The sequence below is a fragment of the Vicugna pacos genome, chromosome 17, assembly GCF_048564905.1.
Source record: "Vicugna pacos chromosome 17, VicPac4, whole genome shotgun sequence".
In the NCBI taxonomy this organism is placed as follows: Eukaryota; Metazoa; Chordata; class Mammalia; order Artiodactyla; family Camelidae; genus Vicugna; species Vicugna pacos.
Genome location: NC_133003.1, coordinates 18,615,545 through 18,875,399, shown reverse-complemented (window position 1 = coordinate 18,875,399; position 259,855 = coordinate 18,615,545). Strand labels below are relative to the sequence as shown.

Genomic DNA, 259,855 nt, shown 5'->3' with positions numbered 1-259,855 from the left:
CAATTAGCCTTTTGGCTATGGACACTTAGCCTGCCCCTCTTTCAACCCATACATGCTCCCCATAGTCCAAAGGGAGGAGAAGTAAAGGGGCAGATTAAAGTACAATAAAGGCACATGAACTTCCAGGGAGCCTGTTAGGGAGGTAATATTTAAGGGGAGGTTGGAGATTGGGAAAAAGCCAGGCATCCAATACTGGGGGAACATTCCTGCAGAGGGAAGGCAGCCCCCGGTTCCAGGGGAGCAAGACCAATGTGATTGGAGCATGGTGAGTGGGGACGCTGAGGCTGGCAGAGGGGTCTCACTGGCCCATTGCTGGGTTTGCCCCTGGGGATTGTTAAGGCAAGTATGTGTTTGAGTGAAGCTCAGAAAAGGTCAGCACAGCTGCCATGGTAAGAATAGACTTGGGAGTGGGGCTGGTGCCAAGGGTAGGAGCAAGAAGGCAAGGAGGCTGTCTGAGTACTGGGGAGGTGATGGGGCTGAGAGCAGGGAGTGGCCCTGGAGCCATCCCAAGTGGACCGACTCAAGACACCTGGGAGGTGGAGCAGACAATGCGGATGGAGATGAGGGAGACAAGGCAATGGGGAGACTCAAGGAGAATTCCTTAATTTCCCCCTTGAGCACTTGGATGGTTGGGTGACGGGTGATGGGTCATTTACTGAAAAGGAGTGGACTTGGAGAGAAACAAAGTTGCAGGGAAAAATCAAGTAGAGATGCAAACAAGCCAGCTGAGTGGCCAGAAGAGAGGTCTGTCTGGACATTAGATTCAGAGTCATTGGTGTTTGAAACCATGAGCCTGAGTGAGCTCCCCTGGGCAGGGGGTGGGGCTAGAGAAGAATAAAGAGCCCAGGACCATGGCCTGAAGAGCTCAAAGAGAGGGAAGGGCCAGAAAATGAGCAGCCAGGGAGGGACCAGGAGAAGAAAGAGAGGAAAACATATGAGGCATTAAGAGGAGGGTGCATCCCTGTCCGGGGGGTTGCACCATGGAGGTCACTGGTGGGGCAGTTTCCATGGGGATGGCCATGACTCCCCCCTCCCCCCATCTTATGAGAATGAGGGCTGATCTATTTCATTTGGGTAATAAGAAAGTGGGTGACTACAGAAGACCAGAGGACTTGGGGACCTTTGTGCTACGTTTGTAGAGCAACATGAAAAAGAAAAAAGTGTCGGTGACATTTTCATCAACTGACATGGTTGGAGTGTGAGCTACGAGGGCAACCTGCAGCAGGCTGAGGAATGCCCTCGAAGCTGCTAGAAGAACTGAATGTGAAGATCTGGGTGTGAAGCTGTTCCCCACCTGCGACCTGGGAGGAGAAGCGCCCCACCGCTTGGGGAACGTGAGCCCTAAAGACAGGAAGGAAGAATGCCCTGTTTATTTCTGTCTGCCCAATTGCACATCTGCTGACGTCTTTACACCCACCTTCCTCCCCCTCTTTAAGCTTTAGTGGTTTAGGAGACAAAAATGTAGCCCTGAAGCCAAAGCTATGTGTCACGCTTGGTCAATTTGGTACAACCAGTGTACTGGGGAGCTCAAAATGGGAAATACTGAGAAGTAAAAATACTCACAACCCTCTAAACCTGTAAAACAACCCCCCCCCCAAAAAGATAGAAAAGAGTTGCTCCACGCCCTCTGAGCACTATGGATGGACCCTAAGACCTAGCGGGCGTCCACAGGGCACCGGCCACATCTGAGGGCTGGTCCGAGCCACTATTTTTTTTCTTGTCAAAATAAAATGGGCCTTTTGTGTTGAAAATGATTTCGTGGTTTGATCTCCTCCGAGGACATCCAACCCTCATTGACGGGAAAATGCCTCATAGAAACTCCCAGTGCTGTGGGCTGGCTGTCCTGGGTGACCTTCACTCCGGGTGAGTGGGGAGGCCAGGGTGGGACCACTGCCTCCCTCCTGCAGCACCTCACAACGTGAGAGCTGACCTAGCTGGGATCCCCTAGACCCCAGGATCCTTTTCTCACAAGGGCCGAGCAGATGGCAGGGTTGGGGGAGGACTGCTGGCCCTCGTGACCTCCTGGCAGGCCCTCCAATCTCCTACTGTGGGGAGCTGGATTGCCTGACGCCCCAGATGCCGGGCTCTGAACCCAGGTGTGCTGAGCCCATACCTCCCATGGGCTGCTCCCAGCCCATGGCTGACCTTGGCAGGGGCAGATGCTAAGACAGGCCCATTTCTGGAAGATTCGAGGCTCCTCCAACAGGCAACTTTGGCCTAAGGAAGACCTTCCTTCTCCCTTCCTTCTCTCCTTCCAGAGGTCAAGCTGCATCTCCACCTGAGGGTACCCCAGCCTCCTCCATCTCCCTCCCCACCATCTCGCATGGGCATTTTCTCCAAGACTCTCTTGCATATCGAATCCTATGTTGGTATTTGCATCTGAGAGCCCAAATTAACACACCAGAAATTGACAGGAGTGCAGCAAACAGCCCCAGCGTTCCGTTGCCTGAAGGGCACGATCAGTCTTATGCACAGCTTTTACCAAAGCCTGTCTATAATTGGGGTCCTCACTCTGTCTCCTTCAGAGGACACACGGCTTCCCTCATGAGAGGTGCACATCGCATCCCATGTCTTTGTGGCACCTGCTGTGGAGTGCTGATGCTGAGCCCCCAGCCTGTCTTAATCCACTCCACCCAAGTCACTGCATGTTCCCATGATGGGTGCGCCAGTGAATTAGTGAGCCCCATGTTCAAATGTGAGGGGACATGTGACTTCACACTGAAAAACATAGTGGGCGTTGGGGCAGAGTCAGCAGTTCCTCCTCTCGTGTGTCCGGGGATGTGATGGTCGCTGACCTTACCCAGGGATTCTGGGTGCTGTGGGATTGGAGAACAGGGAAGGGGAGAGGAGAAGGCAGATAACACGGTCCCACTTGCTGACAAATTGGCACTTTGTTTTTCTAAGTGGGTTCTAAAGTCCTGCTGCCACTTACATCTCAGCAGGGATCCTTTATCTGCTCCCTTCTCAAGGAGAGGCTTGGGGATGGCAGTGAGTGCACAGGTAGGAAGTTTGAGAAATCACACAGAAAAGAGCCACTGAAGACCTGTCCTGAGTTGAATAGTGCCCTCCGCCACACCTCCCCCCCAGAAATCATGTCCTTCCTGGGACCTCAGAATGACATTATTTGGAAATAGGGGCATTACTGATGTCATTAGTTAAGATGATGTCATACTGGAATAGGGCGGCCCTAAATCCAACGTGACCCATGTCCTTCTAAGAAGAGGAGAGACAAAGAGACCCAGGAGGACACGCCACGTGAAGACAGAGACACAGGTTGGAGCGATGCAGGTGCAAGCAGGGAATGTCAAGATTGCTGGGCACCACCAGAAGCCGGGAAGGGGCAAGGAAGGACTCTCCCCTTGAGCCTTCAGAGCGAGCATGGCCCTGCCAACACCCTGATTTTTGACTTCTGGTCTCTGGAACTATGAAAGAATAAATGTCTGTTGTTTAAAGCATGGAGTGGTGGTACTTTGTTACGGCAGCCCCAGGAAACGGACACAAGACCCCCGCCCAGTGGCAACAGTGGCACATGGCCGTCCTTCAGCTCCCTCTCAACCAGCTCAGCTTCCTGAACTCAGTCAGAATCCCGCAGTGAGGCAGACTGGAAAAAGCATTGTAATAACAGTCCATTTATTCATTCAACAAATACGGACTTGCACCTACTCAGTGCCTGGCCCTGTGCTACGTGCTGGATGAGCCACGGGAAGGAAGTAGGTGCGCTCGCGGCCCCCTGGAGCCTCGGGCTAACAGGAGACAGGCACACGGGACAGTCACACGAATGGATGGAGAAGTTGTAAAAAGTGCTGGGGAGGGCAAAGAAAACCTTCCTGTGAGTGCAGTGGGGCAGGAGGCACGAGGCTTAGGTGAGGAGTGGGGTAGTCAGGAAGAACTCGGTGAGGAGGTGTCGCTTCAACCAGGAGGGTGCTGGAGGCAAAGGGGAAGAACCTGAGACAGGGTGGCTGGGCCTCTGGACCGAGCGGGTGGGCGGGGCGGGGCTCACCCGCCCGGAACTGAAAGAGGGCGGGGCCGAGCTCTGTGGGGGGCGGGGCGCGGCTGGGAGACGGATGCAGCTTCCTAGGGCTTGTAGGGGTTTCTGGGTTTATTCTAAAAAAAAAAAAAATATATATATATATATATATTTTGATTTATCATTGTATTATCTAATTATTTTATTTTGGTGGGAATGGGAGAAGTAATTAGGTTTATTTATTTTTAGAGGAGGTGCTGGTGATTGAACCCAGGACCTCCTGCATGCTAAGAATACACTCTACCGCTTGAGCTATATCCTTCCCCCACGGGGTTTATTCTAAATCAGTGAGAAACACTCGCAGCTAAACCTTCACCCCAGGTGGTCATGCTCATGAGTGAATTTTAAAATAGGGAGAAGAGAGGAGCCCAGATGACAGGCTGTGATGAAGTGTCATCATCTCCCGGGCAGCAGTGGGTCACCTCGGCTGAAAATGCGCCTCCTTCAAGTGTACGTGTACAGCCCTCACCCCAAGTGTGCATGGGAAAACAGGCCTACATCTGGATTCCAAACTGAGAGGGAAAGGAAGGAAAGCAGAGGTTGGAGCGGAGGTTCGGCGCTCGGCAGTATCCTAACCGTGATGCCGGGTCGCGGCTGTGCAAGTGTGGATATGCCCACAGGCCCTGAACGGCCTTCCTCAGGGGCAGTGTTTAGAGAAGAACATTATTTGAGTCTCATCTCCCCCTCCGGGCTGCCCTGGATCTCAGAGGCCCCGCTGCTCTTGTGTGTGTGGGTATCTCTTCCCAATGCAGACAGCGAACCTGGGAGGAAGGGGGAGGGCTGAGAAGCTGGTCTCCTGTGTGGGTCACAGATGGTGGCAGCCCCAGCTCAGCAGGGCCTCCTTCTCCTCTTCTGTGACACAGCAGGAGCAGGCCAGGGCCTTGGGCAAAAGTGGGTTCTTCGTCTGCAGCCAGGAACATCCCGATCCCCATGGTCTCACCCAGGAGAGAAATTCTCAGCATCTCTGGTCTCCACTGAAAGTCTCACTGTCCCTTCTTCAATAAATGAAATTACTTGGGTCTCCATTTTTATGTCTGTGTGCCTCTCATCACTTTACTTGATAATATGTATTCATTCACCCAATCACTCATGTTTTCATCCAACATGCATTGCAGTCAGCATTATTGAGCTGCAAATAGCATCAACCTCAAATAAATCCAGAATCTTTAACACGGCTAAATGAGCTCCCATCCACATCTTCATGGTCCCCTGCCCTCACTCACTATGTCCTGGTCACTGTTGCCTTTCAGTTCTTCAAGGACGCTGAGTCCTTTCCCGTCACCTAGCATTTGCACAGGCTGTTCCCTCTGCTGGGACCACATTAACATCTAGTTTTCACCTGACTGATTCCCACTGCCCCCCTGAAGCCAGAGATCTCCCATTAGTCCTCATCACCCTACCCTAGTAAAAGCCAGTAGACTAGCATTTCACTTGGACATCATCTTGCTGCATCTGCTTCTGTCTCCTATGTCAGGGAACTCAGAACCACTCTCTGGGACGCATCGTTCAGACCTGGGGCTCATCATGTTCCTGCAGAGCGGGTGGCTCACCCTCCTTTTCATCATGTCTGGTTTCTGACCCTGACATGTGTACCAATAGAAACATTGTTGGAAACAAGTTCACAAAGTGAGACCGACTATGTGCTAATGTGCCGTCCCTCGTCGGTCAGTGAGGAAAGCCATCTCTGGGTCACCTGCTGCTCACCCTCCAGGATGGGAAGACAATGCCTAAATCTTCTTTTCTTTCTCAAGGGAATTCCTTAGTTCCATTTAGATATGCACACAATGCTCCAAACATGCTTCTCCTCCCATAACAACCTCAAAACTTGCTGATCAAGATTAGTGTTGCTTTTCCTGCCTTTGATCACTTTGCTGTCTCCTTTTAAATAACTACTTGATAGAGCCGCATCCTTCAGAAGGGCTGGGTGTACTGGTCAAGGCCCTTGCTGCTCTGGGCTTGACTCAGTGAAAACCATGTTCCAAATGCCGGTTTGACCCTCCACCCCTCTGTTAATATGCTCCTCCAAAAACTTATGTGTCCATTCAAAAAATATTTAATAGGTATTAGCTTTTTGACCCAATTCACAGCCACTCTTTATTGATGGAAATCAGAGAGGGATGAGACATAACCCGTGTGGTGAGGAGGGAGAGGGAGCAGGAGAGAGTCAAAGCCCAGGTCATTTCAAAGGCAAAGGCATGGTGGAAGGTGGTGGCGGAAGAACTCTGACATGGCCTGAAGGTTCTGGGAAGGCTTCCTGGAGGGAAGCCTTGTAGATGAATAGTGGTTGGCCTGGTAAAAAAGAATGTCCTTTAGAAAAACAGCGGACTTTCTGGGAGTGACACTCAGAGTTGCCATATCTCCTTAGCCACCTGTTCAGAGACCATATCTGCTGAAGGGAGGGGCCAGATACATACTCAAGACTTGAAACTAAGTGAACTGAAACCACTAAAGCTATGACTGAGCCCCTGGAGAGTTCAACTCCTGAGCAGGTGAAGAGATCAGCCCCCTCCCCAGCTTCCTGACAGAAGACAGGGCAAGTCCTTTCGGCGGGGGGTGGCATTTCCACCTCATTCTCTACTGTGCTTTTATACCTATGTCTGGAATACACTAAAAAAAAATTATAAGACATGTGAAGAAACAGGAAAATGTGATCCTTCATCAAGAAAAAAACAAATAATAGAAACGGACCCACATATGGAGAAAAGGGAACCCTCCTACACTGTTGGTGGGAATGTAAATTGTTGCAGCCACTATGGAGAACAGTATGGAGGTTCCTTAAAAAACTGGAAGTAGAGTTGCCATATGATCCAGCAATCCTACTACTGGACATATATTTAGAGAAAACTCTAATTCAAAAAGATACATGCATCCCAATGTTCATAGCAGCACTGCTTACAATAGCCAAGACATGGAAACAACTTAATGTCCATCAACAGATGACTGCATAAAAAAGATGTGCTATATTGATACAACAGAGTACTACTCAGCTATAAAAAAGAATGAAATACTGCCATTTGCAGCAACATGGATGGACCTGGAGATTGTGACACTAAGTGAAGTAAGTCAGACAGAGAAAGACAAATACCATATGATATCACTTACATGTGGAATCTAAAACAACAATATAAGTGAACTTATTTATAAAACAGAAACAGACTCACAGACATAGAAAACAAACTTATGGTTACCAAAGGGGAAAGGATATGGGGAGGGATAAATTAGGATTTGGGGATTAACATATACACACTACTGTAAATAAAATAGATAACCAGCAAGGACCTACTATAAAGCACAGGGAACTATATTCAATATCTTGAATGTGGAACCTATAATGGAAAAGAATCTGAATAAGAATATATATATATATATATATATATATATATATAAAATTGAATCACTTTGCTGTACATCTAACATAACATTGTAAATCAACTGTACCTCAATTAAAAAAAATTAATAAACAGATCCACATACAATGCAGATGTTGGGATCAGCAGACAAGGTATTTTCAAAAAACCTGAAATATCTTAAAGAATTTGTGTAAAAAGATAGACATATATAGGAAAAAAGGGACTAATTTAACAGAAAAATGAAAACTTATTTTAAAAAATCAAATGGAAAATTTAAAATTAAAGTATATAGTATCTGAAATGAAGAATTCATTATGTAAGTTTAACAGCAGACTAGATGCAGGATAAAAAAGAATCAGTGAATTCAAAAACATGCCAGTAAATATACAATTACCAGATGACCCAGGAATTGTACTCTTGGGCATTTATCCCAGAGAAATAAAAACTTATGTTCACACAAAAGCATGTACATGAATGTTCATGGCAGCTTTATTGGTAATAGCCAAAAACTGGAAACAACTCAGATGTCCTTCAGATAGGATGTGCATACCATGGAATGTATCTCAGTAATGAAAAGGAATGAAGTATTGATAAATGCAACAACTTGGATGAATTTCAAGGGAATTGTTCTGAGTAAAAAAAAGCCAGTCCCAGAGGCTACATACCATCTGATTCCATTTATGTAACATTCTTGAAATGACAAAATTATAGAGATGGAGAACAGGCTGGCTATTGTCAGGGGTTAAGGATGGGGTGGGGATGTGGTAGGGAGGTGAGGTGGTTATAAAAGGGTAACATAAGGGACCCTTATAGTGATGGAACTGTTCTGTATCTTGACTGTGGTGGTGGACACAGGAACCTACTTTGCGATCAAACTGCGTTGGACTAAACACAAACACACACATACACCAGATCAGTGCAAGTAAAACTGAGGAAATCTGATCTGATCAGTGGGTTGTATTAATTTCACTATCCTGGGTATGATAGTGTACTACAGTTCTGCACGAGGTTAACATTGGGGGAAAATGGGTCAATGGTACAGGATCTGTTTGTATTATTTCTTTCAACTGCATGCAAATATATTGTTCAAAAAAGAAAGAAAAGAAGGAAAAATAAAAAAGACCAAAACAGAGCATCAGAGGACTGCAAGACAATATCAATGGTCCCAGATATATGTAAGTGACATATAAGATAGAGAGGAGAAGGCAACTGGGGCAGAAGAACTATTTGAAGATTTAATAGCTAAGAATTTTCCCAAATTGTTGAAAGATAACTCTCAGATGCCTCATGAACCCCAAGCAGGCCAAAAAAAAAAAAAAAAAACAAAAAAAACCAATAACAACAAAACAAGACAAAGAAAACCACATCTAGGGATATCCGGCTTAAACCACTGAAGTACAGAGTTAAAGAGAAAACCTTAACAGTAGCCAAAGGAAAGAGGACATCTTCAGTAGAACAACAGAAAGAATAATAACTAAGTTTCATCAGAAACAATGAAAGCCAGAAACCAATGGAATGGCATTTAAAATGTCAAAAGAAAAAAGTGTCACCAAAAGGTCTATATCCAGTGAAAGTATAGGGAAAGGATTTCTTTCCCAGACAAACAAAAGCTGAGAAAAACTGAGAGAATTTACTGCCAGCAGAAGCACTGTAAGAAACACTAAAGAAAACCCTCTAAGTCAACGGGAAATTGTCTCTGATTGAAGACCAGATCTGCACAAAGAATCAAGAACACAAGAAATGGAAACAAGTTCCTACTGTATACAGCACAGGGAACTCTATTCAGTATCTTGTAACAACCTATAATGGAAAAGAATATATATGTGTGTAAGTGAATCACTAGGTTGTATACCAGAAACTGATACAACATTGTAGATCAACTATACTTCAATTAAAAAAAAAAAAAGAACACAAGAAATGGTAAGAATTTGGGCAAATATAAAAGACTAATTTTTTCTTTTTAAAATTCCCTTAAAGACTGTTGGCTGTTTAAAATAAAAATAATAAGCAATTTGTGTGGCATTTATAAAATATATAGAAATAGTTTGACCGTGGCTCATAATTGGACAAAAAGAAGGGGCTACTGTTGTAAAAACAGTTCAATGTGTTCACTGAGAAGCGCTACAACATTAACTCAAGGAAGACGACTATCAGGTAAGGGTGCATATTGTAATATCTAAAACAACCACTAAAAATAATTCACAGAGGTTTAATAAATATATTATCTATTCAATGCCCACGATAACTGGGCATTGATAAAATGGGCATTAAGTACCACTCAGTTTCACAGGTAAAGAAACTGAAGCTTGGAGAGACTCAAGCTTTGCCTGAGGGCACCACATAAGGAGCAGGTGCACAGAACTCAAACCTGAGTGTTCGGACTCCCCAGGCCCAATGCCCCATCCATCATTCTGAGGTTCAACAAACGTTCTCTGGGCAGGGCCAGATAATAAATATTTTAGGCTCTGTGGGCCACAGAGTCTCTGTCACAACTACTGAACTCTGTGCAAAAACAGCCACAGAAAATTCATATATAATCGAGCTTGGTAGTGTTCCAATAAAACTTTATTTATAAGCTACTTGCCCCTGGGCTACTGTTTTCCAATCTGGCATTATTCCATTTCCATTGCAGTGTGATTCATAGCCAGGGTCCAGAACCACCAACAGGGCAACAGGCTCTTATTGGTCTAAACACATGGCTGTCCCCCACCCGTCTCCTGGCTTGGGTCCCCTGGACTGTGACCCCAGCTTTGTGGTAAATAGAAACCTTAGTTCCTTTTTATTCCTGCCTCAGGGGAAATGCTCAAGTAAAGCTCTGGGACTGCTGGACCCCGATTACTGCACCACAGTTTGCTCCCTCACGGCTCCTTCCTTCCAGCCTTAAAATAAATCCATAGGAAAAATAAAATAATAAACAAACAAACAAACCCATAGAGCTTCCCCCAGCAGCTCCTCACTGCCTTCTCACGCTATTTCCATGTGGCCTTTGGTCGAAGCTCCCTCCCCTGGGGGCTTCCAGTCCCTGGGGTCAGCCCAGCTCTTGACAATCAAGGCTTTAAGACACACACTGATTATATTTGCAAGAGGCTGATGCGCTCCAATAAGGCCCGGTGGCTAACGCTCAACAGTGATTCTTGGCAGCCCAGGCGAGAGGAGCCAGAACCGAAGCCTTAACCGAAAGGTCGACCAGGAAACCATCCTGTTGCCATCCTTTTGTTCTCCCGGCAGAGAAACCTCCAGATTGTCATTTACTGCTCAGCAGTTTCCAGTTTACAAAATATCCCCTGACTATTTTCAGCAGTTTTCCCACCCAGGACACGCATCTCACCCACCAGTTGGCATCACTGGGTCAATTTGGTAACTAAGGAAATAAAAACTTCTGCTGAGTTTCACAACTTGCTCAAGGTCACCGAGCCCACTTAGGGCCAGAATCAGAACTCAACATTGTCCTGCACCACCCAGCCTCACCCAAAAGTCTGTGACCACTTCTCGACCCTTGGAATCACTTCAAGACTTTGGATCAATGTTGAAGGTCAGTCTTTCAGCCCATCCTGACCTGCTGCTAAGGACTCCTAAGGTGAGAGGCACTGCAGGGAAGATTTTGCTTAACGGTGGAGGAGCAAATCCTGAACACCTCCAGAGCGTATTTCTACAACGCTACGTGCTCTGGGCACTTATCGGCACATGGCTTGGCCAGCAGAGCAGGATTTCAGTCTCACTAGCCTCCCTGACCGAAAACCTTTGTGCAGTGTACAACCTACACAACCACACCTGTAGCCTTACTGAACATGCAATCTAGGGATTTCAAACTCTTTCCATTCTCCCAGAAAAGAAATGAGCAAGCACCTTTGTGGACAGTACACAGGAGCCGGAGACCACCCAAACCCACAGGATGTCAGGCCATTAACAAGCTGCCCTACTGTGTACGGTGCTAGGTCTGGAGACTTGAAGGTTACCAAGGTACCGCTCAGTCTTCAAGGAAGTGGTCTTGTAGGGAAAATAGACACCAGCATGATGTCATACAGTGGGGCCAATGCCATCTTAAGAGGTTAACTCAAGGTATTCAGTAGACGTAAACGGAATACATGTTCATATTTCATCAAATTTTAAGACATCATCGGGGAGGGTATGGCTCAGTGCTAGAGTGTGTGCTTGGCATGCAGGAGGCCCTCGGTTCAATCCCCAGTACCTCCATTTAAACAAACAAATCTCATCCCCCACCCCTTGGAAAAAACACAACAAAGCCCAAAAATTAAAAAAAAAAAAAAAGAAAGAAAAGACATCATCAATGTTAAAGTGCACCAGTATCTTAAGTACCACAAATAAACAAAATGCTGCCGTTAACTGTTCATTTTCAGGTGTATTTTCTTAGCACAGCACAGAGCAAAGCCCGGCTGCTCAGAGGTTTATGGCAGCCCCTGGGGATGCGGCAGCCGATGCAGGGGCGCCCAGCCCTGCAGGTGATCTGGTTGCAGGGGACCTGGGGTTCTCTATCCTTACCTGCAATCTGTCCCGGAGCTACTGCTCTCCCAGGAGGACGGACACAAGGTGCGGGGAGGGGAGCAGCCTCCGGCTCGTGTTCCTGGCTCTTGCACTGACCCCTCCGTCTCTGGGAAAGATCAGCACCAGGATAAAAAATGAGATGGGATCTGGAAAGTGAGGACTCCTCCCTCTCCTCCAACCCCACTCCCGCCTCTGCCTCTCCCTGACCCCAAGGCTACCCTGTGGGAGGCTTATGTTTGTTGCTACCCCAGGCTGGCCCCAGCCCAGACCTCTGACCCCTGCCCCGCCCCAGGGCTGTGCCTCAGCTCACCTGCCCCACCTGTGACCACCTGGCCACCTGGAGTGGCTGCAGGGAAGGGGAAGGGAGGGCTGCTGAATGGGAAAGCAGGGAACCAAGGTCAGGCCTCTGACCCATCCTCTCCCCCTCTGCTCCCTCCCACAGGGCCCCTCTCAGGCCAGGAAAACAAGGCAACAGCGGGAAGCAGAAGGTTGCTGTCGTGTTCTAAGCACTTACGGAGTGCTGAGCCCAGCGCTCAGCCTCGTACGTGTGTTGTATGTTGGTGTGTGTGGTGTCGGGTGTGTTATGTGGTGTGTGTGGTATAGCAAGTATGTGTGATGTGTTGAGTGTGTTGTATGTATGTGGTATGTGTGTGTTGTGTGTGGGCTGTGTGTGTGTTGAGGTGGGGTGTGTGTTCATGTGCTATGTGTGTATGTGTTGTGTGTGTATGAAGTGTGTGTGGAGTGTGTGTGGGGGGGGAGGGTGTGTGTTGAGTTGTGGGGCGAGGTATAAGTCCCCCAAGGACCAAAACCCGGTGAAGCATTTAGGGCTGTGTCACGTTTCCACCCTGAATAAACAGCCCTGATTCTTCAGAAACAGGAATCTGAAGAATTTCCCAGGTTTCCTGCAGGGCGTTTGGGAAACCTGCCTTTCTCTACCTTTTAAAATGCCCTACACCCTCCAAACTGCAAAAACACGGCAAACTGTCTCCACTAACCAACGTGTGAATCTCACGGAGGGAGGAGGGTGGGGAGAACTGGAGACCAACCAACAGACCTTGGAGTAAAAACGGGTCATTTATAAAGTGGCACAAAGCAGGTCTGTGACTTCGTCCATTTCTGGAGCAAGGCCTGGAGTCTGGGACAGAGGGCAGGGCTGCCCTGGGCAGGCAGGAGATGGAGGAGTCTGACTGCAAACTATTTCAGAGCCACAATTAGCAGCTTTCACAGATTCAGAAGGTAAACAGTCATCGCTCAGGAGATGCCTGTAAACCCAAGTGTCAGCAGATCACTGAGATATTTAGAAGATAACTAAGATGTACACTGACAACCAAGAGTCTGGGCACGGGGGCAGCTAGCTGCCCACTGGAGATGAGGCTTCCCATTCCCTTGTGTAGAGTTGTTGCTGGGAACTGTTTGTCCATCCAGGACCATATCTTCCAACCCCCTGAGACCAAGTGACCAAATTCTGGCCAAGAGAAAGTGGGCAGAGTGATGCCTGCCACTTCCAGACCTGGCCCATAAAAACCTCCTTGTGAGATTCCATCTCCCTCTCTCCGTGTCTGCGGGCTTGACATCAATGTCCAGGGCAACCTTGAGAGCCAAGAGGTCAAGATGGCAGAGGCTCCGTCAGCCTGGGTTCCTCTGACAAGCTGGGGCAGAATGGAACAGAATCCCTCCTCTGCTCTCTTCTCCAGAGAATTACACTTACAGGAGTGAGAACCAGTTTGCCGTGTGAACCCAGCGAGGTTTAGGGGTTTATCTATTATAGTTACATTATCAGTTAGCTGATAATTAAAAAGAAATTATTGCTAAAGGTGACTGCTGGACAATCAAGACACCAGCAGACCACTAAGGTGCTGCGGGTCATAACGAGGCAACTGGTAACTAAGAGGTCACTATGTTCCCTAAGAGGGAGACTGACTCCTAAGATGTTTGCTGATGCCTGAGACGACAGTAGTTGTCTTGGTTACGGCTGCTATAACAGAGTACCCTCGACTGGGTGGCTGATAAACAGACAGTGACTTCTCACAGTTCTGGAGGCTGACGTGTGAGATCAGGGTGCCAGTGTGGTGGGGCTCTGGTGAGAACCATCCTCCAGGTTGCAGACGGCTGACATCCTGTGTCCTCACAAGGCCGAATGCAGAGCAGAAGCAAGCTCTCTCCCGACTCTCATGAGGACACTAACCCCATTCACGAGGGCTGCATCCTCGTGAATTCACCTTATCCTAGTTAAACTCCAAAGCCCCACCTGCTAATACCATAACATTGGGAAGCACGGTTTCAACATAGGAATTGTAGGGGGACACAAATGTTCAGGCCATAAGAAAAGTCAATTATAGCATTACTAGAAAGCTAACGTATTTCCTGGAAACTGACAACTAATAATGGAGATACTCTGTGACACCTGGCTTAGGTTCCTACTTAGACTTTCTGCATGGTGGCACCCTGTGTCCTGCCCACTGACAGCAAGCCGCCTCCGGAGCCCACCTCAGCCCTGTTTCTACTGGAAGGACGTTGCGTTTTCCCTGATGAATGACATTCCAGGCCCTGTGAATTATATACCACCTTCACCTCCCCTGTTGACCCCAGTGTCCACTCCACACACTCACACTCCCCCCTCACCTCACAGTGTCTGCGAAGGAGGATCCCAGTTCTCCTCCTGGTCCTCAGAGCAGCCCATGAGGGCACAGCTGCAGCAGGTGTGGCCGGCGAGTCCACCTTTGGGTGTGGCCAGGGCGGGCCATCCCTGAGTAATCCCAGATGGGGTTCTTCGGTGGTGTAAGGAAAGGATGTTCTGGAGAAGACACTGGCTTGGGCTGCTGTGAGGCCAGGTCGCTCTCACTGTGACCACAGGCCCAGGCTGGGTCTCCCCTGTTCCCTTCCATGGGATTCTCCTCACGGTACGTGGAGTGAAGCAAAATTGACCCCCTGACTTCTAGGTCCCGCGGATGGGACCCAGAGGAGTCTCTGTCTGTCTGCCAGGGGAGATGGCTCCCTGGGGGTGTTCAGTCCCAGGCTCAGAGAGAGAGCCCGGATCTTTCCCAGGCACCAGGGATGTGCTCACCCAGGTGTCCACAGACAGCAAGTGTGAGCTTGGCAGGTTCTGTAGTACTTTGGGGACAACTGGAGGGAAGGCCAGAAATGAGGACTATCTTGGAAAACCCAGCATGTTCGAGGGCTGGTTTGCACCAAGGCCTTTGGGAAGCAATGCAATGGAGCGAGGTGGGAATCACAGCTCTGCCACCCTCCCATGTGTGGTCTTGAGTGGGGCCCCTCCTGTGGTCGGGCACTCAGAACAGGGCCTGGTGCATAATCAGTCCTCGCTAAATGGCACATGATATTACTGTTGCTGGTATCGGGGAATCTCAGGCTGTGGCTCCTGAACACTGAGTGTCTGGTACGGGCCAGCTCTTCCAGAGGCCAGACAAGAAGTGAAATTCAAGTTCAGGGCCTGAGACCAAGGGAGGTGAGTCATGACTGCTGGGTTCCAGGCCCACGACTCCAGCAGGCCTGGCTGGGGCCTCGTTATCTCTGCATCCCCTCCCTCACGTGGGCAGAGAAGATGGAGACCCGGAGTGAGGTCAACCATTCTGGACGATTGCTGGCCCCACCCTTGGCTCCCAGGCCACTGCCCACAGGACTGGCCTTCCCTTAGCTGCTCCAAGCTCCCTGCCGGCACTGTCACCACCCACCCACCCGGGGGGACTCCCTCTTATTCACTGTTGGTCACCCTAAGATTCCGATCTCCAGACTCATCAGCTTGGATGAGAGCCTTTGGCTGCCCACCCTCTGAGCATCAGACAGAGACTCAGACCATGAAACAGATGTTTTCTGCCTGCTCTTCTCACAGGAAGAAAGGCGAACGCAAACTCTTCTCATTTTGTCTACCCCATGCCTTCCACAACTAAGAGCATCTACCTCCTGAGCTACATTTTGCCTGATGGTAGCACCCAGCTTTTCCTGCAGGGGAGGGGGTGGGGCCCCCGAGTGAAAAGAGCACAGAATGGGGGTCAAGATACTTCATCACTTAACATAGGGCCTCAAGCAAGTCATAGCCTGTTTGAGCCGTGGTTTTGTCATCTGCAACAGCGGGATGATAATGCCTTCCGGGTTGGTCTCACCCACTGCCTTGAATGCCGAGGCACTGCCTCAGGCCACCCAGGCAGGCATGAAGGCAGGGTGCAGGGTGTGGGGTTGGGGGTAGGGGTGGTAGGGGTCTCAGCTTGTCCTGATCCCATCCTGTGCTCACTTCACGTCTCTTGCGATTCTGCTTCTGTCTAGAGCCTTTCCTCACCCACAGACTCGCTGTTCTCAGGCTTGGACTCACCTTCTCCTTATGGTGGTCACCTTGGATGCCCTCCCGCCCCCCAGCTCCTCATCACAGGCTGGAGTGCCTGTCCCCCAGCTCCCGTGCATGCTGGTTGCTGATAGCCCATCTGTGTCCCTCTCTGGAAACTTTCCCTGAGCCAGTGGGAGTCCCTTCATCCCAAGATGCCCAGAAAGTTATTAACCCCCCACCCCCTCAAGTGACAGACAGATTCAGGGTACAAAAGCTCAGCTCCCTTCCTCCAGGAGGGACAAGTCTGCCAGGCCACATACATACCAGAGCTCTAGTTCAGAATTCCCGGGACAGAAAGAACAAGAACAAGCCGTATTTCCTCCCAAGACACCCCACTGCTTCCCTCCCGGAAGGCAGGCTGGAGCTGTGGAGAAAACACGAGCGGTGAACAGAAAGGCAGACCTGGGGCTGAATCCTGGCTGGAACAGTCACCAGTGCCTGTGACTCAGGTAATTCGCTACACTTTCCTAGGCTTCAGTTTCCTTCCTTATAGGATGTGGGTCATAATTCCCACTTCGTAAGCATCAATGTGAGCATTTAAGAGCAGCAGCAAACCCCCTTGCACGGTGCCTGGTGCACAGAATGACCCCGTAGCCTTGTCTGCCTCCTTCCCTTCCCTCCTAGGAGGAGAAAGACCAAGAGGGCAGCTGGCAGTGGAGGCCAGGGCAGCTGGTGCACGCACCATGCCCTCTTTGGCCCGTGTGACGGCCAACTCTGGCCTAACAGGAAGGCCGTCAGCCCGGCTGCATGCTGCTGCTTGTCTGGGTGTGCTCGTGGCCTTGTAACCCCGACTTGGGCTCAGTTCAGGAGTCAAACTACCTAGAAATAAGGACCAAAGCCAACTTCGGATGCTCCGCTTTTGGGCTGGAGGCCTGCTGAGAAGCCCCTGGGCCATGAATAGCTTGCAAGGTGGGCTTCTCCACCCAGCCCAAGCCTCCTCCAGGTCACACCACTGTGCCATCTGCTTCCAGCAGCCTCAGGCCATCAATCAGTAAAATACAAGCCAAAGCAGCAGAGGCAACAAGAATGGTGGCCACTCCATTCAGTCAAGAGGTCCCCCTAGCAAAAACCAAGCTCCCCTTCCAATGACTACTGTTGAGGGAAGAAAGCAGAGGCCGCTCAGGGAAACCTACTCTGGGCATAGGCAGTCGGGCCAAAATGGACTTGATCTGAGGGCTCAGGCTGGGTCACACCTGCCGTTTCCAGCTCTTGGCCTTTCATCCCTTGACCCACTCCTTCCCATGTCACAGTTCACGTGTCCTGGGGCAGAAGAGGATGCTGGAAGGAGAGGGGCCCAAAGGAGGTTTGGGAGCTTGCAGGACCCTTGTTAAGCCTTTCATGACACTGGGCTACCATGTAAGGAAGAGAAAGTCTCTAGCACCAAGGAGAAATCACTGTTACATAGATGGAAACTAACCAGGAGGAGGCACGGACCCAGAACATGGAGAGCAGATAATACTAAGCATTGCAATATACAACATATATTATAATTATATAATATGAGTAGGTAATACTAAGGTTTCAGAGCATGAGTTGAAAACACTACATAGCAGGTTCTGTCAACAGGACCAAAATCCTCCAAGTTTGGTGGTTAAAACTCTTTTCTCCTCCACAGGCCTGGGATGGCCAGGACAGCCATTTGTACCTGAGGTCATCCTTTTCTAAATATTCTCTTCTTTTTGACCAAAGAGAATCCCATTCTAGACATCAACCTATCCTTATCCAGGCAAGACTGATTATAATAAACAGTTCCCATTTACTGAGAACATACTGTGTGCCATGTGCTTTACACACATTATCTCACTTCATCTTCACACCTCAGGGTACTATTATTTTTACTCCTGGGTTTTACATTTGCTGAAACAAAAGTTCAGAGAGATTGCATGGCTTGCCTGTGTCATGACGTTTTAAGTGACAGAGCCTCAGAGAACAGAGGTCTGGCTGACTCCAAAGTGCGTGTTCTTGGCCACCATATTGCTTTGTCCAGTAAGGACAGGAGAGTCCCATGAAGGGAATATTACTTTCTGTACTTCTGTCCTCAGATTGCAAGACCACAGGCTGAGAGATGAGACGGAGCTTCCCACATCTACCCACACTGAGTGACTGTACAAGCAGTACCTTCATGGGGATGCTTTTTGCTTCTCTGGATTCCACTCTATGAAACAGAAGGGGCACATTCTAACCAGGGCACATCCTCATGGACAGCCAGATATCCTGAGTGGGAGAAAAAAAGGCAAATCAAGGGGACAGGTCCTTAGCTCATCTGGATCTTCACAAAATTGTAGATTTTGATGGTTTTCCCCCAATATTGAAATATGACATCAGAAAAACGAGAAAAAAGTGGACTGAAGGAAAGATTATGTATAAGGTTACATAACCAAATGATCTGTGGACGTATTTCTCTCTCTCTTTGCAGGGTTGGAATTTAAAAAACAATTATGGTTGGGATCATATTGTATAAGTATACTGCTTTATTCAAAAGAAAATGTCCATATTCCATGTTTTTAAAAAATGATTTTTTGCCTGCTGCCTCGTCTTCCATTGACTGGATGTGCCCTATTTGCCTTCACTAGTTCCTTGAAGGTGTCTGTTTAGGTTGGGATGAGGCACGCCTATGAGGTTTCCCCACTCACTTACTGTTTTAGGGTCTCTGGGATCAATTTCATTTTTGTTGGCAGACAGTTGGCTCCTGTGGCTGTGACATTTGCTGAGGGGATTCAAGGCCACCTCTTTCCCTGTGCACAAACTCTCTTTACTTATTTCCCCAATGGAACAACCCTGACATCACCCATGAGCCTGGGTCTTCTACTAGTCTGGCCACAACCTTCACCTCCAGTCCCATGGGACCAACACCGCGCTCCTGGCCTTAGTTGCCACCCGTCCCTGTTCAGAGGGCACTGCTGTCATTTTCAGGGTTTCCAGTTGGGAGGACTTCACAGGAGGGGAGCCTGGGCCAGACTCTGCTCAAGATGCCAGCTTCCAGACAGCATCTCAATTTTCCTGACTCGTGTATTTGAAGCAAGATGGGCAATTAGGTAAGGGGCCTGGCAGACACAGTGGTTGGTCAGAAGACCTGGGTTTGCATCTGGTTCTTCTACTTATTAGCTGTGGAAACCAAGCAGATTATTGAACCTCAGAACCTGGGTTTCTTCATATTTATGAGAGAAGAATTCTTTCTCTCTTGAGTTATAGTGGAAATGAAGTGACATAATGCAAGTGAACTTGTTGAGTCCAGTTTTTGACCTAAGCAAGATAGTTAATAAATGACTGAGATCATGCCTCACCCAAGGGATCAGATTTTTCTGTTCAATTGTTTCATTACTCCAACTATCTCTTAGTAGCACCAGTGAGCTCTTGTTTTGAAAGTTTTACCCTCTTAGAGAAAAAATTCTCCAAAGCCATGCTGGTCAGTCCAGGGGCCTTGAGGCTTTACTGACACATTGCTCTGGCTAGATTATGTGCAGATAAAGGGCCCCCTACCCTCATCTTGTTGACAGACTCAAGACCTTAGCTTACCTTAGGAACAAACAAGACAATCAAGCAAAACACTCACTTCCTCCTTGTACCAAATATCCTCATCTGTTTGCTTATATTTAATCCACATTTGCTGGTACATGGAAAGGGACCATGTACACTCAAGTCAGCTCTGGGAACATCTTTTTTTTTTTTCCCCAGGGGGGAAGGAATTAGGTTTATTTATTTATTTTAATGGAGGGACTAGGGATTGAACCCAGGACCTCGTGCATGCTAAGCACGCACTGTAGCACTGTACCCCTGAGCGATACCTTCCCCCCAGCTCTGGGAACATCTTAAATACCTGCTCGGGAGTTCTGGCCCCTGGTCCTAGTCTTTCCAAACTCTACTTTGTCATGTTTTAGTCCTGGACCAAGCTCATCCCAGTTAAGCCAAAGGTCAGGGAGAGAAAGGACTAGTTAGACATGGTTCAAATGCATCAATTATTCCTGTGGTTCTCAAACTCTGCTGTCCATCAGAATTACCTGTGGATCTTTTAGGCTGCCTGATGCTCGAGTGCACCTCAGATCAATTAAACCAGGATTTCCGGGCATGGGGGCCAGGCAGAATATTAGGCTTGAGCCAAGCAAGTCAGTTGCTGTTGCTAATGTTCCTGAGTCAGAGTCGTCTCCCATGTTCTGTAAGTTCCACACTTATCTCACTTTGTAACGCTCCATGTGGAGTCAGGCACACAGCCAGGGCTTCTGGTGACGTTGGAACACCTTCATCTGTTCCTGATTAACTCCTAGAATTGGAATATGGTGGCTATTCCAAGATCACACATATGTCCCAAAGTCATACATGACAAACACTTTATTCCATTAAAAAAAATCATCTGTTAACTGCTGAACTGCAGGGGACCACATCTGAGGCTACTTCAGAAAAAGCCATCAGAGAACAAATACAGATTTTCAGCGCCACAGAATGGCTAGATTCTCCTCCTCCTCCCCCCATTAAATAGTAAGCAGTGGCTTAGGCCAGTTCTGGTGAGACAACCCGTGCTGACTTCACAGAAAGCCAGGATTACCCTAATATGCAGTGACATGGGTCCAGTCCTGGTGTCTCCCTGGCAGCCTGATTGCTCTGGCTCAAACACAGGAGGTGGTGCCCGGGTGGCATCCGTCCCACCCTCTGTGCTCTTCTTCATGACTGCCTCTGGGGACCACACCCACGGTGGCATCGCCATCTGAGGCTCACATGAGCAGACTCCCTGTCTGGCAGCAGCGGGCTCCGAGATGGGTTCTGTCTAGGATTGGAACCAGCTTGGTTCCGCTTCACTTCACAGCAAATTTTATACCCTGAGGGAGTGGTTAGGAAGTGCTGCTCACCGGTCACAGCAGGAAGCGGTGCTTCACCCAAGAGCCTGAGTCTCAGCGTCCAGCTGGGCTGGGGAGGAAGCAGCCCGCCCAGCAGGGCTGAGGGGCGGTGGGGATGCTGGCAGCGGGACTAACACCACTTGCCTCGATTCTGAGTAGCTTCTGAAGACCACAGTGTCCAGGCCACACGTGGATATTTGGACACGACCCAAATGTCTTCTCCAACTAATCTGAGGGTGGGAGACCACCCACCATGATGCCGAGGCTCTGTTACCTGCTCGACAGTGGCTGTTCCCGAGCCCCCGTGGTTCCCCCGTTTAGCCTCAATGTTCCTGGGATGCGCCTAAGGCAGTGGTTTCCTGGGTCCAGGCTCCCAGGCTGCTCGAGAGGCATCGTGCTCACCTCACTTGCTCCTCCTTTCTCCCTCCTGCTCCTGCCCAGCCGAATCTCTAGTGGCTTCACCCGCGGTCTGATGCTTCCCCACCCTGCAATGGTCGGGGGAGGAACAGGCTCCCCCCGCCCACCCTCATATTTCTCCTCTGCCCACACCCACCCTCTCCCCTGCACCAGGCCACGCTGCAGAGGTACCCTGTTGACGCCAGTCTGTCAGGGGACGAAGACACACATTCAAGACATTGGCTTTTCCCTGTCCCTGGGCCTCAGACTCCTTCCCGTCCCCCCAGGCCTGTAGGAGGGGCCTCACAGGCCCTGTGGCAGCTGCAGTGTCCCTGCAGTCACTCCTGCACCAGGAAGTTGATGAGGGCGGTTCTGGGGGAAAGGAAGGCCTTCTTGATGCTTCTTCCTTGTAAGAGCCTGATACCCAGCTCGCTTTGGAGAACCAGTTCGTGGACTTTGTCCTGGTCCCGGGCGACTTGCTGGGGTACGGGGATTTTGCCACAGGCTTTGTTGTTGATCTGAGAAGGAGAAAAGTCGAGACAAACCGTGAGGAAAGTCCTGAGAGGCAGGCAGCTTGATGCCAATACCCACCACCCGCAAAGGGTACCGCTGCCTCTGTGTGGGGATGGGGCACAGGAGAGAGAAGGAAAAGGCAGCTCGCAGCTTCCCGGAAGAACAAAGTGCAATTAGATGGGTCGGATTTATGCCTGAACACTTGGGAGAGGGGGAGGGAGAGGGGGAGGGAGAGGGGGAGGGAGAGGGAGCAGGCACCGTGCTTCCTGAGCAGCCCCCCTCCATGGCAGTGGTCGAAATCATGTCACAAATCCTCATCAGGAGATGGTTTGGGCTGTATCCGGGGAAAGAGGGATTACCGTGTCACTGAGGATCAAATCAAGGTCAGATCTGGCTACAGGGGGCGCCACTGAGGATTTACCCAGGTCTCAAGTGGACTACTTTCTGGGGAACACAGTCAACCTCCCTTTCTGATGACTGGCTCCAGAAGGGGGCGCTCAAGTGTGACGACATGGAAATCTGACCCACATCCCATACAACTCGCTTAAAATGGGCCAGTACAGCTCCAGACATCAGTGGTGTTCACCAAATACTGGTTCGACAAAGATCACCTTCACAGCAGATCTGAGCTGATGTTCCAGCCGAGGAAAGCGACACATGACCGAACAGCCCTGCTTCAAAGCCTCCATCCCACTGCTCCCCTCAGAACACTTACATTTCCTTTAAAGTCGCTGTATTATGACAGATTACTAGGAATAATTTCTGAAGATCCAACCAAAGCACGTTATCAAGGGTCCCTTAACCACCCACTTCCATTTTTTCAGATTTATGGAGGACGCAGTGGCATTTTTATGGGCTGCATTAGCCTAGATCACTGGGTGGGAAACAAACATGGCATCACCTCAAATAACTTTAAATAAAGTCTCTCAGTCCCCCTTTGGTGGCCATGCAAGCTTCTGCTGCTCCGACTTTGCCACTACCACACCATGACAGCCCTGGTCCAGGCCTCAGCATCGTTCTCTTTTCCAGCAGCTGCCTGGGCTTCTGCTGCTCCGACTTTGCCACTACCACACCATGACAGCCCTGGTCCAGGCCTCAGCATCGTTCTCTTTTCCAGCAGCTGCCTGGAGGCCCCCGGCTGCAAGCCCTGCTCCCCCCACCCCACCCACCACGACTCGCCAACTGGAGGGCTGCCTGCATTGGCTAAGAACAATGAAACCCTGTGAGGCAGGGCACAGCCACTCCATCCCCACTCTACAAAGGGCGAGGCTGAGGGACAGGAGGCGAAGCCACTTACCCAAGGGCCCTCTCCACCAAGCTGTGGAGATGGGTTGACCCCACGGACCCTCCCTTCACTGCCAACTCCCCGTCCTCTTGGGAGAGAGTCGTCTTCTCTCCAGCACCGCCCCTGCCTCTGCTCCAGCCCCTCCACAGCTCACGCCCAATGAGGGCTTCCCTGCCTTTGCTCCTTCTCTTGGCAAGGGAAATGCTGCTCTTCCTTCAAAGCCAAGGTCCACGTCCCCTTCTTCAGGATGCCTTTTCCAATCCCCAACCGCCAGAAGTGGCCATGCTGACGCTAGCAACAATTAGCATTTACTGAGTGAGTTATTAAGCTCTGTTCTGCCACTGTCTCCTCACTTGTAAAGTGGGGTTGGGCACGTAACTGCCTCGTCTGTGAAAGGGGAAAACAGCAGCGGCTGCCTCTTAGTCAGTGCTCACTACCTGTTGGTTAGTGGGTTTTGTCATTAGCGTGCCCAGAAGCAGGCTAAGTACCTCCTGGCATTATCCCATCTAATTCCTTCAATAGCCGGGTAAGGCAGGCCCTGAGTTGGCCTCCATTCTCTAACCGAGGACACTGAGACATAGAGAAATCAAGTATTCTGCAAAACCGAGACTTACGTCCCGGGTGCTCCGACTCCCAAGCTCTTATACAAACTCCCGTTGTGTGCGACAGCTCATGTGCTCCTGCAGACCATCCCTCCTGAGTGCTGGGCTCCAGGAAGATGAGGAGCCTCTGGGTTCAGAGCACACAGGCCCAGCTGAACCGTTACTAGTTACACCGTTCTGTGCTGTGGGCACGGCACCGAGTGAGATCACCTGGACACAGAACCCGGACCTCGACAGAAGTCCTGCCACGTGGCCCGGCACCCTGACCCGGAGGCTCTCCAGGTGGGTGCTCTCTCCAGGAGCCCTACAAGCATTTTAAATCTTAGATTTTCATTTCAATGATAGTCTACAATTATTCTACCAGTTAGCAAAACTAAAAGCCTTTTCTGCAGTGGTGATTGAAAATGGAAAGACATTTTCAGACTAGAACTTCAGTGTCTCAAGCTGCCATCTCTCAGCTGTGCTGAGGACCAGTTCTCAGGGGTACACAAGTTACTTAGAAATATGACTCAAGTTAAAGAAATCGTCTCTCTGTGCCACAGGCTGTGTTTGGTTTTGAGGATTTTTGGAAGAGGCCTAGCTGGGCAGCCCCTCCTCCTCCCCTGTGGGGAGGTGAACTGGAGGCAGTGAGGAACTGAGTGCCAGGGCAGGTGGTGTGGAGACCGAGTGGCCGGGAAGGAGCCCGTTTCCTGGGTGACACTGTCTTTCCCAACATGGACTTGCTGTCCCTCGGCCCTTGGGTGGGCTTGTTCGTGGCACTTTTCACAGTTTGCAGTCATTTTATTTATTCTTCTCTTTCCTTTTTCTTTTCCCTTATCTTTCCCACTAGCCTTTAAGCTCCTTGAGGGCAGGGACCCTGTTTGTTGTGTTTGGTTTTGTGTCCCCAGAGCCTAGCACCATGCCTGACGTAGAGTAGGTGACTTGACGACGACTGAGGAGTAAGCGAACGCGGGCAGGGTGAGCTGCTCTGAGCCCGTGTCCTCAACTGAAAACAATGAGAGCGCGATGCCTACCTTTCAGGGTGCTGAGAGTTAAACTTGGGATGGAAATTGGCTGCCCTCCCTGTGGCTGAGACACTGGCTCCCGTTAAAAGGTCCTCCACCCCTCAGCCTCTTTTCCTCTTCTGCCACATCAGCATATTTAAGAGACATTCCTCATAATGGGTCTCAGATTAAACAAGCATATAAAAATTACAAAAGCATAAACTAAGTTATTTGCTCGATAAAAGGTCTAAATGATCAATTACTTTTATTCATTAGAAATGACCCAATTTACCAAAATAGAACTTTCATGTAGCCTTTCTGAAATATCTTTCGTGGAGTGAGGTGTTCCTTACCCACTTCCTCACCATCACCCTCCCCTCCAAGAGCCAAGAGTAGCTGAATGATACTTAGAGAGACTGAAACACAGATGGAAGGGAAGACAACTAGGATCTACAATGCAGGACAGGTTGATTTTTTCCCCCCACTTTTTCATAAACATGAGGACCACAAGTTTTATGCTCACAAGCTTTTGGGATGCAGCGACCTCAAAACTGAAGGTGCTGACAAAGGAAGACGGACCGGAAGGTCAGGCAGAGGGTTCGGTGGGCTAGAGAGGCCTAGAGAGAAACCTCCGGACCCGGGCCATGTGGGCAGTAGGTTTGCCCAGCTCTGGGGGCTGTGGGAGACACTCACCAGAACCACCATCTGCACAACGTCGGGCTGCTGGAGGAACTGCGGGTCCACGGCCGGCCAGGCCTGACTCAGCACGCCGGCGTCCCAGGTGTAGTGGGCACACAGCTTCCTCGGCACCAGTGCCAGGCCTGCAACACCGAGACACAGAGGGTCACTGAGCACCCACGAGGTTCGTGGGAGCAGGTGATAGAGATTTCCCCCAACTACACAGCCTGAGGCCCCAGGAGGCCACACATGGTTTTCCACAGCCCACGAGGGGCCCCCTTCCTTCGGCCTGGCTCACTGTCCCAGTCTACATCTAGCTTTTTCTATCTTTCTTTTTTTCTTCAAACAGTACCCAGAGCTGTAAAGATGGATGGACACACGGTTCTAAAGTGTGCATTTGGAAGAATAGGCTGCTGATTTTACTCAGTCTCTCTGCAGTCTTGTTGGTGAAGGAGTCCTTTGTGCTCCTGAGAGCAGATCCCAAAGTCGTAAGCGGCATTTGCTTCCTTTCTGCACTGCGAATACTTGTGGTCTGAGAGGGCCTCCCACCCAGTCATTTTTCTCATCATCACCAGAGCCAGCATGCCGAGAACAGCAGGGTGCTCCTTCTGGACCTCCTCAGAGGAGCTCAACCTTTCCACTATACTTCCTCTCAGGAAGGGCACCCGCCATTACCAAATTGGAAAGAGCTGTTCTGGGCTCAGGGTGGGTCAAACCCGCGGGAGCAAGGAGGAGTGACACCCTCTCAAGTCTTGCTTCCCAGAGTCTTCATGCTGCAGCCCCCAAATCAGAGGAGTCTCAGCACCCAGGACTGCACGGGGACAACCGTCAGTGCTATGGAACTTCCACCAGGGGCTTCCCAGCAGGGAAAGTTTGATTTTTCGCCTCTGCCGATCTCAAGAGCACAAGAGACGGCCCCAATTGTGCAGTAAACACACAGCAGAAAAAACATTGATTACTTTTGTAATTTGAAAAGATATTTAAAAACAAAGCTTTCCCACACTGTGACATTGGTGCCAGATTTTTCTTCTGGTTTCTTTTCAAGGTTTCATTTTCTTCCCCATTAATTCATAATTTATTTTAACTATCCATAATTTATTTTGTGTATAATGTATCACATGTATCATTAAAAAAATTACAGGGCCAATTTTCCAAACCCAATCTGTTAAGTAAAACTTCCCTTCCCTGTTGGCTTGTGATTTTTCTTTCACACTGTATTATACTAGGGGTGATTTCAGGACTACTCACTACAAAGATACTCAAAACGCTTGTCGGTGATGAGGCGAAGAACAGGACAGAATATAAATCAGCACACTGCTTCCTTCACTGAGGAAGTCTTGCTCCCAAAAAACTGGTCATATATGTGACTGTGTGCTTAGAGACACAGCTGATGTACGTGCCAAGCCCAGGCTCCTTATCCTGTCCTGGACGGTAACAGCTCCCGGACCAGCCTCAGGTCTGCAGATCACCCTGAGTAACACTGGTCCATTTCATTCTGTTGATCTCTGTCTTGGTTCCTGTTCAGGTATCACAGATTTGTTGTAGCTTCCTATGGTTTATCACCTGGCACTCTTGTAACCCTGTGCTGCCAGTCAATTTGAGGGAAAGGCAGGCCATCAGGGTCTGAGGATGCAGTGGCGTAAAAGACGTACTCCTGGGGCACAACAGGCCCCGGCACCCCAGGGTTCCTGCACTTCTAACACACGTGCTCCATTTCTAACAGATGCGCCTTTTGGCAGAAGCACAAAGGAGCTTCCTGCTTATTCCTCAGAAGGGATGCTATTAAGACTCATATCTAAATACAAGACAGAGGTCAGAGAAGGAAGATAATCGTTTCTTTATTTGAGCAGGCTGGGCCAGTGTGGCCGGTCCTGTGACCCAGCTGCAGCGGGAAGCCCTCCAAAACCGCCGCATGGCAGTTGTACAGGATGCCTGGGAGATGAAAGGACCTTGGACACAAATGTTCTGGGCAGAAGCTATTACAAATTCCACTTTAAAAAAAATGAGGAAGCCCAGCCTTCCTGGAGCAGTCAGGATGCTTATTTATAGCGGCCTGGGCCCCCGCCAGCGTTTCCATATAGATGGGAGTGGGGCCACCCTGCTTAGCAGGGAGGAACAGAAACTCATTGCCACACGTTCTACGTCATGTTTTTCCCTCCCAGCTCTTTGGAGGGAAGTAAAAATACCTAACATTTGCATGGCAAACACAATGGTTTCTTTACGTGACACGAGTCAGGTCAGGTCGAGAGCTGGCCTTTGGGAAGCTCACGGGGAAAGTCTGAACACAGGCTAGGAAGTGGCAAGGCCCTGGCACACAAGGCCACCAGGCAGGGCCAGCTCTCGCTCACGCCCGGCCCCCTTCCTTCCCCTCCTCTGGAGAGCTGTTGTCGCTGATCTTCCTATGAAATAACTGAAACAAGGCTCCTCTCCTGCTCTGAGAGCTGGTGAGGTCGCCACACTGCCAGAGACACCTGGAGTGAGTGCTGGGGTGGTCGTGGTGTCTGTGGGTGGCTGGCCTCTCCCGACGGCCACCTGCAGGTCTGTCCCCCGCCCGATCCCACCAACACAAGGGAGGACTTGGGGATTCTGGGGCGTCTGACCCCCACCGTGTCTCGTCCAGCCTGGCAATTTCAAGGAAATGGACAGGAAGTGATGCCACTACACATTAGCCTTTACCCACAGAAAGGGTTCTGTTGACATTATTCTGAAATGACAGCTCTGACACAGCATACACGTCCCTGTATAAAATCATCAGAATATCAGCAGGTAACGTACTGTCCCCTACCACGATCACGCACATATTTCCAGATGTTTGCAGATTCACAGTTTTGTTGAAATAAGTGAATAGAGCATGTATGTACAGTACAACACTATAGCTACAATATTTAACAGCCATTTTTACAAAGGAAAATGGACATATGGCAGTAGACTCGAGATTATGAGTTACTTTGGAAACTCAAGGGAGGGAAAAGGGTCACTTGCTGTAACCCTCACAACTAAAGTGCTGATGGAAGACTTAGAGACCACAAGAGGCAGAAGCCTGAGGCAAAAGCAAGGCAGAAAAATCACTGTCACACTATAAAAATGGCCAGAGAAACAGAGATCTTATCACCACATTTAAAATAACTTGTATTTTGGACAAGGGGCTCATCTCAAAGCAGTACAAAAAAAAACAAAAAACAAAAAACAAAACACCCAAACAAACAAAAAACCCCAGAAAAAGAGGAGAAATCAACCAAATGCCCATCAGTGGGTGGCTGTTTAACAATTTATGGCACATTCATTGGGTGGGACATCATAGAGCTGTTAAAAAAGAACAGGGTAGGTCTGTAAGTGTTGATACAGGACTACTTTCAAATACAGTAAGAGAGAAAACTGTGCACAGAATGCTAACATCTGTATGAAAAAGACAGACATTTCACATACAGGCATGGAGCTCTTCCGTCTAATCAGCTATCACACCGGCGGTAGAGGTGCTTGAGGGGAGCGCGTGAGCACTAGGGCGAGGGTGGGAGGGAACCGAAGACACACCCTTTGTAAGAGCTGAAGGTGTTACGATGTGCATGTACATGTACTTTTCATGAAAAATCCAGGTTGTGCTTTGCTTTAAGAAACCCAGAGAGGTACACTGGAGGCTGGAGTGATTTTCTGCATGCTTTTCTTGGGGACCTGGGCTTGTATAGAGGCAAGGTCATGCTCAAAGAGCAGGGTGTCTTGGGCACTTAGGGCAGACCTATCCTGTCACCGCCAGCTCCTGACACTTCCTGTCACTCTGCCCGGTGAGGGAGGAGACACGGACACCTCACACACCAGCGGGATGGATGGCTGTCTTTGGTCAGTTGTGCATGTGTGTATGCATGTGTAGCATGTGTCTATTAAAACCTCTACAATTAGAAACAAATTCCTTTCTCCCTTCCTTCCTCTCTCGTGGTCCACCATGCTCCTGGACCAGAATCTCAACACTCAGGACTTGTGGGTTTAGAAAGGTTATTTAAAACCGAAAAACCCTTATATTCTGAAATAATTATGGATTCAGAGGAAGTTGCAAAAAAAATGTACAGGAGGCCCTGTGACCCCGACCCTAGCCTCCCGCAGTGGTAACATCTGGCATAACTACAGCATCATGTAAAAACCAGGAAATGGACATTGGGACAACCCACGCAGCTTATTCAGCTTTCACCTGTTTTATAAGCACTGCTGTGTGTGTGGCTTCATGTAAGCACCACCTCGGTCATGATGCAGAACTGTGCCACCACCACAAGGCTCCCTTGTGCTCCCCTTCTAAGGCCTCCACCCCTTCTGCCGGGGACCTAAGCCCTGGCAACCACTGATGTGTTTTCCATCACTATAATTTTGTTTTTTTCAAGAATGTTATATAAATGGAATCATAGACGAAATAACTTCTTAAGATTGGGTTTCTTCACTCAGCATAACCCCCTTGAGATCCACCCAATCTGTTGCCTGTTAGAAAAGTCATTTTTGCGATGATGGAATTAGATCTTTAACTAGAGAACCACCAAGGAGCTCCCTGTTTGGAGATTTTCTGCTCTTTTACTGTCTTCCAACAAAGAAACCTTGTGTCCCTCGTCTGGAAACAGTATCGGTGACTCCAAATACTCAAAATTTCCCTAACACCCTCACGGATAGGACAACGTTCTATTATGGTAAACAAAAGATAACGTTGTAAATTCAGATGTGGTGTCTTGACCTTCTCGGATCCGAAGCTTCAGGAAGGAAAAAAAGATTTCCTCATCCTGTTAAAGTAAGCACACTGCCAAGACATTGGTTCTGTTTCTTACTGAAGGTCCCCATTGACTCTTTGAGCGATTGGTAGAGGATATTAGGCCCCAAGTGCCTTGGGCTTCTCAGATGTTTCTTTTTATCCAGAGCAACAACAGCCATTTGCCCGGAATCGCCCCTGCAAGACAGATTTCAACTCTGCTGCCCTTCGGGGAGGATCTCTCCCATGAAAACCTGCTTCTCTGGGGAACTCTGGGAAATGGTAATTTCGGAACATTCCACCCTCTCTGACCATATTCCCACTAGAGTCATTGTGAGGTTTCCTCTCCAAGATGTAGGAATGAAACCAGAAGCTATAAGAAAACTACATTTTCTAGAATAAACCAAATGTGTGTAAAAACTGTCCCAAAGCCTTGCAACAAGAATGACTGACAGTGTGGGATGACAATAATGACGCTCCCCCACAACACAGAGCTTCTATTTGCAAAGGACTCTGAACCCCTTGTGACACTGGCCCTCATCCGCTGCCATGTCCCCGTTCTCTCCAGACGGCACCCGATCAAGACCTGTGTGTTAATGACCAGGGTGATACACTTGGCTCCTCACTTGACTGTACTACAGCCCAGCTGCTCCTTTGGTGGGGCCACACGCATACACATGTGCAGAGCCAGGAGACAAAGGCATACCATTGCTTCTTTGAATTAAAAAAAAATTAGTTGCTATGACTTTGTAAAGCTTCAGGGAAGACCTTCTCAAGTGAATGAACACAGACTACAGTGCCCTCCCCAGCTTTCCCACAAGTGCCTAGAACAGAGCCTGGCACAAAATACTGCTCACTGAATGGCTGAATGAGACCCGGTAGCAAAACTAAGATTCCGTCTCGACCCACTCCTATTGTAACACAGCTCACCAAAGCCCACTGGTGGTGTGTGGGAAAATCATGGAGTTTGAAATGGGCTAGTTTCTATCTTATTGCTTCAGTGCATATCCTGCTGGAGATCTTGTCACACCACTGAAGGACAGACTGGCGGGGGTAACGCCACAGTGTACACTTGTACGGTAAGACCTCTTGGCAGGGACAGGGCCCTGGAGAGAGCAGACCCTCTCTGCCACCCCCAGATGCCGGCTCACCAACGCAGAGACTGGAGGGGCAGCAAGGAGGGAGTTTCTCCCGTTTATATGCGTCCCTTCTGGGAGAAATGAAATGAAGGAGGCACACGGATAATGCGGGACAAAGAAGGATGATAAAAAGGAGGATGTGTATATTCTAGGATGAGAGCGAGGATGTTTATTACAAATTAGATAAGTTTTGTTTTTAAAACAAGAGAAAACTGGGAAGGAATTAACAGTGTGCCATTTAAGAGACTTAATGTGATCACCAGCGCTAAATGAAAGAGGCATGCTTCCTGCCTAAGGAGAAAATGAAAGGCTGCATGATCTAATGTAATATGGCAGCAGCCAGGCGGGCCTACCACCACCCTCCCTGCAGGGCGTTCTGTCCATTCAGCAAAGAACGGGCGAACGCCTCATCTTGTGCAGTCTGTTCTAAAGCCCAGAAGCAACTCTCAGCTCACTTGGTGAAGTCGGTGAAATGCATACTGAGAAAAAAACTGGTCTCGCTTAAGTACATAATTGCAAAATCCTAAATAAAACACTCGTGAATAGAATTTAACAGTCTGTTAAAGGTTTACTTCCCCAGGGTCAAGATAAATTTATCCCACAATAGCCTATTAGGCAATCAATTAATTGGACACAAGTCATATCAACAGGGCAAAGGGGAAAATGAAAAGCAAGGGATATAACACCTCAGCAGTTGAGGAATGGATGTTACGTAAAATGTAACTCCCATTCCTAATGTGAGTTCTAGTAAACAAGATGGAAGGCTGCTTCCTTAACATGACAGGGAATATCCATTCTAAACCAACAGCCAACACCAAACCCAACGGGGAAGTGTCCCATTTAAATACGGAAATGCTTTCCACTCTTAGGTGGATGTTTACAGCCAGAAATTCTAGATATGACACATAAACCAAAAACTGGATGGTAACTCACCCCTGTGCATGAACGTCAGCATTCGGCTGAGCATTTTGAAGAGGCTTCAGATACCAAAAAGGACAGAATCCAAATTGAACTAATGGCTTTACAATGAAAGCAAGTGCATAGGTTCTCCTCTTCCTCCAGGGATGAAAAACCCTTTCCTTTTGACAGAAGTACTTGCTGACACTGTAAAAAGAGGGCACTGGGAAAACAACTGTCTCACCTTAGCTAAAAAATAAAAGGAATTGATGCTCCCTCCTCCTGGGACACAGCAAGGCCAGGAGGTGCAACAGAGGCTCCCAGAATTCATCAAACAACCACACCTCCAACAAGGGCTCTCTCCTTCTTCTGAGCCAGTCAAGACAGCCCTGCTCCCTTTCTCCTTCTTTATTAGTGGCCCAAATGTCATCACTTCTTTCTTGCAATTCCTTGCCTTTTCCACCTCACTTTAGTCTCTAAAAGACTTCAACAGTGAGCTCTCATCTGGTGACTCTTTTGTAGAGTGAGTGGTCAACAGTACTTCTTTCATGACTTGATGCTCCCCACGTTGACGTCGCGTGGCTTTTGGCTGAGATGTTCGGGAAGGGTTGCTGCGAGGTTTGCCACTTCTCAGAGGCCCCCAGATAATTCTTGGCTGCCTGTCTCCTGCAAGCTCCGCTAGATCATCCACAGAAGTGACAGGAGACCTCCAAATACGGGGTCTAGGGAGTGGGCCCAGCACAACCACCACCGAGTCCTCCTGCACGGTTCCTCCTCACTCCCCTTCCATTTCCAGGTCGGGGCCAGCGCTGGGGACAATAAAGCAACCACCCTTCTGCAGCTGCCAGGATCTAGAACAGCAGCGCTGCCGCGAAGCTGCTCAGATTGCCATCCCTGCACCAGCTTTCCTAAGGGGACCGAGGATAATTTGGGCAAAATGACTGAATGGCAAGTGAATTCTATTTCTTCTAACAAAGGAAGCGACTATAAACCTCCAGGTAATCCCATATTAAAATGAACAAAAAGTAGAGATGAGAAAGGAAAAGGAAAAGAAAAAGAGAGCAGTTTAAGAAGATAGCTTCATGTAAAGGATGTTCAAATTATTTCTTAAAAAAGGAGCGGCTGTAGATACTCCTAGTGGTGGCCTATGAAAATCACCAACGGGCCCTGTAAAATGTTCTCAGGAGGCTGTGCAGGAGAGAAGAGGCAGTTCTCGCGGTTTCGGATGCAGGCCCCTGCCTGTGCACTGGAATCGCCCAGGGGCTGGTTAGAAACAGTCTCCCTCACTCTCCAGACTCCAGAATTGAGATCTCCAAGGGGTGGCGGGGGGCGATGCGGTGTCCACGTTCAGCCTGCGGGAGCCTCAGGCAGTCAGCCCTGCCTCAGCACTTAGTTCAGGAATCACAGGCTGGTGGAGAGCACTGAGCCACAGCCCAAACGAGTACGTTTTAGATCTGCAGTGCAGGCCCACGTGCCCTTCTCTCCGTCTGTAAAGTGGAACTGAACATGAGTCTGCACCTTATGAAGGTAATTTGGGGACGTGATATTCAGGAGGCTGGGTTATGAGAAAGAACGTTCTGTAGGGACATCAATGTTCACGGTAGTCTTGGGGGCACCCTGTTCCAAAGTAGAGAAATGCCTTTCCCTTTGGTGGGGGTGACAACGTGGAAGAAAGAGTACCACCATTCAGAGCACCAGAGAGAGAGCTCCCAAGTGCAGAGGTCAAACGCTGGACCCCATGGCTGAGGACATCTGAGTGCTGGGTAATGTTCAGAAAGGGGTTGAGCACCAGCTGGTCAGTAGGAGCTGGTCAAGCAAGGACTCCCCGCCTACCTGCCCAGAGCTCTGAGGTTATGTGAGGGGCCATGGGAGCAGCCATCACCATCAGGGCACACAGAGCGTCCTCGAACTCGGGGCTGTGGAGAACAACGCTCTGCGAAGCTTGCTGAGGAGGAGAGAGAACAGTGATGTACACGTGTTGTTTATCCATTTTATATACAATTGTATCTGCAAATCTCGAACTCCCAATTTATCCCACCCCACCCACTTCCCCCCGGTTACCATAAGTTTGTTTTCTGTGTCTGCGAGTCTGTTTCTGTTTTGTAAATTAATTTGTCTTTTTTTTTTAGATTCCACATATAAGTGATATCATATGGGATTTTTCTTTCTCTTTCTGGCTTACTTCACTTAGAAATTGACACAACATAATAAACTGATTGTACTTCAATTAAAATAAAAAGCATAGCGATGTAAGAACACTGAGGTGTACACGATAAGCTTGGGTAAGAAAGGCCATGAACGTATCCAAAATCCAGAGACACAAGCAGGTGGGAAGAAACCCTCTTTACCATTATTTTTGCTCTGGGCAAAGAACTTTCCCCGTTTAATCACAGTATTAAAAATAGTTGGAGCAGCAATAACAGGCATATTACTGTTAACTGAGCACTGACCACGCCCTTGGTCTGACATTAACTCATTTAGCTCTGACTACCCTGTGAGGGCGTATCGTCGCCCCACTTGACAGATGAAGCAGATAAGGGTCAGAGAGGGAGAGCCATCTGCCCCTAGCACACAGCTAACCAAGAGATGGAGTCCAGCTTAGAACCCAGCTCGATCCTAATTCAGAATTAAACTCCTAGCCACTCTGCTAGGTTTTGTGTGTGTGCAGGACCTGTGGGAAATGAAGAAACTTGTTCACAGGTTCTACAACGTGGAGCCTCCAGGGCAGGGGTCCTCTTGCCCACCTTGGGGATCTCAGGGGTCCCCATTCCCTTAAACTCCTTTGCTAGTTTCTGCAAACATTCAGAGTCTTCCTGAGTTAACAATCAGTTAACCCAGTCACACCCATTCAATTTATGGGGCACCTACTAAATACTAGGCTTCAGGGATAAAACCTCCAGAAGGGCGTGTCTCTGCCCTCAAGAAGCTTACAGTCAACTGGGGAGGAAATGGACAAATGAATCGATGGATGTCACAGTGAGGGAGGGTGGGCAGAGCAGCCGGGTGAGAGCTGGGGTGTGTGGTCAAAGGGAGGCAGGAAGGGAGATTCGGGCTGTACTGAGGTGACTGCAGAAGGAATTGTACTAAAAGGATTTCACAGAGGCCGGCAGTTCTCAAGGCCTCCTGAGAAGTCATGATAAAATGATAAAAACTAGCCTTTTTTTTTAGTTAAAAAACAAACACCCTAGCCTAATGTGGCTGTGGTACTCAGTACATGTTCATAACGCCCTGTGACCAAAACATTTTTTAATTTTAGCAAACACATCATAAAATTAAACCAAAAGTCATGGCCCATACGATGTATTTTACTGGGTATAGAGAGGCCAAAAGTATTACACATGGTCTTCTTCAAAATATATGAAATAATAGAAAAAAAATATATTGGTCTCTGTCCCCGGTTCTGGGCACAGGGCTCCTAAAACCCTTGTAATTTCCTGAGTGATAAGAGTGCCAGGAGCATCTTTTGTTCTAGTATTTGGTCTCTGACCCTGGTTCTCGACACTGAGCTCCTAAACCCTTTGGGGTTTCCTGGGTGATGGGAGTGTCTTTTGTTCTAATGAGGCAACTCTTGGTGGGCGCCTGAATAGCTCCCGGGGTGGTGGTCGGTCACCAGAAACACCAAGCCATGATTAGAAACAGGACTTTCACGGCCTCCCCCCATTCTCCAGGGAGGGGAGAAGGGGAGGGGCTGGCAACGGACTTGCAATCCCAGCATACAGGGTTCAGGGAGCTTCCGAGTTAGTGAGCACGTGGCGGTGCTAGGGGAGGGCTGTGCTCAGGAGGATGCAGTTTTTCCATTACAACACGATCTTTGAAAAATCATCTATGAAACTGGAATAACTTCACGGGTAAGTGTATAGAGAAAGTCTCCTGGGAGGGCTGTGGACAGAATTAGCCACCAGAGAGTAGACATTTCATTTTTTAATTTAATTTTTCTATAATAATTACCCCTTTTTTTATTTAAAAAAAAAACAACCCACTTAGCATAGAATATGTGGGAGATACAAAACCGTTCCTGCAGGAAAAGCAAAAAAGCAGTGTATTTTATCTCAGTCACCAAAAACGCAGAAGTACGTGAATACACACATTCAGACATGCAACATTTCCACTGGGGTTTGCACCACATGGACACTATTGTATTGTGTGTTTTCACTTAGTGTTATATCACGAACAGGTTCTGACAGTAAGTATTCTTGGAAGACACAATGGTTTAGGTGGTGTCACATTTCCTTCTTATATAAATCATTTCATTATTTCCCCATTGGAGGACATTTGGGGTTCCAAGTCTCTGTGATTATAAATCATCTGCCAATGGACATCCTTGGGTCAAAGGATACATTCAGTCCCAGGACTATCAACTCACAGCTGGAGTGCTTCCTGGCGAGTTACCCACTCCCATCACTGGTGTCTGAGAGCGTGTCTCACTGTCTTTGCAAAAGCATGCAGATTATTTATGCTAAAAAAGTCTATGCAAATGCAATTGGTAAAAAAACGGTATCTCATTTTAAATTTGCGTTTCATGATAATTAGTGAGGCAGATTATTTTTCTTCCACGAGATTACTGACTATTTCCATCTCATCCTCTGTGACTAATTACCTTTTCACATCCTTTGACCACTTTTAGGTTAGGTATTTCCATAGTAATATGTAAATGCTCTTTATATATTAAGGATATTAACCTTTATGTGATATATTTGTTAAAATGTTTTCCCCAGTCAATATTTCAATATGGCATGTTTTAATATACTGAAAGTGGTTTTTGTTTTTTTTAATTGAAGTATAATCAGTTACAATGTGTCAATTTCTGGTTGTAAGCATAATGTCCCAGTCATGCATATATATACATATATTCATTTTCATTGAAAATTGTCAAGTTTTATGTAGTTAAATCTAAATTTCTGCCATCATTCTTCAAAGCCTGGAGAGAGCTTCATTAAAAGAAGCATTTGTGAATAGTTTTAATTCATAGTTTTTACTTTTTGTTGTCTAACTAGCTAATCACTTGCCCAAGTTCCATCTGCTGACAAATCCTTTATCTGGCAAGAAAAATGACAGTCACATGTAGTAAGAAGATGAGTCTATACTGAAAAGGCTGGTTTTTGTTTTCAGTGAGAATAAATCTGATCCACTTAGGTTAAACAACTGTAAACTGTTACGGAGGCCAAGGGAGAATTACAATTCATTCAGGAAATCAGGCAGAGGGGGCCACAGAAAAGAGCAGAGCTGGGAGAGAGGAGGCCTGAGTCTGGCCCTGGACATGTCACTCATCAATCAGAATGTCAGCTAACTTCCTTCCTTGGGCCTGGGTGTGGATGTGCTCTTCTGCAGTATACGGGGGGTGGAAGGAGGGGGTGTGAACCAGACAGTCTTGAAGAACACTCCACTATAATACTAGGTTGTGTTGAGGGAAAAATCTTCTTTAAGATAACAGAGTCACACCAAGGAGGTGACACTGTGATGCTGCTTTCAGTCCCCAACCCAGGACACTTCAGGCCACCTCCCCACATGGCTGGAAGCCACCCTCCCTCCTCTGATACCAGTAAAAGAGCAGAGACAGCCCACCTACCGAGAGGGCACTGCTGAGTCCCATCAGATGAGAAATCGCCGAGTTCAGTGAGAAGTCCTCTGTGAAATGGGCAGTCACCTATTGGTAAAAGTTGAATTATTCACTTCCTTCAAAATTCCTTTAAGCTTTCCACAAAAAGATTGAATTATCCGGAAAATGTGAAGCTAAATGAATGCAATTGAAGGTGTTTATAAACGTATTCACTATCTCAAAAAGTCACCATAATGTTTCGTTAGCACAAAGATTTAAAAAATCAAAGTCAATGTTATTTCCAGCACTCAAGACCACTCCTCTTCCCCCATATCTGGGACAGACAGGATGTCACTTCTCCGCGTTACATGACTTTAATTCACAATGAAGATTACTGGTATATGGGATAAGGTTAGCTTTATATTTTCAAACATGGAGTCAACATAACACAAATACGATTTGTCAGCCTTTTCCTGTTTGTGTGCTTTTTTCAATTTTGACCATGGGCAAGGATGTAGAAAAATAACACATCCTTAAGATGTCAAGAGTTTCCAACTGGTTGAAATAACCCAATTCTATTATCTGACAGAATAGAAGAATTTGCCAAATCCAGAGAGAAAATATGTGGTATGAAAACAATCATTCAGGCATCACTCAGATCACTAAGTTCAATTCTCTGAGCTCTGTTTCTCCACACTAGAGTAGAGAGCATGGAAATAAAGCTGAAGAAGTGTCACCAAATGAGGCCCTGCTGGACCCAGGGCCACTGTTGATTATACAAACCAGAGGGGAAGCCCTGCTCCTTCAGTGTCACCTGTTAGCAGAGATCAGAGAAGTGACCTTCACTGACTTTGTAAGTTTGAATCAGCACATCTTAAAAAAATCCCAAAATCTCAGCCTAAGAAGTATTTGGGGGTCTCTGGTACCCATTAAAAAATGGCTTCGGATTCCCTAAGTGCCTTCCTTCAAAGATGTATGACATTTTCCCACAAAGTTCTTAAAAAGGTGAATATCATGGTATTACAGAAGACTTCTAGGTGAAAAATTTTAAAGGATATTATCAGTGAAGAGTCTTTTTAAATGATTTAGATAATAATATACAATTCTCTAAGAAGGTACAATAAACCATTCATTTATTTGCAAAAATTAACCCACAATAACTCACATGAATATTGTGTAACAAAGTAACTGAGTGAGACAGTCCTTCGGAGGCTGAGTATCAGCAAACTCTGCTCAGTTCCCCACTAGCTGTGTGACTTTCACAAGACATTTAACCTCTCTGTGCCCCAAGTCTGCCCCCATCTGAAAGATGAGGAGGCTAAAGAAGAGAGTCTCTTCATGCCTCTTTCAACTCTAAAATTCTGTTTCTGTTTTTATAACATATATAGGGTGTCATTAGTGTGGTATTAAATTTGGCTCTCTACCTAGATGTGCTAAATACAGAAACATGGAAAGTGGGCCACTTCCTAAGATCCAGGTTGGACAAATGGGAAGCATCCCTTTTCATGAGGACCTTTGCACTGTTGCTCCGCCTTGGTGAAATACCCAAGCAGTAAGATCAATTAATCAAGGCAAGTGGGGCCACCATAATCAGGAAGCAGGAAGACCCATCTTTGCCCACCGAAGGCAGGGTGAGCCTCACAGATCAGGAGGGCTCAGTGACAGACCACCCAGTGTCCCCCGGAAGGCCTCTGACCTGAGAGATGATCGAGTTCTTGTACTCCCACAGCTTCCTGGCTTCAGCTTTCTCCTCGTTACTCAACAGCTCAGGCCTGGGAACCTTCACAGAAACCCTGGCCTCGATGAATTGAGTTGCCAAGGACCACAGACGCTGCTGCCATCTCAGCACCCCGGGGAGCGCATCGGCTGAGGGTAAAGTCAGTGAGTGAGAACGAGAAAGAGAGACACATGAGCAGGATGGGTTTGGTCACACGTGAGACTGAAGAGACACTTCCCTGAGCCTGAGGGGTTTCTCCAAGGGCAGGGCAAACAGTCCCTCTGGGCTTCCAGTGTCTGGGAACTCAGCAGGAATGACTCTGTCATTTCTCATGGCCCCAGATATTCAGAGCACAGGACAGGGCTACTGAAAGTGCCCCCATCAACTGTCACTGGCTCACAATGAGCTTGGAAGCTTGAGCAAGGGTGTGCATGAGGGTACTGCCTCCTTGGTTAGGAAAGCCTGCTGTGACAAGAGTCCTTGGAACTAACACTGTGCTTGGAGGCAGGGTTGACTTACACTGGTGCAAGCTCCCCATCTCGCGTGGACAGGTAACACGCGGTGGCAGTGGTCAGCAGATCTGCTTGGAGCCACACTGCTGCACAGCGTGAGGTGTTTTAACACAATCCCTGTCCTCGCCAGCGCTGTGTGTATTACATCTTTCAGACACGTGCATCAAATCCAGAGGCTCATCTGATCTTCTGAAGAAGCTGAACAACTTCACCTGGTGGCCCTGGGTTACTGGTCAAATTAGGGCCAGTTCCGGTCTTTTAGACTTTAGCCACAGGACTAGACATTCCCAAGCCTGGATGCACAGCAGGACCTTCTGGAAGGCTTGTTAGAAACAGATTCCCGGAGCTGCTCCCGCAGGGAGGGGTGGTGAACCTGCACCCGAGGGCCCCAGGGATTCTAAGGCAGCAAGTAGTTCCAGGACTGGCGTCTGTGACCCCTGCTCCAGACCACACTTCTCACCAGAAGTGGGTGCTGAACTAGACAGTGAGTCCAGGCATCTGACTTTTCTGTTAACACACTTGGGGCGGGCCACACGGAGGAAAACTGAAGGGCTGCTGGACAGCTTACTCTAGGGTATTCCGACACTGGAGATTATTTTCCTTCACCCTATTTCTAATCTAAATAACTCTGGAGGGATAAATCTCCCCGATGGGGGCCCTGGAGGGCACTGGGGGTGACTAAGAGGTCGCAGGTGTCATCAGGATCAGGCCCCCGTGGGGTTTTCTGGATTGGTGAGGGGCAAGGGCACTATTCTGGAAAAAGCCTTCCAGGGTAGACCACAAGGTGATGGGCCTCCATGGACCACCGCGGGCCTGAGAACCATGAAAGCCAAAGTGGGGTCCTTGTAGAACCTGCAACAGGACACCATAGATTCACTAAAGGCAGGCTCCGGGCCCCACGCTAGGGGCGGGGTCGGCAGGAATCTGCAGTCACAACGAGCTCCCCCAGTGGTCTGAGGCTCGTTCCTTCTGAGAACATTGGCTTAGGAACTGTACCGGACGTTGGGCAAACCGCCACCCGCTTCATGGAGCTGTTTCCTAGGACCCTCTACCACTGTCTGCAGCAAAGACACTGCCTTCCCGGAGTTCCTGCGGCCCCTGAAGGGGATCCCAAAGGAGGCAGGCCAGGAAGAGGAAGGCGACTTACTCTTCACATCCCACAAGATATCCTTCTCAGGAGGGGCAGCGAAAAGGATGTAGAGGCGGATGGTGTCGATGCCATACTGTTCCACCGCCTCCTCGGGGTCCACTCCGTTGTGTTTGGATTTGCTCATCTTCTCCCAAGTCACCTCTAACTTCTCCCTCGTGCTTGCATGAACAGGAACAGAGCCTAGACAGCAGAATAATGCATCAGCAGGATCAGAGTTGGTCCCACAGCAATATATTCAATAATACTGGGTGAGCAATTCAAAGTGTCCATTTGAAGACTCCCACTAGTTCACTTAACATGCCTCGTTCTCTCCCTGCAGATTACATTATAAAATGCTGCTTCTTTCATGAGTATAGAGTACACATATGACGCCTGTGCCAGCTTCTTCTCCACCACAAAGTAAGACAGAGCAACTTCTCTCCTTATAAAAAGTAAATTACTTATATACAAAAAAGGAATGTAGAAAAGGATAAGAAAGGTTCACATATTGCTCTTTCTTTGTGGACTCAGGGTCTCCTCTGGAAGCTGGCAGCCAACCAGTCAGGGTCTGAGAGCTCAAAGAGCCTGAGAGGTGACTTCACCGAAGGCCGGCTTCCCCTGTCCATGTTGAAGTCACCAGAACATGATCTTGCACCCTCGGGGCCCATGCAGTTGGCTCACTGGGCTCACATGAAATGTGGTGTCTCCTCCCAACTCACACACCATGGATCTAGGCAGTGCTGACGGAGGAGGCCTTCCATGGCCATGTTTGGATGAGGTGACCTTGCTAAGTGGGGACCAGGAAAAACATCTGACAAGGCTAAGCCTCTTTCTCAGGAATTGGAACTAAGAGACAGAAACTCTGTTCTGATGCTGTTGGGCACTGGAACCAGAAGGTCCTAAGGAGACGGGGCAAGACTTGGCACTGTGGCTGCCCAAGGTCGCTTGGTGAATTGAAATTAGGGAGAGCAGAACCCAAGCCTGGCAGAGAAAGAATAGGGTAGAAGAACAGAGAGCAAAAGGAAGAGGAACTAGAGGCCCGAGAAAGACAGAGGAGAGGGAGTGGCCCAGTGGCTTCCTACACACTGTATTTCCTGCAGCTGGGTTTGGGTGATGTCCTATAACCTTGTGCTAAACGTGCCTTTGGGTGGATTTCTGTTCCTTCCAGCTAAATATTCCCTGACTCCAATGGCAACCAAGGTCCCCGAGGGACCAGTGTATATACCTACAAGCCAACCCTTCATGAGAGGCACACCCATTAAGCAGATGGACGCCTTTCCCAGCTGATCCAAGTATGTACTCTCCCCCAGGGGGCAAGTCTGTGTGGGAAGGGACAAGATGTTCACAACACTGCCTGGCCCCATGACATCAGAGCAAAAGGGAGACTGAAGTCTCAGATGTTTCATTCAGGCTGCGGTAAGGCTCAGGGAACCACTGTCTTCTCTAACCCATACCCCACGTCAGGGATGTGGCTGGATTTTACAGCACAGTTGTAAAAATTAGGAAAAAGGCATCTTCCTGAGCAAAGAAGTTGGCAGACATGGCTCTGAAGTGTATGGTCTGGAGAGTGGCTGGACTTCAGGCCCTGCTCACCCCCTCACTTGGCTGCCTTTGTGCAGTGCACAAACCACACAGCCATATGGGGCAGCCCTGCCCATGACACAGAGAGCATTTCACCAGCAGCTGAGTCAGGTGTCCCTGGATTTAGCTTCTTTCCCTCTGGTCTGTGTGGGAGAAGCACTGTCAATTTCTTCCATGGACTATGGTGACCCTTCCAAACCTTGAGAAGTTACTGCTTTAATTAGGTAATTCCATTGACTGCTTCTACTTAAACCTTCCCCCTAGTGTTTGGTTTGGGAGGCTGCCTACCATGTCAGGGCTTGCTGGGTTTACCTAATTTCATCCATTACACACTGGTTATTCTAAATTTATTGGCCAGAGTTTGCACTGATGGGGGTTTTGCACAGCTGCCTCTCAGTCGTCTAACATGTCATTTCTTTGCATGCTGGGCGCACATGATAAACCCTCGTCATGCCACCTAAAGATCCTGGACAATGAGTGAAACCAGAATGGAAAGAAAAGGCCTGGGAAAGCTGGGAGAAGAGGAAGTCCAGGGAGTCAGCATGGACAGAGGTATTTGGCCAGGGAGTGCTAGACGGTGCTGCTCTGGGTGCTACAGGAGCAAGGAGAGTGGTGACATCCGAGGGTCCGAAATGCCCCTCTAGAAACGCTGGGAGTGCCCCAGGCTTACAAGACTGTCTCTTGGGTCTGAGGGCTCTGTCCCTGAGATGGGCTGTCAGACACAGGCTAACACAGGAGGTGAAGCCAGAGCTGGCTCCATGATACATACAAACGAAAACTCTTCCAGAAGCTGAACTGACACCCGGGCTGGATGGGGTGGGGCTGAGGGGCAGCCAGTCCGAGCCCCCACTTCAGAGGGCACTGGCCCAGAGCAAGCGGAGGCTTCGAGACCACGAGGCTGAAGGGTCGCTCTCCGGTATTCCCATCCGGCCAGGGCCCGGCAGCACATGCCTGCTCAGTTCTCTGCAAGCACCCAGGTGGGACCAGGTGGGCCATTCTCACCTGTGAGATCCACCTCCTCTCGCTGTAGATACTGTCCAGATGGTAGGCGGAATGTCTGCCCCTTGATAAGGCCTTGGGCCAGAAGCTTATGAAAAGGCTCTCTGACAAAAGATAACAGGGAAAGAAAATTGGTGGGGTAAGGACTTGAAGCATCCAGAAAACAGCAGGACACACCTTACCAGCCGATGGGTAGCGATAACTGCCCTTTGTGAAAACAGACAGGCTGACCAATGCCACTTGTAAACCCAACTTGAACAAACAGTTCCTTATAAATAAGTGATTAGGAAATTAAGTCAAATCAGCAGAAATTAACTACTTTTTGATGTGGCAAAGTGGAAGGGACACAAGGCCTCAGATCTGAAGTTCTGTGCCGCTTCTCAATGACTTTTATGAGCCAACGCAAGTCACTGACTTGCTCAGAGCATCAGTTTGCTCATCTGTAAAATGGGGAAGATAAACCTCAAAGGATTGTGGGGAGGATTAAATGAAGTGACCACATGAAAACACCCGTACATTTTAAAGGACCACACAAACGTCAGTTATGTTGAGCCTGGTGTAAAGAAGGATTCAGGAGGCACAGAGAGGCTTGAGTTTGGGGTTTTGTTCAATATTATTTCTTCCTCACCTTTGATACAGTGCCCACTTGCATTCTTCATAAAATTTTAAAATCACACAAATTATACATGAATATACACTTTCTGTTCAAATTCAAATACCCCTGCTCCAGCCTTCCTAAGCCTATTCTCCTCTGACAAGGCTCTCATTATTAGTCTATACAGATCTATTTCATTTTAAAATAGCTATCTAGTGTTTGACATATGGGTGGATTATAATTTATTTATAGTGCCTGGCTTTATAAAAGTAGTGTTAGTCACACCCTTACTGGCTGAATAGTGATATATAAATGTTTAACTAAATTTAATATCTGCCAAATGCAGTTACAGGCACATTTTCCTTAAGAGGACAAGCAGAGGTTGACCCTCATACTGAGATCACTTTATTTCAGATTTGAAATTGTTGTGAAGCTTGTGAGCAAGAGCTATCCCAAACTCAAAGGACGATTTGTGGAGACATCTGCTGAAGGCAGGCACGTACTTCACGTGTATAAAGCAGCAGGGGGAGCGTCTGAGCAGGGGGAACAGAGTGACATTCTCCACCAGCATCACTTCCACGCAGCACACCTTTCCGTGTACAAACTTACATGGAGTGGCTTTTATTTAGAGTCTCAAAACCCCAGCAGCCTCCAAGAGGCCAAGCAGACCCCAAACCTAGCTCTAGTGACGGAGGTAGACGGAACTGGCTTTCTTAATTTAATAGAGTCTCATTTCACGCGTGAGGCTGTCTAACTTAGATAAATCCTGATACTTGCCAAGGCCTCTGGACAGGCCCCGGATTTGTACACTGGGCAGCCCCTGTCAGGGTGGCTGTGTGGACAGAGGTGGATTAAAGGAAACTTTCTAGTGGATTCAGGGGGTGGGGTAGAACAAAGAGATTGACTGGGAAAGAGATGAAGGGCAGCTAGAAAAAAGGATTTCCGGCCTTCATATTTTAAAATTTTATTAGGAATGTGTGTATGCATATGTGGGGGATGTGTGAGTTTGGTGGTGTGTGCGTGGGGTGTTTTCCAACGTGGAAAAACATTCTATACATTTAACATTCAAATGGAAATGTAACACCTATTTTTGAAACCTCATTCAAGTTATTCAGTGGCACAGGGCCCATCCAACATGGTACTGTGTTAACTTGGAAGAAGTTCCACATGTGTATACGTACAAAAACAGTCACCCCGTTGCTCTGGCTCTAAAATCAATCTTAGTAATAAGCTCTTTTGAGACATAAAACTGCCTTTCTTCTATCTCCAAGACATTCCAACAGCAAGGTCACAACCAGCACCATGACGTCCTTTTGTGCCATGTCCCAGCAAGAGTTCCAGAAAGTGTGGGTGACAGAAAGATATGAAAAATGACTTAAAAATACAATGCACTTGGATCTTACGCTTCATTTTATTTAATTTAATTAATTTACTTACATATTAGTGGAGGTACTCGGGATTGAACCCAGTACCTTGTGCAAGCTAAGCACGTACTCTACCACCGAGCTATACCCACTCCCCCTTACACTGCATTTTAATACGGAAGCACCTAGAAGGGGGAGCAATGGTGTCTGTGGTCCCCATTTTCCAGGAACACCGGCACAGACACCATGAGGACCCTTACGTCCTCAGGCTACACAAGCCGTACCCAGGGCAGGCAGGGGTTTTGATGCCTTAAGGACTCAAGTGTGCATTTTTCTCAGGAAGTTCAGGAAACGGTTCCCTACAGACCGAGCATCCAAGTTTTCTCTCTGACCAGCCCTGTCTACCTTCCTGGCCTCCCCACTAACACTGAAACGCCCGTGTTCCCCACAAAGGTCACATAACACCTGGCTGCTCCCAGAACACTGTGCTCCCCAGGACTCGGCAGGAATGCCCATCTCAGCCTGGGTTCCCACCCTTCACAACTGAGCTCGGGCATGCCCTTGTCCGGTGGCCATCCCTGCCCTCTGCACGCAGCTCCAGACCCTCCTGTGTGCCCCATGGTGTCCAGAACCATCTCTGTCTTCCATCCGGTTTGAGGTGGCATCTGGATTTTAACTTCATTCCAGAAATACAGTTTTAAATACAATACGGTTTTAAAACAGAAGGTGAAAATCGTATGGGTGCTTGTTATTGGGCAGGGGAAGAGCCTGGATACAAATACATTTAAAAGCACAAATCAAACTGAGCAAACACAAAAGAGACGGACTGTAACCTCGTCCCTGCTGTGCTTGTTGCCAGGAGGATGGATTTGCTGTTACCGTCTCAGGCTCTAGTGTCCCTGTACCAGTTTTTGAGATTTTCTTCCTTGCCTCTCACTGTGAGTACATGGCTTTGGTCACACTTGAGAGAAAGAAAAAAATGTCTTTGGGATGGAAGGAGGGGAGGAGTAACCTAGATCCCAAACATATAGAATAGTAGGCTGATCAGTAGTGTTTTGCTTCCATTTGCTTTCAGAAGGGGCGGGGGCAGAAAGTAGGATCCATCCCTGCAGTTTATCAAGTGGCACATTGCCGCCCCCTTCTGGGAATGGGGGGAATTGCAATCTGCCAGAATCTGACCCAAACTTCACCCTTTCTGCCTAAGGCTGCACTCCTCAGGACTCATCTTTTACAACTCCCTTGCCTTTTCTCTCTTTTTTAAAGTAAATTTTTATACTTTTTGTGGTGGGGGAAGGTCATTAGGTTTATTTATTTACTTTTTAATGGAGGTTCTGGGCATTGAATCCAGGACCTCGTGCATGTTAAGCAGGCACTCTATCCCTAAGCTATTCCCTCCCCTCCCTGCAAAGTAAACTTTTAAATGAAATAAAGCACCACGTACTGAAAAGCGTATAAATCCTATGGGTAAAAATTGAGGAATTTTCACAATATAAGCACACCTGTGTAACCAGCATCCAGGTCAATGGCCAGAATGTGACCCACTGCCTGAAGCCTGCCTCCTGCCTCTTCCAGGCACATCTCCCCACTGTGGGTGCCCCTAGCCTGGCCGCTAACATCATGGATCAGGACTGCCTGTTTCAGAACCACTTCTAACCCTTTCAGAGTGCGGGATCTCAGAGGAGAGTCCAGACTGGAGGCCCCCCAAGAATGGCAGGTGTTCCCTGTCAGATAGCAACACACCCAAAACAAGGCCTGCTAGCTAATAAGCCCGAATTAATCTCTGAGAGTTAGCAACGACACAACTTGATAGCTGAAGCCCAGGGTTGCAGTACAGTTGCTGGCAGGGATGGCCAGCGTGGCAGGGGTGGGGGTGGGGGGCGGGGGTGTTATCTATAGCAGGGATGGGGAGACTTGGCCTGACTGCCCTGGGGCCCTCGTCCACCACCACCCCGGCATCACTGATCCACTGCTGCACTTCCTGGTGGATTCAGACGAGCCTCAGAACTCTTCTCAGAAAGCAGAGTTACCACGTGAGATCTACCATTTATTTATTAGCAGGTATTTACTGGGTGTTTACCATGTGTTTGGCATTGGGCACATCATGGTGGGCAAAGCAATCCCTGCTCTCAGGGAGCCAGCCTGCCTGCTATCACTGAACAAACCAATGACCTACCACTCACAGAGCAGTGAGGAAGGAAGAGGTCCAGTCAGATCTGAAGATCGACTCCTTCCCATTAAATCCAAAGTGCTCAGCTTGGCCGTCAAAGATTTCTCTCCCTCCCTTTTCACTTCCTTTGCTCTTTCTACATGTTACCCATACTCGCTTCCATGTCCCCACTCACACTGTTCCCTGAAGTGTGACCCAAATGGCCCATTTGTCAAAACTCTACTCCTCACTTTCAGGCTCAACTCAAAAGCCATCTCCACTGGGAAAGTGTTTCAGACCCTCCTTGGGTGAATCAGATGCTCTTTCCTTGTTGCTGCATCCAATGTGGTGCCTGTAACTGCATGTGGCAGACATTAAATTCTGTTGTGTGTTCAGGTGAGTTGCTTTGCTGCCTGTCTTCCTCCTGTGAGGAAGGAGGAGGAGGAAAATCTTTGAAGATCCCTTCCAGTGCCTAATTCATAGTAGATGCTCAATGAATGCTAACTGGTTTGGGCTAAACCAAGTTAGACTTAACGCATCTCCTCTGAATGAGGAGTCACACTTGTTTATTCATTCATCATGTATTTGAGCGACAACTGGGTACAGAGCGCTCTGCAATTTATCAAAGAGCTTACAGTACACTGGGCAGCCCAAGACATGCTCATAAATCACCACCACCACCACAAGGAGGAGGCACTAAGTGTGACACAGAGGTGCACGGTGCCTGGGAATGAGGGACAGGGGACATCAAGGGCCCTGCTGGACCTGGAGCCCAGTCCTGCTGGAGCAGAGGTCACATCACATTGCCAACTTCATTAGTCAGACTCACAACAGTGTAATTAATGTATTTTCCACTTGTCTATTCATTCATTCATTCACTCAACAAATGGTACTTGGGAGCAAACTTGTATAAGCAACTGAGTAATTCATGCATCATAGTGACTGTGTGTAGCAGCGAGCTCTGTGACAAAGTGAAAAATCTGTAACTCTAAACCACAAACAAACCCCTTCTGACTCTGAAACCATCAAAGGTGGAGGTATTATGCAGGGCCTCTGCCTTGAGGAAGGCCTGGATGGTTTCATTTTCATGCATACAAATGTGCGCTCTTTTCTCTGAGTCAGCTTTCTTCTTACTCCTTCACTACCATCCCAAGAGATGGATTACATTTGTTTGCACTGCAGCACAGCTATATGCAGGCAGAATGATGAAAAGTGATGGGACCGTCAGTGTTTCCTCAATAGTGGCGACTGCCCTAATTCAGAAATTATAACAGTTAATACCTGCTGGTCATTGAAAGGCATCTTTGTTCAAGGAAGGAAGGAAAGAAGTAAGGGAGGGAGGAGGATTACCGACTATTAGGATAATGAAGGAATTTCAAAACATAGATTGATGGGCTATTTCAAGCACCCTTATCAAAATCACCGCATACAGGACTGTATCAACCAAGATGTGGCTGAAAGAATCAGGGTTCATCAGAGCCCCAACTAGTCATTGCAGATGACCCTTCCCCACTTACAAAGTCCTGGACAGCCTGTGACCCAGGCTCCGGCCTGGTCGGACAGCTACTATGTAGATTTGGAAAGAAGAAAACAGAAATCCGTGGATCCCTGAAAATAGTCTCTCACTTGGATTTTTCAGACTAAATTCACCTGGCTCTTCTTCCTTGCCCTTCCAGGACCATCATGTTCACATAATTACCAGTTTCCAAGTATCAAGCCATGACTCATCCTTAAAATGTCACTGTTTCTATTTCCCAGCAGCCAGCCAGGGGCACGGAAGAAAGCCTTATTAATACAGCAAGACTCAGGTAAGGCTTCTCCTTCCTTCCTTTCCGTTTCCCCAAGAGTTCCGTTTCTGGTGTGATTAGAGAAATAGGGAAAAGCTCCATGGACCATGGACAGCAGGTGGCAGATAACCCAGGAGCGGCAGCTTCTGACGCCATCCCTCTTTGTTGGCTGCAAACTGCAGGGAGAATTTCAATTCAGGGAATTTAGCGTCTCTCTGAGTTGTCTGAAAGAGGAAGAACAAAAGCAGACCAGACTCCGCGTTACAGCTGTCTCCCACAAAGGGAGAGAGAAGGCTTCCTGACCCCAAGTCCGTGCAGATGGGCAGACACGTTCCCCCACTGAAAGCGCCCCCTGTGGCTTCCAGCCTCGCGCTGACGACCAGCCAGGCTGGTGCCAATCCCACACCCACGAATCGCACTGGGAGGCCCAGCGCACTCCTCTGCTTCAGAATATAAACCGTAAACGATTGCGCTTTATTTTCCGTTACAAAGTTGCACAATCATTGTAAAACATCTGGAAAAAATCAGAAATGCATGAAAAAATAATAAAATCATCAACAAGCTCATCATCCCGAGAAAACTAGTGTTACCGCGCTGACGTAAGTTATTCTCGTCTCTTCTCTTGCTTTGTGTATGTGTGTGGGTGTGCGGGTACTTAGAAAGACAGAGACAATCAGACTGCATCTACAGTTTTATATCTTGCTTTTTTCCCTTCGCATTACTTCAGATGCATTTCTCCGTGTTAGTCAACACTCTTTGCAATGTAATTTTAAAATGTACAAGAGTCCTCCATATAGATATAGGGCTATCCTCTGCCCTTTCTCAGCATTTTGGGGTATTTAGGTTGTATTCAAATTTTGAGCTACTTGAAATAATACTTGCCCTACCACTTTGGTGTAGAAGTTTGCATTTCTGATTATTCCCTTAGGATAGATATCTAGAAGTGCAATTAGTGTGTCCAGAAATGTGATTTTTTTTTAAAATTGAAGTATAGCTGGTATACAATGTTGTATTAGTTTCTGGTGTACAGCATAGTGATTCAGTTATACACATATATATTCTTTTTCATATTCTTTGTCATTATGGGTTATTACAAGATATTGAATATAGTTCCCTATGCTACATAGTAGAACACTGTTATTTATCTGTTTTATATGTAGTAGTATCTGCAAATCCCAAATTCCTAATTTATCCCTCCCCCACCCTTTCTTCTTTGCTAACCATAAGTCTGTTTTCCATATTTGTGAGTCAGTTTCTATTCTGTAAATAAGTCCATTTGTGTCATTTTTCTTAGATTCCACATATAAGTGATATCATGTTATTTGTCTTTCTCTATCTGACTTATTTCACTTTGTACGATAATCTCTAGATCCATCCATGTTGCTGCAAATGGCATTATTCCATTCTTTTTTATGGCTGAGTAACATTCTATCATATATATACCCCACAACTTCTTCCTCCAGTCATGATAGTCAGTGGACATTTAAGTTGCTTCCATGTCTTGGCTATTGTACACAGTGCTGCTATGAACATTGAGGTCCATGTATCTTTTCTCATTAGAGTTCCCTCTTGATATATGCCCATGAATGGGGTTGCTGAATCGTATAGTAAGTCTATTTTTAATCTTTTGAGGAATCTCCATACTATTTTCCAAAATGGCTGCACCAAACTACATTCCCATCAGCAGTGTAGAAGGATTCCCTTTTCTCCCAAAAGTGTGTCCATTTTTAAGTATCAGTATATATTGCCAAAATGCTTTTCATAAAGGTTGTTCCCAACTGCCTTGTAGTTTATAACACAGCTGCCCTCATTGGGATGCTACATGGAAAATGTTACCTCACTGCTGTTTAACTGTATTTCTTTTGCTGCCAGTGAGATAAACATTTTATAGTATGTTTTTGACCACTTGTGTATCTTCTTTTGCAAGTTTCCTGTTGACATCAATTCCAGCTTAATCATCAACCTGGTGTTTCAAACACATAATAAAGGCATCTGCTGTTCCATGTGATGGCCCACCCAACCTGGAGACCAGCTTCTTATGTTTAACTTTTGGGGGGTGGGGCTAGGTTAATTAATTAATTAATTAATTTTTTGATGTAGGTACTGGGAATTGAACCCAGGACCTCATGCATGCTAAGCATGCACTCTACCACTGAGCTATACCCTCCCCACTGAGATCAGCTTCTTATAAATAGTTAAGAGACTTTCTGAATGTTTAAGCTGCAGACCTAAATGTGCAAGTGCTGAAAGAAGGGGCCAGGACTCTTTTAGGAAATAGTAGAGATTATTAGATCCACGTATGCCTTTACTTTTCATATCTAAGGACATCTAACCAGAATCGTAGAGTGAAAAGGGTGCTCAGAGGTGCCAGAATCCCTAACCTCCGAGGCCACTGAGAACCCAAAGTGTTAGATCTCTTGTCCACATTGCTAATTACAGGCCCAACTGAGCGTGGGACAGAGGTCTTTGGACTCCCGGAACAGAGCTACTACTTGAGACGGTGGCCAAGGGGCTGAGAAATGAAAACAAAAATGGAACAGCTGTAGTCTTAAATCTCTCCTGAATTGACAATGCTAATCAAAAGGAATACAGAAATCAACATAAAATTCCAGTTTACACACATTTCAGGAAAAATAGCTAATAAAGAGAAAAACACATGTGGTTGACAGTTCTCAATTTTTCCTCCAGGCCAGCTTGATAACATTGTTTGAAGGTTTTAAAAAATTTCTAACCAGAGAGTTCTGAATTACTTATCACAGAAAGTGGGTGATTTTTATTTCATTTGAGGCTGACTGGTTTACCAAAACACCTCCAATAAAGAGGTCACGCTCAGAGAGAGTTTTTAGAGTCTGTCTCCCTGATGAGATTTAACAGGAGTAATTCTGACAACTATGCTGAGAAACAGAGATAAGATGATTCTGCACCTTCTTCAAAAAGGTCAGACTCTTGAGGACTTAAAATAAATGTTCCTCTTTTTGGTGGGGGGCAGGAGGGCATAGAATCTTACCATCAAGAACTTAAAAAAAATATATCGCATAGGTATATTTCCATTTATCGCATAGAGCTATCCCTTACAGTCGACGGCAAAGCAAATTGCAGGTGTACCTCAAGGCTTTGCAAACTGGAAATTCATCTGAATAGAAACAAGTCATAACCAAAACTGTAATTTTAAAATTATACTGGAATGCTCCAAGCTTTTTTTCTCCTTGACTACAGTTTGAAGACACTGTCAAAAAGTTAGGAAAGTAGCCAGGGCCTTTTCTATATCTCAAAATAGTTAGCCATTGAATACTTTATGGATTCACTCATTACTTCTACAAATAATTATTCCAATGACGAGAAATGTGCCCTACGGTTAAGGAGCCAAAAATCATTTATGGTCTTTGTTTCCAGACCTATCTGAGAAGGATATATTTCTCATGTTTTATTTGGTCTTTGAACTAAACCTCTATCCAATTCTCCTACCTCAAGGACAACATTTCCTTTGAGGAACACAAACTTTTATCTTTTGATATCAAGGGGTTAAACTCAACTTAAACAAATATTCACTGAAAATGTACCGTAATTCCTTAGATTGTGACAGTACCAGGACTCAATTTCCATCTTTGAGGGTAACTTTTATCTAGTGAGATAAAGCTTCCATAGAGAAGAAATGGTAAACTCTATAACCCAAGGTTCCACATCTGTGGATTCACCAAACTGCAGATCAAAGATATTTGGAAAAATACAGAAATAAACCCACACATTCATAGTCAATTAATCTATGACAAAGGAGGCAAGAATACACAATGGAGAAAAGACAGTCTCTTCAATAAGCGGTGCTGGAAAAACTGGACAGTTACATGTAAAAGAATGAAATTAAAACTTTCTCTAACATCACATACAAAAATAAACTGAAAATGGATTAAAGACCTAAATGTAAGACAGGAAACCATAAAACTCCTAGAGAAAAACATAAGCGGAACACTCTTTGACATAAATCACAGCAATATTTTTTTGGCTCTGTCTTCTAAAGCAAAGGAAACAAAAGCAAAAATAAACAAATGGGACCTAATTAAACTTAAAAACTTTTGTACAGCAAAGGAAACCATCAGCAAAATGAAAAGACAACCTATTGAATGTGAGAAAATATTTGCAAATCATATGATCAATAAGGGATTAATACCAACATATATAAACAGCTCACATAACTCAACATCAAAAAAACCAAACTAGATTAAAAGGTGCGCAGAAGAACCGAACAGACATTTTCTCAAAGAGGAAATGCAGATGGCCCACAAGAACATGAAAAGTTGCTCAATATCGCTAATATCAGGGAAATGCAAATCAAAACTACAATGAGATATCACCTCACACCTGGGAGGATGGTTATCATCAAAAAGAACACAAATAACAAATTTGGCAAGGATGCGGAGAAAAGGGAATCCTTGCACACTGTTGGCGGGAACAGTGCAGCCACTGTGGAAAACAGTATGGAGGTTTCTCAAAAAACTAAAAATAGAACTACCATAATGATCCAGTAAATCTATTCTTGGGTGTACATCTGAAAAAAAAAAAACCCGAAAACATTAATTCAAAAAGATACATGCACTCCAATGTTCACAGTAGCATTATTTACAATTGCCAAGATATGGAAGTAACCTAAGTGTTCATCAACAAATGAATGGATAAGGAAGATGTGGAATACAATGGAATACTACTTGCCTTAAAAAAGAGCAAAAATTTGCCATTTGCAGCAACACAGATGGACTTGGAGGGCATTATGCTACATGAAATAAGCCAGAGCAAAACAAATACTGTGTAACACTTCCATGTGGAATCAAAAAAATACAACAAACTAGTTAATATAACAAAAAAGAAGCAGACTCACAGATATAGAGAACAAACTAGTGTTTACCAGTGGGGAGAGGGAAGCAGAGAGAGACAGGATAGCGACAGGGATTAAGAGGTACAAACTATTAGGGATAAAATAAGCTACAAAGATATATTGTACAACACAGGGAATGTAGCCAATATTTTATAACTATACATGAATGTAACCTTTAAAAATTGTGAATCACTATGTTGTACATTGGAAGCTTATATAATATGGCATATCAGCCATACCTCAATAAATTTTTTTTAATTCTAGAAAGTTCCAAAAAGTAAAATTCGAATTTGTCCAAGTAGGCAACTATTTACATAGCATTTATATTATATTCATAATTATTTTCATAGCACTTATATTGTATGAAGTATTGTAAGTAATCTAGAGATGATTTAAAGTGTACATTGGATGTGCCTGGGTTACATGCACACACTGTACCAGTTTATATAAGGGACCTGAGCATCCTTGGAGTTTGGTGTCCACAGCGGGTCCTGGAACCAATCAATATCCAGGGATGATTGTAATTTATTTATCTGAAGATTAATGCTGTTAGTGTGTTTAGTGTCCTTCTGATACAGGTCAGTTTATTTTTATAGAAGAAGGTCCCTGGGATTAATGAGAAGAAAATTATTTTAAGCATTTAATTTATATATCTTAAATTGACTTTCTGTCCAGTAGACATTTATCTGTTGTGCAGGCACAGAGGGAAGGAGCAAGTCTGAGGGTGGGTGAAGGCGGCAAGCTTTCAGTGTGCTGCATTTTAATGAGACTGTATTTTCATCTGCATTAGGGAGTTTTTTAAAGTAATGTATTTTTTATCTATCCAGATTTTTAAAACACATATCCTTTGACTTAGCATTCCCTGATCAGGACTTGAGCCTTACAGATATGATCCCAGGCAGTTGCCAAGAATACAGATAAGGAGAGACACTGGATTTTATTTTTTCCTAATAGCAATTGGAAAAGTAGGTAGCTCCTTAAATAAATTATGCTATATCCATATGACAAAATACTATGCATAAATTAAAAAGAATGGGAGATTTGTATATGCTGATGTGGAATGATCACTAAGATATACTATTAACACAAAAAAGCAAAAGACAAAGATGTAATATATGTAACATTTTAAAATGAGTATATCAAAAGAAACATGGAGATATGCAAAATAGTCCTCTGGAAGAAATCAAAAGAAACTTTTAACAGGTTATGAAAAAGGGCAGAGAATGGGGTGCAGGGAGGGAGTTTTCAATATTCACTTTCTGTGTAGTTAAAAATTTTTGATCTTAGACATGTATTACTTTATTGTTATTTTTTTAAATTGTTAACATGAGTTTATGTGGACAGGGAGATAATCATACATTATTTCTCCCTTTAGAATAATTAAAAAATACTCTAAAGGACATTGTATCTAAAAAACCAAAAAACAAACACAGCAACAACTGAAAAAAATTCGTTATTATGCAGTATGGCAGACAAGAGAGCCTGAATTACTGTCCCAATGAAAAACAAGTGAAAAGGCCAGATAAAGATTTTAAAAAAACCCCCAAAAGATTTCAAATGTGTCACTGAGCAAGCAAATTTTAAGAAATGAGGTAAAAATAAATGTTTTTTCAGACAAATAAGAACTAATAGATAGATCTTCACTAAAGAACATAAGAGATATTCTAAAGTATGTATTTCAGATAAAAGGGAAATTATTTCAGATGTTAAGGTCAGAGATGAAAGAAGAATGAGAAGGTATTAGTACATCTATAGATTCAATGCAATTCCAGTTAAATCCCAACAGACAGTTTTGTGGAATTTAACAAGCTGAATCTGAAATTTACATGGAAGAACAAAGGTCCAGTTATAGCCAAGATATTCCTAAAGAACAAAATAGGAGGACTTCCTTTACTGGGTATTAAGACTTGTAAAATTAAAATTAAAACTCCAATGTATGGAATAAAGACCCTATAAATAGGCTTTTGCATATGTATGAAAACTTGATTTATAATGCAGAGGGCACTACAGATCAGTGTGGAAATGGGTGGACTGTTCCAGCAAAGGTGCTAAAGACACTAAAAGCAACAGTCATTAAGGCAAAGGTTATTAAAATTTACTACACTAAATTAAGAGTTCCTCTTCATCAAAAGATACCATAAAAATAAGACAGGCTAAGAACTAAGAAAAAATATTGCAATACACTTAGCTGAAAAGGATTAGCATCCAGAATATTTATAGAATTCCTACAACCAATAAAAGACAACTCAAAAGAAACACGGGCAAAGGACACCAACAGGGATTCAATGGAAGAAGAATCACAGAGGTCCGTAAACATATTAAAAATACGCCAAGCTTCTTTAAGTAAGCAGTGTCTTTACATTCAAATTTAACTCACAAAGTGATTCATTATATAACTACCAGTTTAATGAAATTTTAAAAATTGGATGGTACAGTCACTCTGTCTTTACGATCAGCGGTTAGTTGAATCTGTGAGTGTGGAACCCATCCCTGTGGATGCCGAGGGATGACTGTACTACATGCTCTACTGACGACGATGCAGAGCGACAGGAAGCCTCACCTCTGCTGGTGCGAGCGTAGGTTTATATAACCAACACGGAAACCAGCTGGGTGTTCCTTAGCGACGTGGAACACATGCACATCCTGTGGTTCAGCAATCCTACTGCAGGGACACACCTAGAGAACTGCTGACAGGTGTATGTCAGGGGACGTGTACAAGGATGCTCAGAGCACTTTTGTTCATAAATGCACAAGACAACCCACAGACCATTAATGGTGGTGTGGACATAAACTGAGCTCTGTATCAGAAATTCCGTTCCATATAACAGAATACCAGATGGCAGTGAAATGGGAATGAAACAGAACTCCAAGCAGCAACATGGACAAATCCCCGGAAATGCTGGGCAAGGGAAGCAAGAGAGGATACGTGAAATACGACTCGACTTCTATAAAGTTCAAGCACACGAAACTAACCAACACATATTGTTTAAAAACATATACAGAGGTAACAAATTTAAGGAAAGCAAAAAAATGAATAATTTAAAATTCAGGATAGGGGTTAGTGGCAGGGAGGGGTGGTGGCATATGAAGAGGGTGATCTGATTGGAGGGGGGGCACCCTGGGCATCTAAGGGACCTGGAACACCCTATTTCCTAGTCTTGGGGGGGTGCACGGATGTTCATTTTAATTTTTAAAGTGTATAATACATTAAGTACATATCATATATGTATGTGTATACATATATGTGATGTACTTCATGGGGAAAAAAGCACACACACATCTTTCTGAACATTATGGGGACTAGATTATGACCAACAGGAACAGAATTTATGAATGGATTTACAATGTGGTTCCTTAGCTTTCAATCCATTATATGCCTTTATCAGAGTGACACACTGAGGGAGGATTCAGTCAAGCTTAGAAACAGAGCTTACACAGAGGGACCAGATGACAAACATGACCTCACACAAGAAGCCATTAAAAGCCGTATGACATTATGAACTGCCCTTGTCTGCCTCACAAGTGAAAATCTCAATGACTTTACTCAGTTCAACAGTGAAGAGCTGAAGGGAAGATCCTACGTGAGCAAGCAAACACCACACGCTAGAACTGACTAAGCAACGTAAATGGACTGCAGTGGTTAAGGCTGACGACGACCCCTAAAGCATTCTTGAAAAATACAGTTCTTCCACGACATATATTTACCTTGCTTCAGAAGAGCTGATACTTGCTTTCAGTTGCTGTTCAAGGAACTGAATTCCATCGCAAAGCAGTAGGAATGCTCACCTGCGTTTAACCATTTTTTGATCGTGGCAAAAATGACTAAAGAATCTCGCATAGAACAAGTGCATGACAGCGTGTTCTTTCCCTCCAATGTACAAATCCACAGGCATCCAGTAATCTGCCAGCGCTGTGCTGAAAGGGCTGGGAGGAAGAGAGACAGTCATTTAAAAAAACCCTGCTTTGCCACAATTGCATAAATTAGACAGACCAATTGTAATTTGCATATGCCCTGAAATAAATTATGTCGGAGAAAAACAGTGATTTTTCTCTTCAAAATATAATAAGAGAAAAGCTTACATAACAAAGGAGAAAAATGTCAGATCAGTGTTAATTTACAAAATTTATAGAAACTGTTTCAGAAACTATTATTGACGTATTTTAAGAAATGCGGTTTTCACAGATAGTGAGGACAAGAAGAAAACACACCAGTGAAAGAGGTGTTTTTATACAATGTGCATTTGAATATCTCGACTTATTTTAATTTTTATTATCATAGACAACCGAGATTTTTGAGTTCTCACCAACAGAGGGCAATATGGCATTTACCATGGAGACTCACGCAGACGCTAAATGTTCATTTGAAAACAGAAATTCAACCATATTTTTAAAGTATTCTTAAAACGCAGATGGTCGGCAAGAGCATCTACATGCCTCCTGAGTGCAGTGAGCCCGACAACTCTTCTCTCATCTAATAGAGACTTTGTCTTCAGTAGGGGTCCTGAAAGAAAGACCTCCTCACTGGCAGCTTCATTCCCCAGTCCTAATGGATGTTAGGGAGGAAAAGAAATGCCACTCCCTCTATTTTCTGGCTTGGACGCTTGGACACGTGTGTGTGTGTGTGTGTGTGTGTGTGTGTGTCGGCAGGGGGATTGCTGGGGGCTGGGCGGGGGGGGCAGGAGAGCAGCACTGGTTGGGAAGCAGACCTCTTCACTCAAGGTAAAGTCCTCACTTTACCTTGTGGTAAAGGTCTTCTGATGAAGGAAACCTTTGTCTTTGGAGGATCTGTACTCCACAATTTCACATATTTGTGACTTCTCTTCCCCACACCTCAAGGCACTTTTTTCCCAGCATGGACCAGGCTGGCTCCAGCTCAGGCTGCAAGCAGGAGCCGGCGTTCAGCAGGTGGGCCTGGCCTACCATCCTGTGTTTGCATCTTAATGCAGCTTGGTTTTCTCTCCTCCGGTCACAATGTCAGAATTTTGGTAAAATTTTTTTAAAATGTTGTTTCTACGTAAAAAATGGTTCCCCCCAAGAAATCTAACTGCTCATGCAGGTGACAGAAAAGTAAATGATGTCAAGGATGGTACTCGGCCCGAAAGCAAGTTTATTTCAATAAATTGAGGAGTGAGATGTTGAAAGGAGCTATAGCTTGGATCTACGACCTGCCCTGGAAACCACCTGGTGAGAACACAAGCCAGCGTGGAAACTAATGGCAGCATTTTATGATGTGACACATGGTACTCCCAAATTGGGGGCTGTGGACGTCTCCGGATGTATCCCTCACCAGTTAAGGGTCCCATCATTAAGTCAGTCTCCATCATCTACAAGAAGGTTTTCCCTTGAAGCATTCTGAGAGGTGGAGAGCCTCATTCCCTCTTGCGTTCTAAGCCAGCTCTTACTGAATGGAAAGCACCAAAGGTCTAGAAGGAAGACCCCGAAGAGGGGATCCTCTGTGGGTTAGCCGGGGCTGCCCGGTGGTTCCCAGCGGCCGCAGTCACCCTGTAGCCTTTCCATCACTGCTATTTACCCCAGATCTCACTCATTTCTGCATGGCCTGAGCTCAAATCACAGAATCACAGCACTGTAGGGCGGGCAGGAGCACCCGTCTCCCTGGAAATACATTATCTTACAACCAGTGAAGAAAATGGGGGTATTTTATACGGGGACCATGGGGTTTCAGAATAACTGTCCTCCCATGGATGAGAGCAGGCTGGCAAGGTCTTTGAAGTACAGTGTCTGTGGTTTTCCTGTGCTCCGCAACAGTTTTCTTTTGTTCTCATTTTCTGTCCTCACCTATCTACCTACCCCTGGCTCTCTTCCCCTGATTTATTTATTTCTGTTAAAGAAGAACATGCACAGAGCTGAAAAAAAATCACACAGTACTGAAGGTTTGTAATTTAAAACAGTGGTCTCCAGCCTCTCTCCTTAGCTAACCTCCCACCCTGCCTCCCGTCCCTTAGCCACCTTTAATTCTTTCAGGTGTTTTTTTCTGGCAATGATTAAAAACTATGTTTACCACTCTTTGTTCAATGATCAGTTTTGGAAATGATCCAGTGACTGTGTGTGCAAAGAAGTCATGCTTCTCAGCTCTCTCACATTCCCCACCTCCTACCTTCCCCTGTAGAGTTACATCATTACTTTCAGTGAAGTAACATCACATCTTTACAATTGTATAAACGCAGTTCACCGCAGGACCAGAGGGGGTATTACAACAGCACCTCCTTCTTTTTCTGTACCTGGGGTTTACTTGGCTGTGAAGAACCTAATTTAATAATCAAACACACTCCCTTTAAGAGGCCTGTTTCAACTGCTTCCAGATGTTCCATCTTTGGATCCCCTGGGCATTCATGCCAGCCCAGGCTCTCCCGAGGAGGGCAGACCTGAGCAGTCGCTTCCTCCCAACCCGGGAACTCTCTGATGGACCATCTTTGCTCAGGGCTTCCCATTGGTCTGTTTGAGACTTTCTCAAGCTGCACTATGGTTTGAGGCTCCTCCTACCCCAGCCCCCTGCCTTCCCCGACTCCTTTCACAGGCTTCAGACCAGCATCACGGTCAGGGGCTCTCCTGCTCCCCAAAAAATCTCTTGCCCATCTAATTACATCTTGGTGTTTGCTTCTTGGAAGACTAAGACCCAGACGGACACCCACCCACAAATTCAGCGGGGCTCTTTACCTCTGTGTGTTCTGAGGGTCAGTATATCTGAAGTAGTACCAAGCAGAATCCACAAAGGTATCCATCGTGTCTGTCTCCCTCGTGGCTGCTCCCTTGCACCTGAGAAATAAATGAGTTCATCAATTGCTTTCTTTTTAAATATTAATGCAGTTTTCTGCCAGCTTTTGAGAAAGCTCTGACAGTTAGCATGGAATTTAAAATGTCCTAAGAACAATGCCACATCATGAAAAGACAATTCAGAGAACTGACTCTTTCTGTACTGTATAGTACGTGATGTTTTAAAGAAATTTACAAAATAAAAAATTCAATCTTCTACCATTAAAAGCCATATTTTCCTTCTCTGAATTTAGCATGGTAGAAAAATCTAACAACCTAAAAGAACAAGACAGGAATCTTGTCTCTTTCACACATTAATTTCTATTTTAGGCATGTCAAGACTGCCTTCAGCCAACGCCTACTTTATGATGCTTATGAGGCAAGTCAGTTTATGAAGAAACGCTGAAAACCAAATGTAGTGAGAAGCTGTGCTGAAAAATGAACTCGGCCTTTTCTCTATCTTTGCTCTAGGGTGAGGGGAGCAGAAATCCACTGAGGTGACCTTAGGAAGAACAATCCCCTTGGGGGCTCAAAGGCAGTGGTGTGCTGGACCTAGCTCTTACTGGCTTGAGAATCAGCTGTTAGGATCTCTTCCCAGCTCCAGGACAAGTGACGTCAACTTGACAGTCTGAAATGAGCCCTTGGCAGAAGTACCTATACCACAGAAATGGGACAACACTACAAATCAGAAGCCGCCCATCCAGAGGGCTATGTAGTACACACCTACCAACACACTGCAGCCTAAAGGGAGGGTGAAGGGTGAAAATAGCCCTATTGTTTAAGCAAGTGAATGAAGCGAGATGCTTGGTGCGTGAAGGGCTGCAAAGAAAAAGCAAGCCTCGTCCCAGGGATGCAGATGCCCTGGGGAGCACTGAGGTTCCACAAGGGCCCAACTGCGGAATCAATTTTGAAACGTGTTATTAGGATGATGACGGGCCTCTGGGACTGGAGCCAAAAGCCACAACTTCTGACGGGGGAGGAGGGTGTAGCTCAGTGGTAGAGCGCCTGTCTAGCATGCATGAAGTCCTCGGTTCAATCCCTAGTCCTCCACTAAAAAAATAAATAAACCTAATTACCACCTCCCCCCCTCAAAACAACAAAAGCCACTTCTGGGAAGCCAAGAGAGGACACCCTTAGCCAAGGCTGGCCAAGGAAGGTGCTTGGCTTCCTTGAAGACCCTGCAAGGCACGGATCAGTAGAGGGGAAAGGGCGAGCCAGCTACTAACAGCTATTAGCAGGGGCCCTTTATGGCAGTGAGAAGCCATAGCAGGAGAACACAGCTCAGACTCTGGGATCTCCCTTTTGAAGAATGGAAACAGGACCAATTATCCCTCCAAATGCTGCCCTGTTGGCAAGTCCTTGGAGGCTCTTGGAGAATGTGAGGAAGGGGATGAGGAGCCCGAAGAGGAACTGCTGTATCTTCTGCTAATTTAGCAGGCAAGGGCTTGAGTCTGTTTTTAATTAAAATTTTTTTTTAAAAAAAGGCTGCTATAGATCTTGCATCTGTAAAGCAGTTCATACTGGTTTTCTGAATATTACTGGAGGAAACAGCCACTCCCCACCTCCTGCTTATTAAATGGAAGTGGTTGAGCAGAGGGCACCGGGGCCCAGTCGTGACAAGGCTCTGGACTCCCTGGGGCCCCCTGCACTTAGAGGGCCTCCCACTGGGAACAGTGGTGATTCCTGGGGTAGGAGCTTATCGGAGAGAGCCCCGAGGGAGTCCTAATCCTGTTTCCTACCACCCAGGGCTGCTCTAAGACGCTGATCTCAACAGTGCATCTTTAAATTACAGTCAGGTTTTTTTATTTGGAGAGCGATCAACCAAAACACATACTATATCGGGAAAGAATTAGAAGATAAATGTGACTTCTTCTCCCTCACCATTAGGGCACCTGTACAAATTAGGAAGAAGATGGAGGATTCAACTGATAAAAAGACTAACGTCTGGTTAAAAATCTCCACGCTGATTTTCTTTTCAATGGTCATGTTGGACTTGAAGACAACCAACATGTTTTACTGCTGACACTAAAAGCCGGACTAAACAGAAGAGGCTACTTGGTAAGTGGGAGGGCAGAAGATGATGACGGTGACGTTATTAACATTGTTCGCTCCAACAGTAATAACATTAACACTGGGTGGCAGGCACTAAGCCAAATAAATGCTTCATAGCCATTATCTCATGTAACCCCCAGTAACCCTGAGGGCTATACATGCATGTCCCCACTTTGCAGATGAGTAACTAGGGCCCAGAGAGGTTAAGGAATTCACCCAAAGTCTCAGCAGTCAAGGGTGAGGAGTCCACCTCTGTTGGACCACTGTGCTGTCTCGCTTGGCCACCAGGGGCTCAGTGGCTGTCAGCCCAGCTTGCTCATTAGAATCATCAGGGAGCATCCCTCAACCAGGATCAAGGCCTGGGCTCTGCCCTCCAGGAATCTGCAGCCAAGGTGGGAAACCTTATCCCCACCACCGAGGCCCTGAGCTGCTGCAACTGGCAGGCTGAAGGCTACAGATGTCTCCAGCAGGAAAGCCCTTTGTCACTGCTTATCAACAAAGAGGGTTCCCTTCTGCCTTAAAATGGCCCAGAGCTTCCTGCGTTCCTGCCTATAAGCCCCATCTCAAATCTCAGAGCCACCCGGGTGAGGACCCGGGAGGACTGCTGGATGGTCCTAACGCTTCCAGTTAGAGTGTTTGCTGTGTGCCACTGTACAGCGTTACAGGCATTATTTCTCATCTTCTGAACAGCCCCTCAAGGGGGTTATTTTAGCCCCTGATAAGGGAATCAAAGCTCAGAGAGGTTAAGTGACTTTCCCGAGAACACACAGATTATGAAGAGGCAGGGCCAGGACTTGAAGCCATTATCATCTGACTTCCCAGCCTGAGCCATGTACTGCACTATGTGGTTACCTAATTACCAACCTAGTAACTCAGCTCTGTACTGGCAGAGGACTAAATTATTTTAAAACCACCCCATCATAATCTATAAAGCAGAGAAAAATGGCTTTTCCATAGAAGGAAGGGGGAAATACTACAGCTTGGTAACTGTTATATATTTGTTTAATCAGCTAGTTCGGCATCATAAAAATCACATTTGTGACATGCCAGTGAATTGACAGAAAAACATAATCCCACTTCCAAAATGAGACGAAAAGAAATACGGTTTCAGTATATTAAACAATGAACCTCTTGTCATTGTGGTTACCACTCTGCTACTTGTGATAAAATCTCCACTGTTATCATAGTCACTATGTGAGAAAATGGTAAGGCATTTTCTCTCATCTCTGAGAAGCTCTTTGGAATATAAAATGGAGGAGTGGTCTTCTCCAAAGCTATGAGGAGAATGTGTAGCATTTCCATCATTTGGATCAGATGTTTCCGGGAAAGCCGTGAATTGACAGGGCTGCTTCCACCAGCTCAGAGGAGAGGAGAGGGCACCAATTACAGGGGCTGGGCCCCAGATTCCAGCCCCTTCTCTTAAAGGTTGCCAAAGACCTATGGTAGTCTTTCCAGCCAGCTGGAAGTCCGGAAGGGGGGTTAGCACCAGGAGGGAGTAGGGAGTCTGACACCCTAGCAGGGCTCTGGGACCACAGACTGGGGCCCGTGGTTCCTTACCTAGGGCAGGAGCAGTTCACCCACTCGGAAGCCGTAGCCAGTGGGGAGCCTCCCTTGCCGGTGAAAGAGGCGATGCTGGGCAAAGTCACGGGCAAGTCCTCCAGAGGCACGGGCACAGGTCCGCAGGCCGGGCAGTGGACCATGGGGATGGGTGTGCCCCAGTACCGCTGCCTCGAGACCAGCCAGTCCTTCAGTTTATTACTTGTCACGTCTCCACCCACTCTCTTCCTCCGGGCTTTCTCAGTCAGGGCTAGAAATGCATCCCGCCGGCTCATACCTGTGAACTGAGAGGGGAAGGAGAGAGATTCCCGTTCCTCCCTTGATAAGAATGAGCTGCCACCTCCATGCGGCCACCCTGGATTGCCACTTTCTGAGTGTCTGTGCAGGGCCACATAGTGATCTTCCCGAGCCCTGGGTGCATTACCTTTGTGGTCCCTTCCTCCTTAAAATGGCATTAAAACTTTTATGGCTGTGTTGAATCAAGATAAATATAATTTTTGACCCTAAGGGTTCACTTTTTTCCCTGATTTTAAAAGACATTAACATTTTTGCAGAGCTCCAGACAGTACTGGGGGTCCCGACACTGTGTCCACTGGGTCAGTGGGCCTAGTGACCCTGGTTTGTTGCTGTCCTTATCACTGAGCCCTGCCGCACCTGAAGAGACAGGCGATTATCAGCATTCGGCTGCCAGTCAAGAATTGCATGATATGTATTTTGAATGACTACTCCCTGTGGGGGAGAAAGTATCCAGGAAAGAAAAATTCAATATTCTCCTAGAGCAGAAAGAATTCAGGCAAGCAGGGGAACAAATTGAGGCCTCAGCTTGAAGGAAAAGAACCACCCCCTTTGTATTTAAACACTCCTATGTTAGAGACAGCATGGCAGAACACTACTAGTAGAAAAGAGAAATTCTCTGTTGACCTGATGCCTTTCAGAGAACTAAACTCATGCTAAGAGTAGGGCCTGCCTGCCTTGCTATCAAGGGGGTAGCGGTTACCCTGGAATCGGTTCACTGCAGATGTACTGCACACCTGCTACGTGCCAGGCTTGTGCTGGGCGTTGGGGGAACGAAGATAAATCTGATCTGCGCCCCCCGCCCCCCTCCTCAAGGAGTTTACAGCCATGAGGTGTAAAGAATGAGAAAGTAAAGCTCTCTGCATCAAAAGCAGCCCTTTTCATTAGGGGTCTGCGGTGCCTTCTGAAGTAGGATGCTCTTTACCAAGGAACCACTTACACCCCGGGAGGGCGCTTTCTTTGTCCCACGTTCCCACTGTCATATAATTATGGTGCAGATGATCACAAGCTCTCCTGAAAGCCTGTCTTCTCCATGCATCATGGTTTTTATGTTCCCGGAGCTCACTCATGGAGACATTCACCATTCCTTCTCCTTCCATCCATTAAAAGAATTCCTTTATCCTAGATGTTCAATCTGGGATCATCAGAGGATTCAACAGACCATCTGAAGCTATTGGAAAGCCGGAGTGCATAATTAATGCTCGGTCCTCTGCTAAGGAGGGGTCATTTTCCTGGATATTTCAGAAGCCTAAATTTTGGCCATGACTGTCCCCTTTCTCGTCCCACAGAGGGTTATCTGGGGCTCCTTTATGGGCACCTTGGCTTGGCTCTGCCACATCCAAGAAGCCTGCTCAAACAGTCTTAAAAAAGGCTGAAGGTTCAGTATCTTAAAGCATGACTCATGTCTGGGGATATAATTTTTGAAGTGAAGGCATAAACATAAGGTCAGAAAACAGTCACTCTTTACAGAGAACAAAACCTGGCCACTCCCTTATTCTTTATGTGACTGTCCTTATCACCTGAGCCCTGTCGCACCTACAAAGACAGGAGATTACCGGCTGCCGGTAAAGAATTGCATGATGTGTATTTTTAGTGACTACTCCCCTGTGTGTGGGGGGGAAATATCCAAAACATCCTACAGCTAGGTAGTCCCAAACCCAGAAAATCTAGATCTCCAAGTCTAATTACATCAGGATCACTCCTGGGGGGGGGGGCAGAAAGCATCTCCCAAGTGTTTCTGAGACCTGGCCAGGTATGCAATCGCTGTTAAGCCAGGAGTTCCCAGACGTTACTGCACGTTAGAATCACCTGGGGAGCTGTGAACGCTCTTGATGTCTGATCCATATCCCACCCGTCTTCCCCCAACCATCAGATCAGAGTATCTGGGGGGGGACTCAAGCATCAGTATTTTTCAGAACTTTCCAGGTGTTTCCAAAGCAGAGTTTAAAAAAGAGTGCTCTAAACCAGAACTCTCACGCTGTAATGTGCGTACGAATCACAATGGGATATTATTAGACCTGGGCAGGGTTTGTCTACACTCCTAATAAGTGATGCCAAAGCTGCTGGTCCAGAGACCAGACTCTGTGTAGTAAGGTTTTCAGCCAGTGATTCTCCAGATGTGGTTCCTGGATCAGCAGCTGTAGCAGCACCACCTGGAAGCCTGTCAGAAATGCAGATTCCTGGGTGCCCCCTGGGACTCCGGCATCAGAATCTCTAGTGGGGGCCTAGGCGATCTGTCTTTTAACAAGGCCACCAGGTGATACTGGTGTGTGCGCAAGTCTGAGACTCACTGTCTAAGCCATTTCCCACTTCCCTCTCCCACACCTCACCCTACCTCTTTCACCATAATTTCCGGCCTAGTTCAGTATCGAGGCTGAGCTCAAATCCTGCCAGACTTACCATCTAGCAAGAGATGACCTTGACCAAATAAATAAACATGACTCAAAATTTCTCTATTGATTTCTAAAAATGAATTAAACTTTAGGTGGAAATAAGTCAGTAATCTGGGGTGAACAGAGATCTCTAAAAGGAACAGCCAATTTCAGTCACCTGTCCCAAGGAATCGGTTTTCCGGGAAGAGGTCATTTTTCTCAAGCAGAAGATTCCCAAAAGAAAGTTTAGTTAGACTTCAATAACCATACTATCCTAGGATCTGGTTCAGCTTGGAGTTGGTAAGCTTTTAGATCTTGAAAAGGAATACCATTTTGTTTTCATAGATTAAGAAACGGGGCTGCAAGACTTGGGCGTGGGATGAGTGAAATGGTAGGTTATAACTTGCAACCAAAGGAAAACAGCTCATCAAACTCATGTCAAGGTCACGATTTTACAGGCACCAACCTCAGCAGAGCCACTCAGTCTCTCTGTGCCATCCGGCAGTGTTTCAATGACTTCAGAGTAGGGGAGGCCCAGGGTTTGGGCTAAGACGGTGTCCTCTGAGCTGGTGCTGGGAATTCCTGTTCGAAGGGGAAGAAACACAGAATGACTCCTTTGCAAATGCCCAAATCACAAAATAATTCATAGCACTGACACTCAGCTTTAGCTTCTGAAAGGAGACTGTATCTTTCTTAGTTACAGAAATCATATAACCATATCACTTTCATCGGGGAAATGGAGAATAGTCTTGGAGAGACTCACCACCCTAACACAATAGTTTATCATATTGGAATTACTTCCTGTAAGTTCTCTTCCTTTGCTTAGCTTCTTTAAAAAAAATCTGTAATTTAAAAATACACAATGTTGGGTGCTTTTTGTCACATCAATAGTAAAATCACAAGCATCTAGGGAAGGCTCTTCTTCGAATTCCCTCAGTGACAGAGGACAATGGCATTCTCTTGAGAAGCAGGGCTGGCTCCTCCGGCATTTCCCAGCACCCTAGAAAAATCCACTCAGTCAGGAAGTGGAAAGCTGGCAACCGTGTTTCTTCATGCTGTGCTTTGTTCCCAGAGGCAACAGTACATTCTGAATAGACATTTATTCTTCAACCCACATACACCCTTGAGGCCATGGAGTTGAGCGTAAGTAAATCACTCATCCAGAGGCCAAGGCCTGCTGTTTCAGCTTCAGCTATTCATAAAAACAGGCTTTTTCGTTGCTACTTCTTAACCTGGGCCCTACTGATATCCTGAACCTTGTGTGGGGGCCGTTCTGTGCCTCGTAGGAGGTCAAACAGCATCTCTGGTCTCTGCCAGTACTGCTCCCCCTGTTGTGACAAATAAAAATTGCCAAATGTGGCCTGGTGGCCAAATCACCCCTGGTTGACAACCCCTGTGGTAGGGTCAACTGTCAAGACTACTGACATCCTTGTGGACACAACGCACCAGTGGCAACTGAGAGAGAAAACTAAGGGTATATGCAAATGCTCACGTTGGATTTCCATAAACAACCTCTCTGGAACACTGCCCTAAAGGGGTGGTTTAATGTTTGGCAGACATGTTCTAAAGCTCCTTGGTAAGATGGAAAGCTCCGTGGTGTGATGGAAAGTTCCCTGGTGTTCCAGCTGAGATTGACAAGAAGCATCTAATGAGGCAAATAAACATTCAGAGTGGACTTGAAGGATACTGACAGGTGAGGACAAACAGCAAGCAATAAAGATTACTGAAAAGTGCTCATGGTCAAGAAGGGAAAAGGTCACTTCCTCCATTCCAAAAGTGCGTCTCCCAGAGTAACAACGAGCAATGTTCGAATGGACATCGTTGTGACCACAGAATTTATTTGACTACATACAGAATGCTCTGGGCCATGGTGTCGGTCACGTGGGGCTCAGCAGAATGTGAACTGCTTGTAACATGCAAGTGAGATGCTGGTGAAAACACTACTTTATCTCTTGTCTTCTGTTTCTGTTCTTCCTGGAGGGCAAGAGCCAATAACTAGAAACTGTTCATTATGGAACTATGGGGAAAATCAAGACAACAGGAAAAATGATTTCCCACGCATACCCAAGAAAATCAGATTTTCCTTTTTCTTTTTTCCTTCAGAACTCTCAATATTGTTTCAGTACTTTGACTAAAAATACCAAAATGAAAAAAAAAAAGCCACATCAACAAGAGCTCCCTTTATTGTTTACCTTGGCTGGTCATACTAATGAATTTTGCTAATTATAAAATGCACTAAAGGAACAGAAGATACTATTTCCTTTAAGCAACATACTTTCTAGGTTTGAATTACCAGAAGGGAATAACTTGAATGGCTTAATAGCTATTTCCTCTGTTGATATTTCTTCAAATCACTTCGTACAAAATGGATCTGAGAATTGTGAGAAGGAATATGATTTGATAAGAAATGTTATTTCTTCTGTGTGCCAGGAGAGAGATGGGACAGAAATAACTGTCCCTGCAGGTTCTGGTACTTTGGCGACTGGCTGGATCTACAGTAGGAAAGTTGTAAGAGAGACACTCGGGTCTACCCAAGGGCAGGTCTCAGACGGGGCCGTGGTTGGTTCAATCCCAGACTTCCCAGACTTCCTGTTAGGTGACGATCGTTTAGAACTCTTAGGAATGAGTAAGGTTGCCAAGGATATTCAATTTACAGCTCTAAAGGCATCTTTGATTTGACAGCTGTTTCACCATCCTCCTCCACAAAGCCTTCACCACAAACCCAGCCCACATCAATCATGCGTGCCTTTTCTTAACAAAAATGTTTAAGCTTTTCTGGGGGGGAGGGAGGAGGTAATTACGTTTATTTACTTTTTTATTTTAATGAGGACCTGGTGCATGCTGGGCATGCGCTCTACTGCTAGAGCTATGCCCCCCTCCACCTTCCTCCATCATGTGTGCTTTGAACCCTTCTCAGCATTTGCTGTTGGTTCTGTGAGTCCTGGAAGTGGATTTTCACCTGAGTTGTAATGTTCCCCACATCATACGTGCAAGTCTCACCAACCAGCTCTACTGGCAAAATCCATGGGCCAGACACTTTTTCTTATTCTCAGAAGCAACTAGCAAGGGGTGATAGACTCGGTATGTTTCCAAAATGTGGTTCTTAAACAAGGGATGATGAAATGAAGGGGCGTTGGTTTTTATAAAAAGGCAAAACAGATCATGAAATCTACACAGATCATGATATCAACTAGTTCTTACAGGCTAGTATTTTGATCTTAAACCTGCTCAGTACATTATCCTGATTACATTTTAATAGCTACTTACCTATTTTTGCATCCAGAGAGCCCTCAAAGCCAGCATTGGCCAAGATGATGATTGGGACCTCCTGCTGGGTAAGCATGTTCACAGCCGTCACCAGCGTGAGGCAATCTGAAAACGAGAGCAAACAACTGTGGATGCCAGTCAGCTGGGACTCTTAACACCATCTGAATCTCAGAGGAGACAAGTGAGAAAAATAGCTTTAGAACGTCTGTGTTTTGTGCTAATTATTAAATAATTGGTCCTTTGAAGGTATTAGCAGATAATTCACACTAGTGGAGAATCAAAAGATTAAACAGATACATGAAAATATTCATTCATGCTCCTAACCAAAGAAGTGAAAATGGCATTTTTACTTTCAGGTGGTGGAGTAAAGACATTTTGACCACTCCCTTTTCCTTTTGAAAAGTACCTCAAAAATGAAAGACGGAGAAACACAACAATCCATCTATGGTGAAACTAGGAGGCAACTGAAATTCTAAACCATACCACTTGAAAATGGAAATGGATAGGAGAGTAGAAAATGACTGAGCAGGGAGATTTCCAGACATACAGGGACAAAAGAGTTCCTTCCCATGTGCCATTTCTAAGGAGACATGGGAGGCTGTGGTCCAGCAAAATGAAGGGGTAAATCAAGGAAGAGACAGACATGGGATCCAGGAAACAGAGGATCCAACAAAGAAAAGAGGGTAAGGACATTTGTAGGACAGAGATAGAGGGAAGTCCTACCATGACAGATGTACAGCAGAGCCCTGGACAATGAACAAGTCAGATCTGAGCAAGACAGAGGGCCCCAGGGAACGTCTTTCAGGAACAAAAAGGGAACTGATAGATTATCTGACAGGTTGGAATACGTCGAAAATTTAAGAGGAGTTTTAAAGAGCTTCTGGGAGGGCGTGGGAAGACTTAGTCAGAAATTCAAAGAACACAAAGCAAATGAAAAAAATGAGGACATCATGAACCTTGGGAAAAACAGAAAGTTACATAAAAAGGAGAGTGTAATTACCATATACTTGGCTCAGTTATGAACAATATTTATGTGGTCATAATAAAACACTTAATTTGGAATTATCCAAACAATGTGTCATCTTAAACGAAGCTTGTTACAACTACTACAGCAGTGAGACAAGCCATGTCATACCTACATGAATCTTCACTGAATATATGTAGGATTGGAGCATAAAGACCCCAATAAAGTCCAAAAGGAATTAGGGATGAGAAGTGGAAAACAATTAGTGAGTTCCTTTGAGTTTACTGCAACATAAGTAATTAACAACAGCTATAATTTATGAACTATTACTATGTATACTTGCTATGTTTTAAGACTTTATCTAATTATCTAAAATATGTTCTACAAACCCCAAAGTTAAAATAAGCCTAGGAATTGGGATTTATTTTTCAAAGAAGTAAAGACAGGCTCTGAAGGCATCCAGGCCAGCTCTGCTCTTTCACCTCAGGTGTCAGGAAGCATAGGACAGGGTATGGTGGGGACAGAGTGAAACCCTGTAGACCAAATGGGTTTACAGGGATGAGGTTTGGCCAGGACCCTGGTACCATGGCTGGGAGGGACCTATGGTTCTCAAAGTGGAGACCCATATTTTTGATTCCATACAGGCCTGTCTCAAAGAAAAGGTGTACATCTGCCAAGTCTGCAATTCTGCCATGTTATTAGGAAGACGGAAGGTGAGGTGTGGTGGAGTAAGAATAAGTCACTAGGTAACGTGTAGAAGTGGTGAAACGAGAGACAGCAGCGTAGGTATATTCCACAGATGCGTGGAGGTCTGTCCCGGAGAAACAGCCGTGGCACAGACTGCCAGGTGACCCCATATGTGTCTCTCTTTCTGACTCAGCAGTAGAACGTTTAGTTGGACACAGGACAGAGCAATGGCAGCACTGGTCAGCCTCCCATGCAGTGGGCATGGCCGTGGGGTAAGTGCAGAAGCCACTTTTAGGTCATGCTCTCAAAGGGAAGGAGCTGCCCTCCTTCCCCCCGTCTTCCCGCAATGCAGATGAACGCTAGAATGTCTTAGAACATACAGATAAGGGCAACGTAGAAAGAGCTTTGGCCCTGGCCACGTCACAGAGCAGACGTGACATACCCACTGTCTTTCATGTGGGTAAGAAATAAATTTCCATCCTTCTAGTCACTGTTTTTCCAGGACTCTGTCACAGCCACCAAACTTATATCCTAAGTATCACATTTCCAAAATTACTAAAAGCGATTGGGTAAGGAGGCTGCTGCTACTGTTGTGCTTAGTACTCTCTGAAATTTCACATAATACACAAATATCACCTAGATTTTCAAAAACACAAAAGAATTTTTAAAAAGAGATATGGAAATTAAAATAATCTTGAAGTATTATCATTTTACACCTAAGTTAGCAAATACTTTTGGAAGGGTAGCAATGATGTTTGTGACATTGCACTGAAATTCCAATGTCATGGATATGGTACTCTAAAGTGACGTAGCCCTTTCAGAAACCAATAAAAGTGACACGCAAAAAGAACTAGAAAAGGGTTCATACTCTTTGACCAGTAAAATCTCACTATTTGGAATGTCTCCTAAGGAAGTGATTCTATACAGGCATAGAGGTATGTGGACACAATTTTTTTTAATTTAATTTATATATTGGGGGGAGGGTATTAGGTTTACTTATTTGTTTATTTTTTCAGAGGAGGTACTGGGCATTGAACCCAGGATTGTGTTTATGCTAAGCATGTGCTCTACCACTTGAGCTATATACCCTCTCTCTGAACATAAATGTTTATAGTAGCTATCTCTATAACAGCCTAAACATGGAAAAGGCCAAACGTTCAAAATGGTAGGTAAGATTTAGGATATTCTATCAATGGTTGATAGATCATTATGTGTAGATGAAGAAACAATTGGGAAGCCTGCATAAAAACAAAGAAATATTTTCTGATATCATAGTAAGTGAAATCTAAAAAAAAACCCCAAAAAACAAAAAACAGAAGCAGTCTGATTTCTAAGATACATGTATGCAGGAACACGAATATAAAAGCTATATGACCACATGCAAAAGAATGAAGTTGGACCCTTCCCTTTGCCATATATAAAAATTGTATTTAATTTAAAAATGGATTAAAGATCTAAATGTAAGATCTGAAACTATAAAACTTGTAGAAGGAAACAGAGGTGTAAATCTTCATGATCTTTGATTAGACAATGGTTTCTTAGATGTGAGACCAAAACCAAAAGCAACAAATCAAAGAACAGATAAACTGGACTTCATCAAAATTAAGAATTTCATGCTTTAAAGGACACCATCACAAAAATGAAAAGACAACCCACAGAATTGGAGAACATTTTTCTAAATTATATATTTGATAAGAAACTTGTATCTAGTATAAACAACTATTAAAATTCAATAATAAAAAGGCAACTCAATTAAAAAATGGGGAGATGATCTGAATAGATATTTCTCTACAGAAGATATACAAATAGCCAATAAGCACATGAAAACATGCTCAACACCATTAGCCATCAGGTAAATGCAAATCAAAACCACAGTGAGGTAATGTCTCACATCCACTAGCATGACCATAATAAAAAGACTCAGACAATAACAGGGAGGAGGTATATATATATATATATATATATAGTGGTAGAGTGCATGCTTAGCATGCACAAGGTCCTGGGTTCAATCCCCAGTATCTCCATTAAAACAAAAAAGAAAGAAAAAAATCTGAGAGAAGTTTTCAGCTTTGATTTTAAAAAAAATAGATGGACAATAACAAGTGTTGGCGAAGATGTGGAGAAACTGGAACCCTCATACACTGCTTCTGGGAATGTAAAATAGAGCAGGTTGCTTTGAAAAACAGTCTGATAGTTCCTCAACCAGTTAAAAATAGAGTTACCATATAACCCAACAATTAACATTCTTAGACAAGAAAATAAAAACATATGTCCACATGAAAATCTGTACAAATGTTTGTAGCAGCTAGCTAGAAAGTGGAAACAACCAAAATGTCCATCAATTGACAGGTGTGTAAAAAAAAAGGCCATATATACAATGGACTATTATTCTGAAATAAAAAAGAATGGAGTATTGACACAGGCTACAACATGAACGAACCTTTAAAACATTATGCTAAGTGAGCCAAGCCAGTCACAAAAGGACAAATTATCGAATGAGCCAATTTATACAAAATGTCTAGAATAGGCAAATCTATGGAGAAAGAAAGTAGATTAGTGTTGCCTGGGCCTGGGGGAAATGGGAAGAATGGAGGTGACCACTAGAGGGTATGGGATTTCTTTGGGGGAGGGTGAAAATGCCCTAAAATTGACAGTGGTGATGCTAAAAACCATTGAATTGTACACTTTAAATGGGTGAATTTAATGGTATGTGAATTATATCTCAAGAAAGTCATTACAAGAAAAATATGGGGAAAAAACATAGAGTATTGCATTAAAAGGCTGGATTTGTTTCCATTTTCCCACAGAAAAGGTCTATTATGACAGTTTTTCCATTAGAAAAAAATTAATCTTTGAACTTAAATATGAGCAGATTTGTAATGAATGCAACCTACGTGCTGTACCTGGTCAAAATCTATTTCTTAGAAAGAACAAAAAGTAAGATCTGAAGTTGTTGATCAGCCCTAGTGTTCTCCACATTCTCGGCAGTCCTGTGCCTGGCAATGGGAAGCAGGAAGTTGTGGAGAAATCTCATGTAATCTAAGCAGTCACACAGGGGTTAGATCACAGCTAAATGCTTTAGAAAATACAGAGGATTACTCATTTAATAATTAGTCATTACAAAGGAGACATTCCAGGCCAGAAGCTAGCTGTCCTCTGCTCTCAGGCCCCCACTGCAAAGAAGGCAGGTCTTCCACATCCTCTAGGAAAACAGACTCAGAGCTTTGGCTCAGTGTCCAGCAAAGCAGTGCTCCTCACAGCTAGGTCCCAGGGATGCTCTGTGTAAACAGAGTCCAGTGGTCAGTAAGCGTGGAGCATGATGCACAGCTTCCCTTTGTAGACAGCTGCAGCACACGTCAGCACAGCGAAGGCACTAAGTCTAGAAGCAACGAAACCTGCTTATTTTTGCTTTATTCCAGGTTATCTGAGCACAGAAGCCTTCCTCCACATAGCACCCATTAACACATGCTGAAAGGATGCCAGCAGCAACAGTTTGGTTCAAGAACAAACTTATCCACAGGATCCCATCCTTCACCCTTGTCTCACCCCGTGCTGATTTTGTGGAGACAGGGGCAAGGCAATAGGGAGCAATGAATTATTTAATGTTCTGGGGCTTTCAGGGAGATGAGGCTCTTCTTGCTAATGTGTCAATAACAACAGGGTTCCTAAGTCACCCATCAGGGAGACCTCATTTACCTGTTTGGCAAAAAAATGCATTGTGTGGACCACTGGTGACTCACAGCTGAAGTGAGTGGTTCCAAAGCTCCAGGATTTGAATATTTTAATATGAAGGATGTAAGAAAAGACTCCAGGAAGACAGACAGCTTCTAGAAAGAACTTTGACGATATTTCTCTATTGATGCTTTTTATGGGTTCTAGTCAGAGTTTACATAGCATGACTTATGTCAGAGGCGGTCAGCTGAGTAACGTCAATGGTTATGGAAATACACTCAATTTCAAGAACTCCATAGGGAAGGACCTTACTTTTTGCTCTCTTAAAGGAAACTGTATCAATTATGGGACACCAAGCCAAAAACAAAAAACAGTACATTAGTCAATAAGATCAACAACCCAGTCGGCCAACCCAGAAATCAGGGAGTTGTCCCAGGAGCCTTCCAAACACCTCTCAGAGCTGTTCCCACCCCTCCATTCTGACAGCCACTCTTCTACGGTCCTCACCATCTCTTACCCTATCTAATGGGGCAAGCCAGTTCTCCCACCTCCACTCTGCTACTCAAGCATCGCCCTGTCCACCCGTGTCACCCTCCTCCTCGGAGCCCCTTAGGGCTCCTCCTGCATCCACACCACCTGGTCCGAAAGCCCCATCACATGCACTGCTGAGAAAATGAAACTTACAAAGGCGAAATGACCTTCCTTAAGTCATAGGATAGATCTGGGATCAGAACCTTGGTCATCTTGTGCCAACTCAGGAGCCAACATTCAGAAATCAACTTAGCAACTCCAGAACTCATGTTTGAGAATTTAAACTCCTGCCAAGTGATAAATTCAGCCACAACTGTGTGCTGCCATGACTTTCAGTGGTCACTGCTTTAATATGAGTTACCCTCAAAACTAGACATTTGAGGGAAAACCAACAGGCTTGCCTGATTTGAGCCAGTTGGCAAGGGTAAATGACAGCAGTGATATATCAGCCAGGTTTAAAATGTGACCTCAAGGCCAAAGGAGGCATACATTCATATTCATATGTTAATTTTAATTCACCTTTTGGGAAAGCTGCATTGCACTCAAAGAACTGTCCTGGCCTTATGTGACTCATGCCACATGTCAAAATCTAGAGACTTGACCTGCAAATTAATCTAAAGACTTCAAATAAATTGCATCTGCAGAAAGAAAATTTCCACTCTGAAAATTAGAATTGGAAAACTTGGAGCCAAGAGTAACATTTCATTTGGAATTATTTCAGATTATTAGAAAGAGGGCAGAACAAAGTGAATGAGCCATTCAGTGCCAAAATGAAGTGACCAGGCCAAGTTGGATGTGCTGACACCAAACTGATCATGAGAACGGTGCTCTCTGCAGATGCTAAAATTATTTCTTAATTTCTTGCATATGAACATGTTTTGGATTAAATAATGGCTTTCATGTCAGAAACTCCATCTTTTATAACTTATTAGCTCATTAATCCCCTATTGATAATACCTCATTTTAATTTGTGTCCCCGAATTAACCATAAGGAAAAAAAAATCTAAGGGCTAGATGTTTACATTCTTCAGTTTTTCAATTTTAGATATTCCTCAACCATCACAGCCCTCAAGGAATCTCAAAAAGCTCATGAGAGTAAAAATGATGAGTTTTCCCTTTAAACAGTTGCAAAGAATCCAATTTTTCTTTTTGAATAAGTGGAAGATAAAACTGAGAGAGATAGCTACACTGGGCTTTATAAGCACACACTGAAATTTTAACTCAGAAGAGTCTTCCTCTATTTCAATACATAACCACTGAAAGAGATGAAGCCGAGCATTATCTGTCTTGTGCCAGTGAATTACATATGCATCTGGCTCCTCCTCTACGACCTCCAGGAAGGCAGGACTGTGAATGGCCACCGACATACAGTGCTCGGCATGCAGCAGGCTCTCAGTATGAACTGATCTGGACGTTAATGTTGGAAGTAAACAACCAGAAGCCTTGAGCAGAGATAAGTTGAGATGATACTGTTTATCTTTCCAACCTGATTAGGAAATCTTTCATTCTGGCTATTTTTAGAATAGCACTTAAAAATTTTTTAATTGTAGAATAGATAAACAAGATTACACTGTATAGCACAGGGAAATATACACAAAATGTTATGATAACTCACAGAGAAAAAAATGTGACAATGAGTGTGTATATGTCCATGAATGACTGAAAAATTGTGCTGAACACTGGAATTTGACACAACATTGTAAAATGATTATAAATCAATAAAAAATGTTAAAAAAAAAGAAAAAAAATTTTTTATACCACCATTCAAAATTTTTTATTTTGTTAATTAAAAAATTATTTTATTTTATTTTATTTTTTTAAATGGAGGTACTGGGGATTGAATACAGGACCCTCCACCATTGAGCTATACCCACCCTGCTTTGAAAATTTTTATTAACCTAATCATTTAAATAGACCTCCAGTAATTCAGACTCTGTGATTTGGGTTGAAGTTTATAGTCTATGAAAAGAGAAGTGGGCTGAGATTTTTATAGAAATATTTACATTTCTCCAGGGACCTACTTCTAATTGATGGGGGAGTTCCTTTCACTCGACCAGGATCCATAGCCCCTTCATCTGGTTAGAGAGTCTCTGAGTTACCTCTTCCTCACTTGTTATATTCTTGGTGGTCTACCAAGGAAGGTGCCCGGCCTTCCCTTGGCTAAGAAAAAGGCCAGGGGCCCCAGTTATGCCAATCAGACACCTTTCCCTGCAAGAGGATTCTCAAACCAAGTGCCCCAAGCACAGAGGGCAAGGTGAGAGTAGATTCACTCAGTCAAGAGACTGTCTACTGTTCTTGCTGCCAAAACCCTCATGGCTCAGTGGTTCAAGTCCTCTTCCAGACTAGTTTTTCCTCAGCTGGGACCTGGGACCCTTTGCTGGAGTGCTTGTACCTGGACAAATGGCTCCTAAAGCAACAGAATATAAAGAAACTATAAGGAACTAAAAGTAACTGCATACATGCACAGTTGGGGCAAATCATGAACAATAAAATACCAAAAGGCCAAAACCCAACTGCACTTTTGAGTTGCCAGGAGCAAAAGCAGAGTACTAGCTTAGGCACGATCCCTGCACACTGCACCATCAAGGCCCCTCTGGCCCGACCCACCCATCTCCCAACCCTCACTCCATTTAAGGGACCAGCTCGCCTCCCTCCGGGAGTGAGCAAGGGAACCTGTTACTTATTTTCACTCCATTGTGCTGCAGCACAAATCCCAATAAAGCCTTGCCTGAATTTCTTGTCTGGCCTCTTATCAATTTCTATTGATTAAAGAGTCCAAGAATCCTTGTCAGTAACAGTTCTTCCCCACTGCTTTCCAATATGTTCCCCCTTTCCTCTGATTTAGCCAGAGATGGAGTCTGTTGCCAGCAACCCCAGAATCCTGACTAATGCACAGGACCTCCCAATCCTCACTGACCAACAACACTTGCTATGGCAATTCCAGGTCAACTCAATATAGCTCTTCAGTGAGCAGGACTCTGCTTGTCTGCACAGATCACTGTGTGAATTCTCAAAGACACTAAAATTCAGTTATTGAAAACATTTCCTCTGATTCTCACTAGTTTCCATCCTGTTCCTTTCAGTATAGTTTTATTTGATGATGAAATTACAAATTAAGCAGATGATTCTATTCCTATCAGAAAAGAGCTTTAATCTAGATTATATTTAAAGGGAAAGTTGAGCTTTCATTCGGAAACTCAAGAAGCAGATAAACTAGTACTCAAAGTGAAATCACAGGGTCGCTTAACATTTTCAAAGCTCTTTTCGATCCTCACATTTTAAAATCAAAACATAAAAAGTCAGGCCAAGGAGAAGAACACAAGATGACATGTGTGAAAGAACCATGAACTCTGTGAAATGTAAGGCATAAACGCCCCCCGTCTTAACCTTAACTTGCCGACTCACCTTTGCCAGGAATGAGAGCCTTCCGAAAGACTTCCTTCAGGGAGCCGTGCCCGTGTAAGAGTCTGTGGCTGGGAGAGATGGCCACGTGGGAGGTGCCATAAACGGCCTCAGGGGTGGCCGTGTAGGCACTCAGCTTTTCTCCTGTGACTTGCCCATCAACCTGGCAGCAGGGAAGCAGAGACATTTCATTTCTCAGTCCTCCCTCTGGGCTGCTGTGCTCCCCAGCCATCTCCACTACTCCCACCCTACTCAATCCCAAACAGTGGGAATAGCTTCTGACTGCAGCCCCAGGGCTCTGGGGGCCCAAGATGGTCCCTCAGGCAGGAGAGAAGAGGGCCCTCTTTCAGGAGGACTCCCCTGTGCCTGTTGCCAGGCATACTTGGGGGCCCTGAATGGAAGGTGGTCAAAGCATGCTCAGAAAGATGTCCTCCCCAGTTCCTTGCTCCTTTGTTCACAAATTAATAATAACTGTCAATATTGTTTGTCCTGAAAAAGGAACTACATCTTCCTCCAGGATTTAAGGTACAGTTACCAATAAAGGCATCTACTTCTCTAACCACAAAAAGTGTCATTGAGGCTAATTCCGTTTTGAAGAGAGAAGAAAGGACAGTCTGAGCTGAGCTCAGGACTGAGTGCTCCCAGGGCTGGTTAAGTGCTTTTCAGGGAAGAGGCATATATTAGGCACCAGCTGAGTGCTAATAATGTGACAGACATGGAGGACACAGAGAGGCTGATGTTCCTTCCTTCACACATTCAATGTGTTCACAGAGTGCCAGTGATGTGTGGAGCACCTGGGGCCCAGGACTAAAAGTCCACACTATGGTCTGAGTTGCCAGTTAGGTGTCACCTATGGAGCCAGGCATGGGGCCACAGAGGCACAGCTACACAGCCCTGCACCTGCAGGGCTGAGAGTGTTTCCCCTGAGATGTCTCATTTTCAGGTGGGTCCAGGAATGGAGATAGAAACATTTTCATAATATAATGAGCAAGGGAGAGAATTTAGAAGACATTCCACGTATACAGCTCAGTGGCTCAGAGCCCCACCTCCCTCACCCTGATGGAGAGGCAAAGGACTTTAATGTGATCACATCTTGAAATGATCATTTTTTGGATATAATAGGTTAAATAAAATATGCCATTAAAATGAATTTCACCAGTTTCTTCTACACTTTAAAAATGTGGCTACTAGGAAATGTGAAATTACATCTAGGACTCCCAATACTGCATAGCCCTGCGGTAGAGTCTCAAGTGGCTGGTCTGTTCGATGAGCTCTAAAAATGCAGGAGGGCTTTGTGAGCACTGACTGCTGGGGATACTCTTGCTTGATCACCTTTAACATGAAATCCAGATGGCAGCCCACACAGTCCCCGATCCAGTGGGCCTGCATGCCTTTTATTCCGTACCATTCCGGAAGGTCTGCCAACGCGTCCTGCATGGCCTGGAGGAATGAACGGAGAATGGAGAGGTAGAGCACACAGTTTACTAAAGAAAACACAGATGCTCTGGGGCTCATGAAGGTGTGAAAAGTGAAGGAGGCTCAGGATTTAGCCCTCTTCATCTGCCAATAAGAGGAGCCCAGCGAAGGTGACACAGATGCACTCATAGTGACTCATTTCAGTGAGATGGGTTTCACCGACTTCCCTATTCTGAGTGGACCAAGGTCTCACAGAGGGAAGACAATTTACAAGGAAAGACCATGGTTAACGTCTTTGATGGATGTGGTTAGTGCATTCTCCTCCACAGTCTGCCAACTAAACAGAAGAAGTTCCCAGTTTATGAATTCTGAAACTAAGACAAGCCATTCACAGGTACAGGTGTTCTACAACCCAGCTGTATCATATATAGAACACTATAAATTCATTTTAAAAATAAAAATCAGCATAAGGGAAACCATCCAATTGACATGCTATTTTGATATACTGCTGTATTTATTATATTTGCTATATTGATAGAATTTGCTATTAGAAGCACACATTCATTTCATCATTATTTGTCTAATTCCAATCCTAAATTCCTATAAAAGGGAGGCTTTTCAATAAATCATTCTCTGTGGCCTCAAGCACATGCTGTCTGTTATTTGATGATGAGACACATTCTCTCAACAAATGAGTTTAAAAGTAAATCATGTATTTATAATGAGTCCAATTTGAAATTCCTAATTGTATTATGCTTAATATAGGCAACACTATGATGCTTTGTGTGTCTAGTGTTTTGTAATTCATGAAGTGCTTTTATACACATCTCTTCTCACACACTCTGGACAAGGTAGCTCATTTTCAGATGAACAAACTTTTGTTGAGAAAGGCTTTCTCTTGTAAGGCAGCAGGGAAAGATGCGCCAGGACTAAAACCCAGACTTGCCCATCGCACTCTTTTCCCTACAGCTCACGGACTCTTACTCTCTCATGGGAGAAAGAACTCAGAGCAGTTTCTATACCTGGCATCTATCCAGCCATCCATTCTCATTTACTCAGGAAAGCCTGGAAGCTTCAAGACTCAGAAATTTCTTTTGAGGCAGAAATTGTGGATTTTTTTTTTTTTAGTGTTTTTTTCCTCCTGTATTTATTTATTTATTTATTTTACTCTTTTTGGTGGGGGGAGGTAATTAGGCTTATTTATGTATTTATTTTTAGTGGAGGCACTGGGGATTGAACCCAGGACTTCATGCATGCTAAGCACACACTCTACCACTGAGCTATACCCTCCCCTCAGAAACTGTGGATTGCAGACACCATCAAGCTGACCAGCAATGTGTTCGTTCATCTGTTTATTCCCCAGGAATGTATTAACACCCACCCTTCAGACCAGGACCTCATCTAGGCATTGGGAACCTGGGCATACACAACGCAGGATGTGCCCAGAGTCCCTAACATGAAGTTTAAATAATGCATACATGGGGTCTGCTGCTATTAGTCGGGTAACTGATTAAAATGCAACGCCAGATGCTATTAGCATCAAAGAAGATGGGACATGGGTCATGGAGATGAATCAAAGGAAAAGAAAAATAGTGGGAAGGTAGGGAAGAAGAGGAGCAGGGTGAAAAATTGGGAGAGACAAAAGAGCGGTGGACCACAGAGGAGAAGGAAAGACACCGAAAGTGGGTAGGTGAGGAGAGGAAAGCTCCAATAAGAAAAGAAATAAAGGAAAAAGAAGCAACTAAGGAGCGTCAGCCCAGCGTACGGTAGGGTGCAATGACCAGTGGCTGCAATGTAAAACACTGGCCTTACTGTCTGGTCACCAACAGGGCGAGCCTTCCTGCCACAGGGCTGTCAATCCTGAGTGACAAACAAAGGAAGGAGGGAACAGGCTACTCTAAAAATAAAATAGAAATCAGACATGTGTCTGCAAAATGGGAAAAGGAGAGTACTGGAAAGCCTCGGTGAAGAGCTCCAGTTGTCCTTTTAACTCAATATCACACCAAGGCTCAGCTGAAAGGTAGGTCCCCTTCCTTTCAGCTGCCAACGAACCTAGTCACGTGACACTTGGCATAATCATCAGCGCAGAGACCCAACTACCCAAGCTACTGATGTTTGTAGGTCATTTTCAACAAAATGATCCTAGGTGCTCCCATTTCTGGACAGTTACTCAAGAAAGATGAAAATGCTTTTCAGGAGAAAATGTCATCAGTTGGAAATGGTAGATATTTTAAAGCCTACATGTTCACTTGGAAATGAGATCCATGAAAACCAAAGACCTGATAATGAAGATTCGGAAATATTTTAGGTAAGTTTTGAAACTTGATAATTCAGCACGGCCTATGCTTAAGACAACTTCATGATGCTGATGAAACTACATTCTGCTAGGAACGCTTGCCCAACTTCCTGGGGTGGCATCAAGGAAATCTAGAGTTCTAGTTTTAGGTAAAATAAGAAACATGACCTAATGCCATTCATATGTTCCAACTTCTAGTGATTGTGAGGCGGCTTTTCATAGGATATGTAAAATACTTGATGGTTACAAGTAAAGTTGCCCGACAGGACCATTGTTATTTCTGTATTTGCCTGAGTGAAAAATGACTTCTAAGAAGGTGGTAAAAGTTCTTCTTTAGGTTCTTGATTGTTCATTGTGCTTCAAGTAAAGTTGCTTTCTTTTGGTACAAACTACGACGTAGAAAATAAATAAGCCACAAGGATATATTATACGGCACAGGGAATACTGCCAATATTTTATAATAACTATAAACGGGCCCCACCACCAACTATGGAAGCTTGAAAGGGGGTACTTTTCCCATTCCACTCGCCTCCCAGGTCCAAGCTAAACAGCATAACCAGTCATAGGCTCAGTACAGTCCTGGAACACTGGGGCAACCCAGAGGCACAGGGTCAACTGGTTTAAATATCACACCAGCACTGAGAGGCTGGAGATGCTGGTACCAATGGCAGCAGTGGCTTAAGCAGACCATTCCTGGGACAAGGTCTCAGCTGTACCCTTGTCCTCCCTGATTCCCGCCTAGGTCTCCAGCCTTCCCATCCAACTGTGAGGAAACTGATCCTCTTCTGATCAATTCCCTCTTGGCTTAAGTTAGCCAGAATAACTATACATGGTTTCAACCAAGTTTCCTAATTATTAATAGAATAAGAAAGTTTCAATAATATGATGTATCTCTGTATTAGCTGAAACTGTACTATCTTGATATCAATGTAGCAAAAGTTTAAAATCTTGAATATATTGATTATATATTAATATTACAATAACAAAATACAATATGTTAATAAATTATTAATCAATCTTCTGATACCACTATATATTTTAGAAAGCTTTTCAATTTATGCAGCAATATAAGGGGTCTTAAAAGCCAACAAGCACGTAACTAGGACATGATGAACTCAGAAAATTACCAGTGGCTTTTCTGCTCCAAGGATCAATGAGATTCCATTTAACTTCAAAGCAAACCTACATGTGGTTTCATGGGATCTGATCTCTCTCTCTTTTTTTTAATTGAAGTACAGTTGATTTACAATGTTATGTTAGTTTCAGGTATACAACAAAGGGATTCAGTTTATATGTATACACACAGATATATATATATACACATATATATGTTCTTTTTTAGATCTTTTCCATTATAGGTTATTACAAGATACTGAATATAGTTCCCTGCTTTCCAAGAGATAAAACCCACATTACATGATTTGAAGATCAGCTTCATCTCCTACTCTATCCTTTCCTGCCACAGAAAATTTGGAGTTGATGGGGTTCATTTCTGACACATTTGAGGTCCCTCCCTTCCCCTGCATAACTAAGCCACAGTCTATAAACCCTCTCATTGTATTTTTTCTCTCAATTGAATTGTCAAGGCTGGAATACTTCTTATGGAGGTGATTTTGGCTTAATCTATTCAGATCTCGATGAGGACAAAAGATTCAAATAGAATGAAATGTGAATGTTTTGATATGCTAATTGTGGGAGAAAAAAAAGTCCACCTGCTTAAAACCTCACCAAATCTATGAATATATTTAAAAATCAAAAGAAATGAAAAAAAATAAACCAAATGAAACCAACATCTTGAGAACAAGTCAGCAAGCCCTTTTTAGTCTCCACTGTAAAATAAACTCATTATTCTCGACTGATTTTTGATGATCAAGGCTCCAGAACACACCTGCCCAACAGCTTCCCACAATCTCTCCCTTGTCCCAGGGCTGGCCCCACCAAGTCTTCATCGGAACAAGAACAACTTGGTGAGGATTTACAGAGCTACAGGTGTTCAGTCTAAAGAGCTGTTTTCATTTGTTTGTTTTTTGGGGTGTTTTGTTGAAATCACATCCTTTTTGTGGTTTTGCAATTACAGCAGATGGCATTCATCTCATTTCATGCCCTTATATTTGCCAAGCAGTTGGCAGTGCCTCCCTTCCCCATCCTGGCCAACCTCAATTTATAGAAATCTTACTGGTTCATACAATCCAAACACTTAGGGAAAGAGCAGGTTTTGAGACTCTTTATTAATGTGCTTTGAGATCCCTTTTCAAATAAAATCTGAGGGAACCCAATATCCAAAAGTTGAAAGCTGAACTATTCTAGGAGATGCCCTGCTCTCTCCTCCAACCCTTCTCCATCAACTCCCAAGGCTTGGGTACAATTTGAAAACCACTCATTTATTCAACTGCCCTCATTTAATTAATGAAAAAATGGCTTAGTTGACCAAGTCAACAGTAGACACCAAATAATATGAATGATCCAGATCTCCTGATTATTCTGGGACCACCATACTCAGTTTTCAGGTAACTTTCTGTAAATTAAAAAAAAGACAACTTCTTCCATATGCAAAACCTAGAAATTAACAATGTGAGTGGGCTCTTCATTCAATTTCAACAAATAATTATTGTGGTTAATATTCAGCTGAAGTCAAATCTCCTGTGGTTATTATTTAGCATGTATAGAAGTCCTATGGTTTACAGAGGGGCCTTATAATCATTTCACTACGCTAAGTCTGGAAAGGCAGCCACTGTTGTTCCACAGGTACACCCTGTGAATGAAGATGCTTTCAGAAGTTGAAACAGCAATGTATATGAATGAGTCGCAATAGAGGCCTGTGTTTAAGAACATGGACCACTAGAAGAAGGGCTGAAGGGAACATCCAATTGAAAAGGCTTTAGTAACACAGAATAGAATCAGGAATAAGAAAGAGGAAGATCAAAACTACAAAGCTGGGGATAAAAAGAGGATTAGCTATAACAAGGCTAATATGACTTTTTCTTCAAAGAAGCAGAAATAATGTCAGGAATAAATCCATACTTCCCAAGAGAAGGTGGGACGTGAGCTAAAGCATGAAGAACAAGGTGCAACAGGATCATAAATAAGAATTTGTGGTTTTAAAAACATGACACATTTTTAAAAACTGAAGTATAGTCAGTTATAATGTGTCAATTTCTGCTGTGCAACATAATGTCCCAGTCATGCATATATATATATACACAGACATTTGTTTTCATATTCTTTTTCATTAAAGGTTATTATAAGATATTGAATATAGTTCCCTGTACAGAAGAAATTTGTTTTTCATTTATTTTTATATATAGTAGTTAATATTTGCAAAGACATGACACGTTTTAAAGATCTTGGTAAAAAAAAAAAAGTTTAGGCAAACTGAAAAATACAGACCTTTTAAAACAAGGAGATTTATTAGCTACTAAGGGGGAGAGTTGAGAAACCAGAAGACTGGATACAGATTTGAAATAGGACTTAATGAGATTTAATTAAAATGGACACTTTTAAAAAGCTTAACACTTAGCCTATTTCTGAATCAGTGTGAGTTGATTAGCAATTATTTTTTAATTATAACTTGCCTTTATTTTTTCTAAAACTTATTATTATTGCCAAGATTTCTTTATTCTTTTTGTTTTTGGAATCATTTTGATGCAATTACTCCCAAGACACAATGTATATTTGAGTTGTGATAAAGGAAAATCAATTCTGAAGGCAGTAAGATATTTAAACAACGTAGATGTCCCCTCTGGAATATTCTAGAGGAATAAACTCTCTCACGACTCTGGCATGAAGTTAGGCACGAAGGTCACACATTAAGAAGCTCTGGCATGACGTTTACCTTGTTTACCTCTCTGATGGCCCTACTTTAACCTCTCTTCTGAAATGTGCTACGTATTTCTAGCAAAATCCATTTGTTGTGGCATCTCACTGCAACGCATTTATTCGCAAATACAGTTGTGCTGTCCAAGAGTCTCAGTTGCAGTGAAGGTGCTGGTAACCCAGAAGGGAAAAAAAATCAGTTCTAAGCGAGGCCCTGCGCGGATGATGTATGACTTGCCAGCAAGGTGTGGATCCCAGGACTGCAGGGGCAAAAGGAAGAGAGGCACTGAGGAGCCCATGCAGATGTCAGTGTGTATCTCAGAGCCATGTGAAAAGGAGGGACAAGCCAAGTGCTATTAGATAGCTTCTGAACAGCTGGAAGGGAGGAAGTGCTGTCTGGGTATGACCCTCAAGGACTGCTCCCTGAGCATGCTCTGTGTGAAAGGATGTGGTGAAAGAAATCAGGAAGCTGTCGTGGCAGCCAATTTGGCTAATCTCTTCTTACTCATAGATTAACTCAGGCCATGTTATCAGCCTTTTTTTTTAACCCTCTTCTGATTTAGGCAATCTAAGTCAGCAAAACGAGTTAAATTCCACCAACTTTCACAAGATGGTAACTAGTTTCTGAAATGTCACTACCACACTCCTAAGAACGCAGATAACAGAGGACAAACTCTCTCAATGACACAGCCACCTGTCTGATGAGACAGCCTCTGATTCCCAGAGGCCACCCCCATCACCTCACTGCCCCTGGCTCCACAGGACAAAAGAGAATCTGTAACTGCAGCCCATGGGTGGGGGGAGGGGGGAGAAGTTAAATACACTGCAAACGGAACATGGTTCTTAGCCCCATCTGTGGCACTGGGCCACCCTTGCCTGAAAAGGTGGCTTTGTTCTGGGAGAGGGGAGTCTTGGGAGCAAGACTAAAAGCTTTTATTGGTCTAATCAAGAAAAATAAAATGGGGACAGCAGTCCCAGGGGACATTCTGCTCAATTACCTTCAAGTTGGAAGCCTGTCTGTAAATTTAAACTTGCGAGAACATGTGACCATCCCTTTCCAGGTCTAAAAAAGATGTGTAAATAAACGCTGACATAACCCTGCTATCAGGCTGTTTTGTTTGATGACTATCGAAATAATAATAATCATTATGGAAAAATGTGGAAAAGACAGTAAAGGATGAAGAAAAAAATAACATTTAACCCAAATCAACTTAAGCATCCAGGGAAATCACTATTCATATTTATTCTATAGCTTTCCATCTTACCCATCTTCCATTGATTCTAAGATGCACGTTTTCCCCCACAAATCCTGAAACTGGGACATGTCTTACAATCAGTGGTATCTCTGATTGACAGCATTTTTCATTCTTAACGGAGCATAAAATTTAAAACCAGTCGTGTGTTAGAAGTGACAAAATTTGTATGAGTGTGTGTACTTGTGCATACATTTTACATTGTTAAGATCATGCTATTAATATACTCTTTTAAACCACAAGAGTTTGCATTTTACCGGAGTTCACAGCTTAATATAGCTCTAGAAAGGATTAAATCTCTATTTTGAGCAAATCTGACACTCAGAATCAGTAAGCAAAATATAGAGAGACATAGAAAGAGACTGTGGAAAATTGTCGCCTTCAATGAGAAAACACTGAGTTTGAAACAAAGGAGAACAATAGAATACGGATATCTACGTGTCTGTTAGTGACCGTTGGCTTCCCTGATCGCAGTGGAGTCCCACTGTCCTCCAAGCAGCTGGGTTCAGAAGGCCCGGGGCTGAGGGAAGGGTGCTGGAGTAGAGACTAATGACATAACACAGGACACTGCTCAAGCCAATTCCATCAAGAACAAACTAGAAATCCCTGCACTTTTTGCTACCCGGCCATTTGTGCCCTCTGCCTGTGCCTGTACCATTCCCTCACTTGATAATGCCTTGCCTCCCTGCGCTGCTCACCCTCCGACTGTGTGCCCTCCAAGTGTGATTGTAGGGAATGCCAGTTGCTGGGCAACCAGTGCTCAAGAGCAGGTGGGCAGAACGCAGGCCTGGGATGGAGGAGACCCAAGCTAGGTCCTGGCTTTCTGAGGCTTGGGGGCCTCAGTTATAAAATGAGGAATGGGCCCAGTGAATAATTTTCCAGGACACCTCATGCTGGCCATCAGCCCTCCAGGGCAGCAGGAGGAGGGTAGGATGCGGGCTACTTAAAATAAAGCAACACCTTATCCCTTTGTTTTTAGACATCATATTGATTTTCATTTCCAGCAGCACACATGAGGGTTTTTTGTTGGCTTTTATATTTTTCAGATCAGGGCAGGGATTAGGAAGCATGGGAGACTGTGCTAAATGTGGAAGAATCGGCACAATGTTCTCTTGAGTTTCTTCTAGCATTAAAATTCAAATGACTCCCTAAGCTAACAGGGTTCATTGGTGACACCCATGGACACACCCAGGGACCGTCCCCAACAAGGTGCTCATCAATCTCTTTCCTCCCATGGAGTCAGGCAACACCTCAAGAAGGAAGGAGGCCTTTACTCCAACAGGACCTGGCAGGGAGCTCAGTAAGGCTACTCGGGGTCGAAGAGCATTAAGGCATAATATTGACGTCTGTCTTCATTTTTTCCTAATCAAATTTATAGTTTATTTCATTGTCAACACACAATAAGGAATATATTATTAATTTATTTCTCCCATTTTTCCCTTTCAATTATTCATTCTATCTTGGAAACAAAAACACATAACAAAGGAAACCTTCCTGTGTGCAGAGCATGCATGCTTCCTTCCTTCAGAAGTGCTTGTTCATTCTCACAGGCTCTGGAGTGGGTTGCATGCAGGGCTGTCTTTAGTTGCCTGACGGAGGGACAGGGTGTGGGTAAGAACTCAGGGCTAAGGAAGTAAGGCAGTCCTAGAGGCCCGGCCTAACAGAGACCACACGCAGGTGTGATTAGGCATCAGTGGGGGACGTTCCGGACACAGGCAGGAGAGGAAATCTAATTGCCTATACTGTCACGAAATACCATGGGTTTCCAAATCCAGAGCTGGGACCCGGCCCTGCTCCAACTCTGGTGAACTCTTCCAGGCAGAAGTTCCCTCTAAGGCCTGCTCAGAGCCAGCCAGTGGCCTTCTCCCAGCAGTCTCATCTTCACACCTGGCTGACATTAAAGGGCCTGTCCCCTTGGCCGTGGCCTTGGGAGGGCGGAGAGTCTCCTGATCCACTCCAGGCAGCCTCGGGCTTGCCCGCAAAGTGCCAGGGAACTGTCAGCCTCAAATCACCTGCTTTCCTTTTGCCTCTGTCCCCTTCCCATCCCTGTCTACCCCAACCCCCAGAAGGTCTCCCCTGTAACAACTCTCATCTGTGCCCCTTGGCACCGGCCAACAATCCCCCTGAGGAGGACAGAGAGGAGAGGATGAAAGATGGAGAACAGAGTTTGGCTTAGCGCCTAGGAGAGAAGAGGTCCTGGAGAGACAGGTTAAACACAGAACAGAAGGAATCATGAGATCTTATGTAAGAAGGAGCAGAATTTAACAATTAATTAGCTTTGTGAGACAGTGAGTCAAAACTAGATCCTGGGGATGGGAGAAGAGCCTGCTGTTTCTGAAGAAGAGACAGCAGGGCCTGGGGGAGAACTCAAGCAGGAAGCTGCTCTGAGGGTGTGTCAGGGCTGGTCTGAGTCCCGGGGTCTGTAGCTGATGAACTAGTTTTTACCAGGAGGAAGGATAGGGCCGCCCTCTGCCCAGACAAATCACAGAGGGGCGTGGTGGGGTAAATGCAATTACAGCTGTAAAGCCACAGGGCTTTTAAGGGAAAACCCTCACAACAGATAAACCTCAGCCTTAGCTTCGTTAAATCTGGCCCTGGTCTGTGTCCTCACAGTCTTTTATCCCAACAGCCCTGCAGAGAAGCTGACAGCTCATTAAATGTTTCTCACTTGCTCCTCTTGGTCCTCAGAGACTTTGCTCCCTCAGCCAACATCGAATCTGTGCACAAGCCCCGCACATGAAGGCCCAGGCTGCACACACAGGACGTGACACGGGGGCCAAGGGTCTTTCTTAGGGAGTCAGGGGCAGAGTGGGGCCGAGTCGCCAAACCTCACCAATCAATCCCTTTGCTAAGTTTCCTGAGCAGCACAGGATGACTCTGGTGCTGGTACGAAGAGGCATTTCCAGGCACCACCTGTGAGCCGGCCTCTGTTCTGGTCAGCTGATCTGAAGGTAGGAGCAGAATGCCAGACAGCAGCCCACTTTCCAGGAGACAGCCAAATGCTTTCACGAGGAGCTCACGGCCTCAGGATTAGAGCAAGGGTGCACAGGGGTTCCCTTTCAGAGTGCAGGGAACTCTTGAACAGTCAGGGGCACCCAGGGGACGAGACCCTGGTGCCACTGCTCCTCTGTGGCTGTCTTTCTGCTCCAGCCTCCTCCTCCACCTCCCCAAAGAGCTCCTGTCATGAACCTCACTCCCTCCCCTCACCTCTTTGCTTCTCCATTCTCAGATTTTCCCTGTTTGCAGGGTCCAACTCCAGTAGTGCTTTCTGGTAAAGGTACCCCTACTTTACCCAGAAATGCAACCTAAAACCAAGGAATGAAAGGCACACGGTGGCAGGGAAATGGGTGGCTTATTACTTCCCATCCCACGTGATTTCATAAGGGCTCACTGTTGCCCGTCTGATTCAGGAATTCTACTTGGAAATACTTGTGAAGCGTGCAGTTTCCTGCACGTCTAGAAGGCAACAAAACACGCCCTTACAGACATTCTGCACTTCTCATCTTTCATCACCTCCTTGGTGATACCACCTTGGATCACTGGGCAGAACTGGGGCTTCTCCTTGTCTCACCTGCCCCCTCCTGCAGTGTGACTGTGATACCAAGGGCTGTGACCTCTCACATCTGCAACTGTCCCCTGCACTAGCCTCCAAGCAACCAAAAAGCAGGGATGTCTGCTTTTCTCACTTGTATTCTTAGCATCTAGGCCAGGCACTCAATAACATCTGGGGAGAGAAAGAATGAACCCAGACTACCTGAGAAGTGGTACAGACTGCTGGTTAAGAGCTCAAGCACCCGGACTGGAATCCCAGTGCTGATACTTATGACCAGCATAAGCCTCAGTTTTCTCATCAGTAAAATGGGATAACAGGCATACCTACCCTCCAAGGTATAATATTGAAGGTTAAGTAAGATGGTGTAAGTGGAAGCCTGAGAACTGATCAGATCGAGGGTAAAACGGTAGGAGGTGGGAGGCGATCACAGGCTTGGTTCATATTCTAGCAGTTGCCAGGTGATTCCTGAGAATTTAGAAAACATAACCACCCATTTTGTGTGGGGATTGACTAAGCACCGTCGGGATAGGATTATGTCCATCTAAATGCCAAAGAGGAGCCCACGTGGAGTGCCCCAGCGGCTGAGGGCCTGGGAGGAGGCAGCCTCTGGGGGCCTCAGAAGGCAGCACAGAAATCGAAATCACAAATCTATTAGAAAAGTTCAAATGGGAAGCTGTCTCTCTATTTGTCTCGCCTTCCAACTGTCACTGAGCTGTCAGGAACTAAAGCGTTCAGACTCTGAATTCCTTTTGCTTTCAGTATGTAAGTCTCCAATCCACCCTCCTCCCCTTGCTCTCACCTCGCCATGCTGCCCACAAGATTCCTCCCACACATCTCTGCCAAGACTAATTCATGTTCCTCAGATACTCCTACTGCCAGTTTTCCTTTTCATAGAACGATTAGCTGAAATCACTTCTAATGTTTCATAAAGCAAACAATCCTAGGAAGACTGGGTGGGGGGTAAAGGGAGAAAAACCAAATACATCACAGAACAGCCTTAATAAAGGATTTTTATACTTCAAGTTTCCCTGTAATTTTCACATCAGGCATCATCTTTATAATTTGGAAGTTAAGTGAATGAAAGGAGGGCTCCTCCACAGCCATGCTCCCAAGCAGACCACCAGCTGACATCACAGAGGCAGCCCTCAGAGCTGCAAAACCAATGCAAATACAGAGCTCTAAAGATAACTGTGACAGGCACAGCTCACTGGCAATCCCAGCACCCATTTCCCATCCTCCTCCCACAACCATCTTGACTATAGAAGCTAGAAAGCCCCAGACTTCTTTCCTAGTCTCCTTTGAAGCTGGGGGTAGTCACATGACACAACTGGGGCTAATAGAACATCAGTGAAATTTTGCTGGGAGTTTGTGGGAAAGTTCTCGCTTTCCAGTCACTCACATTGCCTCTTCTGCTTCTTTCTGTCTTGAATGAAAATGTGATGTCTGAGCTGCAGCAGCCATCTCGCAACCATAAGGTGACAGGAAGGAAGAAAAGGCCAAGAGAACCACGGAGATGCCAGCTCAGAGCCCTATCCCAGTTCGGTCTCAGCAAATGGGATTTCTTATGTGGGAAAAGTAACTTTCCATCTGGTAAGCCACCATAACTTGGGTTTTCAGTTACTTGCAGGTAAAAGCATTATTGATTCAATATCTCACCTTTATCTACACAGCAGGCCATCATCATTAATGCAACACTATTACTGTCATACCAAGTTTTAGATTAGATATTCTACCTCATTTGATCTTCTTTGAAGTTTTGGACTCATTTATCCAAGCATCAATTATTTTTACATCTCTATGCAAATGACTCATGGCCAATGCAATCTCAAAAAGGGTCAGAACTATGTCTCTTCCAGGACTCCTTATCCCAGGGAGCAGCTTAATCATTCACTAGGGTCCAAGTCAGAGTCTTTTTCGATGACACCGTCTCCAACATGCTCTCATCCAGTATCACCAAGTTCTATAGATTTCACCATCTGAATATTTTTCTAACCTACTCATTTCTTTCCATTACCACCAAAGTCTAAGTTACGTAGGCCTGGACCATTGCAATAGCCTTCTAACTGGTCTCTCTGTATCCACACTTGCTCTTTCCACAGTGAATTTATAAAAACACAAAACTGACCATGTTATTCCCTTCCTTAGAATCATTTAATGGTTCCTCATGGCTCCCATGATAAAGTACAAATTTCTTAAGACCTAAAAGGTGTTGCCTGATCTGGCCCCCACCCACCTCTTCAGCTTCTCTTCAGCCTCTCCAGCTCTATGTTGAGTCTCTCCTCTTGGCTCTCTCAGTTTTAGCCATACTGTCATTATTTCAGCTTCTCAAACTTGTCATATACGTTCCTGTTTTCAGGGTATCACTCGTTATGTTCCCTATATGGAGGGAGGGGCTCCCCTATAGCTTTATGGCCCACTTAACCCTTATTCATCCCTCTGCAGCCCAAATAATAAATTTCCCATGTCAGATTTGTACTTTTCTGTTCTAGATTCCAGTTTAAAAAAAATTGTTTCCATTTCTTCTCAGAGGTTCCCCATCTGTTCACTCATTATGACCATCCTTCCCTTTAAGTCCCAGACCATTTACACATAGATGCCTCTAGCTTTATCTCCTAATTCCAACAGCTGGGTTATCTCAGGAGCTATTTTTATTGGGCTGCCCTCCCTCCCTTTCTCCCCCTTTATTATGGGTCACAATTTCCTGATTCTTGGAAGTCTAGTAATTTTTTTATTATATGTTGGATATCACAGATGAAACCAACTTGAAGGAGCCTGGATTATGTTGTTTCCCTTTAAAGGTGTTGAGTTTTGTCCTGAAAGTTCCTCTTGAAACTGTAAGGCTTGCTTTTATTTTTTATTAAGGTGAGACATTTTGATTTTGTTCTTGGCCAGAGGGTTTCATCCACACTTGTAATATATAGCCTTTTTGGGGTCCCAACTGCATACTTCTGGCTGGGCCATAACTCTGAGGTCTCAGAGTACTGTGTAGCCCCCTGGTATTTCTGTTCTCCTCTCAATCCCACTGCAAACATTTTTCTATTAGGCCTTATGGAGTCTTGCTTTGTGCATATGCAGCCGTCAGCCAAGGACCTGCAGTGAACATAGATTTCTGCCCACCTCTACCACTCCTATGCCACTCCCTGTTCTCCTGATTTTCAGGGCAAACCAAGTGCTGACCTCCAAAGACAGCTTTTTCAATAATTCTGCACTGGAGTTCAGCAAGAACCAGGCAAGTCACCATGGTAACTAACCATTTCTGCTGAACAGTTGAAAATTCCCAGCTGACAGTTTAAAGAATAATGCCACTCAGATTATTACATTTCCAATTAGAGGCAGAGGTCAAAACAAAAGCTAATTAGGTGGCCTTTCCACCAATGCCTATTAGAGAATCATCTGACAGGTCCTTGAGGTGACCTGACATCCTTCCTGGTAATGCGGTGGACCCCAGCTCTCAGGAGATAGGGGCTCCCACTGCCTGCGATGTTAGAGAAAGCAATGTTCTCAGCTTTCTTCTCGTTCAGTCTCTCAGTATTACTAGTGTGCTTCAAAGGAGCAAAGCACTATGTTAACAAGTTCTAAATGAGTAGTTTTCTAAATCCATATGCTATTCTCTGCTACATTGTGAATAAATTATAATGCGAAAACAGCCTCATTTAAGACATGTCTTTTGAGTGAGGGAACTAGAGGTCATACAGCCATATGGCACTGGTATTGTGAGCTGGTGTTCTGCAGTTCTAATTCAGCAGAGTTTTGTAGTGATCAAAGGTTATTTATAACTTTGTGCTTTCTTTGCATATAAGAACAGTATTGGACCCGACCCAAAGTGCATTTCAGCCCACTACCCTATTTCTGACGGACCAAGCCCCGGGCTACTGTGGAAGAATACAATTATCCTTCTTATGGTGACCACCACAGGGGAGAACTACCATGACATACCGTCAGTAGCCCTTCATGATGCTTTTATTTTTCAGATCCTATTTACTTCCAGTCATATGCTAATTCAGAGATTACCAAATTGCCATGGGAAATGCTCCTGATTTGCTCTAATCACTTTTCTCTGGAGTTTCAGGGAGTGATCCTTTAATTCCATGTCCTGAAACTTGGTAAGTTCAAAGAATACTTTGCAGAGTGGTTCTAGTATACTCAGAACAGGTTATTTTGCCCAGGCTATTGGTGATTTAATAAGAAAGCCCCCTCTTTCAATGGTTGGTTTTGCCTTGAATTCCTGAAAATACAAAGAGCAGGAAGGCACCTTAAAGACCACTTGGTCCCACTTGTCTCCTTTTACTGATGAGGCAACTGAGGTGCAGGAACTCGCACCAGTTTACACTGTTAATCGGAGACACAAGAAGGGATAAAGTCCAAAGCTTTGGTTCTTGGCTTAGTTCATGGAGACTGCCATCAGTCCTTTTAGATGGTCCTCTCTGGACCCTTTGAAATGTCATTCTGTCTTTCTGGAGGTCTTACTAGAACTACACAGATGAAGATACTTTTCTCCTTTCTAGCTTTACTGCTGATATAATCGCAGATAAAGATGAATGTTTTTTGCCTCCATGGCAGTACAACGATTGTTGAAAGGTGATGCAACAGTGACCTCCAGGTGCTACTCTTGATTTCCAACAGAAAGACCTAAAAACCATCACCTTTCCAGTGAGTGACCCACTGAGTAACCGTGAGGTTCACGTGTTTGCTGTCTGCACATGCACGGCTCTAACAGCCCTTCCTAGGGTTCACCTCCATCAATGAGGTTCCCCAATACCCAGAAGACCTTGGTGTTGCCTCCCAACACGTATGCATTACTGGGGAGCCTCCAGGCTGACACTCACCTTTGCATAAGCAGTTGTCTTAATAAACCACTGTCTGAGGTACTTCTGTTCCACCTTGGCTCCAGAACGCCACGAACAGCCTTGTTCATCCACCTGCTCATTGGCAAGCACTGTTTGATCCACTGGGTCCCAGTTAACCAAGGCCTGTTAAAATTCATGAAACAAAATGATGCAAGCTGGTGAGCAGATTGAATAGGGTCACTCTGAGGTTCCTTACATGTGAGAGGGTCTGCAAAGGCAGTGTCTCTGCTCTGAGACTTGAGGGCATCTCCTTGGAGCAACACTTGGCAAGGAAACCACTAGCAAGCTGTAAAAAAAGAACGTAAACTGCCTCTGAGCTTTCCTTGTATTAGAACAGGCTTGGGAAGGAAGGCGGTAAGCATGTGTCCAACTCAGGTTTGGTATCTGCTTGTATGAAAAGATGAACCCGCAGGTTGGAAATCTTAGTATACAGAGGAAAAGAAGAAAAAAATGATACCTAGAACTTAGCAGTATTGGGTTATTTTAGGGGGAAAATATATTTACTTTTATATAAATAGCTAACACTTATTGAGTGATTACCACATGTTAGACACTGGGCTAAGTGCTTTACTAACATTGGCTCATCTAAACCTCACAACAATCTCTTGAGGTAAGAATATTATTATCCCTGTATTGCAGAGGAGGAAATTAAGGAACAGAGAGATTAAATAACTTGGCTAAGGTCACACAGTCAGTGAGTGACAGAGACAGGACAGGAACTCGGGTCTCTAGGAACTGTAAACATTTTTGCAATTTTTTAAACCTTCTGTTTAGATTAAGGTACAACATACATAAATTAGTGTGGCCAAATCTGAAGTATACAGCTCAATCAACTTTTACCATCACTCTTATCAAGACACACAACGTTCCCAGCACCCCAGAAAATTCTGTTGTGCCTTCTCCCAGTAACATCTGCCCCACAAAAGGTAATAACATTCTGAGATCTGTATAGATGTATTTGGCTGACAGAACTTGTAGTCTCAATCATGATGAAGTTTCTCTCCATCGAATTCTAATTCATTTCTATTTTCACTTAAAATAAATACCTCTGCCATCTACAGTCACTCCTTTATAATGTTTAGGTACAACTTAGTACAAAGAAAGCAACGAATACACAGATGTATTTGGGAAGCAAAATACACATGGTTTTTAAAAATTTTGCTAAGCAATTCAAATGAATGATTATGGCTTAATGTTGTCCATTTGCTTCTCCAAATCCTTCCTCCCACCCATCCTGTACCCTAGGAAGCTGACTCCTGTGCCTACGATAACCAGGACCTTGCCCTCTGGCTGGGTTCAACCAATGAGAGGCACCCTGGCTTCTTCCCAGGTGGGCACGGCCCCCGTTGGGAAGGGCTCTCTTACAGCTTCAGCCACCGCTCCCCCAGTTCCAGTATTGGCTCCCTGATGTTGCCCCTGCCGCCTGGGGTGGAAAAGGCTTCCCTCTGGTGCCACTGCCAGGTGGCCTGACTATCCCTTGTGGGTTTCTCTAAACTGCTCAGAAACGGTCTTTTCATTACATTTTCTTCAGTGACTGCTCTTGGGTAGGCCCTCTACTTCCTGCTGGGACCCTGACTGATGCAGAGACATAACTAAAGATTACATAAAAAGCAGGAGTGGAGGAGAGGCTAACCCATCTATGGGTTGTGATTTTACAACAAAAAAGTAGTACATCCACTGAAAAACGTAAGCCTATGAAGCCTAGTGTTGGAGCTGGAAAGACAGCACTGAATGATCTCCTCGCCCTTGCTTATTCTAGCGCCCCCGCTCATTCTAGCGCCCCCCTAAATCCTTGAATCCATAAATACAGAGACACAAAATACAGGACAAATTACCTTAGATCTAAAAACTTGAGGTTAATAAACCAAGGGTGACTGACTGACTTATCTATTATCACTGCCTGTATTAGGGGATGGGGGAGGGGTACCACTTAAAATGAAAGAAAAAAAGAAAAGGTCAAGTATTGTTTAGTAACAAGGACAGCTTCCTCAAGAAGCACTCCCCCCCCAAAAATCTATGCTCAAATAAAACGTGAAAGAAAGGGAGAAAAAAAGCCCTATACGCCTTCACCTCTGCCTCCTTCTCCCTGGAAACCTCAGAGGACACGGGAGAAACCAACACTCAGCACTGCAGATTGCAGAAACAAATAGGACTTTATTTTCTTATCAACATTGCCCACACGGTCTGGCATCTCTCAGACTCTAGGTGACAAAATGCAATGAGGGAGATGTGCTCCTAAAGAGGTTTACACGTTATAATAAAAACCTGGTGTCAAACAAAAGACAAATAAAAGCAAAACACAAAAGCGATTTCCCCCTAGTGAAAACTCGTGGGAGGAGAGGGGAAAAACACCAAAGGAAATAAAGTCTCCAATCAAAGATGCATCATTGAGACCCCACTTGTGCTTCTTCCCAGGACGGAGACCCACCTCCAGCACAGAGATGCAGGGCCCAGACTCAGCCTCCCGGCAGATGGTAAACACAGGGGTGGTTAAAACGCAGGGCCCGTGGGGTCCAAGGAGCAAGTGCAGCACGTGCAGACTCTAGAAGCCCCGGTGTTGCTTCCCAAATCCCCTCCTCTGGGTCTCCTCTCTGTCTCCTCTCTTATACACAGCTCCCCTGCATGCAAGCCACGGTCTGTCTTCTCTTATTCCTGGATTTTCACACTTTGAACACAGACTCTAATGGATGTCCCAATTTTTCAGCAAGCACAGTCTTGCTACATAGAGTAATAGTTTCTGGACAGCTTTGCTGACTGCAGTCACTTCCCTGTTCATTCTGCTATCACCTCCTAAAGCCAACTCCACGCTCCTTAGAGTTAACTGGTCTTAGTTGTAAAACACAGCCTATATCTGTATATTGAAATTCACCTTAAGTCAACACTGACATCATTAAAACACCTGCAGAAACACTGAACTCCATTCTGCCCACTGCTTCCCTCACACAAGTGATCTGGCAACATCACAGAATGAGCTGCTCCAAATAATAGAACTTCTCCAGTTGATCAAGGGTTAAACATCAGGATTCATATTTTTTTGTTGGAGTGATTTGCGAGATGCTTTCAGCAAGCATTTTAGAAATATGCCCTACAACATGATTCTAAATACGAATCATGCATGTTCACAGGGTGAGTCTTGCACGGCGACAGTGGGTGCCCCGTGATTTTCACCTCCTCCCCCTCTCCTTGGCTTTTAGGCTCTCAGAGGTGTGGGTGACTGTGGGGACCACTGGGGGTTCTCCAGGCAATAGCATCCTGATACTGAGTTTATCATTTCTCCTTCTGCAACACAGCAGCCTGCTGCCCCAGTGGGCCTTCGTTCCAAACCTCATCCTTTCTCATCTCATCCGCCTCCTACCTCAGCTCCTCCTTCCCCTGCCTCCCTGGGCCTAACCCTTTACAAAGGGTGCCAGTCCCTTCCAGAGCACATCCTGCATTAGTATGCTTTTGTCTCCGGGCCAACGCATCGCACTTCAGGCTTTTGGCTGCTCTCCATCATTATCCTCACTTCTTTCTCCTCAAGCTCTGCTTTTACATGATGGAAGAATTTTTCTTAGTATTCTGTCATGCAGCTTCAGATTCCAGAAGGCTGGTAAAACATATGATTTAGGGTATTGATTTTTCTCAAGGTCTATTAGCTTTTTTTGTAACAAAAGCACACTTAATTAAGGAGCACCAAGTAGATCTCATTAAAGGATCTAATTCTTGGAATCGATCTTGCTCCATTCCATCCAGAGTGGGCCTGAATTTGGACTGAGTCCAGAACGTGGGAGGGTGGAAAGTCCCCAAAGCTATTGTTTATTTATTACTTGCCACCACCTTCCAAGGCCATGAGGTGGGCAGACTGGGAGAGGCAGCCTATTTCTGCACCATGTTTCTTTAAGACGAGGCCACACAGCAAACCGAGCTTAGGCAGGTAAATCCCCAGCTGCCACTGAAATCATGGAGACAGCCAAAGACAAACTCATAGATTAGGAGGTTCTCCACAGTTCCCTAGGACGTCCACATAGAGCACAGCAGCACTCTTTTCTCTACTAGCTACATCCACAGAATAATTCTTCTTAAACCCAAGAGGTGAAATTAATGTTCTCCCAAGTAGACGTCTGTATATTCTTATTTTTGGCTGAGAATACTTTTGTTTGTGAGAGCAAGAAAGGATCCCTTTTGCAATGGAAATGAACATTTTGATGGACAGTGCTTGTTAAGAATAAAAGCTTTAAACACCCCACTTCTGTCTCATAATGTGCTGCTAAAATACTTTTCCTAAATGTCCATTTATACAGATTATAGCAGATCTGAATTTAAGAATTAAGGCTACCTTCTATTTAAAAAAATAAGTTATGACAAGGCTATTAGAGAAAAAGTACTAATATGTGAGTTAGTTTTGGCTAAATATACTTTATGGGGTATGCACTATGCAGTCTTTCTAAAGGAAATTAACTTTCGAATGTTAATTTCAAAGTTTACATTTTGAAATAAACCCCAGAAATAGAATGCAATATACTTCATGTTTTAAAGCCAATTTGAAAATGGCTATCCAATAAAGGAAATCTACCTGGAAAAAATACCTTGAATTAGAGCTAACACTGATCTTCAAATAATGTACCAAGTGTGCATGTTTGCATTCTAAGATTTTTTTCCCATAAGATCTTATCATTTAATAGTGACTTTAAAAAGTTAATACATCTAAAACATTTAAGTCTACAACTAGCAATAAAAACACTATCTTTCTAAATGAAAACCCATGAAATAATCTACATTGTTCTTCCATAATACCTTTCCATGGATGGGCTTGCTTTGGAATTAGCCAGGAAACTTAAGGATTTTCTACTTTCTATTTTTCCACTTTAAATACAGTAACGACTCCAGGTAACTGCAGGCTCATTCAGGTGGGCATTTATTGAGCACATACTCTGTGCCAGGCACCATCCTAGGCTCTCCACAAACATTCGCCTGTTTAATCCTTGTAACAAACCTATGAAGTGGGAGGACAGGCTTGGGGTATGCAGAACAACTGCACCCCAAAGATGTCCACGTCCTGTCACCTGGATGCCCATGTCACCTGAGACCAGTGAATATGCTGCCTACAGGGTAAAAGGTTTTTTGAAGATATGATTAAGTGAAGGATTTCGAGATGGGGAGATTAACCTGGATTAACCAGATGGGCCCAAAGTAATGGCAAAAGCTCTTAGAAGAGGAAGAGGCAGGCAAAGAAGAGGAGATGTGAGGATGTAAGCACAGGTCCGACAGAGTTCAAGGTGCTATGCTCTGGCTTTAAAGATGGAGTTGGGTCAGAGGTCAAGGAATGGAGGCAGCCTCCAGCAGCTGTAAAAGGCAAGGAAATAGATTCTCCCCTAGCACCTCCAGAAAGAAGGCAGCTCTGCCAACATCTTAATTTTTATCCTGGGGAGACTCATTTCATGGACTTTTGACCTTCAGAACTGTAAGACAATAAATTTGTGTTGTTTTAAGCGACCCAGTTTGTGGTAAATTGTGACAGCAGCAGCAATAGGAGACAAATGTAGGCTGATCTCAGGAGAGAAGCAGTCAGAGGGAAAACTGGACCAAATTCCCCAGAAGCATGAGTATGGGGGGCTGTGGAGGGAGGGGGAGCATCACACTGATTTGGACACAACTTGGGAGAAGAGAGGCATCTGGAGCCAGCAGGATGGCTGTGCTCAGCAATGGGGGTTCCCTGAAACCCTTTCCATCTTTAGAAAAGATGCTGAGTGGATTGGCTTTGGATCCAATCCAACAGTGATGAGGTTAAGCTTCCTATTTGGGTTTGGTGTGCTTAGAACTGAAGCAGTGTGAACCAGGAGCAAAAGGGGAGGAAGAGAACTGGTGGGAGAATCATGAGATTCCCACTCCAATCAGCAGATTCGGTGTCAACCTAGCAGCCTGACAGACCCCATCCCAAAGGAGCCTCCCTTGCTCCAGGTGGATCAGAACTGTAGCCAGAAGGGGTTTCCACACTGGAATCACTCAAGAGTCCAGGCAGAGGCAGTAAGATATCTGAGTTACATTAGGTATCCTGAGTGATAGCAAGAAGGACGAACAAAAATCAAAGTTGTAAGACATGAAAAAGCCACAGCAAAGCAGAGAGCATCCTGCAGGTAAATGTTCAATATATTCCAAAAGTCAGCTTAACTATAAAATACATAGATACCAAACCTCAAGTGTTCTGTAAAGGAATACCACTCAGCCCACATAAGGGCTCCATGGGAGAAATATTTATACTATTGCATTAGTCATCTTTTTCATATCCCCTGCATATAAAATAAATAGTCATCATGCAACTGAGGAGACATGACACTGGCTAATGTAACTGATATTGTGTACAACTTCTTACCTGCTTTAAAGAACTGTTCATTCTGTCCCACAGAAAAGACTGTCCCAAAAGTTAGGTTTATTGCTTTGTAGGACATTAAGCAGTTTTGATTCTATTAGCTAATTCATTTCAGCATGCCTGTGACTCTATAAACCACCCTTCCTTGAAGTCTCATTTGAACCAGTCTTAACATATAACTGGTTCTCTCACTAATTAATGAGCTGAAATCTCTGACATATGCTCATTTTGTATTTGTATGGGAGTCACGTTTGAAAATTATGCTTTAACAATACAAAAGGTCTGATGGGGAAGGTATAGCTCAGTGGTGTGCGAGGTCCTGGGTTCAATCCCCAGTACCTTCATTAAAATAAATAAGCGAATAAATAAACCTAATTACTTCCCCCCAGAACAACAATACAAAGGTCTGTTGCAGTCAGGAATGTTGACAAGTACTCCAGTCTCTCACCATTTCTCGCCTAACAGGGCTCTGGGCAGAGGAACAGTGACAGTGTGTTAAGAAATTAAAATGACCAGGAGGGTCTACAGCAGTTCAACATTAGTATGACTCAGTTCCACAAAGTTCTCTTTGTCACTTTATCCCAAATGCTAATGGGAGCTCAATACTTTCTTTAAAACAAACAAGCTTGACAACATCATACTTTAAGCAACTAACATTTTAATATCCCTAACTTAAAGATGAGAGTCGGGTAGTGATTGCATACTTTGTACAGTAGTTCTCACAGTGTGGCTCATAAACCTCTGGGATCCCTGAGATCCCTGCAAGGAGTCTTCAGGTCAAAACTATTTTCATTATAATAATAATGCATGGGTAAAAAAATCCATTCAAAGTGTAAAATAGACCAACGCATTTTAATATAACAGAGTACAAAGAGTTCATTGACGTTTAGATTCAACACTGCAACTGACCTTTAAGAACCAACCACTTGTTGAGTTTTGGTGTAGTATCAAAGGAGGATATTCGTAATTATTTGAAATTATTATTATAATACTCCTCCACTATTAGTAGGGTCTGTTCATTAGTTCTTCTGGTACTTATCACTATAACTTTAAGTAATAAAATGTCAGGACTTCAAGTCTGGCATACTAGCTTCAGACAGTGCTGCTGACCGTCTGACATGTAATATGAGATGGTCATCATGGTCATACAGACTTCCTCCCACATGACCCCTCTTCTAGTTTCTGTTATCTTTGTTATCTCTAGCTTTAATAGTTACCTTTCAACTTAAAAAAGTCTTCTATGACTCCTTGTTATGAAAGGTATAGGGATCATCTCACACTAGCTTCCACTTCTCTTTCCCAATTTCACCTCCTGATTTTTGTTAGCTATGTTACTTTTTATATTATCATTTATGGTTTAAGAAAGTTTAATAAATTTTGTGTTATTCTTCTATTCCAAACTGAGCCTTCTACGTGTGTCTCCATATAGATTCTAAAAATCTTTAAACTTAAAATATGACTATATAAGTACTGTTCTTTATAAGACTAAGCAGTGTGATGTGACTCACGGGAAAGTAAATATAATTCAATGTTGTTAAATTCCTCTGATCAAAGGAGAATGCCTCATGCACAAAGGTACAATGGGTTTTCTACTTGTTACTTCTGAATTTTCTAGATCAGTGCTGCCTAGTGCTTTTCTTACAGAGAAACACGTTCTGTTAATGATGCGAACGTTCTATGTCTGCTGTCCAACACCAGCTACCAGCCCCTGAATGTGGCTGGTGTGACTGAGGACCCGAATTTTAGTGTGATTTGATCTTAATTACTTTCAATTTAAATTTCTTTTTTTAATTAAAAATTTTTTTCATTTTAAGTTTTTTTCAATCGAAGTACAGTCAGTTACAGTGTGTCAATTTCTGGTGTACAGCATGATGTCCCAGTCATGCATATATATACATATATTCACTTTCATATTCTTTTTCATTAAAGGTTTAAATTTAAACTTCAACAACCGCACGTGGCTAACGGCTGTCATCTTACTGGACAGTGTAGTTCTAGGCTGTGCGATGATGCTTTCTCTAGTCTCCCACCATATACGGCTTAGGTACTGCTACTGAGCCCCTGCCACAACCAGCACCCTGGGAATTCAAGGGTGGAAGAAGCCCAGGCAACAAACTAAGCCAGACAGTAGTTACTTTCTGGGTCTGCTGTGATTGATTTCATGAACTTGAGGTTGAGTTCCTTTTCACAGCTACTGTGTAAACAGGGCTTATTTTATTTCTTACTTAACAAATGATGTGTTCTAAGAAGATGGAGATTTATGGAACTTTTAAATATAGCTAACTTTAACTTACCTCCTTCTGATAGGCCAGTCCAGCTTCATAGAGTTTAATAAAGAGATATTGAGTCCATTTGTAGTAATCTGGTAAACATGTGGTTATCTCCTGCCAAAGAGGGAGAAAAATCATGTACAGGCCATTGTAAACATTCCCTCTCCCAATGTATCCCTCAGCCTTGCAATTCCATTTTGAAAAGCAATCATGCTACAGAAATATTTACCAACCTATAATATTTTTACCAATTTATAAAGTAAGGGAAGAAGCAATTCTGGGCAGAGAGATTTTATTGTGATGGCACCCTTACCTTTTCTAGGGCATGTTTAATGTTAAGAAACTTGACTTGAGTTTTCTGCACCGCCCTACCCCCACATTCAGGCAAGTAACAGGTGAATTATGCTGTACAAAATTCGGTATTACCATTATGTCAGCATAAACATATCTGGGGAGCCATGAAGCTAATTTATAAGTGTAGTTCATTTTGGAAGCAATGACAAAATTTAAGAGAAATATTTGCCTGGTTCAGTATGATCCTCATTTGAAAACAAATCTGTGTTTCTATATATAACTGAGGCCTGGTAGCTCTTTTTTAGACTCATTATATTCCATTTATCTCATTATGTGAATCAGGCTGTGGTCTACTTAGAAAGCCCTATTAAAAACATTATCAAATATTAAACTTAGTGAGAAATCACCTGGCTTGTATTTCCAAGCTTTAATCGAATGTTCCCAAAATTTATTTGCTGTCCCAAAAGCACATTTGCTATAGACTCTTTAAAATCAGGTTATTAATTCATGAACCAATAAATTTAATTAATTAAATTGATTAGCTGGTGAGGTTTGCAGTTGATGAAGTCAAGTAAGCATAAAAACCTCTACACTGTCACACTTTCTCTTCTAGTGTTCTTCTTCAAAAAAGAGCTAAGGAGAAATGGATGCAGGTCAGGCGATGTTGTGAATGGTTCCATTTGTGGACTATTGATGGAAGGCATACTTCTATCAAAAGTGCTAACAACTCTTATTAAACAACAAGGACCTACTGTATAGCACAGGGAACTATATTCAGTAATTTGTAATAACCTATAATGAAAAAGAATATATATGTATGTATAACTGAATCATTAAGCTGTACGCCAGAAACTAACGCAACATTGTGAATCAACTATACTTCAATCAAAAAAAAAGTGCCAACAACTCAGTCTTTCTTCAGATGAAATGAGTACATGAGGGGAGAGTTCAAAGCCCAGGACAGGAGGGCAAGTGTGGCAGGAACTGAGCACGGTGTCGGGTAAACTCTTGCTGCCTGCAATGGGCAATGGGCAATATTTCTTATGTAAGATTCCTGGGTCCTTTTGTATGGGTCCTTTTGTTTGGTAATAATAGCAGAGGAATAATTATTAGAAAACAAATAACTCAACTCTGATCACTGGCTCCACTCGCCCCTGCAAGGCAGGGAGTGATTAACCAGCCAGTCTAACAGCTTTGCCCACACCATAGCTTTCCCGTCAGGCCGCCCGAGCCACGTGTACACACAGCCTCCACCAGTTCCCAAGGCTCCAGGAATCTCAAGTCCACAGGGGCGTCACACGTAAAGCACTTCACCAGCACAAGAATCAGACCAGCGCGCTGTGGGCGGGCTTGCTCCCCCAAACCTCCACATTCATCCTCATCCCATCATCTTTTCCTCACCAGCTATCCCCCTACAAGGCTGCCACGGAACTCACTTTCCTGACAAACAACTTAAGAACTCCCACTGCTAACAAAATCCAAGGTTTCAGAAACTAAATTCAAATTACCCTGGTCCACAAGATGAACTGGAACAGGGAATGGGGTGGAGGTAGGGGCAATGTAGTGGAAATATTCCCAGATCTTTTTAACATGCATGTATTTTTCAGAATTCTTCTCCATCCAAGGTTTAGAGAAATAGGTGCAGCAAAGATGACAAAAGAATGACAGCTGTTAAATCTAAGGGTTGGGCTCTTTTCTCTATTTTTCTGTATATTTAAAAGTTTTTCATAACAAAAATATCAAAGTATTCCTAATGAATATATATGTATATACATGTATATTTTCTCAGCCCCTGAATTGGCTTCCACAGATTGAGAGTAAAAATTACACAGCAATAGAACAGCATGATAATCTTCACTTAGGTTTGAGGTTTTGAAGATTACTTTTATCTAAAACAGAAAAAAGATGACAGAGCCAGTCTGGGGGGTGGGGTGGGGGGAGATTGTTATCCAGCCAAGTATTAGCCTACTTTCAGTCAGACGTGTGATGCAAAGTGTAGTGTCTTTGGAAGTGTCTGTTCCAAGCTGAGGTGATGTGTCGGGGTACAGGCCCCCTGCTTTCACTCTGCCTTCAAACTTGGGTCTGGCCTGTTTTATTTATACTGTGGTTTTGGTCAAGTCATTTGAAGAAAAAGTGCTGCTGAAAGAGTACAGATTGAAAACCATGGCTCCACGACCGTCATTACAATCCTGGCAAATTGTTTTAACACGTGTTCACCTCACTTGCACTGTCCCCTCCTGCTGGGTGTTGGAGTCTCTGCTGAGAGGAGGCTGGGAGCGCCCTGAGGACAGGAATTTCACTCCTACCCATTTGTTCCCATCTGCTGCACACATAGCCCAGCCATGACCCTCAGTACTGCCCAGTCTGTGAAGAAACGCCAGAACAGGAGTCCAGTCTCATAAAAACTGTAAACATAGTCGGGGAGAGACCCTGCTCAGAAATTCATTTCCTAAAAAAGTCATAAAGCCTTTCGGGAACCTCCCTTGATTTGCTGATTTAAAAAAAAAGAAAAGAAAAGAAAACAAATCCTCAAAACTAAAAGATCCGAACAGCTATTTCTAGTCTTCTAAGGCCTCATCTCAGGAAAAATCATCAAAGACATTTTTCTGAAAGTAAACTGCTTAAAACCTTTAACTGTAGTCAACTGTCTAGAAATGGAGACTCCCTTTTCATGTTTTGGGAAGGACTTATTCAAAACCTAGCCCTGCAGACAAAGGTTTTCTGGGGTTTCAGTACCCACAAAGATGTTAAGATCCCTTCTTTCCTTTTCCTAAAGCAGGAATTTTTCAACTGGGAAACATTTGCTCCCCTGGGAACGAATGGAGACATTTTTGTTTATGACAACTGTGGAGGTGAGGGGGACACAGGGGAGGGAACTGCTAAAATCGTCTGGTGGGTAGAGGCCAGGGATGCTGTTAAAACCCTACAAATGTACGAGACAGCCCCTAGAACAAAAAACTATCCAGCTCCAAATGTCCATAATGCCAGGGGAGAAATCCTGCTCTAAGGGTTTTGATCTTTTTAGTTTGAGTCCGTAACCACAGACAGGGAGATTAAGGCGGATGAGCCAAGCAACTCCCTGGAGAATATTTCATAAAAAGCAATAAAACGTCCTTGGGAAAAGTGGAAACATGAGTAAATTAACTTCAGTTTCCCTTCTCCAGCTGCTGGGACCCCATCTCTCTCGAGCACATGGTGTAGTGCACGTGGGAACCCAGCACGACGCAGCCACTGGCCCTTCTGCCAACCCTGAGACCAACCAGAGGGGAGACCAGAACGTCTTGAGGGGAAGCTGTAGGCATGCCTAATGCTACTGCCTGGGAATGAATGACTTGACAGTCTAAATTTTAAATCATTTAATATGCCTCCAAGTAGCTGTCAGGCTTGGAAAACCTCCTGTAATAAATTCATGTAACAAATTCCCAATTTTGAAGTTAGAGAGGCATACAGTTTTTCTTGCTACAATATCATTTTACACCCGCCCATGAAAGAGTTGTTGAACAAATACATGTTTAAAGATCATCTGTTGGAATCAGACCCACAGCACCCAAACATTTAGGCCCAGTCCAGCCTGTACCCCAAGGGGGAGCCCTCCGTCTGTGGGGTGGGGATCCCTGCCCCCAAGCACCATCTTGGGAGGACTTCTCAGTGAGACCACCAGAGAAGTCAACGAGGGCTGTTGACTGTTCCAAAATCCCTTTTCATTCCTGTGCCTTCCTCTGCCCTGCTTTCCAAATAAGCCAATACCTAGGTGAATGCATCCTTGTTTTTAAAATGAAAAGTCGGGTAAGTCAGTTAAAGCTCCAAGAGCAACTGCAATTCAGTCACACTCCACAGAGATCTATATTAAGGTGTCAACTTTTATATCCCCCTGAGATCTAGAAAGCGCAATCCAGCTGCCAACAGACCAAATTTATACATCCAGGATCTCAACTAGAATCAGCCCTCCACACTGCAGTTTTATATTCAACAATACCTGGTTTTTAGCATTAAAAATATTCTGCACATTCACAGCCAAACCCAGGGCCCAAAAGAGAAGGTGAACTCCCTCAGAACACAGGTGAGGATGCAGACATCATCCTGAGAGACCTGCCACCCACACCTCAGTGACTGAACAAAATAATAACCAAGCCAGCCTTGCCAGGACTCTTGCACCCAGTGATTTAGCAATGACGAAATCCAAGAAGGCTGAGCCTTAGGGGCCCACCTGACAGCCCTGATAGAAAACAGTCTGTGAAGGAAGAATCACCTGCCGTGTACCTCCCTGAGGTCTCCTCAGGCTGACACTCCTTGCTCCAGGAACAGAGTGAGAGAGAGAGGGAACCAAGGGAAAGACAATCCACTTTGGAGCCATTTGACTGGGTTCGAGTCCTTGCAGCAACGTTAGCTTTGTGGCCAAAGCTGAGTTTCCCCATCTAGAAGAGGGAGTGACAAGGCCCATCTGAGAAGGGCTGTAAGGACAAAGGTGATGATGTGTGTGAGGCACACTGGGGCACGTGCAAGGGATCAATGGTGATACTTCCCTTGGCTCGACTCAGACTGTGTTTTGGGAGGAGTGAGACTGGCGCCGTGACCACACCTGCACGGAGGCGGCTCCTGCCCTCGTGGGGCTATTGGGACAGGGTGAAAGGGAGAGGAATGGACTGGGGTCAGAATGGCTTTTCATCACCATCCCTTACCAAACAATGGCCTTCTGAATGAAAAGAGATGGTGTTTATGAGGGAAAGACCAAATGACCCCGACCCAGAAATCCACACAGGGCTGCTCCCAGGCACGTCAGGTGGCATCGCACGCCTCAGGGACAGCCAGCTAGGTCGCCTCCTTACCCCTACCTTCTGCTCTGGCAGGATCTAGCTGAGTCTCTGTTTCCTGGTCCCACTGCACTTTTGACAGTGGTTGGTCCCAGATCACAGAGCAGCTAACGTCACTCAAAGCCATCATGCATGTAGTTTGCATTGCAACCTCACAATGTTTAAATTGGCCATCAGGAGTTTAGAAACTGAAACCAACCAAAACCTGAGGCAGTGTATTTATCAAGTCAGTCATTCTGTGGCTCTGGACACCGGAAAATAAACAAAATAAGAAAGGTGAGCAACCACCATGCATCATGGTTTCCAGCGAGCAGGCATTGCCTCTCCCTCTCCTCGGTCTCACCACAAGCCTTCTGCCTCCAAAACAGCTAGTCTTGTAAACAGAGGAGAGAGGCAGGGATGCACATACCTTTCCTGTGTGCATTTCTGTCACTCGCCCTTTTCTGCAACAGAGCAGAAGGAACTGTACGGTAATGACCTTGCCTTTCACTCCTTCCCCGGTTCTCTAATTCTGAAGGGGAGGGGTTCTGAAAGCAAGCACAGCTTAAAGCCTAGAGAATCCAGCCTCAGGATTCATCTTGCACAGCTTAGAAAAAATACGTATCCTGCATCAGCCGGTGATGGTTCAAGGTTCCAGTTCACAGCTTTGTGCACCTGCTGTGTTGGAAGAAGGGAGACGGAGGCTCACGAGGAAAATCTGCTGGAATAGGACATTTGTGGCCACCCCCACACTCAGTCCTCTAAACTTAGCACTGGCTCTCAAACTTGGTTGCACCTTGGAATGGAGCTTTAAAAGTTACTGATGCCTGGGTCTCACCCCACTCCCAGAAATTTCACTGCAAAGAGGTTCTTCCCAAATATATCTCCCTCCCAAATGCTGCACAAGCGATGGAGTCCTGTCCTGCCCTTGTGTCGTCACAGAACTTAATGAATAGGGCTTCAACAGGAGCGCAGGGCACAATTTAGTCCCCACGAGATTTCTAACAAGGCCCCCAGTGCACTGTGCTGAGAAGGGACCCTCAAGGACATGGCCCTGGATTCAGCTCCTCCTGTGCCTCAGCCCCACTCCAACACTGATTTTCTTAGTCCTTACACTCAATCCTCGCTATGTTTTTACAAAATAAACCTAAGCAAACAATAAGAAATACCACCTCAAAGTCCACCTCCATCCAACAGATATGGAAACTTGATTAGGTAACTACCTGTGCTCAGTGATCAGCTGCTGAAAAACACCAGACTGTCTGACAGCTCATTTCTCTTCCCAGAGGAGTTACGGTTCCGGAAGGGAAGCTAAAGAAAACCCACAAGAGTGGCCTGGCCCTCCCCTGGGGCTTCACAGGAAAAGGAAGGGGGAAGATGGCTAACTCCTCACTGAGAGGCACTTCTGGATCCATAGGCAGGAGGGGGCACAGAGAGTGGAGGCAGACCGCTCAGTACAGCCCTGGCTTTGAGTTGTAATTAGCAAATAACAGGACACATTTGTATATGGCTCGGTGCCCCCATCGTGTACACCGCTCCTCCCTCTCTCATCTCCCGTCCCACGACCCACGGTGGCTCTGCGCAGCAGGTGCCAGGCACGCTGCTTTGCCCGGAGTGGCCTGCCCGAGGCTGTCCAGCTCTTGGGTGGTGGAAAGGGGACTGGAACCCAGGTCTCTGGACTCAGGGGCACCATGCAGTGAAACAGGACCTCGGGAAGTACAGCCTGGCTGTGCCCAGACTGTGCCCAGACTGACTCAACTGTGTGCTCCAAGGAGGTCTGTGTAAATCAAGCAGAAGGAACAGGTTGGAGCACTCCCAAATGAAGGAATACTGTGGTGAATATTCTTTCAGGAATAACAACAGCAGTAATAATAAAAACAGCAGACATTTCCCCCTAAGATGGCCCTCAGTGATTCCTGCCTCCTGGTACTCACAACCGTATGTAACCCCCTTCTGGGTGGAATCAGTGTGCTGCCCAGCCCACATGGAATGACAGGGAGGCCTAATGCTCCATGCTTCTGCCCAGCTGAGTCTTAAATGCTAAGTACATCTCCATCTTTTAGGACCTATTATTTAAGTCCCCAAGTTCTGCTTACCTTCCTAAACAGGCTGTCTGCTCCTAAGGGCAGGTGAAGGGCAGTGGATGGAAGGAGTGATGGGTAGGGGGCTGAAGATTGAGGTCTGAGCACGGGACTCAGTCCATGGGTCTGCTGTGGACTCGCTGGTCACCCTGGACAAATGACTCACCTCTCTAGGCTTCACTTTCCTCATCCAGAAAATGGGATGCTATAACTGTTGTGAGGATCAAGGGGTCTGAAGAGGGTCAGCCTGCCTTTCCAACACTGTCTGACCCAGTATGCATACATGGCAGGTGTTTAATAAATCTCCATTAAAGCAACAAATAACATCAAAATTCAGGAAGTCAAGTTCGCTATGTTTAAAAAATTAAACTTTGAGACAGAACCCTTGTCTTAAATATAACAGGTTTTCTTAAAAAAAAAAAAGTAGAACATCTTTGTTCTTGGAATCAGTCTGGCTTATTCATACCAAATGTCAAATGTGGGTTCACATGAGAAATGTCACCCCAATTCACACCACACAAAGTGTCCAAAGAAACATGTGTGCAGAACGTTCAAACCTCTAAAGGCAAATAAGAACCACATTTACCTCCACTAGCAACTTCTACGACATCAAAAACAGACGACAGTTTTTCAAAAGGAGACACCCTTCAGATCAGTTTCTCAGCAACCTGGTATAAGACTGGTTCAGAATTCTGTTTCTCTGCATTTAACACATCAATGAGAAGACATCCACTGAGGGCCTACTACTTCCCAGTCCTTATCCTGAGACTCACTAATTGGCTGCAGTGATAGAAAAAGGAGGTGCCGAGAAAAGAAGGGAGTGTCCATTCAATTCAAGGTTCTGTTTGCTCACTCACTCACTGAATGATTCCATAGACATTTACTGAGTACCAGCCACAGGTCAACACTGAATCAGAGGGCATGAAAATTCAGGCCATCTATAGCCTTTCCACAGTCTCTCCTCTCTAGCAGTTTCTCTGAAATGCCATCCCTGCTCCTATCCCATCCATTCCCATTTGCCCCTGAGAGAAGAGAGAGGCAATCCATCACACACACTCATTCCCACAGGCGTTCCAGGCCCTAGACCCACCCCTCCCACCTCTCCAGGTTCTGCTTTATTCCATCTCATTTGCATCTTTCCCAAGAACCCTTTGTCACCTACAGGCCCAGCCAGGGTTGCCTGTCCCAGACCATATGGCCACTGCTTCCTCCTTCCTAAAACTCTGTGTTATTCCCCATGACTGCCACCGCCCAGGTTCCCGAGCCTCACTGTTCACTCCATCTTGGCCCCATCCTCTCACGCCTCTTCCTTCAACCATCTATTAAATTCAATCTTCGCTGAGTTTCTGCCTCTGGCCTCCTTTACCTTCCCTGTGCTCCTCCTTTTTGCTGAGCTGAGGGAACAGGTGTTAATAGCAGGGTAATTAATTCATCATGACCTAACATTTGTCTAAGAACTCATTTTTATGTAATTATGTTTCTTCATCTCAGGACTAACTTTAGACTGAAAATGAGCATTTAATGAAAATTGAAAATGACAAATGCTAGACACTCTGCCTTTAGAGAGCATGAATTTTATTCTTAAAGGTCTTGTTTTTCAGATCTAGGGCTACAGCTAAATTTTCAAGTAATTTGAAAGGTTCCTGTTCTACATGCTCTTGAAGTCAATTTAGAGAATGAGTATTAATAGAAGGGAAACCATGGTCTTTGCAGTTTTGAAGATAACTTATACTGTCTCTTAACTGAAATCAGATTGATCAGTAAGCTCCTCTTTTTGCTATTCCCTTGATCATTATTTTCTGAGTATTGTCATTTTTATGGTAACCAAAAAGCTGTCTCCTGCTACAAACTACGCAAGATTCTGTGAACTATCCAAAACCAGGTGAGAAGCAACAATTTGCCTAATTTCCTGGTAAATGTTCTTTGCCAGATGACAAGAATTTCATCAAGGCAGTCAAACAATACAGACAGCTTTTCTAACTAGAAAGTTGGGAACAGAAAACCCTCCATTAAACTACAGATGAGATTAATGGGTTTGAGTTGCAATTTGTTATCAGTCTACTTGGGCGGATGCCAGCATTTCAACTATCCAAGCCAAACCAGCTCTCTACAATGGTTCAATTTTTCCGGAAGGAAAAGAACATTAATTTTATCTGCAACATGCTTGAAAATTTCAGGATCAACAGGGCAGAGTCATCTGAAAGATATTTTCGAGACGTGAGTTCTGTAGGTCTCCTGAATAATAGGAAGGCTATTTGTCAGATACGGGCATGGATTCAGAGGAAGAAGAAATAAAAATTCATCAATTCCACGGATGCAAAACAGTGACAACCATGCCCAAAATGAGCTGTTTTGCTGCCTGCAAACTCCATAAACAATGAGTAGTAGAAACACATCACAGCTTGAAAGAGTTCATATGTGACACAGACCAAGAAATAAACTTAGAAAAAAATAGTATAGAAAATTATTTTGAAGACCTTTCAGCCCAGTGATTTTTAAGGGATGGACTAGGGCAGGGAATACAGATCAGAATCTCACAGGAAGAAGGGGGAGATTTAAAACTGCACATGCCATCTTCTTCTTCTGGAGAGATGGAACAGATACACTTTCCCCTATATTTTCCACTAAGTACAACTAAAAACCCTGAACATTATATACATGTAAGACAAACATCAGACTCCAATAAACTGAGAAGAGAAGCAGACTAATTAGGGACCTCAACACCTGAGGAATGACATAGTGGTGAGTTCCATGGATTTTCGTTATGCCTCATAAATCTGAGAATTGGAGCTAATGAAAGCGGTAATCAAGAAATGTCAAAGAGTGCAGGAAAGAAAGAAGGAAGGAAGGAAAGAGAGAGAGAAATAAAGAGAGAAAAAAAGTGAGAAAGAGAGAGAGAAAGAGAGAAAGAGAGAGAAAGGAAGAAAGAGAAGAGACAGAGAGAAAGAAAGAAAGAAAGAAAGAAAGAAAGAAAGAAAGAAAGAAAGAAAGAAAGAAAAGAAAAGAAAAGAAAAGAAAGAAAGAGAAAACTTATAATAATGAAAAAGCATATGAAAACGTATATATGTATATATATGCATGACTGGGGCATTATGCTGTACACCAGAAATTGACACACTGTAACTGACTACACTTCAATTAAGAAAGGAAAAAAGGAAGAAAGAAAGGAAGGAAGGAAGGCAGGAAGGAAGGAAGAAAGGAAGGAAGAAAGAGGTCCTTTAGCCAGAGTACTGAGAAAGGGACAGCCTAGTAAAATAGAAAATTTAGACAATAACTGCTCTACTTCAGTCAACACTACAGGAAAAAAGGAAAAAAAAAGAGAGAGAGAGACAGCCATAATCCTACCAACAAGGGCTTAGTCGAGAGTCTAGACTTACAACCTTGGGAGGCAATAACGAGGCACCCCAATCTCTCTCTCCATCAGGGTGGTGTCAGAGGAAGCTGAGTGCAGAGCCAGGACCTTCCTATCCCTATTGGGCACTAATGAACAATCCCCCATGGAGGTGTCAGCAGAGACCACAGAGGGGTCTGGACTTCTACTCCAATGAGCAGTAATGAGGTACCCCCTCCCTCTTCCTGATGGGACAGTATCAGAAGGGTTCAAAAATGGAGGGTTATCCCTGTTTAGCAGTAACGCCACCCCTTCATGGTGTCAGTGGAGTCCACAGGGGACAGGAACAAGGTGCTCCTTTCTAGTCAGGGTGATATCAATGGAGGCCTAGTGGGGAGCAGTATCAAGGTAACCCAGCAGTGACAAGGAGGTCCTCCCTCCCTGGAGGGTCAGGGATGGCCATGTGCAGATCCTAGACTCCCATGTCCTCCTACAAGCAAAAAAGAGGTGTCTCCTTTATCCACTGGTGCAGTATGAGAGGAGGACTGCTAAAATATAAGCTTTAAATAAGATCCAGAGTCTTAAAAGAATCCCACAGTTGTCAAGGTTTCAATGGAAATTTATTAGCTATACAAAGAACCAAAAAGATCTCAGGCTGAATGAGATAAGACAATCAACTTATGCCAACACCATGATAACCAGAAAGTCAAAATTATTTGACAAGAATTTTATTTTATTTTTAATTCAAAAAAAATTTTATTGAAGTATAGTCAGTTTACAATGTTGTGTTAGTTTCTGGTATACAGCACAGTATGTATGTATGAAACTGAATTCATATATATATATATATTCCTTTTCATATTCTTTTCCATTATAGGCTATTACAGGTATTAAATATAGTCCCCTGTGTTATACAGTAGAACTTTGCTATTTATCTATTTTATATATAGTAGTATGTATCTGCAAATTCCAAACTCCCTATTTATCCCTCCCCTACTCCCTTTTCCCCTTGGTAATCATAGGTTTGTTTTCTATGTCTCTGAGTCTGTTTCTGTTTTGTAAAGAAGTTCATTTGGGTCATTTTTTTAGATTCCACATATAAGTAATATCATATGGTATTTTTCTTTCTCTTTCAGGCTTATTTTGCTTAGTATGACAATCTCCAGGTCCATCCATGTTGCTGCAAATGGCAGTGTTTTATTCTTTTTTATGGCTGAGTAGTAGTCCATTTTGTGTGTGTGTGTGTGTGTGCCACAACCTCTTCACTGAGAAGAATTTTAAAGAAAATCTCCAAATATTGGGAAACCAAACAACACACTTCTGAATAATCCATGAGTTACAGAGGAAGTTTCAAAAGAAATTTTAAAATATATTGAATTGAATGAAAATTAAAATATAATAAATCAAATTTAATGTATCCAGTGAAAGTAATGCTTACATCAGAATTGAGGAACAGTCTCAAATCAATGATTTAAGGTCTTATTTCAAGAAACTAGAAAAATAAGTGCAAAATAAACTCAAAGAAAGTAGAAGGAAGAAAATAATAAAGATAAAAGTAGACATCATTGAAACTGAAAACAGAAAAATATTGGTAGATAAAAACCAATGAAACAAAAACAACTGGTGTTTTGAAAAGATAAATAAAGTGAACAAAGAAAACTAACAAAGAAAAAGAAAAAGAAACAAATTACTAAAATCAAGAACAAAACAGGGATATCACTATAGACCTTGCCGACATCAAAAGGATCACAACAGAACACTATAAACAACTCCACAAGAATTGGCCAACTTAGATGAAATGGACCAATTCCTCAAAAAGCACAGACACCACAACTCACCCAATATGAAATAGATAATTTGATTAGCCCCATAACTATTAAAGAAATTGAATTCATAATTTTAAAACTCCTCAAAAAGAAATCCCCAAGCCTGGATGGTTTTATTGCAGAATTCTAACAAACATTTAAAGAATTAACACAAATTCTACATAATCTCTGCCAGAAAATAGAAGGGCTAGCCAAACTCATTCACTGAAAACATTATTAATATTGACACAAAAACCAGACAATCCCAAGAAAATAAAACTGATAGCTGAAGAACTGATCAGATAAATCCAAACTGAGAGACATTCTACAAAAGCACTACCCTAAACTCTTCAAAACTCAAAATCATTGCCTTAGTCTGCTTGGGCTGCCATCACCAAATACCATAGACTTGGTGGCTTAAACAATAGAAACTGATTTTCTCACAGGTGGCTGGATATCTGAGATCAAGGTGCCAACATGGCTGGGTTCTGGTGAGAGCTCCCTCGTTGGCTTGCAGGTGACCACCTCACTGTGTCCTTCCACGGCCCCTTCTGTGTGTGTACGCAGAGAAAGAAAGACAGAGACAGGAAGCTGTCTGGTGTCTCTTCTTCTAAGGGCACTTAATCCCATCCTGAGGTCCCCACTCTCACGACCTCATCTAAACCTCCCAAAGGCCTCATCTTCAAATACCATCACATTGGGCATTAGAGCTTCCACATATGAATTTCTGTGGAGGGGGACACAAACAGTCCATAACTACCATTAACAAATAAAAAGGGGATTGGGGTACGGTGGGTAGAAAGGCTTCCCACGAAGATGTCCACGCCCTAATTCCTTGAATCTGTGAATGTGCAAATTAAGTGGCTAAAAGGACTCTGCAGATAAATTTCAAATAGAGAGATTATCCTAAATTAGCCCAGTGAGCCCAATGTAATCACTTAAGCAGGTAACAGCAGACATCTTCAACTGGAGTCCGAGAGATGCGGCAGAGGGATAGTCAGAGGGATGTGAAGCATGAAAAAGACTTGACCCACTGTCGTTGGAGGGAAGGCATATAAGGAATGCAGGCTGGAAATCCCCGCCCCTTCCCCAAAATAGTTGGAATAATCCTCCTGCTCATTAGCATATGAAATACAGGCCCATGAAAACTAACAGCCCCACACGTTGCTCAGTCTCTCTCTTGCCTTCTGAGATGGCCGGCACTCTGTCTATGCGGTGTGTACCTATTTTTACTTTAAACTAAAGTAAGTTGGATGGCACTTGGTCTATGGAGTGTGTATCTCCCTGAATAAACTTACTTTCACTTAAAAAAAAAAAAAAAGAAGGAACTCAGGCAGGCTCTAAGAAGCAAAGACTGGCCCTTGGAGGACATCCAGCAGAGAAATGAGGACCTGGTCTTACAATCACCAAGGAACTGATTTCAGCCAACACCCTGAATGAAGTAGCAAGTACGTTTTCCCTACAGCATCCAGTAAGGAACACAACTCTGCTGACACCTTGATTTTGGCCTCGTAAGACTCTAAGCAGATGACCCTGTCAATCCCACCCGAATTTCTGACGAACTGAAACTGTGACATAATAAATTTGTACTGTTTTAAGATGCTAAGTTTGTGGAAATTTGTTATGAAAGCAATGGAATACTAATACCGGAGACCTGTCTAGGATAAAAACAATTACAAAAGACATTCTGGAGACAACTGGGAAATTCACACATGGACTGGATATTCGATAATAACATGGAATTACTGTTAATTAATTTTCTTAGTTGTCAAGTGATATGGTGGTTATGCAGGAGGACGTCTTTAGTCTTTAGACAGGAAAGCTGAAGTACTCAGGGCTGCAGGGCCACCATGTCTGCAAGTTATGAAGCAAATATGGCAAAATATGAAGTGTTGAATCTTGGTAGAAGGCAAATGAATGTCCATTGGGCTGTTTGTTCAGCTTTTCTGAATAATGGAAAATATTTTCTAATGAAACGTTGGAGAAAAAAATGTTAAGTTAAAGAAGCTAGTGACAAAAGGACACATACTATGTGCATCCATTTATGTAACCATGAAAAACATAGGTAGGAGGTAAAACTCAACTGAAAACAAGGCAGTGATGATCATAAATGTTAAACAGTGGTTCCCTAGCGTAGTGGTAGTAGGGAGAGACAAAGCTGTGATTAAGGGCTCATAACAACTACATATAAAATAGATAAAAACCAAATTTCTTCTATATAGCACAGGGAACTATATTCAATACCCTGTAGTAACCTACAATGACAAAGAATATGAAAACAAATACGTGTATATGTATGACTAGGACATCATGCTGTACACCCGAAATTGATACATTGTAACTGACTCTACTTCAGTTAAAAAACAAAAGAAGAAGAAGGGCTCACAGAGAGCTTTCTGGGTGCTGCAAAATTTTATTTCTTAACCGAGATGGTGGCTATACATCCCAACGTGTTAAGCTTTACATACATGTTTTATGTTCTAGTGTACACATGTGCAATATTTCACAATGAAAGAAGTTATAAACATAATCTTATATTTTTAGAAACATTGACCATTTTAAAAAAACTGTTTTTATTATTCATTTCTGCTCTACTTTATGTCAGAAACAATTGATGGTAGGCCTGCATTATGATTTCTACCTAATAAGATTTGGGAGCAAAATGATTCCTAAGATTCTTCTTCTCTGAACAGAAAAACAAAACCACTGCATCAGAAACCCTGGGGGTGAGGCCCAGAAATCTGTGCTTTAACAAGCCCTCTTGGTGATTCTGATGCTCGCCGATGTTTGAGAACCACTGGTATAAGCACAGACAAAAAATTATCCTTGTTATTTTCATGGAGTAACAACTTCACCTTCGAGACCTTTTGGATAATCCTTCCCAACACGCCTAGAGCACAATGTATCACACACCTACGTTCTGTCAGAGGCTGTACTGGCTACTGTGCAAAACTGACTTGGAGACCTGATTTAGCCTCAGGGAGAGAAGTTTTATACTCATATATTCTAAGGTATTTCAAGAGTAATCTGATCTCTTCAATAACCATAAGAAGCTGAGGCTCAGGGGGTAATAGATCATGCCCATCATGTGTGAATGGCAAGACCCATCACCAAAACCCAGGCCTCTGGGATAAGCGTCCAAGATCCCACCTTTTAGAAGCATTTAACAAGCTTTAAATTGAGAAATTCTATTCACATTAGCCAGAGGGTGCACCTTAGATGGGGCTCAAGACCACCAATGGGCACTGAGGATGAAACAAACTAATTTCTTGAACGGCCACGTTTTCTGAGCAGCTCCAGGAGATCTCCATTAGTTAGGGCTGAAAAGGCCAAGAATGCTATCCTGGCTGAGGATAAACAAAAAACTTAACCTCCATGTTTTAGGTTGGTAAGTGTGTGCTTGGTATTCTTGATGAGATGAGATGAGATGGTCCCAGCCTCGACATGACTACAGCCCTGAACAGTAACCCTTCTGCACCAGCACCAACCTTCCTTTAAATGAAAGCACTAAAGATAAGCTGCCAGTTCATTTCAGCTAAATCAAAAGCACTGCCTCTTCTCTCCCAATCAAAGGAAAAACCTTCAGAAAGGGGTTAATTTTATGATTCCTAGGGACAGCAAATAATCTAGAGCCAGAGATCTACCAGACAAACTGCTTTACCTCTGCAAGAACTTGAAAGAGGACTCGGAGAGTCAAACACTTCGAGGGCCTGTTACATGTTGTCAAGGCAACCACAGCTCTGAGCTCTCACAACGGGAATCTTCCCAACCATGTTTTCAATCATTCACTTGCCCCAAGTTCTTTTTGTTTTAAGCTATTCTTTACATTCCTTTAAAATGAAAAAAAAAAAGTTAAAAATACATCTTTCTATTATCCTGAGCCCTCATTATTTCTTGGAGTTTAATCCTTCCTATCCAATGGCTAGTCCTCTATGTGAATAAAATTCCAAAGTGGTAAGAGCCTTGAAGCAATAATAATTTTCCCTTTGTAATCAGACAAATCATGCTGTCTTTGAAAATAAACTCATGTAGGTATGATCCAAAGAGCTTGTGCGTTTCGGATGAAAAGAGAGTGTTAGTCCCAAACCAACTGGTACTAACCGACTTAATGACATGAGGGTGGGAAAGAAAAGGCTAAACAAAGACCAGCAGAATTGCAGGCAACTGACAAGACAACCAGAGAAATCTGCAAAATGACTGTAGTCCATGATTTTATGGTATGATTGTTAACTGTTTTAGGTGTGATAATGGAATTATGAAGAAGGAAGGAAGGAAGGAAGCAGGGAGAGGAAAGGTGAGCCTTCATCTTCTAGAGATATATACTGAACTCTTTATGGATGAAGTTATGCAATGTCTGGGGCTTGCCGCAAATAATCTGGAGTGGAGGGATAGAGATGAAATAAGATCAGTCACGTAATAGCAACTGTTGAAGCTGGGTGATGAATGTCTGGAGCTTCCCTATACTATTCTCACTTTTTTTAGTTTAGGTTGGAAAATTTTCCATAATAAAAAAATTTGTAAAAAAAAAAAGGCAAGAGAGAAAGAAGAAAGAAAGAGAGGAAAAGAAAGCAGGTGAGTCAAGGAAAATGGATGAGAGAGAAAAAGGGAGTGGAAAGAGGACAGTGAAAGGGAAGAAAGATGGAGAGAAAGGGAGAAACAGAAGCAAAGAGATATGTGCACATGGTGGAGATGCCACGGACGCCTCAGTGACCCCCATACTTTACACAGGCTGTGTGGCATTGATGGATAGAACTGGGAAAGGCTCAATGTCATAAATGCCTGTCCTGGTAAAATTCTGATAGAGCACAGTTCTGATATGCCTTTTCCACTGCTCTAAGATGGCTACACTCCACATCCCTCTTAGCCCACACAGCCTTCAGGGAATGTGGGGAGGAACACACATTTTGAGTTCGTTTCAATGGATGACTGTCTTGGGGGCAGTAATTCCTGTGTTTGTCTAGCCTCCAGGGGACTGATGGGCAAAGCCATCAGTCTTATTACTGGGCACCAATGTGTACAGAAGACAGAATGTAGAAACAGGAGAAAGAAATCAAACATGGGCATTTAAAATCCAATGAAAATGAGTGCAAATAAAAACTCTTAAGATCTCCACAATAAATAAACTCAGCAAAGGGTCAACTCTTGATTATTCCAGTAAAGAAGATAACAAAGGTTAATCCAAACATCATTCATGCCCAGCCCTGGAATATATTTCCATTTTCTTTTGTTTTGATTTTACTTTGGAGTACGAGTGTTTAGGGGTTGCTCAGCAAGCACCATAGACGACTAATAAAGCCTCGCTCTGGCAGATTCCATTACTTTGAATCCTATCTGGTTTGGGCTTTTATTTTTGCTTCATATACTTGTCTGGTTTTGAAGGGAACTTCTAGGGACTGCCCCCCAGACAATTATTCAGGCCCCAGAATCCATTCCAATCAAGATTCATCACCAACATCCGGTCAAGAACCAGCTCAGGCACCAGAGCACTGGTGAGAGGGCAGAGATCAGAGGCAGAGACACCCCTGCCTCAATGGGCCACACCACACAACTCAGAAGCTAACTGTCCCAAGAAACTTACAGGCCATCTCCTAGGACCAGTGCGTGATCACCAAGGCCATAACCTGAACCCACAAGAGTAGAATATGGGCCACACCCTCTCCGGAAAGGCTGCCAATAATTCCACAAAGTAAATGCTCCACAAAAAAACACATTATGTCTCTCTCATTGCACAGTTTGACGTTTCATTACTCTTCTTTTAGTAAGTATTCAGCTATTCAAATTCAGCTTTCAGTTTCTTACTTTCTGTCTCAAGATGATACAAGCTGTTTGGGGAATAATATCTGAAAAAATGAAGCACACAGTGTTGAGCTGAAAGATACCATTTGATTATAATTGTGGCTCAACAGAAATACATTAATTCCAGAAATGTATACTTTTTTTTTAATTCAGAGAATTAATCCTTTTATGGAAGAAAGATGAGAATGCATTTCCAGAGCTGGACCATTCCTACAAGGATTCCCATCCAGGCAAGGGAGGAAGAATGAGGCCATGACCCAGGTTTTCAAGTTAGCTTTCTCCATCTGGGGGAGGGAGATAACATTTCTGAGCCATCTTATTTTTTAAATAGTCTGTTAATTGTCAGCTAGCCATCTGCTTAATTATCCAGTTTTTATGAGACTTTAGGAATGTTACTTGCAGAGGGCACAGATTTGCCTTGTCAGTTAAATAAACGATTCCTCTACCACCTCGCTTTGCTGCTCTGTATGACCAAACAGATTGTAAAGGTTTCATCAAATAGCACTGGTGGATTTCTGGGCAAGAGGGCATCAAGAACGCATATATCTCAACTTGTCTCCATGACGCCCATTAAAATGGCCAGGAATATAAAGATGGGGGTTGAGGGGACTGCACCAATACTGGAAGCAACAGAGGTGCTGCTGCCATGCCAGAAATGTCAAGTAATTTTGAGACAGGACCAGATTGAAGAAAAATACTGTAAGCCAAATAGCATCTTCCCCTCTTAAGAACAGACTGGGTTCTTGAGAAGCAGGGCTCTGGCCCCCTTACTTGGAAGGGCAAGTGCAGAGGAGACAGTGGGCTATGGAGCAGATGGGAAGTCCTCAAACTGGACACCTCTGGCTGCGGTGGCTCAGCACCACAGAGCACTTCAAGTCAGGGGTACCTGTGATGCCATAACTCATGCCTGGGTAAAGATCAGACCAAAGGGAAAGATGCACCCAGAGCAGTGGATTCCCCAAAAGCAGACAGAAACAAATGAGGCAGAGACCATGCCAGAGTTTCCACTCTGCTCCCCTCAGGCTAATGGATCTCTAAACTGAAATACTAGTCCACCTCACCCAGGAAAACAGGAGACAAAATCCACAAGGTGTCTATGAAAATATTCTGAAACAAACAAGGAGTACACAGCATTCCAAATTATAAAAAGATTTATTACAAGAAGCAAACATAATTTTTCAAGAGCATCTCCTTGTATTCTCAAGAAAATTTCTGAACCTATATGGTCTATGAAATGAGATAAGATAGCAAAATAATAATAAGAAAAAAGCATCTGGTCAAGAGGCTTGAGAAAGAAACAGGAACTGAATGAGATGAGGAAAACTAAGAATACAGCTAAAAATACAATAGCAATTACTATCTGCATTAGAAACCCACAAACAGCCTTGATTCAAACTGAACCAGTGATGTGGAAGGCAAACATGAGAAGTCCTTCCACAAGGCAGAGAACAAAGGGACCAAAATCACGAGAGAGATGCTGAAAACAGTGGAGGACAGTGAACAGAGCACACACCGAGAATCAGCGTTCTTGAGAAAGAGAGACTAGAAAACTGCCACAAGGAAAGACCCACAACTGTGCATCAAAAGTGGTCACCAAGCCCCAGGCAAAACTAAGCAAAAGGAAGGACACTGATGAGAACTTAAAATGGCAAAGGCAGAAACAAGGAATCCAACAAGCATCAAAACGAGGGTAGGTAAAGCATGGGAAAAAGCAACACAAGGTATAAAGCAATTGTAATTAAATAGTTTAATAATGATATAGTAATAAACAGATCAAATGAAAAGAAAGAGAAATTAGTGTATGATAATAGTATAAAAGAACATGGTTGCAGTAAAGGTAGCCTTTTAAATCAGTGAGGAAAAGACTGTTAAAAAATAAAAAACAGCAACAATTGGTTGCTTAGAAAATGTAGGAATTCCTTATATACTAAAATAATCCCAGTTGCATTAAATGTAAATATTAAACAACAAAAGATCGAGAAGAAAATATAAAGAAAATATAAAATATAAAGAGCCCTTTCCAAGTACATATTTGCATGCTAACAATAATCCCACTACAAACAAAATGCAAGGTAAAGGATAAACTGAGAAAAATATTTGTAACAAAATGAAAATCATCAAGGACAAACACCTCCTACCTAGACAGGCCAAAGACATTGATTAGATCTTTCACACACACACCCCCCAAATTCAAATATTCATTAAGCACATGAAAAGAACTCCTTACCACTAATAATAAAAGAAATACAGATGAAAACAAACTGTATGACAACGTGGGAGTGAAAATCTGTATAACCTTTATGGAGAATAATCTGGCAATAGCAAAGTAAAAAAGCAAATTATACCTTTAAGTATCCTTTAAGTTCACGTACCATAAGCTCTACACTTCTTTATGGCTTCTTAAGAATTCAAATTAAGGAAATAAAACATGTACTAAAATTTGTGCTCTAAGTGTGGGGGATGAGCACCGCAGTCACAGACTGGCTGGTGGATGAGCCCAGCCCTGCCACATGGGTGACCAGCAATAAAATGATGTCAATTAAAGTACCCACGCTTTAGAGCTTTTTAGGGGTCTGAGGAGAGAATGAGTGCCTGACCCACGGGAACTGCTCAATAACTATTAGACAGAGCAGCAGTGGTGATACTTCTCTATGACTGTGCACTCACAGGTTCAAAGTCCCTTATCTAAAATGCTTGCAGTCAAATGTGCTTCAGAATTAAGACCTTTTTGGATATTAAAAGATAATAGTGTATTTACCCAACTAGGTCTAAGACAGTACCTGGTAATCAATTATCTTACTATTTCTAGAGTAAAATATATGAGTAGTCATCCTAAGTGAGACAAATATCAGTTCAGGTTAGGTTTTGCAGTCAAATGAGCTGTGAAAAAATTTTCCCTTTTTAGAGCTTTCTGGACTTCAGATTTTTAAAGGAAGGATTCTTTATAATAAAGAAGCATTAGACTCTAAATGTATGATAATAAGGGATAGGTTACATAAATTATGGTATATTCATAAGATGAAAAACAACAGCTATAAAAAAAAGTCACCTTTTCAGAATATTTAATGAAATGAGAAAATGTTCATGAGTAGCAGGTGAAAAAAAAAAGCAAGATAAAACATATGCATTATGAATTCAATTCTGCAAAAGTACATTACATAGATGTTTATAATTCCAGAATAAAAGACTACATGGAAACATGTCCGGACGTTAGATTAGCCATACTAACTTAACGTCCTTCTTTACACTTTTCTGTATTTTCTAATCTTCTATGACAATCAGAAAAATAATCTATTAATTTATGGTTGCTGTTCCCATGCTGGACGAGGGTGGTTCTCATCTTAGAGGGTGAATAAGTCCATCTCTGCCCTTAAGGAGTCTACAGTCCCATCTGTGGAGAGCTTGGGACATCATTCAAGTCTCTCCACATTAGGATGCATTTCATCCTCTATCAGTGATTCCCCACTGGCACCTCAGGACAACTTGATCTTGGCACCAGGGCTTCTTCACACCTCCAACAATGAAACCCTGGTGACCTTGCAAGTGCGTGGCAAAAATGGCATCAGTGCTGCAATAAGAACTTGATTCAGGAAACTATATTTGATATCTTGTAGTAACTTATGCTGAAAAAGAATATGAAAACAAATATGTGTATGTTCATCTATGACTGAGGCACTATGCTGTACACCAGAAATTGACACAGCATTGTAAGTTGACTATACTTCAATTAAAAAATTATATATACAAAAGAACTTGATTCAGTCATGAGCTTATCTAAAGAAGCTTAAAAAAAAAAGGAAAAAAGCGGGGACTGTTCAAATGCGTCTGACTTTCATTCTTTTTCACTGTACTCATCACATCTCAATCATTTAAGAAAATTGTAGGGGAGGAGGAAAAGATCTCATTAGAGTTTCTTCCAGGTGCTTCCTATGAGTAAAAGGATGTGAACTTGAACTTGACAGGCCCAGTAATGAGAAGCATTTTGTGGAGTAAACGGGACGCTAAGACGGATCATGACATTGGAAAGGCCTTTCGTGGAGAGGACAAGCAGCAGTTCATCTTACCTAACAGATCACTCATCAATGTCTAAGGAGTGGCCTTTGGCCAGAGATCTGAAGGGCTCAGCCGTATTTAGTGTCAAAGTTCCTAATACCCAGCTGGTCTTCCCTGAACTCCTCCCAGGTCTGGAATTCCCCAGTGGTTTAATACACAATTTGAAAGCATTTTATACCAAAAGGCTATTTGTTATGAGCCTCAATTCCAAACTTGGAACAAAAGATAGATAAATGATCCATCAACTTAATCCCTAATCACCTAATGGAATCACAAGGGTTGAAATTTAATCACTTTACATAGATTCAAGTAGTCATTTTGAACCAGTGCTGAGAACAGGAGAAATCTTTGTGCAAAGCTTTTACTGAACATAAATCAGAAATTCAATATGAAGTTAGCTCTCTGAGTTTAATCCTACAGAAAAATTTGTTTGCAGGCAAATTACCCACTGGGGATACCTTTTTATTTGTGGAATGCTAATCCTTTCCTCCTGCTTTCTGTCGCCCTCCTTTCCCTCCTTCCAACCCAAAGAGGAGGAATCTGGAGTAAACATGCACAGTCCCATGTGCAGTCGGGACCCTGGTGAAAACAGAGACCTTCCAGGAAAAAGGCAACTTACCCGATCCCAGCTGAAGCACAGGCCCAGTCGATCAAGCTGTTTCCTCATGTGTCTAATATTACTGTGAAACAAAGGAAAGAAAGTTTGGATTTTAGAAACAGGAAAAGCCATGAACAAACTACAATTTGAGAATGTGAAAGGGAAACTGGAAGAGTCTAGATTACTTCAAACGTCTTTAAGTGTTGTTGGCAAAAAAAAAATAATCACTAAGAATCAATGAAAATATCTGCATAGTAGAAGAGACCTACTCTTTGGACCCTGGTAGAATCCACTAGAGACCACAGTGGTCTTTGGCCCTGGGGACTGACCCTTCCCCTGGCCATTCAGGTAGGCAACTCCTTGGATTTGTGTCCATTTATAGGTTTGTATTCTGCACAAATTTAAGCCAAGTATTTACAAATTTAAAAGCAATTGAAACAGATAAATAACAAGTTTAGACTGTATAGCACAGGGAACTATATCCATACCTTGTAGTAATTTATGGTTAAAAAGAATATGAAAACGAATATATGTATGTTTCTTTATGATTAAAGTATTGTGCTGTACACCAGAAAATTGACACAGCATTGTAAACTGACTATACTTCAATAAAAATATTAAAAATAATAATAATAAAATAAAAGCAACTGAAAAGAAAAATCTTAACATACAAATTGAAGGAATTCAAAGGAAACCATACAGTGCTTGTCAGTCAAAAGCTAAAACCTACAACTCTCCAACAACTGGAAAAGAGAGACATGGATGAATCAACTTTAATATAATATGAAATAAGGAAATAAATTCTTTTTTCTTTTTAAAGAAAAAGGACTAATTCATTTCTACTGTGTCCTCCTTCAGTTCCAGCAAAATGAAAATATGAAAAATCATGAAGAAGTGGGTGGTCTCGGATGAGCTAGCTAACAATAGCTGATTTTAATTCCAGGCCTCATATTAAGCATTTTGCAGAAAAGTGCTTGCCTTAGACTGAATGTTTTGTGTCCTGCCCCCAAATTCATATATTAAAACCTAGTCTCCAAAGTGATGGTGATAGTATTTCAAGGTGGAGCCTTTGGGAGGTAATGGGATTAGTGCCTTTATAGAAGAGACCCCAGAAGGCAACCCTGCCCCTTCCACCATGCAAGACACTGAGGGGAGATGGCCCTCTGTGAACCAAGAAGTGGATCCTCACAAGACACCAAATCTGCGGGTGCTTTGACCTTGGACTTCCTGGCCTCCAGAAGTGTGAGAAATACGTTTCTGTTGTTTATAAGCCACCTAGACTATGCTATTTCTGTTATAGCAGCGGACTAAGACAGTGCTCAATCTTTATCCATTCATAAGAGGTAGGAACTATGAATGTCCCTCTTTTATAGATAAGTAAACTGAGGCACAGATAGCTTAAGTAATTTGCTCAAGGCAATTAGCTAGCAAGAAGGAAAGGCAGGAGTTGTACCTGCATGACCTGATTCAGGGGCCATCTTGTTTACTCCTACACTCTAGTAGGGAAGTTGGCAAACTTCTTTCGCAAAAGGCCAGATGGTAAATGTTTTCAGCTCTGTGGGCCATATGGTCTTTGTCACAACTACTCAATTCTGCCACTGTATCATGAAAGCAGCCATGGTCAATACATAAACAAATGGGTGTGGCTTGTGTTCCAATAAAACTTTATTTACAAAATCAGGCAGGGCGGAATTTGGCCCATGGAATTTGCCAATCCTTGTCCTAGCTTATATCAAATTTATGCCATATTTGACTCATTTTTGTGAATCACCATTTCTTCCTTTTTTCATCATTCCCATTAACTGAGAATTAACCATAACTGGAAAAGTGGAAACTAGGGTTAGAAAAAAAAAATAGAAATAGATGGTGCTGTATATATATATTACAACATAACCTTAGGCAAGATAAAGCAAAAGGAGGTGAAAGACAATGGGGAAGGACCTTGAACTGCCCTCTACACCTCTGAGAGGTGGGGTGAGGAAGGGCCCCAGATCTTTGTGAAAGGGGCTGGAGTGAACCCAGAATATTTGGCTGGATTCTGGCATGAGGCTCTCAAGGCTTTATCAGGAGGGAGAAGAATGGGCACTGCTGGCTCACAGGTATACGGAAGCCTGAGGCACAGGTGGGGTTGGGACTATGTCCCCCTTGGAGAAAAGCCACACTCAGAATAAAATGACCATATATTTCTTCACTTAATGTCTAAGTTCCTCTTGCTTCAGAATGTGAAGGCAAAAAAATTAACACAACTTACAGAGAAAACCATACTGCGGAACTTGGATAGAGCTCAAACTCTGGTCAAAAAGATGAGGCGCATTGTAGAAATTTAACAAATAAATGTCACCCTTTTCTCAACATTTTTCCTTCAAAATGCAAATACTCAAAAGGAAGGATAACTTTGTAAATAACAAAGCATCAAAATGAACACATGAATGACTATCCAAACCCTCTGTTACTTCTTAGACAAGAACACAGCACACTAAAAGGCAAACACCAATATAGACGATCTTGTTTATTGCCTGGCAGACTGTAATATTTTGTTTGCTTTGCTTTCTACTTCTCATGCACAGGTTAAAAAAATTTTAAGGGTTCTGTATACAAGTGTCTGAATATGCCTGCAAACACATACCTTTGTGTCCAACTTTCTGGATGTAGATTCCTCTCGATTGCAGCATTTTCAGCAGGCAACCCAAATGCATCCCATCCCATGGGATTGATGACCTGGCACCCAGAAAAGAGACATCAGCCACAGCAGATTGCTAAAGCCTTTATCAGTTTTCTCTTCTGGGCAATAAGCAGGCATTCTCTCCTTCTAACATGTCTTATCCCTTCCTGGAGGATTTCAAACTATGCTTTTCAAAGCCAGCTGGCTACCCAAGACATAAGCACAGAAGAGAATTTAGAAGGTTATACACCAAGGTGCCAAGAGCAGTTATCTCTGAGTAGGTGTTTTCGTGACTACTTTTTACTTTCTTGTCTGTATTGTCTAGAATGAAGCCAAACTGTTTTTCTGAAATTATAAAATGTTTCCTTCAATTTCAAAAAATAGTTATACATCAAAATGAATATAGGCATTCCAAATGCTCGCCTCATGTTAGTATTTTCCAATTAAGGTGCTGTGCTGTCCAATAGGGTAGCCACTAGCTACATGTGGTCAGATAAATTTAAACTTAAATTAATTAAAATTAAGTAAATTTAAAATTCAGTTCCTCAGTCACACTAGACACTTTTCAACTGTGCAACAGCCACTGTGAATCACTTCTGATGAGATATTTCCATTTTCTCAAGAACAAGGAATCCCAAGATCTTAGAGCTTTGAAGAAGCTTTTGAGATCTATCCTCTACCCCCACCCCCTTTATTTGACAAGTTGAAGCAACTGTGGCCCAGCAAGAGTAAGCAGCCTAGCTAGGTCACACCAGAAGCAATTACTTCAAGCCAGGACATGCCAGTAAAGCATTCATTCCTGCAAATGGACGACCAGTCACAGCTCAGCTGGCAGCTTCAACAGCAACTTCTCTCAACCTAACTTACACTTCGTGAATGGGAACAATGGCTTGAAACACATGCCGTGACATCCAGGGACAGCTTCAGGAGGCCAAGCTCTCTACCCACTGTCACGAAGGACACCTGCTCTGAAAACAGTCCCTTACCCTTCTCTGATGCTAATTTCAGCCACAAAGCCACAGACACAGCTTCTCTCCCAGCCAGATTTCTAAAGTTTGCCTGTAGGTGAGGATGGCCTAAGGGGGCTCCAATATTTCTGGGAAACAGCCCTTTCCAGCTGACCTTTTCACTTCCTATCAGGCTCCTAGTCTGTCAACTGCCAAGAGCTGGGTTTGTTTGTTTGTTTGTTTGTCTGTCTGTCATCACGCAGAGAACCTGAGCTTCTGTTCCCACACGTCTCTTTAGACGGCAATGAATACTCAGATGCACCTGCTGGCACCACCTCATCACCTGCGCATGTCACGATGGGACATTTTCCACTAAAGAAACAGGTCTTGTTTTCTTTTATAAATAACTTTCCCCTTGATTATCGAAGTAATCCATATTCATTATAAATAACTTGGGACATGGAGAAAAATATTCAGAAGAAAATAAAACACCCATAATTCTACCACATAGACATCCATAACTTCAATTTGGTAACATCCAATTTTTAAAAATTGGGTCATAATACTTCTATGTGTGTTTTTTATCCCCTTTTTTTCCCCCACTGTGCACTTAAGAATTTTTTTCCATCTTTCTGTCTTGTTCAAGGACTCTTTGAGGTGCAAATGATGATCACTCAAGGCCATCTCTGCCTCAGGTCCATAAGCACCTACAATTCAAAGTGTCCCCAACTGGACTCATGCTCCCTCCCCAGCCCCCAGCCCCATCCTCTACAGAGGTCCTCTTAGGAGGTCACAGCAAGAGAACAGGAACGGTCTTCCCAGTAGTAGGGCCTTAAAGTCATGCTTCCATTCTGCACGCTATTCTTTTTTAATTAGGTTTTAGTTCTGATGGAAGAATTCCATCTCAAGAAGACTATGCATCTAAAATCAGTCGTCCTAACACCTTTGGCTGGTAAGTGGGAAATAACAAAAAAGGCTCACTCTTCGGAGGCTGTCTAGTCTGAGGGGAAAGATCCTAAACCCAGAACTGCATTTACCAGCAGTGGGACCTGAGGCACATCACTTATCCACCGTGACTGAAAACAGCCATGTGAACCGTGGAAAGTTACTCGCCACGATGCGTCCAGCACAGCACAGGCACCCAGTAAATGGCAGGGCTGGCTGCGGTGGCAACGCTGTCATCTGCTTGATTTTCAGCGCCTCACAGCGTCTCACACCACCGGTTCCCTTGTCAGGATCTCAGCCCGTCTCTCGGGCAACAGGCAGGAAGACACCTTGACCTCACACACATCCTCATCCAAGTACCTTCCTAATGGTGGGCTACTTATGACAAGTCTCCATAGCAGGTTGGTGCCAGGAACTGGAAGTTCTTAACCAAACTGGACAGACCATGAGGCTCAAAGGGCCAGCCAGCTACTTGGCCTCTTTCCATAAAAGAGGCCCAGCAGTTCTTTTTTCCACATAATTAATGGTTCATATCAGGAGCTTCGTTTGTAAGTAGCCCAGCTGTTCTTGCCATGGCTGATTGGACCGGGGACAGTCCATGAGAAGAAGGCGGCCATCTGTGCCACTGAGCAGGAAGGGCCCTGCCTCTGCCTGCCCTGGACAACAACACTGCCCAGTAGATTTTGCCATATTTGGGCTGGTGGTGGGTCTGATCCACTCAGTCTGCTTTCTGGAAGGGAGATGGGCTTGGTTAACAACAGTGCTGTGGATCTCTCCAGCTTGCTATTGCTTCAGGAGAGGCTGGTTTGCCACATCCTCTGCCTCCCCATCCTGGGACTCTGGAAAGTTCAGGAAGGCCTGGACTTCCAGTCTAGCAAGACCTGACTCCCAAGCCATCCACCTTCAGCCCCTGCATCCACACGCCTGAGGCCAGTCTCAATAGGCTCCTCCTCTTTCTCCTTAATTGGATGCTTCTCAAATTATGAACATAATACAAGCTTATTAGCAAGTGAAATGACACAATTCATGGTATATAAAGGCAAGCTGATCCTCTCCTCCTGGCCCAGACTCCCATTCTCAACTCCTTGATGTAACCAGTAACACCAGTCTTTGCATTCTTCCACACCTTTCTCCTCACTCAAATACAGATATACAAGCATATGCACACATATATAGGAGCTGGCTGGGTTACTTTTATGGAAATAGAACCCGTTATACACTATTTTATGACCTGTTTTTTTTTCATTGAACATATTATGGACATCTGTACAAAATATACAAGTATTCATGTGCATATGTGTGTATATAGTTGTCTTTTTAAAAATTTCCAACATTCCCTACGTTAGATAGGGAATATCTATTCTATGTAATTTTAAGAAGCTGTCTAGACATAACCCACTCTAGCTGATCTTTCAGATCTGAGGTCTCTTTTCCTCTTGCTCAATGTGGCTGACCCGAAGTATTTCACCTTTCTAAATAGCACCTTCCCCTTCTTCGGGGAAACTGCTCCTCTGCCTACTTCACATAGTCTTGCTGTGAACTGCCAATTGCAAAACCCATCAGTCTGGCTACAGGGAAGGCACGTGCATGAACCCTCTTCCAGGCTTGTCTGATGTCTGGAGCTAGGGGTGGGGGTACAACAGAGACCAGGATGACAGCCGCACATGCTCTTCTCTCTTTGCTCCTTGCTCATGAGAAATGAGGATATGAGACCAGGGCTCCAGGTGGCCCTGCCTTCCACCTGGTGGAGATGTCTGAGAAAACACAGCTGGCATGGAGAGAGAAGCGGAAATGGGAGGTGGACAGAGACTGGGGAGTGATGTGCTTCAAGGACCTGGTCCCAGTTCCCAGAGAGCCCTAGTCCTACAACATTTCCTTTGGTTCTGTTACACCAGGATCTGTAAAAACAAACAAAGCCTCCTTTTTTAGCTTAAGCTGGCCTGGGCTGGGTTTCAGTCCCTGATAGCCAAGAATCCTGATGAAAACATACACCTTTTAGGATACAGCTTTCTCAGGAGTACTGCTTAATCCATAGACGAAAAACACTTCCCTGTATTAACTGTTAAGCTTCACAAGTTTTCTTTTCTTTGTCTTTTTAATTTTTAAGGGCTAAAATAATATAAAATTAAATTAAAACCTCATACTGCGGCTTTGTGCTTGATTACTAGAAAGTTCTGCAATATTTCCACGGATAATACCGGAGTACGGCTTCCAGTTGTGCTTTAATTCTCCCAGGGCTGCTTTGCTGGCAGAATAATATAACTACTGTGTAACCATGTTCCCCGAGAAAGAGGGAAACTTAATTACCACTTGGTTTCTTTGTTGGAACTGCCAAAATGGCACCAATTCAATGTTTCTGCCTATCAACATTCTGTTAGGTTATCATCCATATTTTTAAATAAAGTCAATACAGGGACAGTCAAAAAATCTGCCTGGATTTACGTAATATACTTATTCATTTCTATTTTTGTTGTCAGATGAAATTCACATGAAAAGATATTCTTAGCTCACATGTTACCCACGCTGTCTATGAAAATAAAGTTAGAAAAATCTAAAAACTTCTTAATATTTCAGTCTTACCAAAAATTAACAAAAAACAAATGTCTGGCCTAGAATACAGACTATGGGATGGCCTTTTTTTCATCTTAACGTCAAGATAGTTCTTTCCACCATGGGCTGGACCACTGGAATCAATATCTCTGTAAGCCAAGTTTCTATGAAACAGGAAAAGGTCCCAGTATTTCTATACCCTGGGTTTCCCAGATACCCAGTGACCAACTCATTCTTGTGCTATAAGATGATTCTCTACTGTCCAGGGGGAACAAAGGAAAGACCTACAATAAGATAACAAAATACCAAAGCTTGTCCCTTTCCCCGAGGCAAAGACTGAACTTGCTGGTCAAACTGTTAAAGCCCATTTATGTAAAAGATACCATGTCAGTGCTTCCTTTGCCAACCTTGTTCACCTCTTGGTCTCTTCTATATAGTCCATACCCTTTCTAGATACATGATGCCCACTTCCTCGCCTGTGATTTCTCTATGGCCAAGACTTTCCAAAACATTCACTGGAGGAACTCAAAACTCTTTTTGGTTCTAAAATTTAGATTCTTTTCTAACACCATAACTTGGTGTAATCCTTTCATAGTTTCACAAGTAACTAAACCTACAGCTCACATATGCCAACTAGACAATTTATCCTAAACAAATAAACAAATAAAAACCCTTCAACATCTGTATTCACAGTCTAGGGCCACCTGAGCCTTCTCAATTCCCTAGGCATTAACCTCTTCTTGGATAGGAGTGCTTCCAGCAGAAAGAGAATCAAGAAAGAGTCCTGGCAGCTATAGCTTGGAAATCTATAAAATAAACTTCCAGGGTGTGAAAAACCAGGATTGCCGGCTGTTCTAACAAATGTTCTAAGTATTTATAATTGAGTGAGAGGCTAAGGGGACAGGGAAATAACCCAGAAATTAGGGTGAGCAGGACACTACCCCACCTCTAGATGAAGGAACAAAAGGAGGAAGCAGATATCAGAGCCCAAAGGCTGAGACCAGTTGCAGAAGCTGAAATAGGGAGGTCTGGCCAAACGCAACTGGATTAGTGCATGAGACACTAATCTGGGCACAGAGAGAGAGATCCCCTAGCTTCTTCCTTCCTCCTACCCTACAATCTTGCCAGAATTTTTTCTTGTCCAAAACCAGCCAGAGGCCAGCTAACACCAGCGCTTAGGAAACATGGCCTGTAGGGGTCTGCCCTCCTGCCAAACAAAGCAAAGCAGGGGATGGATCTGACAGCAAACTGGTGGAAGACCAGCATAGGAACACAGGTAGGACTACAGAACTGACCACAACTTAAGATATCAAAGTGGGGTTAGGGCCAGCTACTGCTGAGGGACAAACACAGGGATCAGCGCCCTGGCAAATCAGACTAAACCGGCCAGGAAGTGAGGTATGGGAGCTGGGGCAAGGCCAGCCTCTGGTGTGGACTCTGTCACGTGACCATGGCTCACCCCTCAGGACCCCTTGCCTCCCTTCAGGCAGAGCTGGGCACCTCAGGGTTGGCAGGCAGGATGGATGGCACGCAGACGAGGAGAAGGGATATAGGAAGAGCAGAGTCACACATGACAATGTGCAGCTGAAGCCCCCAAAGGATGTGTACTGGAAAATGATAGGGACTGCTACCCAGAAGGTCTGGGCAGGGTGGGCAGTCAAAGGGGACTAGCCTTCTCTATGCTGTATTTCTCTTCTTTAAAGGGGAGAATACAGAATTTTATGTACAATTTTAAAATACTTTTTTTTTTAAGAAGGAAGAAAAGAACAGACAAAGGTACAATTCTTCCTCCAACACAGGAAGGAAGATCAAGTAGAGTTAAGACGACTTCAAAGGTAGAAGGGAAGGAAGCCGGGCCAGCTGGTTGTCTGCCCTCCCAACAAGAGGGAAGTACCAATTCCCCAGGAATGGTCAGCTTTCTCTCCCTTTTAACATAAACCAAAACTTTACATTTGAAACCAATTCAGCTTCTAATTGAGAGCAACCATGGTTACTGCTTCTCAAAAAAATTGCTATTTTCAGAGAGTGCTGTGGTTTCTCTGGAGTAGATTCAACACTTTTATTTCCAAGAAATGAGAAACTCAACGTTTAATTTCATTGAGCAAGTGTAATAACCTACCATTATTACAGACTGGGGATCAAAATCAAGTGGATACCTCAAAGTAAAGAATCCGAATGACGGTACCTAGGCCCAAAGCGGAAGCCTTTCTCTGGGAATGTGGAGGCAGATAAATCAGCCAGTTTCCAACCAAAATACTGAACTGGTAATTCATTCTCTCTTTCAAATCACATCTGAGAGGATAAGCTCTGGAAATCCACTCTCTACTTTCAGATGCTACAGAGATTTGAAAATCTGAAAGCTAAATGCCATAAGATGCACTCTCTGGGTGCTTCATAAACACTTGTTGCCTGATTGCCAACTGAAAACTAATGAAACATATATTACAGTTCACTTGCTAAGAACTCCCCTTGCCTCCTGGTATTTGTGGGTAATTGCATTATGATCGTGCAGCTGCCAGCCACACAGCCTCAATTTCCTTCCTCCTCCACCATGAACAGCAAAAAGGCCCAAGCAGAAAACTCTGCTTGGACAGAGCTCTGCAGCGTATTAGTCCAGCCCAACCCCGTGAGGGGGACCCGGCACCTTGATGCTTTAATTGTCCTGCTTCTGGCCCGGAAGGTGCTGAGGAGACCGGTCGAAGTGGAAGGCGGGTCATTTTATTTTCTAACCCTCTGTGCATACAACATAGGAAAACACAACAAAGTCACCATATAGTGATAAGCTTCGAATGTGTCATCAGACATGGTGTAAGTTTAAGAAGAAACTGATTGGCAGTGTGGTCTTTTCTGATTCCTCAAAGAGAATAATTGATCTCTGGCTTCAAGTGGCCCCTGCTTAAACACCCAAACCTCAGGACTACCTTTATTATTGCTATTATTAATTGGGTTACACTGGAAAATTGCATTACAGTTTTTAAAGCATTTTCTCATTGATTAACTCATACAAATCTTGTAACAAATCTGTGAGGTGGGAGGTAGGTAGGAAGCTGTCATTGACTAAAGCTGCAAATTCCTGATCAACTCATCACCCCCAAACAACCTCTCCGCTCATCAAGTCCACATGTAATCAATTTGTGCGCCCAAGGTCTGGTCAGTGGTTTGTGACTTCAGCTTTCCCCAAGAGAACTGGGATGATCGTGACGTCAGACACATCTCCATGAACGACAACAAGAACGTGGGGGACCCCAAGGATCTACTTGCACTCTTGTCTCATGTTTCTCCTTTGCACAACTTACTTGCTGTTCTAGGAGGAAACCAAAATAAAACAACCTGAAACTTTCCAAATCATCATTCTCGCCCACTGTCAAACCCAAGTTATAGTCTGTGGTCTGGCCAGGCTCACAAAATGCAGTATTTGCACTGTATTTAAGTAACAAAGAATCAATAACCCAGACTATATGAAGAACTCCTACAGAACAAAATGAAAAAGACAAACAGCTCAAGAGAAACTTGTCAAATTATGTGAGCAAGCCAATTAGAGAAGAGGAAACTTAAATAGATAATAAACATATGAAAATATCTCAGATTTCCTAGGACAGTACTCAGGAAAATGTGAATTAAAAACAGTTAAATGCCATTTCCTATATATCAAATTAGCAAAGATTAAAAAGCCTAACAGTAAGTGTTATCAAGGATGCAGGACAGTAAGAAATGTCACTCATTGCTTGTAGGAGTATAAATCAGCACCAACACTCTGGAAAGAAATTTGACAAAATGTGTGTACGCTGGGATTGTGCACACTCTGCAACGCCTCTCCTCCCACAGGCTAAGTCAGGTTCCCTGAAGCAAATATCTGAAATAAGCTAAAACTCCAGGTCAATGCAAAAATGGATAATTAAGTAGTCATAATTATACAGCACTTATAATGGATGGACTAACTCTAGAGACACAGTCAGAATAAATCTTGAAACAAAATATTGCCTGAAAAAGCAGGCAAGATATTAAGTAAGATGTCTTTTGTATAAAATTAAAAACACACAATACTTCATGTAACTGCATATGTATCCTTAAACAATCTATAAAGTAAAACCCTGAAAACATGAAGGCAAAGGAGATACACTAGCTTTTTTTGTTGTTTTAACTGAAGGATTGGAATCTGATTGTGGAAAGGCACAACTGTATCTGTAACATTAAAAAAGAAAAGAGTTGAGGCTAATAAGATTAAATGATAAGATCTATTACATCAGGATGGCAGGTCTGAGTATTTATGATAATGATCTCTGTACTTCTATGTTGGAACTGTTTATAATTTTTTTAAGTATCATATTTAAACTAAAGGGGAAGGGGAAAAGGGTGGGGAGGGATAAACTTGGGAGTTTGAGATTTGCAAATGTTAGCTATTATATATAAAAACAGATAAAAACCAAATTTCTTCTGTATAGCACAGGGAACTATATTCAATCTCTTGTAACAACCTTTAATGAAAAAGAATATGAAAATGAATATATATGTATATGTATGACTGGGACATTGTGCTGTACACCAGAAACTGACACATTGTAAATGACTATACTTCAATAAAATAAATAAAAATAAACTACAGGGGAGAGAAACTACCTAGGGAGAACAGAGAAAAAAAGAGAAGGCAGTCTAGACCAGAATCTGAGGAGGGCAGACAAAGCCCTTGAAAAACACATCTTAAAACTGACACAGAGTAAAGCAAGATCTGAATAGCCCTATATCCATTAAAGAAATAGAATTGTCATTTTAAAACTTCCCACAAAGAAAACTCTAGGTCCAAATACCATCACTGGTGAATGCTATAGAACAATAAAGGAAGAAATAACACCAATAATACACAATGCTTTCAGAAAATAGGAAGAAGGGAACATTTCCTAGCTTGTTTTATGAGGCCAGCAGAATCCTAATGTTAAATACAGACAAAGACATTATAAGAGAAGAAAATTACAGATCAGTGTCTCTCAGGCACATAGTGATATTAACAAATGAATACAGCAATATATATGTTCAAAAAACTAACATCATGACCAAATAAAATTTGTGCTAGGAGCACAAAGTTGGTTTAATATTTTTTTAAAAATCTATCAATATAAAAACATCACATTAACAGATTAAAGGAGAAAAGCCATATATCATCTCAAAGATGCAGAAAAGGCATTTCACAGAAATCAATACCCATTCACAATAAAAATTCTCAACAAACTAAGAATACAGGCATAATCTCATTTCACTGCACTTTGCTTTATTGCATTTCACAGATACTGTGGGTTTTTTCACAAATTGAAGGTGTGTGGCAACCCTGCCACTGAGCAAGTCTATCAGCACCATTTTTCCAATAGCATCGTTTTTTAAGTAAGGTATGTACATTTTTTAGAGATAATACTATTGCACATAATAGACTACAGTATAATGTAAACATAACTTTTATATGCACAGGAAAAACAAAAACTTCATGTGACTCACTTTATTGCAATATCTGCTTTATTGCAATGGTCTGGAACTGAACCCACACTATCTCCGAGGTCTGCCGGTAAAGGGGAACTTTCCAACATGCTAAGAGTATGCAAGATGGAGTAGAGCAGGAAAACCTTGTGAAGGAAACTGGGAGGAAGAAACGAAGATGCAGGAGAAAAACCTAGAGAGTGGGGTCTCATGCTAAGAGCACAGAGTCTTTCAAGGAAGGGGAAGCGGTCAACTGTATTACGTGCTACTGAGGTGAGAAAGACAATGACAGAGACACAACCAGGGAGGTCACTGGTGGCCCCGAAGAGAGCAGACCTGGTGCGTAGGTCACTCCACTTTTTACTTCCCATCTGCTGTTCTTAGGGTGCCTTAGAATGACTTCACATATCTTCATTCAAGAATCAAGCAAATCAACCAACAAATTAATAACTTACAGAAAAAGGCAGAGCTTACTGAATTTTTCTTAGGCCTACTGACTGATTTTAAACCTAAGACTCTAGTATTAGCTATATAACATAATAGAAAGCTCAGTGTATGGATTAAAGCTGGTGCTCGAGGACTATTTATTGAATGAATTAATCAACACACATGCTAGACCTTGCTTTTCCAGATCAGACATTCCTTCCCTCCTTAGAGTGAGGATCATTGAACCTGACCTGAATCCAACCCCTTTCTATCCCAGGGACTAGTCCTGACATCAGGAAAGAAGGATTTTGAAATACCAGGAAGCTCAACAGGCTTTCCCACTGTTGACCGTTATAGAGATTTCTGGTTTTGCCATTATCACTTAGAAATAGCAGGACAAGTTTTCACCAAACTTGGCAGGTATTTTATGGATGATCTGATTTAAATATGCGCTATGAAAATTAATAATAAATTAACTTCAGGAGAACCTGGAGGATATCCTCCCAAAGACAGCTTATCATCTTAAAGAGAGCAAATGACTTCTGGTTAGCAGGGGGGAAAGCGGGGGAAGCGGTGTAAATTGGGAATTCAGGATTTGCTTATACTAACTACTATATATATAAATAGATAAACAACAAGGTCCTACTGTATAGCACAGGGAACTAGATTCAATATCTTATAATAAACTATAATAAGAATATGGAAAGAAATATACATATAGCTGAATCACTATGCTATGCACCAAAAATTAACACATTGTAAACCAAGTATACTTGAAAAAAAAAAAAGAAAAGAAAAAAGAACAGAGAACGAGAGCAACTGAAATTGAGGAACAGAAGGAACCCGAGGTGCCTGCTGGTCACACCGACTAAGACACTGTAAACCAAATAACAAAGAGTGGTTTCAGGCCTCAACCAAGTCAGAAGTCACAGGATAGCAATACAAGTTGCAGGCAACGATCTACAGTCAAGCTGTTTCTCAGAAGGCAACTCCATGCAGGCTCCAGGCAGAAGAGAGCATGGATTGGTTTATTAAATGGCAGTGAATGACTTCCCAGATCAAATAAATAATAATCATGGCTACCACTTACTAAGGGATTATCATGTGCCGGACCCATGTACGACTTCATTTAACCCCTACAACAACTCAGGAGGGAAGGATAATTATTATCCCTACTTTAAAAACAAGGAGAGTGATTTTCAGGGACATTAAATGACTTGTGCTGCATCACTCAGCAAGAAAGTGGTACAATGGTGTTCAAAGCTAGGTTGCCCAATCCCTGGGTCCATCCAGCCTGACCTTGGGCTTCAGTTATTGTAAGGAACTCCATTTTGTCTTCTGGGCCCGAGCTGCCTCCAAGGGTCCGAGCACCTCTGGGCCTGGGGATTTACCTTTAACTTTCTCTATAACATCTCATCCATCCAAGGGAATTAGAATCCCACCTACACCCCTTCAACCACCCATCTGCTAATGTATCATGAATGTTCAGTTTTGCTCTAAAAGCTTAATCTTCAGCAACTGGCCTGCACTCACTAATTGTCCAAAATAAGTTGGCTTAAGTTAAAAAAAAAGTTAAATCTAGTTGAAGAACCACAGTTATGTAAAGAATTATACTTCATGCCAAGAGCCAATTCATTCTGCACCACCTCTTTCTAATAAACATAGCGGGAGTGATGGAAAGCAATGTCTGGGAAAAATAACACCTGGCATAGCCCAGGGAGACATCCCTTGTAGAAGGCAGATCTCTGAATCTGACAGTAAAAGTCATTAACTCTTCAAATGACAAAGAGACGTTATAACTTGCCTTCCTTTTTAGGAACACTTCCTGCTGCCAGTGTCAGTTCAGCATAAATTTTCAAACCAATTATGACAATGGATGCACTTACCTTTCTAAAAGAAAATCTTCACAAAGAACTGGGAAGTGACAGATACCCTTTACACAGGCCCTGGGAGGTTAATAAGAGCAACAGCCAGTGGGAGTGCCAGGAAATGTTTAACAGTGGACTCTCTGGCAGAAAAAGCCCTGATTTTTCGGGTTTGCTGATTTCCATGATGTAAATACTCCCATCATGGCGAATTTCAAGCTCCTAAGGTAACTAATAATTAACATGAGGTTGGGCACAGTGGCTCTCAGGAGTTGGTGCCAGCAGGCTCCAGGCTCCCGCTGGCGATGCTAGTATTTTTTAAACTCTTATGTGCTAGATGTGTGCTAAGTGCTTCATAATCATTTTCCTTGAATCCCTGTAACAGGCTAATGGGCAGGTACTATTTTATCCCCATTTTACAGATGAGAGAAAACTCGGTCTTAGATTAATTCAGTAATTAGTCAAAGGTCACACAGCTACTAAGTACTAAGAGCTGGCATTCGAATGCTGGCCGTCTGGTTCAGTGGTCCAAGTGCTCAGCCCCACTTTGATCCTGCCTCTTCTGTGGTGATCATTCCTGCTTCATCTTACAGATGACATGTTGCTAAAGAGTAAAGCGCAGGCTCTGGGCTAACTGGCAGTGGGGTAAGGGGGTCTGACCCACACCAGCCATGGAAGGGTCTTTCTCTTCCTTTCCCGTAAATTTCACCATGTCCTTCAGGACCCTTGGCAGATGTTCCCTCTTCAGTGGAGCCTTTCCCAACTGCCCCAGAGTTGTTACTCCCCACATATTTTTTTCTTACAAAAATTTGACTGTTTCCATTAGAAAATAAATACATGCTCATTAGGGAATATAGAAAATATCAAATACAAGGAGAAAAATCTCTTGTGGCCCCACCTCCTACTCATAACATTTGTTTCACATTCCTACTGTTGATTCATTCCCCTGTATGTGTTAGTCTATTTATTTATGGGTTTATGGGCCTCATCCCCATGGGACCATAAACTCCTTCTAGGGAGATATCATGTGTAACCTCCTTCCACTGCACCCACGGCCCACCTCCATCCTCAGCACAACACTCAACACACAGCTGCCCCCAAATGAATCCAGACGCTTTATTATGTCCTCCAATTCATTAAATGAACCCTGAGCTTTTCCTGTGTATCCTCACAGCTCTCCTAATCTTAACTAAGATTGGTTTTCTTCATGTGTCCTGAACCACATTCTTGTTGTCCTGAGTAGGCACTGCCCCATCATGCATCTTTCCTTACCTGCATCCCTCTCATCTTCTGGAAGCGGGCAATGGTGTCACTGATGGTGTACACACGTACGTGGCCCATGTGCAGCTTGCCAGAAGGATAGGGGAACATGGAAAGCACATAAAATTTAGGCTTTGATTTCTAGGAAAGAATGACCAAAAAATGACAATCAGTATTTATCAAGCATTCCCAGGGAATACTATTTTGGCATTTTACCCAAGATAATACTTTAACATTTTAGAAAGTTTTCTTTTTAAAAAAAAATCGTTCCCACAAGGTAAACTGACAAAAATATCAAATACCGAATTCAAAGCCCTGGCTTCACCTAAAGAATGTCCAAAACAATGCTGAACAACTGCAAAGTGCTAATTACCTATATGTATTTTTAAATTCGTCTTTTTCTCTTTTAAAAGCTTCTCTTTCAGAATAGCTATCTAGGTCTTAAAGAACTATGTGTTTTTCCAAATGAAGCTCTGACACATATGTCCATGTACTTCAAGGAAACAACAGTGAATCACAGAGAAGTGACAACTCTAGAAATGGAGCCCCTCCCGAAATTCCCTGCAGCTGTGTGCAGACTTGGATGGAAAAGGGTCCTAAGGCACCGGTTCAGGTCCCGGGTTTCTTCGCTGTATTGTGAGCTTATCTCTCAACAGAAAAAGTTGAAATGGGAAGGTGATGAGAAAATCATAGCCAGGTTGCCCTTTCCCAGGGGGCGATCTACAGGCAGCCTCAGGCCAGGGTTATATAACTCTCCAGCTTCCAAAGCCGCAGCTTCATCATGAGAAGCAAAAAAAAAAAAAAAAAAAAAAAGGTACTTGCATCAGAACAGGTCAAACACAGGGCAGGAGGTCCTTATTGGAACACTGACTTTTGGCGCCTTAATTCTTCCACTGTAGAATGCTGAATATTGACACAAGTTTGTGCACACGAGAGGATAAGGCTCCAAAGGAAAGGCGGTAGTCATTTTATTGACTTCTTATTGGGGACCTGTTGTTCTAGGGCTGGGATGGTGCTTTAATCATCTCCCCACCTCCCCCTCCCCGGCTGCCCCAGCAGGAATTTAATAACTCTTGGATAAATGTTTGTTGGCCTTTGTGCTCTGACAGCCAGATTACGAGTCTCTGTAGAGCACTTATTACCAAAGGGCATTTTTCCCAGCACACTTCACCAATCCTGTCCAGGTGACAGGAGCGTCCCCACTACCCAGCCTTAAATCTTCCCTTGGGGGAAAAGGGGTGCCTCTGAAGAAAGGAAGAGAACAGGTGCTTGCTTCTGTGTAGTCACTAAGGGTCTGGGCTGTCTGATATTATCAGTATTTTATTTATTTCGCATTCTGTTTTTCTCCTTCTGTCTTTACTCCCTTCCTAGAGCTCTACTAGAGTTCTTTAGGCTTTGCTTCTCCAAAATTAATGAAAACAAATGCAAAAGAGAATATTCATAACCATTCTTTTGTGTATGTTAGGGGGGCTATTTTTTTTGCTAAGTATTTGCATGACTGACCATTGACACAGCCAACTGGAATCAGGGGAGCAGAAGAAAACAGAAATCAGATTCTTGCCAAATTGCATTTGACTCCTTGCTTTAAACTTCCTTCAGCAAAGAAGTTAAACAAATTTCTAGCAAGAGCACTAACATGTAGCAAAACAGGCCAGAGTGGTACCTTCCTCTGTACTGCCCACCCTCTAGAAACTAGCAACTGAGTGGTAAGTAAAGCTGCTTGAAGGAAGAGAAAAGTGAATAAATAAGGAGTCTGGATAAATATATAAACTAGGAAAGGTGAAATACTGACGTGCTAGCTATTGTCAATTTTCTAGAAATGAATGGAAAGTCCCACACTGATCACACACTGTCATTGGAAATGCAGATCCGTAACTCTTCAGAAAACCTCAGGAGCTTGAGAGGATCTGAGATTCAGGAGTCAGTGGGGACTCAAGACTTCCCTTCTTTAAGAAGGCAAGAGACAGATAATCCTCTCAGCTTGCAAACAGGTCCCTCAAATGAGGGGCAAGACCTCATTCTGTTACTTGGTGCAGAATCGGAAATAAACTGACCATCCACTCGATTCAAACCTTACTTATTGCCATGGGTTAGGCCCACTGCCTTTCCCTTGGGAATTTTTAGGGACATGGGAAAACAGCTATTACAGAGTTCTTTGGGATCTGAAAAAACAATAAAATCCTTGATATAAACTATTTCTAGTCTTTCATTTTAAAGTTCTAACATTAAACCTATTTTTTATTATAATCACCTTGTTTTTATTATAGTGACATATATTTTTCATATTATGTTTATTTAACAGTCTTGCCCCAAACATTTCCCACATGTAGCTTCTTCATTAACATTTCCTTTCTGTAGTCTGTCCAACAAAGATAAAATTTAGGGCAAAACAGAGGGATTTGTTGTACACTAGCTAAGCCAAACTACAAAACTGAGTTTACAGAAGATATATAGAAAAGTACTGCTAGCAAGTCTTTGCTCTTCACAGATATTTTTGTTTATTGCAGAAAATGTATTAGGCTTACTGTTTGTCCCTGCCTTCTGCTTTTCTGTGTGAATTAAGTCATTTTCCTCTGTGACAATGAAATGACTTCTATCCTCTGGGGGTGGAAAGGAGGGTAGGAATTATGGGAGTTTATATTATAATTGAGCAGGAATCTGGTGGAAAAGGAAATTCTCATGATCATATAAAAGTGTAAGAATTTAAGCCTCTAAAAGAAATTAAGATTGGAAGCGATGGGAAAAGGCTGGATTTTATAAGTGGGTCCTATTATTTTTGTCAACTTCTGATGTCAGGAGAAAGGTAACTTCTGTCTCTTTTATAGATGAATTTAAAGGATGGAGGGGGAATCCTGAGACCTTAGGCAAAATCCTTTGCCTTTGTGGGCTCAGCTTACAATCTGTAACTCAAAGATGAGGCAAAAGAAGGTTCCGTGTGAAAGCTCAAGCTCCAGAATCAAACGTGTCTGGGTTTGAATCCTGGGCTCTGTCACTGGTTAATTGTGCATCTCAGCAAATTACCCAACCTTCTTCTGAGCCTCAGTTTTCTTACCCCTCCACCAAATGAATATGATAATGTCAACCCTTAGGGTTGTTTCAGGATTAAATGAGATAATAAATGCAAAGATGGTGGCTGACACACAGTAAAGTGATCATTAATCATCGTTGTAAAAAGAACTTCCATTTATGATGATGATGGCAAGATATTCAATTTCTAGAAACTCATTCATGTGGATTTCAAATGTCACTAATACCAGAGTGAGGTCGATTAGGAATGCCTCCAAATCCACCAGCATCTAGTCATATTTTCAGTTCCTGACAAAGGTAACATATTTTTATTCCTCTTGTATCTTTCATGTATATAACACTTCAGTTTGTAAAATGTGTTCAGTTACACATTTTGTCATTTGATTTTCCAAACAATTCCGTGAGATAAACAATGCAAGGAATTGGAGGCTTAAAGAGGTTAAATGATGCCACTGAGATCATACTGACTTGGGGGCAGAGCCAGTATTACTGCCCAGGCTCCACCAAGCACTCTCTCCACTTAATCATTCCTGGATTCAAACCCAGAGAGCGCCACCAGGGGATCAGCCAAAATATCCCTAATACTATTTACCTGATTAGTGACACATCATTTATTTTGATCCCTTTAATTTTGTAGAAAGCTACTCACTTAAGAATGTAACGTCACAAGATCAATAAACTACAACTTCAAAATGTTTGGAAGTCACTAAATTATAACCTAAACCAATAGAAAAAAGCAAAAAGCTAATTTTAGGCTCCTCATTCAGAATTACACTGCTCCCTAAGGTCTGCTTCCAAAATACACTTCATTACATTAGTCCAGTCATGTTGCCATGAAGAATTTTCACTTCTTAATGAGGTAAAAGCCAAGCATTTATTGTATAATAATGATGCATTACATTCAAACTTTCCTTTTTATCATTTCACGTATTATATGGTACATCTCTTTCGATACCAGATTTTCTTTGTAACCAATGCCAAAAACTATCCTTCAGTTTAACACAAATAGCTCCCACCCCCATTTTTCACAGAAAGAATGAGTCTGATAAGAATAGGAATCATGAAAAGGCGGTTGCAGCACAGTGTGGTCCTGTGCGGATCCATTATTTACTCAACAGCTTGCCTTTGGCCTAATCTCTGTAATTAAACATAGAGGGTCTGTATTATTTGACTGGTAACTATTAGGTCAGAATTTAAGAGTAAAACTCTATTTTATAGAGCTGTGCTCTGATCAGATTCAACTTTTTATGTAACAAATCACATCTTCCATTTGTCATTTTGACCAATATCGAGAGATAAGGATTTAATGCATCCAAGACTGATCCTCAGCAGGCTGGCTTCTCAGAGAAAGAGCTGCCCTCCAGCAGAGCACTCCATGGAAACTGGTACAGCCAAGTACTTAAGATATTTAATTCACGTAGAGCGCTGAGCTGGTGCATACAGACCAGAAGCCAGGGATCTACTAACTTACGCAGCAAGATTGGACTCTGGCCCCAGATCACACCAGGGAAGGGCTGGTACTTCCCAAACCATGATGGCAGAACAGGGTTGGAGGCCAATGTCATGCCAGGGAAGGGGCAGGCACTTCTCAGAATATGCTGCTGAAAAGTTCCACAGTTGAGGACACCAGGTGCCTCTCCTAGAGTCTCCCATCTGATCCTGCCAGATCGCTGTGTGCCGCCCCACCCTGGAATGGACCAGGAAGGACCTGACACCTGCTATGGCTCCTGTCTTGATGTCTTTCCCCAGTAAATGCTGCTCCAGAATGCCCAGCATGGTGCCATCTGCACACACCTTGCGGGTACACACACCACACTGAAACTCGTCCAAGCACCATCCTTGTCTCATCCTGGTTACCCCTCACAAGCATCCTAGGAAGCAGGTGGGCACTACTATTATCACCGCCCATTTTCAATATGAAAACTGAAGCCCAACGAGATTTGGTCATTTGGTTCAAGGTTACATACTTAATAACTTACCCAAGCAATCTGACCCCAGTCCAAGCCCTCAGTCCCTCTTCTTGACCCTTTTAGAAGCTCTAAGAATACTCACATCAGCTTCTGAAATTTTGAAAGCCTGTTCTTTTATTCGTTGATGCCACCATTTCTCAACATCCTTTCTCGTCTGCAATGTGTACTCCTTGGTCCACTTTCCTGTGGCACTGTAAATATCTCTGAAACAGCCAGGAATCACTCTCCTTCCCAACTTGATGACATCTGGCCCACTATTTGGCTGTCTTTTCAGAAAAGAGGCATATAAACCCAGTCTCTGCCAAGCAGGAGCCATTCTTCAGGAGGCAGGAAGGCCCTGAAAGAAAGGGTGGAGAGCACAAGTGTGAGCTGCCTGGAACCCTCCCTGAGCTTGGCCTTCCATTCAGGACAGCCCATCCTGAGCATAAAAGCAATGGAAGAATTCATAAAAGAAAATATTAATAAATCTCTCTAAAAAGTGTAAAATACCTGCATATCAAAAACACCATGAACAAAATTAGAAAGCAAACAATAAGCTAAGAGGAAATGGCCAAAACTGCAACAAAAGATTATCCTTCTCTATAAAGAGTTCACATATGAGAAGAGAAACATTAAAAACCTAATTTTAAAAATTGGCAAAGGAGAAAAGGATAGAGGAAATACAAATGACTAATAAATATATGAAAAAGAGCAACTTCACAACTAATCAAAGGAATGCAAATTAAAACATGGAAATATTTTGCTTATTGGATTGGCAAAACCTGTTATTTTAAAAATGTGCATTTTTATGCACTGCTGGTAGAAATGTAAAATGATTCCACCTCCCTAAGGAGCAATCTGGTAACATGTTTCCAGACCTTTTAAGAAAAGTCCACACCCTTTGTGTTAGGGGCACCCCAAGACTCAGTGGGGCTCAGCATATAGCACATTCAGGGCTATGCTTTATTACAGTCTTGGAGCTCTGCTCAGTTCCCTTCTTTTACTTCCCAGACTCTGCTCTGAGCCACTGCCCCACTAACCCCTGATGGGCACTGCCACTTTCTGAGGGGGAGTAGCCATTTTATTGGAGGACCAGGCCATACCATGAATGTGAAAGGTGTGATCCATGTCTTGTGTTAGGGTCAACTTGGTCCTTTTCTTCCTTAGCTCTGTCACATCAGTCTCTTGTCTAGATGTTTAGAATCTTGTCTCTTCTTCCACAACCTTCTAAAGCATCAATCCCCACTACTCCAGTTCTCTCTAGAGTCAGCCCAGACCTCAGCCTCACTTAGAGCTTAAGGTTAAGTTTTTTGAGAACAGTGGGGGTAACGTGACATAAGCAGGAGGTGGGAGGAGGGGGCTGAGAACTGGACCCAAAATGACAATCATACATGGACAGAGAAACTGAGAAAATAAGTAGGAAAAGACAGGCAAAGAAAAAGAACACATTGGAGAAGCATATGAGGGCATTTTGCGCGCCCTAAGAAAGTGTGCTGGGAAAGTGTTCTTAAAGGAATCAAGTTTTGTCCGTCCCCCACCCCCCTCAAAAGCCCCTAACTCCCTATGTGACCTTGGGCAAATTATTTCCTGTCTAGAAGATCAGCGTCTCCTTAAAATGAAAGATGAAACCCAGACGATCTCTGAGGACCTTCGGGCTCTAACATGCTGTGACAATGACCTGTGGCTCACAGAGACGATTAGAGTCAATGGATGACTTTTAACAAGACCAACCACCCCCCCCCCCGCCCAGGGAGCAAAGATCCAGGGACGAACTGGGGTAGGGGAGCGGCGGTGAGAGGAACTTTAGCGCAAAACTGTATGTATATGTGTGTTTTTCTGGGAGAGAGTCCAAAGCTATCAACGGGGTCGCTGGCTCAAATAGTCTGAAGATCTGAATCTCGGAGACTTTTCCAGTTTGGAAACTGCAGGGCTCCGAGACAACCAAATCCAGCCCGCACCTTCCCTTCCGGCTCCCAGCAATTAGAAATCTACTGATCCAGGAATAGAGGAGATAAAGCCTTGTCTCTTGTCCCGCTGAGCCACGGTCAGGGGTTTACCTGCTCACAGGCTCTAGCCTGCGGATCCTTACGCCTCGATTCCCACCTTAGGCGAACACCAGTCTGTCATCATGGGCGCCGCCATGCTGGCAGAACAACAACTTTATTGACGGTGGCCGCCGCAGACACAGACAGGCGGGGGCGGAGTCGAAGGAGGTGGAGCGCTGCCTTGTTCCCACTCCCGGCATTCCTTGGGTCGGGGACAGCTGCATGGCAGTCCCGGTTCCGCTGTCCTGTCACAGGCTCCGTCCCCGGTCGCCAAGCCCCGCCCTTGGGCACAGTCCTCTGCCCTGCATCTGGCGTCAGCAAAACTAGGGGTCAGATTCTTACAGATGTAGCAAGCTTGTGGAAGCCATCAGTTCGGTGGCCCCAGAATAAAGTAGGCGGCACGTAGTGTAAAGACCGCTGGAGGAGTCCTGAGGCCAAAGTTCGAAGCCCATCGTAGCTACAGCCTCCTATGGGGCTTGGGCAGGTCTCTCAACCTCTTGATCCTTAATGCACCACATGATGGTTAAAGCATCCTCCCCTGTATGCGTGATCTTGTAGCTCTGGGAGGGGTATTACCAGGCCAAGACTGGAGGTAAAGTGTACGTTTCTCACCTGCTACATGGGCTGGGAGTCAGGAAAGCAAGATGCCAGACCACCCACTTTCCTATTTCCTTGCTACAAATATATAAATGAACCAGTGAATGAACTGCAAAGGACCTGTAGTGTTAAGGTATACTTTTCAAAACTGTAAAACTTGTTTAAAGGAGATTTTGAAGAACACACATATGTGAGCAATCAGGAATCCCAGATTTGCTAATTGTGCAAAACTGGTTGATATCCTATAGGATAAGAAAAAGTAATGTTTGGGAGCTATCTTTTTCTACAGGGCTGAAATCAATTGTACCTCTAGCAAACAAAATTAATCCCATTACTTCTATGCTACATCTGTATTCTAAATCTTAACTTTTACAGAGCTGAACAATAGAAGACAAGCAAGTGTACACACCCCATAGCACCAGATGATCCCCAGACCGGCACTCCACCCACACACTGTATCTCTTGCCCATTTCCAAGTCTTTAACAAGGTTTCCTGATAGTTCAAAATCCAAATACTTTGTTATTCAGTGTGGTCTTCAGACCAGCATCAGCCTCACTTGAGAACTTGCTAGAAATGTAGAATCTCAGGCTCCACTCCAGACCTGCTGAATTAGACTCTGCATTTTAACAAATCTATAGGGGATTGTTAGGTGCATTGAAACTTCAGACTCACTGTCTTAGCATGTGAGAGTTAGAAAAGATCTTGAGAACATTCTAGTCCAGCCTGCTCATTTTCCAGATGAATAAACTGAGGCCCATCAGAGCTGTCTAGCTCAAGGTCATAGCCAGTTAGTACAGTCATCCCAGGGTATCCCAGGGAGATTGGGTCCAGGACCCCGCAAGGATATCAAGATCTGAGGATGTTCAAATCCTTTATTAAAATGATGTAATATTTGCATATAACCTATGCACATCCTCCTATATACCTTAAATCATCTCTAGATTACCTATAATACATGATACAATGTAAATGCTATGTAAATAGTTGCCAGTTTGCAGGAAATTCAAGTTTTGCTTTTTGGAAACTTCTGGAATTTTTTTTCAAATATTTCCCATCTGTGGTTGGTTGCATCCCACAGATGGGGAGGGCTGACTGTAAAAGGTTTGGTATTCAAAACTGGGTCTCTAGCTTGCTAGGATAGCGTCCTTCCCAAATTGCAGAAGGAAAGGTTACTAAGAGCTTAGACAACTTCCAAGCCAATCCTCTCATTTCAAAGATGAGGACACTGAGGCCCAGAGATTGGATACAGCTTGCCTGCGGTCACACAGCTAGTTGATGGTAGAGCCAGGATTCTAACCCAGGTCTCCTGATTTCTCTACCCTGGAAATGGGATGCTTAGTTTAAATTGATATCATGGAAGCAGTGACTCTCACATTAACATACTACACAAAGCGATTTAACCTTCAGGTATGTCATATTGTATCCATACATAACAAGAGTGCCTTTTCTCTAATTTACCACCAACACTAAATTCTAAGTAGCCTCTGCCCTTATTTTGGTTCAGAATATCCCTTTCCTTTTATGAATTCAAATTAACATTGACATTTTTAGGAGATTGTTCAAATAGAATTTTTCTAAAAGTTCACTTGCTTTACTGAAAGTTGCTATTTTTACATCAAAGAAGACAGTAGCATGAAAGCAAATCTCTTTCACTCTTAAAGAGCTTGCTACAAAGATACATTATTAAATGAAAGAGACAAGTTGCTGGGCTGTGTACAAAGTTATCCCATTTTTGATTTTTTAAAAAGGAAAGGAAATAAATGAAATACATGAATTAGTATATACACAGAAAGAAATCTAAAAAAATACAACTCAAACTATTTCCTGTGATGATCTCTAGGGATGGGGGGGTGGTTCTATGGGCCTCCTCTCTTCATGATAGTTTCCTGTGTTACTCTTGCTTTTTCTATTAGCCTGTGTGGTAGGCTGAATAATGGTCCTTAAAGATATCCACGTCCTAATCCCTGGAACCTGTGAGTGTCAGTTTAAATGGCAAAGGAAACTTTGCAATGTGATTTAAATTAAGGATCTTGAGATGAGAAGATTATCCTGGACTATCCTGGTGGGTCCTAAATGCAGTCACAGAGAGAGGCAGAGGGAAATTTGAGACCAAACAAGAGGCAATATGACACTAAGCAAGACGCTTCCTGGCTGGTTTAGAAGATGAAAGAAGGACCATGAGCAAAGGAAAGCAAGGAATGAAGCTCTAGAAGGTGAAAAAGACAACAGTATACATTCTCCCATATGATTCAGCAACTCCATTTCTAGGTAGATACCCAAAGGAATTGAAAGCAGGATCTTAAAGAGATACTTGCACACCTATGTCATAGAGGCATTATTCACAATAACCAAAAGGTGGAAGCAACCCACGTGTCCATCAAGGGATGAATGGATAAACAAAATATGGTACATAGATACAATGGAATATCATTCAGCCTTTAAAAAAGAAGGAAATTTTGACACAGGCTACAACATAGATGAACCTTGAAGACATTATGCTAAGTGAAATAAACAGTCACAAAGGACAAGTATTATAGGATTCCTCTTGTATGAGGTACCTAGTTTAATTCATAAAGTCAGAAAGTAGAATGGTGGTTGCCAGGGGCAGGGAGGAGGGAGAATGGGGAGTTACTATTTAACGGGTACAACATTTCAATTTGGGAAGATGAAAAGTTCCAGAGATGAATGATGGTGATGAATGCACAACAATGTGGATGTATGTAATGCCACTGAGCTGGACACTTAAAAATGGTTAAGATGGTAAATTTTATGATTATTTTACCACAATTTAAAAAAAGAAGGGAAAGAAAGGAAAACAGAGGGAGTATATTTCTGTTGACACTTAGATTTAGTCCCAGGGAAACTAATTTTGGATTTCTGACGTCCAGAATGATAAGAAAATAAATGTGCATTCTTTAAGGTACCAAGTGTGTGGTAATTGGTTATGCTATTCAGCTTCTATGCCTTCGTATACAGGAAAATATTAAGAAGACATTTTGTTAAATAAAGAGACTGATGCCCATCAACATTTGTTTGATTTCATGCTTGATCAGGTGTGGTATGTTATTAACATTCCAATTTGGGGGTCTTCAGAAGATACTTTCCATGGCACCCTCTTGTCAAAGGAGCCTAACTCTCCAGAGTCAGACCCAAACATTAGTTGTCCCCTTTGAACAGGACTCAACCTGAAGGGCAGGTCAAGGTCAAACACGCTAGAGACCAGAGAGTCGTTAAAGAGAAGGAAAAACTTGTCTCATACTTGAGTAAGTGCTGCTAGTAGCCATGATAGTGGCCAGCCTCGTCCTATTCCATTTGTCCCTCCCTTGAATGGAGTTGCTTCTAAGGTTTTACTGAAAAGTATAACACTTACTTTTAAGTTTTTGGTAAATAAACACTCTTTGTAGTATCCCACCTCTAAGGTACCACCAGTACTGGTGTTCACACCCTTGTGTATCTCCTCCCACACTATGCTGAGCTGGGTTAGCATGACCAATAGAATACAGCAGACGTAAGTGTATGTGACTTTCTACAGTAAGTGTGTGTGTGTGTAGCATCACTCACTCGGATGATGGGGTGAGGGGGTACATCATGAACAAGCCTGTGAAAAGGGCTACATGGTAAGGAATTGAGGCCATCTGCCAGCAGCCAGCTCAGTGGGCTTGGAAACAGTTCCTTCAGTCTGGTCAAGTCTTCTAAGATTGCAGCCCCTGCAAACAGCTTAATTGAAACCTCAAGGGAGACCCTGGGAAGCCACTCTCAGACACAGTGTGAGATAGAACATGTCTGTAGTTTTAAGCTGCTATGTTTGGGTATCATTTTTACTCTGCGACAGATAAATCATGCACTCTATCACGTCAGAAGAGTTTCCTCCTATTCTCCTGTCTAGGATCCAGTCTAGGGTACCCCATGCACTAAGATACAATTCTTCTTGGTTTCCTCCAGTTGGGGACAGCCCCTCCATCTTTGTCAGCTTTGCATGACCTTGATATTTCTGAAGAGTACCGGTCAGGTATTTTGTACAAAATCCCTCCTGATTTAATTCAAGATTTGCCGCAGACATGCCGCAGAAGTGAAGCTTGAGCCCTTCTTGGTGCATTTTTTTTTAAAGGAATAGGAAATGCATGAACATGTCTGTAAGGGAGTGAAGACTGTAAAGTCAGAGAAGGAATCAGGCAGCAAATGGAAGGAATAACCAAAGGAGAGAAGCCTGGAACGACGAGAGGGGGCAGGACGCTGAGCTCCCAGAGGTGGACCTTTACATTTTACTCTCTGTATTAAAACACTGAAATTTTTAACAAGAGACATGTGTTACTTTTGGGATTAAGAAATGAAAAATACTTTTTTCTTTTTGCTCCAGGCTCAATCTTGTTTCAGAAATGACACTACCATTTCTTTCCATATCGCGAGAGGCTTCTACAGCAGAGGCACTTGTGAATTTTACTTCCCTCCGAGTAGTCACTCCATGTCCTCTACAGGCCAGTGTTCAATCTTCAGCCTGAACAGCTGCACCTCCCATTCCCCGCTCTCCCCTTCCAGCTTCCCGGCATTTCCTTCTCTGGGTCCCTCCTGTCTTCGTTTTCATTCAGCCAGAGCTGCAAACACTGTAAGAGCCAGGCTCTGCGTCAGGAAATGGGTGGACAAGGAGGAAGCAAACAGGCTCCTCGACATCAGGAGACTCTCATATTCAAGTTGTTTCTCTAGTTCTCTCCGTCCGGTGCCCCTGCCTTTCCTTCATCTGTGTGCCTTTCATATTATGGGGTTTGATCTTCCAAGTTTCTCCTCTTCCCCCTTCTCCTCCTTCTCCTCATCCTCCTCCTCCTCCCCCATCCCTCTTAATCCTTTTGGATTGTCTCTTTCTGGTCCCTCCCACGTCACCTCCTCACCCCCTTCCACCTCATCTTGCCCCACCTATTCTGTTGGAACCTACCGAGCTTCAGACACTCTGGATTAATTTGAGCACTATTTTAAAACCTGTAATGACCAATTTTTTTAATGTGATGACCAATTTTTTAAATGTAATGACCAATCTTTGCTGATTCCTTTAACATCTTTGAGTTTTATTTGAACCACCGCAGCTTTACTTCTCTACCCTTTGTTCATGTTCCTTACCTCTTGCATTTTGCTCTGCACTCTCTTTGATTAATACAAAAGCCTGAAATAGGAAAACAAATATATGTACGTATGACGGAAATATTATGCTGACACATTGTAAATGACTATACCTCAATTTTAAAAATATATATTTACAAAAGCCTGCATGTCAGGATTTCCAGGAATAGGAGTCTCCATTTCTTTGACTGCTTCTTTCCTTAGTGTAAAAATAAGACCGTTTTCCCCTGCTTACCTCACTAGGTAAAGCAAACCCACTAGAAATGACCTTGAAGTGAAGAGTTATAAATAATTCCAACTTGGCATTTATTTCCATGCTTTTGTGACCTTTCAAAAACGAAATCCTGGGCAGCCATGTACATTCTTATCTGAGCTGTCACGTTTCAGACACTGATTCAGATCCTCTGGGAACAACTTTGTCTTCCATTATGGAGAGGAAGGCAAACCCCAAGATTCTTGTTACTATCTGGATAAAAATGCCCCAGCTGTGATAAATCACTTAAGGTACAGATAGGCTTGTCATCTTTGATTTTTTCCCCCCTCACCTATTCCTCCCTCTTTTCTGATCACTTCTCCTGGACTTCCCTTTAAAAAAAACCATCCCTCACCCCAACTCTGAGCCGTTCAGTCTTGTGAACTTGACACCTCCTCACCCCCACCCCACCCTCATCCCTGCCGCCAGTGCCCCAGCTCTGATGTCTGGCTTAATCCAATCCTCTCATTCCATCCCCTGACCAAGGAAACAGTTGAGGCAGGCACGTTATCTAAGCCAGACTAACCAGAGGGAAGCATAGGACTTCTGCTGGGAACCAAGAACCCAGATTCTCTTTCCTGCTATGTGGAAATAAATATCTTAAGAATTGTAGCAGCCATCCCAGAACCAGATGGACAAGTCTTCTAAGACTGAAGGCAGGAAGCCAAGAGAGGAATTGGGTCCTGGTGCTACAGAAGGGTCTGCCAGATCAAGCCCTACCTGAAGCCAGCTGCCTCGTAATCCTTTTCCCAACTGGACCTCAACCTCTGGACTTCTGTGTCTATCTTTGGATGGCCCAATCGTAGCAAGAATCCTGGTAAGTCAGTTTAGCCAGACTCCCTTTGCCCTATGTTTGTTCCTCATCCCCCACTATCCCCTAGGTGATGTCTGATCACGCTGGCCTGCCTTCAGCAAGAATCCTGTTAGGTTGGCTTAGCCAGACTCTTCCCTTACCCTTCATGTCTCTTATTGGTAATTTTCGATCCACTGACCCTCACTCTGCTCCTTGGCTATAAATTCTCACTTTTCCTTGTTATATTCAGAGTTAAGCCTAATCTTTCTCCCCTTCTGCAAAATCTCACTGCAGTAGTCCCTATACCTTTAGCAAAAGTCCCCCTGAATAAAGTCTGCCTCACTATTTTAACATGTGGATAATTTTTTCTTTAACAATTCTTGCTGATCTGAAAGTTAAGCCTAGCACTGATAGGTCAAAAGACTCATGATGACCTCTGCAAACCCAGCGTTCAAGAGGTCAGTAACCAAGAAAATGTGAGTAGATACCTTTCTGAAGAGCAATCTTGGCCTTGAGTGGCCTAGAGCAAAATCAGTACATATTTTAGGTGCCTGATATTAAAAGGTACCCATTTTGGCATCCCATCCAGGGTACAGTTTGCTGAAAGAGACCTCTTTTGTTGACTTTTAAAATTTTAGGTTTTTCTCCCCTGAGATGCCTTACAGTTTTGAGTATATGAAAAGAACCCACTTGCAGTGACTCACACCACAATTATCCTTGGATGCAGAGACAAACCTTGGGATTTAAGCTTTTAATCTGTTCATTACAGGGGAGAAAAAAAATCCTCCCCATTGCTGCAAATCTCCTTAGGCCCTGTGATTGCTTCTAGAAAAAAATAATCCTATTTGAAGAAATACTGAATGTATAAAACAGTATTGAGTTACATTTGACCTGAGATATTCAGAATTTATTCTTTTCAGTCTAAGAGTGGGCTATCAGTTCCATGTTTATCTGCAAATGTATGAAATATATCTTGTCCATCTTTTGATGATATCTGACATTTTAATAAATAAATGTGAATAAGATCTTATAGGTCCTACACCTCTGCCATTAATTTGGGTCACACCACCTTTTGACATCTCTTGTATTCTTGCAGAGTTAATTAGTCCTTGAATTTGTATATATATATCTCTTCTCTTCCCAAGTAGACAATTAATTAAATCAACCATCACATTCCTCTGATCCTTGATCAGCAGTGTAGTTTTGTACACAGAGGATGGCAAGTTGTGTGTCATTTCCCGAGATCTAGTTTAGCGTGTTACAGCAGACGAATTGTACAGCAGACGAATAGACAAAGCATAAGCTTCAACTTCCAACTCTGCCCAATTTGTGAGGTGTAGGAGTCATGTATGGAAAGAATTTCACAAGTACTAGGCATGTGGAGGGAGCGTAGGAAGTGGTGGGCTGCTTTTAGTGGGAACGATGATGTAACAGCCCCTCAGTGCCCTGCCGTGGCTGGAAGGACTTGCCAGTACATCCTTCACCTGACAGTGGCTTCCCAGTGGCTGGTGACAAACACACCCCAAGTAGAGAGGATGCACCAAAGAGTCTCTGCTTTTCCTACTCATCCCCTTTCAGAACAACCAGACTGTGTGTCTGAGGAGCACCTCAGAGTTCCTTCTTTCTAGCCTCTTCTCTTTCCACTCCCTCTTCATTCCCTGTGGATCCCTCCCTCTCTCCCACAGAGTTTCTAAATCCTTAAGACAAATCAGCCTTTCTCTTCCTAATACTGGTTGTCTTTCATAACAGAATTTCACGTTCTTATGCTGAATGATCTCCTACCCACCAGGAGGGGATAGAAGATGAAAAGAATAAAAGGGGAAAAGGGACTGAAAATCCTGATGGCTGAGCAATAACAAGGATAAAATCATCAGCATCTCCAGCACCATCACCGTTGTCTGAACTCTTGGCCTGGAGCCCAGGGTGAAAGTAGGATGGGAGAGGGAGGGAAGAAAGAGGAGTCGAGCTGAGTTCAAAAGCTTGATTGACTACAGGAGGAGAAGGAAGAGAGGGAAGAGGAGGAGGAGGAGGAAGAGGCTGGGCAGGAGGAGGAGACTGAGGAGAAGGAGAAGTATGTGGAAGAGGGAGAAGGAGCCTTGGCATGGGGCTCAGAATGAGATATTGTCCCAGGCTCTCAGCTCAGGGTGGGGAAATGCCATTCCAGAGTCTGCAAAGGGTTGAAAACAGAAGATGACACTACAGTGCAGTTAACAAGTCAATTGCACTACTTTGCAACCATTTAAACCGGACCGTCCTGTCCCCAGAAAAAGGAGGAGGATGCTAACAGCCTTCAACTACAGAACCCTTGTTGCAGGCCAGGTACTGTGCCAAGCTGGGTGGCAGCAAGCTGGCTATCTCACCTCTCTAATCTTCAGGCTCTTCATCTGTAAAGAGCTAGAAGTGGTATCTACTTCATAGATTTATTGTAAGAATTCAGTGAGAGAATGCATATCAAGTGGTTAAAGGCAGTCTTTTAGGGGCAGTGGGGCTGCCCCTTCTAGAAGGTGTGGGTGGGGCAGGCATGGAGACCTTTCCAGCGTGTAGATCCCGTGAAAGTGTAGCCCACTTGGTGCTGATAAATCGCAAAGAGGTTCAATACTCTTCTTCAGGTTCCATCTCCACATCATTTCCAAGGTACGGGACAGGGACATGGTCCAGGTTACTTAAACCTCTGTCCTCAAACATGTACATGCATATAATCACCCAGGGGTCAGAAAGTCTGGGGTAAGCCTGAGATTCCGCATTTCTAACAGGCTCCCAGGAGACGGCAATACCGCCAGCCCACAGACTGCACTGAACACAGCGAGGGCTAACTGATAGCTTTGGTGGGACAGAGTCAATTTATAACATGAAAGCAATGCAGAAGTTAAGGCAAGATGCATGAGCACCGATTTACTTCCTAATATTCATTCTCTTAATTTGGGGAACAAAGTCCCATCTGAATGAATGGGAAGCTTGAATAATGAAACCTCTAATAAAAAAGAAAAAAGGAAGGAAGGAAGGAAGGAAGGAAGGAAGGAAGGAAGGAAGGGGGATGAAATTAAATGAAAGTGAATTACTGCTAAGGCCATACAGTAAAAGGCGGTAATAGTTGAGTGAATTTTGCCAAATAGAGATTGGTCCTATTGAACCTACTTGAATAAATACATTTAAATCATTTGAAATTAGCCAACTGTTCACCAAATGGGGCTTCCAGAGTCCTTGGAAAAGATTTTTTTTAAGAGTGCTTAACATCTCTCCACCCGAGTCTTGTTTACATACTAAATTTGCACAGCCGATCCAAAAGCAAAGACTAATCCCTATCAAAATAACCATGTTTCTTTTTGAATCGAACTAATCACATACGAACAATTCAATTCAACCCATCAAATAACATCTGGACATCCTGTACGTGCTGAGCAGCATCTTTCACTCTGGAGATGAAGAGAGACACTGTAAGTGAGTTCTCAGAGCTCAGGGTCTAATGGTGGAGACAGACACGGAACTTTCCTGCATCTATGACAGTGGTCAGCACAGGGATGGCAGGGCACAGAGGAGGGACACATCTCAGCCTGGAGAGAAAGGAGAGGGCGCAGTGGGTATGAATCAGGAAAAGCATCCTAGAGGGGGCAATTTGAGCAGTTCCTTGTTTGTGTGATTGGAAAACAGCTTCTGGATGTTCATTCTTCAAGTTCCCAAAACTGGATCTTGGGAGATGGGTGGTCTACTGCCAGAAAGGCAATCTCCGGAGTCCTCTGGCCTCCCTAGTAATGAACAGCTGGGTAGGAAGTCTTCGGTTCCTTGGCTTCTTTGCTAACCCATTACTCTCCCCCCTTCCTCCCATCCCCCTACCTCATGGCCAATAGGGAGAAGAGGCAGTGGTCCTGAGCAAAGAGAAGTCTCCAGGAATTACACTAATGTATGCAGTAGCATCTCATTAGCATCCTTTGCCTGCAGAAAGCACATAAATAATTCATTGGTTCTGCTCTAGAATGTCTGATAGAGTGGTCCAAACTCCCTTGCAGAAAGGGGAAGCCTCAGGAGCTGGGGGAAGGCTGAGAAGGAACACCAGCTCTCAGGCTGGAAAGTCTTCATTCATGGGCCCACAGTGCTGCTCTGATGGAAGTGAGCAAAGCCATGCATCACTTTCCTTTTTACCCAAGAAGGAGATCCCTATTCTATACACAAGACCCTCTAAAAGAGCGGAAACTGACCAGTGTGACCCACTTTCAAAATGGAATAGAGATTCACTGTCAGGAAGCCTTAAAAGACTGACTGGTGCTTTCTACTTTCTGTCTCTTGGAACACTTGCTCTGAACCCTGAGCAGAATGAAATCCAATTACCCTGAGACCATCCTGCTGGAGAGGCCATGCTAGATATTCTGGTCAACACTCTGAGCCCAGCCTTCCAACCACCCCCAACAAGGCTCCAGACACGTGAGTGAAGCCATCCTGGACCCTCCAGTCCACCAGCTGAGTAGCACTGAGTAATCTCAATGGACACCATGACGGGTTGATCTGCCCAGATTCCTGACCCACAAAATCATGTATTAAAATTGTTGTTGCTTTAAGCCATGGCAGTGGATAACAGGAACAAACAGTATTTAACATCTTCTAGTTCAGTAGTTTATAACTCTTGGTTTTATGTTTAATAGCAGAAATCTCTTTTCCAATAAAATCTCACGTGGAACCCTAATATGTAAAGAGATCCAACGACCTACTTTGCTCCAGGATGGAGGATATGAACTCCCTCAACCTTTGTCTCCCTGCCCCATGGCTAAGGCACCTCCAAAAAAGTGGATGGTCCTCAGAACACAATTTAAGACTGCAAATCCAGTCCTACTCCTTGTTTTACAAACACTATACTCAAAAGTCCAAGGGCTAAATAGCTTGCTTTATGTAAGCGGTTCTCAAAGTGTGGTCCCTGAACCAGGAGCCTCAATACCATCTGGAAACTTGTCAAAAATGCAATTCTCAAGCTGTACCCCAGAACTACCAAATCAGAAACTCTGGGGTGGGGCCCAGCCATCTCTCATAACAAGCCCCACAGAGGGTTCTAACGCACGCCAGAGTGTGGGAACCACTGCTCTGTGCCACAGAGTGAGGTAATGACTTTGACTTGATCTGACCTGGGTTTGAATCCTGGACACTTCTTAGCTTTGTGACTGTAGGCAAGATATTTAATGTCTCACAGCCTCCGTTTCCCTCTCTGAAAAGAGAAGAGAGGAGTAACTGCTGTTGACTCCCTCTTCCATTCTCACATCCTCCTCTGATGGTCCCAACCCTTCTGGGAAACAGAAAAGGAGAGAGGGCTCTAAGCCCCAGACTGATGTGGTGACTCTGAGCCCTGTTGAAAGAGTGAGTGGCTGTCATTTCCTGAATTGGGTTCTGGAGTTTCCTTCTAAGCAACCTTGATTAATTCAAGAAGAGCAGGGAAGGCAAGGAGGATATGCAACCACTGAGATTTTATTTACATTGAATGACCACCAAAATTTCTGGGAGGAGCCTCAGGTGTCTCTAGCATGTGCGCTCAAGTGCACCCCTGTACAGAAGACCCTGTCTTTCCCTCCAGTCCTCAAGCTTCTGTCTGCAGCACCAGCCCAAGAGCTGTCTGCCCCTCTGGGCTCCTCCCCAGACCTCCCCCTCAAGATGAAGCAAGCCAGACCACAGCTGGTTCCGTCCCTAATGACTGTTTTCTTCATGTGCCTGTTTTTCCTTCTTTCTCCCAATAATGCCAATACCAGAGAGGAGGTTGTCAGGGCAACCCAGAGTGGAGGTGAGAAGTTCATCCTTGACCAAGACCTTCAGTCTGTTTGGTTAAACACCCACTGAGTTCTTGGCTGCCCTCTATTTCTTGGAAGCAAGAATGTAAAAGTTCTACATTTTCTGTTTTTTTCCTCTTTTCTCTTCTTCTAATCAGCTTAATTAATTTCTCTCTCTCTCTCTCTCTCTCTCTCTCTCTTAAGTCAGCCTGACCTGTGTACATTCTCCTGAATTTACTAGCTTTAACTCCCTCTGTTTCTACTAACCTTGATACTCTTTTCTCCCTGACTCAATATATTGAGACCCTCCAGTACCCTGTTGGATCAGTACTGCCCACACCATCCATCTTCATATACTGGTGGGGGAGGGATTAGATGCAGTCCAGCACCCAGAGGGCTGGGGGCATGTGGCAGATACACGGATGCTGGGCTGGTGATATTACTGTTTTATTAATCCCTGTCACCTTGGCTGTCATTCTCTCCATTACAAAACCAGGATGTTAGTACTTAGGGCTGCCACAATTGTGTTATGATACCATTTAAAATTAAAGAATAGAGAGAAATACACCAGAAACAGTGATTAGGTCTAAGAGATGAGAGAAAAATTTTTACATTTTTCTATATCTCCTGATTTTTCAATAATGAGCATACATTACTTAAAAAAATTTTTTTAAATAATTATAGATTTATAAGAAATTGCAAAAATAGTACAGAGAGGTCTCATGTACCCTCTACCCAGGTATATATCACTTTTATAATAGAAAATGAAAACAAAAAAATACTCCTAAGCACACAGGAGCCAATTTGAGAGTTCCCAATGGCTAAATCTGAGAAAATCTGAGCAACAAATAACCGTAGGAATGGATTATAACCCATAGGAAAAGAATCCACGAGTCCATACTGATATAAATACTTGAATAAGTAGATAAGAAAGAGATGGGACAGTTTCTTCTTTACAGTAGAATTCCAGTTAATAGATATAGAAGAAATGATAGAAACAGGAAATCAACAATAGACAAATAACACTGTTAATAATTGTTGTCCAAAAGCATTATCAATGGCTGCTAAATCAATGGGCAAAAGAATGAGAAAGAGTATATTTGCATAGTCTCAAAGTGTCTCCCCACAAGATAATTATTAATTACAAAAGGAAAAACAGAAACCGAGCAGACACCCAGCACCTTAACCAAGTGATCAAAGTCACCATCACCAGTAAGAAGACATGTTGGTATCATGGATCCCGGATATGATACACAACATCACTTCTGGTGTTCTTATCCAAAATGCATTACCTCAATCTAATCACGAGAAAACCTCAAAGAAACTCAAGTTGAATGATATTCTACAAAATGTCTGCTCAGTACTCTTCAAAAGTGGCAAGGTCATAAAGGACAAGACAAGACTGAGAAACGGTCCCAGGTTAAAGGAGCCTAAGGAGATGTGACAGTTAAATGCAATGTGGGATCCTATGTGGAATCTAAACTATAAAAGGAGACTACTGCAAAAACTAATGAGCATATCAATTAGGATTCTTGGTTGTAAGCAACATAAACCAACTCTGGTGAAATACAATTTATTGGAAAACCATCAGGGCAGGGAAGAAGAGGCCAGGCTTGAACCTAGACAGACTGGCTCTGTAAGTCCAGCTTCTAACAACTGCATTTTGTTTCCTTTTGACAAATAAATAAGCCTTTACTGAGACTTTCTGTGTTGCAGGCACTGGAGACACAAAATTGAACAAAGAATTGGTCCCTGATCTCAGTTATTCACAGCCATGTTGGTATCACCAGTCCTGAGCACAGTGCCAGAATCCCAGCAGGTGCTTAATGGCAATTGAATGAATCAATGAACCAAGATGGCCTTCAATGATCCTCACTTCCAGATATTGACTCTTTAGGAAGTCCCCTCCTATACTTAGTAGCGTTGTCCTGTGGGACCAGTTTAATATGGTAGAAGTGATGGTGTGTGATTTCTGAAGCTAGCTCAAGAAAGGCATTGTGGCTTCAACCTCCTTTTCTAGGATCACTTGCTCTGGGGCAGCTGGCTGCCATGTCACAGACACTTAAGCAGTCCAGGTTCACATGGATAGAAACTAAAACCTCCTCCTAAAAGCCATGTGAGGGAACTATTTTGGAAGCAGATCCTTGAGTCCTCATCAGGCTTTCAGATGACCGCAGCTCTGGCTGGCATCTTGATTTCCCCATCATGAGAGACCCTGAGCCAAAACCACCTAGCTAAGCTGCTTGCTCTTAAATTCTTAACCCACGAAAGCTATGTGATAATATTTATTGTTGTTCAAGGCATCTAAGTGTTCGGGCAGTTTGTTACCCAGCAATGAATAACAAATATAGTCAGTGAATGAATGAATGTCAGACGTATCCTTTCCCTCCTGTGTCTTGTGCTTATTTATCATTATAGCATTGCCATGACGACATTTGATTGTTTACATGCCTGCAGCACCTGGATGCCCTGAGGACATTGATGGTCCTTTATCTCTGAGTCCCCAGTGCCTGATGCTCAATAAATACTTGTTGAATGGATGAGTGCAAAGGGACAGAGTCCTAAACCTCTTTATCCAGAGTTCTCCAGTAGTCCTAAAAGTATTGCTACTGGGAAGGAAGAATAGATTTTTACTGAGAACACTGAAGTCAGTAAGGTTTTTTTTCCCCTGACTTCTCATCATCAATGTTTTCCAAATATTGTATTCCAAATAGTTCCAAATTTGACATGTAAGTGTTTAGTATGGAGATCAGTACTCTCCCACCACCACGTGAGTTGAGGAATGGCACCTCCCTCCAAGCCACAAAGGTATAAAATGACCCTTCACAGGTCCCCTCAGTGGGCTGGTTTGTCACTGTTTTGTAAATAACACAATGTATAGAAATTAGTTATATTTAAAGTTAAAAATTTCCCATTTGCTTGGAAAATTAACAAGCAGTCATTGAAAATTAGGAGAATTATTGATTGATATGGAAAATATATAAAGTTCAGTGGGAAAAGCAAGGATAATATCATATATGCATCACAAAGACTGTATTGAGCAACTCTTCAGATGTGCTTGGCCCTGTCTGTCTCTTAGTCCAGCCCATGCTGGAGGGACCAGTTCTGGGGGGGCTCCAGCCAGCTTTTCACAAGTGCAACCTGACATTATGTGTCCTCTGCTTATGCCTCTCACCCTGGGGCTTCTTGTCAATGCTGTTGCCTGGGACCTCAGGGAAACCCACTTGGCACCTATGAAAGGCAGCTCACAAATGGGGGGATTTACCTCATGGGGAAAGTTTTTTGCCAACAGGCTGGAGCCAATGGAAAATGCTTCTTCCTTTCTCCCCCAACCCATGGAAGGTCTTCCTGTGGCTCCTCATATGATTTTGGATCCAGCGCCCCAGGTGCACTCAGCTGTGGCCAATTTAATAACACATTCTTGCCTGCTTCATGCCCCATTCCTCCTTCCTGCTCCCTGGAATCACGTTCCTCAGTAAAATACTTGCACAGAAATCTTTGCTCCAGATTCTGCTTTCTGGGGAACCAGGACAAGACAAGAATCACAACGTTTAAAGAAAATGTATTTATAGGGACAGAGACTGCAAGGAAAAGCACCAATATGATGATAGTGGTTGTGTTAGTTGGGGGTGGGGTGAGGATTATGAGTGATTTTTTTCTTTATTTAAAACTTTTTCTTAAATGAAGCTTTACTTTTACAATTAAGAAACATACATTTAAAAAATCATTTCCAGAGCAGAAGACCTAAACAGACATTCCTCCAATGAAGACATACAGATGGCCAATAGGTACATGAGAAAATGCTCAACACCGCTAATTATCAGAGAAATGCAAATCAAAACTACAGTGAGGTATCATCTCACACCAGTCAGAATGGCCACAAATGATAAATGCTGGAGAGGGTGTGGAGAAAAGGGAACCCTCCTGCACTGCACTGCTGGTGGGAATGTAATTTGGTGCACCCACTATGGATTCTTCAACAAACTAAAACTAGGTATACCATATGATCCAGCAATCCCAGGGAAAACTGCAATTCAAAAAGACATATGCAGCCCAGTGTTCATAACAGCACTATTGACAATAGCCAAGACATGGAAGCAAACTAAATGTCCATTAACGGATGATTGGATAAAGAAGTTGTGGGGTAAATATATGATGGAATACTACTCAGCCATAAAAAGAATGAAATAATGCCATTTGCAGCAACATGGATGGACCTAGAGATTATCATAGTAAGTGAAGTAAGTCAGACAGAGAAAGACAAATATCATATGATATCACATATGTGGAATCTAAAAAAATGACACAATTTATTTACAAAACAGAAACAGACTCTCAGTCATAGAAAACAAACTTACGGTTACCAAAGGGAAAAGGGTTGGGGAGGGATAAATTAAGTTTGGGATTTGCAGATACTATACTACTACAGATAAAATACATAAATAATAAGGTTCTACTGTATAGCACAGGAAACTATACTCCATATTTTGTAATATCCCAGACTGAAAAAGAATATATATATAAATATATAACTGAATCACTATACTGTACATTGAAAACTAATGCAACATTGTAAATCAACTATACTTCAATTTTTTAAAATCAGAAAAAACAAAAAATTTAAAAATAAAAATAAAATTAAAAATCATTTCCATTTTTAAAGTTGTTGTCAGAAATGGTACTGAACCAGACAGAAAAACTGACAGGATGTCATTTGGAGACCTCTGCTCATATGTTAATTACCTTTCTTAAGGGGCAGGGGCAGGGGAGAGATACTGCCAGGCTCACTGCTCTGTGGGGGACACAAGGAGTGGAGGTAATTGGTCAGAGCGTTGCTAAGGAGAATCTGTCCTCTCTACCCTGCTGGTTTCGGAGTTTGACGTGGAGTGTTTTTCAGCATTTTGACCAGCTATAATTTTGGCATTTTCTTTTACTTAAAAACCTTCTATTAATATTGATATATTTAAACGTCCCAGGGACTTTTGAAGCTCTTCTTTGGGAAAAGCTCTTCAGCTCTTATGGGATCTCCTCATCCCACCTAGTCAGTGGCCAAGGTTAGGGCTGGGGTCCCAGGGAAAATGACATAAGAGATAGCGGTTTTGGTGGGAGACAACCTAGGGGTTCCTATGGGTCAGAACAATCATGACAGCATCTTTGGGGCAGGAGAAAAGCATTGGAGCCTGGAGGAAACCAGGGTTAACAGAAGGAAGGTCAGGAGCAGGGTGGGGTGGGCCAAGCAGGGATGTCCCCTTTGGGCTGGTCTGGAGTCTTAGCCCTCCTTTTGAGACTGGTCCTGGTAGGTGATACACTTGAGGTTGTCAGCTCCAGTCCAAGAAGGCAAGCAGATATCTGGAAATTTCAAGCTCCAAATCCCTACACTGTGTGCATTTCCTAACAATGTTTCCAGAGGCACCCCGATGTGTTGGTTTTGCTTTCCATGCATTGATGTGGGAATTACCAAACAGAGAATCCCTGGTATTCCAGGAAGCCGGATAACAGGGCTTAGGATAGCATGTCGGGTACTCTCTGGGCTTCCCTTCACTAAAGTGGGGGGAGGGTCAGTGAGACCCCAAAGATGGTAAAAAGTCAGTTTCAGAACAGAGTCCCCCAGGGCCTAGCTTGTTCCTGCAGCAACCCCACCCCCTGCCCCCCGCCTGACACACACACATACATACACACAGTGATGCTGAGATTGCTCTGTTTGGATCTGGGCCTTAGAGTCTTCAAATGCGCTTTCACAGCACCCTGGAGGTGCCTGGGGTAGTGATCCACATTATCGCTCCCATTTTACAGAGGAAGAAACTGAGGCCAGAAGAAGTCAAGGGGTTAGAAACACAATAATCTGTGTCAGGCTCAAACCTGCCAAGCCCTCTGGCCCCCATGTGTAGTGGTCTTCCCACTATACCCTTAGTCCAGCAATTCTCAAACTTTTCCATCTCAGAACAACTTTACACTCTTAAAAATTACTGAAGCTTTTGTAAGCTCCTTGAGGGCAGGGGCAGGGTTCAGCTCTTCTTCAATTCCCTGTGCCCACCCCCTCCCCACGGAACTCACGCACAGTAAGTGTCAGTTCTTATGACAGGTGAGAGAGACGATGAAAGAAAATGGAAGGAAAGACAATCCCAAGTCCAACATAACTGTGGTGTTACCCACCCCTCCATCTCAGCAGCTCATCCCTGGATGCCCCTGCCGGTCATAAACACTGCCCCTTCAGGAATGTTCCACAGTGACCGACAGTTAGAGCCTACAGGCCAAGAGGAGCTGCAGACAGTCAAATTGTCATCAGAGAAGAGGCAGCATTTATTGAATATGTACTGTGTGCCAGGCACAGTCCTATCACTTGACATGAGTGGTATTTAACCCGATGTGTCAGCTGGTATTATCTTTACAGATGAGGAAACTAAGGTGCAGGGGAGTTAAATCACCTGCCCATGGTTACAACACAAGTACATGGAGGAACCACAGTCTGCTCCAGACTCAGCTGGCTTAACCACTCCTGAATGCTGCCTCTCAGAGTGGGAAAAAATAATCTGGAAGGGGCTGCCACAAGATAGGGGCACTTCAAGGGAGACGACGAGGCCTCAGTGAGGGAAACATGGCCAGGGAAGCCGACCCCGGGCCACACACACGCCTGCAATCACTTACAAATACACCCAAGTTCAGTGGGGTGCAGGGAAATGTTTAACGACCAGCTCTCTGGAGTGGGAGGGACTGATTTGTAAGCATTTGATCATTTCCATTGTGTAAACATTCTCCCACTATGGCTAACTTCAAGAGACCAATGATTTAACACCAGTTTATAAAATTCCTGAATATTGAATTGGCTCTTGTGAGCCTGTAGGATGCGACTCCAGCATACCACTGTACAAGCCCACCCAGCAGCACTGATTTGGCCCCATAGGTACCCAGCCACATGCTGGACACTACCTGAACGACTACCACAAGATGGGCTGTTAATGACATTATACAGACAGTGACATTGCAGCTTGCAACACATAAATAATTTTCTCAGGGCCACGAAGCTGGAAAGAAATTGAGCAGGGACTCAGATTCAAGCTTATAGACCTGCTCTGTCCAGGACAGTAGCCACAAGCCACAGGTGACTATTGAACACTTGATGGGAGGGCTGGTCCAAACTGAGATCTTACTGTAAATGTAAAACACATACCAGGTTGTGAAGACTTCATAAGAGAAAAAAAAAAAAAGAATGTAAATTACCTCATTTATATATTTTTATATTGACTGTAGGTTGAAATGATCATTTTGGATATGTCGGGTTAAATAAAATCTACTTTTGAAATTGATTTTCTTTTTTTCTCATGTAGCCACTAGAAAATTTAAAGTTACATATCTTGCTCACGTTATATTTCTATGAGCATGACTTGACTCCCGCAGCACCAGTCTCTTTGAGGGGTTCTTTGGAGAGAAGGATGTTTGCCTTGGTGCTGAAAGATTACAGCCTGTGAATCTGAGCTTTAGGGCGGACCCCTGAGAAACGACAGTCCGAGCTACGGTGTCCAAGATGAAAGTGGCTCCAATTGGGACCCAGCTTTTCCCAAGCTATCTTCCTGAATTTTAAGGCTTGAATTTTTCCTAACAGCAGTTGCCTATGACCAAGAGGGTGCCATGTCAGAAGCTCATTGCTGCCTGCTTCTCAGTGAATTTGCATACCCTTGTGTATGTGTGAGGAGAGCAGGAAAATCAACATATTTTCTCTCAGGCTTCTTTCCACCTGGTCTGCTAGACACGATGAAACTCTGTTTCACCAACCTGCCGCTATCTCAGGACAAGCAAAGCCAATCGCAAGGAACAACTTCGGCCTTCTGCAAAACCCACCAATCTGCATCTACCCTTCAGCACACCTTATCTGCATAACAACCTCCACTTCCCCGGACCTGAGTGAGAAGTATTGGCGGGACCGTTCATCCCCGCCCCTCTTTCAGACACGCCCCTTTCAGGCTCAGTATACCCACCAATCAAAATTTACTTCTTAGTACCACTTATTTGCATAAGAACCCACCAATCAGCTCATATGCATAAGAACCTACCAGTGGGGATAAATAACCAAGCCTCTACACAGAAAAGCAGGCCGACTGGAGATCGTCTTGAAGGTTCCTGCCAAAGCCTGAATGCAGAGTGTGGGTTCCAGTCTAACTGGAGACTCTGCAGGTCTCTAAAAATAGGCTTGATTCTGCGGTTAAGCTATCTCTCTTTCCTTGTTTTCTCTTCGACTCTGACATGGTCCACAAGCACAGTTGTTCAGTACACTGCTGGTTGTGCTTTGGATTCATCACACTGGCTCAGTAACTTTTAAGGCTATTTAAAAGTTAGCAGTCATTGAGTATCTCTAAAGGGCTTTGTTTTTTCCTTCCCTTAAGCAAAAAAAAAAAAAAAAAAAAAAAAAAAAAAAGCAGCTCTTCCGGCCCAGGTGACATTAATCTGACAATCACATGGAGGTAATTATCCAAATACAGCCTTCAGAATCCATAAACATACACTGCCACAGCCTCTAAGGCGCCCGAGAAGGACGCTGCTGCTAGAGGTCTGGGCAGCCCCTGGTACCCCTCACAACCAGGGAGGGTTTATAGAAAGGCTCATCACGAAAAGCAGGTAGGCTCTGGAGATGAAGCCTTCCTGCTCATAACTGCTTAATTAGATGGAATATTGCCTGCTGGATTCAAATTAGATGAGCTTCCGTGTAGACACAGCTGGCTACAAAGGCTCTGGAAGGACAGGGGCAGGGCAACATTGACGATTCCAGAACATGTGATAGGACAGGGTGAGGCCTGTGTTAGAAGGGAGTTATTAAAGTCTCTTGCCTCTCACTGCCATTCAGTGTCTGCAATGCTGGGCTGCAAGTAGCAGAAAATACAGCTCAAACCGGCTTGTCATTTATTATATCACATAACAAGAGGCAGAAGAGACTGTGCCTCAGGCAAGGTACTGTCATCAGCTCGATGTCTTGGGAGGCCCAGGTTCCTTCCCTGCTGCCTGTGTTTAGTGGCACCTTGTCATCACAAGGTGGCTATGGCCTCTCCACGTAGTACATCCCAGTTCGGAGGCGAGAGGGAACATCTCTCTCACTGGAGAGGAGGAAGCCTTTTCCCAGAGGCTCCTCCCAGAGACCTCCCCTCACATCTCATTGGAGGAACTTGGTCACATGCCCACTCCTGAGCCAATCATTGGCAAGGAACATGGGACTACCTGGATTAGCTCTGAGTTTAACTGAGTCACCTCTGAGTCCTTGGAGGTGGGGGGGGGGGACCACGGCCTCTGCAAAATTCTAAGGTTCTGTTAGTAAGGAAGAATGTCTTCTACAGATACCACTTACATTTAAATGGAACACAGGACAGGACTGGTCCTTCTGCATTCCCACTGACCTTCTTCCATTTGTCTCTTTCTCCTTTTTACCCTTTTAATCTCTCTGTTCTAGTTCTAATTGTAGAGCATATAAACCAAGTCAAACTGGCTAAAGACTTGAAAAAAATTGTTGGCTCAAGTAGCTGAAAAGTTGAAGGGAGATTTGACCCAGTTTGAGCCAGGGGTTTGAAGGTATCTTCAAGGAGAGCTGGATCTTTGCCTTCCTCTTCTTTGATAGCCCTGTGCCCGCATATTTCTCAGGCCAACTTTTTGTCTCTATTTGTTAGCTGATACGGCCTTTGGCAACTCTAGGCTTCTACAGTCCTCTGAATCCAGGATCTAGAAGGATGGTGTTCCAGCTAATAGGAGCCACCTATGCAGTTAATAGTAGTTATTGCTGTATTAAAAAATCACTCTAAAGTTAGCCTTCCTGCTATGTGCTTACATGGTCTTTCCTTAATGAGCGCTGATGACAGCTCTCTGGTGTCTCTTTTAAGGCCATTAATCCCATCATGAGGCCACCACTTTCATGACCTCATCCAATCCTAATTACCTCCCACAGGTGCTATCCCCAAAACCCATCACGTTCAGGATTAGGGCTTCAACATACGAATTTGAGGGTATAACATTCATTTCATAACAGCCAGTAAGACTCAAATGGCCAGGATCTGGTATCATCTAAGTGCTTTTTCACTCCATGTCTGGCACAAGGGGTGGGATGACTCGATGACTAAGGGCTTGTATTCCCTCTCTCCCATCCCCTGCCCTCTCCTCCTCTCTTCTCTCTGGTCTGGTGGCTCAAGGCCCTAAGAGCAAGTGTGTCAACAAACAAGACAGAAGCCACATGATCTTTTAAGCTGGAGTCTTAAATGTCAAATGGTGTCACTTACATCATATTCTGTGGTCAAAGCAGTTATGACCCTGCCCTAATTCAAGGGCAAATCCATGGGCTACAATTCTAAGGCAGGAGTTGCAAAGAATTTGTGGCCATGTCTTAAAACCACCACAAGGGATCCCCCTCTCTACCAGAGTCTTCAGGATCCCAGAAGAGGACACTGATTGGCCCTACTGGTGTCCTAGGACCACCTCTGGACCAATCACCATCAGCACATGGATGTGGTATCTGTCTTAAGTGGTCAGTCTTGGATATAAGCTCCAACTTGTGCCAACTGATGGATTGTGTGACCTTGGAGGGAGAGGGCTGAGCTGAAGAGTGCATGTAGGCCAGCAGGGACCATTGGGTTCATGACTAGAGTCTATTAGTCTTAAAATGATGAAACGTACAGATTCTTCTCCACTATTCCGCGTTGGTAAAAATCAAGAAAGAAAAATAGCTAAAGGTAAATAGCATTAAAATTGTGTCCAAGCAGACCCCACTCCCTTGCCTGCCCCAAGACTGTCCTTTACTTGAGAGGACCAGGCAGAGAATTAGCCACTACAACCCCTAGCCTTCACTCAGCTTTCTATGAATTGCTACCTCCATCTGGTCTCCCTAACTCTGTTCTCTTCTCCCTCCAAAACAGCCCACCAATGGCCAGATTTAACTCCCTGAAATGTGACTTCTACTTAGGATGTTCTATGGACCAAACTCCGATCATGTCATTTAAGGCTGATGAAAGCCTGGCCCCACCTTACTTTTCTGGCTATATAATTTTATGACTATATCTGACTAGCTCATCAGCATGAACCCCTGCCTCTGGCCAGGCAGATCCTGAGAACATGCCTGGTGAGGCCCTTGTTCCACTTCTGGCCATGGTGCCTTTCTGCTCATCTGCACCTGATCAGCCTTCAAGGTATGACAGCTCACCTCCTCCTGACAGCACAGACCACAGGGGTTTCCTCCTTTGCTGAGCAAATGCACTGCCCATTATAGACCATTCCTGGTCTCTGCATTTTTCTTCTCTATTCTGTCTCCTCCAAAACTCACCTGCGAACCTGGCATCTCCACTCCTGGGAAGGATTCTCCTCTGAAGCAGGAGTTTAAAGAATTCCAGGGATTCTGTGTTAAGTTACTCTGGTTGCCACTTCAGCTCCAATAACTGGATTCCTAACTTGTGCCTGACAAAAATAATGACATCCAACATATCCAAGCTCTGTCTACGTGCTTTCCATGTGTGTTCCCATTTCATAGTAAAAACAGTTCTAGCATTTTTTTCCCTCCCCTTTTACAGAGGCAACTGAAGCACATAGAAGGTAAAACCTGCCCCCTCTTCAATGGAGATAACAAAGACTCTACCTCTTGATGTGAAAGTGGCAAACTTTTGGAAGATCACGTTGCATCCATGTTTAGAAAATACAAGCTACGACAACATGTACTCCTTCTTAAAATTACTTTTCATTTTCAAATAATTGTGAAGATTTGCAAAGACAGTACAGAAAATTCCTGTGTGCTCTTCCCCCAGGTCCCTCTGCTGTTAACATCTTACATAACTGTGAGTCATTTATCACGGCTTATCCAGTCACCAGGTCTCCATGGCCTCCTCTGATCTGTGCAGCTTGTCAGCCTTTCCTTATCTGTCATGGCCATACTACTTTTGAAGAGGACTTGTCAGATGTACACTCATGTTGCTAAATATACAAATCTCACATCCTGCTTTAATGATGTATGAAATTTAAAAAGTAAATGAAATTCTATGACCACAATGTTGCTGTCATGTTGTATGCTTTTCCCACTCCTGCATGACCATAGGGAGATTATGATTTTGTCACCTGAGAGATATGGGCCCTCTTTCTCATATGGAAAACTATTCATTGGCTTGTCTGAGCCTTATTTTCCCTATTTGACAATAGAAGAGGGGTGGGGTGGGGCTAGATGGTCTCCAAACTTTGCCTCAGCTCTCAAAGTTGATCCCACAAAATCAGTTCCATTAATTTAAAGTAGATTTTTTGATCCTTAAAGCTTGGTCAACTTTCTACCTTGATTCCTGGGTAATTAAACAAAATTGAATGAGTTCCTTTAAAAGCCTGAAACCTAACTTGTCTCTGTCTCTGGGCGTTCCCTCGCACCCTCCCCTCACTGCACAAGACTCAAGACTCTGGGAGGGTGGGTGGACCTCAGGATTCACCATGCCCCAGTGCTCAGCCGAGTGGCCAGCCTCAGTCGGCACGCTGAACATTGGATGGATGAATGAAATCACTGCAGATGGACTGCCCCATTTGCCTCCACATTGCTCTGTTTCTGTCACTAACTTCTATAGCAAGTACATTTTTTTCCTCCCAAATTACACATTCAAGCCCTCCAGGGTGGCGACCTGGGATACTATTTCCTTTATCCCTCCCCACACTGTGCCCACTGTATCAACCTCAGAGGGTGGTTGAGGAATATTGTGGGAAGATCCATTTGTTCCTTGGGCATCAGCACAACTGACTCTGGGCACATCTGAGTGAAAGAATTTGTCATTCATTCATTCAGCAGATACTTACTGGAGATCTAATACATGCCAGTGGTTTTCTAGGTGCTATGCCCTGTTCTCCTGGGGATAGGATGGCCAGTCTCTTGAATAAGATGACATTTGAGCAGGGCTCTGAAGACTGATGGCTAAATGTATTGGAAAGATAAAACAAGGTATACGTGATACCAAAGCAATCTGTGTCTCAGCTTAAAAATAAAAAGAAATATATGTATGTTCCTATATGACTGAAGTATTGTGCTGTACAAAAGAAATTAATACAACATTGTAAACTGACCATACTTCAATTAAAAAATAATAATGAAATAAATAAACAACAAGATATTTTATTCCTGGTGAACTACATTATTGGTTTTGCTTTATTTTGCTGGTGGGTCTTGGGTTATTTTGTTTTGTTTTTGACTCAAGTGACCTATTCATGAAGAAAAGCCTGAGGTACAAGGGCAGCCTAGAAATGTAGTCAAGGTAAAAGGAGGTGTTTGGGTTTACAGTCCATCTACTCTAGAGCCAGACAATTAAGCGTCACATTTGGAGGTGGGGCTTGGAGGTTCACAGCCAGGCCGACTTCGATTAGAGTGGCTAACCTGGTGTGCTGTCCCTGAAACTGAATGATGCCATTTGGAAGCCACTGGACAGCAGGAGACCCCTAATTCTTCTGGAAACCTAACCCCTCTTCCAGTTCTGCACCCCTTGCTCAAATCACCTGTCCACCACACCCAGAAACCACGACCCTCCCTCGGCTTCAGGCCAAGTGGGGACAGACCATGCTTCTGAATTTTCCACCCTGGAGGGGCTCTCATTTCATTTGTCTCTCTGTTAAAGAAAGAAACATATTTCCTTTCAAATGGAATCCAACAGTTTAAAGAAAAAAATCTATTGAACTTTGTCTTTTCCTTTGGTCTCTTGGTAAGACAGATTTGGGGTTTGATTCTGTCAAAAAGAGAAATTTGCATTGTTCCCTAAGATCAGAGATTGGAGGAGTTTCTCTCTTCTTTCTCTTTTTTTCCTTTTTTAAGCCCCCAGGGGCACTGACTGTCAAGGGAGCTGCATCTGACTCGGGGCTCCCTAGCATGGCGCCCGCTCTTCCCAGCGCACACCTCAAGCACAGCCAGCATGGGCTCCACGACCCAGGAGTCCACCTCAGGGTGCTGGGTTTCAGCACCATGTCACCCCAAACAATTTCAGGAGGCGCCATTCACATCCTCATCCATGGTGGGGCAATACTGTGCCTGACAGATAAGAGGAAGCGCCCACTTGATGAGGCACTGCCTCCCCAAAGGCCTGGGTTTAGTGGAAGGAACCCGCAGTGATCCTGCCTCTAATTGCTGTGTGACCTTGAGCCTCTCAGACCTGTGTATCAGCTGCAAAACGTGGGGTTGAAACAAATGGGTCTTTTGTTACATGCGGGTCCTTTATCGACTGATGCTAAAAAGGCAACAGGCCACAACGCTCAGAGTCCCATCTTGACCAAACTCCGTTGGCCCCATAACAAAACATAAAGTGTTTCTCCCCAAGTCCAAGAAATATGAAGCTTTACTTTTTCCAGGTCTGTCCCACCTCTATGGCAGTAGCTACAAAAATGACACTTTGCAATATAGAATGAATGAGGAAGTGAGAGAGTCATAGAGACTGGGCCGGGGTGAAACAGATTTTCAAACATAGCAAAGGTTACTGATGGGTGAGTTGGTTCTTGCTAGCATCACTCCCCTTTTCCTTCTGCCAGGTTCTCTTTTGGGGAACCCCATCTTGCCCTCTGGAGGTGCTCTGGAGGGACAGTCAGCCAAGGTTCCCTGCCTCCTGGGACAAGGGGCCAGCAACTGTCCCAGGCGAGGCCAGTAACTCTGTTTCCCAAAAAGATGGAGTGTGGACCCACTGCCCAGCCCTGGAGTCAGCGAGAGAGGCTCCACTCAAGGGCACTGTTGCCCCGAAGAGACTCTCCATTCCTTCCTGTTGTCTACATGCTCCTGTCTTCCTGAGACCTAGATGTTCAGCTTCCCCTACATTCCTTCCTTTCTTCCTTCCTTCCTTCCTTCCTCCCTCCCTCCCTCCCTTCCTTCCTGTGTATAATTTGGGAGGAAAAAAATGCACTCTTTCTAGAAGTTAGTGACAGAAACAGAGCAACGTGGAGTCAAATGGGGCAGCCCATCTGCAAGTGATTTCATTCATCCATCCAACATCCTGAGTGCTGACTGAGGCTGGCCATTCTGCTGGAGGTAGGGTGACAGTATTTTTGAAATGTGTTTTTGCCACAGAGCCCCTTTTCTCCAACTAAATCTAGCATGGACTACCCAAGACAGATGAAAGCAGAGCTCCTCGTCCTCCTGCCTGTTCTGTTTCAGCTTCCCCAGATCTGCTTCCTCCAAATCCAGAAATCTCAGCCACCATTTTCTCTGTTAATACCTACATGTGAGAAGTTAAGCTTCCTCGGGAAGAGGGGGCAAGGAAAGATGGGGAGTAACAGCAGCATTCATGGAATACCGCCAGTGTTCCAGGCACAGCTGGGAGCTTCGTACACACTGTTTTAGTTAATACAACCAACCTACCAAGTGGGTTCTGTTGTTATCATTTTGCAGAGGAGGAAACTCAGAGATCCAGCAACTGGCTGGAAGGCATACAGGTGTAAGTGACAGAGAGGAGATATGATCTGTGATCTAACACAGGGAGATGGTCCCCTACTTGGCACTGTTCTGAGGTACATAGTATGCCTCTGTCGCTCCTGCATGTCCATACCACCAACAATCCCCACCCCCATGGCCCTTGACTTACCCCAAATCCTTCCATTTCCACTAACAGAAGTGTTTATATAATAAAATTCAATAAAGTGTTGACTAAAAGAACAAGGATTACATGGAAGGAGTACAGTTTAAAGGTGAAGAATACAGGGTCTAGCATCACATGGCCTAGGTAAATCCTAACTCCACTGCTCACTAGCTGTGTGACATTGGGCTAGCCACAAGACCTCTCTGTCTCTCATTTTTCTCACCTGGAAAATAACACATAATAATATTATTTATCATGATAGGCAGTATAACAGCCCCACAGATGTCCACATCCTAATTCTCTAATCCCTGGAACGTGTGAATGTTATATTATATGAGGAAGGGGAAGTAAGGTTGCTAATCAGCTGAACTTTAAAATAAAGAGATAATTCTGGATTATCTGGGTGAGGCCAATGTAATCACAAGGGTCGTTACATGAGGAAGAGGGAGGCAGAAGGGTCAATGTCACAGTAATGAAATGTGAGAAAGACTTGACCAGCATCACTGGCTTTGAAGATGGAAGGGGACCATGACCTAGGAATGTAGATAGCCCCTAGAAGCTGGAAGAGGCAAGAGAGTGGTTTCTCCCCAGAGCCTCCAGGGAGGAATGCAGCCCTGCTCACACCTTGATTTAAGTCCAGTGAGACCCATTTCAGGCTTCTGAGCTATGGAACCAAAAAGAAAATTAATGTGTCTTATCTTAAGACATTACACTTGTGGTCATTTGTTACAGCAGCAAGGGAAAACTAATACACTCCACTCAGAGAGTTGTGGGGACTACTGGAGACACTGCTGGACATGCAGGTACGCAGTGAAGCTGTGCTTCCTCATTGGCTGGTGTGCAGAGCCGGGAGCTAATGAGAGTGGTGCTGAGCCGAGCCCGGTGCCTTCCGACCGTCCCTGTCCACCCGCCCACCCCTGCACCTTCATGCCCTAATTGCGTTGGATGCTTCTTCATAATCATGCCCTGGATGACTCCCTTCCTCATGCTGAATTCTAAATTGCACTTGAAGTAGCTGATATAATGGGAGCCCTCTGATGAGCTTCTGTCTGAGCTCCAAAGTGAGGGTAATCAGAGTGGAGGACAGATCTCACCGTGTGCCCTGGGATGGAGGTGAGGGCAGGGGATCTCTCCACAACAATTTTCTAATAAGACTTGAAGAGCTTTTAAAGAGCTGGCTCATCTCACCCTGCAGGGCTGTGGTCATCCTCCCTCCTCTCCCCTCCAGAAACACAGGTTCTCAGACTTGTCCCTCTAGGATCTGACAGCAGCTGCCTTAAGCCCCTCCTTCATCCTATTCTCTCCTCCTCCAAGATTAGACTTTGTTCTCAAGGGTAAGAAAGTCATATCCAGCCAGCCCCTGAGATCTAGATCAGCTTGACTCAAACTCCTCACTCACGTGGCCTGTGGAGCCCAAAGCCCCCTCGAAGATTTCTGAGGATTTTCCAGCAGGGTCTGGCTCTCCTGTGGTCCCGTCTGCCCAGTAGAAGTTCTATGAGAATGCTAATGAAGCTTCAATTCTACGGCTATTCCCTTGTGGAGGCCCTAGCAAATTGTTCACATGGCCATATGTTTTCGTCAAATTGGCAAAAGTTTGATATTTTTACATTCTTTTTTCTTACAGGGGATCCCACCAAACTGTATGAGCTTCAGATTCTACGAAATTTGAATCTGCCCTGTACCTAGCCCCTTGTCTGTGTGCTACAGAGTATTCACCCCCACACAAGGCTCAGCTCTTTGTTTTCCTCCAAAAGGTATCCAGGTATTACTGAGTGTGGCATATACAGTGTGTGTGTACGTGTGTGTTGTGGGGGGTGGGTGAGTGGGTGCGTGTGTTGGGGAGTGATGGCACTGTGGATGTGAAGAAAGCGTTTACAACTACAACTGGCCACAAGGCGTCCTCATTCTTAGAAATTTCCTTTGGCCACCACCGTTGACCATCTGTTTCTGTGACCTTTACGCCAACGGACACACCCTCTGGGTAGCTCTGGCTTCTCTCTGCCTCATTTCTGTTTCCTTTTTCCTCTCAGGAGCACAACAAATTCCTTTTACTCTCTCATTTCTAACTATTACTTTTGACTTCTTACATTGTAACCTCCCTGCTCTGCCCTCAAGAAGTTGATTGTGGTATTTTTCCAAGCCAGCTTTCCTAAGAGGATTTAGGGTAACTGCTAAGAGAATATACTTTACATCACAACATGGTTATCACAGAAAGTGTTGGGTTTTTCTTTCTAGGGCTGACCCAGAAGCCTGGAGGATCACACAGCAATTAGGGTGCAGGGGAAACCTGCAAGCTGAGGTGATTGGGAAAAGGGAGGTTAGCTGAGAAGTTTGGTTTAAAAAGGTGTATTGAGATGCTGGTCCTACATCCATTTTCCCCAACCCTTTGGAAGGCCCTGGGACTTACTGCCAGCTGAATAACACTAAGGAGAAGGGACTATTCCCTCCTTTGTGCCCAGCTAGACCCTAACCGCTGCTCACAGTGGCCCCCATAATATTTTACTGTATGTTCTGTTTATGCATCTGCCTCTGCCTCCATGATTCTAAGTCCTTGATATCAGCACAATATGTTAGTTTTTTCTTTTCCTTCCCATTTAGCATAAGGCCTGGCACAATAAATATTTCTTGAAAATTTCTTACTTGTGAATGGTGATAATATTAGAAGTTATCCCATAGAGTAATTCTATAGATTGAGGTAATCACCTAAAGTTCTTAGCATAGAGTTTGGCACAGAGTAAATGCTCAAAAAGTACCCCTTGTTAATATCATTGAATGAATGAATGAATAAGGTACTTTGGTTTAACTCATCAGTACAAACTTTTACATAGCCTTGGAATTCCTTTTGCAACCTTTTTATTTTTTTTTTTTGCTATAGAGAACTGAAAGAAATGGCATGATAAAAGAAAAGGAAGAGAAACAAAGTGGAAATCACAACTGTTTAATTCTAACTAGAGATAAAGATTTTGCCTTTTAAATTTCCTGCGCAGTAATCAAATGCAATGCCACCTATGGCAGGAGGAATGTATGCATTGTCAGTGAAAGCTGCCTTCTTATTTTTTTTTTTCTGGAATTACAGCGAGCCTTCCACACCTACAGATTTAACCAACTGCAGATCAAAATTATTCAGAGAAAAAAGATTCCAGAAAGTTCCAAAAAGCAAAACTTGAATTTGCTGTGCACTGGCAAATCTTTACATAGCATTGTATTTCTAACTGTTTACATAGCATTTACACTGTATTAGGTAATATAAGTAACCTAGAGATGATTTAAAGTATACAGGAGGATGTACATAGGTTATATGCAAATACTACATCATTTTATATAAGGGACTTGAGCATCCTTGGATGTTGGTATCTGTGGAGGTTCTGGAACCATGGGACCACTCCAAAGTTATTGAGGACTCATCATGAGACATTCACTGTGCTAACTACATTACCTACACTCTCTTACTTAATCTTCACAAGAACTCTATAGGGATCCTGTTTTGGAGAAAGAGAAGAGAGAGATGGGTGCTGAGACTCAGAATGTATCTATAATTCAGGGGAAAGAGACATTAAGGAGACTTCTGAAGAGAGAAGATGAGCTGGAGAGGTTGGAGACGCGGTATGAAAGGAAGCCTTGGGAGGAGAGAATTCCGAGAAGCAGTAGTGGAGAGTGGGGCAGAAAGTGCCAAGGAGAACGAAAAAGAAGACTGTGAAAGGTCTTACAGTTGGGAGGCTCGGGGTGACGTGGAGGAGAGCAGCAGCCAGAGGGCACGATGTGAAGGAACTGGGGGCAGGGAGGAGACATGGAGGCCTGGGTGCAGATGTTGGGCGGTAAGTCTGACTGTGACCTGCGTCTGGACTGGAGAGGGGCTGGCCCAAGGGAAGGAGAGAGGGACTCGGGGAGAGGGTGGAAGCAGTGAGAGAAGGGGCTGAGGTGCTAGGAGGAAGAGAGAGGGCCCCAGGAAACAGGGAGAGTAGGGGAGATGAACAGGTCAGGGTCCCACTAGACATTGCCAAGGCCCTGAGGGGTATCATTGTGGCAGGAAGGGAAAATGGGAGAGGACGCTGCAGCCTGATCTGGGTTGGGAGGAAGAGGAATCCAAGAAGAGACAAGGAGAGTTAGAGAGCAGAAGCCTAGACAGGTAGCCCTCTCCGAGCGCGACTTCCTCCAGGGCCGGCGATCTGCACATGCTCCTGTCAGAGGGGACGGACTCAGTGAACAGGGTGAGAAAGAAGACAGGAAACTGCGGACAGACAGATCAAAGTCTTGAAGGAGGTAAGGGAGGAGAAGGAATCTAAAAGTTTGGAAAGGACAAGAGCTTCCCCACTTCCCCGCATATAGAAAGGAAAATGTAACCCATATAAACCCAGAGCCCCAAGTCCTTCTGCAGGAGGCATTCAAATAAATACCAGGTCAACAGCTGAAAATAACCAAAGAACCTCTTGCTAAATTTCTTCAGATCTTCTTTATCTCTCTCTGATGCACCAACCTCCTCTTTCAACTAAGACTGTAGGATCTGGTCTCAATCTCTCCCCTTTCCGACCCCCTCCAACTCCCTTTCCAGACCTACTCCCCCAATCCTGCCTTTTCTCTGACTCATTTTTATGCAGATCAATTAGACCACTCTGATTTCCTTAGTTGTAGAAATCTGTTTGTCTGTTCATTTAAATCTAATTTTTCATCTTTCCTGTTTACCTATTTCCTAGATAATACAAAACAAAGGATGTTGACCAACAACTCCAAACCACCTTCCTTAGGAGAGGGAATGCAAACTTTTACAATTTAAGATCCTTTCCCAAAAATCCCTATCAGAAGAGAAAAGGAAAAAAGGGCAAAACAATAGAAACACCTTGAGGCAGCCACAGAGAGATGGGGAACTAAAGAGGGTGGATCCCAGTGAAGTCTGGAGGCCCCACAGTAGGTCCGTGCTCCCGGCCCTGGATAGACTGAGTGAATTCAGAGCTTGGTGACCCAGCCTTGGTCCCACGGAGCAGCTAGAAAGGACTGATGGGAATTGCAGACCCACTTGTCTGGGTGTTGGGAGGGAAGGCAGATTGTAGGGGGCTTTTCAGATGCAGCAAGCGAGTGCACGTTACCAGAAAAGCCGCCTACACAGCTCAGGAAAATAAAAAGATTTCCAGGCTGATTTGATTTTTTTGAAAAGCATTGATCTTTGACTTTATAATCACTTGCAAATTCTGTTCAAATCAAAAGGCCAGCTGGTCTCCCGTGGAAAGCTAGATTTTAGCTGGGGAAAAAGAGGAATAAACAAAGTCTTAATTTTAAAAAGGTAATCTTTTACACTAAGAAGGCAATGTGTTTACTCTTAATTTACAATGAACTCCTTTTGGTTCCAAAGCATTCTAATTATCTAGAATTCATGATGACTTGAAGACCTATCCACACCAGCCAATTATCAAGCTGTGTCTGCCCTGAAAAGGGTTACAGAGTAGGAGTCAGAGTTTATCTGCTAGCAGAGAATTTGCCTGGGAAATGATTTATGTTTCCATTATATCAAAATTACATGGGCCATTTTGGAAAATCCTGTATCATATATGTTAACACTAGAGCTAGAAATGAATTCAAGGGTCTTATGTTTATCCCTCTCTTTTCTGGAAGATCTCTGACATCTGAAGCCAATGATTGTTTAAGTCTGTTTTAGAAAGTCCCCAGGAGGCAGGATTTCACAGTCTCTGGTTTTTAATACCTAATCACTATTCCTATCAGGATGCTCTTTCCAGAGAACTTGATTTTCTCCATCTGCAACTTAAGCACAGGTCTAAGGAAAGGAGTAATGAACCATCAGTGTGGTTTTTAAGTACACACTTCCCCAGGGTTAAGGCATCTCTGGTGTGTTTGTTATTTTCTCTACCTCTCATCTGTTCCCAGCTCTGCCCTGTGTACCTCAGGCTGGTCCTGAGGATGGCAGGACTGCAGGTTCCCTCACCTTCTGCATTCTGGTTAGGTTGGCCAGTGCGGCAGAGACCTGCGTGGAGGGGGAGAGCCAGGGAAGGTCTTCCCTGTTGGCTCTGCTCTGGCCCCGGCCATGGCCCTGGCTGTGGTCCTGTGACCCCAGCCCCTGTGGGGCTGTCCTCCTTCCTGCTCCAGCTCTCTCAGGCCTCCAGGAAGACCTTCCTCCTTCTCAGCTCTTCAGATCCAGGGATGGCAAGAGCCCACACTGTGGCTGGTCTCTGGGTTTCCTTAACCTGTGCAGACTCATTGAGCCCCAGCATTGAAGTCTCTCAAACTATAAGGGCTGAATTCTGTTCTGGTGAACAGACCCTGACCAGTGAACTGGGTGACAAGATGTCTTGAGCCTTCTGACGACACAGGGCAACCCCTTGAGGTAGCACATTCATTCCATTTCCTTTCTGAATTACTTTAAAGGGTCTGGGTTTCCCCAGCTGCTCGGAGGCCAAGGGACCTCTGTGTGTCGTGGACACATCATGCTGTGCCCACCAGAGAAGGTGCTGGAGTGGGAACTCGGGGTGGTAATGAGGAGAATCTACCCTGCCGTCTAGTGCCACAGGGAAGCCAGCAGAGCAGCGTCTTTCTATTGAGGGTGGAGTTTGCTTTGCGGGGTGGGGGCTGCAGAGACAGCCTCCAACTACAGCCCGGTGCCCTGCCTTTGGTGCTCTGACTTCTTTCACGCTGCTGTGCTGTGCAGACCCCTCCTGGAACCCAGCTCCCCCTCTCCTGCCCGGCACAGCCCTTCTTCTGGAACTCTCTCCAAACATACAACAAGAAGTGAGATTAAATGCCTCAGGAGCAGCCAACGACATGGGCCTAACAAAGGATATCTGTGGTGTGGGACAAGCCCCTTCTCTCTCCGGGCCTCAGACACCCGTCTGTAAAGGGAAGTCCCGCCCGCCTCCCAGGGGTCAGCCAAGACTCTGATAACATGCACATGAGCACTTTGAAATGGTTTCCGTATAAAATTAACTTTAGCATCATCTAATCTATTCTTTTTCCTCTGACACCCAGACCCAAGACATCAGGAAATTCCATCAGCTTGTCTTTGAAAAGGTACCTAGAATCAAGCCCCTCAACCACCCACAGCCTCCGAACTGGTTTTCCCCACATTTACATCTACTTTTGCACTCGCCCCAGGGGTCTGTTCACCGCTCAGCAGCCAGAGTAATTCTTTAACACAGAAGTGAAAAAACAAGTCAAGACCTGCAAAGGCTCCCCAGCTCACCCAGATACAACCTAAAGCCATTTAAAGTCATCTACAAAATCCTATGATCTGCACCTGGCCTTGACCTTGGTGCCAGACTCTCCCTGGTCCACTCATCTGCCCTCCTGCAGGCCAGCTGTGCCACACAGGCTCCCACCCCAGGGCCTTTGCTCTTGCTGATCCGTCTGCCTGGAGCCCATAATGGGCTCCCTCTACTCGTCCAGCTCTCTGCTTCATTTTCTCCATTGTACTGCCCTCCCTGTGATGTGCAGAGCTGCCCCTTCGTGGCTCCCTGCACCAGAATGTCAGTTCACTGCTGGCTCCCCACGGCAGCGCCTGGCACAGAGCAGATACTCAGCAAACATTTGTCACATGAAAGAATGAACGAAGGGGATTAGATTTATTCCCACTGCTTTGACATAGGTCTCTTTGTTCAGAATTGGAGCCTGGTGTGGGTTTGCATCGTTAAAAGGCAAAGCTGTGTGGCAGGAGTGTGGGTCCACGGCTCACATGAGCTTGTGATGAAAGTGGGGGACAGAGGTGGCGAAAGCCCACAGGCAAATTCAATTTTTTCTAAAGAGGGGAAAATTCAATTTTGAAACAGACATGTCAAAATTAGACTTGGAATCGCATGGTCTTCAAAACAAAAGAAGAAGCTAGGATTGAAATATGCTTAGTGCTAATATTATTCTACAAACATTCTGCAAACATCATTCTAGAAATGTAATGTCTTTATAATTTTCTACCTGCTGTAACAATACAAGAGCGTTGATGCAACAGTCTCTCACTCCCCTGCCACACGCACACACAGATGAAGAGGATGAAATGGCAAGTGGTGGCGGGGGTGGGGGGAGATGGAGGGAGGACCTTCTGGAGGGGCCTTCAGGCTTTGCCAGCTCAGACAGATGTGCCAGGAGTTGAGAGGGGGAGGGAGCCACTGGCTAGTGGGGAGTTTTGTGCAGGAGGGAGGAATGTGGGCTGGGTCTTTGAGATGTGAGTAGTGCCTGCCTGGAAGCAGGGAAGTCATAAGCACAAGCAAGAGGTGGGCAGGAGATGGGGTGCAGATGACCTGCACTAGAAAAAGAAGGATAGGAAGAGGCAAGGAGGCTGGTTGAAACAGGTGAGAAAGAGCTTCCCTGCTGGATGGAGTTGCGCCTTCAGCCTTGGTGTCTCAAGCCTCACCCCCTCTTCATCCAGAGCATGTGGACAGAGCCCTGGGTGTGGGGCAGGTGCAGGTCTCGTTGCTGCGGATACAGCAGAGAGCAGGCAAAGCCCCTATCCTGGGAGCTCTCGGTGGGGTTCGAGTGTGGACTGAAACCCGGACACCTGGGCTCTGGGACCGATAAAAGACAGAATCTGCTCACTACCTCTCTAGTTACCACTTCCCTGGCCCAGTAACCCTTTGCCTGAACAAAATGACACCAAATGAGCCCAAAGGATTTAAACTGTTGGTTTGTTTCCAGGCCAATGGGAGCTTCAAGAGCCACAAAAGGACACGGTCACACAACAAGACCAAGCAAGCAATTTGTGATTAGAAGGTTCGGTGTTTGAATCCAGACTGCCACTCAGTAGCAGTGTGGCCTCGATGTGGCCCTAGGTGGCCCTGGCTTCTCCAAGGCTCATTTCCTTGTCTGCACAAGAGAAATCCTAGAACCTGCTGTGGGGATTCTGTGAGACAGTGTACAAAACACTCTCTGCCCAGTGCCTGCCAGGAGGACGTGCCTGGGGACACGCCAGGACGATCTCTACAGGAAAACACAGCCAGTTGGTACTTCCCAGACACTGACACTCCTCTGCCAAGAGCAGGGCACCGCCCAGTCACCAACCTGGAGGGGGATGGGCTCAATTTTCAAGAGACATGCATTAATGACAATGACCTAGTTTTTGGCAGGCAAAAGCACACCTATAAACTTCTAGCCTTGGCCTGCTGCTTTCGGCGGTTCAAAGTGTTCCCACATCTCCTATTTCATCTTATTTGCACGTAGGACAAATGAAGGAGGGAGAATACGGGAGGGGCAGTCCAGCCTGTCCCACGTGTCACTCGGCTGTGAGCTGAGGACGAGTGGCCCTAACCAAGTCTGGCAGTGTGGCATCGGCTACCCTGAGCATCCTTGTCCCTCAAAACTCAGGCCCCCAGAGCCAAACCTGGAGGAGACCAGGCTGTGGCCAGGAGTGTCCAGCTGGAGCTGGACCCTGATTCTTGCCTTGGCTCATCCTGACCCCGTAAGTTTCCTCCTGGGGAGAGGGCGGATGGCACACAGGTTCCTCTTACACTCCTTCCTCCTGCTGTCTGGGCACCATAGCAACAGATGCACCTCCCAGAACTGTGGCTTTTCTGCTGCTTGGTTCTGAGCAGCACTGCTGGCCAAGTGGACCCGACGAGGATCCACAACTGTTTAGCAACACCCCCACCTCTCAGGTGCTGATAGCTGGGCTGCTGGCCACTTTCAGGGAGTAGGTCCTGCTCTCACTGTTAACTGTGGGACAACCCCTGGAGGTCTTTCCATGAATTCCCTGGCTATGCCATGCTTTAAAAAATGGTGTCCATCTCCTTAAGACATTGTAAGACTCTGAGGACAGGACCCAGTGTTTGTTAAATCTGCAGCCACAGCATCTTACACATGGTAGGTGTACAGAAAAGGTTTGTACAGAACACCTTGGTGCCAGGTCTCACAGACTATGACAGGAAAGACCAGGGACTTAACAAGGTCATAGCTCATTATTGGGGAGCCAGCCCTGGAAACCAGAGCACAGCATGGTGGCAGCTAAGAGGATGGGTTTGTGGCCAGGCTGCCGGGTATTTAAAGCGTATTAACTAATAATCTTGGGCAAGTGGTTTTAACACTTCTTCATCTCAATTTCCTCATCTGTAAAGTGGAAGAGAGAAAAGTATCTTTGGGGCAGGGGAAGATATAGTTCAGTGCTTGGCATGCATGAGGTCCTGAGTTTAATCCCCAGTACCACCATTAAAAATAAACAGATAAATAAATAAACAAACCTAATTACCTCCCCCACAAAATAAATAAAATTTTAAAAATCAAAAAAAAACTTTTTAAAGTATCTTTCTGTCTAGTACTTGAAATGATTAAATGAGATACTATCAGTAGAGTGTGGAAAATTGGTCCCAGTACATAGTTAATGCTCCATCTGTGTGGACTGGAAGTATTTAATAGTTTTGGTATGCTAAAGTAAAAAAAAAAAAAAAGAAAGAAAAAAGTTAAAAAACAGAACATTTTGTGTGAGTTATTAGTATATGTATGCAGCAAAGAGATGGAAGTAGTTACTCCAAAATGCCAGTGAGGGTTATCTGTGGCTGGTGGGATTATTATGGATGACTTTGATTCCTTTTACATATGACTTTTGAAATTAGGTATTGCAAAAACTTGTTTTAAAAAAACCACCTGGGGCCTCTAATTACTACCTCCCCCACCTCTTCCTGAATACGATTTTGGATTCCAAGGAGACACCCCTGCTGTTTCCAACTGCCTGGGAATGAAAGGAAACCTGCAGAGACATTTCAGCTGGAGCAGTGGAGGCTACATTTCTCCAGTAGTTTGCTTGCACACCCAACTAGGAAATGAGACATCTTGTGTTTTGAGTGAAACTCTCCCATTAATCATGGGGATACTACAGGTCTATCCCGCAGAGTGATGGGTATAATTACAGCCACCGTCTGCACAGATAATGCCAGCAGCAAAGAGAAGTGTGTGTGAAGTAAGTCTGAGTCTTTCTGGAGCTTCTGGAAATGTGATTGCTTCCTGGAGCCACAGAAGCCAGAGGTGAGAAGGTCTGAGTGGTCCCAAGATCTCAGGTGGAGAGGAAGCATTGTGACAGCTACTCAGGGGCTTTCCTAAGACTCTCCAATATGTGAGTAAATGTGGGGTAGGCCAGAATATCAGAGAAGGATTCCACAGTCCAGGAATTGCCTTCAGGACAGATTACCCAAGTCTGACACATGATTTTCCCAGTCAGGCTCTGTGTCTGCTTTGCAAGTGAAAGCAGTGTGTACCCATCAAAATGTTATGATGTGTTCAGAAGCGCATCCACATACTTCACTGCAAAACGTACAAATTCTAGGGCCTAAAGAAGTGGATGGAAGGATGACCAATAAAACATGTCCATTCCCAGCCACCCGCTCTGGCTGTTCCCTGCCCTCTTTGTACCTGTGGGCTCCCTGTGGGACCCTGAGCAACGCCAAGAATGTAGAAACTGAGACGGCTCTGAGAATCATAGAAAACGGCGTTCTCCTCCCTTGTGGTATCCACAGTGTCATGGGAACAAGTCTTAAGCACGTGTTCAGAGAAGTTCAGAGAAGAACACTTTTACGGTGGTTCACATACATTATGCCCCTGCCTATAAATAATCACATAAAACCAAAACACCAAAACTTTTCCCCATTCAGCCCTCTCCTGTCACCATAGCAACAGTCATCCCCTGATAAATATTAAGGGTGGCTATCAAGACAGCTGGATGGTTCTCACTGGGACTTTTCACCACTGGGTTCTGGCCAGACAGATGAGGCAATTCTGACACACAGAATGAGAGACAGTGCGGTAGAGTGGTTAGCAGTGCTGGCTCTGATGTTTGAATCTGGCCCTGCCCCTGCCCCTGCTGGCTGTGAGACCTTGAGCAGGTTAGTAACTTCTCCCCTGTAGACCCTTGGCTTCCATCCCTATACACGGGGTTAATACCAGCCACCATTTCTCAGGGTTTACCTGAAGATTAAATGCGATTTCGGACTCAAAAGTCCCTAGGGCCAGGCACACGGTAAGGTGTCTACAGAAGGTAGCCATTATTAAATTATCAAACTGATTACGTTTATTCTGTGTCTCCCACCAGGGACACAGAATCAAGCACAGGCGTGTGGACAAACTGTATATAAGGGTCCCCCAGAATGTTTAGGACTTTATGCAAAAATCAGAAACTCCAGGAATTTGAACCAAGACATAAATTTCCTGATGCAAGGATTTTCTTACTCAGAGCAAGGACCTATCAAGGTATTAACCAGCTAAGGGATTTATTTCTAGAACATATTTCTCCAAGTTCTCTTGGTAATTACCTAACTTTAGTTGACTTCAGAAGAGAAAAAGCAGGTGTCAGCCTTTGTGTGGGAGTTTTCTTACACAAGCATTGTTACATGTTTATCTTCCTGAAAGGGGGAAATAAAGGTCATGTTAACCATGTTTAGGGTTCAGAGCACAGACACTCATTTAGTTTTAAAAGGCACATGTATTAAAATAACTTTTCAATGGTCAGCATGACTTGGATGGAGACACATTCTGAATTTTACTATTATTAAACCTGTCTCTCTAAGTGAGATCAAACAATTGGGAGAGAAATCAGACTTTCAGACCTCAGACTGGGTCACAGGGAACATTTCTCTATTATAAAACAGGCATTGCACAATTTGATCATAAAAAGACAGACAACACAATACAAAAATAGGCAAAAGATTTGAACAGATACACACAAAAGAATGAAGATACACACAAATGGCCGGTAAGCACATGAAAAGATACTCAGCATCATTAGTCATCAGAGAAATGAAAAATAAAACCACAATACACCACAAGACAATGGCTAACACAAACACACAAATTCACAGCAAGAAGAACTGACAATATCAAGTGCTGACAAGGATGTGGAAAAAGTGGGACTCTTACCCACTGCTGATGGGAATGCAAAATGGTGCAGCCCTCCTGGAAAACAGGATGACAGTATGTTTTTAAGTTAAATATAAACTTACTATGTGACTCAGCCATTCTACTACTAGGTCTGAAATGGAAACAGCTGTCCACACAAAGATATGTGCGTGAATGTTCACAGCAGCTTTATTCAGAATCATCCAAAACAGGAAGCAACAACGAGTGGGTGGATAAACAAACTGTAGAATATGCAGACAACAGAACGGTACTCAGCAATAAAAAGGAACAAAACAGTGATTCGTGGAACGACACAGAAGAATCTCAAAAACATCATGCTAAAGTAAAGAAGTCAAACCCAAAAGGTAATATATGAGAGCATTTATGTGAAATTCTAGAAAAGGCAAAACTATCATGACAGAGAGCAGCTCCATGGCTGGGTGAAGCTGGTAGGGGCGGAAGAGCAACTGCACGAGGGGATTCTTAGGGTGAGGGGATGGTCTGGTCTGCATCTGATGGTGGTTACACATAATTACTTTGTACACAATTACTCACTCTTCAAACTGTATGCTTTAAATGGGTGAACTTTACTATATGTAAATAATATATTAAATGCAAACATAAGCACTGAGTTCCGACATGACAGCCTTGGGGAGAGGGAGCTGCAATCGGAGGACAGGACTGGGGTGGGAGGGCAGGAGGGGTGCTGTAGGGCATGGCTCACCCATGTGATGCTTGATCCGTATGATTTATCCCCTAGGATCAAGCCCATCAGTTATAACTGGGAACCTAGCACAGCCAAGCTCTGTTCCAAGAAGGGCTGTTAATATCATATCTATAGGGTTTTTTTTTTCATAATACAAACCTAGTGCTTTTTACTGTTATATTGATTTTTATTACAGGGCATGACTCATCCATATGATAACCTGAACTCAGTGATTTATCCTCTGAGCTCAAACCCATCAGTTATAACTAGGAACCTAGCACAGCCAAGCTCTGTTTCAAGAGGGGCTGTTAATACCATATCTACAGGTTTTTTTCATTATACAAACTTAGTTCCTTTTATTATTATATTGATTTTTATTATAGCTACAAAAGGGAGTGAGGATAGGTCAAATAGCAGATGAGAGTGGTGAGGACTACGTTTATGGAGAAAGCATATGTGAAGTCGAGTTCATAGAAGACATTCACAAATGGCAACTATTATTATCTGCCTGTTGTTGATGTGTCAGCATAAAAGTGTGAGTCCAGGCTTCTCGCAGGGGAGAAGCAACACAGAGCATCGAGAACAGGATTAGAGCAGTGAGTCCCCAGCCTTCTTAGTGCCAGACACCACCCCAGTGACTTCTCTTTAGAACAGGTATTCTTATGATGCCCTTTTTAATATCCTGAACATAACAATCGACTCATACAAATGATTTAAAAGAAATTAACACAATGCCCTAACTGCAATAAAAAGAAAAAAACAAAAGGAAAAGAATGTATAATAAAATAGCATTCATTTCAAGCTGTAAATGCTTGACACCAGTATGCTAGAGAACACTGATGGCGACACCAACATGTCTTCCCTGAAATACAGGCCAAGAAAGGTGAGTTAAATTAGCAACTCGGTTGCCACCACCGCATTGCTATTGGTGACATGATCTTCCAAAATGGTCAGCAGCTCTGGGAAAACTTCCAAACCAAAGTGTATCAATTTGGGTTCCAGACATAAAAGCTAACAAAATCAAATAGGATACTCTGGGGAGAGTTCAATAAAGATACTGTTTCAAAGGAGAAGGCAGAGGGGAGGGGCACTAAAGGGATGGTTTCCGGCCTGAGGCTGGGAACTGGGTGTGTGTGTGGGGGGGTGGCGGGTGGGAGGGGTGGTTACTGAATCCTATTCCCAGCAGCTGTCTCCACCCTGGGGAGGTCCCTGACTGAGAGAGAGCATCTTGTCACCTCTGGGCCAGGAGCAAGAAACCGGAGATTGGATGACTATTTTCCATTTCTCTCTCTCTTTGTCCACAACAGGTTTCTAACAGCTGTTTTCTTTTAAAAATGTTTGGTGGAAAGAGAGCTTAGATGATTTAAAACAAGCAGCCAGGTGGGGAAGACCTACAAGAGACATGATCAGTTGGTCCAACTAACCCAGGACCCTCTCTGAAGCCCCTTCTGTCTACAGTTTCTTGGCTTCTAATCTGACTTCCTGTCCCTGGTGTCCAGGCCAGTGTGGTGGTCCTCCCAGCCCCCACCATCATTCAGATAGCCTCCAGCTTGCTCTCCTTCTGTCTCCATCTCTTCCTCCAAGCTGAATTGCTGCATTTTAATGTGGTCCAAGAAGAGCCAAATGTGCCTCAGGAAGCCAAGAGGCCCCAGAACAGCTGAGGGGAGCAGGGCAGGGGGTCCTGGGCTTCCTTCCACAGCCCAGGCAGGGGGCTCCAAGTCACAAGGGCTGGGCCCTCGTGTCCAAAGGAGTCTGAGATCAGCAGTGTGTGGTTTCCAGCTCCGCCCTTTGAGCCCAAGTGTCTACTGCAGCTTTTACAGAAAGAAAGTCAGCAATTCATTCCAGCACCTTCTAAGTGCCAGATAGTGCTCCAGGCACTGGAGACTCTGAGACAAACAGGGGAAGTCCTCACCTTCCAGGCACTCACAGTCTGATCCTAAGAGTCAGACAAGTTGCTGGTGATCACAACATGAAAAACAAGAGCAAAGATTGAGGGAAGCCAAGCTGGGAACATGGAAGGAAAAAGCTCTCTATGCATGCTATTTTTTAAAACCAGAAAATGACTTTCTGTTTACTTCCCATTTAAGAACTTTAAAAAAATATATCAGTGTGATGGAGCACCAAATTAGTGGCCTGCCCAGAATGTCCTCTTGACTCAGGCCAGCCTGGACTAGGCCTTCTTTGGAGACATGCACCCCTTGCTGCACCCACCCTGGCCCCCGCTTTCTGCAGCTTTCGGAGGTGCAGTCCTCTGAACCAGGCATTCTGAACCACGATTCTGGGGGGTGGGGCTTTTGCAAATCAGGCCCTTATAGACTGGGGATGATGTTCTGTAGTTCAATGGAGGGAAAATCAAGAGGTAATTCTAAGCAGGTCTGGACTCACAAGGAGCAGCTGAAGAGAGATGAATGAAGTGGGAGGTGGGGAGACATGGTCGGGAGGAGCAATGAGCTTCATCCTGGTGGTTTATTATGGGCTCCCTGTGGTCACAGGACGGGACAGGGCGTGAGGGCTTACTGGGATCATGAGCATGCTCCCAGCCTTTGCTCAGTGTCCTGTGTGCCGGGCCTGTACCAAGGGCTTTGTCAACACCACAGCTCCTACCCTCTCAGCAGACCCCAAATTCCAGTGCAGATCCCAAGGAGAGAGGAGCTGCAAGGGACAACTGAGGTTGTCTTTCATTTTACAACCTGATAAGAGTGATATACATGACACAGGATTACTCTTAATATAAAGGATGGTGCAATCAAGAAATTATGGAAAACATTATACTAAAAAAAACCCTACGATGGGCTAATGAGCATATGGAAGTATGCTCAGCTTCCTTAAATAATCAGGTATGAAAACTAAAATTAGATACCATTATGTCTTCATCTATCATAACATTTTTAAAGAAAATTCTGGTTTGGTAAAGTTTTGACAAAATGGGCTGGCGGATGTATAGATGAATCAACCGTGGCACCCTGTCAGTGTGTATCAGAAATCTTGTACATAGTACTAACCTAGTAATTCCATTCTAGAAGAAGATAGATAAGGATTTGTTTGCAAGGATGTTTATCATATGTGTAAAGAACAAAAATTGGAAATGCCCCTAATGCCCAACAATAGGAAAACTGATCAAATATTGGATGGATCTCACACACATGAACACATACACACACACCTCCCCACACAGAGAATTCATGAGCTTAATTTTGTTCTTAAAATGAATATTTATATACTTTCTCTCTTTGTCTCTTTATATGCATGCAGAGAACAAGACTGGCAAGAGATGTACCAAAATGTATTTATCTTGGGATGGTAGGACTATGGGCTTTCTTTTTTCCTTTAAATTTTCCCACTATGACCTTGAATTCATTTTATTAACAGAAAACAAAATTTTTTTTAAATCGGTGAAGTATGCTTGCCCAAAATGAACCTAATCATTTACCCTCTAACTCCCACTTTGCATGAAAGAGAGAGAAACAAGTGAAATGACACCACCAAGAAACAATTTGACAAAACCCCCAGGAACCTTCTCTAAAGAAACTGATCATCTTCTCCAAAAGTCAATATGACAAGGGACAAAAAATTGGGGGAAACATTCTAGATGAACGAAAACTAAACAGGCACAGCAATCATACACCATGCCCCTGACTGGGTCCTGACTCAGAGCCAGGTCTAAAAGACACTGTGGGAACAACCGGGGAAAGTGAAATATCTGTCGGCATTTTGATGTTTCCTTGGCCAAACTACAGACGTGCCACCCAGCTGGCAACTACCTGACCTGCAAAAGCCTCTAGAATCACAGTCCGTTATTAGACACACTCAGAGAAGCCATCATAGTATGTCCCTAAACCTAAGGGACATTCTGCATAACTTCAAAATAGCAGCACATTTTTCTTCTCCATGTTACATAAAATGTCTACCAGAAAACTAAAGTCAGTTTCGATAACTAAACTTTCAGTAAGTACCACTTATTAAACAGCAATGTCTTGGCTTACTGCACAGTAATTCCCATCCAGGGGGGACACATGAGATGCTGCAGGTGGGCTGAACAAAGGAGACCACCCAGCACTGTCCCCCGTTCCCTACAGGCACCTGACACCCCCACCCCAGGTCAATCCTGAGGTCAGGCGATGTGGCTGTATGTTAATTACATGTAATTAACAAAAGGTAGGAAACTCTTGATTGGGGGCCCGATTTTACAACATGTGGCCAACTTTACCTCACTAGATTCTGTTATTTGGTTCCAAAGCTTTCGTTTGCCGGTGGAGGGACAAAAATACCTAACTGCTAATAATTGTCGCTGAAGTTTATACAACAGCCTATGATCTACAGAATTCTTTTACAGACATAGCACATTTAAAAGGCTCCAAATCTCCCAAGTGGGCAACTGTTCCTTTCAGTCTTGAAGTGTGCCTTGGCTGATGAGAATTTTTGCTAGTCCCCCGTTTTCCTCTGGGGTGCAGGGGTTGGGGTGAGCAGGGAAGCCACAAGTCTGTGTGTAGGTGAAGTAGGGGATTGTTTTCCCCATTTTATAGACTTTATACAAGGATAAGTACAAAATATATAAGAAAAAAGATATATAATGTAAAATGTATATTTATATATAAGAATATGTGTTTACATATATATATATAACATAAAAATTATATATATATAATGTAAATATAAAATATGGGAGATTGACACTCAGAGAAGAGCCAACTGCCAACTGCAGGCAAAACCCCTTCAGGATAGCCTGCAGGGCCAGCAAACTCGGCCTATTCCTCTGTAACGAGCAGGGAAGTCAAGAGTAGTGTATTTAGAAGATTGGGGGAGTGTGGTTTGAGATGGATCTTCAACAGTGGAAAGCTGGTGGGGACTGGACTAAGTTCTTGATATAATAGTTGAAATACAAAAAAGGAAGTTTTTGAATGAACCTTAAGAGTAAACAGCCATTTGTCCTGAGAAAGGTGCTGTTTATCCTGGCGAAGGCTAGTTGAGTGCTAAATAAAAATTCAGATAAATGGATTTTCAGGAGTTCATGAAACCAATAATTAAATTATTTGTAACTTTATCCTCCCAGGCAGAAATTTTCTGCAGAGACTGGAGGATTAATTTTCATGTACACTGTGGTCTTAGAACTTAATCCTATTAAGCTGGGGCGGGAGGGTGGGGTGGGGGCTGCAGGTGGCTTCGTGCTCTGACGGTAGTGACTTGCCCAAGGTTGGCTGGAGGTTGACCTAAGTTTTCAGATCCAGGCCCTGGCCCTTCCTCGCACCACAGTGCCTGTCTTCAATACAGTGATGCTGAGCTCACCCTGCTTAGACTTTGCCGAAAAATCCTCAGACAGAGGATGTGTAAAGATATGGAAGCCCCAGGAATATTGTGTGGGTTAGTGTTCCCCTAAAATTCAGCTCTACTCAGACCTTCCTTGGAAATTGGGTCTTTGTAAGTATAATTGGTTAAGATGAGGTCATAACAGATTAGAGCAGGCCCTGAATCCAGTGATGAATGTCCTTCTAAGAGGGTCATGTGAGGACACACAGGAAAGAAGGGGCAGAGATTGCCATGATGCAGCTACAAACCAAAGAACACCAAGGATTGCCAGCAACCACCAGACACTAGGAAGAGGCAAGGAAGGATTTTCCCTGAATCTACCAGAGGGAGGATGGGTTACCCAGATTTTGGATTTTCAGCCCCCAGAACTGAGAGAGAATAAATTTCTGTTGTTTCAAGCACCAACCCCCTCTGCCAAGTGTCGCACACACTCTAGACTTGCAGCCCCCACCAGGAACCCTGGTGCCTTGGGGTGGGCTGTGCAGCCTCCTTGGGCTCTGAAGTGGATGGGGAAATCTAATGAGGGCAGAGGGACACTGTCCAGGTTATACCTTTTTCTGGTAGCCTGGCCACTTTGCCAACATTTAAGAAGGGACTCTAAAACATCCCCCCTCCACCATGAATCAATTTTGGAAAACCTTCCAAGTACAACATCATTCCCCACTGTGTCCCTCAATTTTCCCCTCCAGAGGGGACAGCCTCGTGCCCTGTCCGTGCTGCACAGGAGAAATCAGAGCGTGTGGGAGGGCAGGACTCACCGACCTCCCTCCTGGCGGGAAGGCAGGCAGCCTTTCCATTAGGACAGGAGCACTTAGAAATCTGGGCCACTTCAGAAACCTGCCGGCAAGAACCAGCAGCTGTTTCAGAGGCCTGCTCAGAGTACCGACTTAACCCACCAGCCTAAGAATAGCTTAGTCCTTTTCCCCATGAGAAATAAGGGTGAAGAATCATTCATTTGGCAAATGATGATCAGGTGTCCCATCCCTGGGAGAAGACGGAAGTGACTCCAGTTGGAAATCAGAAGACATAGGACATGAGGTCTTGTCCCCCAGGAAGCTATTGGTGAAAATATTAACTAGAGTTTGAGTGCTTGAATTTCCAGAGTGAGTCCTTACATATCCTCTCATCCATCTTGCTGGTGAGAAACTGAGGCTCAAAGAGGCTGAGTGATTTGCCCTGATCTGGAGCCCTCAGGGGATCTCACCCAAGACGGGGAGCTGGAATCACAGTTCAGTTCCAAGTTTCACGCTCTTCCTCTGGGGACACGATGTGTACACACGTTTCCAGGGATGGAGGAAGGAGTGGCAGATGGCCAGAGGCAGTGGGAACGGAGGTCCAAAGTTCCAAACTGATCCTTGAGTGTGGAGGAAGGAGCCTACTGAGAACCCCACCATAGCAGCAAGGTGAAAATCTGTGGGCCCCCAGCACCTGGGAGGCAGGCACGGAGGGCAGGCGAGCAGAGAGCCTCAAATGTAGACTCTGGGCACTGTCTCCAAAACGGGAGAACAGGGAAGGATGGAATAACCAACCACTTCTCATGACTTTGTAAGTGGTCTTAATCTGTTCCCCAAAAGCCCTCATGGGGCTGGGGTGGGATGGGAAGATTTTAAAATCCTGAGGATGGTCCCAGCCCCAGAGATCCTGACTTCATTGGTTGGGTGTAAGGTGTGGCCTGGGGCTGTCAGTCCTCTTGTGGGTGCTGGGGGCAGCCAAGGAGGCGAACCCCTGCTTCCGAGATCTCTAGGTTCATAATCCTGTGTCAGTGTTTCTCCTCCTTCTCTCCTTATAAATTTATACAAGGAGCCTCAGGAGTTGTAGGCAGGACATGGAGTTAACATCTGACCACCAGAGGCCTACCCAGGGCTGGGTGAGGAGAGCCAGCCTAAGGGACCCTGTGTATGTGTATTTTGCGTGTGTTCATATTTAGGAATGACTTACCTATAGTAGAACTGACCCTTTGAGGTTTACAGTTTTATGGCAGTTTTGACAGAGGTATATGATCAACCACAATCAAGATACAGAACAGCTCGATCATCACAAAATAGTCTCGAGGGACACTTCTGAATGTAGTTCTGGTGGCCTGATTGAGGGCAGAGGTTCAAAACCTTATCACCCCAATTCTCTGCCCCTCTCACAGTAGCGTGTCTCTGGTATCTTCTATTTCTGGTCCAGGCAACTTTCCTGCTAGCTGGAAGCAATTATTCCCCAACACTCCAGCTCTGCCTCATTAGAGCCTCTGTTGAAAAAAGCAGGTTGCTAATGTCACTTTTCTTGCTTCTCCTGAGACCAATTTTCCTGACCTGCCCAGCACCCACTGTCAATACCTCCTACGATCACTAAAGCCACTGCTGGTGGGGGGAAAAAATTCACCTGTTCCCCAAAGCCATCATGAGCACTTTCCTCACACAGCTGTTCCCAGCTCCTGAGACATTATTTAATTGGTTTGGAGGTCACAGGATCCTCTTCCAATTAGGGTCCTGTCACAGCAGCTGCCATCTGCACCGGGGACAATCCAGACCCAGCTTTGGAGGACAAACAGTCATCCGCTCTTTGAAGCAGAATCAGTTCCTTAGCAGCTGTCTGGTTCCTTTCCAAAGGCAGGCTGCCCTGGAGGCTGGAGATCATCTTTACCTCCACGTCAATTACTGGGGAATCAGGATGGAATGAACAGAACAAGAATTCCCAACTCTGCCCCTTTCCCTTTTCCGGAGCATAAGGATAGAACAGGGTTTCCAGATGGAAGGGACCTTCGAGATCTTATCTTTCAGATTTTATGGAAGGAGAGGTGTCCTGGCAGCAAGTCAACTCCACCATCCCTTTCCCTATGATGCTCATGCCACAAGAACTCTGACCTCAGTGTCCAGGCCAGGATGGGCCCAAGGACAAGCTGAGTGGCAGGAACATGATGAACAGGGAGCAGTGCCTGTGTGGAAGTGTATTTAACAAAGTCTTCCCAGGTAAGGAGGACTTGTGAAAAAATGAGAGGCCAGACTGGGACTTAGGTTACATGGTGAAGTCAATGAAACTGCAGCTCAAATGATTCCTCCTCCACAAGTCACTCCTTTATTAGTTTAAAGTAATGTCCCCGTGTTCCCAGGACCCTGCAGATTGGCCCTCCCCTGGGCCTTGGAGTGACTTCAGTTCAGGCAAAGCCTCCCAGACAGACCAGGGCTGGAGCCCTTCAAAGGGAGCTGGGAGGCTTGTCTGGGTCTCTACTCCTCTCCCAATGGACTTGATGTTTCATTTCGTTTTGTTTGGTGGAGATATATATATGACTTTACCTTTTTTAGAGCAGTTTTAGGTTCACAGAAAAATTGATGGGAAAGATGCAAAGATTTCCCATATACCCTCTGCCCTACTCACACATAGCCTCTCCCAGTATCAACATCCCCCACCAGAGCGGTACAGTTGTTACAATTGATGAACCTATGTTGACACATCATAATTACCCAAAGTCCACAGTTTAAGGGAGGCTTCACTCTTGGTGCTGCACATTCCATGGGTTTGAACAAATGTATAATGACACGTAACCACCACTGCAGAATCATACAACATAGCTTCACTGCTCTAAATATCCCTGCCATCCCCCCAAATCCTAGCAACCACTGATCTTTTGATTGTCTCCATTGTTTTGCCTTTTCCAAAATGCGATATAGCTGGAACCCTATAGCATGAAGCATTTTCAAATCGGCTTCTCTCACTTAGTAAAATGCACTTAAGTTTCCTCCATGTCTTTTCATAGCTTGAGAGCTCATTTCTTTTTAGCACTGAATAATCATCCACTGTCTGGATGGACTACAGTTTATTTATCCGTTTGCCTACTGACTAGAGACACCTTGGTTGCTTCTAAGTTTTAGAAATTATGATTAAAGCTGCTATAAATATCCATGTACAGGTTTTCGTGTGTGCCCAACATACCTGTTTTTCATGAGAGTGGAAAGAGGGAGACCCCCCATCCCCTCCCCTGCCCCAGGCTCATCCTGAGACCGCGGCCAAGCTCCTGGGCATTGCAGCCCCGTGGACCACGCTCCTTGCAGGTGAAAACTGCACGTGCCCTCATTTGGCCTGGGGCTGCCTAATTACCTCCAGATTTAGAGGATCCAGAATTCAAAAGCAAATCATTGTGCTGTCTTGAAGACAAGCAGCACCTAGTGACAACCAAGCTGCTTTGGTTTCTTGGGTCTCCACTTAGGCTGCTCCACATGCTGTAAACCCTGTCCCGCCCAACCCTGCAGGCTCTTCAACAGCTCAGACAACACCTTGTCCACGAAGCTGCCCCCGAGTGCCCAGCTAGGAAGCAATGCCTCCACTCCCTCACCCCCTTTTTAGCAACCTAATTTTAGAATCACTTTAAATTCATGAAGAAGTTCAAAGACAGTAGTGAGTGTTCCCATATACCCCTCACCCAGCACCCTCTAATGTGAATATCTTAGGCTACCATGGTGCATTTGCCAAAACCAAGAAACCAACATTGGTACGCTACTGTAACTAAAACTTACACTTCATTCAGATTTCGCTAGTTTTCCCCTAAAGTCCTTTTTTCTGTCCCAGGATCCCCTCCAGGCTGCACATTACATTTAGTTGTCATCTCTCCTTAGATGTGACAGTTCCTCAATCTTTCCTGGTTTTTCATGATCTTGACAGTTTGGACGAGTGCTGGTCAGGTACTTTGTAAAAAGGCCCTCAGTCTGGGTTTGTCTGATGCTTTTTCTCATGCTCAGATGGGGTTATGGATTTCTGGGAGGAAGCACAGAGGCTAAGGGCACCCACATCCTCATTACACCTCATCTTAATTACTTATTGCCACATTCTCCTAGCCTCTCTTCCTGCCTCTTTCGTCCAATCTTTCCCCCACAGAATGAGTCACAAGAAGTACCTATCATCTCAGGCAGATGCCTGAGTGGATGCCACACACCCAGCACTGTCCTCGCCCTGAGGTTCCTAAGATACCATCAGAAAATAATAATTACAATAACAAATACCTCCTCCTGGTTCCTTAGATCTTGGGGACCTAAGAGAATCAAGCAGCAGGGATGGTTTCCTATCCTTGAGGGAGGTCTTGGTTCTCCCTCTGGTTCTTTTGGGTGCTGGTGGCATCTGCTGGTGGGGTGCTCTCTGCAAAGATGGTGAGTCTGGCCCTCATGAGGTGTGTTCTGCCTCAACTCAGCCCCTTTTGTTACTGAGGATGCCCTCAGAGAGGGACAGCTGGGCTTCCTCTCCAGAGGGTGGGTATCAGCACCCCTTCCCTCTCCCACTAAATGGGGTTCAGTTGGGAACAGCTATGTCTGAGTGGAGTGAGGGGCTGGGGGAGGCAGATGTGGGTCAGAAGGCAGTTGGGGTGGGACTGGATAAATCCCCTTAGTGTCCTGGGCAAGAACAGACATCTGTCATCTGTCATGCCTCCTCCCTATATGTAACTCCCAATGAAAAGCAAGACCAAAATGTGTACATATGCTGAAATTATAACAACTTCATTATCTGGTTGCCATGGTTCTGCATAGGTCTGTTGAAAGTGAATTTCCCTCCCTCCTTTCGCTTCGTCTCCCCACCACGAAGCCCAGCTCACAGCTGAGGTCCCTTTCATTTCCCAGTGCCTTCCCAGCACTCCTCCTCCCCGTGTCCCCAAGGTTGGGACAGTCTCATTCTTCTCTGGCTCTTTACTCTTCAACCAGGTTGAAACCAGTTGCTTTTCAAACATTAGTTTTGCAAAGATCTTGGATGCATTCCCTTCTGAAAGAGTCAAAGAGCAGCGCTCAACTCCCCAGGGGTCGTCAGCGGCCAATGGCTCACAGACAAAGGCATGCCAAGAAGCTGTGAGGCTGGCACCACCCATCAAAGAGACACAGGGCACTCTGAACCCCGACAGCCTACAGTCAGCCTGCAGCGTCACTTCCTTCCAGATGGTTGATCTTCCCAGACCACGCCTCCCCTTCATTCATGTCACCAGCCAGGGTGTTGGAGCCACTTCTCCTGGCTCCAGAGCCCATTGGGCACATCTCGTCCCAACTTTATTCTGTGGCATCATTTCAACAGCTTGAAAGAGGCCACGGTGGGAGTGATTACACCATAGCAATAAGCAAACGCTACAACCCAGGGCTCCTGCTCTTCCCAGAGCTGGTGACTGCCCATCCCTACTTGGTTTCCCAACAGCATCACAACCCTTCTCCCAAAAAAAACGATCAATGGGGGATCCCCTTTCCCCAGATGCTTGACAGAAATCCCCTTCTTTCCACAGCTTTTCTAACCCCATAGTCACACCTCCAGTACCCTCCTTCCTAGCTCAACATCCTTGGGCAAGTCCCTGGTTTTTGTTGGCTTTCTGGCCTCCCGTCCATGAAACAGGGAGAGTACTATCCAGCTTGCAGGCAGGTGGCATCTAATGGGGCTTTAGAATGGACCTATGCCATTGTAATAGGTGCCTTCCGGGCAGTGTTGAGTCTATGCCTCTGTCCTCTGGAGGGAGGTTTTCCTCTTCCCCACAACCAGCTCCCCAGACTCATCTCTGCAGACACAGAACCTAACCCTGGCAGCGTCCCAGGGGAGGGGCAGTGGGAGTGGTCCACTGTGCGGTAGGCACTAAGGGGTTGCACTATCTGTAGAAAATTTTAAAAGAACACTAAGACTGGCTGAAAGTTGGTCTGCTTTTTAAAAGTCACCATGCGTCAATGATTCTAAGAAAAGTCAATGATAAAATACTTCTTACTGTAGATCATAGGAAACTATATTCAGTATCTTGTAAAAGCCAATAATGGAAAGAATCTGAGAAGGAATATATATATACTGAATCACTTTGCTATATACCTGAAACTAACACAACACTGTAAATCAACTGTACCTCAATAAATTATTTTAAAAAAACAAAAAATAAGTAAATAAAATATTCCTTCCCTCTTAGATGCAGGAAACTGCTCCCACCACCTTTCCCTTGAGCAAGCCTCTCCTAGCAGCTGCCCATCCTGGGTGTCCAACAGTTAAGGGAGAGACCTGGTTACAGTGAGGCTTTGGATACACTCACAATCACAGCCCCAGGTCTCTCACTCACTGGCCCCACAAATACCCTGCTGTCTGGTGTTCTGGGAAGATCACATCATTTTCCTACACTGGGGTCTGCCACAGACTTCCAGAGTGGCTATCATATTTTGCAGTTCATTCCATCAAGTCAAATCGAGGCTATTTCCCCTTAAATCTGGACTGGTCTAGGATCTGCTTTGACCAATGGTGTGTAGCAGAAGTGATGATGTCCAAGTTCCAAGTCCAGGCTTCAAGAGGCCTTGCATGCTTCTGGTTTCACTCTTGAAACCCTACCACTACTGTGTGCAGAAGTCTAGGCCACCTGCTGGGTAATGAGAAATCGCACGGCTCTGTCAGCCCCATCACCTGATTGACAGCAGCCAACACCAGCAGCGTGAGTGAGGCTATCCTAAACTAGACACTTACCAAAAGACCTGCCAGCTGACTGGAGACATGTTAAGTCATGCTGAGCTCAGCCATATCTGATCCAGACGCACAGGACCACTCAGGTGACTGGTGAACTCAGAAGCCACAGTTAATGTTGGTGTTTGAAGCTACTAAGTTTTGGGGTGGATTTTCATGCAGTAAAAGCTAACAGAGACAGTGTCTTTGCCCTTGTTGTCCTTTCTCTCCATGTCTGCAGGATGGATTTCGACTTCTCCCTCCAGTGGAAGTCATTTCCTTCTTACAGCCTTCTCAGATTTCCCAGATTGGAGCTCATCTCTTCTTCCCACAGCTCTTGGTTCCTCCATGTCTGTGTTTATTGTGATCTGTTTTGCCTTGGATGGATCTGCACACAAGCCCTCAGTCAGGAGGGGCGTCAGGTCTTGATCATCATCGTAACTTCACAAGGACCTAAGATGCAGTAACTCTGAGCAGAAAAATCACTCAGAGAGCTGGCTAGTCTTGCAGATTCCCAGACCACTGCCAGAGATTCTGATTAAGTCTGGGAAGAGGCCCAGAAATCCCTATGCTCACAAATACCTCTTGGGATTCAGATGCCTGCAGTGTATAGACCACACTTAGACCAGCACCGCAGCAGGGAAATGCCAATGAAATAAACACAGGAGGACTTTAAGGCCCTGGGGTTGGGGGCCAAGTAACTTGTCCAAGATCACACAGCTGGATAGTGATAAAGCCAGAATTCAGACCAGTTCCAGACAGAGGTTCACATACTCTCTATATATTCTTTGGGAAGGAGAACACACCATGTGGGCCATTTGTACAGGTCCAAGCTCTAAGGTTATAACAGTAGCCATTATGGGCTTTCCTCCTGTAAAGGGGATAAACAATTTCAGGAAAACATGCGCGCACGCGTGCACACACACACACACCTTTAAACAGCTGTTTCTCAGAGGGTCTGTCCCAGCAGACAGCCCTCCTCCTACTCAAACATACTCCTCTCTGTCCTGGGAAAGTGTTGGATTAATTGCCAGATGTTGCCGACATCACCTCTGATGAAGAACCAGCCTTCTGCCCCAGTGCTGAGAAACACAGAGATCTCAAGGTCTGAATTTGCCTTCCCCAAGTCCTCAGTAAGGTAGCTTTGATGATGTCCTAGGAGGGGCCAGGTGTGGAAATGAATGAAGACCACCCAAATGAGAGCCAGCAAAGGCTCTTTATTCAGAGTTGCTGTAGCAAGGGAGTCAGCTCCATCACTTGCTTTTGGCAGAGACTCACGGCAGGCAGAGGAGTGGGAAAGCTTTGGAGTGGAGGAAGGGAAGGCTTCAGGTGTGCCCTGATTGGAGGCTGTGGGCAAGGGGTGCTGGAAGTGGGGAAGCTTCTGTGGCTGGTACTACATTGGAAGGGGGATTCGCATTAGGGAAGCTGGCAGTTATCGATGACAATGTCCAGGCCATTTTGGGCAGGCTGTTAACGAGGGCTGTGGCTTGGCTTCCTGAGCTGGTGGCAGCAGATTGTGGGTCAGAGTTCTATTTTTATATACAGTGTGGCTGTATGTATTCGTACAGTTAGTCTCTCCCTGTCCTTACTTCCTGCAGAGCAATCCAGCGTCACAGTTTCCATGACATGTGAGATGTCTTCCCCCAACCCCCGCCCCGACCCCCAAGTTCTCAGTGTCCAGAGGACACAGCTGAGCGCAGCTTAGACAGAAATGCCACCTCTCTGGGGGCTCAGAGTGAAGCTCTGCTCCCATTCACGTCCCAATCCATCATCAGAGACATCTATGGAGGAAAATCCAACTTCTGAGTCACCAAGAACCCCTGTGATGCCCACTCCACCTCCACTGCCTCTACGACTGTTCAAACACAGTCAACCACCTTTAAGTTTTCACCCTGGGGCCTCTTAGGAGGGAAATTTTGCACAGAGGACCTCCTGACATCACTAATTGTGGAATAAACAGATTTCCGAGAGACAGTCCACTCTCCCACTTCTTTTCATGGACAATCCTCCATGTGGTTCACGCAGGGAACCTGGGAGTCATCCGGTAAACTGCCTGCCCACCTCCTACATGCAGTTCAATGTTTCCCCTAGTCCTATCAATTCTACTTCCAGAAGCCTTCTCAATTCTGTCCAAGTTCCCAGCTTTCTCGTCCCTACTGGCCCCATCTTAATCCAAACCTGCAACCTCTGTCACCTGACTTTGCAAAAGCTCCTTACCAGACTCCTGGGTTAATTTAAGTGATCCAAAGCTAGCAAACTTTATTTAAAAAAGAGATACAGAGAGGTCTTTTTTTTTTTTTAAAGAAATCATAGTGGAGGGTTAATGTTCTCCTCTAGGCTTAAAAAAGAAACCTCTCAAATATTTATCACTTTTAGAAAACAAAGATGGCATTTAAAAAATCTCATTACCAGGGCACTCAATTAGAACAAGAGACATTTTAGAGGTTAAAGGTCATAGTTATAGGGCAGAGCAACCGGCTCCAAAATCCAGGTATCTCAGAGACGACTATGTCAGAGACAGCACTTGCAAAGACAGTTTTAAGATGTAGAACAGTGCCTGCTCTTCTACAGCTGCAGGGAAGGAGGCCACATTTTTCTTTCTTAGCGTGATAAGAATTCTTTCACCAGTGGTTAGAAGGACCTGCAGTTTCAAGATCAAGCCCTAGAACTTGATTAGGAAACAGACGAGTTTGCCCAAGGAGCTCAAAACTTGTGCAAAGACATATGGCAGAAGAAGAAGGCTGACCAGTGGAACATGCTGCAGGGGTGAAGTGTTGCCTCTGCACCCTACTCTCCTCCGCTCCTTGTAGCTGGCTCCTCACTCAGCAGCCAGAGGGATCTTGTGAACATGACCGTGTCCCTCCTCTGTTTAAACACATCACTTGCCTGTGGGACCCATTACTTGTTGAGTAAAGGCCCCACCCTGCTGGGGATGATCAGGTCCTGTCCATCCTGTCCCCTCCCATCACTACTTCTCCAGCTGACTTTCTTGTCCCTGTTCCCTTCACTGGGGAGGACTCACACACACTGCCCTCATGCCTGGCACACTGTCCCTCCAGGCCAGGCCCACTCTCGTTTACCTGTCAGGTCTCAGCTTAAATGGTTTGTTTTATCTCAAAGAGGCCAACTCTGACCCCTCTCCACCCTCAAAAACCAAAACCAAATGATATCTTTCTGTTATACCCTTCCTCAGCACCTAAACTTTTATAACACTTGTCACAATTTAAATATGTGTAACATATAATAAATATTTATTTTTACTTCTTCATTTTATATCTGTCTCCCGTCTGGACTGTAAAGTCCATAAAGGCTGGAATGCTATCTGACTCTTTTCAACACTATGATCTCATCTGTAATACTTAATAAAAATATCAAGTTATAATGTAGCTGGCCCTATTCTGAGTGCTTTAAGGTAATCAAAAGCATTTAATAATATTTACTGAGCAACGATTATGTCCTAGGCTACACATGGTCATAGGTCCTGGGGACACATCAGAAATTCAAAATAGGCAGAAGTCACCACCTCAAGGAGCTGACATTCTAGTGGAGAAGACAGGCAAGAAACAAGATAAGTCAGTAAGTACAGTATAAGGTGGTAAGTGCTAAGGAGAAAGATAGTATTACAAAGAGGGTTGAAGAGGTATACAAGGTACCCATTTTCAGGGTCCTGTAGACAAGGAAACAGGTACAGAGGAGTTAAGGAACTTGTTCAAAATCTAATCCTCTAGCTATTAAGTGGCACACTCAAAGCTGAAACCCAGATTCTGATGCCCCATGACTAACCACCATCCCCTCCTGCCTCTCAAAATAGGAGCTCATTAAGACTGGATGAAGGAAGGAATGGAAGAATGAATCCAGGGGTTACCTGTGCTATTCAGAGACTTAGCATGCACATCTGGAGGGACCACTGCGGTTTAGACAACTGGTTTTCAGACTATGCTTCATGGAGACTTAAGTCCATTGAGACCTCTCAGGAGCCACTGCAGGAAAGGGGGAGCAGGCAGCCAAGGACATAGGGCTTCCAGCCCCTCTCCTGCCTCCAGCCAGAACAGCTCTCCTTTTATCTGTCATATATTGGGCTTCCCGGTAACCTGTGTTTTGAAGGGAGAATAAAAATTTTTACAACATCTCTTACAGACAAAAGCATAATCAAGGACACTAGCATAGTCAGAGTCAGTGTTGGAGCTAGTTGGGGCTTTAGACATGATTTGCCCAAGCCCTTCGCTTTACTGAGGTGGAGAGTGAGGCTGAGAACAGTGACAGGGCTTATCCAGAGTCACAAGGCCAGCAACACAATGAGCACTCGGACTCCTATCTTCAGTCCAGTCCCCTTCCTCTGTACCACACCACCACTGATGACAGACGACTGGGCAGCAGGGAGGAGAGTGGGGCTGGCATTGGCCCCACAGAGACTGCTGTGAAGTCGGCTTGGCCAGCATGGCACTGGTTAACGATCACCAATCCCTTTTCCTCTTCTTCCTGGCCATGTGGCTAGGCTACATTTCCCAGTGCCCCTTACCTATACATTCCCCAGCCTCCCTTGAGATTAAGTGTGGACTAGTGTCTGGGTTCTTGCCAATAGAAAGTGAGCAGCAGTGACAGGTATCACTCTCCAGGCCTGGCCATAAAACCCTCCCACATGGGGTTCATATGTGCCCTTTCTCCATCTGCTGCCTTGACTTAGAGGAAGCCACATACCGAAAGGGATGAAACCACAGGACGGAGAGAGCCTGGGTCCCTGAATCTCCACTAGGAGGAGAGCCACTGCCAATCAGGAACATTTGTTTTAGACTTTGGGTGAATGGAAAATAAATTCTTATCATGTTTGAGCCATTGTGTTTTGTTAGGATTGTTTGTTCCAACAGCTGGCATGACCTTAACTTATCAGCCAGGACCTTCAGTCAACAGCTCTCAGAATCTCTTCTCTGCTTTTTAAAGATGAGGATTACATTACCCATCTCTCGGGTTGTTGCAGGGTGATGTGGAACTCCCAGCATGAGGCCTAGCTCAACTCGTGACAACGGAGATAAGCCATTAAAAGGTAATTCTGCTGGAGCTGCTAGATATTCAGAACCACATTCCGGGATGACTGAGAGAGGAAGAGAGGAACATAGCTGCCTCTGATAACAAAGATCTCTCAAAAATGGTGGATTGTGATTGCATTCAAGTCTAGCAGAAAAATGGAAAGGAAAAAAAAAAAACCCCAAAAACCTGAAACAGTAAAATACAGCGGTTGAATTCCAGGTTTTGGAGTTGGATAGAACTAAATTTGAGTTCCTGCCACTTAGAAAGCTGTGTGACTTTGACAAATCTTTTAATGTCTTGGAGTTTCCATTTCTTCATGAAGATAAGGTATCAACTAACCCACCCCAGGGTGAGGGAATCGAACCGTATTAATGAGGACTCTTGGTTGCAGACAACAGAATCTGTTCTAGCTCAGGAATTTATTAAAAATAGAAAACTTACAGCAACATTATAGGGGCTGAGGAAATTGGCTCTGGACTGAGCTTCCAGGAACAGCTGCCCAAACCACACTGCCAAACTGGCCCACCAAAAGAACTGCTCCTCTGCCTAATCAGGAAACTGCAGGATCAGGAAGCCACCACTACAATAGCTGACTTGAGAACCATGTTACCTCCAGCCCAGCCTGTGCCAGGTAAACAGGTGCCTTGTACACTGCTTCTCTGCTTAAGTGACTCAGGTACAAATCAAAGTCTCATAGGAGAACTTCTGGAAATGAGCTGGTAGGGGATCTGGAAAATACCTAGCTTTTCAGTCGTTGCAGTGTAGAAGGGTATTCTGGGAAGAGACTGGAAAGGGTGTTGAGTGAGCCAATATTTCCATGGAAAACAGTGCAGTGCCTGGCACACAGAAGGTGCTCAATACGCTGTAACTAGACTTAGCAGAGCTCAGTTGCTAAGGGCCTGAACTCTGCAGTCACTCTGCCTGGGTTCAAATCCCTGCCCCACCACTATCAGCGTGTCACACTAGCAGCTTAATCCCTATCACTATACTTCAGCTTGCACATTGTACAGTCAGGCTTGTTTCAGTTCACTCATCATAAATTATTACTATGTTTATAATAAATAAATTATTATTATAGGTCTTATACCTTGTTGGCTAGCAATGGATATTAGATGAGTTAATAAGTGAAGCACTTAGAGACATGCCTGGTCATGGAACTTCAATTAACATTAGCTACCACCAGCCCACTGTTTGGGCTGGTTTTCGGGGCTCCAAAGAGTAATTGCATTTACTAAGGGCCTCTGTGACACCACGTGGATATCTAAACTCTGCAGGCCCTGCAAGTCAACTTTGCCTCTCATGATTATCTCTTTCCTTTCCCCAAATGTTACTGAGTCAAAGAGCCTGACGATGATAAATGGTAACCATTAAGCCTTCCATTAATTGCTTTATTCATGATATTGCATTGGTTCTCCCAATATCCCTTTGGAGATTGTTATTGTCATCCCCACTTTACAGGTTAGAGAACTGAGGTTCTGGGGTGTTAAGTGAATTTCCAAGGGTAAGTATGGTTGGTTAGTGTCAGATGTGCTATCAGAAGCCAGCTCTCTGCCCGTGGTTGTAAAATACTAACCTACCTTCTTTTTTATGCTGTCCCTAGTTCAAGGGAGCAGAGCTGTGCTCTCCTAGTGGTTTGGTTCTGATTTACTGATTCCTGAAGTAGAGCAGTAAATAAGAAACAGTCCTTGTGTTAGAGGAGCCTGCTGTCACCTAGTATATAGACAATTAAAATGTGATCCATGCGATGGGAAGTGTGTCCAAGGTACAGAAATAACACAAAAGCACTCTAGACTAACTAGGGCTTCAGGGAGGAGGTGAAGGCTGAGGGGGCACTTAGCTGGGGCAGAAGGCAGGGCAGGAGGGGAAGACACACCACACAGAGAGCAGTATGTGCAAAGGCACTGAGGTATGAAAAGTAGCATGAGGTGTCCAGGCAGTGACAAGGTCTGTGTATCCGAAGCACAAAGTACGATACGAGCAACAGGAGAAAACAGGATTTGCAAGGATTGTGGGGAGCCTTGAGAAGCCACGTTAAGGTAGAGGGGAGCCAGGAAACAGTGGAGGGTTTTCAGTAGCTGAAGGGCAGGTATGGCTTATGTCAATGAAAATTCAATCAATTATCAAGTTAAGAAGAAAAAAAGGGAATTTTATTCGAGCCAAACTGAGGATTATTACCCAGGAAGCAGATTCTCAGAAAGCTCTGAGAACTGCTCCACCTGTTAAAAGTTGAAGGCACAGCCATATATGGTTTTGAGACAAAAGATCATACATCAAAATGACATATTGATATTTTACATAAAATTCACCAAGGATACATAGTCCAAGGCAAGCAGCAAGTCACCACGCCCCCCTACAGAGCTGGGAAAGAACATTATTCTTTTTAAGACATTACATTGCTAGTATCAGAAGAAAGAAAAATAATTGATCTTTATGGTTGAGCAGGCACTCTTCTCTGAGGTCTGGTTAATGTGTAATGCAGATGCACACTGCATGTTAGGGAGGGAGGAGGCCCCAACAGACAGAGAATTTTTTTTTTGAGTTACTGCTATTTTTAATTACAAAAAGATGCTGAAGTAAACTACAAATACAACACAAGATACAGAATGGAAAGAACTGGCATTCTTTGGAACTTAAAGATTTTTGCCTTAAGTTCTTGAACATATTTCATAGTCTTTAGATTTTCAAATGGATGCATTTTTATATCATCCAGGCAAAGCAGGAAAGAAATCTTCATGTCTGTTACTGGCAATATTGAAAGCAGAGGAGATGGATTGAGACCAAGAGTCCTGTCCCATCAAAATATCCTGCGTTTTATGGCTGGAGCAACCCTTTGTAGTTACTTTCATATTTTGTGGCTTTGGCTTTTATTTTTTTTTAATTGAAGTATAGTCAGTTTATAATGTTGTGTTAATTTCTAATTTCTGGTGTACAGCATAGTGATTCAATCATACACATATATATTTCTTTTCATATTCTTTTTCATTTCAGGCTATTACAAGATATTGAATACAGTTTCTTGTGCTATACAGTAGGACCTTGTTTATCTGTTTTATATATTGTAGTTAGTATCTGTAAATCCCAAACCCCCAATTTGTCCCTACACCCTCCTTTTCCCTTCTGGTAACCGTAAGTTTGTTTTCTATGTCTTTGAGTCTATTTCTGTTTTGCAAATAAGTTCATTTGTGTCATTTTTTTAGATTCTACATATAAGTGATATCATATGGTATTTGTCGTTCTCTTTCTGGCTTACTTCACTTAGTATGATAATCTCTAGGTCCATCCATGTTGCTGTAAATGGCATCATTTCATTCTTCTTCATGGCTGAATAATATTCGTGTGTGTGTGTGTGTGTGTGTGTGTGTGTGTGTACGTACACATATATACACCACATCTTCTTTATCCAGTCATCTGTCAATGGACATTTAGATTGCTTCCATGCTTTGGCTATTGTAAATAGTGCTGCTATGAGCATTGGTGTGCATGTATCTTTTCGAATTAGGGTTTTCTCCAGATAGATGCCCAGGAGTGGGATTGCAGGATCATATGGTAAGTCTATTTTTAGTTTTTTAAGGAACAGAGAGAGAATTTTATGTTTAAATTCTTTCTTATCTTGCTTTATTTAAAATAAAATTTTATTTCATCATTTGCATTTTAGAACAATTCCTGTTTAATGGGCAGGGCTGAATAATGTGCTGCTAAAACGGGTTGTAGTCCTGCCTCAATTTGGGGAATGCACACTGAGTTGGAAATATTCCCAAATTCCAAATCCTGAGTCCTAACCTTGTATGATTAAGCTCTCACTCCCTGAGGAATTCAGGAGAATAAGCCTGAAAACCAGTCTGGTCCTGGCAGTTTGAGGGAGGCTTATAGCCAGGTAGCCAGCTGCCTACTTTCATCTGAGTAGGTTTTAACTTTTAATGTGGTATTAACATGTATATATAACTAGAGCTATTGGCCACTACACATGTCTTTTTTTCTACCATCTGATCTAAAGCAATTTTATTGTCTAAAAATTTTATAGTTACAAGAGGAGACATTGAGGTCATAAGTTTGCAGCTGCCATCTGCCAGCAGACACTGCTTCCAGAATGGCTGGTGGCATCTCAAGTATGACAGTTCAGAAAATCAGAGTTCTCATCAATTCAGGAACATGTCTGAAATCAAGTCCACAATGGGCACCCAGTGTTTCACCTTGAATGTCTGAACCACAGCTACTCCATTTTGATCTTCAAATGCATTCCCCTCCTAAAGGTCAAAGCAGATGTACAATGCATGTACAAAAGGTCATAAAACAGGCTGCTTTGGTCAGTAAAGTTAAGTCAAACCATGCAGAAGCCAAATGACTTCCCCATACCTCAATATGTGCAGACTTTCCTATCATTTCCCCTTCTCATTAAAAATATTTTAATATAAATCATTGATGATTAAAAATATCTGTCCCTCAATACTGGGGTGGTGGCCCTTGCTCCAGGTTTAGATCATGTCCCTCAGTGCTAAGCCTCCTTTATATATTTATCCACGTTGGGGGAAAACTAATCAGATATTGGGAACAGGCTTAGAGGTATGTTAATGGAGAAACACTTTACAGCCCATATATTTTATCACTTATACCCAATTGTTACATAAGCATCATACAAGTGCTTTTAGCAATTGACTTAAAGAAAGCATTGTTATACCTCATGAGTAGTTATACTCTATGACAACTCCATTAGAAAATTCTCTTTCTATCCTAAACACTGGGGGAAATATTGATAGGGAGACAAACATTTGGTAAACAGCTCAATGAGAAAACATAGATTAAAGGCCAGTAATATTTCAGACAAAACCAAAAAACTAACCATATTCATCGGTTCATTCAATCCATGTAATCAATCCCCTTTACCAACAGTTCCATGAAATCAGACTTTTCATTAGAATTTTAAAATATCTTACCCAACTCAGCAGTGTGATTTAAGAAAAAAAAAAGTACTTGTCAAAAAGCCCTTTTTATGAATCTTCTTGAAGATGAAACAGTTTTGCAAAGCAAGAGCTTAACTGTCTATGAATGACAATAGACCCCAAAAGGCAAGGTAAAAGATCCCATTACAGTGTTTTTGACAAAGAAGCTTAATCAAGTTGCTGTGACATGCAACATTCTAAGGCAACAACGAGAATCATGACTGACAGCATTATGCCAGGACATATCCAAATTTCAGGAACTCCATGTAATTTCTAGAATATCTATACTAACAACATTTATCCATACCGTATAATCTGAGGAGGCTTATCACTCATTTGACAATGCTTCCCATGTAATTCAACATACCAACCAACCCCAGTTAGTTTAATATTTCTCTCTAAGATGTCTCAGGAGCCCTCTGAAGCATCCCAAAGCCAGTTGAAGTCAAAAGAATATTAATTAGAACTTAATACAAAGTTTGTCAAAAATATTGAAAAGTTTCACAAAATCTGTCTAAGTAAACTTGTTCTTTTAACAGAAAGAAAGCAAATTCAGTCCTTCACCAGACCACTTTAAACAAAATCCATTTACCTAATTAAGTTTCATCTAATCTCAGCCCAACCATGCACAGAACTCCTTTTTTAGGGCTCCACTTCTGCAAACCTTCCATAATTTTCTGTATTCTGTATTCGTATATTAGTTTGTCCCTTATTTTTTTCCATCTAGAAACAACCAGCTCTGGGACCAAATCACTTCCTTTTGCCTTAACAAAATCCAACTCCATTCCTCATACCTTTTTTCACTCAAAACATGTATCTTACTTTCCTACTGTATACCAAGATGTTTCCTTTATTATTTCTAGTGGCCTAAATTACACATTTAAATTGGAATCCTTAACTCTTAAAAATCTTAACCTCTAGTGAATGTTTCAGTATCTTATGTGTTTGGAAATGACTGAGCTATTCAACTATTCAATAAACTTCCATCATTTAACCCAATCTAGCACCAACTCCAAAATTTCACGTCACCAAGTATCTAAAGAGATCGCCTTTAAGTAGACATTCCAAAAACATAATCATTTCCAAAGAGTTCACCCAAAAGCTCTTATATCACCCGTACACAATTCATAAGAATTTCATCATTCCAAGCTAATTAATGTCTTTCTTTCTGCTGACAAACTCTGCAACAGAAACATGAACATCTTGACCTAAGTACAATAAAAGACATGTCTGTATTGATTATACCAACAAGCTTAAGCTAGCTTTAATATCAGATTATCAATACTGAATATTTCCTAGATCACAGTAGCCTGAAATTTGTTCTGTCTAGTTTCTTTTACTTAGAAGTATTTAATTTGTAAGCCATTACTTTTCAGTCAATTACACAGAACTCATTTACAAGTTAATTTTTTATGTAAAGACAGACAGAACCAGAGATCTCAGTTTTTCTGCTTCAGTTTAAAAAAAAAAAAAACTTTAGTGTTTTTTTTCTTTTTGAGAGCCCAGGTAGCCATTTACATCTCAAAGGCACAGGAAGAGAAATGCAAATCTCTCCTCTAACTGCTTTTACAAAACCCAACCATCTTGGCTATTTTCAAGGATTTATTTTTCAGTTCCCAAATATACACTAGACAATGACATATATATATATGACATATATATAAAATTCACTCACATTCACATGTCTCACTTTCAGCAAAACCAAGAAGAGAAAACAGGAATTGGACTCAAGTACGAAGACACACACTCACATACACACACACACACACACACACACACACACACACACGATAAAAGCCAAATTGCAAAAGGCCCACTTTGATATAATGGCAGAGCCATTAGGGGCCATTGTTCCCCAGATCTTAGGGAGTACTGAGCCCACACAGTGTTACAATAAAAATATCATTTTCTTTCATTATGGGGGCATAGCTGAAGAGCTCCCAGTTTTGCAAAATAAACACTAGGAGGACTGTAAGATGGAACAGAGCTCTGATCATCCATACTTAATTATTCATGGCCGATATTATCAAATAGCAAGCAAACAATAATTCAAAACAGTCTTGCAGGGTCACAGTTCCTTAGTCCCAAAAGGGAGATTCCCAACCAATGCCCTGTAAATCCAAAAGGGGAGAACACCAACCAATGTCCCATCAGAGATGAAGCTGAATGAATGAACTAAGGCTATCCTAAAAGGGCAAAACCAACCAATGCTCTGCCACAGGTGAAGCCAATGCAATAGAGAAGGATACCCTGGTGTTGTCACATACGAACCCTGTTACTCACCAAAGATGTCTCAACCAGCCAATGCAAGTACTGACATGCAAACAAGCAACAAACATGGTCCCATAAACAAAAGATCAGATGAGGTATAGCCCCAAAATTCCACTTTCACTCCCAGATGGAGACTTCCAGAGTAGCCTGGCTCCCAAAAGAGAGTGGATCTAGAGTGGCTCCCAATGAGCCCAAAAGAGCTCACTTCCCAGAAGGGAATGAGTCCAGATGGAGAGGATAGAATTTTCTCATCCTGCACAAGCTGGAGTGGTTCACCCCAAAACGATACACATAAAAACACAAACAACAAATAAGCTTTGGTTGCACAATCAGAGGCGATGACGTCTAAAATGATACTTCCACTCCCAGACGGACGCCTCCAAACACATGGGTCCAGCTTTCAAAAGAGAATGGACCCTGAGTGGCTGCAACAAGCCCAGAGTGGCTCACGCCTTGGTGGGAATGAGCCCAGATGAACCAGAGAGAATTCCCAGCCTGCACAAGCTGGAGTGACTTATCCTCAAGCGACACCGAATATGGACCACAGCCGTATCTTTGCGGGGACGGCCGGAGCCTGTTGGGGGAGCCCCTCCCAGTTTCATGGAAGGAAGTGAGATCCACCAGCTGCTGAGACCCACAGAAGGGGCTGCCTCTGGCTAGGGCTGAACAGCCACAGGCAGAGACTCCTGCTTGGCTTTGCCCAAACTGTTACTGAACACAAGTTCATGTGCCTAACACACCGTGAGGCCAAACAATACTGAAACGTTGGCTAGTTCGTGCCCAAAAAACTCCTGAACTCACTAAAAGATTTCAGCTGAGCCTTTTTTAAAGGCTAGCAGAGGGAGAAGCATTCCAGGGTGTGTGATTAGCTGTGCACAATTCTCAGATTAGTTGATGGTGATCAGTCCTTAGGTACTGAAGGTCTGGGGGTTACATGCTCATGATCATCAAGTAGTTAATTCCTTCCGTTTGGTTGTGGTTTTTAGCATCATAAAAACTCAGGAAATATACATGAGATACTATTATCTGCATGCTTCAGACAGGAGCTACCACAGAGGATATGGGGGAGGGGGTCTGTCCCGGGAAAACCCCATAGAGTCCTGCTCCGTCACATTTTGCCTGATATTTACATAGCCACTCTAGCCCTCTTATGGTTGCTGTTCGCATGGTATATCTCTTTCCATTCTTTTACTTTCAGTCTGTTTATATCTTTGAATCTGAAGTGCTTTCTCGGAGAGTAGACAACAAGAGGCAGGGTAGGAATGCAATGGGCTTTGGAGTTAGTACTCGGTCCTAAGATTTAAATCCTGTCCCTGGAAGCTGTGTAACTTGCTATGATTCTTAACTTGTGTGACACCCAGTCTTGTCATCTGCAAAATGGAGATAATAATACCGACTATTGCAAAGAGTGAGATGGTCTACGTGAAACTCATGACAATAGTCCTGCTACATAAGAGAATCAACAATAACTAAGGGCAATTACAGGGAGTATTTCCAAGATGCTGAAGGACCCTTCAAACTTTTTGAATGGAGCCCTTAGAGACATCTTAAAACAACTATCTCTTTTTCCACCTAGAAGTTGAGAGACTGGTTTTTTAAAGTTCTGTAGCATAATCCTGATTTTAATGGGTGTCTCCTTGGCTGTCCTTTAGACACAAAACCATCTGCTGTCTCTGCTCTATCCCCATCTCCCCACTCCCATTAATACTCCTCTCCAGTTTGACACTGGACTTGAAGAAAAGATGCACATTTCCTTTGTGGACATGAGAATTGTGTTGTTCCAACAAAAGCTGGCAGAATCCTCTTTGGATGTGTTGGCAGCATTTTTGTCACCTAGACATCCGCTAAAAACTTGAACATGTCTGGCTTTTAATTGCCTTGCCCACCCACACAGAAGCTGTTTGGAGCATTAATCTGGGCTGTTTAGTACTTTCTGATTGTAACTCTACCGATGTAAACAGAACCACAGCTCTTTGTTGAGATGAGAGAAGACTTGAAATTTCTTCTTCTTCTCTGGTAGGGATTTCTTAAGAATTATCATCAAAGAGCCTGTCCACTTCATAACTGCAAGGGACATACAAAGAAGCCATCAAACTACAATGATAAGGTCACAAATAAAAAAAGAGGGGAGGGAGAAAAGTGGGAGAAAAATGTAAGAGAAAGAGGTGATAGGGAAAATAGTTATTTAATCAGATCAATGCCAACATCATCACAAATAAGGGAAAGTTGGAGGGGTCAGGTATGCCCACTGTGCATGAGCCACGGTGTCAGAGTGAACTGGAATCAAGAAGACCTTTCATCTGAGCTGGTACCACCCATGTAGGTGGCTGAGAGAGGCCATCTATAGCCACTTTGGCAACTCTTGTAGGGACAGAAAAAGTCAAATTCACCTTGCCACAATGATACCAGGGGTATGATGGTCACGCTCGAGGTAGGGAAACATTTTCCTTATGTTAAGACTGGACTTACCTCTGAGGGGAACAAGGTCAGTGCTTGCTTTGTGAATAACTTAGTGGGGAAATTGGCTACAGCTATCATGGGTGGGGAGACTGGAATGGAATCCTTAGCAGGATGTCCTCTGGGCAGACAAAACAATGAGTGTCTATTTGAGGTAATCACTGAAGTTCGTGGATTCTTCACCAAACCTCAGGAAGGACTCTGCTTTTCACTGAATTAGATGACGTGACCCCAGCAGCTATCGGATATAATACTGCACGAGTTTTCTACCTCCTCCACAAAAGCCTCTCACAACCTTCAGTTCTCCTGTAGTCCTTTCAGCTTTGAGGTGGGGATGGTGATTACGATACTAATTAGAACAACTAATTAATAAGGATTTTCCATGTATTATGAACTCTACTGAGTAGCTTCCATACATTCACATTCATTTCATTTTCACAGTAGTCTCAAAGCTTAAGCACTGCTAATGTCACCATTTTACAAATAAGGAAATCACATGCATAGAGATTAACTTGCTCTAGATCATAAGGTTAGTACACGACAGAGCCGGGATTTAAAGGCGTGCCTGTTTCCAAAATCCATGTGCTTAAGCACTGCTGAATGCCGATGGCAAGGTGTGAGCTAGATAGAGCATGAATGAAGAGAGAGCAGGAACTCACCTCTTTTTAATCTTCTAGAGCACCAAGGACAAAGCTTTGCACAATTATGTCCCTCATGAAAATCTATCTGGGTTCTTCTCTGGAACAGTGAAATATCAGTTTCAAGAGCTTTGGCCTCACTTACCTGAAGACTGAATAAGGGAAGTGGGTGGATTGTTTAGTTTGTTGCAAAGTATCTAATAGACAGGTTAGGCTTCATGTGTACTTAGAACAAAAGCATGTGATTGTGGTTCGTGCTGATTTCTGTTTTCTGCCGAATCGTACTGAATTGCCCATAATTTTCAGATCTAAGAAGATTTATCTCTGAGTCCTTAGTGTTTCCACAGACTAACGTCAGTAAATCTATCCACATTGAAACTGCCTGTTTTAAGAGGTAAATGAGTTTCTTCTTCTACTGATTTGGTAGATGCATTATTATTTTGTGGTCTCTAGATGATCCCAGTTAGGCACCAAATGCTGTCTTGATGGGAACTCTGGTTCTAGGGGTGAGTTATTATTTTTGATACTACTGAGGTCCTGGGATAAAATGGAGAAGTCAACAAAAAACTAGGAATCAGCTGTGTGTAGCAGGTGAGTGCCAGATTTAACCTTTCACATGAGAGGATGGAAAGCATCCGGAGAGAGAAGCTTGGGGGCTTTCTCACCAAGAAGCCAATGGGAGAGAAGAACATGGCAGGGATGGCAGAGTGGAACTGGGACTCTCCAGGGCCTGTCATCAGAACTCCTCTAAGGATAACTTTGGGTGGGTAGGGGGCTTACAAACAAGAGAAATTTATTTCTCACAGTTCTGGGGACCAGAAGTCCAAAAGCAGGGTGATAGCATGGTCGGGTTCTGGTAAAGGTCCTCCTCCAGGCTGCAGACATCTGGCCTCTTGCTGTGTCCTCACATGGTGGTAAGGACAAGGCAACTTTCTCAGGCCTTTTTTTCCCTCCTTTTTTAATTAAAAAGCTTTAATGCAATTTTAAAGGTTACTTTCCATTTACAGGTATGACAAAATATCGGCTCTAGTCCCCGTGCTGTACAGTACAGCTAAGGCTAACTTTCACTCCTCCAGTCCTGGAGATTTCATGTGTAGAACCTGAGGCCAGCATGTTTGAGTGAGAGTCTAGCCCAGGTTCCATTCCTCCAAGCCTTAGGCCCCACGGACTGGTCTCTTCTGAGTAAGTTCTTAAATACAGGCATCAGTCAGACTTGGGCTTTCTATCCAAAGAAACGTGTTCACCTTCTCAGGTTCACTTGAGAATTCACTTGCCTCCTTCTTTCTCTCCTTTGTTCAACAGCCCAACCTCCATTCTCAGACTTGGAAGAATCACAGGATGCCCTGGTGGCCACGAGGGGCCAGACAATGCAGTGCAGAACTGAGGGATAGTTCCCTGTGAGGCGGACTCTGACCAAGGGGAAAGAGACAAATGATGATGATGAAGATGAACCTGCTCTCCTTTCTCTCTACTGTAAAAGGCTAGCTCTCCCTTGCAATCATTCTGGAGGAGTCCCATGTGCTGGACAAAGGTGCCTGCGAAGTTACCTGCTTGTCCCTTCTCAGCTTCTCATGAAGTGGTACCCAGGGCGGTAACACATGGTATCATGTTGTTTTGCATCTTTTCTTATCCCCTTCCCCTTCTCTTTTTCCTCACTCTCACCACCCCGGGCTAGACCCTTCTCAAACAATAAATGTCAATGGTTTAATCTTTGCTTCAGGCTTTCTTTCCCAGAGGACCCAAGCCAAGAAACCCCTCTCATTATCTTGTCTGGTGTTCACCCAGATATTTGATCAAGTCCAGACTATCCACATCCTTAAAGAATCTGGAAGTGACCATCCTTCCTTCCAAACTGAGAACAGTCTGTGCTCAACTGTAGTATCAGTCACATCAAATAAAAAAGGAAATAAAATTTAAAAAGGAAATGAGGCAGAGAAAGAGTCAAAGCAATAAAAAATTTTACAACCACACACTGAAACTTTTCTCTGTAAGGCAGATTCTTGTATCTTCCCATTTGCAAGTGACAAAACTGAAACTCAGATGTTTTATAGCTTAAGTGATTGAACTGGAACTCTTCCCCCATTTTCTAGATGCTCATTCTCCTCCTGGTACCTCTCAGGACCACGTCTTAAATCCCCACTCCAGTAGCTGCCAGGAGAGAGCAATGGGGTCTCCTCACCCATGGTCAGCGTGTGCTTGGGCAGAACTTCACAGGTCTGGGCCCAGGACAAGTGAGGTGGCTACACGCCCCACCCCTGCCAAGAGTTTCCTCAGTGGGGAAAATGGTGCTGTGTCAACCTTTTGCCCACCTGCGCTCCCTCAGACCATGAGACCCAGGTGTCGGCAGGCTTGCAGAAGAGCTCACAAATCTGAAACCCAGTTCTCTCTCTCTCTGACAGTAGCTACCCTAACAAAAGAGATCAGCAAGCTGCCCTTCGTTGCTTCTTCTCCTCCTTGTTCACCCCCGTTGACTTCTGATCACTTCATTGTTAGCCCCAGGCAAGAGAGGAGAGATGCCACCATCAGCCTGTCTGCTATTTAACTTCACTCTTAAAGGTTTCACTGGCGAGAGGTGCTCCTATTATGTGTGGATTTCTTTACCCCTGAGCTACCTGAAGTTTGATCCCCCACCAGCACCATCAGCATTATCTGGGAATTTGTTAAAAATGCAGGATCTCAGGCTCCACCTTTGACCCACTAGACCAGAATCTCTGCTTGTGGGACCCAGGAATCTGTGTTTTAACAATCTCTCCGGTGACATTCGTGTGCATCAAAGTTGGCCTCTCAGAATGGGTACACAGTGTGTGATAATACTGCTGTCATGTGAAGAGTCACAAAAAGAGCCCTTCTGGAGAGCAAGCTTTCAAAAGTGAGATGGGCAATCTGACCATGGGTATCAATCACCTCTGCCACCCCACTGGGCACTCAAACCAGTGGCTACAGCGGCACAGACAGAGATCACGTACGAGCTCAGCAACAGGGACTTCCCCTGACCAGGATGATCTGGCTGCTGCCCTCCTGTTTTCCCAGTTTGCCAGCAGCGAAGACCACTGCTGGGCACATGATTTGGTACCTACTTCAGGTAACCAGTGGCAGGTTGTTTATAACCCCTATCACCCCTATCACCTGGAAGGGGGGCACTGATTTGTCCTCAGGTAGAAGAGCCCACTCTGGATTTAAATTTGCCTCCCATGGCCACCACATTTCTTCCATCAACATCACGAGGAGACCTAACTGAATGCTTTATTCCACCATTGCGGTATGCCACTTCACATATATCTCAGAAAGGAATTTACTTTAGAGTGAAAGAACTGAGGAAGTGAGATGAAAAATATGGCATTCACTGGTCTTATAGAAGGTTAGAATGTTTAGGAAAGACTCAGTAACAGTGTTTGCTGAGAGAAAACCCCTTGCGAAGTTGGGCTGCTAGCCTATCGAATGAGTCTGTGCTTTGAACTAGAAATCAGCGTATGGTACGGGCTGTCCCGTGGGCAGAACACTTGGCTCTGGGAAATCAAGTAAAAGTGGGTGGACATGGGATGGCATCTCTCACTATGCCATCTAAAAACCCACTTGCAAAGGCTTTTATTTCCTATTTATGCTGGTTATTCTGTGTTTGTTCTCCCAGAACCCTTCTCGCACCTTTTGGCCCGTGATAGCCCTGCAGACTGTCTCACTTGGCTCCCACACTGGCCAGCCTCTGGATCAGCCAAGGGACAGCACAAGCAGGTACGTGGAGGCCAGAGGAAAGAGACAGACAGCTGGGTATTTCTTCTCCATCTCTCCAAGCTTTGGCATCACATCTTTGTCAGGGGCTTTTTCCTACAATATGGTTGCTGCCGGGTGATCCCACTTCAGCTCCTCTCTCATTGGACTCAGGTAACAGTGCTTCCTTCTCGTACATCTTCCAGCCTGGGAGCCTAGGGATGGTAACAGCTTTCTGCTCTATGTTAGTCTCTGGGTGTCTCGACATCCTGTGTTCAGTCCTCTAACCCTGCCCTCCCCTCTGTCAGTGGCCCCTCAGCCAAGTCTCTTCACTTAAATCAAGTGAGTTGGATTCAGTTTCCTGCTGGGATTCTAACTGACACATTATTTCTATAACTCAGCTCTGCTGGCTGCAAGGGCTAATACCTAAGAAAGGAGACAAAAGAATGGTTTCATGATATTGAAAACTGTGACTGCCACTTGTCCATCTCAATGTTTTCATGCCACTTGGTGAATAGGTACAAAGAGCCTGCAGGGACAGGTGCTCTTATACAAATAATAGGGGCTGCGAGCAATACCATCTACACAACAGAGAGGGTTAACCCTTGCTTACATCAGGCCCAGTATAAAGAAAAGTTAATGGAAGACTTCTATAATCCCATTCAAGCAGGACCACCAAGTATACCAATTCCTCAAAAATCACGGTTTGGGGCACCTCACTGGGTCAAGAACTCTGTCCAGCTGAGATGCTGTTAAAGAGAAAGGGAATGTGGAATAGGTTTAGAGGAAGGATGTCAAAAACCCCAACTAGGGCTAAGTGAACCCTGTTGGTAAGAGTGAATGCTGAACTATCTACCCATATTTTCTTCCATGCATGTATTTGAGTTCTTTCTCGCCCCCCTTACCTGTTCCCCTACTGTTTTTAAGATTTATTCCATGGATAAAGGGGTATCAGACTCTGGGAATGCCACTGGTCTGATAAGGAGGCCTGAGGCCCTGAGAAAGTCCAGCCTAATCCACCCCCCACCAGGCCCCACACTATCGCATGGCTCTGGAGAAGCGGGGCCAGCTCATTAGAGCCATCTGTGCCCCCTCCCAGCACAGTGGGTATTTTTACTACATGGCAGCCACTGTATCCCCAGGCATCTTGAGTGAGGTCTGTGAATCATTTGCAAGATTGGCAAGATGTGCCAAAGGGCATCTTTGTTATATTTAGCAGGGACTGTTTTTGAAAGACTTGGGGTTGGGAAGAAAAAAAATTAAGTTTCATGGTTACACCTTGTGCTATGCGATCTACTGAGCTGAAAACCAGAAGACAGAGTGTGGCCTGGCCGGGGTGGTTCCTGTTCTCCAAGTGGCTCCACCAAGGGTACTGGCAGACACCAGGGCGATGGAAGGAGGAGGCAGAGTAGTTCAGTGTGGTTCCCAAGGGGCGCGGGGGTCCTCAAAGTGCAGAGAATGCCTCCAGTGTAATCACGGGACAGTGGGGGCTACAGGGGAGCAGAAGGAGCTGGCATTGGGGTTAGAAGACATCATTCAGGTTCTAGCTGTGATCTTCACTAACGACAGGCAGACCACAGAGAGACTGTGGGTTGGGTTCCAGAGCACTGCAGTAAAGCGAATACTGCAATAAAGCGAGTCACAAGAATTTTCTGTTTCCCAGTGCATAGAAAAGTGACGTTTACACTATACTGTAGTCTACTAAGTGTGCAATAACATTATGTCTAAAAAAAGTACTACCTTAATTAAAGAATATGTTATTGCTAAAAACCGCTAACCCTCATCTGAGACTTCAGTGAGTCACAGAAGTAACATAAAGACCACCGATCACAGATCATCATAACGAATATAATAATAGTAAAAAAGTTTGAGAGGTTGCAAGAATCACCAAAATGTGACACAGTGACATGAAGTTAGCAAATGCCATTGGGAAAATGATGTTGATAGACTTGCTCAGAGCAGGGTTGACACAAACCTTCAATTTGTAAAACAACAAAAACCCTCAATATCTGTGAAGTGCACTAAAGCTTGGTACAATAAAACGAGGTCTGCCTGTTCTCTCCTTGAGCCAGCTACCCTCCTTCTTTCCACCTGCTTTTCCTTTTCTGTAAAATAAGAATAATACTGAGCTTGCAAGGAATCTGGCAAGCGGCAAGTCAGAGAATCTGAGAAAAGACTTTGGAAACTGTAAAGTGCTGGGCAGAACAGCAGCTGTTAGGGAGAGATGAGAAGGAGAACCTCAGAGCCTCTGGGATTTCCTCTTCCTCCTGGGCAGGGCCGGGTGCCCTGGAAAGTAGGCTAGGCGAACTCCCCCAATGCCCTGAGGGAGGAAGTATGTCAGAGCAAAATGCTTTTCAGCTCTGACTTCAGTCCCCATGTCACTTTGTTCTCACTACTTCCTCTTGGGAAGGTATGTTTAGTAGTGTTTAACTGACACTGCCTGTTTTGGTGTGGGCAGCCACATGCCCAGACAGGATAGGGCAGAGCTGATTTCTATTTTGACAGTGGAAAAGATTAATTCTAGGCCCACTAAGCTGGCAAGATCCTCCTCTGTGACCGCACAGTCATAGATACATGGCATCCCAGCAAAGCGTGGAAGCCCATGCTGGTCTGTGGCAAAAGAGGGAGGCTGGGCTGCTGCTCCAGTGAGCATTGGTTTACACTTCTCTTCCCAAAGACGGCTATGCAAAGTGAGATTTTTGCCGTATGGCATACAGTCAGTAAAGGAAAATGTGTTTGCATTTCTCAAGACCTGCGAACCACCTCTGGGAGACAGACTCCAGCAATCCCCTTTTTTGGTGAGTTCACAAAGAAAAGACCCTTGTTTCCTTAGCAAGCACATGTTCTGTCTCTTCTAGGTACCCGGCTTCAGGCTAGGAATGCGCTCAGGGTTTCAATAGATGGTAGCATTCCAGTTCTTCTTTATAAACCACTAGGGGCAAAGGATACTGGACTTGGAGTTAAGGGACCCAGTTACTTCCCCTGTCTGTGACTTGGTTTCCTCATCTTTCAAGTGGGAGTTCAAAGGATTGTAATGAGGATGAAATAAAGAATGGTTTACATAATGCAATTGTGAAATATTAGAGCTGGAAGAGACCTTAAATGTGTAAGTAGTTTCCCCAAAATGTCCCTCCACCCACTGGGGAATCAAGTCTCTCAGTATTCACTCCCTTAGATCCTAAGAACCCTTGAAGCTTCCATGACTGAGTCTCTTGGTAAGTTTACTTTTGGGATACCTGGCCTTAGAACCCAGCTACCAAGTTGTGCAAAGCCCGCAAGCCACATGGAGAAGCGATGTGTAGGCACTTTGACTGCCACAGCTGAGCTCTCTGCCAGTAGCCAGAACCAACTACTAGCCATGAGAGTGAGCCACCTCGATGGCCAACCCAGTTGAGCCTTCTGGTGACCCTAGCCAACATCTGATGGCAATTGGACAAAAGACCCCAAGTAGAAACTGCTCAGCTGAGCCCAGTTAAATCCAAAGAATAGTGAGTGATAAGAAATTGTTCTTAAAGCTACTAGATTTTAGAGTGTTTTGTTATACAGCAAGAGAGAACTAGAAGGAAAATCTTCTATCTCAATGGTTATTAAAACTGGGGGGACACAGGCTCCTTTGAGAATAGTAATCATACCGGCTACATTCTAGGCTTTATGCCACATGCTTTACTAGTAAATAAGATTAAATACAAAGTCCATTGTTTAATCCTCCCAATAACCTTCTGAGGTTGGTACTGTTATTATCACCCCCATTTTACAGATGAGGAAAACAGAGGCTGAGAGAAGTTGTCTGATGGAAGCCTCTTTTCCTAGAAAAATATTCTCCTGCACCAACCCTGATAACTCTCTGACACTTCTCTGCAGAAGAAGCCCTGATGAGTCTAACTTCTATATTTGACATTAGCCACCTGTGGGGTAGAGAAGTGCAGCAATTTGCTTAGGAGTATTGCCTTAGTTCACAGGAAACCTTTCTCAAGTTGACAGGTAAAGGCCGTATGAGCCAAAAGCTGGTGAGCCTCCCTTAGGAAACGGGCACCTCAGTCAAAACACGTCCTTTATACATGGCTACACCCCAAACAAAGTATGTTTGACTATGTGTGTGTGTATGTGCATGAGTGTAGTACGTGAATGTTTAAGGAATGAAAACCACAAAAGTGCTGGAAGACAATGGTAACTACAGCTAACAGGAAACTTGAGAGAATTGCGAAAGACAGAAAACAGGTAAGTCTGAGTTGATTTGGCAAAGTGAAATAAAGATCACATAAGCTTACTCCTCTAACTCCTATGGAAATGACAAAAACAGTAACCAATCAATCAACCAATCAATAAACAAACAAACAAACCAGAAAACTTACCAGTTGGAGCCAGACAAGGGCATAATCTAATGACATAAGAATTCAAGAAGCAGTGACAAAGGGGAAAAAAATAACTCAGAATATGATGGAGTGCAGCCTACCTCCTACATGTAGCTCTAGTGAGTCAACAGGATCCTGAGAATTCTACTTATAGACCTATTCTGGAGAGAATGTGACATTTTCTTTTCCTCTTCTATTTGGGTGGGGGTGGGGTGGGAGGGAACATAAGAGTGGCGGAAATAGCCACTGAGAGGAGAAGGGAGATGATTTCTCAGGTAAAAGCAAGGGCTTTGGGACTCCATGGTGAATTAGGAGAACACACACCCCTACTCCATGCTCTTAGATTACAGAACAAGAAATACTTGTAGGGAAATTTCTCACAGAATATACTCTGCGTGGCTACAGTTGCCCAGGTTCCAACTATGAAAACATACCCCAATAAGCAAAAGGAAAGAAAAGAACAAAACTTGCCAAGCTTGAACATATTCTAAAACAAAATACAACTCAAAAAACAGAACATGAGTGCTTCTTCTAATGAATTCAATGACTTAAATGGAACAGGAACTAAAAGGTAAGCTGATAAAATCGATAGACTATAGTTAAAGTACATCTTTCAGAATTAAGAAAACAAATCGAGGACAAAGAAAAATACCATGAAGGAATTAATAAAAATATTAGAAACAGGAAGAAACAGAAGGCTTAAAATCAAATTGCTGTCATAAAAGAAGAATTTATACTATGATAATGCAGAGGAAAAATACAAAGATATTAATGCAACGAGAAAGATAAGAACAGATATTATGAATAAAGACAAGCCAATGTAAAGAGGATTAGAATGCCTGAAAAAGAGAAAGAAGCAATTTGAACATCCGAAGACCTTCCAGCAACAAAATATCTTAAAATGATACACACACACACACACACACACACCCAATCTCCTTTAGCGCAATGAAATAGTCTGCAAGAAAGTAAAGGGATTCATCTGTGATTCAGAAAGTCAGCAGGAATACAGCCTTCGGCGGTAAATAAAAACCAAAAATCACTTCGCAGCAGTGGCAGAGACCCAGAGCAGCAAAATCCGGCATCAGTCCAGGACTCAGAGGGGATTACACCTTGAGAAAAGGGGTGAAGTGGAAGAAATCCTGCCTATCAGAGGCTGACTGCAAGAAACAGTGACCAGCCCTGTTGGAGGAGAAACTCTTCCCCTGAGATTTCAAGGCCACTAAGCCAACACTCATACAGATTTGTACACTGAAATATACCCCAAACCCCAAAGTAAGAATTTAATTTAGAGGGGCCCAGGTCTTCCGTGCCCAAAACTCCTGAGAGAGACAAGAATGCACCTTCAACCCAGGCCTCATAAAACTCCTGCAGGGAAAATTCCATCTTACATGAGGTCACCATATAAATCCAGAAAACGCCCCAATAAACAAGTCACCGTGATGAGTAAGAGCCAGCAAGAAAAAAAAAAAAAGTTACTCAGAAAGATGAGATATTAGAATGATCAAATATAAAACATTGTTTTAATACGATTATGTAAATAACACAGAGACCTTAAAAGAAGCAAGAAACTATACAAATGAGCAAATACACTATAAAAGAACTAAATAAAACTTCTTTCAGAAAAGAAGCCTATGACAGAAATTAAAATATATGAGAGGGCTGGGAAAGCAAAACAGACGCAACTGAAAAAAGAATCAATGAATTCAAACAGAAATCTTGAAGAAATTACACAGAACGCAGCTCAGAGAGGCAAAACCGTGGAAAACTGCTTAAGAAAGTCCGACGCTCATTAGAAAAGCAGGTATCACAGGGAACGGGGGAAGCGTCAATATTCGAAGAAATAGTAGCTAAGAGTTTTGTTTTTACAGAATTGGGTAAAGATAGGAATTCTCGTGTTTAGAAAAGTTCCGCCCAAATCCTAAACAGGGTAAACTATAAAAACGTCCTACCCGTTCCTCCGCCTCAGACGCCAGAGCAGCCGCGGCCACGCCGCTCCCGGAGCCGCCCGCCTTCTCGCGCCGCGCGCCCTGCCTGCCTGCGCATGCGCGGCGGCCGCCCGCGTGCTCCCGGCTGTCTCCTCAGGCGGCCGCCGGGCCCCGAGGGCGCGAGCCGGGCCGCGGTTCTGCCTGTGTGAGCGCTGAGCCGTAAGGCCGCCCCACCCGGACCCTCAGGGCTGCCGATGACAGAATTTAAAACAAAACAAAACAGAAGCCATACCCAGACACATCAGAGTGAAAATACAGAGTGCCAAAGACAAAGACAAGATCTTAAAAGGAGGCTGAAAGAAAAGATAGATTATCTACGAAATATAAAGATCAACACCTGACGTCTCAAATATGGAAGCCAAAAGACAGTGGAATAATGTCTGCAAAGTGCTGATGGAAATAACTATTGACTAGATTTTTTTTTTTGAGTGATGTTGATGTTTATTGACATCAATGCAAAACAAAGACCAAAAGTTGCTGTTTAACAGGAACAAATATTGGTGAAGTTTCCTTCCTGGAGAGGGTATGCACTCAGTTCATAAGACTTAAAATAAAACAGAATGGATTGTCAAGCACCAAATAAGGGTTAAGCTTTACTTACTAAGATAAAAATTGCTAAAGGTAAAATGAGATATTTAAAAATATTTTTATGCTAAGTTTACATAAGCAAAAACAAAAAATAAAACTAATCCTAAAACTTGAGGACATAGGCTATAGACATGACATGACTATTAGAATTTTTCCATAAGTGAAAATTTGTTATATCCTTCACTGTAGTTGTAGTATAATTACATGGTTGCTGCTTCTACACTACACAAAGTCAACTGTCGACTAAATTTAAAAACCCAACAAAACAGTATTTCTAGAATGAGTGAGAAGAGAGGAGGAGTGGTTGCAACCACAGGGAGAGGGTCATTAAATGACAGTGCAGTTCCTTGGAGGTTTATGCTACCATGTGAAAAATAAAAAGTTATGACAACTATTAGGTAATCTAGAAAAATGCTTAAAATAGTGAGAAACAGGACCTACACTTATATGTTAAATATGCCTACCCAGGGCAACATAATAGAAGGAAATAAACTTAAGCAGTATTAGTAGTGGTATTAAGAGAGTGGGATATTGACTTATTTTTAAACTTTTCTGAAATGGAGTTACTGTTTTTATAGAAAACTTGAATTTCTCCAGGCCTTACCAAACTAGAGAAACAAGTTGAGGTCATAGAAGCAGTAAGTAGTTGTGCTGGCTTTGCCCTCTAACAGATTGGTGGACTGACGGTGGCTGCTTGGAGAGCTACACTGTGATGTATTCCGAAGCCCCATTGAAGCTCAAGGGCACAGAATGCTGAACAATTAATAATGTCTGTTACGGGAGCAGAATCAGAAGCAATAGTATATGACCTTTGTGTTTGTTATCCTAGACCAGGAAATTCCAACTTGCTTATGGCTTTTTTTTTTTTTTAGTTGAGATATACTTAGCACACAGCAAAGTGCAATGATCTTCAGTGTTCAGCTTGATGGGTTTTGACAATTGTCTACAACCTTGGAACTACCACCCCAAGCAAGCTATAGAACATTTCATCATCCTGGAAAGTTCCCTCATGTTCATCGCAGTCACCTTCCCCACCTGCAACCTCATTCCGATTCTTATCACTACAGATTTTTTTTGGACCATTCTTGAATTGCACAAAAGTGACAAAAAATTGTGGAATTTATTTATCCATTCTCAAGTTGATGGGCCCTTGGGGTTGTTTTCAGTTTGAGGCTTTTTATGAAAAAAGTTGCTATGAACATTCATATACAAATCATCTTGTGGACATGTGTTTTAAATTTCTTGGGTGAATATCTAGGAATGGAACTACTGAGTCCCAGGGTAGTCACAGGATATATGTAACTTTATAGGAATCTGTAAAACAGTTTTCCACAGTGGTCATACCATTTTGCATTCACACCAGCAGTTGTTCCACATTCTCACCACCAGGTGGTGTCATTTTGAGGTTAGCCATCCTTGTAGCCTGAAATGGTTTTCCATCGTGGTTTCAATGTCTATTTCCCTGATGACTAAAACATGGGAGACCTTTCCATACACTAAGTGGCCACGTGTATAGTTCTTTTGTTAGGGGTTCCTGTGTGTTATTTATTGAGTATTAAAATGGTTTCATCCTTAAAAGGGAGTGTTTGGGAAGTCTCTCCCTGGGCTGCGATCTGGCTTCTGTAACTTTATTTAATTGTTGTTTGGTTGCTACAGAACAGAAATTGCCATAACTGGCTTTCTCACCTCTGGTAACCAGGGGCTCTTTCCTCCTGCTTATCTAGCTCTCTGAGTGCTCCTCCCTGAGACCTCTCTTACTCTGCCTTGAGATGCTGCTGTTTTCAGTTCTGTCTGCCATCCAGCCACATGCCCCTGGTTGCCCTGGTTCAGAGTGTGGGTCTGTTGCTTGGTTACCAACTCAGAGGCCCAGCTCTGGCTGGTTCGTTCCTGCCTCACCTCCCAGTTCCTCCTGCCTCAGAGCTGGGTATCTGGACGTGACTGCTCTAGGAAGGCTGGGGGTTCGAGGGTATTGATTCCACACCCATTAGTAGCAGCTGCTAAAGAGACAGGGTGATCTAGTTGTCTGGCTGTCGGGCTTGTTTTTCCCCTGAGTTGAGTACTTTATGGGTACTTTTCTCCCAAATGGAAACAAGAAAAATAGAACTATTTGTCACTGCTCTAAGTGGGAAAGAAAAATGCTGGTAACGTGAGCAGATGGAACTTCATTTCTCCTTTTCTCATAAAAACCTATTGTCTTCATATCTTACCGTCACTGTTCCCAGAGTCCTCCTTATGCATTATTTCTTAATTAAGATCAATGTTTTAGTTGTGGAAGAGCCTTAATCATGGGGATAGAATTTACATCTCTCTGGCTATGTTTTACCAAGACAAGTTAATAGCCCCATCTCCTGCTGGGTGGTTCACGAGGGAATGAATCAAAATAAGTTAATAACCAGGGCTTTTCCTGCCATAGACACAGCTGCCTGGCATGTCTAGGCTGGGAAGACAGTGGACACAGCTGGCAGAGTACCAAGAACCAAAGCCATAGGGGATTGTTGCATATCTGTTTGGAGACCTGTTTCCAGGATGCACAAGGGTGTTAGGTGGTGGAGTGACCTGCACTTAGACTCAGCTGTGTTATGAACTGACCATGACTTGGGATAGTTCTTACTCTCCTCCACTCTGTTTTCACTTCTGTAGAATGGGAATAACAATGCCTGCTTGCCCGTGAATTTAGCAAATAAATATTCAGCCACGTGCCAGGTGCCAGAGCTAGCACTTGAACAGCACAGAGGCTGTCTCTGGCTTCATGAAGCTAAAACCCTGGTTGAGGAGTTGGACATTAGAATCAGGAAATAAGTAATGTGTGATGAACTTTATACTGGAGAAGGACAGAGAGTTACAGGAGCCTAGAGGAAGGGCACTTAAAGCAGGCACAGAGGTCCAGGGAGGACTTCCAAAGGAAGTGGCATCTAACTGGTCCCCAAAGGAGAGTGAGAGTTAATCAGCCAAGGAGATATGAGAGGAGCATTCTGGATTGGGAAGAGCATGTGTGGAGGAAGGACCTCAGTAAGAGAAAATGCAGAGTGTGTTAAAGAAACTAAAAGACTCAGATGGCTGGGCCTGGAAGGCAGAGCAGGAAGAGAAAAAGGAGAGCCAGTGAGAACTGGGCTATACGACAGCGTGGAGCAGAGACAACTTGCTCCTACTATGTTCTTTTCAAACTCCTGACCTGGGGGGAGGGTATAGCTCAGTGACTGAGTGTGTGCTTAGCCTGCATGAGGTCCTGGGTTCAATTCCCAGTACCTCCATTAAAAAATAAATAAACAGATAAACCTAACTACCACTCCTCCAATTCCTGACCCAAATAATTCACAAGCATGATAATAAATGGTTGCTATATGCCACTGAGTTTTGGAGTAATTTGTTACCAAGCAATGGTGACAAAGTATGTGTTATCTTAATGAAGTTCAGTGAGGTTAGAGCAATGGAAAAGTGACGCCTGCAAAGCTGTGAATATCCCTCCTCCCTTGGGTCATTTCATCTGAAGACTTGACTGAGGGAGAATCTGCTTCAAGATCACTCATATGGTTCTTGGCAAGATTCAGTTCCTTATGGGCTATTGGAATGAAGCCCTCAGTTCTTCCCTGGATAACGGCCAAAGGCTTCCCTCAGTTTCATGCCATGTGGACCTCTCCTTCCACAGGGCAGCTCACAACAATGACAGCTGGCCTACCTCAGAGCAAATGAGTGAGGGAAGTCACCTGTGATAGAAGCCATAGTCTAATCTCAGAAGTGACATACTACCACTTGTGCTGTATTATGTCCATTATAAGTGAGTCACTAAGCCCAGATCATTCTCAAGGAGAGGGAATTACACAAAGTCATGAATACCAGGAGGAGGGGATTACTGGGAACCATCTTATAGACTTGCAAACCACATTGTAATTCACCCCACTAAAAACTCAGAATAAAGGAAAGGAAATGAGATCATTTCATTAATGAAGAATAAGTGCTTGACAAAATTCAATAGCTATTCAAAATAAAAATAATTCAGCAAATTATTAATAGAAGACAACTTTCTCAACCTGATAAAGGGCATCTATGTAAAATCTAAAGATAACAACATACTTAGTGATAAATGAATGAATGCTTTCCCCCTAAGCCCAGGAATAAGGCAAGAATGTTCACCCTTATCACTTCTGTTCACCACTGTCCTAGAGGTCATAGCAAGTTCAATAAAGCAATAAAGCAAGAAAAATAAATGAAGGATATAAACATGGGGCAGGAAGAAGTAAAACCATCTCTATGTGTAGACAATATGATTGTGTATAGAAAATCCTAAGGAATCTTTTAAAAACTTACTAAAACTAATAGATGAGTTTAGCAAAGTCACAGAATACAGTGCTAATATATAAAAATTAATTTATTTTATACTGTCACAAACAATTGGAAGATAAGAATTTTAAAGGTATCATTTATAATAGCATCCAAAAAAATACAAAATGTAATGAAAGATGTGCAACACCTCTGCTGAAAAACTACCAAAAAATTCAGAGCAAACTAAAGATTAATGGAATAAAGGATAAAAGCATTCACATGATCATTTTAACAGAGGCAGAAAAAGTCACTAAATAAATTTCAACTCTTATTTATGATCAAAAATCTATTTTAGAAAACTGAAGTAAAAGATAAATCCTTAAATATAGCTGCTAGAAACATATATGGTCAGTTATCTATGGCTGGGATGACAAACCACACCAAAACACAGAGGCTTAAAACCACCGCGGTATAACACTTTTCATGACTCTGTGGGTGCTGAATTCGGGCAGAGTTATAAGCTGGGCCATTTTTCCACTCCATCTGGTATTGGGTGGGGTCACTCACTCACCTGCATTCAGACAGGGGCTGGGCTGGGTGAGAAGGTTCCAGAAGGCTTCACTCATGTCTGGCACCTCAGGCTCCTCCCCTGGCCTCTCCCTCTCTGAGTGGCCTCTGGTCAGCTATCATCTAGCCCACGCTCCTTTACGGCATGCTGCAGCCTCCCAAAGGCATAGCATCACTTCCAGCACATTCTGTTGGTCAGAGCAAGTCATAGTCCAGCCCAGAAACAAGTGGAAGGGAAGGGAAGGGCAGGGAAAATAAACCGTAGCTCTTGATGGAAGGACATGATGAAAGAACAGAGTGGCAGGAATTGATGGTGACCATCTTTGAAAGCTATCTACCACAATTAGTGAACAGATGAACGAATATGTCAGTTATAACCTTCCTCCCAATTCTCACTCTGGTTAAAGAAATGAGGAGACAAAACCCCACACTCCGGCTTCTTTTTAGCCTGTCTCTCCTTTAAGCAGAATATAAACTGGTGACAGGTTTTTATGTATTTCCTGGTCTGTATAGACTCTAGTATGAAGTTAGCTTAACATAAAATGACTGATAACTTTTAGCATCTTCCTTTAACGTCCTTTTCTTTCCTCCTGCCCCTCTACCCTCTTCTCGCATTCAGTTTCTTATCATCCTCTTCTCTCAAATTCAAACCTCAGACCAGAATCTCTCATTTGAGGGTGAGGAGGCTATTTCAACTATGTGTAGCTTCTAGGACGCAAAGAAATGACCCTCTAGTCTTAAAAGGTCACCAGTCTAGGGCAACTGTTATTCAGAACTGGGGCCTTCATACAGAGCCCAGAAGTTTTATCCCACTGGCAGGTCCATGGCCTCCATTTGGAAGGCAAGTTCTGGCCAAACCTAATTATTATGTGGCTTGCTGGACCTTAAGCCTCAATAGTTACTCTCTGGTTTGACTTGAATCCCCTGACCACCCTTTCGGAGCTCTGTGTCTAAAATACAGTAGAGCTGTTATGCTATCTGATAAACCCAAAGCCCCAGGCTGAGTGACAAGTCAAGAGCACACAATACAATCTAACAGAGGGGAGGCTGGGAGAGCCAAGGCCCTTTTGTTTTACATATAAAAGGACACAGTCCAAGTTCCAGGAAGCTAGTGACTCAAAACCATTGCAGAAACCAATGAAGGATTCCATCCACATATAGGATTTTTCTTCTTTAAAAGGCAGTGTATAGAAAGGAACAAATCAGCAATATTTCCTGGAATTCGGAGCCCAGACAATGCTTTCATATTTCTTTATCTTGGGCCTTTTGGAGAAAGTCTCTCAGTGCTGGAGGAGAGGAAGAGAGTGCCCTGGGAGTCCTGCTTGCCCACAGCATTTTAGCAGATGCTGGAGTCTGGTAACATCGATTTTATGTATTTTGTTGAAAAGATTATGTGAGTGGGTGTGTGTGCCCTGATGCCCCTGGCTTTAATCATGCCCTCGTTCCTTTCTCTTTTGGAAGAGAGAAATAATGTATAATTTGAGAGCTAGAAGAGACATTTGAGGTCACACTTGCTCATTAACAAATGTGTACACAGAGACCAGAGAAGCAAAGTAACTCACCTGAGGTCACACAGCTGATTGGAAACAGGGCAACAACTTAAGGCTGGTCTCCCGTATTTCAGTGAGAGAGTTTGTGCATCATCTAAATATAGGTGGACACTTGCTAACACATTTCTAGGTACAGGGAATTTGATCAAAATGAGCTTAAGTGTGTACACTCTAGAACAAGTCTATTCAATGCAGTGGCCACTAGCCCATGTGGCTTCTGAGCACTTGAACTGTGGCTAGAGACACTGAGAAACCAAATTTTTCATTTTATTTAACTTCAATTAATGTAAATGTACATGTAAAAACTACTACCTACTTCAGTTACTGAAAAACTTGAAGTTTATTTGGAACAGCTTGGGTATGTGTATCTACATAAGTTTTATGAAATATAAAATACAGATCAAGTATCTCCAATGAAAATACAGTGATTGAATTGGGATGCACTATAAGTATAAAAGGCACACTGGGTTTCAGAGACTTAGTATGAAAAATGTAAAACATATCACTAGTAATTTTTCTGTTGATATGTTGGAATAATCTTTTGGATACATTGGGTTAAGTAACATACATTAATTTCACCTGTTTTTTACTTTGTGGGGGGTAATTAGGTTTGTTTGTTTGTTTGTTTTTTATTATTTATTAATGGAGGTACTAGGGATTGAACCCAGGACCTCATGCATGCTAAGCACTCACTCTACCATTGAGTTATACTCCCCACCCCCTTAATAAAATTGAATAAAATCCAAATGACAAGTTGATACCAGCATATTGAAGGATTTGGTGGGGGAGGACAGGTTGATCTGTTAGATACAGAGGGCCTCCCAAGCTGTGGATTCCCATCTAGCTGGTGACACCTTCCTCACTAGTACTGCCCACCCATCACTCTCATCCAACCTTTCTGGGGCCACCCGTCCTATCTATGTGCCCCCCTGGGATTACTCAGCATCTCCCTCCTCTTCCATCCTCTGAGACCACCCAGCACCTCCCTCTCCCATGGTTGTAGTGAAAGGCAGCCTCAGATTGCATGACCACAGTCTAGGAGTCAGGCAGAGAGTCTGGGACGGGGCATGGAGTTTGGACCAACACATTTAGGCCCACACAACACGCATGGTCTCATGCACAAGCAGACACAATTGCATTTTAGCAAGTCATACCCAGATAGCATGATGTCCTAGGTACATTTTGTTATCCTCTGAATACAAAACACCATGAACTTCACACTTTGCCTCGTCAGCCAGCAAGGTGCCAGACAGATACTTGCCTGACGCTAAAGATGATCACCACGAGCCAAAACACTCCTATGCCTGGCTTACATTTTCGGTCTGGCATCTAGGAAATGCTTCTTGCAATTCAGCCCTCTCAAGGAAGCTGAAGACCCTTAGGTGACATTTTAAAGCAGTTGTGCTCTGATGGCTTTCAATATGCCAAAACAAGAACAAAAACTCACAAAAAGTATTTTTAGCGACTATAGTTCCCAAACAACAGTACTCTAAAAACTGCAGAAGAATCACCTTGAGAGGTGTTTAAAAACATGGATACCAGGGATTCTGGTTCCGTTTGTCTTGGGTGAGTCTTGACATCTGGGTGACTAGGATTCTGATATGCAGGAAGATAAAGGCTCTGTACTTGAACTTGTTGCCACCCAGCCATCACTTGCAAATGGGCAAGGATTTCTGGAAACAAGGATCCAGGTTGAGAAGGGTTGTATCTCCATCCAAACAGTATGCAGCTTTGTCAGGATGGGACACATAGAGCTAAAGGGTCAGTAAAGCAAGCAGCTTAAGTAGGCATTTCTAATCGTCCGCCTATTTGAGACATAACCATTTCTCTTCCTTCCTGTAGGATTTTTGATATGAGAGTTTATCTGCCCACCTCATCCTCAGGCTTTTGGGTGTTTGATTTTCCATTAACCTTAGTGAGTAAAATTAATAATGAGGCCCGTAGTGCAGGAAGGTTGGTTTATGTTTCTTGTACACGAATCTTGTCAAAACAGGTACCAGGCATTCTAAGGAAGACCTAAGATTGACTTCAAATTCCTTATTAAAGTATCAGAGGAGAAACGGAGTCTGTATGTTTTTGGTTTTGTTGAAGACTGTCAGGCTTCCTCACCGTTGCCTGGGTTGTTACCATACTTGGATTAGAAGGTTACCCATCTTTGCCACTGCTCAGCCCAGTTTAATTAACACCTCACCCTCAGTCCCCAACATCCCTTTAAACCACTGCTCTCTGCCCAGATAGACTTTTACACCTGTCTTAGCAATTCTGAGAAAGATGCTTTGAAGTGCCTTTTCAAAATCCCCTGTTAATGATCTGGTAATTATTGTGGTGACTTTTCAATGAAGTGTGAAGTGCTCAGCTAGCTGTCAGCCAAGAGAATCCCCAGGCACCTCAAAAGAGGGACACATGAAGGGAGAAAAAGCAAAAAAAAAAAAAAAACAACAAAAACCCTGAGCCTAGGTCTGTCCCCAAGTCACAGGGGCAGCCCCATCTGGCCAGAGAAGAGGCCCTGCCTGAAGCTGGGAAGGCCCCAGGAGCTCCTGTTGGCAGATAAGAGCTCTCTAACTCCTGGGAAGAGTCTGACTATAGAATCTGGGGAAACTACATAAACGACCCTCAAAACCCCACTGGTACCCTAGTAGGCAATGCCGTGTCCCCTGGCTGGCTCTAGGGAGAAGCCACACTCCTACACGTAGACTACCACATTGTCCTTGGTGCCCTCCTCCCTCACCAAGTGGAGCACGTCCCTTCCCTTCACAATCCACATCTATTGTCAGCAGTCAGGGCTCCTGTCCAGAGAGGCCCGAGCGAGAGCTATTGATGCTTTTCTCCCTGCCCCTCAGATCCCAGCAGCCAGCGGCGGCGGGGGTGGGGGGGAGGGTGTGGTCAAAGAGGGTCCAACTGTGCTGGGTACTCCCCACATCCAGAAGCCAAGTATGCCACACATCTCCACACCTGTGCTTCCCAACACCCTGTTCCACTGGTCAGGGTGTTGGGTCTCTCGCAGCCTGACGACCCCTCATAACCAAAGAGGCTGCAAAACACATCAAGGAGTCCTACCTGGTCCAAGTTCTCGCAACATCTGAGCTGGCCCTTCCTCCTCCTTCCCCCACAGCTAGAAGACAGTCCCAACTGAGAAGTGAAGGGCCAGCCCTGAGGACCCATTTGACCATGGAGTCTTAAGGAGTAGAGGACATCATCTGGGTCAGGCCGCTTGTTTTACTAATGAGACACTGGAACTCAGGAAGGTGACGTGATGCTCTCAAGACAGAAGCCTCACCAGCGAACGCCGGGGTGGGACTAATACCAGGTCCCAGGGTCTTCTCTACCACCCGTGGCTCTTCCACCAGCGCCCACCATCAGTCCGAGGTGCCTTCATGTCTTCATCTGCTGACCTGGCCTGGTCCTCCTACCCCCAGCCTCAACCAGGAGAGAGCAAGGGCCTGGGGGGAGGCAGAGACAGCGAGGCCAGCTGTGCCCTGGGCCGTCTCTGACATGCCCTTTGTACAGTGTTAACTGAGTACAGCTGCCAGTGGGTTGATGGTCTGACCTGGCTTCTGGCGCCCAGACTCTAACCCTTGCTGGCACTGCCCTGCTCCTGACATGGCTCCCCATGATGGCACCTTCTCTGCCCTGGACACCATGGGAGCTGCCCTGCTTAGTTGCTGGAAATCATCTTCCCAAGTCATGGAAAGATCTGAATCTCTTTAGTTAAGCAAACCCAGCTGATGGGCAGTCTGGGATCCCCTTCTCTGTTCCTCTGAAGGAACTGGGAAGCAGATGCTCCCAGCATAAATATTTTTTGTAACTTTTTCCATCTCTAGGAATAATACAATAATAATATGTGACAAGAGGAAGAAAACACTGTTCACCAAAATTCCTCTTAGGCAGAGTATTCTATATGTTCAGAAGAAATGCTCCGAGCCAGTGGTTCTCAAAGTGTGGTCCCCAGATCACTGCATCACTTGGAAATCACCTGGGACCTTGCTGGAGATGTAGATTCTCAGGCCCACTTGTGCCCCCATGTCCTGCTGCATCAGAACAACTAGGGTGGGACCCTCCAGGGCATTCTGGCACAGTTAAGGTCTGGGAAGCCAATTTTGGGGGAGATGGGGAAGCTCCAGAATGCACCCCAGTAGCAAAAACCCAGGATCAATGGTCTTATAAGGAGGAAGGGTCTGGTTCCCGGCATGGCTTAGGTCAAGGGAGTCCTGGGATGAACTGGGAGGTAGGAGCTGGGGGAAAACTCTTCATGACAGAAAGGAAGGACTTTTGAGGTTCCCCGAGGAAACCTAGAGGGGAGGAGAGTGAAGGTTGTGAGGCTGGGTGCCGCGTAGGAAAAAGCAAGAGGAAGTCAGACCCCTGTAACAGGGAGTATCTCATGAGATTGTTGGTGGAATCACAAGCCTTATGCAATGTGCCTTCTCCCCAAACTGCACACAGCATCGGCAAAGATTATACAAACAACCACAAGCTTCCTGGGGGTTCCACACTCTGGACACCACAAGAGGGGCTAAGTTCTGCGTGGCGGTCTCAGTGCCACCCCCAGCAGGAAACTCTCTGTAAATAGAATTGTCGTGGCTGCATACTCTTTCATAATGAGAACATTTCTGTATTTCCTTAACCATCCCCTTATTTGGGGGCATCTCGTTGGTTTCCAATTTTTCTCTATCATAAACAACATATGATAAATGTCTCAGAGCTACAAACCTTCTCTTTACTCATGATTACGACCTTGGAACACAGATTCACAAATGTTGAACAACTTGGTTCAAATGCTGAGTACTGTGAAGAACAGAAATTTCCCCTGAGACTGAGTAGGGGAGGGAGTGCTGCCCAGAACATTAATGAATATGATGTAGGAGAGAAAAAAAAAGTGTCCTCTTTCTCGGAGAGAATTATAGAGGTTCACAGAGTAGAGCCAGGCATTCCGGGGGCTGTGAGGAGAGGGCATGTGGAGGGGCTTCCCAGTAACATTAAAGCTGTGTTAGAGCTGAGGGTGTTTTGAGTGACAACGAGAGGGTTCACAGAGAGTGGCTGCATGTATTTGGTTGCAGGTGTCACACTCTTACCTCTAGCCAGTCACCAGCTTCACAGCTGTGCTTTTAAGCTCGCAATCTGGTCAGAGCAGGGGTAGTGCAGGCTTCGAGTCCTGCAAGATCTAGGGTCTCAAATGATGACACCAGACCGTCCAGTATCTCTCAGCTGTTGCTGTTGGTGATTCCTTCCTACTGCAGACAGGCTTTCTGTGTGCAGGGAGAGGAGGAAGGGGCAGGGAGTGGAGGAACAGGGTGGGCAGAGCTGCAGACAACTCCAGTCTCACTTGATCCCAGCTAGAGACGCCAGAGGAGAGAGACACCTTCACTCTTCAAGCTTCATGTGTCAAATTTCAAGGAACATCTCTGATTGGCTGGCTTGGGTCACGTGCTTGTTCAGTAGACAAACTCATCCTGGTTACACAGTTGGGGCACTATGATTGGCTAGGCCTGGGTCACATGTCCATCACTGAAACCCAGTCCAGGTGCTCTAACTGGTAGCCCCATCAGAATCATATGGATTTAGGGAGCAGCAGATACCCAGGAGAAAGGGGTGTCCTTTCCAGAAGAAAATGGTAGCCAAAACCACAGATGTTCACTATCTGTATTTCTTCATACCCTGGCAGCTACTGTTGATTCATCACAATATTTCCCCCTTGAGCCCAGATTCAGCCTCAGAATTCTTCTTAACACAGCACTCAGGCAACGAATTCCAACCAATCCAAGTTAGCCTACAAGATAAAAGTGATTTGCCATTTTGGAGCTTAAAACAAGATGCCAGATCATTGAGAACAAGAGACTAAAGTGAACTGGGTTTAAGGAAAGTGTAAGTCACAGAGGTCAGCTCAGAACTCTAATGGGTCGCTTCTGCAAGATGCCTTCTTGGGGGACAGTAGGTCACTGCAGGAATGAATGTCTGTGACAGTGCAATGGTTGGGCATTGGTGGAGTACGGGACATTGTAAGATTCTATTCTCTGTTTTTCTTTGGGAGGCCAAATATGTTTTCTTTCTATTACTGTCACTCAAAAGTGAGTTGCGAGTGGGCAGTGCAAGAGATGTCTGAGCCTCATTCATTAGATTTCCACAGGGTTTTGGCTTTAGGAGAAGTCTGGTCCCTCCCATTTGTGTGCTCCATCGTTTGGTCAACAGCCAGCCAGACGGGGTGAGCCATGGTAGGCTATGGTGCATAGGGCTGGGACCAAGGCCCAGCTCCAGGGCAGCACTGGGTTCTTCCATGGAAAGGCTCACAGCTCACATCTCCAAAGTGCACAGGTCAAAGCAAACCCAAGAACAATCATGATGGAAACTGCTATTGAGGGTAGCCAGCCTGGGTGGTAAGGACAGGGCACAGCCATCTCTGGATGGCCCTGGTACACAGTTTCAAGCGGGTAGTCACTTGAGGATTCTGATACCATGTGAGGGACTGCAGAAGTTTGGCTAGCAGACCAGATACCATGAAGCGTGTCCATATGGCCTCAGTGATCACAGGCTTCAAGTTCCTGCCTATTCCCGTGGACTTCTTTAGGACCTGAGGCTGGGGTTAGTTCAGCCTGGGCTCCCAGCTCACATGCAAGTCTCCTGGGGCCTGACCCAGGTCCTCAGCAGAGCCGGAAGAAGCAAGGCTTAATTGCATCGGAAGGGAAGCTTGCTAAGCATGCTGACACTCTCAGCCCATGCAATCAATCTTCCATCCTGTAAATGGAATTAGAAGTGTGATTCTGGCAATTATAAAGCCCATCATTTCCCTCTTTTTCTCTAAGTAAATTAGAAAGGCTCTTTGCTCTCACTTTGCAACTGGACCTCATTTGTAAAGTGCAGCTGTAAAAGTGCTGCAAAGGACTGTACTTCCAGAGGTGCCACATTTGATGCCCAGCTGGCCAAGGGTCTTGGCTTCCTTTCAGCCCTGGTTTTGCTGCCAACCAGACTATGATTTTTGGCAAAGCCAGAACCCCTCTCTCGGCCTCAGTTTCCCCATTTATAAAATGATGAGTGTGGATGCAGTGGCCTCTGTGATTCCTTCCAACTCTCATGGCCAGGAGAATTTAAATTTGCTTGATTACCAGAATGGCTCCTTGTAAACAGGGGTAAAGCTTTTTTTAAGCCAGGAGCTGTCCTGCTCTCTTCATTTCCCACTTACAACGCAGACCCCCTGCAGGTGCAAACACATCCATTTTCAAAGCAGTATGAGGACAGAGGAGCCACGTGCCCTTGTTTCTGGAACCAAAAGCGCTAACCACACCCACTGAATGCTGACCCTGTGCAGGCCCTGACCTGTTTTGCAATAAGAATCACATTGAACCCTCACAAGAGAGCAGCTTTTAGGCCCATTTCACAGATAAGAAAACTGAGACACAGCAAGGTAGTGTATCCAAGCCAAGTCTGCCCGGCTCCGAAGGCCCCACCCATATTCACAACTTTCTCAAATCCCCAAATTCCAGGACTTCAGTAGAAAAAGAACATATGGACCAAGAAGACCCCTCAACATGAAGGGAATGCCAGGCAGCACCCCTGAGTGATGCAGTGTGCCCAGGCAATTGGGAGATGTCCCTAAACATGTGGGGCCAGTTGGTCCACCAGGAAGAGGGGTGGTTAGAAGATGTGAAAGACTCTGACAAATGTGTTTCAATGTTTCTGACTCTCTAAATGGGCTCTTGCTTCCTCCGCCTCCTCTGCCTCCTCCTTACCTTTGGAAATGGAATGCTATCAATTTCATCTGAAGGGAGTGTTTGGTGCTATTTAGAAACAGCATGAAATAAATTTTTATGACTCTGGTAAGGGGGTGATGGGGAACATTCAGTTGCCTTGGCTCTGATGACCCAGCTCTGTCTCCCACATTTCCCATATTGAAGTTCTCAGAATTTACAATTACAAATGCTGAATGACATTTTAATTTTTTATAAGGTGGATAAAAGAACTACAAAATATCATTTGTTTTAAGGGTTGTCTTTCCAAATAAATTAAAGTACCATCAAAGTTTTAGGAATGAACATTACCCTACTACAAAAAAAATGTTTTCAAAACATAGTTTCAGTTAGGCTCATCTGGCAGATGCTAACTCTGGAAATAAGTGTTAATGACAGTTTTTTTCACAGAAAAGACTCTGCTGTCCCCATCAATGTGGTTTAGTCAATACCTCTTGAATACTTCTTCAGGTAACTTATACATACGTTATCTTAGGATTCATCAATGTCATACCTGAGGGCCCCCACATTATCTCAGGAGCCCCCGGCTGGATGTCAGCCCAGCTGAGCAGCCCCTGCCGAATCTTAGGTTCCTGACCGGCACTTACTGAGCACCTGCTCTGTACCAGGTGCCCTGCTGGCCCTGGAGGCAGAGCAATGGACATGGGGAACCACAATCCAGGGCTCCATCTGTAAGGATGCACCGGATGGGGAAAACATCCTCTAGAATTTCAGTATTGGTGGTATTTATAAGTTGGAACTGAGTGCAAAGTAGATGTAATTGGAATGCTGAAGAGATGCAGATGACCTGGACTTTGCCAGCAGCCAGGCTATCTTGCACCTGCTTCCTCATCATTAAAACAGGACAATAACCTCCAAATCACAAGGTTGTTGGTGAAGGCGGAGGCCATTTAGCAGGGCTGTGATTAACAATGAGGTTGTCGGACGAGGTTTGAATTTTGGTTCCACCACTGTGATTTTGTACAAGTGACTTATAATCCCTCTGAGACTCAGTTTACCTTGTCTGTAAAATGGCCACAGTAATCTCATCTCCAGGAGACAATGGTGGGCATGCATTTTAAGTGCTTGACACAGTGCCTGGAGCAGAATAAGTGTCTTTTAAGGAATGGTTATCATCGGTAAAGGTACCAATGCCAGGCCAAGCTCAGAAGAGGGGCTCACTTGGCAGGATTTCTCTCCCCTTCAAATTCTTCTACACATGTATCACCCAGGCCCCATTTTCCTCCTCCCCGGTCTCTCTTAGACAGTCCCTGTCTTTCCATTACAGCCAAAGTTTATTTCCTCAAAAAGTCTTTGCTGAAATCTTACCAGAAGCCCAGCATGATGTTAGAATCTCTGAACAGAAAAGAAACACCAGCAGTGGCCCTGCCCACCACACACACAGGGTATCCACAAGCAAATAATGAACGCACCAGACAGAATTAAGTCTTAGTAACAGCTTGAGCTGGCAACAGCAGCCTTGTCCCAAGGCAGCCCGTGATTAATTATCAAATGAATTGTGCAGGCTGTAATTGCTACCAGAAGTGTGTGGAGGAAAATCTCACTTCTGACCACAGTGGTCAGGGAGGATAAACCTTCACACCCTGGAGATCTGGCTGAGACACTTGCGGAAATCACGAAGCAACAGGAAACTACAGGGAACAGGACCGTCAGGCTCCAATCACCCAAACACTGGGGGCTTCCAGCCCTCCCCCATGCCTGCTACAGAGGCCCAGCTCTTCAGCTGTTTCAGCAATCAGCCCACAAGTTTCCCATCTGAGGAATGGGGTTTCTCAGGCAGGTAGGAATGAAAGAATTTTCTCCCCCACTTCCCAGTGCCCCCACAACACACACACCAACACAACTACCACAACCTGCACAAGTGACTGATATAGTTGAACCTCTGCTTTCTAAGCCCCTCTTTTCTCTGTCCTATTTTTACGATTCTTTTGGGGTTTTATTTTTCAGTCTACAGCATGTGGTTCACTCCACCCACATAATAAGAGAGAACTAACAAGTTACTGTACCTGTAGCGCACTGAGGTCACTGGATGAAAGGAATTCAAATAACCAAGAGAGACCTTTTTGTTAAGTATAATTTCAATAGGCAGCACAAGGAAAAATTAGCTAACACAGGGGAGGGACATCGGAAATGAAGTGAAAGGACTGGGCGTCATTACTAATTATTTTCTTTGAAGTCCTCTTGATTGTTTTCTAACAATACAGTCCAGGTAGAAAACTTGCTATTTATATTTTATAGACAAAATAGAGATGTATCAAAGTCTTCCATTTGTCTGATAAAAATGATAGGACTTGGGGAGATGGAAGGAATCTCATTTGCCTCTCTCCCTTAAATCTGATAGAAGGAAAGTCTGGGCTTATCTGGAACATTCTTCCTAGTCTTTCAGCTTGCCCTGGCTCATACCCCTCAGTGCTGCTGGCCGTCAGGCTCTGGAAGATCAATTCAGCCTTCCAGCACGGACTCTGCCCAGCCAGGAGGTTCCCCATGGCACCTGGCTCCTCCACCAGCCTGGGCAGGGTCAGGGCAGAGCCAGGTGGGCGGCTCCTGGCCCGCAGGCTGGTAGGAACTGCGTGAGTCTTGTTGCCAAGTCAGAATAATGACTTGCCCAGCAGGGAAGAGGCCAGGTAGGTTTGGGACCTTTATTTTGGGGCTGTTTTTACATCTTCCTCAACCTGGTTTTACTCATTGTTAGAAACAAGAGACAGATCTGCCAGAAATGTATAATCAGCCACCAAGCCTAGCAATGTAGCTATGTTCAGAGAACTTACATGGTTTAGAGGAAGCGTTGTTTTGGGGAGGGTCTTTTTCTGCTCCCTCCAGCCCTTCCCACAGACTCAGGAACAGCTGGTGCTCAGGGAGCAAGCACACTGGCTTTAGACCACAAAGATGTCCCCTTGGAGCAGCATTACTGAATTTTCCTACCAAGTGTAAAAGGCCACATTGCTACTGAAGTGTTTTGTTTTGTTTGTTTGTTTGTTTGTTTGTTTGTTTTAATATAAATCTGATCTTGGCACATTATTTTTGACAGGTCTCCCTCCACTTAATATCTTAACGGGGATGACTCTTCTCTTGACACGCATTCTACATAGAAATCCTTCATAAATGCATGCTCACTGGACCTGCCAGGAAAGGGCCCTGCACCAGAGGAGCTGTTTCCCGGGAGTTGAAGTCCCCATGGGGAACCCCAGAGCCACAAGGCTACGGGGCTCACCTTGCCACCACTGACCCTCTCCACCCCGAACTCCTAGAGTTCTTAGAATTTTCCTCGGGGGTTCGCTTGCTGTGAGAACATCAAGTAAATCTATTGCATTGGAAGAGCCTTAAAACCCAGCCAAACTCTCCAGATTTTAAAAGACAAAAGGCAAAAAGACTACTGGCCAGGAGGTCTGGTTCTGGCTCTTGGGTGGCCTAGGGAAATCATCCCCTCTCTCGGCCTGTTTTTTCCTTCTGTAAAATAAGCGGGATCCAGCCGAGGACTAAGGCGAGACATCGCAAGCCCCGCTCAGGTGTGACGACGGGGTGGTCGCCGGGCCCCCGAGCCTCCCTCCGAGGACGCAATTATTTCAGAGCACCTTCTCTGCTAGGAGTTGGACTCAGGCGATGTAGCGGAGCCGCCCCGTGAGTCCGCAAGCTTGGCGGGCCGGGCCAACCCCCGCCCGGACGATCGGGTTGATCCCCACCGACGCCTCGGCCCCGCCCACGCGCCGGCCTCCGAGGCCCACCCCCGCGCGCTGCCGGCACCCCTCCCGACCTGCCCCGCGACGCCCCCGCTCCCGCCGCTGAGCGTGCCGCCCCGCCCTCCCCGGAGTCTCCGTACCACGCGGGCGGAGGGCTGGGCGGGACGGGGCGGGACGCGCGGGAGGCGGAGCCGAACCGGGGAATCCTGCTCCCGGCGAGTGCCGGGCCCCGCAGAGCAGCCTGCCCGTCCGAGGGCCCCCGCACCGGGGGCGGCGGGGAACCCCAGACGCCACCGGGCCGGGACGGAGCCCCGCGCGGAGCGAGCAGCCGCCACTGCCTCCGCGCCGCCCTAGCGGACTGGAGGGGGCCCGGCGCTTCCTCACTCCGCCCGCCGCCAGCCCCCGCGGTCCCGCCGTCCGCTCGCCGGCCCGTCTCCCGCACGCCATGCAGCCGCCTCCAACCCCGCGCGCGTAGGCGCCCGCCGCAGGCCATGCTGCCCCTGCTCGTCGCGCTGCTGGCCGCCGCCTGCCCACTGCCGCCAACCTGCGGCGGGGCTACGGACGCGCCCGGCCTCCTCGGGGCGCCCCTCAACGTCTCGGTCAACGCGTCGTCCGCGGGCGAGCCCGCCGCCCCGCGGCTGCTGGCCTCGGCAGCGCCCGGGGCCCCCGAACAACCGGGCCCGGAGGAGGAGGCGGCGGCGCCGTGCAACATCAGCGTGCAGCGGCAGATGCTGAGCTCGCTGCTCGTGCGCTGGGGCCGCCCGCGGGGCTTCCAGTGTGACCTGCTGCTCTTCTCCACCAACGCGCACGGCCGCGCCTTCTTCGCCGCAGCCTTCCACCGTGTCGGGCCGCCGCTGCTCATCGAGCACCTGGGGTTGGCGGCGGGCGGCGCGCAGCAGGACCTGCGCCTCTGCGTGGGCTGCGGCTGGGTGCGCGGCCGCCGCCCCGGCCGCCTCCGACCTGCCGGCGCCACCGCCGGGGCGCCCACCGCGCTGCCCGCCTACCCCGGGGCCGAGCCCCCTGGGCCGCTGTGGCTGCAGGGCGAGCCGCTGCATTTCTGCTGCCTGGACTTCAGCCTGGAGGAGTTGCAGGGAGAGCCGGGCTGGCGGCTGAACCGCAAGCCCATCGAGTCCACGCTGGTGGCCTGCTTCATGACCCTGGTCATCGTAGTGTGGAGCGTGGCCGCCCTCATCTGGCCGGTGCCCATCATCGCCGGTTTCCTGCCCAACGGCATGGAGCAGCGCCGGACCACCGCCAGCGCCGCCGCCGCCGCCCCCGCCGCCGTGCCCGCGGGGACCACCGCCGCCGCCGCAGCCGCCGCCGCCGCCGCCGCCGCCGCCGCGGCCGTCACCTCGGGGGCGGCGACCAAGTGACCCACCCTGCTCCTCCCCGCGTCTGCCCTGTGTCCGTGCTCTCGGTGCCTTTCCCGCCGGGAGCCTCGGCCGGTGTGCTTCGTGCTGTAGTGACCGTTAGTTCTTCTTCCGGGGAGGGGACCGCCGGAGAGGCCCCAGAGTGTGGGAAAAGCAAGGTTTGTGCCGCTCTTCTGGCTCCGAAACGCGGGTGCAAGCCCTTGCCCTGCAGGGTGGGATCCGCAGCTTGGAAGGCTGAGAGGAGGAACTGGGGCCCTTTCCCCTCTTCGCGTCCCCCTGCCCTCCTCCCTCCCCACACCCACGTGCCCTATATTCATGGCAGAAAATGACCAAATCCTGTGTATTTGTTTTATATATTTAATAACTGTTTTAAATGAAAGTTTTAGTAAAAAAAATCAAATTGCTATTGCTGTAGTAAGAGAAGCTCTTTGTATCTGAACATAGTATTTGAAGTTTGTTGTTTTTTAATTTATTTAAGGGGGGGCATAGGAATGATTTAACACTGATATATTGTTACCGCTGAAAATGAACTTTATGAACCTTTTCCAAGTCGATCTATCCAGTGATGTGGCCAGGTGGGCGTTTCTTCTTGTACTTCTGTGTTTTTTTGGCTTTTAATACAGACATTTTCCTCCAGAGATGCGTATGTAGCTTTTTCTTTATTTGATTCAGAAAAGGACTCCAAGAATTATAAGATGATCCCCTGAACCGTGAGGAAGGGAATCCTCAAAAAGTTAGAGAAGTGCTAACTCTGTTTCCCTCACCTGTCCGGGAGAGGTAGGATAGAAACCATATTGCTTGCGCTAATGGCAGTTGTTTTGCCTCTTACCACACTGTCCCCCACCCAATACCCCTCAGCCTCACTGACACTTGTCAGGGTGGCATACAGGGTTTTATGTGATTTATTGCTTTACCCATTTCCCCCAAGCTCTGCAGAATACCAGGTAAAGTGCCAACATGGTAAAATCAATAGTTCTTCTGAGCCGGGTGTCTTTGACGGAAATGATTCATTTTAAAAGGCATGTAGATTTTCTTTTCATATGTGTAAGCTTTACTGTATGAACATGTTTCAAAAGCTGATTTTAAAACTTGAGATATTTTGGCATTAAGATTTTTTTCAAGGTAAACTCTTAGGGACTAAATAGTTCATGATCACACTCCTGGGTTCCCATGTTACAGTGTCTGCTGGGCAGTAGTTTCAGATTCTTCCCAGTTTTCAGAAGAGTAAATGAAAAGCCCTTAAAGTGACTTAATATGAAAGCCATTTTAAACACCTTAAAAATTTTTTAAGCTACTTTTCCCTTGCTCCATCTCCTCCCTACTTTTGAGTGAATACTTGATACTGTGTTAGAGCATACTTGTGTCGTGAATACTAGGTACTGTTCTTGACAGTTCTCCAAGTGGGATTCCTGGAACAACAACATCAGTAGCATCTGGGAACCTGTTAGAGATGCAAAACTGGGCCCCACCCACCCAGAACCTACAGATGCAGAAACTCTAGGGTGGGGCCCAGCAATATACTTAACAAGCCCTGGGAGGGATTCCGATGTGTTTCAAGTTTGAGATCTGCTGCCTGGTAGCAGAAGGGAATGTTCAAAGTATGTAGCCTTCTTTTATCTTGAGATGCCTCTACTATATCAAAGAAATGGGACCCTCTTTTCACCAGAATCTGTCTGAAGGAGAGGCTGGGTCATTGCCCTGCAGCTTCAGCTGTCCTTCTGGCTCTTTGGGGTCCAGGATATCTCTGGCATAGAGGAAGGGGTAAGGGTGGTGGTCTTTATCTCCTGATCCAGACACTGAAGAAGTTCAGTGTAATGCAAATCTGCTAGCCTCACAAGTCATCATAAACCTTATACCTGCAAAGCAAGGTGGTTGTGAACTGCACTCTTCTCTAACCCTGTGCTAACTAGCAGGAGAAAATCAATAACTTTGCTAACCTTGGTCAATTTTAATATAATCATAGCATGTGTCATTCTGGAGGGCACATTAAGTATTCTTAGGTCAACACACACATAGAGTCATTCTCTGTGATTTTTTCCAAGATGGAAACTGAGGCTCAAAGAGGTTTAGCATTTTGCCTACAATCATACAACTACATGAAGAAGCAGAGCTGAAACCAAACCTAGGTCTTCTGCCTCCATGACTAGTATTTTCCCATCACCAGAAACTTCCCTTCCTTGGAGAATTAGGAGCTAGCCACTCAAAGTCTGATCCTCTGTTGACCCACCCCTGTCACTGTCAGATTCTGGGCAGCCATGAGCACAAAGGAGCCAGAGAGCATTAATTTTAAATAAGACACCTAGGCACTTGATAAAACTTTATATTTATAGATAGATAGATAGATAGATAGATAGGCCGACCTAGATCTACACACCCACACACACGCATACACATACACACTGGATGGGCTGGTTAGTTCTCCTTTATGCTGACTGGCTGCTTTCTGAGAGCCAGAGCTCTAAGCAGGAGACTACAAAGTGAGGATGAAGCCTGTGTCCTGTTGGTCTCTTTAAGTTGGAACCATTCACTAGGTAAAGGAAGTCAGACGCTGGCAAGCTCGGCTTCAGGGTCTGTGCCCCCCGTCAGTTTGATTTACATCATCTCAGCAGTGGAACACTTCCAAGATTGCATTTTACTAAAGGTCAATCAGTACTTCTTTGACAGGAAAGAAGTGTGCCACTGTAGCCTGTGTGCATGCGTGAGCACATGCATGCAGAATCCCCAGATTCCAGTCCATTCTTAAAGCTTCCTGGGGACAGCTTGAGTTGCCTGTGACATAGCTAAGTCCCCAGGATAAATCATCATTCTCAGTTATTCTTGCTTTTCCTGAGAGAGAGAGATTCCCCCTGAGGAGGAGGTGTACCCACCCTACCAAACCCAGCCACTGCTGTCAGCTGCCCTACTGAGTTGTCTACATTCCTCATGGGAGCTGCCCTCAGCCCTGAATCTACATACCCTGGTCTCCTCCAGGGCTTGCCTCAGCTGAAGAGAGCCTCCCAGCCCCAAGCCACACCCCCTTTCCAGGGCCCCACATCCAATGACTGACTGACACCCGGCATAGTGCTCTCTGGACAGCTCCGAAGGGCGCTGCATCTTCAGGACTCCTCACCGGGTTAGCTGAGGCTTCCACTGAGACTCCATGGAGGCTTTTGATTTCTCCCTCTGCCCACTCCTGCCGCCTCCCATCCCTTCCCTTCCACAGGTAGTAATCCAAGAGCACTCCCTAAGAAACCTCCTGAACACTGATCCTAGCTCATAGCCTGCTTTTCCGGGAACCCAACTTGTGACTGGCAGTTTACCTAAGGAGATGCAGAGTTGTTCCAGCCACATGGTCATTAGGCATGTCTGAGGAGCAGATCACATGAATGATTATTATTTGTATTCTTTTTACACTGATCACGTTTCTATTTTTCTCTTCTGTTTGGATAGTTCTCTAATATCCACAATTAGTGGTGATATGGGATATATCCCCTAATGCCAATTCTTGCTGAATTATTGCACTATGTATATATAGTCAAAAGAAGAAGGCCTGTTTCTTACCCTCTCAAATCCTGGTATCTATCAGTCCAGATACACTGGGTTATGCTGCAATAATAAGTAACCCGAACATCTCAGCAGCCTAACAAAAGGAAGATCTAGTCCTTGTTCATGCTACATGTCAGGTGAAGGATGGGCCACAGGAAAGGCATTTGGGGGACCTACAATGGGATGGGCACTGGACAGTTGGGAACAGGTTCTGCTGGCTTCCCTCTTCTAAGAGCAACCCCTGAGTCTACAGCCCCATCAACTCTCCTCTGCCCCAAAACAGTCTTCTCCTTTGGCCCTGGAAGGCTCGCATCACTGAGTTCCAAACTCTCCCACCCAGCCTGAGAGGCATGCCCCATGGTGCTGGCTCCAGGCTGTCACCATGTGTTGAGAGGGTACCCGGGGTGATTAACACAGCTCAGAAAGGACACTTTGCTACAGAGCATCATCCTTGTACTCTTGCTTGAACTTAGATGGTATCTATTCATTGTAGAAGTGTTAGAAATGATGGCACTAAAAAAGAAGGGAAAGAGAACTCATCTTTCTACTACCCCCAAATCAGCCCTGCCAATGTTTTGGTGCGTATACCTCCAGTCTATTTTTACACACATATATGTGTCCAGGAGTAGTTATTTATATTGAAACTAGAATTGTGCTGTACCTGTTTTGAAAACTTTTCTTTGTTATACAAGTGCTACATCATAGAAAACAGAAAATACCCTTCATAAGGTAAATGAGTCAATGTCAGCAACAACTACAGCATCCACAGGGATCGTGGCTAACATTTATCAACAAACGTTCATGCATATATTATCTATATTTTAACGCCAGCAGGCGCCTGCTTCTCAGAGACCTGCTTTCTCCACTCAGGGCCTCCTTGGTGGTTCCCTCCCTCTGCAGAAGGTAATGGAGGGCTTCTCGGGGCAGGGGGTGTATGAAGGCTGTATTCCTGATGTGGGTCAGAGGGCAGCGGCACAGGATATTGAAATCTATCTGAGGCCAAAGGCTTGATGGAGACTGTTGTGGGGAGTTAGCAGGGGAGGTCTTCTATCTTTCCAATCCCAACTCTATGATCTCCAGATACATATCAAAGCCAGACCAAACTTCCCACCCCTCCTGGAAAAACATCTCTACTTGAGTCTGAGGTTTCAGATGAGGCTTATAAGGAACAGGACACAACTTTAGAGGATGGACAATGCGCTTCATCTCCTCCAGTCATAACCACGGAGCTGCCTTGTATTGTCTGGGTTTATTTGAAGTCTTTGGTATGAAATGAATTCTGAGATTCAATAAGCAGGAAGGATATTGCTCCTGTATAATGCTGCCCCAAAAGCTGTCACAACTCCAGGTGGCCAAGTCACAGCTGCATTCAGAAGCCTCTGCTGCTGGGGGCGGGGACCAAAGACAGAACCTCCCAGATAGAGGAAGGAGATGGGGCCAGAGGTGGGGCATCTGGCCAAAGACAGGAACCATCACTGGGTCAAAATCTATTCAGTACCAATCACAGTAAACGGACTGCGTTAAGCCCTTATGGGGGGATCTCGTCTAGGACCTGGTTCCCTAGAAGCTGAGCCTGAGATGAAGAGATTCATACCGGGGATTTAAGGTGGGATTCTCTCAGGACAGAGAGCAGAGGAAGCAGGAGGGGTGGGGGGAGGAGCACGGCAAGGGTGTGGTCTCCGCTGGAGTCGGCTTCAGCCTGATCCCATGGGGGCTCTGGAGCAGTAACTCCAACACAGAGCTGCCCCCGCCGGCTCCTGGATGCAGAGCGCTGGTCTTTTGTCCTCCCATTTCAGTCACTGGCCAAAGTCTGGGTGTCGGGGCTGCACAGCCTCTCTGGCAGCTCCCACTTAGCTCGGCCCAGTTCTCCAGAGAACAGCAGCTGGGAGATGTCAGCAGCCCACACTCCCAGCAGCTCGGGGAGGGGTGCGCAGGTCTGTAAAAGGGGTCTGGGCAAGGCAGCCACAGGATCCACTGAGACCTCACCTCACTCGTGAGTCCCATTCCCAGCAGGGCAGGTGGGGAGTGAAGCTGAAAGGCACCGGGTGAACTGCAAACTGTCCCACTCGCGGGCTAACCTGTTTCACGCCTTTGCCAGTCTCAGGTGATGTCTGGCTGGCCAGCCTTGCCTCTGCCTGTCCTGCACTTATGCTAGCTGAGCTCTGTCTGGTAGGCTGGCCCTCCCTGATAAAGTCTGAAGTTCCTGCCATTCGCTTCTGCTTTCAACGTCCTGGCTGCCTGGTACCTGGCGTTACAGGGGAGGTCCCACAGCATTAGAGTAGCATTAGATACAGCACTAGCATCCCTGAGACTCTCAGCAGACTGGCAGGAACATATGACAGGGCACCAGGCCACCTGCTCAAGGTACTGGCCTTGCCATTAATGAGCTGTTTGGCCTCGGTTCCTTGCCTACAAAACAAGGTTATTGAATGAGGTGAGCCCTTTGTCCTTCCAGGCCTGCAGTTTCCAGGTTAGTTAGACCACACCAGCTACAAAGACATACCCCTCAGGCATTTTTTCACTAGGGAGACTGAAACAGAGGCCAAGGCCACTCATCTTTCTGGGTGACTTGAATAGGAAAAATATGATACAAATAAAAGAGGGTTTTTAAGATATCAGAGAGGTGCTTTTTTGTTTGTTTTGTTTTGTTTTTTTGTTTTTGCCACTGGACAGCTTGCATTGGCTGCCTGTATGGGTCTAATAATCTATAAAATTATGATTTTTCGCTTTATTCAAATGGCCAGGGCCAAGGAATAAAGGTCTTTTAAGCCAAAGAGGTGAACAAGAAATGAGAAATTTTTCACATTAAAAACAAAATGACTTCTTTGACTTTTGAGCTAACACTGGCTGTCATACTCTCAGGCAGGGTCTACACAAGGCCCAGGGACAGGAGGCAATTAGCATGGTTGTGCACCTATGACATGCCAGTAAGTGGACCTTCCAAACCCTCACAGCAATCTTAGGAGAGAGGCAATATTTTCACTGTTGTAATGATTTATGTATAGTTTCAGGCACTGGGAGACTGTATACCTTACTCCAGTTCACAGCTCGGACACAGGGGAGCGTCACAAAGCCCACCCCTCCTACGAATCCATGCCCCCTTGCTAAGGAAGGGTTTACACACCCGTTTTAGTAATCCTTCCAGAAGTTCCTTTAAAGCACACAAACAAACGTGAATGCATCTAACACCTGCATCCCTTTGCTTGCTTTTTTTTCTTTTCTTTTCTTTTTTTTTGTTCCTGTATAAACCAGATTTAGAACATTTAGATCTAACCAGGCATATTTTCACTTACGGTAAACAGAAGTTTATTTTTAAGCAGGTTTTTCCAAATTAAAAATTAAATGGTCAGTTAGGGAAATTGTCTTTTTCTGATAAGAATCTCCAGTGCCAGACTGAAAATATGCATCCCACGGGAGACAAGGTCATTCTTACATGGACTATATAAGATTTGGAGTTTGGGTGCTGGATATCCAGGGAAGTTCCAGGAGAGCCTGCTGCCTAGAACCTGTCGTGTGAGGTCACAGTGAGGTCACATGCAGCCTTCCCTATTGGAGGAGAAGCCACCAATGCCAAGTTGAATTTGGGAGCAGCACACACACTCTGCTGGGGGAAGAGGGAGAGCTTGCCGTAGACATTGCTCCCAGGTCATCCTGACTATACCCCTATGTGTCCCTGTGGGCTCTGGGCAAGATGCCTGTTCTACACAAGACATTGGCAAAATTCTTCTGTAAAGGACCAAGTAGGAACTATTTTCAGCTTTGTGGGTCACGCATACCGTCATCACGACGACTCAGCTCTGCCAGGGGTAGCTCAATGACTGCCATCAGAAATATAAAAATGAATGGGTGTGGCTCTATTCTAGTAAAACTTTGGGTATGGACACAGAAATTTGAATTTTGTATAATTTACACAAACTCTATATACAAAATTTGAATTTTGCATCAGTTCCATACATTGTGAATTGTTTTGACTGCTTTTCATCCATTAAAAATATAAAAATTATTCTTAGCTTGCAGATCGTACAAAAGCAGATCCTTTGCCATAGTTTGCAGACCCCTGCTCTACACCATCCATCTTCCAAGTCCAAATGACTGAGGAGTTCCATCCTCAGGCAAAGAGCTGGAAGCGGGGGGAAGATATAGCTCAGTGGTAGAGTGCATGCCCAGCATGCACAAGGTCTTGGGTTCAATCCCCAATACCTCCATTAAAAAATAAATAAATAAACCTAATTACTCCCCCTGTCCCCCCAAAAAGGCAAGAAGCATGTGGAAAGGAGGGTTTGCAACCAAGGAAGGCCCTGGGGAAACTCTATCTGCTCCTTCCCTGAAATGTCCATCTCAGGGTATCAAAGTTCTGATCGGCCGAGTTGACAGACCCTACTACAACACAATCGTAAGTGTGATGGTGCTTTATGGACCACATTTAGAAGTTACACGTCCTTGTCTGTCTACCTAGTAGATTAGAACTGGGAACATAGCAGACTGAATCATGCCCCTATTACTATCCCAAGGGCAGGCACCAGGCTCTTTCAGGTGTGCCTGACTCTGAGCATCAGGCTAGAGCCCGCTTGCTCTGTGAGCAGAGCAGGCAGAGGAGAGGTAGAAGCCGGTAGCCAGACACACTGGCATGATGGTATAACGATGCTGCAAACTGATTCTCAAACCCTTCTGCAAGTCTCCTGGCCACAGCAGGGAATGCCCCTCCACCCCGGGGAAGCTGAGGTATTTACCTAATGCTGCCTCTTGGAAGAGGGAATTTTTTTGTAATATTATGTTTTATTTTTTAAAATTCATGTAAAATGTATCTGCTACCCCACAGTTTGTTTTCTTAAAATTTAGTTATTTCAACTGATCAGCAAATGGTTCTCTTCTGGTTGGCAAGGGCTTGTCCTACGGGGAAGGCAGTGAACAGACATGGGGTCCCTCCAGGAGTGCCCCAGCCCCAACTCATGCAGCTTCCAAATCCCTTCTAAATATAGATCCATGACGAGTGGGGTTATTAAGGTCAAATGAGCCGTGTTTATTATGACTCACATCTGTCTCATTCAGGAGCCCCCAGATCACACTTAATTAGCCAGATGAGATGGCAGAATTCCTGTAGACTCACTCCAGCCTACCAGTTCCATTCAGAGGGAAGCCAAAGACCCAGCAATGCTTGACATCTTAGCTCATGGAATGATTCCATCAGAACGGAGTGAGAAGCAGGACCGGCCA

The 259,855-nt window shown here is 44.5% G+C and overlaps 2 protein-coding genes across 3 annotated transcripts; one reads left to right on the top strand and one right to left on the bottom strand.

Annotated features, from left to right (window-relative positions):
• Positions 1-20,527: 20,527 nt before the first annotated feature.
• On the bottom strand, positions 20,528-151,869 carry LARS2 (leucyl-tRNA synthetase 2, mitochondrial). 2 transcript variants are annotated; one of them, XM_006200711.4, is made up of 21 exons: positions 151,757-151,869; positions 149,803-150,057; positions 144,736-144,864; positions 131,232-131,323; positions 128,627-128,687; positions 105,882-105,971; positions 97,221-97,364; positions 81,396-81,503; positions 80,067-80,226; positions 70,808-70,912; positions 68,007-68,122; positions 64,875-65,158; positions 61,170-61,268; positions 58,281-58,418; positions 43,739-43,839; positions 41,174-41,356; positions 39,494-39,663; positions 37,828-37,905; positions 34,095-34,206; positions 25,521-25,648; positions 20,528-21,962 (listed from the first exon to the last, which is right to left on the bottom strand). In XM_006200711.4, the coding sequence occupies exons 2-21, from the start codon at positions 150,034-150,036 to the stop codon at positions 21,783-21,785; spliced, it is 2,712 nt and encodes a 903-aa protein (XP_006200773.1). In that variant the 5' UTR covers positions 150,037-150,057; positions 151,757-151,869; the 3' UTR covers positions 20,528-21,782. The 2 variants fall into 2 exon arrangements, with proteins under 2 accessions (XP_006200773.1, XP_031542546.1); XM_031686686.2 differs by lacking the exon at positions 151,757-151,869 and adding an exon at positions 150,803-151,213.
• A 98,041-nt stretch (positions 151,870-249,910) lies between these two features.
• Positions 249,911-251,754, top strand: TMEM158 (transmembrane protein 158). Its single transcript, XM_072940789.1, has one exon. It carries the CDS (start codon positions 250,238-250,240, stop codon positions 251,117-251,119), a length of 882 nt encoding a protein of 293 aa, XP_072796890.1. The 5' UTR covers positions 249,911-250,237; the 3' UTR covers positions 251,120-251,754.
• Positions 251,755-259,855: the final 8,101 nt, after the last annotated feature.

Coding starts and splice junctions, on each gene's coding strand:
- LARS2 (XM_006200711.4), bottom strand. CDS start 150,036: ATGGCTCCTGCTTGGCAGAGACTGGGTTTATATGCCTCTTTTCTGAAA. Junction 65,159..68,006: donor GACTGAGTGGCTCTGCTGAG/GTTGGTGCCTGT, acceptor TTCCCCTCTCAG/TTCACAGGTATGAGCCGGCG. Junction 25,649..34,094: donor AACCTCAGAGCTCTGGGCAG/GTAGGCGGGGAG, acceptor TCGGTGTTGCAG/GCCTGGCACTGGTGCCGAGG.
- TMEM158 (XM_072940789.1), top strand. CDS start 250,238: ATGCTGCCCCTGCTCGTCGCGCTGCTGGCCGCCGCCTGCCCACTGCCG.